A 288,358-nucleotide genomic window follows, 5' to 3' on the forward strand; every position below is an offset into this window, starting at 1 on the left:
TGTGGAGGACATTTTTGGCCATACAATGAATATTAATTGGTTAATAAATACATTTAGGTATTTCTTAAATTAGGTGTCAAATAAAGAGATGTCAGTATTTCCATTAATTATTATGTACGAGGAATTCTGAGACAGACTGAATCAACTTCCGAATGATCAGAAGGTATAGTACGCGCCAGAAAATAATATACATCGACTTTTAGAAGGAGATAGCAGATTTGGAGAGCATTAAGTCTCTGTCGTTGAGACCGACAAATCGTCATTTAAGTATGAGTGACAGAGACAACGCTCTACAAAGCCGAAATGTCATTCTAAAGGCCGATGTACATTATTTTCTACAACATACCTACTGTTAGTACCTACATCTTCTGAATTCCTTTCAATTTACATGCCTATTGATAAAAATATCAAATATCCATGGATGACGAAAGTAATCTCAAAAGGTCTTTGCAAATGTCATAGATAGACATTTCAAGTATATTGACTCACTAGCTTATGCCCGGGACTTCGTCCGTGGACTACACAAATTTCAAACCCCTATTTTAGCCCCTTAAGGGTTGAATTTTCAAAAATTCTTTCTTAACCGATGTCTGCGTTACATTAACTATCTGCATTCCAAATTTAAGCCCGATCCGTCGAGTAGTTTAAGCTGTGTGTTGATAGATCAGTCAGTCAGCATTTCCTTGACAGCAGTTCCTTTTACGACGCAGGCACCCACTAAGAAAGGGAATTTGGAAAATTCACCCCCAAGGGGGTAAAATAGGAGATGAAAATTTGTATGGAAGTCAACGATCACGAAGTACGACTTAAGATCGCTTGGCCAGCATTCAAGACAACTCTACGAACTTCTCGGTTTCCCATTATTTCAGTTCTAACAGCCAAAATGCGCGACGTTGTCAAATTTCCCAGAGTGCACCAAAAAAATGCATCTAGCAACATCGCACCGCCTGCACCACGCACACGAGTGGAACAGCAGGTGTGATTGTAAAAGACGCGCGCACACCGGCGCAAAACTTGCACCCCTTATGAAACTTTTCCCAGAAATGCTCCTCACACAGACACGCTTTCGCGTTGGTGTGCAATTATCTATTAAAAAATCCCAGTGCGGCCACCCGGCACCCGAAAACAATAACCACGGGAATAGGAGCACTTCGTGTGCAATTTTAACTTTGTAGATAGCGTCATTTTAAAATGGTTAATTTTTAAGAAATTTCACGCGGATGAAGTTGCGGGCAACTGCTAGTTCCACCATGTAAATGTACCTACTGCAAATTGACGCACAATATGTTGTAGTTGCGAAAAATGAAAAATCATTAAAAAAAATAGCTTTTTGTATCGCTTATATTTTTGTTAATCCTCAATATAGGTACCTACCCACATTCTTATGAATTCTTAACTTATATTTTTTATATTATTTATTAAACCGCAAAACATCTGTTTATTCAGCCTTTAAAAATAATACTTATTTTACAAACTAAAACATTTGCTACAAGGCTTAGTGAAATATAGTAGATTTTTTCTTGATTTTAAGATGTTTAGATAGCTTCGTTTATTTATAATAACGTTTGTTTAAATAATCTATTGTAGTAATAGTTGTTTTGAAGCCATTTTGTGTGAATGTCAGGAGCGAAGATTTATCAATGTTTTTTCAAACTTATTTTAGTGTATTTAAATTAATGATAGGAACATCAATCAATTTTTGGAAGCTCGAACAATATGCAACTGGACCTTGAAGATGATTCGACGTATACCTAGGTAGGCTATATATACTTATTATATTACTATTTTACCTATTCCAGTTTATACCGGACATACAGTTATAATTGGCCAAATCTATTTTCAATGCATCATAGCTGGTATATCCAATGACCTACTCGTATATACATAATGTTAACACTAGAATTATTAATACTAGATTATTACCGCTGTAGTTTTCTTTGCATCCAAGTTGAGTTAGTTATAGTTTTTATAAGTTTCTTGGCTATTAATTAATGTACTGTAACCGTAGCTAATGGCCAGAGCTTAATGTCTATTAAGAAGATCTAATCGTCAACTCATAAGAAAGCTCAGAGTCAACCAATGGGCGATGGAGAGAGCTATACCTATTCGTGGCTTTTGTATGTGGTCCAAAATGGGGAGACCGTAGAAGAATCAGAATAACCGAGCGACGGACGGTTAGGACGGAGAGGTTGGGAAGTTGAAGAGGCAATGAATGGGGCACATAATTCGAAGAACTGATAAATGTTGGTGTCTCAAGGTGCTGGCATAACAACCTCGCACTGGAAAGCGCAGCGTGGACAGACCTTTCCTCCCACTAAGCGTACAGATGACATCAAATGAGTCGCAGAGAGCCGCTGGATCCAGGTGGCGCCAGCATTATTTAGGCGTCAGACTGCATAGTGTGGAATAAGTCCCTACAAGAGACCTGTTCAGCAATTGACGCCTATCAGTTGAGATGATTGACAAAGTTATGCTAACCCTGTGGTTTAACTTTTGAGCTGTAGGTTGGTATGTCAGTCAATCATTATGTTATCCTTATTCTTTTTACAATGTACCTATGATGATGAGATGACTTCAGTTTGTTTTATAATGCTGAAGTATTTCATACAACCAGATTAAAAAAGTTTCCTATAAGACAGTATGGTCCTATTGATTTGTACGCACGGTTCCCGCAAAATCTGTGAACTATAGAACTACATATATGGAAGCACGCGCACTGCGGATTTAAATCCGCATCAGTTTTTGATACATTTAAATTCAAATTTACGGATTTTAAAACGCACCGCAACTCGCCGCACCGTAGTGCACGCTAGCTCTAAGACCTAGTAAAAATTTCGATGTAATATTAGTTGAGAGACTCACGTAAGCACAAAGGGATGGGGTGCAGAGGAATGCAGTGGTAAAAAACGATTTACAGTTAGCCGCGGGGGTGGCTCTCTGGAACCGGTTTCTGTTCGACCCACTGTCATTTTTAACTTTGTTGGCCGAAATAACAACTTCGAAGCTAGATTCAACTTTATGACAAGGAGAGTTTAGCCTCTATACTATAAATCTTAGGACTTAGGGACCTGTTGAGGGCTGATTTTGTCAATTTTAACTCACGAATAGGTAACATTTTGACAGATTTACTAAAGATTCATTTAGATTTCCTGTTATAAATGTATTAAAAATATGCTAGATATAATAATATAGGTAAATATTTTAATTAGTGTAAAAGAAAAAATTGCGTTAAAATTAAAGTACTAAGTTAAATTAAATACATGTCTGTAATTTATTTATGTGACTAAATCTAAAACTATGAAGGCTGATCAGAAATAATTAATTTACTTACGAAGGGATCAAACCGAAGGCAAATTCGTAACAAAAGTTACCTTAGGTAGGTAGGTATCTATTTTAGGCCTTTCAGAGGGTTTGTATACAAATAAAGGAATTAGGAAGGTATCTACTAGTCCTTATCGAATTAAAATTTAATTTAAAACCACTTTATTGTTAACAAAATTACAGAGAGTAAGAATACATGATACACTAATTAAAAAACAAAGGGCGACCAGTAATCTGGGCGACTAAAGTAATCTCTTCCAGGCAACCCATACTTAAGAACTTATAGAACTATAAGACGGAGTAGCAATGCAAAATGTGTACCTTTTTAATTCAATCAATCAGCTTGTTTGCGTTTACTGCTGGATATAGACCTTCCCAAAAGCGCGCCGCCACACAGGATCCTCCGCCATTCTCATCCACCCACTACCCGCTACCTTCATGGTCAGTCCAGCGGGTTAGAGGTCGTGCCACACTGCGCTGCTGTACGCAGTGAGTGTGACCTACCTGTGATGACGTGATGACGTATAGCGCTGAAACAATCACTATCTGATCTATACTAATCTATACTATCTATACTAATAAATGTAATTGAAGTGTCAGTATGTTTGAACGGGCTAATCTTCGGAACGGATGAACCGGTTTTGACGGGGCTTTCACAGATAAGTAGAGAGTTAACCAAACAGTAACATAGGCTACTTTTTTAACCGACCTTTAAAAAAGGAGGAGTTGTGTTTTTATATCTATAAATACACCGAAATCATATAGAAGTCATATAGCATTATCTAGTTTTACTATAATAGGCAAATGTTCTAGTTAGAAGTTAAGATATCATACAAAATACTCCAGGCCTTTACATTAGATGGTAACAGAAATAAGCGCCCGGACATCGAAATTAAGGGCTCCGAAGAATCACCCATTACTCCTCGCATAGAAGCACGTTATCCCCCTAGCTCCCCTTCTTTACGTAATTTTGGGTGCTTTTAGGTACCTTATTAGGTTTCGTGTACCTTTTGAGCTAACTGAAAGAAATTTACATAGCACTAAATTTAATAGAAAAATTACGCCTCAATGTACCTAATAACAATTTAGTCACAAGGGAATATTAATGAGCGAGAATAAGGTTCCGAAGCATTTTACTTTAAAATACGATATGTGTTAAATTTGAACCGATCTCCCTGCGGGTGGACGGTCATCAATTTAGCGAGGGGTGCGCGGGCCGGGGAGCGGCGAGCTCAGCCTCGACTAACCCCTTATTTTACATTTCACACTCCGGGAAAATCGTTAGAGAAATCTGCGTAACGTGCATGTCCGAGACATACGCACACACGCAACATCCCGTAAGCGCGAGTCCGAACCTCCCCTGCCCATCCTCTGCTATATCGACCTAACTTCAAGAAATCCTCTTACCTATACATACGTGTGTACATGTAAATCCAAATCAGATGGTTTTGTAATTTAAATATTTTCGTGGTACCTATGCCTACATGAATTGGTGATGATAATGGATTTATGGCTTCGTGAAATTCTTACGTCTGGAATGGAAACAAGTTTGTTGAAGTAGGTACACTACAGTACAGTTCTTGCAATTCACGAAGGCGAGTGGACTTTACTTGTGGTTACGTCATATACAAGGGCATTGTGTAAGTGTGCGTGCATGTCGGACCAATCAGTCGCGAGCAAGCGCTCGCAAACGTACACATTTACTGTACCTTACTTATACCGATACAAAAAACTAGCCATTTTTTCCAACCAACCATTTCACACATCAAGAGACGACATCTACGACCATGGCCACGACGACGATATGATACGATATGGCCATTAGCCATGTCTAGTTAAGTACCAGTTACCACTCCATCGGCAAAGACGAGCCGCCAAGCAATTTAGCATTCCGGTACGATGCCATGTAGACAGAAGAAACTGATAAGGGACTGCCATACCCCTTCCAAGTTAGCCCGCTACAATGGTAGACTGCATCATCACTTACCACCAGGTGAGATCGCAGTCAGGGGCTAACTTATAATCATTGTAATGGAATCAAAAAACTACTTAAGTACTCGTGGATTACCCGCAATAAAAGCATTGATAGCCATAGTGCTAAAACGTCAACTTCCTATTCGAAGTGTCTGGGATTCAATCCCGAGCACGCACGTCTAGCTTTTTGAAGCAAGTGCGTTTTATTTAATCACTTGATGGGTTGATGATGCTCTTGACTAAGCGTAGAAGAATCATACAGGAGACGCGGGTTCGATTCCTACCGGTGCGCAATTTTGATATGTCTTTAAAATTATTTAGAAATTTCCTTGAAGTTTAGGTGAAACACTATAAAAATTATAAAAAATATCGTAAAAAGCAAATACATATGTCATTTCTCGTTCAAAGAGCTGCATTGTAATTATGGGTGATTATGGGCCTTAGAAAGTAGTTTCGATGACTGCAAAAGTGTCGCTACTAGATGGCATAAACAAACAGAACAACATATCACAAATTTCGTCACTGGCAGCAAGCGTACCGTAGCGTAGTGGTCAGAACGTCAGGTGCGATCCCAGGAGACGCGGGTTCGATCCCTGCCGGTCCGCAATTTTTGATATGTATTTAAATTATCATAAAACAAATAATTAAGAAGTGACGTTTGTACGCGGCATCGTATCGACACTCTCTACGCAATTGCGCCAGTGTGAACCAGAGTGAAGAAACTCTTGGTTTGATCCTGAATCGACGTTATGTCAAATATCGGCTATGGATGAGGTGAAAACAAAGTAAAATGGTCGCTTACCACTGAAGTCGAAGTCACGACGGTTCTTTAAAAATTTCCTAACTGTACGCTTAGTACAAGATTTTACGTCTCACCAAGCAACGTTGCTAGAATTCGAGAGTTGAAATACACTAACGTCAAACAAAAATGGACCTAAATAGCCTTGAATTAAAGTCCAAAATTCAATGCCACTGATTTTAATTTCGCAACGTTTCCACTTGAAGCGCTGGCTGTAGATGTGTAGACAAACTTGAGATTTAAAACAAGGCTGTTAAGATCCAGTTTACTGAAATAAAATGAAATGAAAAAAATCTTTATTCAAGTAAACTTTCACAAGTACTTTTGAATCGTCGGATGCATCTACCACTGGTTCGGAAGGCCTAGTACTACTATAACGCGGAAGTGTTTCGACACTCGAATATTATCAACGTTTAGAGAAGCAATTTAGAAAAACTGGGGGACCACTCACAAATGAAGCCACTACTCTCACAACTTCGCCAAGGAAATTCAATTCTAAGTCACTTGTGATCCATTCTGATATCCATACTAATATTATAAATGCGAAAGTGTGTCGGTCTCTCTGTCTGCTAACTTTTCACGGCTCAACAGTTTAACCGATTTGGATGAAATTTGGTACAGAGTTAGCTTACATCTTTATGATAGGGTGTAAATAGACCACGCAAAATAAACTTGAAAATCAATTATCATAGGTTTTTATATAATAATAATTTATACCTACGATCCGCACTTGACCTTCTTGGTGAATCCTACGACATGATTCAAAGGATAGGTACGACCTTTGTACTCTATTTCAAAGGTGACCTATAAAACCCCATGCAACACTGGTTTGATGGGTTCTTTTAAATAGGCTCAGATTGTTAATTTTATTTTAAACTAGCTGATGCCCGCGACTTCGTCCGCATGGAATTAGGTTTTTAAAAATCCCGTGGGAACTTTTTGATTTTCCGGTATAAAAAGTAGCCTATGTGTTAATCCAGGGTAAAACCTATCTCCATTCCAAATTTCATCCAAATCCGTTCAGCCGTTTTTGCGTGATTGAGTAACAAACATCCAAACCTCCAAACATCCAAACATCCACACTTTCACATTTATAATAAGTATTAGTAGGATTAGTAGGATTTTAATCTGCTATCGTTCCAACATTGCTTTGGGCCAACTTCGGCAGTATCCTTTCTTTCTTAATACTACCTTGAAACTTGCGAAATTGCGATATAATGTTACATTTAAGCAAAGATAAGTCATTCGGTGAGGACACGTCATATTATAATAATATGTGTAGGTGTTAAATTGGAAAAGTTAGTTTGTTCTTTGTTTCGGGTCGCAACGACATACTTTCTTTTCAATATTTATTTGTATTAAGGGCAGTTTTATGTGAAGAAAGATAGTGAACAAGCAAGTGAGAGCACGAGGCAAACAGGACGGCGCTAAGCCACGGAACAATTCGAGGAGATCTATTGGAAGAGGTCGACGCGGGGCGGCGAGCCTAGTGGTCACATACATTATTACCGTAGTGTCACTATGCAAATGTATGTAAGAAGGCTTTGTTCGTACACACTTACGAACAAGGGGCGGCGGGAGTTTTCTCCACATAATCCGAGTTCCCCCGACAGGCGCGAGGCTGTCGGTTCTGGCCAAAGATGGCCCTACGCATGTGAGTGTACACACGCGGCACTTTCTCTTGAAGCTCGCCACTGGCTTTTAAAGAGGGTGGCGGGAGGTAACGGGAAGCTGGGGCGGGCGAGCCGTTCCGACCGGGTGACCACGGTGGGCGGCGTGCGGACTGCCACGCGGACTACGTGGCGCGTAGTGCTACGGCACGGCGCCTCAGCACGCCGAGACTGAAGCCGACTTGCAACTAGCAGTTCGCTTCGCAGTCTTCTACGTACATAGCAAACGCAACGAAAACAAGTCCTTCCCGTTTTCGTTGCAGAGTTCTTCGACGGAATAATGATAACTCATTAACCGACCTCAAAAAAGGAGGAGGTTCTCAATTCGTCGAAATCTTTTTTTTTAGATATCTACTCGTACTTATAGGAACTTCTGTTTTAAAGTTTCAGATATTCATAGCCAAGTAGGTACGAAGAATATTGTGCCTTAATATAAGTTAGATAGGTACACAGTCAGTATTCTTTGCCTGCGAATGCCCAGACAGACGGGTTTCATTTAATTGAGTGTACTCAGTGCCCTCGCCAAATGATAATCCTCTGTTCCCGAAATATACCTGTAATAGATGTTAATTAGAGCTCCGTCTGTACGGTGCAAAGAAAAAATAATAATTTAAACAGGTCGTAATTAGAGATGTTTACATAACTGTAAAACAAATATTTTCTCAATTTTTTATATTTTTTTCTGGCAGAGGGTCGGGTTTAAGCATATTTATTTTACTCAAAGCTAGAGGAAAATCTAAAATTACATCTACAGGACGAATTTTCTGAAGAAACGGGGTCCCTGGCGGACGCTTGCGTCCATGCGTTCTTAATTAAAGGGACTGCGTAGCCGATTACAATTTTGATGCGATTTTTATGAAGTTCTGTTCTTGTTAGATGGTGTTAGTGACGTCATCGGTATGCATCCGGTAACGCATGAGCTGGAATGATAAAATTGAACGAGGCCCTGACGGGAGGCTACGGCTCGTTTGAATCGAACGCACGTCCGGACTCCTCGCCGGCCACCCTCGGGTGCCTAGTGGGCATTTCGCCCAGCTTGATATATATTTTCCATTCCTACCGATGCCTCGATGTAGGCTACTGCGGCTGTTGGTATACGAGTGTGTCGTAGCACCGCGCTGGCCGAATTTTCATGCGTGTTCACCCCCTTCATTGCCAACGCCACTGTACAAGTACCTTAGTACCACATATCGTGAGCGCTATTAAACTTAATTAAAATCATTCTTGCCTAAAGGGAAGCAGACCTACCCGCAACGTTACTCTTATTCTAGCCCTATCAAAACTTTAGAGTTTTACGACATTTGGCCGATAAAAATATTATCGCACAGATTGATCTACGAAGCCTTGCGGTAATATTCATTATGAACAGCATATTTTGAAAAGCTGTAGCTTATAAAGTATTTTTTACTTGCTACACTTCCAACATACTCAGGTACCTACTATTACCAATTATTACGATTATAAAAAAAAGTTATCATGGATTCTGCGACAGATATGGCTTGCCTACTACCATTTCAGCTTGCTAATTCGTTGAGCTAAGTCGGTCACTTTGGTTCTGCTACGGATTTCCTCATCACCCCAACATATCCCGCTCCATAGCACGTTGAGCAACTTTGATCTTGTGGCCAATTATAATGTAAAATAGAATAGCAGGAATTTTATTTTAACTTTTCAGAATTTTTTTACTACTTATACATATATTAACTCACAATAGCTAACTAATATATCAGGCTCCCGATCCTCTAGGAACTTACACGTAAGTATGAACTTACGCTTTTTTGACGTCGGTTTTTTTAAATATCTTATATCTAGTTTGATGTCGCAGATAGGTACGATGTTGTAGATAATTAGGAATCAGAACTACCTAGATTACATGTTTTTAGTAAGTAGGTACCGCATACCAAATGTCCAAGTTCGGATAGTTTTTGAAACTAAACGTTACAAATCAGTTATCACCGAAATTAAGGAGTTTTAAGTCCCGCAAATTGCTGATGCGCGTGGCCGCCATTTTAGTGACGTCAGCACTAGACTGAAGTTTCGAGCTGATGGTATATTTTTATTTCGGCTGACGTCAAAATGACGTTATTTCGATGTTAATGAGACATGGTCCCAGCGCAATAGCAATTTGCGGGACTTTTATGAGTACACACGCACTGTCCGGTTGCCCGTGTAGTGATGGCTAGCCCGTCCGGTTGCCCGTAGAATGCGGTTGAACTTGCGGCTAACGAATTGCGGGTAGCCGCAACATCCGTTTGAGCAACCGTTGCGGCTTATGATCAAACCGTTTTACAGATGGACGTGGAAGAAGTCCTAGTTGTTCACTACATTTACGTAGGAATATGTATGAAGAGGAAAAATCAGGGAAAAATACCGTGCATCCTTATTTACAAACGAGATGATAATAAGTGTAGATACCTATCGACATATATATTTATGTATTAACCTGACTCACCAGCCTGCAGCAAAAGAAAGTATTGCAACCGCAAAGTCTAAATCGGCCATCCTTTATCTAAAAAGCCGTCATCTGCAGAAAATATTTTTCTAACTACCGCCAAAAATGTGAGATTTTTCAAAACTAATGTCTGTAAAAAAGAATGCTACGTAGGACCCGTCATCGGGCCAAGGGTTTTAGTTAGTTTTAGTTTTGTCCTACAGAGCAAGCTTTTTTAGAAACTTGTTTTGCTAAATTCCCAATTTTTTGACGAGAACTGTTAAAATATTTTTGAAGTTAACGGCTTTTTAGATAATAGGACGGCAGATATAGACCGTGCGGCTGACCGGCAGTCGGCCGCTCCAATAAAATTCTCAGACTTGGGCGCGTTTGGAACCCTCGCAGCTTTAGTTTTAAGTACGTTATTATTTATCACCACTATAATATTATTTTACAAATTAACAATTTTGACCATCAGTAAGCGTAACATGTATTGTTAGCTTTTCTGAATAAACAATTTGACTTTGACTGACCGGAATGCTTTGCAGTCAGCCGCATCGTATGTGCGTACCTGTGGTGCGTACCTATGGAAATAAGCTTTACATACTCTGTAGATTTTTGTGCTTGCAATCAATCAACAGCTGTCCGCAATGCGCGTAACCATACAGTGCAATGCGGGTAATCAGATGAAATGTAAAGGACCTGAAAGATAGAGTAGAAGAGATTTTAGTTCTTGAGACATCCCTATGGAGTCGGGCATGCCTGAAGCACTGAGGCATACTCCTCCCCAACGGGAAAAAAACGTAGGCACAATATTTAAATCGATATCGCTAACTAGGACGATTCGACGTCCAATATATAACAATTTCCAAGCGTCCCTTTCCCAACCTGTTCCATTTCCTATTTCTGCATAATAGATAACTTTATATACCTACGCACATATGTAAATAAGCTCTCTATAGTAACTATAGGTACTATACGGACCGATATATAGTTTAAAGATATACATATACATCGGCTTGACAATACTAGCCTCCCCATACCAGGATATTTTACTTTCTCTGGACGAGACCCCTCAGGCGCGTCGAACGCCACCCGGGAAGGGGGCACCCCTATCGCCCCCTCGCTTCCTCGGACCGACCTTACGCATAGTATACACCATACAGAGAACTAATACCAGCCTCCATAAACTCATATGTATATGTAAACTTATTTAAATACGCAATTTGGAACGTAGGTACCCATGCTGGAACGAGGCACGTTCAGAACTCGATTTAATTTAGCATGGATTTTAGTCAAGTGATTAAATCTAAAGGGTCCAACTACAAGTTTAGGCCCTAACTGGCTTGCTTCTAATTTGATTTCTGAAATTGGTTTTATATTCAAGACTCATTACATAATAGACATTACATCATCATCATCATAATCAGCCCATCTCCGGCTCACTATAGAGCACGGGACTCCTCTCAGAGTGAGAAGGGTTTTGGCCATAGTCTACCACGCTGGCCATGTGCAGATTGGTAGACTTCACACACCTTTGAGAACATTATGGAGAACTTTCAGGCATGCAGGTTTCCTCATTCCTTTAGACATTACATACCAAGACTTATTTGAAAAGAATTGAATATTTGAAAAGAGCAGCCGTCGAGATTCTTGCTGGCGCGTCCAGCGTCTTGGTAGGAAAAGCATTCCGACACAGCGGTAATTCTTTTGACGATTCAAAAGATTGTAATTGTTTATTTGAATAAAAAATCTTTCATTTCTATTGATATTGTTTTTCGTCTTGTTTGTTTGAATCTAAATTTTTATCTTTATTAATTCAGCTGAAAATAGGTACCTAGGTACTTTATCCATCATTATCATCTCATGTTCCGGCCCCTTATTGAGGATGGGTCTCCTCTCAGGATTAGAAAGTTTTAGGCCAGAGTCCACCATGCTGGCCAAGTGTGAATTTACTTCACACACTTTTGAGAACATTACGGAGACTCTCGGTCATGGTCTCATGTATCTAGGTTCTAGACGTTTTTCTTCACCTTAGCTCCAGGTTCAGGTGCGTGCCCTAGATTATACCCCGAACCGCCGAAGCCTTAAACATTAGGCTAACCCCGCTCCACCCCCACAGCAGTACCTAGTAGGTTACCTATACCTATACCCTATAGCTTACCTACCTACCTATAGGTACAGACAGTGTCCACTTTGCAGCTTGAAATAGTTCCTGAATAATGCGTGTCTGTAAAACAGACACCGAAATGATTCGATATAACTGAGTGGCCCGTTTTTATGATTCCAAAATAAAATAAAAGTATTGTTATAGTTTCCTCCAGTTCGTATGTGTGTCAGTGCCATTTTATTCAGAAACTTTAAGGGCGTCTGGTAGGAGGTTGCAAGTGTCTGGCAATGAATGACGTGATTTGTAATACTAATCCGAAGAAAATATAAAATATGTACTTTGACGTAAGATATTTTTTTACACCTTTGTTACCTACTGTTTCTCTGCGTATTGTCCCCAAGACAGGGAGCAACGATCAGCGACTATGAAGTTTGGATCATGGTGGCCTTGGCAGATAACAAAGGTGTATAATATCTTACGTCAAAGTATGTTTTTTACATTTTCTTCGAAATAGTATTAGAAATTACATCATGCATTGCCAGACACGTAGTGTAGTGGCAACCCCTGCCAGATATCTTTAAACTTTAATATTAAAGTTACCTTAAGATTGTATACACCTTTACTTGTTATTTTATTTCAGTTTTATAAAATAACGAAGGTGTAGGCCCTCGCGGGCTCTTAGTCCATAATGTCTCATTATTGACTAAGAGTCCGCGAGTCTTGCCGGAGCCCCCCTGGTGCCAGTCATAGGTGCAGCAATTCCAGAGACGACTCTATCAAATGATTCAAATAGGGGAAAATTGCAGCTACATGGAAGGAAGGAATATACAAAGGTTAAAATGAAAGGCGATTCAGAGAAGAAAGATTTAATAAATAGATATAATAATTTTAATCTAAAACAGTATGTATGATGTATCAGAACTAGATCGACATTAAATCAATGATTGTTAGGAATTACAAATTGACAATACAGAACAATTATTTTTGACCTAAGTAATATGTTTTGAGCCAAACATTTGAAATGTCTATTAATATCGAACTTTCCACCCAATCTACAGAATCTACAACCTACTGGGAGTCAAATAGGCAGGAGCCGGTAGTCATATTATGTCTACTCGAACAAGGTGTTTTTCGAAAGAAATTTAAGCTTGATAACATTATATTGGAAGAGTTACAGGGTACAAGAGGAGCTTAGGTAGGATTAGGTATTTCGAATATAGAATTTATATCTCATATACTTATGTAGATACTTGTTACCTAGTATAGAATAAGTGAGACAAGCGAAAATTGATAGGTTCCATCTATCGAAGTACCTACCTACTAGGGCGTACTCATAGGCCGACGCGGTGCAACTCTGCAGATAGGGTGTAGTCTTGACATCTGTAGGCACATAGTGTCATCGACTAGGGTGCTATTATACAAACCTAAACTTTGTATTTCGACAATGACATTGGAATATTAATAAGCTGATATTCATTAGCGTAATCACGTAACATCGAGAACGTTAAGTTATAAGCGGATTGATATGTAATGGCATAAGGTTTCAGTAGTAGAAAACTACTGAAAGGTAACGCAGAAACATTAATGTACCGTTGTTATTGCGTAGGTACAAAAGGTAATATGTCTCTGTGTAAGAGTACCTACTACCTAGTCGTATTGGTGATTTTACTATGATGTTTCTCATTCATTATTAGGTATGTACCTACGTACTACAAGGGAACTAAGTAAAACTCTAATACCATAGATCGTAGCAACATATTTGACTATTTTGTGTACCTATGCCAAATGAACATTGTTTTGTCAAAATAATTAATATGTAATGTTACCACTAGAGTTCGAAAACAGTAAATGTCGGCATTATCTAGATAATGTTTACACTAAGTTAAATGGAAATTAACTGTGGAATATTGAGAAAAGTAGCGGATTTGAGATCGTCACCTGACACAGCTATCTAAAACCTAACGTATAATTTTAACTCATAATTTTAGCCTGTTTTGGGTATATTTACATACAGCTTCGTAAAAAGAAAGTACCTACCCAGTATTAAAGAAACTAAACTAAAATATTATGCAGGATAGGTAAGATTGAAGATGATTATGTTGATAATAATTAAAGTTGTGGCAGTGTCGTCACTATCATGTCATGGCAGGTCATAATGAATTGATTGACGAATTCATTAACGGGGGGCCCCAAGGGTGTTAAGTTTTTAACTACACCACAAAACTCACTCCGTCTTCCCTTCATTTAGCTTCACTTACTCGACCTTCGTCTTGCCATGGATTTAGCCACTTGCCCCATTCACTCGGTGTTCCGAGCTTTACCAAAAACACTCAAAAGGGTAGGAATACTTGAATTTGGCGCCCTAAAATTTCGTCCTACACCACAGAGACTTATTGCGTTATTTAGGAAAGAATCTGTTTTCTTCGCAAATGAATGATCGATTGTTAGACTACAGATTACCTAGCAAGTCTCAACCTTAACTAGTTAATCTGAAAAGTGAAACAAAAGCTTTAACGGACTCGATTAGTAACTTAACTGGTAGATCTCAACACTAACTGTTTACGTACTTTAGTGGTAACATACCCTCACAAAAAGGCGGTCGGGATATTTGCACCATTTTTTCGGTCCTACTTATGCACTAAAAAATAAAAACCCCGCTCTATACAAAACTGTCTGTAGGAACAATTTTATGTACTACCACCAAATATTACCTATTTGGTAATATCTCTGATCGAAAAAGCTAGAGACAATTTAACCACCTAATATGCTCCGAATAAAGTGAACAATAAAGAAGTGTTAACTAAATTTATTTAACAGCGAAAGTTATGCGTTTTTATCTTATTTAAAGATGCTGTGGCATAGCAGTAGGCACCTACTGATAACATTTTGCCGATACTTAGTGTGACATTATAACGTTTTATATAGAACTATTTATGTCCCATATGTGGCTACAATTACAGCCTACACGAGTTAATAGCACCCTGAAGTTACTAAACAAATGTTTAAATGATAACAAAATACATTATATCACTAATCATTTAAATATTAGTTATTGATACTTACAAAACGTACAGTTTACCTAATTAACCTTTCTTTAATCTCATATAGAACGTTTATGCACCATAGATTTTATAAGTGATTAATTATAATGTTAAAATAGTGAAAACCTTTAGAGCATAATACAATAATATAGCTTAAGTGGAGTAGCCAACTTTTCTAACTACGTGTTAAGGGAAATGTGTGTATCATAAGTCAAATGTACCTACCTATTTTAAAAGTAACAAGTATATTATACATGAAACATACATTTGATAAAATAGGATAAAATATAATCCAGGCTAATCGGGTCAAAGAATAAAATTAGCACCCGTAACATTCTAGCATTACTATCTAGTACGGTGCTGTCGAACTGTGTTCTAGACACGGTCCCTAATGTTGTAGATTACTAAAATCATTAAGGCCAAGGTAACAGCTTACTGTTTCTTTTCTCTTATCTTACTGGAAGACCGTAGGTAAAGAAAGCTATGTAGGATTAAAAACAAAACTATAGGGTACCTTCGTAATTTAATTTAATTATGTACCTATATTTAAAACTTAAAAATTATCATTCATACGGTTGTTATAGATTTTGATTTGGGGGTGTATTTGAATGCAAGATGTTCGCAACGGGCAACGACAGCACCTCGGGGTTGTGCGACGTTGCCGCTTCGCTGCCGATAGAGAACAAAAACTGCTCCTCAGTTGCCGGCTGAGTACGATCAACTAATTTTTAATGTCAGAGCAGATAATTATATTAAAATAACAAAAAAATTACCCGAGCACATACCTACCGTGTAATTTGTTTGCAACCATTAAGTCATTTAAATTATATTTTATTATGATTGATAGCGGGTTTATGGCACGGTTTTAGTGCACTTTATTTTGTTTCGGAGCGCCATCTCGGAGCAGAGAATGGAACTATGACACAAGCCAATACTTAAAATCCAAGTTTATTTATAGAAAGAAATAAAGAAGAAAGAAAATGCATTTAGTTGCTGTTGGTGTTACAGATAAAATGTAAACATTGTACAAATGTAACATTTTCATCTGTGACACCACCCCAAATGGGTGTACAGCTCAGCATAATGTCTTGTGCATCATATTATGCGTTGTTAACACACATAGGTAAGACGCAGGGCGCTGATTTTCAGCTGTGCTGTTATCCATATAATTGCGCTGTTAGATAACGGTATAACGCGTGAAATTTAACTCCTCGCGTTTAATATGCGCTGTACGGTATAAGCACTACGTTGCACATGTTTAAACTAACCAAGGGCAGATTCCTAATTGCTACTAACTTTTGTTTAAAGGCACCTTTATATCGGGAACAATTTAATTTTTATGATTTCATTTTTAACTGTTTACATTGTAATAAATATGATTAGTAAGAGTTTACTGATTAAATACGAACCTAGTTAGGTTTAATATTTGAAACAGTTTGGAGTCTAGAGTTGATTAAGTAGTCTCAAATATTTATGCGAATTGTTTCGAAGTGATCAAACCTGAGACCATAGAAGAAATAACGTTGGGATGATAACAGATATGAAGATAACGCAATATACCTACCGTTCCTAGGAGAATATATGCTATAGGTACACCCAATCATCCACATTATAGTTACATAAAAAATTTACGAACATCTAACAATTATTGATACACTGTTAAAATTATCTATTAAAATATTCATCTCTTTTACATAATAACATCGACTTTTAGAAAATTATTTATTGCAGAAGTATCGAAAGTAGTATTAAAATTCAACGACATGCAAAGCCCTATTTTACAATGATAATTAAATAATAGGTTTAAAGAAGTCTCTGTTTTCTACGGGTACATTTAGAAAGAGATTGAGTTAAATTTATTTGTGTCTACACTGGGCAATAGAGATCTTTAACAACATCCATTAACAATTACAGTCTCTGTATCCAATTTGTACTACATGTACCTATTTTTCTAGCATTTGCTAGAAATAATTGAACCGAAATGCAACTTATAAATTAAAACTTCCAAACCACAAGCGGATGTCCTCTTAAGTATCATCAGTGTTTTCATATAAATAACGAACGTAAAATAATTATCCACAAATGTAGTGGTCACTTATCCGAGGTACTTTTAGCCTGTAGCTCGATTGCGGTAGAATGACCGCTACGACATCACGATCGCAATCATCTATGATTGGTTGATGCTCATATACAATTGGCTATAATGCTTTGTTGCAACAAGAAAAGCATAAATTCAGCCAATCATAACAATTGCAATTATAATAATGATTTAACCAGGTTTTACAGAATCGACCAACTGGTCTACCAGGCTGTCATAATAGAAAGTGTGTTCCTATACCTACCTCACGTTTAAAATCGAATCACTTCAGTCGTAATAATTAAAAACGGAACACTCGAGCATCACCAATATTAAGCGATGCTGATTTGATTTATTAAAAAAAATTAAAATCTTTAAGTTTGAAGTCAAAAAGTGTATTCAGTTACACTATTGCTCCTTTACATAAAGCTTATTATCTACCTACTTATTTAATCTTGCCTTTTGAATTAATTTGTTACAATGATTATAATACATATTATATACCAAAACACACTTAATATTAACAAACACGTAAAAACGTCTTCTGTCATACTGAGATTAGTTTCAAAAAAATTGAGAAAATTAATTGCGGCAATATGGCTATTTTCATGCCACTTGCATATAAGTTAATACTCGTATATTTTGTATAATGACAACGAACAGAGATCTTCCTCTAGTTGTATAATAATAGATTTAACCCTAACGTCGTACACGATTATTTACTACGAATCTAGGTACTTATTAAAACTATACCGGTTGGTGTTATGGAAGTTAATGTTACGATAGTATCCCTTATTAAATATTTAAGTATGCTATTATGTTGATAAATACCTTCATTAAAACATGTACAGTTTACATTTAACAATACAATTATTTAGTCGGATGATAGTTTACTGCAGGTAAAAATATTCTTACGTATATGAAATAATGTTTATATAATGTTTTATTGCTGTTCTTAGATTTTATACGCTTTATACGTTCAAATATTACTTAATAAATCGATTACAACGTCAATTTCTGCAATTTAAGTTAGTAGATTATTATCTCCATTGAAGCCGCATCCGGAGTTTACGTCTTTTATGATTTATCAAATCTTGTAACATCTAAGGCTGGTTTATTTCTTACGCTGATCGTAGGCACTGACGATCTAGTGCCGACATGTCAGCATTCAAAGTTATGCAAAAACGCGTAGTGCTGCGTAGGTCGACCAATCTGATTTTTAAAGACGAGTTCTTCATTGATTGGTCGACTGAAAAAATCTCTTCGAGGATCTTCGTTAACTTAGCGATGTCACTCGCAAGCGCGGACCGGTCAGCGTTATCATTGTTCACAACAGTTAGGGAAATTTTAACAAAACGTCGAGCCTTCTACGACACCGGCAGGCGTCAAATGTTAGTACATTTGATGTAGGTAGCCCTAAAGTAGCCCTATTTTTCTATGATTTTACGTCACCATTGGATAATATTTGATATATCGTCGATTCAGGATCAAACCGAGAGTTCCCTCGCTCTAGTTCACTCTGGCGTTATTCAGGAACGCTTCGTATTGATCTGTCAGCGAAAACAATCAGCGCGAGAAGAAAGCCAACCCGTATGGCGATCCGGCCGGGTGATTACGTATCTCGCGACAGGCGTAAATCTCGCGATCATTGCTGTCAAACGTCCGGCTAGAGAGAGACAGTGATAGCCACAAAGCAAAATAAGAAGAAGAAGAGAGACAGCAAATGAACTGTCGGATTGCTACTGCTGTCGCGTTGCTGTCGCTAATGCAACGTTTTACGTTGTCACCCCGCGGATCTGCCTTTGGTATTTTATATCCCAGTGACGAATATAGTTATACAGATAGAATTTGTCATATTTATTTAAAAGTTTTGATAAAAATAAAAAACGTGATGAAAAAGCCTCCAATTAATGTTTCAATATAAATTGTTTTATTACCTACTTTATATGATATTATGATCATTGATGTATAACATTTCTTTTAAAAATAATTTTCTGTTCAAGTGACCATTCAAATCTAATAAGTTTCCTTTTTTAAATATAGTGCAACGAACATTTTTACACACAATAAACAATTATTATTGATTATGAATAATAATATATATTTTTACACTAATTTAATAATGTTTAAAAACGATAATAGATAGCTATGTTGACGTTTTATTAGGGTCTATGATACAACAATTTAATACATATATCACGTCTTTTTTTTCAAAATAATAAGCCATTCGTGTTTATATAATAATTATCAACGACTAACGTTATTTATTTCATTAATATTATTTATAGTTTAATACGCAGTGTTTTGAACACTAATTATTCATTTACTAAAAATGTTTCGAGATGTGTACATTATTGTTACAGTTATATATAGTAAATCACGTTTATTTCTTGCAAAATCGTAATTCATTCGTCATCAAACAGATCCAAACTTGTTTAATAGTAGTATTATACTAAACAGTTATTAATCTTACCTATAATAATATGGTTGCTATAGATAGGTACTTTTTGTTTAGAATCAGTTTTAGGTCTTAAGTTGCCATTTTATTGAATATTTTTATTACTCTATATGATATCATAATAATTAAAATATCACACTTTTTTTTCAAAAAAACCATATGCCATTTTGTTTAATACCAAGCAGATCAATCCTTCAAAAATAGATTAAGTGTAAAATAAATACAATACAATAGAAAGTGTAACTAAAAAGATGCCGAAGTTATAATTTAAATTTAAAATTATTTAGGTACATATTATTATCAAATCAAAAATAACACACAATAAATAGCATTGTGCGGCGGGAGATTGTGCATTTAGTTTTATTTATTTAGATTATATTATAGCGTAAGATTTAAATGTAAGCGAAACAACATTTATTATACTATAATAAAATAAAATAATAATATGATTAATAATATTGTAATTACAAAATGTCAATCAATGCAAGCAATATAAATCAAATAAAAATAACATAAATAAAAAATTAGCAATATTTAAAGTGTAATTTGAAGAAAATATTAAAATGTCCATCAATGCAAGCAATATTAATCAAATAAAAATAACACAAATATAAAAAGTGTAATTTACAGAAAATATTAAAATCTCAATCAGTGCAAGCAAAAAAGTTGCAAATATAAAAATACTGCTTATGTATTTGCTCATAAACCTTCGACGCAAGCCTCAGATACACATGCTCATTTCTAGCACGAAAGCATGCTTTTTTCGAGTAAATGCGATCTAGTAGCATGTGTGTAGGTACATGCTTTGCTAGAAATAAGCATATATGCTATAGAATTATTAGCATGCTCAAAAATCGACGGTCGTTCGATTTTGTAGAATTTTGAGCTTAAAATAAGTATGCTTCCACAAGCAAAATCTAAACAGTTAAAGAGCATGCTCATTTTAAGCATGCTAATACGCATGCTACTTTAATAACATGTCTATCACAACAAGTTGTAATACCCACGGTAACCACTTAGTTTGAAACAAAACTTAAAACTTTGTCAAAAACATGTCAAACAATAAACTTGTATTGTCATTGTTTCAGACATATTTTGTCTGTCTATAACAGATTGGAGAGACAAGTATTTTTTTTACAAATACATATTGTGCGAGTTTTGTAGTACAACTCCTGTCTGAATTTGTTTTTGGTGTAAACATAAAATGGCAACAATACATACTATAATATGTAGAACATGTTTTATACCTTGGTGTCAAAGTGGTGGTAGAAGACATGAAACTACTATACAACCGTCTTCCACTGGCAAAAATTTCTAAATTAATCATGTACTAAAATAAATCCTTTCTGTCTGCCATTTACCGGACGACCTACTTCTATATTTCGATACATGCATACTTCGATAAATTGACAAAGCGGTGGTAGGATAATATACAATGATTCGAATAAACGATTAACACGAACGTCAAACTGGGTCTTATTTATTGTTTTGAATAAAATTATTTAAATAAATTAATAAAACAAATCCTATTGAGTCGACAAATTGCAACAAAATAGCCACCTTACTATTCTTAAGAATTATCAGGTTTAAAAATAATTTAATAAAATTAATAGGTACCAATTAAGAAGAACGAAGATATATAATGCGTTTTAGGGACCCATAGTTAAACAAGGTACCCTTATAGTTTCGTCTAGTCTATCCGCCTGCCCGTCTGTCTGTTGTGTCACAGCGATTTTTAAAATATTGTATAGAAGCTGTAAAATTGTAATTTAGCAGTTATGCCACTAACCTATAATTAAATATATATATAGGTATACATATATTATAGTATTCATCATCACCATTATTATCAACCGATAGACGTCCACCGCTGGACATAGGTCTCGTATAGGGACTTCCAAACGCTACGGTCTTGCACCGCCTGAACCCACCTTAATAAATTATAATTTTAAGTAGATTGTTCCAGATTCCAGAATATGAAATGCGAAAAAAATGGTATATAAGTAGCGTTGAATAAGTACCTATTTTAAATTGATTACCAGATTACTAAGGCAGGTTTTGGAAGAAACTTCCGATTCAGATTTTAGAATAATAATATTCAGTATGTACTAGAAAAAATCGTGTGACACAACCAACAATAAGAGAGCAGCAGACGGTTAGACAATTTGATAACATGTTTTGTATTCTGAACTCATCGAAATATAATTCGATGTGTGAACTTGATACTTTTTATTAAAACATTATGTATACAATAAATATGTATAGATATTTTACAGACCTGATAATTCCTTTCGAAATAAAGCTTGGCTCATAAAGCAAAATAAATAAATTTTAGTACGTATTTTAAGTAAGATTATAAGAATGATGTTATTTTTTTTTTTGGTGAAACTGTTTTAAAATGATATTCTATATTCTGCTATTTTATTGATAAAACACTCTGTTACTGTATCTGCTGCAAGTCATTCAATCAATTCAGTAAATTTAATCGCTTAACTTTTCTAGTGTTTAAAAATGGCATATAAAACTATAACGAATCACGAATGTTATTTTAAGCGCGATTGGTATAATTGGTTCGGTGGTTTCCTTAATAAATCTATCTACTGGGGCATACTGTTAGCGATACGTCTTGTAACTTTTTTTTATCAAACTAGAGTTTAAAACTTAGGTACACTTTCTAGCAATTTACTAAGATTCTTCACGAAACTGATAACTAATTATATCATTAAGATTTACACGTACTGGTTATTTAATGTGACGTAATATTGTAAAGTCTCAGAATTTATTAAGGACTACCGACTACCGTACCCACATTACGAGGCAGAAAATAATTTAAACAGATCTTTAGAAAGAGGTTTTGTAGAGCGTTGTCTCTGTCGTTGAGACCGAAAAACGTCACAAAGGTATGAGTGACAGAGACAACGCTCTACAAAGCCGAAATTTCATTCTAAAGGTCGATGTACGTACATTATTTTCTGGCGCGTATTGTACACTCGTTTGAATTCCAGAATGCAAATTCCTCGTGAGAAATTAAAAAAATAAAATAAAATAAAAAGCCTATTAAATACGTATACCTATTATTATATAATATAAAATATTAGCTGTCCTGTTATATGTAAAATGTTTATTGTATACTAAGTGTAAAATAGCTGTCGTTGTCGGTTCGATCACGAGAGATGGTTATATTACAATAATCATGTGCGAACCATATGTGTGGGTGTATTGGCCTAAGAGCCAGCGAGTGCCAGACCTTCCATATATTATAAAAGCTGAAAATTTCCAACACTGGGAGGAACGTTTGTTAGGATGTTGGTTTGGATCATGGTGGCTTTGGGAGATAACAGGTAATTAAGGTGTAAAATATGTTACATCAAACATACAGATCATGCATTGCCAGACACTTAGTAAGATGGCAACCCCCTGCCAGACACCTTTAAAGTTTAATAAATTATTAAGGTTTAAGAGGTGTCTGGCTTAATTTCTAATACTACTCTGAAGAAAATATACAAAAATTAGACTTTATACTTTGCCGTAAGATTTTTTACACCTTTATTACCATTTATCTTCCAAAGCCACCATGATCCAATCAAACATCCAAACAAACGTTCTTCCCAGTGTTGGGGACAATACCCAGAGAAACTTTCATCAGCTTTCACAAAATAAGGAAGTCTGGCACGCGCTGGTTCTCTCTGTATAAGTCTACAGATATGATAAAATATCAGGACGATGCTATGCTGTAAAAACGTACAACACGCTCAATTTATTGCCACAAATACTCAAGAGGCTCGCACGCAATAGTCTATAACCACCAAACAAAACCAATTTGTTTGTCAAATAAACTTGGTTTTTTTCCGCAAAAATAACTACATGCATGTTCGCCCTTGCAAGTTACTTAATGTCACTCTTAAGTGGAACAATTGTCGACTCTTAAAACTATTGATAATAATAATTTACACTAAACATGGTATGTTACAATCTTCAAAAAAACCATTTCTTTAAATAATAAAATAGAATAATACTTAGACTGACTCATTATTAAAATAAACTTAAACGACTGATAATAAAACTAAATCTTAATAATATCAGCTATACAAATTCATTAGAACTGTGAAATCACACTCCTCATAGTTTGTTGCGTAAATAGTGGTGAGATTGTGCAGATATAGTATATCTGTATATAACGCGTAAAATTTATCTCCTCACGCGCCATTTTAACTTTTTGTGTCAAATGTCATGTCAAAAGTACAATTTTAGTCCTCATTTAGAAAGTGAACCGTACTTTTGACATGACAGTTAACCGATAGAGTTAAACTGGGGCGTGAGGAGTCATTTTTACGGACTATATACGTAGTAATTGTGTTGTCACATTATAGTAACCTGTACATGTTATTAGTCAAATTGCACATTCGACTACTAAAAGTATATGCTTACCCATTTAGAATAAAAGTCGTTGAGTTTTGGATTTTGTAAAATTTAAAAATCATACCGAACTATCATTACGTGGCTATGATTACTAACTGAATTGAATTTTACCGAATGGCATTCGTGTACATTTTGGGCAAACTCACTGGGACGCCCACGTGATTATTACTTTGACCTTACAGTACAAAGGTACAAAAAATATCTAAATTACAGCCTAAAATAAACATTTTTATAAGTTACCAACCTAATACGGTAATAAAACAGTCCGGGTTTTTCACAAAGTTCTAGTGAAATGTTGTTGTAGGTATACATATACCTACTATACAATAGCCGTCACTTTCGTATAAATTAACAATCATATAATATTAACTTATGAAACTACAGATCTTGATCGTTTCATAAAATTCTTAATTTTAAAGGACTTACAATAATTAAAGAAGACGTGATATTTACTGTCCTCTGAAGGACACTTATAATTTATGGTCATCTGATTGTTTTATTTAGAATAAGTATTTAAAGGCTGGGTATGTATTTTACTTCGCATTAAAGAGGTGTTAACCCTAAACTAGTCAATTAAAATACTTTTACCTTTATTGCTCTTTTTGTACAAAGCTTAAGAGTAATGTTTAAAGTGTAAATTTATGTATTTCTCTTTAGTTTATTAATACAAGAATCTCGTTTTAGGATTAATACCTCTCTACGGTCTTGAATAACGAAACTAGGCACAATTTTTATATTCTATGTAGGCAAACATACAGTACTTAGTCGATTCAAAATGACGATAAAACATTGATTTCCCACATAGATAAGTGTCCACATAATCGGTATTGACCGGTGATTGATTCAACTAGCCACAAGTACTTAACGTGCTTAATATAAGAGTTGTAAATCGTTACCTATTTGTAAGATCTAACTACAAACTGTATATAACACTATAACTATTAACTTATTTCGCATTTAGAATATCCGTTCTCAACTACGAATAGTCGTTTGAGTTATAATTTTAAGGTGCACTTGCAACAACCCGTTAAATGCTTAGATTGTTATTTAAGTTAAATTTCCCACATCTGTCATTTTCTTGTCAACCACGGAACAAACTTGTCAAAAAATAACACCCTTACAAAATTTAACTATGCCAGTTTAAGCAATTTGGTGCAAGTGGGCCTTAATTTTGAACTGTGGGTGGACACAATTCATTATCTCCGTGATTATTTTAAAGATAATAATCATTTTTGCATGCATCTAGAAAAATGTTTAAATCTATTATAGTGTGGGGAACATGATAATTAACTTAACAAGAAAGCACTATGTAGCAATAGGCTACTTGACTCATATCTAATTTCGTCCAATAAATGATTATTTATATAGTATTTTGCTTAAAACAACGAAATATATCAATAACAATTATTAAAAACGCAGGATGGATATATAAATCCAATTTAAAAAAATACAATTTTTATTTTTATTTGAAACGCAGAAAACGCTGTCAGCCATGATGTGACGTCATTAAATATGTAAACAAAGAAATGTCATTCCTATGTCACGCGGGGACTAACGTAGTATCCATATATATAAAATTTAGAGTCCTGACTAACTTATATATCAACGCACAGCCTAAACATCTAAACAGCTGGTCCTAGATACATGAAATTTGGTGAGTGTGTTCTTTGTAGGTAAAGAGAAGGTATCCACTAGGAAAGGATTTTTTGAAATTCCACCTCTGAGTGGGTTAAATGGAGGTTTGAAATTTATGAAGTCCACGCGGGTGAAGTCACGAGCATAAGCTAGTTTTTATATATTTCTAAAAACTCATAGTAAACGTAAAAAAATATCGTTTTCTCTTTATAAATTGAATAAGTTATTAAGTAAGACTTACAACAAAGTGATCTTTGCAAAAATAAATTTGGGTTGAAGTCGTTAGTCATATAGGATCCCTTTAAGCAAGTCTTTGCGTGTTACGTATATTTATTTCACTGGGCACTCTAATCCACAACTTTCCTGTGGTCTTTATCGATGCGTTTTTTACATTCTCGGATGATACAATAACGATAATTACTATATTTTTCATGTAAACTAGTATAGAAGTCATGTTTATTAAACTTTGGTAGGTTATGCTCAGTATATATAATGTACTCTGTGGTTATGCTGTTGTTTACAAATGCATGACGTCAGAGCACAGATAATCTATCGGCCAAACATGGCCGACAGTGTTTTCACCTGTCTAAGAAAAATATTTTTTTAAATTAAAGTTTTACAGTTTTTAGGGCGCAAAAAAATATAGTGTTAATTTTTTTGATATAATAGGACAAATATTAACCATTTAAGACCAACTTAAAAAAATTGTCAAGTAGCCTATTCACGTTATTGTTTGGATTTATTTTGACTGAGGATTGAAATATTTACTATAATATGCGAAGAATAACACAAAATCGAGATTCGTGGGGACATGTTTTTAAGTATCTCGTCTGAGAAAGCAAAAAGTCGAGATTCATAAAGATCGAAGGAAGGCAGCTGGTAAAATATTCATTAATTTATATTATAATCAAGGTCTCATTATAGGCACACGATTTATTTTGATAGTAGAGTTTTCAATGAAATTAACAACAGCTGCTGCAATTTAAACGCGGGAATCCTCTACCTCTAACCTACTTATGACGGATATATCATTTGAATGATTCAAATTTTAACTATGATTTTATAAAGATGTGGTATAGAAGTGTACCTACCCTTATTATCAATTATAAGCTTAACTTTTTGTCCCCACGTTTAATTGCCGATTCACTTAAAATAGCCTTATTAATTACAAACATTATCATGATATATGAATATAGTTAGCGATTCAGAGATAACGCAAAAGCGACAAGCCGTCAAACTAATGCACTGATCCATACCTGATCCCATTTCTCCTTTGGCCTAAACATTAATGGACTTATATTCAATCATATTTATAATAAAGCGAATAAAACGCGTCTCAATAAATTATTCTTATCTATGTAAACTCCCGACAATTTCGCTTCGAGATAAACTTTATGGAATACAATACTGGAAGCTTAAATACTAACCATGTCGAATCAAACGCTTTTACGCCAAGTCCAAATCACAGTAAATACCTCGCCAAAAGTTACAATAATTATATAATAACTATGTAAGGTAAGATATGGATAGAAAGGCTGCATAGAACACAAAAGAGGAAGAATTAAATAACAGCCAAGCAGCAGGCCAACTCTTGGATAGTACGCAGAACTGCGCGCTTAGCTTCTTAGAAGCACAATAACAATGCATAATGTACAATTACGTTCCTAGTTCTGGTTTGAGTTAACTGATTCTTGGTTGGACCGTAGTCATTTAGTATTTGAGGTATCACTGGGATTGTGGGTCGCACTGCAGCAGTCGGACAATGGACGGGTCACTCTTTGCGCCCTCGATAAACTCTTCCAGGGATAACTTGCCGTCCTTGTTTCTGTCCATCTGGCGGAAAATTTTATCGGTTCTCTTTTCTGGCGTCGATTCATCTTCGGGCATTTTCATAACAGATCCAACCATTTTGTATATTGCCTGGAAAAATAGACAACAGTATTCAAATCGAATCAAGCCCTCCTAAGTCCTAGCAAGCATTTACAGTACACGGCAGAAAATAATGTACATCGACCTTTAGGAGGAGATAGCAGATTTGTAGCGCATTATCAATATCGTTGAGACCGACAAAACGACATATAGGAAAAGGGAATACAATACAGAATAGGTTAGTGATAAAAATTAAGGATAATTAGAGCTTCACTTTGAGAACTAATCTAGAAAAACATAGTAAAAAGCAAAAAGTCACATTTTCGGTGAAGTCTTTCTTATTTTTAAGTGACAGTAATTTTTTGAGGTAATTCTTTTTATAAATTTTCATTGTTATTAGTTATTACAATCATAGCTGTTTATGTTTCCATAGACTCACACTGTGCAAATATCTGATCGGATAAAAAAAAACATTTTACTAGGGGATCATGAGTCCCCGTTATGTTTTGACATCCTAACTTTGAAGTTCCTATCTTAGGTAACTTCGTTTTTCGATGGCTGTGACTGCAGTAGTTCAGCAAATGTTGGTGCTAAGCTTGTTGGACTTGGCTACTGAATGTAAATGTAAGAAATAAGTTTAGATCAACTCACAGTAACGATTTCAAGCATTTCTTGTCGTGATATATAACCGTTGCCATCAAGGTCATACATGGAGAAGGCCCATTTTAGTTTCTGCTCCAGTTTGCCACGCGAAGTCACACTTAAAGCACATAAGAACTCCCGGAAGTCTATGGTGCCGTCTCCGTTTGCATCGAATGTTCGAAATACATGTTCGGCGAACTGCAACGAGATGTAAATTGAAAAAATTACTAAATGTCTAAGTGTACTCAATTACTAAATATTTGATGAAACATTCAAAATTAACTTTTTAATGTGTCTTCAACTCGAACATTAAAAAAGGAGGAGGAAACCAGTGACAGTCTAATAGTTAAGACGTCGGCCTTATTCAGGAGGTCGGGACTTCAGCTCCGGGCAGGCGTTTTAACCAATTAAATATCACTTTCTTTAACGGTGAAAGAAAACATCTTAAGGAAACCGCTATGATTGAGAAGTTCTCCATAATGTTCAAAAAGATGTATTAAGTCTGCCAATCCGCACTGGGCAAGAGGGGCCGGAGGGGGAGACTATGGCCTAAACCAATCTCATTCTGAGAGAAGACCCGTGCTTTGTAGTGGCTCGATGATGGGTTGATCATGATTAGCTTGAACATTACACTCTCGATTTCTTGGTGAATTATAATATTACAGCTACAATCAGTGAACGATAAAGCATAGAGATATTATTTCGTAAGCTCCATTATGACGAATCAAAATCTCTACCATGGTGGGTGGTGCGCACATTTACTCTACCGCGCGATTATTCAATAAAATGTCGTAGAATCTACCACGTAACCCAAACTACCACGTTGCGTGGTAGTTTGGTTACGTGTTATACATTACATGTTTGAGGTCGCAAGTTTGATATTTTGGAAAGAAAAGGTATTTGAAATGAATAAATAGAAACACGATTTTTAGGTTTTGTTATTCACTGGCTATAATTAATCAACCAAGATAATACGCATTTAGAAGAAGACCATGATAACCCGTCAGAAGATCTTTGATAGAAGTCTGATCGAGTAAGTCTCTTTTAGGATTGCCTAGGCAAGCTTTTTTGGTTTTGGGTTTTGTATCACTTACAAAAAGAAAACGAAAAATAAAATATCTCTATCTTACCTTACTCGCATCTCCATACGGAAAGAAATTCCCATATATTTTTTTAAATTCTTCTACAGATAAATGACCACGAGGGCAATCTTTTAAAAAACCTGTAAGAAGCAAAAATTTTTGTTATTATGGGCGTTAGCATGCTTAAAATTAACTGTGACATAAGTGAAAGCAGATTTTTTGCGAATATTTTATAGTATTTGAAATAACGAAAATTTTAAAGATTAGCAGTTATAATAACTTAAAATCAGGCTACTCTACTTAAGGCTTACTCTAGCTTTTGCTTTTTTTTATATTTTGTTTTCCCGGTAAGATAACTATCGTCTGTTCTTACCCAGCTAGTAGTTAGTTAAGCTTTGTATGCCTTGAAATCGGTTGAGTAATAGTTAAGAAGTAAAGAAGTAAATAATCAAAGCAACACACTTTTCCATTTCGAACCGACTTCAAAAAGGAGGAGATTCTCAATTCAACTGTATGTTTTTTTTGTATGTTTGTTACGCGATTACTCCATCAATTATTTGCCGATTTTGATGATTCCTTTTTGTTTTGTAGCACATACTTCAGAGGTGGTCCCATTTCAATTTGGTAAAGATCTGATGAATATGTTCGGAGATGGAGAACGGAACTCCTCAGTGGATAAGAGTAAATAAGAGTAAAATTGTGAAATAAAAAAAAGACAAATAAAACAGACTAATAACCACAAACACTAAAAAGTAAAAAATTAAAAAAAAATACCGAATATATTATGTAGGTATACAAGAGTTATTGTAGTTCTATAATAATATTTCTTGGAGTTCGTGCCAATGAGGTGCCAACTGCCAATGTGGAGTCACAAAATCATATTATGAATAGTAGGTAGACGGTTCGTGCGGCTAATTGGCACCGGCTCCAAAAATATTATTATAGAACACTACAATAATAATTCTTGTATATACAATATGTATTTGGTAATAAATTAAATTTTTGATTTTATTTTTTTTGCTTAAAAGTACAGATTTTGAAGTATTAATTATAAATATTTACCTTTATACCATTCTTGTATCTCCGCGTCTGAAAAGAAAAAGAATAAAACGTTATGTAACTATAAAATCCCGTGATTTGAAGTGGACGTAAAACACTTGGTAAAAAGGTCATAGTACCTGAAAATTCAGTATTTTGTTTCAGATCTTCTAAAACCTCAGGTTTTAGTTTGCTATTTTGTTTACCCATTTTTGTTATAATTTTAACCTTCCAATGAGGACTCTCAAATTACTGCACAGCCTTTTAACTTTTAGATGATTATTTTGCCCTGAAATAATTAAAAACATTATATTTTTGTTTATTATACCTACAAATCATTAGGAAGAACTTCATTTATTATGGATTTCAAAATATGAGAGGTATTAAATATATACATAGCTATTATAAGAAAAAATAAACATTTATGTATGTTAGGCGCAATACGTTCTTATATGTATAAGAAGAAATTTCATAAGATTAATTAGTGTGTCTGTCAGTCAAAATATTTTCATGAAATATTGGTAGATATGTGTTTTAGAGAAAAATAATATCAGACATCCACATTATGTGACAGACATATAATATCATATTATATAAGTATCTGTTTATTACCATTTATAAATTACATTTATTTTAATTTAAAAAAACACTGTTACCTCTTCCAATTGCTATGGGAATAATATAAGATGATGCATGATGGGTGATTCGTTAAATATAAACAAGATAAGAACTATTTTTTATAATTTGTATATTATACATGAATAGGCAAAATGTGAATCATTAAAAACATGTATTCTTCGAAAAAAAAACAATAGACATTTAGGGACAATATTAATTTTTCATCTATTACAAATGCCTATCAAACTAATGACGCTGGTAACACTGACATTATCTAAGACATTGCAAAATTCAAAATGTTTGTAAACATGTGCGTGTAACTTAGCACGGTAAATGTTTAAAAAATGTTACTCAGACTTGGAGGTCTATTGGAAACAATAATACTGAGCGCCTGGTTTTGTCAAGACATAGATACGTAAAGTTATCAATATAAGCTGAAAGATGTAAATCAAACTTAAAAGAGGTAATCTTAGTTTCTAGAGTAATACACCTCCAACACCTCAGATAGCATTATGCTCGAACGACTTTTCCAGGTCGAACTCATCCAGGTAACACGCGTTTATGATAAGAGTATACATGTAAAATATTAATTCAATGAAGGTTTATAAAAATAATATTAGTGTACTCCATCATATTTGTGTATTAACTTGGTGTGTTTTGGTCACAAGTAATATATAGTGAAACGTTAGTCGAGTTTTGTGCGACGCGCTAAAAAACTTGTATCTAACGTGCATATCTTAAAATCCTGATTATGAATTCACAAAGAGTGACCTAATTATATATTTTTTCATTTATAAACCTTCAATATGAAGAAAATATTAAAGAATTGTTTTGTTGACAAACTAAAACTGATATTTTTAATGAAAGTACACCGACGACCTGGCATACATGTTTTGCACGATTTTAACATATTTCAATATTAATTTATTTTATATTTATTTGTATTGCGTTTTTGTCGGTTTAAAGTTTATTTTTTATTTATCTATTTAGAAATCTTTATTGCACACACAAACATATATACAGAAAAGAAAGTTGTATTCTGAGTGAAGCTGTCTATTAAGTACAAAATACTGTGAAGATTTTAACTCCACCTGGCATTTTACAAGCAGCAACCACAACAACGAACAATATTTTATGTGCATGAATAAAGCATACGATAAAATATGTGACCAAGATTTTATGGATTGGATTTTAAGATATGAGTTTAGATAAATTAGTATATACCTATGTACGAAACTACACATAACTGGGTATTAAAACACTAGTGTGATAGGTACTAGTATAAAACTCGCCTGCGACTCGGTTTTAACTCGCACTCATGTTTTAATAATCCCTAATATCATGCAACCGTTTCATAAACTACTATTTGTGCTTTTTTGGTAGTAATAACATCTTTCAGCTCAAACAATACAATCGTGGCGGTCACCTAAGGAACACAAAATAAGTAAATTTAAAATAGGTAACATTGACATTAATAGCATCAAATAATACTGTTGTTATTTCTAAATTAAACATATCTTTTTACTATTCACACTTGAATATCGTATAGCCCGCATATATAATTTATATTAGCATCCATAATTTAGTATAATAGACATTATTCGGTGCCACCAAATCATGAAGATTCTGATAAACAACAGCTTGATTATTTCGCATTGTTTCACAAATTACTAAACTTACAAATTATCAGGAATTCTTGCAAATTTTACACAACTCATATTTGTAAAATTTGAATTATTACGTACTAAGACTGCATTGAATTCAACTACTTAGTAAATTTCCTAAACTGTTATAATTATACACTATGACACGAACTACAAGAATAATAATAGGTTAGATTGAATTGCGCTTTAAACCTAATAAATAATTAATAAACCTATGAAATAAATATCATATTTCACTGGTTCATAGCAATAACCGAACAAATATCTATTAGGTAGAGAAGAATCAGTACATGCTAGTTTATAAAAATAATGTAGTGATACGTAAATATAAACAACACTTCATTATATATTTATTCAGAATAAATAATACTGAAGTTTAATTGCATATCACACTCCCAATCGCAAACATCTTCTTTGTAGTCTTTAGCGAGATATTTAAATTAATAGATTTGTGGATTAATTGAAATGGTTCCAATTTACCTGATCTTCCACTCGAAGCTATGTTGATTAGGCGTGCGTTGCGCAATCACCTTCATGATTTAAGTCTTTATGTAAGAGGTATAAATGTAAATTCGGATAAATACATGTGCTGGATATGAAAAAGATATTTAAACTAGATAATACCCTACTACAAAATATTAGAACTCTATTAAGAAAACTAATACAACAGAATCACTGCATGTTATTTCAAAAGTCAATACAGTAAACTCAAGAATAACTAAACATACTAAACATAACAAATTAATAACAGAAGTTGTATATGGAAGAGCTACTTGATATTGAAAAGGATACCCGCACACGTACATTGCTTAAATTCTAAAATATGAAGACCACAGAGTACACAATTGACAGTAGTTATATAGCTCTTCAATTTAAATTTATATTTTCTAAACCAGTGTACGAATTAAATATATTAGGTAGGTGAACAATATAGTTAAATCATAAATAGTTCGTTAGTTTTACAAGCCCTTTTCCTTCCAATAATCAATATACCTACACTAAATAAAATTATAATTATTTATAACGAAAATATAATTATTTTACATGCTTTGGAAATAGCCGAATTGTTAACTCACCTGTACAACCGGGTTGCGGAACTCATATAATATTTAATAAAAAAACCTTGTGTAGAATTTAATTGCAGGAGAAAATCTAGTAATTTGTCAGTTGATTTCATTATAGTCAGAGTCTTAGAATGTTAGCCCGAGCCAAGATAGACAAAATATCAATGTCTGTGGCTGCTCTGAATTCTAGCCCGTCACCAGACTTACAATCTACCCCTACAACAAATCCATCCTATAAGATTAGTTCCCGATCTACTTATGGAGAGACCTGAACGGTTGTTGCACCCTTCTAACCCAAAACACTGTTTGCAAAGACCGAAGACGAGTACATCTCTGACTTACGCCTTTTTAACAAAAAAAGGTCATGTGCCCAGCGCCGATTTTTACGACCCCATTATTTTAACGCAGCGAATGCAAAATGGAAATAAAATTGGGCGGAGTTGTGAAAGAATTCTTCAAAAATGTTGCCCGTCAACACAGTCGAAGGCATTACAAAGTCGGCTACGCATATTATACAGCACACCTGATGTAACTTACTATTTTCCGCACTTAGTATTTTTAACGCAAGCGCAGAATTATCTTTTTTAGTTCACACTGCCTTGTACAAATCTTGTCTATACCTGCAGTAGCTACCAGTCAAATATATTGCTAAGCATAGTGTCAGCCTGGCAAGTGCGAGGTGTTCTTCAACCGGCAATGTTAAAATATTGAATGTACAATAACAAAATGAAATAAAATACGACATTTTAAGTTTTTGAGATCGGATCTAATTTACATTTTTTTCTTATTTATTTGATAATGATATTTTACTTTTCTCAAAGTACCTACTTAAAATATTATAATTTATATGAATAATGTTTATTTGATGTTTGTTAAACAAATGCAATTTGGTTCAGTTTTGGAAGTTGCAGAGCAGATATATATTTTTAATTTAAGTCGTTTTAATATTAATATAGTAAAGATTCTAGGATATCGTAAAATGGTATTAAAAGTAAGAAGCGAAGTGCAATATTATGTACATTACTATCTAGTATAATTTAAACTTAAAAAGGTTTTTATTTTAGTATAGATAAAAACTTATGGAATGTATGATAATTATGTCAAATGAGGGTAATCTTAGTTTCCAGTGCAATGCTTGGAATGAAAGAAATCTTAAAATTATAAAGATGGTATCCTAATGAGTTTCAAATAATATGAGGGTGTTAATTTTTTAATTATTTTTTCATTTTTAGGGTTACGTACCTCAAAAGGAAAAACGGAACCCTTATAGGATCACTTTGTTGTCTGTCTGTCTGTCTGTCTGTGTCTGTCAAGAAACCTACAGGGTACTTTCCGTTGACCTAGAATCATAAAATTTGGCAGGTAGGTAGATCTTATAGCTGACATTTGGGGAAAAATCTGAAAACCGTGAATTTACGGTTAGATCACACAAAAAAATTAAATTGTGGTCATGAACTAATAGTTAGTATTTTCAACTTTAGAAGTGAGATAACTATATCAAGTGGGGTATCATATGAAAGTTCTTCACCTGTACATTCTAAAACAGATTTTTATTTATTTTTAAGCATCATAGTTTTTGAATTATCGTGCAAAATGTCGAAAAAATACGACTGTAGTACGGAACCCTCATTGCGCGAGCCTGACTCGCACTTGGCCGGTTTTTTAAATAATTATGCATAATCTAAATTTTATAGCACCCTAACTGTTTATTTTATTTCATAAAATGTTTAAACCTATTTAATGAGTAGGTATATAAGTTCAATATTAATTAGTTCTCTTTTAGTATTGTGCGTTAAGCTTTCACGGCTACTTTAATATATCAAATAAATCATAATGCACTGAAAACTAGTCAAATTTAAATTATTTCTTCATTTACGATTCCCAACCTCCTCAAACACTATGGCTAACTTAAAACGCTTTACAAAATAAATTCAGCAATATTATAATTAATTTACTCTAACGTCTAGTAAATATACAATCTAAAAGATATGGGACTAGGACACACTAAATATTTGGTTCCTTAACTACAATTTTGGAAGGAGATTTGTGCATTTTTTGGCGTAAATATTAATTGAAATAATATTAACTGATAAGATAAGATAAGAGCATTAAATAAAAAAGTACATAAGAGTAGACATAATTCTTTGTATATTAATTTAACGAGAACTAGAAGGCACAGTATTAGAAATTAAATTATTGTTAAAAATTATAAATAAAAGAATTGTAGAACGAATAAATAAAAAGGTTAAGTGAAGAAAAAAGAATTTCAAAATTATCTTGATAACGCTTTAAATCAAATAAAAAAGCTAATAATTCTAGAAAAACTTTTGAACTCAGCCCAAAGATGAAATTTCTTGTATATGTGTTCAAGAAGAAAGTACATCGAATATGAATGATTTACAACACCGACGTCGACATTAGAATGTTAAAATACTTATTCAAATACGCATTTTAATAAAACTTACATATAATTCGACTTATCCATAGAAATGATCAGATTCTCTGTGCATTAATGTGTTTGCTTAATGCAATACATGCGTTTTGCGATATCATACCTACTAATCTGATCTGTTCTGTTCACAATACTATCCTAATTGTTTCCTTATCATTAAATAATAAAGTAAGATTAACATTTGTTTAAGTGCAATAGATCCATTAATTACCCATCGATAATTTTTGACGTAGAATATCCGAATAATCTGAGAAAATTTACCTAAGTGAACGGGTACGGACACAATACTTATTTATACATTAGAATAGAATGTGACAACGAAAATTAATGTAATCTGTATAGGTCAATGAATCTGTCCTATAAATAAGTACATATATATATATGTGGAGTTATTGTGAAAAACAATGTGTCTTTAAAGTTTTATGTCTATTAAATTCGGGTGTCTAGATTGACGCAAACAATACAATCGGACGCAGATAAATATGTATCGATCGCGCTTTAGAATTGAGATTTAGGTTGATCGAAACCATAGACTGCGGATCAAACGAGTTGCCCACACATTTAGAGCAGAATTCGATTAGCGACATCCTATATATACCTACGTGTATGTCAGCGTTCATATTTAGATCGGATATTTAGGATCATGCAGTTTGTATTTCACACGAGCGGAATTCGATTCACAAACTGTTGAGCTATGCAGTAGCGCAAATCAATACGATGCAATTAGGATATACGACGTTATTTGTGTATCTCACCATTATCAATTGGTAGACATCCACAACTGGACACAGGTCTCTTGTGACTTCTACGCGCCACTTGAATTCAGCGGCTTCCTGCGTCTTGTTTTATGTCGTCTATCCACCGACTCCAAAATAAAACTATTTTTTAATATTTAGTGTTTGCCTGTACATTTTAAAACAGATTTTATTTATTTTTATGCATAATAGTTTTTTATTTAATTTTTTTTATGTGGAAAAAACACGACTGCAGTACGAAACCCTCGGTGACTCGCACTCGGCCGGTTTTTTTAATGATTTTCAAATAGAAAATGAATAAATAACTGTTCGTTTATACTTTAACATTGTCTGAATAAGGTTAGTTTTACACTACTATGTATATTTTATTTTATTTTTATTGGTTCTGATAAAACAAAATAACGCTGATGTGATACTTTTCGTATCGGATTTTGTACATAACTATATGTATCTTGTCACAAACGTTTAAATCAATAATAAAGTAAGATTAAACATATCATACTATACGTTTGTTTCAATCCTTAATAGTTTTACAATCGAACACCTACGCTGAAATAAATAAAGCTTACTTTTAGAAAATTTCATTTGAAGTATTATATGCGACAATCGACACAGAAAACTTAAATGACACAATTTTACACCTCAAAGGGACATTGTTAGCGAATAGGGGTTTGTTTGAGGTATTGCAGAAAGTAGGGACGTGATGATATAAAGGACCAAATTAAGGCGCCAGCATTTTGGAAAGTTCCTCGTCCTGAAGACATCCTTTAAGAAACTCTTCCTGCGTGAGCTGGCCATCATTGTTTTCATCCATTTTCGCAAAGATGTTTTTAGCGCGCTCTTCGGCGGAATCAGCCGGTCTATTACTTGAGCACGCTCCCAGCATGTCGTAAATAGCCTGTAAATTACACATAAGAAGGCTTTGTATGCTGTCAATACTTCACAGAAATTAGCTAAAAGAATATTGAAAAGAAAGCAAATAAATAATGTAAAACAAATAAAATAAAACAATAAATAAATTGTATTAAATTTCATGTCAAAAGTATGATTTTAGTCCTTATTTTAAAGGTGAACCGTACTTTTGACATAACAGTTGACCCATAGAGTTAAAATGGCGCGTGAGAAGTCATTTTGTACGGACTATAATTAATTTTTTTTTACCGAGTAGTTAAACAAAGAAATATCAAACTAATATTTTCAAATTGCATACGCAAATCTCTTACCTGGACTATTTTGGTCATCTCCTGAATATCTATGACTCCGTTCCCGTCAACGTCATACATACGAAAAGCCCATTTTAGCTTTTCTTCGGGAGTGCCGCTAGATGTCACATGGATCGCTTGGAGAAACTCCTAAAACAAAAAGTTTATTTCGATACACAGTGACACTTCCCAGTTAAGTTTATAGGGAAGCTTTTTAATAACATAACACTGTTCAAATAAAGAATAACAATAATCATAATATTAGTAATCGATCAATTTTATTTTAGTAAGATAACCTCGCAGCATCGGCAAAAACAATATTTATACCAACAATTCGCAATAGCATGCACAAACATTGTTATTAAAACAACAGCTAAGAAACATTCGCAGAGTTCGCAATTAATAAATAACGTACAGATTGGTTTACACGCATAGTGTTACCTTAAAATCTATGTATCCATTCTTGTCCATATCGAATGTTCTGAAAACATGATCACAGAATTCGACTGCGTTACCAGATGGGAAAAACATCTTGTACATGTCGACGAATTTAGCCGGCGTCAGCCTCCCGTTAGGACAGTCTTGCTGCAAACACATAACATGGAAAACAATGTTAATCAACATCGTCTGTTTTCCCAAATCTAAAGCAATTTTCAGAAGTAGGTATTAGTCTAATGGTCTCGACCATTAGAAAGTGTACTATAAGTCCCCAATGTGAATAAATGATTTGATTATGCTGAGACGCACCTGGATGGCGTAGCACAGCACTGTACAGATTTTGCAGGGCATGGCAGCCTAAGCTCAGTACGTTCTTGCATTACAAAATCTGCTCTGATCTGTGGCTCTGCACTGCTCTGGACCACGTCGCCTGCGTCTCAACATACCTACGCTTAGCCTAACACTCCATCTGCCGTTTGCGCAATCACCAAAATTGGTGACTATTATAAATATACAACGTTAGTTTTAGTTAACGCAAAAACCGAAACACGTGTCGGATATTTTTACGTAAAGAATATATATACAAAATTTCAAAAACATTTAATGACAATTTACGAAGTTATAAGCTTGTTGTGTTGAGTCGTTGTCCTCGAAAAACATGGTCACCCCAAGCGAGCGGCTGTGAGCGAACGAGACGGCTGGCGTCGATTGTACGCGCTCTCGCTTGCGCGGCTTGAATCACCTGTAGGGCGATTGTCTAAAACCTGCATCAATCATTATTACAATCTCAATTGTTCTCATTGGCTGAATTTGTGCGATTCTTGTTGCAACAATGCATTGTGGCCAATAGTGAGCGAGCATTAACCAATCAGAGATGATTGCGATCGTGACATTGTAGCTGTCAAACAACCGCGGTAGGGCCACAGGTGCATGCGGTCATTCAACTAGGTGTTCAAACTTTTAAAGTATTTTTTGGTCAAAATATAACCCGTAGTAAAAACGATTGCATCGATTCTGTTACTGATTCAGAACAAACTACTTTCAGATTTTGCGTATACTAAAACTAACGTTGTATACATATTAGTTTCTGATAAAAGGTAGAGACTATTCTGAAAGCGTATCTAAAATCGTTATGAAAACATGAAATAGTTCTAGCTGGTATTGTTTTGAAGTGAAACTTTTTTATCGATTTTATGGAAATTATCTTATGTGACGGAAGTAATGGTGACGGATATAACAACAACTTTACTATAACGGCTTAGATACCACCGCAGCTTCTCAGTATTTCTCTTTATGTTGTCAACATATTTTTAGAACTACCGTGATGATTTTTTCTTGATTATCGATATGGTATAAAAAAATTGATAACTTTAAAATGAGGGTGCCATTTTGAATTTATTTGCTGACTTTTTCCTTTTTTTAATGGACCAAATCCTTTTAAAATTCTTATTAGGAGGAGATTACTATATAATCATAAATGTATTACCAAAAATTAACAAATGTCCGCCAAGTCATGGGTAGGTATGTATAGGTATGATAGACCAAAGAAATTTCAATTTTTTCGCGCATTACGCGAACGATACCGGTAAATATTTCTTACATACCTTGAAGCCTTTGTACCACTCTTTAATCGTGGTCTCGTCATAAGACGTATGAGTTTTGAGGAAGTCCATGTCCTCCTTGGTGAGCTTGTCTTTACTGAAGAAGCAGCCCATTTTATCTGTAACAAAATAAATTTCTATGAAACTTTCGTTTTCATTAAATATTAAATATTTTTAAATACTATAGTATTCAAGCCCATCACTATGAGCTAAGCTAATATACAGGAAGCTATGATTGACCGATCGAAGTATACGTTCGAGCGCATTATGAGACCTCATAATAAGTTTGTGAATACGAATCTACTTATGCGAACTTACATTAATCCGTATGTCTGTCCGTTTGTTACATCCTCCTAATGTGTTTTTAATGAACATTACTTCTACAAATTCACAAATGATTTAGGTAAATCGATGATCCAAACGTGGATCATTGATTTACCTAAATAATTACAAATTACAAATTTAAAACGTGAAAAAATTTTACTTGAGGGGACTCATAGAGGGCCCCACAGTAAATGGGGCCAAAAAATTACAGTTTTACAAAGACACGTGGGGAGGGGGGCTGTTGGGCTATTTTAGAATAGAAATAATACATAATAATATAATATAGCGTAGCCAATAGACCTGATATCTGAGTTCTAGTTGACCGATCAGCGCGTCGAGCAATTATTGTTGATGTTACTATTTTGCATGATGATAACCTAGTGAAAGCAGAAAAGGAAAAGTATCAAAATACTTGGACCTGGCTCACGAGATTACCGCCAAGTGGAGTGTTGACTCAGCGATTATTGTGCTGATAGTCGTATCAGTCCATGGTCTTATTGCGAATAGTTTAAACCAACATCTTAGGAAACTATTCGCTTAACTGTTGGATCAAGGGTAAGATACAAAAGGCAGTGGTTCTTGAGACGGCACGCATTGTGAGGAGGTTCCTCACTCTGGAGCCCTGACCACTGGCAGCTTGGGTCCCCGCTACTCATGAGACCCATTGTACCATATTTTTAATTTTTTTTTTTTTTATATTTCTCTCTTTGTTTTTCTGTTGTTTCTGTTAATTTATTTTTTATTCTTTCAGTTATTTTATTTTTTGTTGTTTCCGTTTGTTTGTGTTACTTTATTTATGTTTTCTCTATTATTTTACTTTTTGTTGTGTCTGTTTGTTTCTGTTATTTTATTTTTTGCTATTTCTAATATGTTATTTTAGTAAACATTTGTTCAAAATATGATAGCAACGAGATATGTAAATAAATAAGAAAGTTTTCTCTTAGTAAATAATTGTAGATATGAACTTATAGCAAGTACATGAGGTACGGTGCGAACCACTAGTATACATTAATACATTTTATAGCGAAGCATATATTACAATTTATTCAAATGACCACATACGGAGCTACAATTTACTAGCTACGTTTCTAAAAGCTTTTACAGGTACGTTGTAATTTAATTCTTATAATTACCAAAATCGATGTGATATTACGACAAAACATTTAAATCACAACGTTGTTCTATAGAAATACGCTTTCATTTACTTTGTATAAGGAACAAATAGAAACGCAGGCGGATAGACAAAGGCGTCTATCATGGGGAGCGGGTACATATCGCGTGTTACGTATCCTCATTAACTTGAATGACATAAATGCCACACTTTCTGTTATCTTTCTAAGGCTTGTGTTTGTAAATAAAAAGAAAAGAAAATATAATAAATATATATATTTGTACACAGGCATAGGTTGGTTATTTGTATGGCTGTTTGTATCAAAAGCGTATAAACTAAATGTAATGTCAAATTAGTAAGTACTTTAATTCCAAATCTATTCATTTAAATACTTATATTTAAAGTAATCTTACATTTTTAGGGTACCGTACTTCAGAATGAAAAAAAACAATACCCTTATACTCGTGTGCCTGTCTGTCTGTACTTCTGTTATAGCCAAATTGCTCGTAGGTGCGAATACTAATTTGAATAAAATAATGAAGGCACTGCACTGGCCGTGCCATCGCGTACAACTTTAAAACGAAATGTTGAAGATTATATTGGAGATGATATACAATTTGTAGAGGATTCTAGTTCCTTTCAGTTGTATTACTGTTACATCGCATCTACCTACCACACAATAAACTATAAATATGTTATGAGGTTGGGTCGAGTTATTTCATTTCTAGCTAAGAACATCGAAGATATTCCTCGTGACAATGGATGGTAAAAGCTCTTAGGGCGTGGAAATGTCACGGACGCCACGTCGATATAGATAAAGGCAGGCGCGCGCCCTTGCGGCCCTCGCCAGGGGCACCGAGAATCGTGTTCCCAATACGTAGCACCTGCAAAATTGGTTCTTATTTCCTAAATACTATTCTTTCTTTTTCTCTCAAGCAATTCTGTATGTACCACCGGAATGCTTTGAACACAAGAACATCTTGTCTGGCTACGCATTGACTTATATATTACTTCGTATGGACAGGGTTATTGAACAAACAAAATGGCACCGACTCATTGGTGCTTATGCACCAATGCAACCTCAGTGACGTCTGGATTTCAAACGGGTCGTTCATTAGTATCTAAGAGGTGGCGCTGATTTATTTGGTTTCTAAACCGGGAAAAATTTTGTTCGCTTGACCATATCTTGTCATTTATATCCATGCTGTAATTGTTTTTAAAACAGCTACTTTTCTACTTATATTTCGACGCTCATATAATTGTTTTACAACGTTTTTATCATTAATTTGCTTTCTTGTCTTTCGGTTTGTCACCACTTCATGCTTACTTCAAAACGAAGTTTGACGGTAATCATGCGAAAAACTATTCTCAAAAGGTCGCCTCTTTTAACTCCGGGTAACTAGACCACTCCCTTATATCGTCAAACAATATGCGTCTATGGTGACGGAGCTCTTTTGTTCTGTTTGTCTGTCCGCTACAAATTTTGCAATTGGTTTGAAATTGTCCGCTGAGCTAGAGATTCAAAGATGTTTATTATGATATTTTCCCATACTCGATTGGTTGTATCTAAACAACATTAATGTAGAACTTATGCTTCAAATTAAAATAAACATAATGGCGTGGAAAATGTTCGGGAGACTAGTGATGCAACCTAGATAAAGTTGACTCCCAGGTGTGAAATCCAAGGTTTGCATAGTTCGCCAATGTCACTTAGAAGTGGTGGCCTTCTACCTATTGTTTCGTGTCGCGGAAGTCAAACTATCAATAAGCTTCTTACAGTGAACTTTGCTTAAATAGGCTACTTGACTCATATCTAATTTCGTCCAATAAATGATTATTTATTATAGTATTTTGCTTAAGACACCGAAATATATCAATAACAATTATTAAAAACGCAGGATGGATATATAAATCCAATTTAAAAAAATACAGTTTTTATTTTTATTTGAAACGCAGAAAACGCTGTCAGCCATGATGTGACGTCATTCAATATGTAAACAAAGAAATGTCATCCCTATGTCACTCGTGGACTAACGTAGTATCCATATATATAAAATTTAAAGTCCTGACTGACTAACTTATATTAACGCACAGCCTAAACATCTAAACAGCTGGTCCTAGATACATGAAATTTGGTGGGTATGTTCTTTGTAGGTAAAGAGAAGGTATCCACTAGGAAAGGATTTTTTGAAATTCCACCCCTGAGTGGGTTAAATGGGGGTTTGAAATTTATGAAGTCTACGCGGGCGAAGTCACGTGCATAAGCTAGTTTTTATGTATTTCGAAAAACTCATAGTAAACGTAAAAAATTATCGTTTTCTCTTTATAAATTGAATATGTTATTAAGTAAGACTTACAACAAAGTGATCTTTGCAAAAATAAATTTGGATTGCAGTCGTTAGTGATATAGGATCCCTTTAAGCAAGTCTTCGCGTGTTACGTATATTTATTTCACTGGGCACTCTAATCCACAACTTTCCTGTGGTCTTTATCGATGCGTTTTTACATTCTCGGATGATACAATAACGATAATTACTATATTTTTCATGTAAACTAGTATAGAAGTCATGTTTATTAAACTTTGGGAGGTTATGCTGTTGTTTACAAATGCATGATGTCAGAGCACAGATAATCTATCGGCCAAACATGGCCGACAGTGTTTTCACCTGTCTAAGAAAAATATTTTTTTGAATTAAAGTTTTACGTTTTTAGGGCGCAAAAAAATATAGTGTTAATTTTTTTGATCTAATAGGACAAATATTAACCATTTAAGACCTACTTAAAAAGAGTGTCAACTAGCCTATTGCGAAAATGTGTTTTAGATTGAAGATACAATAACTTGATGTTCTCTTGGTAGACAATTCATAATAATTTACATAAGACGGTTATCTTCTTGCTCAAAATTCGTCAGTGCTTGAAGACCAAAGTCTTCGAACAGTGCGTGTTGCCAGTGATGATCTATAGATCCGAGACATGGTCGCTAACTATGGGCCTAATAAGAAAGCTCGGAGTCACTCAGCGGGCGATGGAGAGAGTTTTTCTACGTGATCAAATCAGAAATGAGGAGATCCGTAGGAGAATTAGAGTAACCGACATAGCTCAAATCAAAGAAGCTGGGCAGGGCACACAGTTCGGAAAACCGATAGACGTTGGAGTCCCAACTCCCAAGGTGCTGAAATGGCGACCTCGCACCGGAAGTGACGTAGAGTTTGAAGACCGCCCACTAGGTGGACGGACGACATCAGACGAGTCGCAGGGAGCTGCTGGATTCAGGCGGCGCAAGACCGTGGCGTGTGGAAGTCCCTACAAGAGACCTATGTCCAGCAGTGGACGTCTATCGGTTGATGATGATGGTGATGAAAAAGACGGTTAGGGCTTCAGTCTCGTATTCAAAGGCCAGAAACTCGATATCCGGAATACGAACCTCTAACTTTAAAAAGTTATATGCCTTTTAAGCAACCAATTAAGAGAAGTAGGTAACCCTAGCGCGCTCCCCAAACCTTTATAAAAAAAAACTTTTTGGCTCTCATTTGTTTCTATGAACTACGTTGTATGAAAAGCGCTCTTACGGTGAAGGAAAATGAGAAAACCTGCATGCCTGAGAGTTCTCCATGAGTTCTCAAAGGTGTGCAGAGATTGTCAACTCGCACTTGGCCAGCGTGATGGACTATTGCCTAAACCCTTTACATTCTGAGAGAAGACCTAAAGAACTCATAGTGGGCCAGCGATGCGTTAAATGAATTAAATATAACTTGGTACTCTACAAATTATTATTATTCGTTAAGCCAGTCAAGATAGCCATGTAGCAATAAAATAAGTAAGAGAAATTTGATGAGATTTTCTATAGGTACCTACCATATTTTGCTTTACTGGAATAAAGCGATAGCCTACAACAATTACTCCTCTATTGTCATCCTAGATTGATGGATCTACGTAGAATTGTTACAGGAACGACATATTTGTGCAAAATTGATTTGTATGAAGAAAATTCATTTACTGTGCTGAAATTCATTTTGAGAGATCTTTTTACCCAGAAGAAATACGTGAAAAGGAAGTATTAACGTTCCATCATGATTAACTCAATCAATTTAGGGTAAGGCCATAATCTCCCATGCTGGCCTTTTGCAGATTTGTCAGACTTCACACACATTTGAGAATATTATAGCGAACTATCAAACATGCAGATTTATTCACGATATAATATAGATGTTTTCTTTCACCTTAACGGTGAATTCGTCGTAAAGGCGAACTTATGTGCTACAAGATGGTTACAAGACAAATGATATATCTAGTATGTATGTACATCATCGATGTTAAACTAAAGAAGCTGGACAAGTGGTCATATAAAGTACTTGATGACAATTTCTAGCCTGTCAAGCTATATAGCTGTACCAAATTTCATACTATAAGTTTTTTTATTGTTTTTATTTAACCCATCATGTTTAACCGATTTATTAAAATCGGTTAAACAGATGGGCCTTTAAGAATCCCATGGGAGCTCTTTGGATTTCCGGGATGAAAATTAGCTTATGTCCTTGCCTTGGGATGTAAGCTAACTGTGTACCAAATTTCATCAAGATCGATTAAACTGTTGGGCCGTGAAAAGCAGACAGACAGATAGACTTTCGCATTTTTATAATAAATAGTATGGATTTGGTACATTCTAAGCAATACAGTCGGATTTCAAATCGGTGTCTCGAATTGGATAAAAACATCACAAAAGACGGCGCGGCAGTTCAATATACAGCTACAAAGCCATCGAAATGGGAAAAGCTGGAGTTGAAATCTATAAGACTTTTCAGGAACAAAATGTAGCGACGTTTTACTTCAACATTCAAAGACTCAGAAACTTGTTCCACAGATCACTAATATTATAAATGCGAAAGTGTGTCTGTCTGTCTCAGTAGCGTGCAGGTCATAGAGGCATAAATGCACTGCTTACCCCAGTTGTAAGCTATTTATCATTATGACCATATTTTTCATTATGACCTGCCAGTAAACAGGTTCCTACCTAACTAATGCCTACCCTGGCTTCAAACCCTGTGCACGCCACTGGTCTGTCTATCTATCTTTCACGGCCTATCCATTTAACAGACCTTGACGTTTGGTACAGATATACCTTGCATCCCGGGGAAGAACCTATGCTACTTTTTACCCAGAAACTCAATGAGTTCCTAAGAATTTTTTGAAAAACCTGGATTCAGTTAGCCACACGAAATTGTTTTGTGACTCCAAATAAGCACTACATAAGATTTCTGAGTGTACTTAACGTAATTAATTAAGCGATTAAGGCACTCGGTTACATACTATTCGGTTCACTTTTCATTGAAGTCTTCTATTTATATAACAGATGAAACAGCAAGCAATATATAGCTAGCTAGCTAAATAAATAAGCTAGCTATTTCCCGCGACTTCGTCAGTGTGGATGTAGTTTTGAAGATAACGTTGGAAAAGGGTTTGACCATTTTAGTAAGGAACCTGGCTTACCTACTAAACCGCCATTTTGAAAAAACTCGTTTCGGCGGCCAGTGGTAAAACATTATGGATTTAGAAAGAAATAATTCTTATTAAAATAAAGAATAATTGTAAAACATGTGTTAACAAAACTGTTTAAACGTAGTATTTCTTAGTTAAAACTTTATTTGGCGATTGAAAAATCGTAGGTATTTAGAAAAAACTACCTACCCTTTTCTATTTATAATAAACACTGAGTCATCATTAAAACATAAATAATGATTTTACCAAGAGTGTTATTTAGCAAAACTGCGCTTCGTGTTGAAGAGGAAATTCGAAACATCCGACCATCGACAGCATTCTAAAATTGCCACATCATCCAACGTTCACGGTATCGTCTGTTTACAGGAGTGTATAGGTACGGTTTTTATGTTTTTCTATATAAGCTCCTTTTTACAGGAACCACTTTTAAGTATTAAGAACTTTTCACAAAATATATTATACTAGATGATGCCCGCGACTTCGTTCACGTGGAATTAGGTTTTTTAAAAATCCCGTGGGAACTCTAATTTTCCGGGTTAAAAAGTAGCCTATGTCACTCTCCAGGTCTTTATGCAAAATCACGTCAATCCGTTGCACCGTTGCGACGTGATTGAAGGACAAACCAACAAACAAACACACTTTCGCATTTACAATAAGGGTACTGATTAGCTTGAAAAATCTGCACCTTCGTCCGCGTGGATTTATGTATACAGACCCCGTAAGAACTCTTTCACTGTTCAGGATAAAAAGTAGTTTTTGCCACGCAAAATATTATATTTTAAACATTTAAATATTAAACATATGTATTATAATGGTACTAAGCATTCGAAATACTCTTCCACGATCTGTGTTTCCTACCAATTAAAACCCGGGTATTTTTAAAACAAGAGTGAATAACGGTACTCTATAAGGCTAGAATTCATTATTAAAGAGAGTAATTAAAAAAAACATGATTTTTATTTATTTTTCACGCTGTACGGAAGGTGAATAATGAAGCCACAATCCGTAAGCGACAATTTTTCAATTTTTATACATAAAAATAGAGTAATTTCTGCGGGAAAATATTATTCGATATTAGATTTATAATAATTATCTTTCATAATGAATTCTTTTTTTTTATTACTATAGTCCAAGTCGCGTGGTTTAGAAATACAAGTAGACACTTGGATTTTGTTTCAATTACAAGAGCCGTTCATTAAAAACGTTGCAAATATCTAGGTGCAAACTTGCTAAGCTTATCGATTCTAAGTATCTTTAGATTTAGCTGCCTACACACTACAGGTCCATTAATTAGCTAACACATCAACGGCCGCAGATACCTATGCCTCAGTACACATCTACAGTGTAAACTAACACTAAAGTTGCAGAAACATAGCTTACAATATCGAAGTATCGCATTTTCAGCAAATATAAAACTTTGCCAATATCTTACTTACTTAAAAATTTAAATTTAACAATTACACTTGTACAAGTACTTTTGAATCTTCAAAATATGCATCTACCACTGGTTCGGAACCAGGTAATTCAATTATTTTCTGACTGATTACCTGTATTCATATTCCTTTAAACTATAATCTTCTATAATATAAAAATGAACCACTAAATGTGTTGGTCATCGTAAATCTCGAGAACAGCTGAACCAATTTCGCTAATTCTTTTTTTTATAATATTGAAGTACGAGTATGGTTCTTACGGAGAGAAAAATTTAAAAAATTTGAATCGACTGTTAGGCGGAACGAAGTTCGCCAGGGCAGCTAGTTCAGTAATAAATCTATATAGTAGGTACTAGCTGCCCCGGTGAACTTCGTACCGCCTAACAGTCGATTCTTTTACAGGATTTTTTTAAATTTTTCTCTCCCTAAGAACCATCCTCGTACTTCAAGGAATATTATAAGAAAGAATTAGCGTAATCGGTTTAGCTGTTCAGCAACACATTCAGCGATTCATTTTTATATATAGAAGAAGATATAAAAGGAAAAGTCGACTGACTGACTTACTGTCAACGCACAGCTCGAACTACTGGACGTACTGAAATTTGACATGCAGATAGCTATTATGACGAAGACATCCGCTAAGAAATGATTTTTGAAAATTCAATCCCTAAAGGGGGTAAGAAGGTAAGAAGCTGTGATAGCCTAGTGGTTAGGACGTCCGCCTTCTAATCGGAGGTCAGGGGTTCGATCCCGGGCACGCACCTCTAACTTTTCGGAGTTATGTGTGTTTTAAGTAATTAAATATCACTTGCTTTAACGGTGAAGGAAAACATCGTGAGGAAACCTGCATGCCTGAGAGTTCTCTATAATGTTCTCAAAGGTGTGTGAAGTCTACCAATCCGCACTTGGCCAGCGTGGTAGACTATGGCCAAAACCTTCTTACTCTGAGAGGAGAACCGTGCTCTGCAGTGAGCCGGTGATGGGTTAATCATGAAAAGGGGTAAAACAGGGGTTTGAAATTTGTGTAGTCCGCGCGGACGAAGTAGGTATACGCCATACGCGGAAAACGGGCATACGCTAGTAAATAATAATTCCATACAACAGAGACAAATTTCATACTAACTTGATGTAGCTACACAAACACTGGACGCAGTACACGAAAACGTTACGTCATTATTATACTATAGCGAAGCATGATAGTTTATTTTCAGAAGTTTTTTTTATTTATAAGCCCTGAGGTGATTTATATATATTCGAACGTAGAGTTGCGATCTACCGAAATAGTTTAACGAGAAATCCGAAGGCAAGATTCTACTATTAAAATGAAATAGGCGATACGTCAGCCAAGCAAAACGTGCTGCTGCATATTAAATCAAACATTTGCATCTCACATTTGTCAGGATCTTAAGACACGGACAAACACAATGCATCTAGATAAACTGGGCTATCAATCCACGTTCAGTTAAATAAGAAGATTTTGAGTTTAAATAAATATTAAAGATTGCAAAAGTGTAAACATTTTTAAAAAACTACTCAAGGCCCATTTTAGCAGTAAAACTTAAACATAAATAGTAATCTTATGAAATTAATTGTTAACTTATCATGTAGAAACATTTTTTTTTGTTGTCACATCTAGTAACTAGTTGTGTATGAATCTATGTAATCTTTGCAGTGAATCAGCCGTGGCTCGCGTCGTTCGTCGATCGACCCGCGATGCGTCGGTATATTTTTGTTATGATGGTGCTTTAAAATTTTAAAACTACCTACTAGTATAATTATTATACTAATAATTATAAAATAATATTATACTTAACATGTACCTACTAGAAATTAGAAATGTATATAATCTATGATTACCTACTTAACCTATTTTAATTAGGTACCTACTATGTACTCACTGTGCGCTTAAAGATGAAATTTTGTAACCCAGTTTTTAATAGCCTGTAAGTTCCATGTAAGTGGAAATTTCTTTATGGAATAATAAATGTCTTAATACCTAAATAAGAATAATTTCTGAATAATGTGACAGACGGCGCAAGACAATACAATACTAATAACCATTTGCCTCATTTTGTAGTTTTAGTGATTTAGTATTTTTCAAACCCGCAATGTATAGCGTGCAAAAATCGGCTCAATGCTCCTCCTACGACGAGGCATTGACTCCTAGTGGCCTCCATACTGAACGTTCGTTGATCTCTAGCGTCAGTCAGATAATATTTTACTTGCAAGATATCGTTTTTCGATAATTTCACAAAATATAGGATTTTATTTTTTATTTTTCGCGTTTTTTTTTGTGGTATCATATCACTGATCATCAGTACTATCACCTGTCTTCGTTTTTGCCAGCGTTCTGGTTACACTCTATATTCAACAGCAAGTTTAGTATCCGATCATAGAAAGTATAGCCGATGTATTGACAGTTAGCACACGTACAAAACGTAGGTGCGCGGCCGCCATTTTTAGTTTGAGGTCGGTCATGCACACTAATGCTAGTCACGTTGAAGTCGGGTGCCTCTACAATTTCAAGAATATTCACCATTAATGTTGCAATTAGCAACCATTCGAGATTCGTGATGAGACAATTTTAGTTGAAACAGAAGGTTTATTTAAGGTCAGCGAATATTTGTAAATAGGTATGCTTAGGATATTTTACACTTTAAAAACTGGTCAAGTGTATGTCGGAACACGTTAGATATTTCCGAATAGGTATTCTAAAGGGACTAAGATTCAACAAAAGAAATACTAATATATCTTTCTATAACAATCTAGTGATTTTAATGCAAAGGGTAGCTACAGTTTTTATACGTCACCTAATAAAAACCCGGAAAAAAAACAGAAATCTTTTGTGGACTCTGAAGGTAGTTGCTTTCATATAAATGCTTACGGAATAAATTTAGATTTGCCATTATAAGTACTTTAAAACTGTGTAAACATTAAGTTGCCTCTATTATGAAATTAATGAATTCCTTAATGGCAAAGTTGCGTGGAAGGTGGTGGAAGCGAACAGCTGAGCTTTCAGTTGCAGTCACAAAATGGCGTAGTGTAGGTATTGTTACTTTCATAATGTTTTAATTTTTATGATTGTAAAAGTGGACTCTGCATTCCGAACAAATGAAGTATGCAGTACAAGATTTTATGACTCGACAACGTTTTTTTTAATCAGATACAAGTTAGCCCTAGACTGCAATCTCACCTGGTCGTAAGTGACGATGCAGTCTAAGATGGAAGCGGGCTAACCTGGAAGGGGTATGGCAGTTTTTAATAAACACATGCCCGTTTGGTTTCTACACGGCATCGTACCGGAACGCTAAATCGCTTGGCGGTACGGCTTTGCTGGTAGGGTGATAACTAGCCATGGCCGAAACCTCCCACCAGACCAGACCAGAAATTTAGAAATTATAAAATTCCAAATCCCTGCCAGGAATCGAACCCGGGACCTCCTATAATAAGACCACAGCGCTTACCACTGCGCCAGGGAGGTCGTCAAAACGTACGTTGATAGTATTGGAGTGTCGAAACACTTCAGCGTTATAGGAAACTGGATCCTAACCTGCCTTGTTTTACAGCTCAATTTTGTGTACACATCTACAGCCAGCGCTCCAAGCGGAAACATTGCGAATTTAAAATCAGTGGTATTGAATTTTTTTACTTCAATTCAAAGGTTCTTTAGGTACATTTTACTTTGACGTTATTGTAGTTCGACTCTCGAATTCTAGCAGCGTTGGTGAGAGGTAAAAACTTATACTAAGTAACAGTCACAGACGTAGCATAGGAGAAACTAGCCTACTTGAAATAAACAAATTTCGATTTTGAATTTATATTGTGTGGTAACCATCAAGCGCTAGTTTGACTCGCACTTGGCCGGTTTTATCGATATACACTCGGCGTCAAAAAAATCGCACCTTTCAAAAAATCTACTTCAAACAATTTTAAACCTTATTTGACATCAATAATGAGGCTCATGTTGGGTATCATTTGAAAGGGGATGAAATGGAGAGCACAAAAACAATTCAATTGATTTTTTTTCTTTTACTGGAAGAGCACAAAAAAAGAAGAAGAAAACACTTACAATTTTGCTTCTTAAGACAGCCGCTAGTTGCGCTACCTTTTGTAGGTATAAAATGGTCAATACAGGTACAATCGGGGTCATTCGCTATCTAACCGTTGAAGTGGACACACGAGAAGCTCATTCCCAAGAAAAATACCTTTGAAGATGGATACCACTATTGATGAGGCCGCCCAAGTGATTGCACTACTGCAATCAGGCATGCGGCAGTGTGATGTCGCTCGGCAACTCAACTTGAGCCGTTTTTCGGTTCGAAGAGTGTACCAGCGTTTCCTGGAGACCGGTGGCTTCGTCCGAAGACATGGGTCTGGTAGACGTCGCTGCACCTCGGAGAGAGACGACCGATTCATCGTAGTGACGTCTTTGAGAAATCGGTTCTTAAATGCTGTTGAGTTGCGACAGCAGCTCCAGACAACTAACAGAAGAACTGTGAGTGTGTCTACGGTTAGACGAAGACTGAGGGAGAAGAAAATAGCGGCGCGAAAAGCTGCTACGGGTCCCAAATTGACCGCAGAGCATCGGCGAGCCCGCTTGCAATTCGCTCGCGAACACGTCAATTGGACCCTCGAACAATGGAAAGCTGTTCTCTTCTCAGACGAGACGAGAGTGTGCCTTTTCTGCAACGACAGACGCAAAAGAGTGTACAGAAGACAGGGTGAACGATTCGCCCAAGCCTGCATCCAGGAGACGGTGGAATATGGAGGCAGTTCTTGTATGTTCTGGGGCGGCATGTCTGCCGACGGCAAAACCGACCTTGTTTGCGTCTCCCGGGCTCGAGGTGCTCGCGGGCAAGGGGTGACCCTTGCCCGCGAGCACCTCTGCCCCGCTGCCTTCGCTGAGGCCACATTACTAGCGATGTCTTTCAACATAATATAACCCAAGATTCGTGGTAAGAAGTTCTTACTAAGAACTAGTAGCTTGTCAAATATTTTGGTCAGCAGGTATATTGAAGGTATATTATAGAAGCAGTGATAGCCTAGTGGTTAGGACGTCCGCCTTCCAATCGGAGGTCGGGGGTTCGATCCCGGGCACGCACCTCTAACTTTTCGGAATTATGTGCGTTTTAATTAATTAAATATCACTTGCTTTAACGGTGAAGGAAAACATCGTGAGGAAACCTGCATGCCTGAGAGTTCTCCATAATGTTCTCAAAGATGTGTGAAGTCTACCAATCCGCACATGGCCAGCGTGGTAAGTAGACTACCTATGGCCAAAACCCTTCTCACTCTGAGAGGAGACCCGCGCTCTGTAGCGAGCCGGTGATGGGTTGATCATGATGATGATGATGAGATATATTGATTCGCGGAGAGTACCGGTGAGCAGTCAGTGATGACTGCTCACCGGTACATCACAGAGATCCTGGAAGAACATGTGGTCCCCTATGCCAGTTTTGTTGGCGAGGGGTTCATGTTGATGCACGACAACGCTCGCGCTCACACTGCAATTATTGTGCGCGAGTACCTTCAAGAGGTTGGGATCTCTGTCATGCACTGGCCAGCAAGAAGTCCAGACCTGAACCCGATTGAGCACCTATGGGACCATTTAAAACGCAAGGTTCGGTCTCGTGATCCCGCTCCTACGACTCTCCAGGAACTCAAAGATACTGTTATTGAGGAATGGAACACTATCCCTCAAGAAGACATTTTAAAATTGATAAGATCCATGAGGTATCGTATGGAAGCCGTCATCAGGGCAAGGGGGGGTAACACTAGATTTTAGATTATTTTTAAGATCATTTTTGTATTCTTTTTTGTATAATTAATCTGTTTTAAATTAAGGCTTAATTAAGGATTTTTACTGTTTCATAAACTTCTTTTTTTGTGCTGTTCCAATAAAAGAAAAATAATTAATTGAATTGTTTTTGTGCTCTCCATTTCATCCCCTTTCAAATGATACCCAACATGACCCTCATTATTGATGTCAAATAAGGTTTAAAATTGTTTGAAGTAGATTTTTTGAAAGGTGCGATTTTTTTGACGCCGAGTGTATAATATAGCTGTAATGACTCATGAGTTATCTTTGGTAGTGAAGACTACTATCACCTACTATAATACGTAAAGCCGCCAATTAACAACCTCGATACCCGCCTGAAAACAGACTAGGAACCGCCATTTTAATCTTAATATTAACCTCAAACATTAACTTTATTTTTCGACATTAACCGCTTGAGTTTGTCATCATCATGTAGTGCCATCTTCAAATGAAGCTCGGCGGAGAAATCTCTTTTTTATTTGATTTACTTTATAGATAACTGGCAAATTGAAAAAACCTCAGTAGTTGTTTACTATGATATAAGCTGCATACAAATCAATACCCTTAATGCGAAAGTGTGTTTGTTTGTTGGTTTATTGGTTTGTTGATTTGCCGTATATCACGTCGCAACGGAGCAACGCATTGACGTGTTTTTTTGCATGGGGTATGGGTATAATTAAAAATCTGAAGAGTGACATAAGCTACTTTTTATCTCGGGAAATCAATGAGTTCCCATGGGATATTTAAAAACCTGAACCCAAACGGACGAAGACATCAGTTAGTGTATACTCATTTTTAAACACCACATAAATCACCATAAATACTTATCAGCAAGTAAGTAGCGAGCGCTACTGCTTGATCGGTTAAGGCGATTAAAGCGATTAATTAATTACTCCCACGTTAGCCCGCGAACAATGTTGCAGCTAATGATCTAGTGTTTGCATGTACAGTCAGCAACAAAGCTAGGTTTTCACCCGCCAGTACAAGCGATTGTGGACAGGTGCAAACCTAGCTTTGTTGCTGACGCTACAACATTTTATCAATACGTATTTTATTTTTATTGTTTTCATATTTTTACTTAATGTGGTAGACTTCTTGCAAAAAAATAACACTAGTTAAAAAAGGGAAATTATTTTGCCCGCAACTAAAAACTTAAGCAGTGATTAAATAATTGTACCTACTACCTAATAAAATAAACTGGCACGATTAATTTTCTGCGACAAATAAATTAAATAGGCAGCTAAAGTTAGGTTTCATTGAAATATAGAAACGGCAGAATAATAAAGGCAGCAAATATAATACATAGTCTTACCCCTAGAGTGTTTATGCAAAGCGCGGAGCCAGAAGCTCGAAGGAGGTCCTGATTGAAGAGAGTAGAGAGAGTGAGCAGAATGAAGGGGCGACAGAGCGAGTCTTCTGGCGTAGCCCATTTGAAACTGATTTTTATTATTATCACCACCCAATCCCCCCCTCCCCCTCTCTTATAACGACAGCTTTTGAAATTTTTTCAAGTTTTGGGGAAACTTCGTAATGAAGCCATAAAATATCCTTTGTTCAGTTATAGGTATTACCGGTGGAGTTTACTGTTAAGGTACCTAGTTGTGTGACTTTTGAGGCTTCTTCGTCAACCAGTTTCGTCCAGTCCCGTGTATATCTGTGTGTCACAGTCATTTTCAAAATAAACTATAAGAGCGCAATGTTGAAATTTAGTAAAGATTAAGGAAGCTATTATCGGTAGTAGACATATTTAAAACTAGATGATGCCTGCAACCGATTTAAGTTTTTAAAAATCCCGTGGGAACTCTTTTATTTTCCGGGACAAAAAGTAGCCTATGTCCTTCCCCGGGATATAAGCTAACTCTGTACCAAATTTCATCAAAATCTGTTAAACTACTGGGCCGTGAAAAGCTAGCAGGCAGACGACAGACAGACACACTTTCACGTTTATAAAATTAGTATGGAAGTATGGATTTAAAAAATAAAAAAAAATTTGGTGCTAGAATGGCGGCTTCGCATACGAAAGTGCAGCGTTAGAAGACTCTGTCCCCGCAAAGCCGCTGGATTCATGCAGCGCCAGACCGTGGCATGTGGAAGTGCCTACAAGAGACCTATGTCAAGCAGTGGATATCTATCGGTTGGTGAATTTTTTTTTAAGAACTTCCTGAACATGAAAAGCATCAATCATCATCATCAAAAGGGGCATTGGTTTAATAAAAAGTACCATACACCTTCCAGGTTAGGTCCGTCTTAGACTGCATCATCACTTACTACCAGGTGAGGTCAAGGGCTAACCTGTATCTGAATAAAAAAATCTGTCAAAAAAAGTTTCGTTAATTCCCTCGAGTGATACTTTTCTAAATAGAGAATAAAACCCCAATTTTTTTCAGCAGTTTTGGTAAAAGAAACTGTATTTTTTTTTAATTGGGTACGGAACTCTACCTTATACGTGTTAATAAGACTCGCATCTGACCAGTTTTTTCAACATTTGATGTACCTATGTTATGTTTTTAAGTCATATCATAAACTGAATTACTTATGAAACAAATTTAAAGTATGCGTCTCAGATATATCGAGTATGTATATTTTTCTATGTGCGTCAGATTATAGAAAAGATTCTATGAATTCCAAATACCAATGATCGCTGAATGCAGAAATATGTAGAAGCACACCTACTAACTACAGGGTTTGTTTTCTTACTTATTTTGGGAAGTACGAGTAAGTTTAATGTCTATATGTATGGTTCGATTCCTTTGCGGGTCAAGAATGTTAGTATTGTATTCAGGATGCCAAAAAAGTAGTTGTATGCTAGCTACCTGTAGTACGCGACAGGTCGAGATGGCACAGCTCCGCGCTAACCCGTTGTGGGCGAGCACGGGTGACGTGCGGGTGAGCGGGGCGTCCCCCCGCCTCTTACCACGAATACCATTTCAACCTGTCGCGTACTTACTATAGGTAATATTGTAGTAGTTTAAACTTGTCTTTTAAGAAATGAGTTACCAAGAGGAAGCAGCTGTCCAATGATTTTCCCCCGCCCCGGCTTTGCTTGTGTGATATTTTTGGAAATCGTGAGGGGGTAGTTTCCAAAAATCTTGAAACACATATTCCTTCATTTTAAAAATACGAAATACCAATTTTCATGGATATAACTTTAAAAATCACGGATTTTCATGACAAATTTTTAATTTACTTTTTTATTAAGCCTCTTAGGGGTAGGCTTTCCAAAAATCCTTTCTTAGTGAGTGCCGCCGTTATAAAGGAAATCCACCGTCAAAATTTCAAGATTCTAACCCCGAGTTTAGGCTGTGCTATATATAAAAAGACTTGTCCTGACTGACATACTGATCTATGAACATGCAGCCTAAACAGCTGAGGTTAGAAAACTGTCATCTAAATATATAAAAGGAAAAGGTGACTGACTGACTGATCTATCGACGCACAGCTCAAACTACTGGACAGATCGGGCTGAAATTTGGCGTGCAGATAGTTGTTATGGAGGTAGGCATCCGCTAAGGAAGGATTTTTGAAATTTCAGCCCCTAAGCGGGTAAAATAGGGGTTCGAAATTTGTGTAGTCCACGCGGACGAAGTCGCGAGCATTAGCTAGTTTTGACATAAGTAGGATCATTTTATAACGTAGGCAGTACGGAGCTACTAAGAAAGGATTTTTGAAATTTCAACCCCTAAGGGGGATATTTCGATTGAGAGTTGAAAGGAGGGGTTAGGGGAATTGGTTAAAGGTATAGGTTAAGGGATGAATGTTTGTATAAAAGTTCGTCATTTTTAAAGTTACATCGATGAAAATTGGTACTTAGGCTTTCGTTTCAAAAAAATATATATGTATATTTCACGATTTTTGAAAATTCTACATTCAAGAGGGTTTAATAGGGGATGAAAGGTTGTATGAAAGTCCGATAGTGTTCGAGTATTAATTGGTATTTGAGTTTACAGTTACAAGTGAGGGTTTCAGGATTTTTGAAAATTGTACCTCCACGCCGGTCATCTAAATTCCATCCGAACGACGCCAGGGCGGGTCAGCTAGTTAAATAAAAACTGATGCGTCAATCTGCGAAATATTAATCCTATTATTCTTGACGCTTTTATCCAGAATAGCATTCCGGATAAAAGCGTATTTTGATAAAGCTCACCGTGTTGATATCAATCTACACTATGAACACTTTCAGTGTTTTTTTTCTGAACCCATATTTATAATATAAAAGCTAAAAAAAATGCTTCAATAGTCTCAACTTCAAAACTACCTTTCAATCTTAGATGACGGCTTTCAATTTAGGATCAAAACCTAAACGATCTTACGACAAAAAAAGTTAAGCATGAAATCATCAGTTGAACTCAACTGATGATTTCATGGTAATTTTGATAGTTTTTCATGAAAAAACTGCCAGTTTTATTATAAACACGCGTTTAATGCTTGATTAAATTTTTGTGGTAAGACCGCTACTGCTTAAATACCTGAAGGGTCTTATCCTGCACACTACAACCAATTCTTCCGGACTAGAATGCACACGTATGTTACACAGAACGTCCACTCTCACAGATAGCTCTTGTTTAACTGCTGAAGTGCTGACAGCACCTTGCGCACGCATACGGCGACCAACGGGGTGATTCGCAAGCTTAGTGATCATCACGGAATGAAAATGACCAATCACATTTAACATTTATTATTCCATTGAAGGTTTGCTACGAAACATTACTTTTATATCGCTGTGTGAAGCAGCAATGTAGAACCAACCAATGTCAAATGAGTTTCATTTAGTAATGATTATTGAGTTAGCTAAGCAAACCACTGGTTAAATCTTTCATTACATAATATATGCATAATATGATAGCTGAAGGACTATGGCGGATGGCGATAATAGTTATGGGCAACACCGAGAGCAATTGAGTGACCACTAAAATGATGATCTGAGTCACTAGGAGTTCTATTTGTGCAAATGCTACACAAACACAAAATTGTCTACCAACAGAAGCAGATGGAAATAATAAATCCATTCGAAGAGCTAAGGTGAAAGAGCTTCTTTTTGCGCTAAACACGTTTGTGTTTTGGTGGTATTAAGGTTTGACGAAAATACACAAAGTCAGTCAAGTTACTGCGATCCACCAAGACAATAGCAGCTCAAAGATCTCGGTAGCACTGGTTCGTGAACTTGACATGTATCTCTCCGTAACAGTAATGTCCTTATCGTGCCAGATTACCAGATTTAAGGGAATCGTTGATGTGCAACAGGAACAGTGTTGCAGAGAGACCAGACCCTTGAGCAGCACCGGCAGTTACAGCCATTAGGTCAGATAAGCAGCCGTCAACGATCACCCGAAATGGCCTCTCATTCAGATAAATCAGATACACAGTTGCAATATTTAGTAGACATTCGTATATCGGGATTTGATTACGGTGGCCATATCACAATCACACTGTGGACACTGAATGTAATAGATTCAGTGGTTTTTTTCTAAAACCTGTAACCTGTAATAGATCCAGAGATTTTTTTCTAAATAAAAGCTTAAAAAACGCTTTAATAAAGTTTCTTTAGAACTAGGATTAGGACTTTCAATTTAAGGTCAAAAGCTTTACGATCTTACGACAAAAAAGAGTGCCATGACAAACTCGTACACAGTCTAAAACCTTTAATATGTCGAGAGATAAGGAATTACGAAACCATTTATCCAGAAAAACGGCAAAAAAGCTAATATTCATCATTCGAGAATTTTAAAGTTATTTTTATTTATTTATTTTTCACCAACAACTTCCATACATGTAAGACCATAAAAAATTCAAATACACTAACAGTACGGTTGTCAATTACAGGTGAAAATGAATAGTAATAATAATCTAACACATCTTTCTTCTAAGTTCTTCTCTTCTTATTCATCCTCCTCCTACTAATCCAGAGTATTACTGGTATAATATTATACGAGATGTATACGAGTATCAAGAGTTTTATTCACTTGTTTTCGATATTTGAAAACTTAAAAGGGAGTCATGATATCAGCTATAGAGGAATCAAAACAGAAAATAAACAGTATCCGAATCGAAATACACCATAGCCAGCCATAACCCATATTGCTATAGCCATAGCTATAGGCCGTATTTGTAACCTACACTTACCAAATGCCTATACTTACTAAAATCGACACGTCATACTTTATTGGCAATTCGCCATTATTTTAAGGCCTTTCTGACTGATACATTGAATGTATCAATTCAGTGAATTCTCAGCTCAATTTATCATTATTTCATTAATATTATTTTATAGACTTTTAAATGTTTACAGTTGAATTTATTTTGTCTGATTTGACTTTGACTGACTTGACTTTGACGATATTACAAATATCATGTTATATTTAGGTATTTTTAAAATGGCAAACTACTTCTTTCACACTTTTTCGTTATAGTGGAGTTTTCGGAGATACGCCGCAGTAAAATTCAATAAATCAAAAACAGGTATACAACACGCTCGTTTTGTTATAACCGCCAATCTAGGTAGTGGTTCAGTAGCGAGATGCGGAATTTAATAAAAATCCCTCGAGATACGGCAGCTTATGAAATCGAATACCTATATAGAAAATTTTCAAAAGAATTTTTAAAATTCTGATGTAGGTAGGTACATGAAACAGTGATGAGCGAACTCCGCGGAGCAATGACGTGTATACTCCCCGCCCCCGCGTCATCGTCAATGCGGTTACGTTATAGAAACTGAAGTCTCCATTGACGAAATGGGCTTCCGGGTTCGGATCATACCTACGTTGAATATATACCTAGTTATTTAAGCCACTGAAGCACTCTGAAAAAATATAACGAGTTTAAAAGTATTTACAGTGCGAGCTGTCTTTATGACAACTTATGTAAGAAAGACTTCCGTTTGCCGTGGAGACCCTGGGGCCATGGAGTCTTAGTGCTTAAAAAAATTACGAAACATTTCTCCGCGATTAATAGCCTCATCTGGTGACAGAAGGGCTGGCTCATTTTTGCCCAACGGATCAGCCTGGCTGTCCAGCGCGAATTTAGACAGTACTCTTGGCACCATTCCACGCGGGCATGATTTGTATAGTAATTAGATTAGGCTAGGCTTTAAGTTTTATTGTAATATTTTCATTAAAAAAAGATAATAAAAATACAATAAGATAGACTTCAACTTTCAACACTTTCATAGATCTACCATCTATCTATCTAATCTGCAAACACAATCTTTTTCTTCCTACAAACGTGACCATTACTGAGATATTTACGAAAAAGCATTTGTGGTGATCTTTAAATTTTTAGCGGCACTCAGATCGATGGGGACTTTGACCTTTTGTTTAGAACAACAATGGGGCCGATTCTCTTGTGCAAAATCTCTAAACTAAACTAAATTAACAGGTCTAAATCTTGTGCTATGCTTTTCCGCAAGCAACATTATGAAAGGGATAGCAATAGATTTAGACGTGCTATTTTTGTTTAGTTTAGAGATTGTGTACAATAGAATTAGCCACACTATTTAGATTAATAATCATAATCCAGCTTTCCGAGAATTTTTCCGAAGTTGAGATTGAATATTTTTAAATCCTCTGGACTATGAAATAGGCGCGCGGATTACAACAGTAAACCCAATCTGAAAGGCTCTCAAAATAAAACTTAAACGACCTAGCCGCTGCAACCCTGAGTCGATGGAGTAACTAGCAAACTTAAACTATCCAGAAGTCTGAAGACTTGCTCCGACAGTTTGAGAATATTAAAGCCATACTGTAACAACAGTATTTTTTTATTTTTTTTTATTTTGTTTATTTGAAAGTAATCAACAACGTAAATATATAATTATTATTTAAATTTAAATCTAGGTATAACAGAAGGCCAAAAGAGATTACTTAAAATTATAATTAAACTATTTTAACGGAATAGAGTTAGAATAAATGTAGGTATATACAATAATAAAATAAAATTACAACAGTGTGTGTATGATTGTGTGTGTGTGTGTGTGTATGCGTGTGTGTGTGCTTGTGTGTGTGTGTGTGTGTGTGAGCGTGTGTGTATGTGTGTGTGTGTGTAACTGGGAGTGTATGATTGCATGCATATTTAGATGTTAGCTACTTCTTTTTTTTTTTTTGTTTTACGATGATAGTTTCTTAATTCCTTTTTAAATTTATTGTTTGATAGGTAAAATAAAATAAAATAAAGTAAATCACGTGCCTGCTTCAGGGTTGAAAAATACTTCTGTATCCAGTATGATATTATCCAGTATTCAGTATGAATAGCATTCCGAACCAGTGGTACAATTATTCAAAGTACTCGTCAAAGTTTATATTGTAATAAAAAATCTTTCCATTTTAAACTCTGCAAAACGACCAAATGAAAATACCGTTTGAAACTTTACTCGCAATTTTCGATTTTTGGTCAATTACACAATTACAACACAAGACCAAGCTCACAAATGCGCTTCACTTAGTTAAAATAATTAATTTGTTTTATCACAGGTAGCCACAGAAGCAATTACCTACGCGATTGAATGGACAAATGTAATGTTCAGATACACCAACTGTATTATTTGTTTGAAGTCAGGTAAAGTTCAATCAGAATATTGCTTTTGAACAAGACCATGATAAATTAAATTGTTTGCAATATAATTCAGCTATATTGAATCTTCGTACATTTGGTTGAATGTAGTTAGTTTATAAGTAATTGTTATTTAGCTTTTAATTAGATATGTGTGACGTGTAGATACCTAATGTTAACGGCTTCGGTATACGGAAAAACTCAAGCTTCGAGTTTATGATTATACCTGAATTTGTGTAACCTGTAAATATTTTTTCTTAAATAAATATATTTTTTATTATTATACTCTCATTTATTTATTATTATTTTTATTATTATTATTATTTATATTCGCTACGTTGAAAAAAATTAATACCGTTTTATTGGATTAGCAATACCAATTTCTTCACTAGCGAAGCTGTCACCTGCCCAGGTAAGTTGGTGACACTATGGTGGCACTGTAATACATATGGACTAAGAGCGAACGCGTGCCAGACCTTTGTTATTTTATAAAAGCCGGAAGTTTCTCTGCTTATTGTTCCCAACACAGGGAGGAACGATCAGCGACTGTGAAGTTTGGATCATGGTGGCTTTACCAGGTAATAACGGTGTAAATAATTTTACGTCAAAGTATAAAGTGTAATTTTTTATATTTTCTTCGGAGCAGTATTAGAAATCACGGCAGGCATTGCCAGATAGTATCGTGGCAACTCCCTGCCTGACACCCTTAAACTGTAACTATTTATTAAAGTATAAAGGGTTTGGCAAATATACAGAAACTGCAAAAATGAATACAAACACACACACATAGCTGCTAAGCATTAATCCTCCCGTAGTTGGGTAAATAATGGTCTTCGCGAGAAATGTATGAGCTAATATTGGAGAGAGGTTTACAGACCACAAAATAAATAAGTACGATATTAATTTCAAAGTACATTATTTGAAATAAGTACGTTATGTATTGTATTGCCAACCAAAATCTATTTGTTCATTCGGTGAAAGTTAGGACCCTTCAGGGGAAACTCTTTTTAGGGTTCCGTACCCAAAGGGTAAAACCTATTAATCTATTAATGTAACTCTGCTGTCCGCGTTTCACAGGTCTTTAGCTCATAGAATAAATAAATGAGTTATATACCTGAAATTTTGGTATTTGATGTAAAAGGTTGACCCGAAACCAAATATTTAAATAGATATTCAATAAAATTATTTTCGGGGAGCTCCCCCATTTTTCATTCATGAAAAAGAAGCAAAAAAAAATGGTTTCTTACCCTAGCGTGTAGGGTATCACATTGTTTAGAGCTCATTGAATAAAGTACGAATATATATTTCATATATTTTTATCTTAAAAAATAAGGAAATGGGGTCCTCAAAGTTGTCATTTTTAGTTCACTTTTGTGACGGGGGCTATCTCAAAAACTAAACTAGTTAGACATATGAAATTTCGACATATTATGTAAAATATACAATATTTAAACAAGAAATACTAAAAACAACGATTTATAAAATAGTTTGTAAGTGAACAAAACAAATGAACATTTTTTAGGGTTTTTCTTTCACGGTTTATTGCGATGTTCTAGCTTGGAAAATAAATATTTCATAGTACACCCAAAAAATTATGTTAATAATTATGTACAGAACCCTAAAAGAGCAACGCCCGCCTCGCACTTGACCGTTTTTTAAATTTTCAGATTTTGTCAACTCTACCTAATACAAATATAAATAAAAAAACGAGAGCATATATATTTTATACTGTACTAGCTTAATCCCGCGACTTGGTCCACGTGAACTTTTCAACCCCCTACTTTTCCTGTTGTTGTTGTATTTTTGTATTTGTCTGTCTGAAATTCAAAAATCCTTTCTTAGCGGATCCCTACGTCATAATAGCTATCTACATGCCAAATTTCAGCCCGATCCGTTTAGTAGTTTGAGCTGTGCGTTGATAGATCAATCAATCAGTCAGTCAGATTTTCCTTTTATATTATAATGTATGTATGAAAAATATTGAGTCTCTTGTTCGTTAAGTAAGCAACCAATTTAAAATCATCGGATTGTACTTTTTGCTGAATTGATCAGATAGGTAAGAATATATGGAAATCACTAGCGGGCTAACCATAAACTCCTACAGATTCAAGTAATATACTCCACTAGTGTATGCTCTGTAGTGAGCTAGCGATAGGTTGATCATGATGATGATATGTCACATCTATAGCATGAGACATCATTTATATAAGTCACACGACATGCTCATCGAGTAGGTACCCTGAGACATAAAATGTATATTAATACCATCGTTAAATTTCACGGCGGCCGTTAAAGTAAACCTTTTAACGCTTCGCCGCCATCTTTGGGTGATAATCCGCGTCTGCACCCCGCTACATCAAATATAAATCACAATAAAATATAGGTAAAAACGCCTACTTTACACAGTGGATTACATGAATATACAAAATATCCCGTCATCATGCGGCGCCATCTTCTAATTGAAGGTTTGGTCTTGCGCAATTTTCTTCACTTTTCAAGTACTTATGTCAGGCCTACTCCTACTACGAACTACTTCTTTAAAGGCCAGGTGGCCTTTTTCCGGCTACCTTGCCTTCGAGCTTCAACCGTGGAAACTCGTAGAGAGATCCTCGTTGTAGGTGATCGAAAAATACAATCTTCCTACGTACGTCATGAGCATCTGTTTGCAGTTCGCTCTTTGCAACGTAATATATTAATAAATGAAAAAGAATACCCGGCTGAGTTTGTTGAGGACTCTTCTCAGACCTGGGCGCGTTTGGAACTCTCGTAACTTTGGTTTTAAGTTTACGTTATTAATTATCACCACTAAAAAAGCCTACAAAACCAACTAGTGACTATCAAAAAGAATACAATGGTACCTACTTGATATTAACGAAATTTTAAAAACTATAGGTCAGCTCGATACAACACTAAAAGCACGGTAAGTAACAACATATCATCTTACTTTATTAGGCACGCATGTAAGGCTCTCATTACACCTCTATAAGTATTATTTTCAATAGGCCAATAGCAGAAGAATCCTTTCCGTCTAAGTGGAAAGAAGCTCACATTGTTCCGATATACAAAAAGGATAATAAATGTCACGTTGAAAAACTATCGTCTTGTTTCTTAATTTTTTCGAGAAAATCTGTAAATCTGAAACGTATTTTAATATTTCGCTGTTGATTTTCCAATAAGAAATAAAATAAAATAAGAAATACTATGAATCAATGAATGTAATTTTGACGATTGATCCTGCAAGCATCTTGTAAGTAACAAATAAGTTTCAGTCATACCTCTCTAACAATAGGCTGCAAAATTAAACTAATGTTATTAAGCATTGAAATAGACCTTTGAACAGGGAGTGACAAAGTAGACATGGGCGCGTTGCGTCAACCCCTTTGACAAGGGACAAAACACCGACGAGACGAGCGTCAGAAACCGTTCTCAAATATAGGCTATGCCTACATCCAAGATGCCTACAGTCTAAATATAGATAATAGATATATTATAATCTGATAAACGTTTCCACTAAATTGTTTGAGACGTGCCTTTGCTAACTGGCAGTGCCTGTGCCCGGCTTGGTTAAAGGAAAGTTGTGGAAAGGAAGATTGTGGTGTGGAAGGGAAGTAATTCAAGCTGCAGTGTGCCAAGCCCTTGCGCACATTTGTAACGACAAAACCACGGCTTCGACACGGTGTCACCAGTCAAAATAAAAAGCAAACACGAGTTGGTCTAAATCAGTCGAGAATTAGAACTTAGTAAATTGATGCGACAATCTATCTTGTTGGGATTAAAAACTGAAAAGCGGGTTTACAAGACGAGACGATTCAATTTGAATGCAGACAGCAAGGCCAATAAGTTTGATAAAGCTCAGAAGCACGAATCGAAAGTTGAGCGGCAGAAATCATTAGCGATAATGAGCAATCAAGACTTCTCTTTTTATATAATATGTATTGATATTTGAACCTGAGTTCGATATCAAATTAAAGCTCTGATTGCGTAGGTTTCGAAAAATACATGAATTGGGAATATATTTATACAAAACGTTTGAAACGTTTTTCGTTTTGTATGAGAAGTATTAAAAGAAGATTGTAATAGATTAGTAGACTGATTTTATTTTTTAACTAGATCTTGTTTACAATCTATGTTTCATACACGTCGTAATAAATACTAATCATGCGGGAAACGTACCTACAGGTTGTATAATAAACAGAGCTAGGGAGCAGTCAAGTGAACACATTACAATGCACCCTACGGATAACAATAATGTATCTACCAATGAACACCTCCGTAATCGGTATCGATTAAGTAGTTGAGATGGTGTCCTCTGTGGCAAACTTGTTGATATCAATACCTACTAGGTTGAAAGAGACCACGCGGATAAAGTCGCGAGCATAAGCTAGATATATGATAACTGGAAGAGGTCACGACCGTCAGTTTTAAGAAATACGACGCAGAGAGAAAGAAACCATACCGCTAAACTACTATACACACAGCACAGAAACATAAGAGCTTTTATATTCTGATTTGCAATTGATTATGTACCAGAAACCATGGTCGCTGGGGCAGACGTGTTCTGGAGTGGAGACCGCGTATCGGCAAGCGCAGTATGAGACGACCTCCAACCCGCTGGACTGACGACCTTGAGAGAAGGTAGCGGGAAGTGGGTTGATGAGGATGACGGATCGTGTGTGGTGGCGCGCTCTTGGGAAAGCCTATGTCCAGCAGTGGACGCAAAAAGGCTGATTGATTGATGTACCATAAATGTTTTTAAAGACACTTAAATGTACAAGTTCTTAGCGCAAATTATCTCGAAACTCACCTAAAAAGAAGTGACTTTTATTTACTTTAGCAGAAGATGCGATTAGGGACGGCCGGCGCGGCGGCTAGAGTTGAAATCTAGTAATTACATGTAACATAGTGACATCCACCCGAGGCATACATGTACCTGCACTTAGCCCGCACTTGAGCAATACCTACTCGTACCAGTATTAAAACTACCATACCCACATATAGATGCAGTTAATCTCAAACACGTTTTTGCGAGTCCTAGTTAGCGAACATTATTCGATTCGATATATTATACTACAAGCTGATGCTCGCGACTTCGTCTACGAGCATTAACGTTTTTAAAAATTCCTGTGGGGACTCTTTAATTTTACGGGATAAAAAGTATGTCATTCTCCAGGTCTAACTATACCCATGCAAAAAATCACGTCAATCCGTTAGTCTGTTGCGACGTGATTGAACGACAAATCAACAACCAACAAACCAATAAATCAACAAACAAAAACACTTGCGCATTTATAATAGGGGCAACCCACCACCTTCCATGGCCCCACCAACCTTGCGCAGTGAATAATATAGGCATTGATATAAATAATATGGGTAGTGGTAAGAAGTAGCTCAGCTATATATTCGCATAAGAGTAGTAAGCTAATAATGCCGCTTCGCTTCTGTCGGTGCATTTTTTAAAGTTCTCCTAGGGCGTAGGTGTGTATCAGGTACACAGCAAAATCCGATGGAATGGCATAAACGCTGAACATGGATTTGATTAAAACGGAAACGCTTTGAACTTGCATCAAACAAGTACAAACTATATGCTAGTTTGTAATTGTTTGCTGAAAGTTCAAATACAAAGCGTTTCTGTTTTAATGGGCGTCAGAGAGGTATAATATTAGCTCGAGAGCCTTAGGTACATATAAATTAATTCAGCTTTTTAATTTGAACAACAGATGACAATAATATTCATTTATTTATTTATTTATGAATAATATTTATTTATTTAACCGCTCTTAAAACGGCTATTCCGAACGAATATGGTGCTCTATAAGGTATCAGACCATATAGTACATCAGGGTAGGTACATCTACATGACACTGGCCGTCAAGTTATACAAAGAAAAGGCTGAAAAAATTCAAGGAGTTCACCTACCCAAGTAAAGAATGTAGGTGGACCCACCTATCAATTCAGAATACCTTATTAAGAATTCTGTGCTATCAAGCCAAGTCACATATCACAGTCACAAATGTTTCCTTTACTTTAAAGCGCATTAAAGAAAAGACGACGGGTAAGCTGACAAAGTTGTCAATTCACAGATCGAAACTTGGCAGGCGAACATCTAAGTTTCCTCTGCAACGACTAGAACGCATTTCCGGTGGAAATTCACAACAAACAGACGACTAGGAGATTGTCACTTGTCGCAGGCACACAATAGACTCCCGTTTACAAATGGCGGCGGCATTTACCTGCTATATTTTTACATCTAGATTAAAAAAATCAAATTTTAAATGCCTCCTTTTAGGGCACCGTACCTCAAAAGGTAAAAAGGAACCCTTATAGGATCACTTCGTTGCCTGTCTGTCTGTCCGTCTGTCGTCTCTGTCAAGAAAACCTATAAGGTACCTACTTTTTGTTGACCTAGAATCATGAAATTTGGCAGTTAGGTAGGTTTTATAGCACACGTCAAGGGAAAAATCCAAAATCAAAAACATCAAAAAAAATTAAAATGTGTTCATGAACAAGTAATTAGTATTTTCAATTTTAAAAGATAACTATATATATATACTAAGTGGGGTATCATGTGACAGGGCTTTATCATTTCATAAGCAGTTTCGTCATCATAAGAAAACCTATGAGCGGACATATTATATAGTATCTACACTGCAAAACTCATAATAACCCTTCATACTTAGTTGGGTAAAATAACGACAACATATTGCATTGTATTTCGTTGGATTTACGAGGCAATAAAGAGCAAGATATCTACTTACATACACATACATACTTATCCAAACTCTAATGTATCTACTAAAATGAGCTTTACTTTGATAATAATAATTGTATTGTCTTTTTGTGCGTAAAAACATTTCCTTAGTTTTTCAAATTCAACAGTCATCACAAGGGATGATTTTAGCTAACACGTGGCGGGCGCGTGCCGTGCCACGTACGAAGCGTGGACGAGGCACGGATTCAAAACATCACGAACATTTTATATGAAGCATGAACTTTTTGTACATGAACATGACCTTTAAATCCCTCTTTTACTCACTTAAGGGTTGAATTTTCAAAATTCCTTTCTTAGCCAATGTCTACATCATAATAGCTATCTACATGTCAAGTTTAAGCCCGATCCGTCCAGTAGTTTGTACTGTGCGTTAATAGATCAGTCAGTCAATCAGTCAGTCCGTCAGTCAGCATATCCTGTTATCTAAATATATAAAAGAGAAATACCACTCACTCACTGACTGACTGACTGACTAACTGACTGACTGACTAATCACGAAATCTCAGAAACTATAAAGCCTACAAACTTGAAATTTAGAAGGTAGGTTCTTTCTAGGACGTAGGTGTCAGCTAAGAAACGGTTTTGATAAATTCCCCCTCTAAGGGTGTGAAAGGGGGGGTCGAAGGTTGTATGAAAGTCCTATGTTTTTGAAGTTAGAGATATGAAAATTGGCATTTAGGTATTCTGGATTCCGTGTCCTAAGGTGAGACTGAGTGAGTAGGTAAGTGAGGCCTTTTGCAGCGAAAAATTTCAGATCTCATGAGAAACCAGAAATTTTACGCGGACGAAGTCGCGGGCATCTGCTAGTATATATATAGAAGAAGAGAGAGAAGACAAAATGAATTGACGTGATTGTTAATTCACAAAGCTCATCCTCCCACACAACATTTCCACGAGTTTGCAATTTAATTAAACACCTACAGCAACAATTGACAAGCTCAAAGTGTTCACATAATATTATGTTCACAGTAGCATTATTAACCACACGATACTATAAATGACCGGCTCAGAGTGCTATCAAAATAATAATATCCACTACCCCATATGCCTATATATGTTTTTATACATCATCATGATCAACCCGTCGCCGGCTCACTGCAGAGCACGGGTCTCCTCTCAGAGTGAGAAGGGTCTGGTCATAGTCTACCACGATGTGCGGATTGGTAGACTTCACACACCTTTTATGAGAAAATTATGGAGAACTCGCAGGCATGCAGGTTTTCTCACGATGTTTTCCTTCACCGTTAAAGCAAGCGATATTTAATAACTTAAAACGCACAGAACTCCGAAAAGTTAGAGGTGCGTGCCCGGGATCGAATCCCCGACCTCCGATTAGAAGGCGGACGTCCTAACCACTAGGCTATCACAGCTAATGTTTGTTTTTATACATTTTGATCAATAATTATAATTATTTATACTTTTAATGACAGTGAAGGTATATATCCTCGCTTAGCAACGAGCCTATTTTATATTTTCGTTATGACTATAATAATAATAAACAAAATTCCTTCCCTTTCCTTGAATTGACTTAATTCACGTTGTACTAATAAGTTAGATTGTGCCTTTGTAAGTTTTGTAATATCTCGTGAATCCTACAAAATAATGGACCGTTCAGATAGTTCCCTCCGGTTCAGATAGATCGGCGCAGAGAACAAAGGAATTAAAACCTTATTTCAACGTCCTACAACTCAATTTTAGAATACTGTCTGTACTGTAATTATAGAATGAAGTCAGGTCTGCAAAAATAATTTGATCTTTAAAGAACTCAATGAGAAATTTTAAAATAAATTAGCAATATGTAGATCGACTAAAGTCGTAGAACGTACCTATATAGATATGAATATTTAGCTAACTTTCTCAGAGCTTTCTGAGCCCTTAAACCTTGTACGCCGTAATAAAAACAATCAACTTGGCGATGGAGTACCCAAAATAATAAAATTTGAACATAATATAATTTCTTTATGCTTCAACCAAGTCACTAATGGTTATTATGCTAATTTTGTCGGTTTACTTTACTTAATCGATCTGTCCAGCAATTCAGACAAATATTTTACTAATATATGCAGTATTAGTTCACTCACAATAGATTCAAACGAACACATATATATATATATATATATATATATATATATATGATATAACTAGTAACTACTCGAGCTGTCCCCTCGGGCGATAATTTGACTAAAAGCACGATATTATGCAACCGCACCGTTATCGCCCCAAATAGTGTTATAATATGACACGTTTCATGTGTGGTTTTCAATTTGAAAAAATGTTGAACAGGCTCGATCCTGAGTACCAGAGTACCAAAATTAAAAATAAAAATGATTTATTAAAGTTTGTTCTGTATCATTATTATGATCTCTGCAACTTGCATAAATGCGTATGTGAGAATAGTCACCACGACGATGACATATAATATGTCCATCATAGATTAATTATTGCAATAATCGCTCATAATGTCCATATTATTTGTCTAAAACTATGTTAAAGATAAAAAGACTTCTAAAACAGAGTTCCTACCCACCCCCAAATTAGGTAGGTAGTTTTCCACGGAATCTTGTCTAAGTATGTAGTATTTAGGCTTGTGGAAAGTTTCGACTGTAAATAGTACTTACAGGATTTATACTTTGCAAGCTTTTTGCAAATAAACAAGATACGCTTTAACTCGGAATATATAACAATATGAAGGACGAAACTACCCGAGTCATTTCGTATGTATTTAGGTAAACGCAAAATTATGCTAATACACGCTGGAACTAGTTAAACAACAAACTTCAATTCATGGTCCAAGCTACAACAAAATGTCCATATTTTATGAAAATAAAATTACAACGCCCCTTTTGCCCCAAGCCCGGGCTTTACTATGACAGATTTTCTGAAAATCTTTTCTTAGTGAATGTCTACGTTGAGGGAACCTACATACAATTTTTCAAGTTTCAAGACTCAGTGGTTTAAGGTGTATGTTGGTATGTCAGACAATATTATGTAGATATAGCTTTGCAACAGAATTCATGAATACTGCGATTTAATTTATTGCAGTATGAATAAAACTGTTTGATACTAGGCTATACCCGCGACTTCGTCGGCGTAGATTTAGGTTTTTGAAAAATCCCGTGGTAATTACTTTTCCGGGATAAAAAGTTGCCAATTTTCGGGACGCAAGCTACCTCTTTACTAAATCCATACTTTTATTATTATAAATATGAAAGTGAGTCTCTCTGTCCGTCCGTCTGTCTGTCTGCTAGCTTTTTACGGCTCATCCGTTTTGCCAATTTTGATGAAATTTGATACAGAGATAGCTTGCATGCCGGGGAAGGATATAGGCTACTTTTGATCCCGGAAAATCCAAGAGTTCCCACGGGTTTTTTAAAAACCTAAATCCACGCGGACGAAGTCGCGTGCATCTTCTAGTTTCATATAAAGCAGTTAAACGGGTGGGCCTTTAAGAATCCCTTGAGAACTCTTTGATTTTCCGGGATAAAAAGTAGCTCATGTCCGTCCCAGGATGTAAGCTAACTCTGTACCAAATTTCATCAAAAATCAAAATTAGTTAAACTGTTGGGCCGTGAAAAGCTAGCAGACAAACAGATAGACTCATTTTCACATTTATAATATTAGTATGGATAATATGGATGCAATATGAAACGGACTGAAGTTCTTGAAGTTTCAATACCTACATGTATATTACTTGAAAAAAATATTATATCACTTTATTTCAAGGAGATTACAGTCTTATATTTAGTATATTTCTACGGCTATACCTACTCACGTATCCAGTCGACGTTTGCCCGACTAGTTTCGAACCCATCCGGGGTCCTTTATCAAGGGGGTCAGTTCCACCCGCGACAGTGGATGGATGCTACCCTCAGCGTGGAAACCGCTTTTTGACGCTAAGACAAGGGCGAATTTACCCCCTTGATAAAGGACCCTGGATGGGTTCGAAACTAGTCGGGCTAACGTCGACTGGATACGTGAGTATGGCCGTAGAAATATACTATATACATATAATGGAAATCACTCACGATAGTTTAAACTCTAAAAAAGATTACAGTCTTAAATAAATCTATGTGTTTATGATCATGTGTAAGTACCAAGGCACCAAGGCACCCGCGTTCAAACTTGACGTAGGGCCGACGCTCACGCATGACGCAAGCTATACGTCACGTCATATAACCGAAGAAGCCAATGAGCCAATGAAGACAGCCATACATCAGGCGTAAAAAATGCCCACCGCATAGATATATCATTCATCCGAGGCCCACCGCCTAAAGAGATCCACCACAATAAACCAATCTATTTTACAGACTAAGACGTTAGGATGTTACTTCAATTCCAGTCAAGACGGTGCTGCTGTATCTGGCGGCCACAGGATTTGACAAGGAAATCGGAGACGGTCGCAGTGATTCAGGGATATCAAGGACCTGCATAGCCCCAAAGAAGAAGAAGAAGAAGACTAAGACAGAGTGAACTAAGTATACGTGCTAAGAATTTAAGAAGTATAATATGCAAATGTTACCTGTGTCTATGTTTATTAAACGATAAAAAAATGATTTTTGCATACACATTTGCATTCCCTATCAGTTATGTTCGTCTTTTATGCTAAATTTCATGTTCTGCAAGAAAGTAAATGATATCAAATAGTAGCAATAATATTACTTTCTAGCATTTTTTCAGACAAACTAGACTAGGGAAATTGTACAAAGAAACAACAAAATCTCATCAGATCTTGAAACTATAATCAGTTCTTAGTAGTATTCTTAGTAGTAGTCTGTAATCAGTTCTTAGTATTCAGTTCCGTTATAACAAAGAAAAAACAGGTAGGTATTACGCAAGCCGTAGTTTTTTACTGTCCATCGTGTCGTTTTTAGGGTTCCGTACCTCGAAAGTAAAAAAAGAACCCTTATAGAATCACTTCGTTGTCTGTCTGTCGTGTCTATCAAGAAACCTATAGGGTACTTCCCGTTGAAATAGAATCATGAAATTTGGTAGGTAGGAAGGTCTTATGGCACAAGTAAAGGAATAAATCCGAAAAAAAATTGTGGTTACATCACAGAAAAAATTTAAAATGTGTTCACGAACAAATAATTAGTAGGTATTTCCAGTTTACAAAGTAAGATAACTATACCAAGTGGGGTATGATATGAAAGAGCTTTACCTGTAGGTACATTCTAAAAACAGAATTTTATTTATTTTAATGCATAATAGTTTTTGATTTATCGTGCAAAATGTCGAAAAAATACAACTGTGGTCTGTGGTACGGAACCCTCGGTTCGCAAGTCTGACTTGCACTTGGCCGGTTTTTTGCGACGTAGTCCTAGCATGTTTTCTGTTGGCAGAATATCCAATACTACACATATTATATAGTTAGGTACACCAAAGGACAATAGGAAGACGAGATATAACTTTGCATTCCATTTCGCGTGAAAAAGTCCTTGTTTCAGTTCTATTTATATTTGACTAGGTGATGCCCGCGACTTTGTACGCGTGGATTTAGGTTTCAAAAAATCCCATAGGAACTCTTTTATTTTCAGGGATAAAAAGTAGCCTATGTGATATGTCCCTTTCCAGATCTTGAACCCATGCAAAAAATTACGTCGATCCGTAGCTCCGTTGCGATGTGATTGAAGGACAAATCAACAAACCAATAAACAAACACGCTTTTGCATTTATAATAATATGGGTAGTGATATACATTTTGTGAATCAAGTCTCTACCAATTACGGTTTACGAGAATCAGCCCGCTGACATACAGACGGACGGACAGACGAACAGCGGAGGCTCTCATTGGCAACCGTCGAGCACCCTTAAGAATCTGACATGGGGCGCTAGGTGCGGCAGACTATAAAATGGAAACGTTTAAAACAACGCTCTTTTGTTGTTTCTTTAAAACGGCTTTTGTTTCTGCAACCTTTAAAGGCTCCCACACACAGGCGCGTTATTATAGGTCGATAATATCGCATGCATTATTGCGATATCTGTTTTCAGTACATTTTGTATTAGAATGGTCATATAGTTACACACTGCTGCGATAATAACGCCGCAATGGAAGTAGGACGTTGCGTTTCTCCGTCCTGAGATATTCCGATATGAGTTCTAGAATGTTTTGTATCAGTACGCAAACAACCGTACACACACCTGTAGTACTTGTAGGGCGTTTGGTTTTATCGACAGTTTGAGAGTGGTTACATGACTGTGTGAGTGTCCTAAAAACTTTTGTATAATATGGATATAATAGATGACGAATGCTTATTACTAACAGTAGCAATGAAAGATGACCAAAAAAGACGCCAGAAACGAAGGTAAGTACAGCGTGGAATTACCGCAATCGACATTAGCAAAAGCCTAGACTTGGAATGTCATTCTAAACAATTTTCCGCGCTCTCTCGTAAGAAATATCGGACGGTAAAAACGCACCTGTGTGCAAGGAATCGGGACGCATTATCGCAATACCGCATGCGATATTATCGACCTATAATAACGCGCCTGTGTGGGGGAGCCTTAACTGTTGTCATGTTATGTCATGTTAAGAAACATGACACGGAGTTCGATTAAAATTTCATCCGGCTGTAGTTTTCCCGTAGGTATACGAACTGAACACCGTCGCTCGCTTTGAAAGAGGTTGTCACTCGTCTGATATTTTAAACAGGTTTTCAAAGAAGATTTCATGGCGACTCTATTTGGTATTTCTAGAACAAACTAACAAGCAGCAATATCATATAATTTTCACAGAATGTTGGAGAAATTAATTAATGTATAAGCCAAAGTTGCATTAGCTACCTACTAAATTTTACACGTAACACAAACTAATATATTTTAAACGTTAGAATATATGTAACTTAACATAACGCATTCAAAAATTTCATGGGTAAGTAAGTAGGTATATGAAAGTAATTTGTGTAAGTAATGGAAATTTTATTGAACGCGGTTTTGGAGGAATCCTCTTAACTTAAATAATATGAAACACATCTTATTTTACTTTTAGGGTTTAAGTGATTAAAAACGGAATTTCATTTCAATTTCCATGTAATACACTAGTATATTATTTATTATAATAAAATTACATATTGTATACCCATATAATATTTATATTCTATTTACTGAGTGGTACACAGAAAGATACAGAACGTAATTAAAATAACTTTTCAATATATTTGCTCGTAAAGTGGCGCCGATTCTGTTGTCTTTCTCTAAACTAAAAGAGTATCTGCATCTTTTTCTTTTTAATATTGCTAAAAAAGGACAGAACACGAATTTTACATTTAAAGACTCTAAATTTTAGTGCACGCTACAAATTTAAACAATAGGCTCGCGACTGGCAGCTAAAGTCAGGCGTTTTGACGGCTCTAAATTAAATTTGAAGGTGTCAACCGGTCAACAAGGTACCGAGAGTTCCCTCACTCTAGTTCACTCTGGTTCTGCTGTAAACAAAATAAAGTCAAAGCGATACATTTCCTGGCAGAGTTTGTATGTGACTACATATAATATACTTGAACCATTTTAAAAACGTGGCTTAACGGTGGTGTGGCATACTTTAAGTTTGAATTTGAAGAAAAGGTAACTCAAATTAAAAAATAAACCAGTGTCCTTATTATCATCAATCATTGGCTTTAAACTCAAGGTATAACACCGCTTGATCAAACAAAGCAGAAAATGTAAATGAAAACTTTTTGCCTTAAAAGTCAAAGGAAAAGTACTTATATCATCAAAAAAAAATTTTTTGACCTGAAAGTTTTAAACGACATTTATAAACTAGAATGCTCCATTCTGGTGGTACAAAGAGGCGAACTTCGTACAATTCTGCTCCTAGTCTTTTGTCTGTCCTATTGTCCGTTACAGCCTCCTCAAGTCTAAGCTGTGTAACCTAGAAACTTCAGTCCTTGTTCTACATAATACATTTCTAACTATAAACTAAAGATGGGCGTTATTGGCTATTTACGGCAACGGTTAATCAACAGTTACTTAGTTTCAATACCGATATTGTTAACCGTTGCCGAATATCAGTATCAGAGTTGTGTTTCAACTAATTTAATATGCGCAACGCGCAGCGGTTTCCGTAGTAGTAACTAAGCTAGCTGCCGTATCAATACCGTCTGTATAGCTAGCGCGCGCATATTCACTAAAATAAAACCAATTTTACTTTCATGTATATCGTGAAGTAATCACAACCTTAAGTTCATAGTCGTAAAGTTTAATTTGATCATTGACATAGGTCAAACTATAGTGGACGCCTGCACGAATAGTTTGCCACAGTCCAGTTAACCAAAAACATTTCATGAAGATTGATAAACCAAAGAGGACCTTATCTCTATTACTCTAAGGCTAACTGTATTTAGATTGACAGATCAAAGTGTAATGGACAAGTACTTGTACAGTTAAGCCTTAGCGTAATAGAGATAAGGTCGGCTTTGGTTTACCAAGTTCTTAGTTACTAAGCCGGTAGCCAATAACCGTTCCTTCTCAGCTTTCAGTGAAAGAAAGAAAGAGAAGGCATAATTATTGCGTTTCTAGTTACCAAAAAACCAAACAATGCATTGTCAGTTGCCAGTTGGAAGTGTTGCGTTGTCAGGTGGTTATAGATGATAACTGAAAACCGTTGCTAGCTACGACAATAACGCTACGGTACGCTATAGGCACGGCAGCGGTTTTCAGTTAAGTTAAGCTATAGCGGACACATGTCTACTATAAACTTTATAGTGCTTAACTAGGTACATTGTTTTAGTTTTTTTTTTCATTTAAATATTATCACTAGCTTATGCTCGCGACTTCGTCCGCGTGGACTACACAAATTTCAACCCCTATTTCACCCCCTTAGTCAAAGTGCGCTCTATAGATCTCAGCCTAAGTGTCGGGCAATGCATGACGTGATTTCTAATACTATTCCGAAGAAAATATAAAAAAATAGACTTTATACTTTGACGTAAGATTTTTTACACCTTTACAACCTGATATCTCACAAAGCCACCAATGATGGCTATAGATGATATGATCCAAACTTCATAATCGGTGATTGTTCCTCTCTGTGTTGGGGACAATACGCATAGGAACTTTCAGCTTTTATAAAATAACGAAGGTCAGACACGCGCTGGCTCTTAGTACATAAGATAACCTTAAACGTCACGGACACTATGCAAACAAATACATTGCAACAGAAAATTAAATTCGTCTGCACTTTAATACTCTTAATACTTGTAAAAATTCATGCACGTGGCTAACTGTGTGTGGCTCTTTCTAGCCAATTTAGGCACGTTAAAACGTGCTTCTGGAGTTATATTGGAGTGAAGAGGAAATGGCTCAAATGAAAGAAAAAGAATTGTATTAAGCTTCGCGGTAAAAAATAAGTTCACCGTGGAAGTTCGCAAAAAAAAGTTAATCTAATCTAAATCTAAATAGGTATATAAAAGGAAACGGTGACTGACTGACTGACTGATCTATCAAGGCACAGCTCAAACTACTGGACGGATCGGGCTGAAATTTGGCATGCAGCTAGATATTATGACGTAGGCATCCGCTAAGAAAGGATTTTTAAAAATTCAACCCCCAAGGGGGTGAAATAGGGGTTTGAAATTTGTGTAGTCCACGCGCTAGTCTTTTATAAGTTGATAAATTACGCAAAATGTAGCGCAAATTTTCCCTTTTTAGGGTTCCGTACTCGATGATCGGGCCGTGCTACGAAGACCAAGAGAACGCTGTGCTGCTGATACTTTGTTCTGAAGAAAACACTTCCGTGAGATGGGGGCTCGTACAGTTATTTGTATAAGTACCCGTTTTTTTTCAAAGGAGAGTATTGTTTTATTCTTGCAGTGTGTTTATTTATTTATATTTTTTATTGGCATGACACAGAACCCTTATACGTATTCCGAGGCACACTTGCCCAGTTATAGACAAAGCAGTGGGCATTTTTGTCAATACAGACTGAGAATAGAGAGATACAGATCTCATAGCTTAAGAAAAGCATCTTCTTTGTAAAGATAAGCCTATTGTTTTTATTATACTTTTAAATAATAGTGCTATGACAATGCTACGAAGCTGAAGGTAACAAATAATTATTTTTATTAACTTTATCTATGAACGCTCATTATGACATTCTACAATATACTTTATATTAAGGAATTTTATTAGGTAGGCATACCTACTAATTAATTTCAGAACATTTTATGTGCGATATAATCAAAAAATTATTACTACCAATCACGTCATAAGGCGACAGTAAATTTAAATTCAGTCATGCGCAGTAAAAATATCCAAATCTGTTATCGTACCACACAGCTAAAACTCGCAATCAACAAAAGACAAATCCATCTAAACTTATACCATTAGTCAAATAGAAATTGAAAATGAAATAAAAACGCTCTACAAACACCTAGACGATTATTTGGGGGTTTACGATATCACAATCTAACTTTAGCTTTTTAAACCAGATGGCCAGCTAGCCACATGATTCAAGAACCACTTTACGCATTACAGATACAGTACGCGGCAGAAAGTAATGTACATCGACCTTTGGAAAGAGATAGCGGTTTTGTAGAGCATTTTCTCTGTCGTTGAGACCAATAAAACGTCACGTAGGTATGAGTGACAGACACACCGCTCTACAAAGCCGAAATCTTATTCTAAAGGTCGATGTACATTATTTTCTGCCGCGTACTGTACAATCAATGGTGTGTATAGAGTTATTATAATGGTAGGCGAGAAGTACTTTTAGTAGATGTATTTAGTAGGCTAGTAAGCTAAGAGTAGAGAATAGTAGGCTAAGAGTTGCTATCTATATTCAATATCAATATTAAAAGTCTGCTGAATTTGCAAATGTTCAAACATGATAGATAGAGCTTTTTTTGTTCGTATAAATAGCAAAGCGGTCTGTTACAATATTAAGCAAACAATTACGCTACAAATAAAAAGTAACTTAGAAATTAAAAAAATTCGCCGAAATGCATTAAGTAGGTTTATATAAAATAAAAGTTAACAATAAAGAGAAGTTACAATTTAGAATTCATAGCTAAGTACTTACCTAAGTTTCGCTGCTCGGGATCGATTCAAGAAGTTTGTTGAGCCTAGTAAAGCTTCCAGGTACACTTGCAATTGCGTGTACCACGTTATCAATTAGCTCAAGCGAACATGATCGCGCAAATGAAATAGGTATATATAGGACTCGTAAACAGTGCAGCAAGGCCGGCGCCGACGGCGACCGCTAGGCGAATATCCCGAGAGAACGTCGTGTTCGAGCGGCCACACGATACGTTCAGATCGATACCGGTGTTACCGCGCGCTTCCTTTCAAGTGTTTTGCTAAATAGGACCGGCAGAACGCCCGCTCGATCGTTCCGACAACACTGAGGAGACTTTACGAGATATTACAGGGCCAGTTGCATTAAACAGATAACTAGACTGATACGTCTGACCAAGCGCAGGGATGATATTTGACTCCACATATCATTTAAAATGCTGAAATGGAGGAGTATCACGAATCGCGTGGAGCATGCGCGGTGGAGGTAGGCGCGGCGGCGGAGGCGGAGGAGGTGTCGACTGCCGGTGGATGGCGGCGTGCGGTGTGCGAGGAACAAAGCGAAGGGCCGCCGCACCACAGTCGAAGACCGCAGCCGAACCGTGCATTCGCGAGACTTTACCACCGTCAAGAGCACGCAGTACCATCGATCACCGACACGCATACACGACATTTTACAATGCTAAACGTAACCTATTTCTAATTTAGAATGCCAAATCATAATATGATGTAAAAAGCGTTGTTACAAAATGTTTCAAATGCAATCTCTATAGGTACTTTAATTAATGAAGTATTAGATGTTAGGAGTAACATTTGTCTATAGTGGTCATTTTATTGACTACCGAAAAACCCTTAAAGGAGCCTGTAGAACTTCAGCTTTCTAGATCCAGAGTTCGAGCTGGGCGTTGATACGTCAGTCAGTGAGTGAAAGCGGAAACAAATAATCGGACGCGGCTGAAAGCCACGACTTATCAATAGATTTATCTAGAAATTCTAGATGATACATAGTACACTGAACTGTGCAAACTGTCGAGAGTAAAGGCGGAAACAAATTAATATAAGAAACTTTATAATTTGTTACGGCTTATGGTTTACCCAGATACAGGTATCTGGATAATACACGCAGGTACAATCAAAGGCCAAAACTCGCTTAGCACATTAATGATCAAATTCACTTGCACTGCACGGCACGGTTGTGTGGCGTGTTTATAGAAAAATAAGTGCGACTGGTTTTTGATTCAAGTTTTGCGGAATTGCTACTCGAATTAGGCCGACCGTATAATATATAGTACACTGAACTGTGCAAACTGTCGGACGCAAGTCGCAGACGTAACCTTGATATCTCGTAAGCCGCTTTCCGAATGATTGTGCACACCTATCAGTTGCGGCTGTCAACCGTGTCTTACGGACGCGTTCCTTAATTTGTTTCACGCTTTAGTCAGGATTTTTATTTTTACACGACTGCCAAAAAAATGTGTGAAATGTTTCAGGATTCTGTATGTATGCATATATGTATGTATATAATATATACATATGTATGTATTTATTTATGTGGGATTCCACTTTAACCTCTAAATGCCTAAATGTGTCTGTTAAAACCAGTCAGGGGAATCAAAACCTAATAGGTTACGTCCCGTTGACAGGATTACATACGAATTTATGTAAAAGTAAAGAGAGAAATCCGAAAACTATGAATTTTTTAATACATCACAAAAAAGTGTTATAACTTGTACGATGGTACAGAACCCTTTCGCACTTAACTGGTTTTTGTAAAGAAGTTTGTTTATTTAAAAACAATGGCATTTTTGTGGTTTTTCAATTCACTATAGAATTTGTTTCAGATATAGGTACCTTCTCGATAAAGCTAAGGAGGTAAAATCATAAAAATGTATTAAGAAGTTTGTTTATTTCTAAACAACGACATTTTTGTGGTTTTTAGGGTTCCGTACCTCAAAAGGAAAAACGGAACCCTTATAGGATCACTTTGTTGTCCGTCTGTCTGTCAAGAAACCTACAGGGTACTTCCCGTTGACCTAGAATCATGAAATTTGGCAGGTAGGTAGATCTTATAGCTGACATTTGGGGAAAAATCTGAAAACCGTGAATTTAGGGTTAGATCACACAAAAAAATTAAATTGTGGTCATGAACTAATAATTAGTATTTTGTAACTTTCGAAGTGAGTGACTATATCAAGTGGGGTATCATTATTATTTATTAATTATTATTATTATTATTTATTTATTATTTAATTAGAACGGCTATAAAGCCAATTACACTAATTAAAATACGAGTACAAACTAACATAAACATACTTACAAAAATTAACAACTTAAAATTATAAATTTTAAAAAGCAAAATTATAAATTTTCACAAAAGTGCAAGATCTGACCCATGAGGTCAGCCCATTTGTCAGCAAATATGTCACAGCGAGGGGACTCCTTCAGCAGTGCGTTGAGCGCAGCCAAAGTGCGCGGTATGGGTGACCTGGAACGCGCTACCGTGCGACTAAACGGACTTACGAAAAATTTGGAGCGGTGGCGGAGATAGCTGTAATTAGAGGGTGCATAAACGCAGCAGAGCTTGTTGTGTAGTTCAGAGCAGTCAATCACACCCCTAAGAATCTTGCAAATTGTACCAATTTGGTCGCAGTCTCTTCGGGTTTTGAGCGAGTGGAAACCCAAGTGCCCTTGGAGAAATTTTGTGGGATACATAAATGGGTAATACCCGTGCAATTTTTTATATAAATACCTTAGAAAGGCTTTTTGAACCTTTTCAAGTAGCAAGGTGTACGTGCTTTCATATGGATTCCAAATACAAGCGCTGGTTTCTAGCTTGGCACGAACCAAAGCGTCAAATCATATGAAAGGTCTTCATCTGTACATTCTAAAACAGATTTTTATTTATTTTTATGCATCATAGTTTTTGAATTATCGTGCAAAATGTCGAAAAAATACGACTGTAGTAAGGAACCCTCATTGCGCAAGCCTAACTCGCACTTGGCCGGTTTTTCAATTTGTTTCAGATATAGGTACCTACTCGATAAAGCTAAGGAGGTAGAACCATAAAACTTTGTAAAGGAGTTTGTTTATTTCAAAACAATGGCATTTTTGTGGTTTTTCAATTCACTATAGAATTTGTTTCAGATATAGGTACCTACTCGATAAAGTTAAGGAAGTAAAACCATAAAACAAGTATATTGCCACACGATTGTCGTGATATTTGTTTATATTTTTTTTAAAGACAATGTCACAATGTTCTAGATTCTAGAACATTTTAATATAATAGTTTAAAAGCTAGGGGAACAGATCTAGTAAAATTCAGCGACTTTAGCGCTTAATAGACGAAAACACCTATTCGATTCATTCTAACTTGTTATCTTCTTGTTTCTCATTTCTGCTTGAGAGTTCATTATCGATTTAGACTGTTACAAACACCCGGTCCGCCCAATAAAGTTTGATCCTAGCAAATAATAGATGATACATTAGACTTTAATCTCTTATTTCTAATTTATTTTTATACTCGTCCAACTTCACACATCCCCAACGTGTAGAAACAAAAATATATTTTTACTTTGTAGTCGCTTCGGAAGTCGGTTTTTCGAAAGCAATTTTTATTTTAAGCTTTTTAGTTTGAGTAGTCATTGCTTGGTACCTAGAATATCAATTCACCAGCAAAAACTTTCCGAATCCACACGGCTTAGGAGTTCAGTAACTTGCAGCATCAGGATTGGAATTCAATAACGAGATAGAATTTTCTTTCATTTGAGTCTTTTCTATTTATTTCAATAGCAGAAAACCGTTTGAAAGTGCAATTTAAAAAATTGCCACAGCTAGCCTCAGAGCATGAATTTACGAGTACCTAAGGCGCTATCTCCACGGACGAGAGAATCGCGACGATAGTCTCGCCGAGTGACACCGAATTCGATACAACTCTGAGGCGCCGTCCTATTGTCATCGCTCGTGCGATGATGCGTGCGTCCGACGAAAATGATCGCGCGTCCCATGCGTTCAAACAAACTGTGTTCTACTGAATGTCCTATTGAAGATCGCGCGATCATGCGATGCGTTCATATTGTATTTCATCGCACGATGAAATCGCATCGCATCATCGCGCTAGCGATGACAATAGGACGGCGCCTTAGATATGTACCTATATTATATAATATATATAATCGTTTGTATGGATGTAGTTTTTTAAAAGCGCATGGGAACTCTTTGATATTCCGGGATAAAAGTAGCCTGTGTCACTCTCAAGGCTTTAAGACTATATCCATCCAAAAATTACGTCAATCCGTTGCACCCCTCACGCCTCCCTATCCGCCTTCTCCACTCCTGTCTCGCTAGTGAATAAGTTTAGAATAGAACAGAATTTTCAAAAGAGTGCGCGGGATTTTTAGGGTTCCGTACCTACCTCAAAAGGAAAAACGGAACCCTTATAGGATCACTTTGTTGTCTGTCTGTCTGTCTGTCAAGTAACGTACAGGGTACTTCCCGTTGACCTAGAATCATGAAATTTGGCAGGTAGGTAGAAGATCTACCTAGCTATATTAGCTGACATTCGGGGAAATATCTGAAAACCGTGAATTTGTGGTTACATCACAAAAAAAAATTAAATTGTGGTCATGAACTAATAATTAGTATTAAATAATTACTAATAATTATTAGATAACTATAGCAAGTGGGGTATCATATGAAAGGTCTTCACCTGTGCATTCTAAAACAGATTTTTATTTATTTTTATGTATCATAGTTTTTGGAACCCTCGTAGCTTTAGTTTTAAGTTTGCGTTATAATTATCACCACTATATCTTACAAATCTAACACCATACCAGACCATCAATAAGAGTAATTTATTACCTATTTTGAATAAATCATTTGACTTTGACTTTGACTTTGACTTTGAATTATCGTGCAAAATGTCGACTGTAGTACGGAAACCTCATTGCGCGAGCCTGACTCGCACTTGGCCGTTGCTCTAGAAGAAAAAATCAAAATATCTTCAATGTTCAGAATTAGACCTATTACAGTTTTGTTATAATTATAGAAATTACGAATATCCGGCGTTATTAATCGTCGGCGATTCAATCGCCGACGATGGTTGGTCGAAAGTCTGCGATGCTATCACTCGAGGAGATGGCGCCTTAGTATAACTTCATAGTCACTGATCGTTCTGTGTTGGGGATAATACACATAGGACCTTTCAGCTTTTATAAAATAACGAAGGTCTGGCACACGCTGGCTCTCAGCCCATAGCATACAACTTGTGTTTGAATTCAGCCGTAAAAAAAGCAGTTTACATTTAAACAAGGTTCATTTTAAGATTATGCCTCGGCACAAATGGCTTGAACTCTTTATAAGTCTAGACAGGTATTCCTAGTCTATTATAGGACGAGCAATAACATCTAAAATAAGTCTAAGAAACAGATTCCTTGTAATAAAATTTGGATGAGCAAAAACCGGTCTCTTGAACTCGAGTTTAATTCCTTGCAATAACAAAAAATGGAACAACATCTTCGTTTAATAAAAACAGTAGGTGTTGCGCTATCGTAAAAACTGAAAACCCATATTACATACCTGTAGACTATAATAGGGACAGTAGGTTGTATGTGTAGGTCTTGGATGAATAATTGTGTAAGTATGTAGAGCCAACGAGAGATTGCGTTTTTGACGTTTCTTGGAAGACCCCCACTAGGTGGACGGACGACATCAGCCGAGTCGCAGGGAGCCGCTGGATTCAGCCGGCGCAAGACCGTGGCGTGTGTAAGCCCCTACAAGAGATCTATGTCCAGCAGTGGATGTCTATCGGTTGATGATGATGAACTTTCAAAATAAATATAATTTTAGTACATTTATTACTGTCGGGCATAAATAATGAAGAAATAAATCAATCATTGGCTAATTTTAACTCTACAACAATAAATAATAGAATAATCGGAACAATATTTTGTGTGGAGCGCGTGTGAGTTGTAAACCCAGGGGAACAATACGTTGAAGCGACGTCAGATATTACGTATTATTATTATTATTCTGTGAGAAGATCATGGTCCAATCAACAGATATTTACTATTCAGTTCCCCTATGGCGAAAGGCTAATGAACGATGACCGCAACACTGCTCGTTGGTTCGAGTAACAATGTTGGAGTGTTTAACTCTCTAGGGCTAGGCGACAACAAACATGATGTCTATAGGTTGGTCTTTGTACTGCTAAACAAATCGCAGCGTTAGTGTAGGTATCCTTAAATTAAGGTTTTGGGTTTCTGTTACAATGGTTACACTAGGGTGAATGAACTTAGTCTATTGTCCGGAAAGAAACCAGTCCTCGAGTCGGGAGGCCCACCTTCGTGTTCCTGATGCGCCTCAGACGGTGTGTAGGGATTTTATTGGTCGCCTGAGGTGGGTCCTTAGCAGGCGCCGCTGGCTGGGTTGCGCGAACGTGTTTGGCGATGCGTGGAACATCGTGGGGTTTTAGTCGGTAAGAGTCCGACATAACCTCCGTACCTCCCCGGGTGCGGTGGCATTCATGAGGATTTCCCCACAGAAAAAAAGGGTGAATGAATGAAAGTTTGTAAAAGCAAAATATTACCCGTCACTAACCCTTCACGAAATCTTGGAACTTTGAAATATTGCTTGTGTATATATATTGTGTAGATCACGGTCTAGGAAAGCATTTAACGAACTAAAGTTAATCGACTTTTATAATAATATCCATACTAATATTATAAATGCGAAAGTGTCTGTCTGTCTATTTGTTACCTTTACACATTCCGGACCCGTTGAACTGATTTTGACGAAATTCGGTGCAGAGATAGTTCACGATAGAAGATCCAACTCTTCTAAATTTTTCTATGGGACAATGTCGCAAAGTTTAAGTAAAAATTGCACAAATCGGTTCTGAAATCTCGGAGATTTCTGTGACAACTGCGACAGTTAGAAACTGTGCAAGTGGAGACTGGAGAGTGGCAAAGGATACTCTTTCTCCCAGAAAATCAAAGTGTTCCATCTGATTTGAAAACATAAATCCACGCGGCATCAGCAAATCTTCGCGGGCATCAGCTAGTAGATAATATAATAAATGCTACGTATCTACAAGTATTCTATACGATGGATCAAGCTAAAGACTTTTGATTAATTGCAACGTCTCGCACAACCAAATACAAATCCCCTATATTTACAAATCTCTTAAGGTGGAAGACACGGTCTGCCCGCGAAATTCAAATTTAATTTGGTTTTTCGCAATTTGTAAACTAATACGACAAAGTAGACTCTGGCATTTAAATTGAGCCCCTAGCATTATCATCTTCACACGCTTATTAAAAGTCTTTACTTGAAAGTGTCCAGTTTAGGATATTTGTCAAAATAATGAGTTTGACGTGAGCTACTTACAAATTAGTCATTATTTTGTTTACAATTTGTGAAAAACCAAATTAAATTTGAATTTCGCGGGCAGACCCGTGTCTTGAGCCTTAAGACAAGTTAATTAAAAGCAAACACGTTCCTAACACGTGTGAATGCGGAATAATATAAATTTCACACTGCTAAAATTAATTTTGCATTTAAGCTCTAATGAGAGAGTGTCAGCCAAGGAAAGATGATTGCGAAAATATAGAAAAATTACACTTTGACGTAAGATTTTTTACACCGTTATTACCTGTTATCTCCCAAAGCCACCATGATCCAAACAAACGTTCCTCCCAGTGTTGGGGGACATAAATTGTGTGTATAAAATAAGGAAGGTCTGGCACGCGCTGGCTCTTAAGCCATATTGGTTCATTAACTTGAATTGTTAGGAGAAACTGTTATACTCGTACCTGTAGACAAAAGGAAATGATATTAGTTTACAATCATCATTTAGTTATAACAACTACATAATATATTATGGATTTAAATCTAAATATATAAAAGGAAAAGGTGACTGACTGAATGAGTGATATATCAACGCACAGCTCAAACTACTGAACGGATCGGGCTGAAATTTGGCATGCAGATAGATAGGTATTATGACGTAGGAGTTTTGAAAACTCAACCCCTAAGGGGGTGAAATAGGGGTTCGAAATTCATGTAGTCCACGCGGACGGAGACGCGAGCATAAGCTAGTAAATTTTATAAAAACAAAATCTTGAGGGTGATTTATATTTTGTTAATAAAATAAAATGAACAACGGACATTCGAAAAGACGGACGAACAGGTAGAATACTTAAGTCGAAAGTATATATCTTTTGCATCGCGCTAGTATTTCTTAATTCAGATACAAGTTAGCCCTTGACTGCAATCTCACCAGGTGGTAAGTGATGATGCAGTTAAAGATGATTATGATATTTTTTATAAAAATTTGAAACGTTAGAAGTCAGAACACCATACTATAAAATCCTTAAAATAATATTTATTAAAAATTCCATTTCACATCTTCATTTAAAGAGATATAGGTATGAATAGGTCCCGCAAATTGCTATTGCGCTGGAACCATGTCTCATTAACATCGAAATGACGTTATTTTGACGTCAACCGAAATAAAAATATACCATCAGTCTAATGCTGACGTCACTAAAATGGCGGCCACTCGTATTAGCAATTTGCGTGACTTATATATATCGGATACTTGTAGTCACAAAACAAGGGCTCATTTCGTGCGAAGCTTTGAATAGCGAATCAGGTTTTCTCAAGATATCGATTCGACCTGTATCGCTGTAAGTTCGGCTGCCTGGCTCAAGTCTAAGGTCGGACGTGTATAGGTATATAGGTATAACTGATACTCGAGTAAATCGAAACCGCCTAGCTACTTGGGTTAGAACTTAGACGACACGTATAGTTTACCGGAAGCATAGTTGGTACGGAATCGACTACACATTATATTTTAATCTAGGTATACAATCGTAATACCATATAGGTACAAGTAATACGTAAACGAGCTTGACGGGTGTACATCGGTACCATCATCATCATCATCAACCGTTAGACGTCCACTGCTGGACATAGGTCTCTTGTAGGGACTTCCACACGCTAGTCTTACGCCGCCTTAATCCAGCGGCTTCCTGCGACTCGTCTCCTGTCGTCCGTCCACCTAGTGGGGTGCCTCATAGACGTTACGACAGTTATACCTAAGTCTCACTGTACTAACAGGGCGACTCCCCGTCTTACCGTTTTATAAGTTCTTAAGTATGTACCTGGAAGAGATTATACTATAGTGATAAGGTCGCCCTTAGTTTTTAAGTCAATACTGTATTTTTTATTCTTTGTCACAGTTAAGTATATTTAACAGTAAAGATGTTTAAATAAAATAAATAAATAAGGGCGATGATACGTGTAGTAGTGTCGTGAAGAGAAGTCGCGGGCATCAGCTAGTGGTCAATATATTAAATACCAAATCAAATATATGTTTACAGGAAGGTTTCCGTATATTTATGAAGAATAATACTCTGATTCTTAGTGGTATGTCTTAACTTTTAATGTCTTAGATCGGTTACCATCAAAATGAAAATGGGCAGACAGATGACAAGAGAAGTGTTTAACAGACCAATCAAATTATAGGAAGTTTGTCTGGTGGGTTGGCCGTGGCTAGCTAGCACCCAACTGGCAAAGCCGTGGCACCAAGCTTAGCGTTCCTGAGCGAAACCAATAAGGGGTATGGGTGGAATAAAAACTGTCACTGCCTTCCAAGCTTTGGCATAAACGCTCTCATACTTGATCATATTTTTGAGTTAACATCTCTTTGGAGATGCATGACCGGGATCAAACCCCCGACCTCCCGAAAAGGAGGCCAACGTCTTAACCACCAGGCATGACTGCTCATATATTACCAGAGGCAGATTATACCTAAGACAAACTAGGCACGTGCCTAGGGGCGCGAGGTTACGAAGGGGCGCGCGCGATCATGTAGAGTTCAATTACCTGGCCTACCTAAAAATCCCTTTTTATAAATTATCTTGGAGTGACCGAAACTGCTTCTTCTTTAATATAGCAAAGTGTCATGATGTGATGTTCTTCACTCGTTCACATAAATAGTATAATCAACAACAACCAGCTATGCAATGAGACGATTCCGCGTTCTTTTGAAATAAGTTAGTAAATTTTCGAGGGCGTCGTATGAGGTGCTTGCCTAGGGCACTCTCGACATTTGATCTGTCTCTGTGTATTACTATTAAGTTTATTAATGTTACACAATAAAATAATGAATGAATGAATGAATATATATTTACCAGATTTATTACATTTTGACTTAAATGGAGCCCTGGCCCCTAAACTAGGAGATCCCGTATCTTAGGGGCCAGTGCCTTGCCATACATAGTGGTTGAATTTAAACTTAATTAAGTAGTAACAAATACAACGGTTGTGTGTGTGTGTGTTGCTGTGTGTGTGCTAGTGAGCGTGTTCGTGCGTGCCTGTGTCTGTTTTAGGATCAGATGATATTTTGTGTAATATACCTATATAGGGGTTGAATTTTCAAAAATCCTTTCTTAGCGGATGCCTACGTCATAACAGCTAACTGCATGCCAAATTTCAGCCTGATCCGTCCAGTAGTTTGAGCTGTGCGTTGATAGATCAGTCAATCAGATTTTTTTGATAAAAAGTAGCCTATGTCCTTCCTCGGGATGTAAGCTAACTTTGTTTCAAATTTCATCAATAATCAGACAGACAGACAGACAGACACACTCGCATTTATAATAAGTATGGATTTTATTTTTACACGTGACGAACACGCAACTGAAGCCATGTTTTTCAATACATAAAATTCCAATCGACAAACGCAGTAGATACGGGCTCATTAAAACTAATAAGTATGACAGCGTGGGTGTGATTCCCTGCACCACTGTACGACTTACTTTATACCCCGATTGTCAATTCAAATGTTATGTCATTTTGTACAAAAGTTTCCTTTTACACAGGTAGTATGCATGAAGATGATTGGCGATGGCACTTCTACGACACTGTCAAGGGCTCAGATTGGCTCGGCGATCAGGTAAGCAAGTAACTAATTTAATGATTAGGTAATAACTGTCTAATATTACTTATCGATCTTCTTCTTCTTTGTCGTTACAACAAGTAATAGACACGTTATAATTTTCTTATGACTCTTACATCCAAATACATTGTATGAAGTACAAGCTTGGTGTTCTCTATATTATATAAAAAAAAAATTACAAAAAAATAAAAACCGACTTCGATACACAAACACTAAAAATTGAAAAATAATTTAATTTATTACCGAATATATTATGTATACAAGAGTTAATATAGTTTCATAATAATACTTTTTGGTGCCGGTGCCAATTAGCTTTAGCTGCGCGAATCGTCTAGACTTCATATTTTTATGAGACTCCACAATGGCACCTCATTGGCACCGACCCCAAAAAATATTATTATGAAACTATATTAACTCTTGTATACATAATATATTCGGTAATAAATTAAATTAGTTTTCAATTTTTTGTGTTTGTGTATCGAAGTCGGTTTTTATTTTTTTTGTAAAAAAAATTTATTTCACAATTTTTAGTGGTCCCATGGAATTATGCTATGACTGGTTAAAAATCTACTGTTTACTAAGCTATTACACTGATCGCGAGCAATTTACTCTTATCCGTTGAGGAGTTCCAGTATCTATCTTCGAAGATGTTCATCAGATCTTCACCAAATTTAAATGGGACCAACTTTGAAGTATACCCTTTCAAACAAAAAAAGAATTTTCAAAATCGGTCCAGGTGTCTTCGCGTAATCGGGGAACATACATAAAAAAAAATAAAAAAAAAAATAAAAAAAAAAATCCGACGAATTGAGAACCTCCTCCTTTTTTTGAAGTCGGTTAAAAATGAATCGCTGAATGTGTTGCTGATCGCAAATCTCGAGAACAGCTGAACCTATTTCGCTAATTCTTTTTTCATAATATTCCTTGAAGTACGGGAATGGTTCTTACGAAGAGAAATTTTTTAAAAATCTTGTTTAAGAATCGACTGTTAGGCGGTACGAAGTTCGCCAGGGCAGCTAGTCAGAAATATTTAAATGCTTATAACTTTTTTGTTTCTTGATCGATTTAATTAGTTTTTTCAGTTTACGTCATCATTTTTATCGTAGTTTATAATAAAGTAAAAAAAAAATTGGATTCAAATACCCAATTAACCTACTGTTGAAAAAATTTAGAATTAGCAGCTCCGCAGTCCCGTCGTGACCACGACTCATGTAACTGGATCATTCAAAATCATCGTCTCAATCGTGGTACGTACTTATTCACTATTTAACTACATTATATTATGTCGTTAAACCACGAAATAAGCCTAGAATTATTTGCTGTACCTACCTAGTAGTATTTAAGGAAATATTCACGGCAGTTCCAAGAGTAGTAGCATAATATACGTAAATGTTATAATAGACACACGGCGTACCTACCTACCTACTGATGAATGAAAATGTCGCGTCGGTAAACGTCTGATATATATCCCTGGAATTTAGTGACACGCTTGGATCAAGAAACGTTGTGTTCACAGATGAATCCTTTGCATTTTTTTGTCAAATTGCTGTCGTTAATATCATCATGTTTACTGTGTACCTACCTAATAATTTAGTTGCTAAATGTTTGATATGTTATATTCGTTAGGTCATATTTTGGTAGATAAAAAGTTTGATATCTACGATCTAAGACTTTTACGTCGCACTCTTATATAGGTTGGTTGACCTGAGCCGGAACGTTCGTATTATTATAATGCCCGCGACTTCGTCCGCGTGGATTTAGGTCTTTAAAAATCCCGTTGGAACTCTTTGATTTTCGGGGATAAAAAGTAGCCTATGTCCTTCCCGGGGATGTGAGCTAACTCTGTACTAAATTTCGTCAAAATCGGTTAAACTGTTGGGCCGTGAAAAACTAGCAGACAGACAGGCAAATTTTCACATTTATAATATTAGTATGGATTATATCCCTAAAAAAACCTAGCATTATGTGATTAATGGAAATGGGTCACGACCCTCAGCAATGAGGAATACGTCGCAGAGAGATAAGCATTGTGTAAATTTGTATAAGTAAGAGCTCTACTAAATGATAATAACCATTTTATAGTGTTCGCAGCAAAAGCTTTCAAATAAGTGGCTTTTAATTAAACCTTTCAGTTTAAATGGTCTGAACGTGCGGAATATGTAATTATATGCACTTAGTCCTTGGAAGTGAAGGGGGCCTCTTTCCTAAATGGACGTTTCGAGCTAAGGTTGTACTCAAAGCAAAGAGGAAATGGATGTTTTCGAAGTAATTGAATTGTACGGTGTCTTCCAACTTGGCAATCTTCTTCTTCTGATGTAATTGTAAATATTTTTATTTTTAACTAGCTAGCATCAGTGACTTTGTCCGCAAGGATTTATATTTATAAAAATCCTGTCGGAATGTTTTTCGGCAAAAACGTGCCATATGTCTGTTTCCAGAATGCAAGCTATGCTTAACGTCAAGAACGGTTCAGCGAAGAGGTTCTCAAACGGACCACACTTTTGCTAAATTAGTACTAATTTCACTAGTACGTAATTACTTATATCATCATCATCATCATGATCAACCCATCACCGGCTCACTACAGAGCGCGGGTCTCCTCTCAGAGTAAGAAGGGTTTTGGCCTTAGTCTACCACGCTGGCCATGTGCGGATTGGTAGACTTCACACACCTTTGAGAACATTATGGAGAACTCTCAGACATGCAGGTTTCCTCACGATGTTTTCCTTCACCGTTAAAGCAAGTGATATTTAATTAATTAAAACGCACGGTAGGTATAACTACGAAAAGTTAGAGGTGCGTGCCCAGGATGGAACCCCCGACCTCCGATTAGAAGGCGGACGTCCTAACCGCTAGACTATCACAGCTTTATATTTATACATAACTAACTTATGCTCACGACTTCGTCCACGTGGACTACACAAATTTCAAACCCCTATAGGTGTGGAACCCCTAGGGGTTGAATTTAGTAGATGCCTACGTCATAATAACTATCTGCATGCCACAGGTCAGCCCGATCCGTCCAGTAGTTTGAGCTGTGCGTTGATAGATCAGTCAGTCAGTCAATCCTTTTATATATTTAGACTAGCAACCCGCCCCGGCTTCGCACGAGTAGCTTATTACATTTTTCGTATGGATCTCTAATTTTTTGAAAATAAAATATAGCCTCTATCACTCCGGAATAATGTAGCTTTCTACTGGTGAAAGAATTTTCAAAATCGGGTTCAGTATTCCAGAGATTACTTCCTACAAACAAACTTACAAACATTACCTTTTTACTTAATTAATTTTTTTTAAATGCGCAAACGAGTATGCGAAGCCAGAATAAGTCAGCTTTAATATATAAAAGAAAAACCTGACTGACTGATCTATCAACCAATCCAATCCAATCCAATCCATCAGCCTGTTTGCGTCCACTGCTGAACATAGGCCTTTCCAAGAGCACGCCACCAAACACGGTCCTCAGCCTTTCTCATCCACCCGCTTCCCACCACCTTACCGTAATCGGGAATAGCAGGGCTGCCGGGAACTGGGGGCCTTTGTCCGTTGGCGCTGCTCATTAGAAGTAATGCCCATACTGACCACGCCGGGCAGGCGGGTTGGTCAGCGCAGGGCTGTAGGCCATTTCGCACCAGTGACGCTGCTGCCCGTCTCTGGTCTGTGTTATTTAAAGCCAAGCCATTTGGAATGGTTATCCCGCCATTCTTCGGTCGTCATATCCTCGTTCGCTGATTCGCAGGGGGCACCGCGTGCAGGTGAGGTTGACATTTCGGGTGTTAAGATGTTAGTGCACCCCCTTACCCCCCAATCAACGCACTATCTATCACCGCACAGCTCAAATTACTGGACGGATCGGGCTGGGCATGCAGATAGCTATTATGACGTAGACATCCGCCAAGAAAGGATTTTTGAAAATTCAGTTTCAAATTTATGTAATCCACTCGGACGCGCGAAGTCACGAGCATAAGCTAGTCTATATATATAACACTATACAGCATTTTAGTATTAGGGTGGATGGTACTATGTAAGAAACCTTCAAGCAACTACCGATACATAATCGTAATTGTACAAATCAACAAAATGGGTTGAACGATACGTAAGCGTATACGTAACGAACAGACAGACAAACATGATTTTTTATATAAAATATTTTAATCATCGGTAAGGTTACCTAATTTTCCAGATCTGTTCCATTGAACTATTAATACTTTCACGACTTACAGAGGATTCTACGTCATAGTTGCATATACTTACTTTATTGATTTTTCAGCCTCAGGTAGTTCTGATTTACAATATAGGCCAAGTTTTTTCGCATTGGAATATTGACATTTTTGAAATGAAACATAATCTTTATCCGCGTCAAAAAACTATATAATATACTAGCTGCCCCGGCGAACTTCGTACCGCCTAACAGTCGATTCTTTTTCAGGATTTTTTCAAATTTTTCAACCAGTCACATGGTAAGAACTATCCTCGTACTTCAAGGAATATTATAAAAAAAGAATTAGCGAAATCGGCTCAGCTGTTCTCGAGATTTGCGATCAGCAACACACTCAGCGATTCATCCATACTAATATTATAAATGCGAAAGTGTGTCTGTCTGTCTGTCTGCTAGCTTTTCACGGCTCAACCGTTCAACCGATTTTGACGAAATTTGGTACAGCGATAGCTTACATCTCGGGGAAGGACATAGGCTACTTTTTATCCCGAAAATTTGAAGAGTTTCCACAGGATTTTAAAAAGCTAAATCCACGCGGACGAAGTCGCGGGCGTCATCTAGTTTTTATATATAAAGATAAGAACACATGCGTGCGAACATAGGCGTCGAACAACTGGTAGTATTTCGTTAAACTGTGCTAGCAGGCATCAAACGTTACCTTAGGATTTCACGTCATCCTTAGCGTTATTTGATAGATGTCGATTTCAAGATCAAACGAGAGTTTTTTCACTTTGACGTCGAAACGAATTAAAAACATGTGTTCTCTTTGGGCAAAATGATTAAAAAATGTACTCGCTTCGCTCGCGCTTTCTCCATTAAATGTAAGTTGTGAGGTGCAAAAATTTCACAATCAGTGTGTAAGGATATCTTGTAAGTACATACTAATCAAACAGAAATATAACTGTAACCAGTGAAATAAATAGTGAAAAGGAAACTTAGCTTTTATTAAATAAACGATTTTATTAAATAAAGATTCTTACACCCTTAAACTTTAATAAATTGTTAAATTGTTAGAGCCTCAATAGCTCAACTGGTAAAGGAGTGGACTGAAAACCGAAAGGTCGACGGTTCAAACACCTCCCGTTGCACTATTGTCGTACCTACTCCTAGCACAAGCCTGACGCTTAGTTGGAGAGGAAGGGGAATATTAGCCATTAAACATGGCTAATATTCTTTAAAAAAAAAAAACTTGAAGGGTGTCGTGCAAGGGATTGCCACGATACTAAGTGTCTGGCAACGCATGACGTGATTTCTAATAGTATTCCGAAGATATAAAAAATTAGAGTTAATACTTTGACGTAAGAAATTTTACACCTGTGTTACCTGCTATTTCCCAAAGCCATCATGATCCAAACTTCACAGTCGCTAATCCTGTGTAGAGGACAATACACAGAGAAACTTTAAAATAACGAAGGTCTGGCTCTCCCGGGCTCTTTCTCTATTTGTATATACAACCCACATTATTCATTTACTTAAATATATATAATTATATGTATATGTATCTTTTAAAATACAAAACAGCTGAGCGATTGCGCTGTGTGTTGAACAAAAATTTGCAAAACAAAGCTCGTAAATTATTTACTTAAAGGAAGTTTCAGAATATGGTTTCCTATTTAACTTGATTTTACGAAATCAGTGAGTTTTATTTAGGCATAAGAAAACTTTCTATGAATTACCTTCCCACATTTTTAGGGTTTCGTACCCAAAGGGCAAACCGATTGTGTAAGAATAACCATTTCATCGCTATCGCAATCGTCAAGAAATTCTGAACTTTGATTGGTTGATTCGCTGTTAACATTTTTTCACAGCCAAACAAAGGGCAGAATTTTTTGACGGTTGCGATAGACATGAAATGGTTATTCTTACACAATCGGGGGGCTGAACCTGACATATAAATATTATTAATTAAATATTTATGTAACTATCTGCTGTCTGTTTATCTGTCCATAACTATTTCTAGATCATAGACATTCGATCCTGATCACGCACCTCTTTTGCAACTTGCTTTAACGGTGAAGGAAAACATCGTGAGGAAACCTGCATTCCTGGGAGTTCTCCATAATGTTCTCAAAGGTGTGTGAAGTCTACCAATCCTCACATGGACAGCGTGGTAGACTATAGCAAAAACCCTTCTCACTCTGAGAGGAGACCCATGCTCTGTAGTGAGCCGGCGATGGGTTGATCATGATGATGATGATTGTATTTTGCAAGCCGCGTCTCAAACGACTGTGCACACCTATCTGTCGCGGCTTTCTGCTGCATCTTGCGGACACGACATATTTTTACAGAAACCTGACAAACCACAGGATTTTTTTAATTCACTATAGGCACACGCTTGACCACGCACACACATTTCATGGGAAGTGATGATGTGGCCTACGGGACGCGTTTGCCTAGAAGGTGCCTATTCACGTTTGATACCCGGATTGTAATAATCGGTAGGAAATACAGATATTGGTCTCTAGAGCGTGTCTAAAAAACTTCGCTTTTGTTACTTAAAATATTCAATTACAAACAAACTTCGTTTTTATGCAGCGCGCTCGGAAGACAAGCAATTATAAAATACGTTACAGACGTTACAGTAGATATTCAGAAAACTATTCGATCGCTGTGTCGAAAGAAACAACGGAAACAAAGAAAGTGAGTTGTAACTAGAGTAGCTTCAACTATTTCATATTGTTAAAACGTTTTATAAGGCGGGCTTGTTGGTAAGTTGTCTTTCTGCTGCAATAAACGTGCAATAGTGACGTTGTGTTACATGGTGTCATCTATTGGTGACTTCGACCAATAGAGTGTTCAATAAAATTGAAATTCTATTTTTAAAAAATATTGAATATTAAAGTTTTACATTGAAGAAGTATTATTTAATAGTTACTGCCCCATATAATAAACTTGTTCTGTGTTCCGTATAGTGTCATTCATTAGAGCCTTGCCCTTATATAACACAACATTCATATAAATTACTATCGCAAATATCTACAAAACTATGTAACAATGTAACAGTAAAAGTAGACACGTTTGAACGCCCAACGTTAAACTCGATAAAACACGTAGAGACCCTGCAAAGCCGAAATCAATATTCGCCCCAAAACACTGGGCCTAGCACCAAAGTTAGACAGCCACAATGTGTTGCTCGCAATAACCTTTAATTGGCTGACACTCTCTCGTGATTGGATAAAATGCACAGTTACAGTATTATTATACTGTCTTTTTATTATTTTGCGTTGCGTTTCACAGGGAGGCTAGCAAGGAAATTGTAATTTTAATCATCACATTTTACCATTACCTTTCAAGACTTGCCTGCGTATAGAGTAATTCTGAGTGAATACTGCTTTATATTTTCACTTAGTAAACAAAACATACAAGCAAACTATGGATCTTCCGAAATGTGTGGGACTTCTACAATTTAATAAAATAGTAGGTACCTACACCCGCGCCTGCCGCCCTTCCAACCCACCGGTTCTGGTTTTTTGCCAGATCTTGCTTGATATTGTTGTGTGAACACATATTATTGTATTGCAATACTATTACGACCAAAACAGCATTTTTTAATACGACCGGATCAATTTTTGTAGGAAGGAAAACATCGTGAGGAAACCTGCATGCCTGAGAGTTCTCCATAATGTTCTCAAAGGTGTGTGAAGTTTACCAATCCGCACATGGCCAACGTGGTAGACTATGGCCAAAGCCCTTCTCACTCTGAGAGAAGACCCGTGCTCTGTAGTGAGCCGGCTATGGATTGATCATGATGATGATGAACTATTTGGTACATACATAGAACATTTGTCATGTTTTATGATTTATCAAACACGTTGTACATCCAGGCAGGTATACAGATTTGTGCACAGATTGGACACCATTTGTCTCTCGCAATCAAGAGGGATCAAGTGCTTTGAGCTTTGAGTTTGTGCCACACAAACGTAACTGTGTCACTTCCTCACAGGAGATCGATAGCTGTAAGCCGTTACAAATTGTCTCTACAACTACATCCTTGGCAGGAAGATAATAGTTCGAACAAATGCCAACAGAAATTAATAAAATCAAAAGTGTTTTAGTCAAGTCAAAATTATCCAAATGCAGTCTATTTGTCACGTTAATAATTATACTAATACTTGCTTATGCTTGCGGCTTCGTCCGCGTGGACTACACAAATTGCAAACCCCAGATTTACCCCCTTAGGGGTTGGATTTTCAAAAAAGCTAGTCTATAGACTAGCTTCCCGCGACTTCTTTCGCACGGATTTTGTTTAAAATCTTTTTGAATAGAAGTCCACTGCTGGACTTAGGAGGTCTTGTAGCGACTTTTATTCGCCACGGTCTTACGCCGCCTGAATCCAGTCACTCTCTGCGGCTCGTTTGATGTTGCCTGTCCAACTAGTTGGGGGCCCCAACGTCTATCAGTTTTTCAAACTATGTGCCCTGCTCATTGCCACTTCAGCTTCGCAACCCGTTGCGCTATGACGGTTACCCTGGTTATGTTATGAATCTTCTCAAATCCGAATATTTTTTTATTTAATCACGTAAAGAAAAGATAATTTTACTAAAAGACCCAAACGAGATATAACTATTCCATCTAACGCTTTATAATAACACTATTTTGTATACTTAATTACAATAAGAAGTAAGAACTGAAACCTAAGTATCGACTTTTGCAATTCCCGCCAGAGGCTCATCTTGTTAGTGCATTTCCGTCTAACAAATAAAACTTGTTGCACTCCAACAAGTGCAACAAGCTGAGTTTTCAACTCAGTCTACAGTTAGTTGGAGTTGGTATTTGAAGTTGTATGTACGAGAAAATCACGTCTTAGGCCCGGACTCCACCAGAGCGGAGACGAGAGGAGAGGAGTTGTGATTTAAACAACCAATAGAATTTCGTTATTCTCGCTTCTCGTCACCGCTCTGCTTCAGTGGATACCACTGACATACAGTATCATATTTGTATGGTACGATAGATGTGGAGATGTAAGTTGTGCCTGAGCTGGGCGGCGATACAAAGCGGAGATGTGAGCTGTCCCTCGCAAGCTGGCGACGGCGCGTAGCGGAGACGACAAGAGATGTGACCGCCGCACGCAGCGCAGTTTCGCTCTAGCCAGCAGACATCTGCGCTCTAGCCAGCACATATCTCCGCTCCAGTCTAGCCAGTACGCATCTCCGCACAGCTTCGGTGGATACACCCTTGCTGAAAAACATCTCTTCTCGTCTCCGCTTCAAACATCTCCACACATCTTGATGCTAAACTCCACCCATTTATGTCAAACTAGATGCCCGCGACTTTTTTAAGTTTTAAAAAACCCTGTGGAAACTTTGATTTTCTACAGGTCTCAAAATACAAAATAGATAATGCTCGCGATTTTTTTTGAGTCAATTAAGGTTTTTTAAAATCCCGTGGGATCTATGTACTTCCTTGGGAAGCAAGCTCTCTCTGCACCTACCAAATTTCATCAAAATCTGTTAATGAGACTTTGCTAGGTATGTAGTGATGGGGAAACGTCGTAAATCGACAAAAATATCATAATACCTTAGCAGACTAAGCTGATAATCTCATCGTCGTCGTCGGGAAATAAAGCTTAAATGTTTCACAAATGAGAGAACACCTGAATAATTGCATAAATTTTAACAGTAATGAAACATAATATATCCAGATTTCTCTTTGTATATCCTGTTGTGAAATTATTGTTTTTGCAAATGGCGTTGATGCAACGAAGCGGCAAATATTCTCGTTCAGTTTAAGGGATGATTTATGCCAACACGTGGCGGGCACGAGCCTTGCCACGTGCGAGGCGTGGACGAGGCACGGATTCATCAATATATAGGAACTAGGAACTAAAATTATTTGTGTCTGTGGTTTGACAGTTGAAAATATCTTTTTTTTTTTAATAGAGATAGCGAGCAAACGCCCATGAACATTTGCAGCACCAGAGAAACTACCAATGCGTTGCCGGCCTTTTAGGAATTTGTTGGTCCGCCCCTTGAATAACCCCATGTTGTAATCTAGTGGGAACACCGCCGCTGAGAGTTTTAAAGTTACACGTGTTTAAAGATTTGTATGTAAATTATTGGCTCCGTGTAACTTTAAAACTAAATAATTTAAGGGAAAGGAAAGGACAAACATATTTCCTAAAACGTACCTACAAAATGTTGTTGCAGATAATCATTATGTTTGTTTGGAGTGCACTATACGATAAACTCCTCTTAAAACTTAAAAGAACTACGTACGAAGCTAAAGGTCTAACTCTGACTTTTTTACTTTATAATATTATCTTCCGCCCCGGCCTCCTCAATAATATGATAAGGTGTTCAGGGTGTCTTGAAAAGACGATGGATAGCGTGACTATAAAGTTGGAAAGATTAACTTTCTAAAATGTTATTATTTTGCAATCTTGAATATTATTCTTATTTTTCAGGAAGGTACTAAAAAAACTTAAGACATTTTAGTGAAAGATTCGTACGGGCAAATAGGGTTGGCTGTAGAGGATATATTTTGGACCACTTCAGTAAATTCAACGCATTATAATTGTGTGCTAATTTAAACGTGTCCTCATACAGAGAGCTTTAGTTAATAGGCTTTAATGCGGTAGTGGCACGGTAATGTTATCATACAGTATTGTAACTCTGTCGTATCTTTGAAATAAATACCTACAGCAGCGCGGTACGTAAACATGCGATAGGGCTGCCCGCCTTTCCAGGTAATTTAAAAAAACTTATCTCTGGATGCGTTAATGAAGAATTAATGCAACCAAAAACAGCACAATATTTCTTACTTGTCATACTAAATATGTACTTGAACTTATTTTAGTGGAAAAATCGCGCGGTTATTAAAAAACAAAACACCATCCGTTCATCACTGCGGCACAGTCGCGACTGGCAGTGTCCCGAGCACATCCCGAGATCGAGGCGCGTAGATATAGCTCACGTTTCTTCCGTTTGTATGAAGTTGGAATACTGTATGATAATATTACCGTGGTAGCGGCATGAGGATCGGTAAGTGAGGCTAAGTACTAATTAGACCTGAGCTAGGCTGGATTGCCGTACGAGTAAGTACTGAAGCAACTACCTACACGATGCGCTGTTATGATTGTTAACCTGAATTTCAGATGTTTGACAAAACTTTACCCTTGTTTGCTAGATTTATTAGACAAATGTTGTCTGTTGTGTGTTGTGTGTTGACAACACTGCTGGGAGGAACGTTCGTTTGGATGTTTGTTTGGATCATGGTGGCTTTGGGAGATAACAGGTAATAAAGGTGTAAGAATTTTACGTCAATGTATAGTCTAATTTTTTTATATTTTCTTCGGAATAGTAGTAGAAATCACGTCATGCATTGCCAGATACTTAGTATCATGGCAACCCCTGCCAGAAACCCTTATAATTTAAAAGTTTCATGTATCACAACTAATTATTATTTATTGGTTTTGAGACGTATAACGAGTATAAGAGCAAGAAATACGAAGCCGCGCGCCGGTCGGTCGTGTGATGTTACAACCTTTACGATTCTGACAAAAAATTAGAGCAAAACGTCGCGTATTTTCATTAATAATTCAATCGTTATAAAAATATTAGAACAGACTTTTCTTGTCATTTTCAAGATTTTGCCAAGATCATTTTGATATCTCTAACCATAATGCGTAAAAAATGTCTTCTCACGTGCCATTTTAACTTTATGAGTTAAATTTCATGTCAAAACTACGATTTTAGTCTTTATTTTAAAGGTGAACCCACGTACTTTTGACATGACAGTTACCAATAGAGTTAGCACGCCGCGTGAGAAGTCATTTTGTAAGTACAAAAATTGATGGCCAGACTCATCGGTGTACAACTCAAGAAGTGAGAGCGAGTACTAAAATTAATGGCCAGACTCACTGGTGTACAACTCAACAATTGAGGACGAGTACTTGAAACATTGATGGCTGACATGGCTGAGATGGCAAACATGGCTTTAGGGGAAAAATCTAAAAACCGTGAATTTAGGGTTAGATCACACAAAAAAAAATTGAACTGTGGTCACGAACTAAGAATTAGTATTTTCAATATTCGAAGTAAGATAACTATATCAAGTGGGGTATCATATGAAATGGCTTCACCTGTGCATTCTAAAACAGATTTTTATTTATTTTTATGCATCATAATTTTTGAATTATCGTGCAAAATGTCGAAAAAATACGACTGTAGTACGGAATCCTCAGTGTGTGAGCCTGGCTCGCACTTGGCCGGTTTTTTGTCAGAAAACGTCTCTATGCCAGATGAAAAGGTAACAAACAGAAATCCTTAGATAACGGAACAAAATAAATCAGACAGACCTCCTATTATTCACTTTTGTAATATTAGTGAAAGAGAGGTTTTTAATAAAACAATCTGAGCAAATCAAGCACAAAGGATCGTCAGCGTAGTTTAAAATCATTTAAAACTCTTAGTAAGTAGTACAATTCTCAAATATTTTCTGTATTTTACGTGAATAACTTTCCGTTATACTTTTCTTTGTAACATTGAAACATTCTCTTAATGATTGTGTGTACAATTAAAATGGTAAATGTCATATTATATCATTATAAAGTTTAAAATAACTTTTTCTATTCCAGTACAATCTTTGCGAGATCTGACTAACTATGAACTATGAAACGAATGTGAAGGACATACCCGGGCAAGGAGTACCAAATTTGAGGACTGAAGGACGAGGTCATCTCGCTGAGCCAGAGCCAAGGTCGACTGAAATGACCTCTTTTAATACACTGCTAACCTGACCTAATTCATTACGGCGAGTCACGCATCTGCAAATCTTGCTTTTAGGCACACGTGTGATGCCGATTCTCTTGTACACAATCTCTAAACTAAACTAAATTAACAGGTCTAAATCTAGTGCTATCCTTTACCGCAAGCAACATTATGACAGGGATAGCAATAGATTTAGACGTGTCATTTTAGTTTAGTTTAGAGATTGTGTACAAGATAATCAGCCCCATTATGAGTCTAAATATCAGTTCCAATTGGGTATTTGACTACATCAAAAATAAATTATTTCTCAGTGATGATTAAATAGAGGGTCTTCCAAAAAACATAAATCCACGTCCTTTCTTAGTTTAAAGTATAATAAACATTTTAAATTATTGATTAAAGTAAAAAAGTACGTCATTATTTATGTGACGTCACATTCCAGTATTTCATAGAATATCGCATACTAAGTGCGCATTTTGACGTTCGATAAAAAGTTACTGATTTGACTAGTTGTCAAATACCGTATTGTTACCATATTTTTATAAATAAGAAGATAACACGATAAATGAGACCTTGCTCTTAAAACTACTTTTTTAACACAATTTATGTAATAAGACGGTGTGAAGTCTCAGGAAAAAAGCTAGCATAGAGAATACATAATATTATAAGTAAATTCGCACTACAAATCTTTTTAGAGGTCAGTACAAGGCAATATCAAATCCAAGTGAACAGAACGAGCGGCACCTATGAAAACGCGCGCGAAGCTCTATGTGACAGAGCTACTTTAGTACCACGGCAGAGGTCGCTTTAATAGAACCAATATGGTTCTGAATTCTTCACTTTAGCAAGCCCGAGACAATAATTGACAAAGCCCCGAAAAAACCCTCTAAAAACATGAGTTTGAAAAAAATGTGGTGCGATAATTTACATAAAAGTATGTCCTAATTAAATTGTAGGTCCTACGTACTCCTAAGTACCTTCTACAATTTTTTCTCGTAAAAGGATACCTATAGGAGTGTTAAAAGTTGGACGCAAAAGTAGTATCTGTTTAGAGATAAGCATTTCCAATGTAACTTAATTTATTATTACTTTGTAACTACAATTTTGGTACATGAAAAATAAAAATAAATAAATAAATAATAATTTGTATTTCCTTTACCTGACTATTGGCTCTATTCTATCTATATTCTATACTAATATTATAAAGAGGTAGAGTTTGTAAGTTTGTTTATAGGAAGTAATCTCTGGGACTACTGAACCGATTTTGAAAATTCTGTCACCCGTAGAAAGTTACATTACTCCTTAAGGCTATATTTTGTTTTCAAAAAATTAGAGATCATTACCAAAATTGTAATAAGCTACCCTTGCGAAGCCGGGGTGAGTCACTAGTAAGGTATAATTATATAGAAAACATTTAATTTATCCCAAAATATTTTCAGTTAGTTAGTTATTTGTGAAATTTGATTAAAAAGCAGTACCCTTATTATAAATGCGAAAGTATGTTTGTTTATTGGTTTGTTGGTTTGTGGGTTTGTCCTTCAATCACGTCGCAACGGTGCAACGGATATACGTGATTTTTTGCATGGGTATAGATAAAGACCTGGAGAGTGGCATAGGCTAGGCTGGCTTTTATCCCGGAAAATAAAAGGGTGCCCACGGGATTTTTAAAAACCTAATTCCACGCGGACGAAGTCGCAGGCATCACAGCTAGTGATATATATTTTTTCGTTTGAGGAAGAAAACAATGTGCTTACCTTTAGATGAAAGCATAATTTTGTTACGCCGACTTGACTACAACTAACGAACAAGTTGAGCGATCAAATAACAAGTATTTTTATCGATTGTCATGTGTTCGAAATAGTAGGTAGGTAAGTCGAACATGACGTGTTGACAATGTTTAGCTACAAATGAAACGAAAATAGAAGTTCACAATCATGCAATGCGGGAGATATCGGGGACATTCTCCTTGACATTTCATGATGCACTTTTTACCGTAAGTAACCCAACCAAGAAGAAGTTGTGATAGCCTAGTGGTTAGGAGCTAGGACGTCCGCCTCCTAATCGGAGGTTGGGGGTTCGGTCGCAGGCACGCATCTCTAACTTGTCAGAGTTATACGCGTTTAAGTAATTAGATATCACTTGCTTTAACGGTGAAGGAAAACATGGATGCCAGAGAGTTCTCCATAAAAAAAAATTGAATTTCTCTATAAAGGTGTGTGAAGTCTGTCAAATTCACAGTTTCGGATTTTATCCCCCTACGTGTGCTATGAGACCTACCTACCTGCCAAATTTCATGATTCTAGGTCAACGGGATGTACCCTATAGGATTCTTGACAGACACGACAGACAGATAGACAACGAAGTGATCCTGTAGGCCTCCTTTTTTTTTTTTGAGATACGGTAGGTACCCTATAGATTAAAACGTGTGTGCGAAAAAAATAATTTTCTAAATCACATAATATAGAAAGAAAGCGCAGTCTGTCTTAATTTTACAGAGTGACATTTTACTGTCTCGCTTCACTACTCGGTAGGTGTAATCTGCCCATTAGCGAGAGCATGGCTGAATTTACGACTAACGTCCGCCATCTCCCTTATTTGGATACAATTTTATTAGGTACCTACACAAAATACACGAACTCTGCATACGTCATTTACATAGCTATCTATGATACAATTATCTCGCGGCTAGGCGACGGATTTCAAACCTTTAGGTACAGGTTAGTTTTTTAATGAATTTTCCTTATATTTTTAAGTAGATTGTAGGCAGATTAGATTCTGAAAAATATATTATCTGTTTTTAGCATGCATTTTTGTACACCAACTTTAAACAAGCAAAGGAGACGGTCCATTTTGGATGTACTCTTGTACCCTATAATGAGTTCATTAAAAATGCCGTGAGTTTCAAATATATTGTGACAGATTACGACAAAAAACGTGAATCCGTCCCCCATTATTACGTATTTATAGCTTAGTTATGTTGCGTCACGTTGAGAGAACAAATAATATTACCACAAAAATGAAGATGAGTTCATCGATTTGATCAATCAAAAATGGTTTAATATTTTACTTTATCTTATTTATTACTGGTACTTGACCAGACCCACACTCCACAATTCTGGACCGTCTCCTTTACCAATAACAATGACGTAATATTGAACGCAAGGAGTTTTTATTGCAAATTAATGTGAAGACAACTCTTGCTACACGACAAGAATACAAATAGTGGACTCCTTGGTCTCCTTGTACATCCATGTTAGCACGCGAAAACTGATGGCATTGTTCTGTAATACTTCAAGATAGTCGTATTTTTATTTTGGCTAACAGACGTGTCTAAAATTTCAATTCTCCAAAAGCAAAAAATCAACTTTATTTATTACGGTACTAGCTAATGATGAATAGACTAAGCTACTCACGTCTTCGTCCGCGTCTCCTAAGCTTTTAAAGTTCCATGGAAACGTTTTGATTTTCAAAGATAACAAGAAGCCTATGTCACTTTCCAGGTCTTTAACTATATTCCATGAAAAAAATCACTTTGATTCGATTGTTCCATTGCGCATGATTGAAGGACAAACAACAAACAGATACACTTTCGCATTTATAATATGAGTAGGTAGTGATAGCATCTCAAAAAGTGACTCAACTTGATTCCAGTTCACACGTCCTACCTACTATCAATCTACTCAGCGTTGTTTTCATAAAACAATTTTCAATCTATGTTAAGGTAAATTAAGCTGAGTTTAAGTTATTATCAATAAAGACGTTGCGGTTCAGCTTCACTCCACTTTGCAGCTGTGCGTTGCGCCTTAGATGTTTCATAAGAGCGTGCATACGATTACACACGCGAGCGAACAAAGAAAACTATTCTGCCTCCCGCAGCGGCTCTTGCATTCTTTTTGAAGGTAATGGAAAAAACATGTATCATATTATGATTTATCTGACCCTCTTAGAGACCCTATTTTGTAAATAAAACGATTTATTTATAAATTCTGACAATATGAGATAGGTTGGCAAGCAAGTCCTACATCAGTGCCAAATTTCAAGTTTAAAGTATATGTACCTACTAGTACTACAACCTAGTCACTGAAATAAGACGCTATGACACAACCGGACTATGGTGTCACGAAATAGATTCGCATGGTTTGCTCAACACAAAATTCATTGCTATTATTGATTTGTTTTTGATAAACTTTATTGTCAGGGTAGAGCTAAGCTGAGGACGTTTTCAAGCGAATGGCTGGACGCAGCTAAATGCAAGCGACACTAGACCTTACATCAGTTAATAGGATTGCTCAAAACGATGAAGTTCCTCTTTATTTAATTAGATATAATTAATTAGTTTTCAAAGCAAAAGTAATCATAGGACAGTTACAAACTAGTATACAAACATTTAAACGAGTTACGGACTCTACCAGCGCCAACTAACTCTTAATTTAATTTAAAGTTTGAATGAAACAGTCGGTCTCTGTTTGTCAAATTCCATTAGCTAGTTAAAATTATTTTAATGCTCAAGATATTCAAAGGTTTAAATTTCGAGTGCAATAGGTAGTGGAGAGGGAGGCAAGACAGGGGTAGCGGCTTTATATGGCGAGACAACTGACTGAATCAGGATCCCACTAGTGCATGATGATGCGCCGTCATGATGATGATCAATTATAGTGACTGGCTAAACAAACGGTGCGATTTTTATTTAATTACAAAAAACTGTTTTTGTAATTATAGCTTGGCATTTTTGTACTTCACTTTTGTGATTCGTGTTTATTGTCTAAATATCACCAGCACAGATACGGTGTAACCTATTTGTGTCAACTACCACGACAACAGATACGGACTTGTTTGTTTTCATAAATGTATAGGGGCTTTGTTTTTTTTAATGGTTTTCCAAAGGTAATTGGAAGAAACTATTAAAAAAGAAGCGGATGATGCTAAACAGAAAAGAAAAGCAATAAAAGAACTAAAGAAAATGCAAAAACTTTGTACAATCGCAGTCGGCACTTGCGTGAAGTTTTTCACATAGTACTATCGACGTACGTGGCACGATTCAAGAACGATGGTGGGCATGAGCTAGTAGCATACACAGCATCATTAGCTGTCATCACTTTATGTCAATGGCCAAATTAGCGTTGGTGAACTGAACTTTACATTTGGCACAAGAACGTGTTGCGCTATTACATTAAAAATATTCGGCGTCACAATCGAGTCACAGTAGATCAACGTCTCTACGAGCTGGCTCATTTCCAGGCGAGACGCAATTACATCTACTATACTCAATCGCTGGTGAAACTAAAAGAGCACATCCCGAATAGTAATTTCAAAGATTTTCTCGAATTACTCCTGTATAGTTTTTGTGAAAAATATACTTATTGTGATTTTGAAAAGGAATTTTATATAATCAAATATTCAGTTGACTGGCAGCGACCAGTCGCTACTCGCTACTAGAAATATGAAATAAACTAGCTGAGTGTATGCTACGATTTATAGAATTCGTCGACGGCCTTACATTTCCTGTAGACTCGACTGCGAGACCAGTTATATATATGAAAAACACTGCTTATCTACATATAGACGAAACGTCATTTGGACGTCGAACAGGCCACATGCTTCAGGCATTGGAGTGATTCATTTTCTCTGTCAGCAATAATTAATTGGCACTGTGCTAAAAACACTAGTGACGCACTTAACGACGTAATAAACGGTCATCATAGCAACGTGAGAATCGTGTTCGTAATTATAATCAACACGAACGCGCCTGTACAGTGTGCAAGTGTAAATAACTACTACCTGATGGGTAAACTGAGTTAACGTTGCGTCCATGCGTCCATTCGACTAGTTAGGTGCGTCTAGACATCTACCAATTTGAGTTAGCGTAGCGAGGTTGTCACACAATTTCAAGTTCTTATCTATCGCCGTCCACCCCTAATTGAGTAGGTATCTAGTTGCAAACGCAAAAATTCGCTGAGACTGAGTCTAAAATAAATACATAATGTTGATATGAATTAAGAATTGGCCTTTTGTAATCATCAAATTACTTAGTAGAAATTTTAGTAATTTCCTTGAAGTGTAGGTAAAACACTAAAAAATTATAAAAAATACGTAGTAGAAAATTCAATAGACCTGGGGTTGGTGGCGCAGGGAGTGAGCGAGGAGATGCCTGGAATTTGATGACGCACATGCTAGAGAGTGAAGACGAGTGGCAAAAGTATAATAGGTGCGCGTGGCGTGTAGGCAATTATAATGCGGAAAAAGGATAGAGAACGAGAGATAAAGAAGAAGCGTGAGAACAGCTAAATGATCAGCACGAAGTAATGTAATTGAGGTTTCGGCCTGACCTGGAGACATGAGGAGATTGTTTTGGTCCGTGCAAGTCGTACACGCCCTGCCAATAGATAGAATTTCGGAAGGATTTTTCCAAGAGAAAAAGAAAATTAGGTAAATGATTTTTTATAAGAGGCAGAGCAGGATGTCATTAAGTTTTATCTTAGGTACCTTAGGTACTTAGTTTTATTAAAATTCATTTCGTAGTAGAGTAAAAATACGCAGCTTCAAACCTAATTGAATGTCAAGGCCGACCAGCTCTAAATTTACTTTAGTACAGAAATTATAATCTCGAAGATCTAATTAAGTAAATGTCTAGTTTAGCCATTGCATTGTTCGCGCTATCTATCCAAACTAAGATTTTATACAGATTCTATATATTAGATTCTATAGGCTCTATATAAAGCTTCTTCAAAAAATTATACAAAGAAATCTCTTGCAAAAAATATGCAACTCTTAGCGGCGCCTTTTCGGCGTTAGTTAGTTAGTTAAAATAACATAGAATGGAATAACGTTCCAAAGGCATCAAATACCTACTTGGATACAGGTTAAAAATTAGTAGGTACTTCATTAAATTATTCTAATAGGTATTCTGAGTTAGTAACAAATAGTACAGAATACCTACTGACTATGTCAATACTATGATCCATAATAATTACTATAATGACATGAAATGAAATGATGAAGACTGAATGAAGACAATAAAAAAAACTAACCTCGATCACAATATCGAAATATTTCAAGGAAGTAACAATACAAATCTCTACAAAATCGGTGAATCACAAGAATTGTCGGATTAGAAATACCTAATTCCGAGTCGAAACAGATGATAATGGCAGACAAAACTGATGTCATACTCAGTCGCGTATAGACCAATGTGTACCACTTGTTATAATGTGACATCACACTTGAGTTTATTTTTAGGGTGAGCTTGCTGGCTTGTTTAAGAGCTTATTTATATCTATTTGATTTTCAACAACAAAAATGAATAATATTGTCAACAGTACTTGCTACCTATTAGATCTTGAACGATATTAATAAAAAAACATTCGCTAACTTCTTACTAGCTCAAAAAATAGTACTTAATTCTCATTTTTTAACTGACGGAAAACGAATACAAGTTTTCATTCTCTATCTAGAAAGAGTCCCATTGCTTTTTGGAATAATAATAAAGACTATCCGAAATGTTAGCTGAGTTGCATTCAAATCAGTTTCATCAATTATGCTTCATCCAATTTAAATTTTCAAAATACGCTTATTTAACCATTGATGACGAACCCAGCCCACAATATTTTCTGTGTATTTAACAGATACAGAAATCAACCCAGTATTCTTCTTTTATACTTAACTAGCTTATGCTCGCGACTTCGTCCGCGTGGACTACACAAATTTCAAACCCCTATTTCACCCCCTTAGAGGTTGAGTTTTCAAAAATCATTTTTTAACGGATGATTACGTCATAATAGCTACTTCATGCCAAATTTCAGCCTGATCCGTCCAGTAGTTTGGGCTGTGCGTTGATAGATCAGTAAGTCAGTCAGTCAGTCACCTTTACCTTTTATATAATATTTAGAGTAAGTTTATACTGAACAAGTAAAAATACCTGAAGCAAATAAATACGACAACATAGATATTCTTGCGTAATATCCTTAGGTTGGTAATATACCTACTCAAGCAGGTATTCGCATTTCCGTATCCGCCGCTAGCCAAATGGAGCTGCCTTTACCACGGAAATTACAATAAAGATTAAATGTGCTACATGCACGCGACCAACTCGAGGAATAGTTAATTATTGCAGAAAAAGTACACAACTATGGAAAAATAGACGCACCTTATTGCAGGTTATTTTATAACAAAGAGATCGATCTTTACAATGCATCCAAAACGCATTTTTTTAAACTAACAACAAAACTTAACTTTCAATTAATATAATGAAGAAGGCATGTGATAGCCTAGTGGTTAGGACGTCCGCCTTCTAATTGGAGGTCGGGGGTTCGATCCCGGGCACGCACGCACCTCTGACTTTTCGGAGTTATGTGCGTTTTAATTAATTAAATATTACTTGCTTTAACGGTGAAGAAAAACATCGTGAGGAAACCTGCATGCCTGAGAGTTCTTCATAATCTTCTCAAAGGTGTGTGAAGTTTACCAATCCGCACATGGCCAGCGTGGTAGACTATGGCCAAACCCCTTCTCACTCTGAAAGGAGACCCGTGCTCTGTAGTGAGCCGGCGATGGGTAGATCATGATAATGATGAATGAAGAAGGCTCCGGGGTTAGTTAATTCAACTTCTGAAAACAACAAAATCTGGAGCTTGCAGTCCACATAATTTAAGCATTTTTATAACAAACAAGATGATGCCCACGACTTCGTCCGCGTGTATATACCTAGGTTTTGTAAAAATCCCGCAGGTAGGTACTCTTTGTTTTCTGTGATAAAAAATTTGCCCTTCACCATTTCCAGGATGCAAGCTATCTCTGTACCAAATAGATGATGCCCGGGCCATTATTAAGTTGGATTTAAGTTTTTAAAAATTCCGTGGGAAGTTTTTGATTTTCCGGGACAAAAAGTTGATAAAGTTCCGAAAAACACATACCTCCGATAAAGCTGAAATCTGAGAGCTAGACAATAATTCATACTTGGTACGTTTGATGACTGCCAAGGACTTGTCCTTGGCAGACCTGATCCTGAAAATTTCAGCATTAGACAGACTTTACAGACATCCTTCCCCCATACGAGGGGGTGGAGGGATTGTGGATGGATGAGGGAGGGTGGATTTCCAATTTCCTAATGTTTCTATTGTTTATATATTTCTCATATATTATAAAACTTAAAGCTAGCCTTATCTAATTACTATATAAATCATGAACGCGTGGAATGGTGCCAAGAATACTGGCTGCATTTCCGCGCTGGACAGCCAGGCTGATCCGCTGCGCAAAAAATGAGCCAGCCCTTCTGTCACCAGTTGAGGCTATTATTGCAATTCCTAGCCTACACGACAAAGGAGAATGACAGATCCTGACCCACCAATTTACACACAATACAAATTAATGATAATTATCCTAGTATTAAATAACCACTTAAAAAATAAAAATTGTGATTTTTACTTTCGGATGTTTTTATTAGTTTCACAATATTATAGGTAAATTGCATATAACCTAGAATCATTGTGACTTAAACTTAGATTTAATGAAAAACCGCAAGTTCTAGAGGTGTTAAATCCTATGTTTAGTTATCAGTGATGAAACAGCAACAAAATGCTGCATAAAGCATACGCGTAAACGACTTTTATATAATAAAATATATTAAGTTTTTTTCGCTTAATCTGTGATATGAATAACAGCGCATTAAAATTATTCCCATAATATTTGACTGATCAAGTTCTCAGAATGTACTTGGATAATCTTGCTAAGTACTTACTTGAAACAATAACCTCTATATTATAGAACACTCGTCCGTCTGTCATCTATCAGCTATGGCTATGCTAGTGTCTATGTCTATGAAATCTTCATCATTATCGTGTTCAACCCATTACTGACCTACTATCCATGGTTCTCCTCTCAGAGTGAGGTTTAGGCCGTAGTCTGCCACACTGACCCAATGCTGATTGGCAGACTTCACACACTTTTGAGAACATGAAGAACACTCAGGCATGCAGATTTCCTCATAATGTTTTTTATTCAACATTAAAGCAAGTGATATTTAATTGTTTTAAAAACCCCCAACCTACCGAAAAGAAGGTGGATGGCTATGAAATAAATGTACATGATCATGATCAACCCATCACCGGCTCACTGCAGAGCACGGGTCTGTTCTCAGGGTGAGAAGTGTATGGCCATAGTCTACCACACTGGTCATGCGCATATTGGTAGACCTCACACACCTTTGAGGTCATTATGGAGAACTCTCCGGCATGCAGGTTTCCTCACGATGTTTTCCTTTACCGTTAAAGCAAGTGATATTTAATAATTACTTAAAATGCACATAACTCAGAAAAGTTAGAAATGTGTACCTGGTATCAATACCCCAGTCTCCCGAAAAGAAGGTGGATGTCTTAACCACTAGGCTATCACCACAATGCACTATCAATGAAATAAATGTACATAATTACTTCAAATTCACAAATAATATGTATTATGTATAATGGCCCTGAGCCAAACAAATACTAATGTTAGTTAAGTATCAGTAGTCAAGTAAGAAATAAAATTAGTTATAATACACTTTTCACTTCAAAAGAAAGGTCGTGCCTGATTTTTCCCTACAACAAATGCTGTTTGATAAACAGCATAAAAACACACAATTCGAAGACGGTTCGATCCCATTGGATCTTAGTTGCATGTGAATCGCTTTATGAATCAATATGATAGTATTACAGTAAGTAATATGGTAGATAAGTAGTTATCAGCTAAATTTCAACTAAATATATAAAAGGAAAATGTGACTGACTGATCTATCAATGCACAGTTCATACTACTGGACAGATCGCGCTGAAATTTGCCATGCAGATAGCTATTATGACATAGGCATCCGCTAAGAGAGAATTTTTGAAAGTTCAAGCCCTAAAGGGGTGAAATAGAGGTTTGAAATTTGTTCAGTCCACGCAGACGAAGTCGCGAACATAAACTAGTTTTAATATAAAAGCATTTGAAATGTGAAGATTGTTTTAATAATAAACAAGACCTATTACATAACATAATATTATAACTTCAAATATCGTAGTTAGAGAGTAATTGCAGATGTACACATAAAGTAAATAAGTAGTAGCAATTTAAGTAATGAACCACTAAGTAACTTTCATTGAAATAACTGAATTTATAGGAAATCTTAATAGGTCAGGTTTGGTGGAAAAGTGTCAATCTTGTGAATATTACTTAAGTATAAGTTGTAACATAGGTTTGATAAATAAGCATGTTCTCACCTGAATCCGCTGTATCTTGACCGAGTCCATGTCTACTCTTGAAACACACATTATGCTTAAACTGTCACAATTCACCTATTAGTCTCTAATATTATTGCATTACAAAACATTCTTAAACTCTACTTACTTTAATTACACTAGTATCAATTCCTAAACATTTCCCTACAAATAACAATCAGCTTGTGTATGAAGGAATAACATAATAACCAAAATATTAATACCTACTTACAAATATATCTAGGAAAAAACTGGTGTAAAAACCAATTGATATTATTATGTCTTGACGAAACAGGTACTCAGTAAACAATTAATGTTAGGTATACCTACATGACATTGCTGTTATAGAAAAACAATTGGTAAATTATTTATGATATTTAAGATACAATAAATGGGTAGAAATTAGAAAATGTCAGTAGGTACCTAGTGATTTTGATACGCATGTAATAAATATACATTTTTTCCTTTTACCTACATTGCGTAATATTCACATTTCACGTTAAAACTTCGTTTTATTCACAGAGATGAGTCTTATCCTAGATACATGTCTTTTTATTTAAAATTCTGAATTGACAACTGTATAAATTTAACTACCACTGCATTTTGTTGAAATCTACGCCATATTTGCAAAGTAGTTTTAAATGTTACCAGGACAAAAAAACCTGTTTAAACTTTTCTAATTTTAAGTTTTAACACGTTTAAATATTATAAGTCGCTTTCTTGTCGGTCTGTTTGTTTGTCACTTCCCATTATAAATTTTCCCATTTTAAAATTAAGTTCCCAATAAGTTAGAGAGTTGATAAACATAGCTCGGCATTGGAACTTTCTTGTCTGATTGTTTGTGAGTTTTGCTCGTCGGCAAAATCGATTTTAAACTGATTTCCCGATGACCTAGCGACTTGAAATTTAAAACATAGATTGGACAACGGGCGCTACGGGTAGCCGCACGCGCAGCTCGCCGTCACAACCGCGACGCGTGCGCGAACTGACTCCCTTGAAAAAGGCCCCCGGATGGGTTCGAAACTAGTCGAGCTGACGTCGACTAAAGATTGAAATTGGATGACAATGCAATGTAAACTCGCTTTCTTGTCTCTCTGTTTATTTGTTTTTGATATTTTAGGTACCTATCTAGCAACGGCCTCATTCACCACACTCCAAGTCCGAACTCCTCAAACCTGATATCATAGCTGAAGCATATCTTGTCATTTAGGTATATCGATGTTTTAAACTAACATTCGACATGCTAGCATCATGCTAGACATTTTTAAATTTTAAATTTTACATACTTATTAAACATAGGTAACTAAGTAGGTAACTACTAACATAATTTAATGAAGCGTGAAGAGAGAGAGACATCAATAAATCTATATAAATATATAAAAGAGAAGTACCACTCACTCACTCACTCACTTACTCACTGACTAATCACAAAATCTCAGGAACTATGAAGCCTACAAACTTACAATTTGGAAGGTATGTTTACTTCATGTATGAGGGTGAAATGGGGGGTGGAAGGTTATACGAAAGTCCTATGTTTTTGAAGGTAGAGACGTGAAAATCGACATTTAGATTATTAGCTTTAAATAATACATTCATGAATATGTAGTTTCAGAAAATCCCCCCCGAAGGGTGGTAAAATAGGAGGGGAAAAGTTTATAAGGGGAAGTTTTAACTATTGACAATCGCCAGTAAGCTAAAGTTATTTTGGAAAATCACCTCTTAAGGGTAGTAAAATAGGGGATGAAGGTTTGTAAGGGAGAATTTCAATTGTTGCTAACTTGACATTTGGAAGTTAGGCTTTTTTAAAGGGGTAAGTAGGTAAATATCCCCCAAAAAAAGATTTTGCGAAAATTCACTCTCAAGAAAGGTTATATGAAAATCCATGTTTTTGAAGTTAGAGATATGAAAAATTGGCATTTAGGTATTCTGGGTTCCGTGCCTTAAGGTGAGACTGAGTGAGTTGGTAAGTGAGGCCTTTTGCCAGAAATTTTACGCATACGAAGTCGCGGGCAACTGCTAGTAAATAATATAACTAAAAAGAAAACAACATCAATTATAATTATTGACCTACTTAGTTAAATAGATGTAATAAAATTAGAATTACTATAGGTACTACCACATTTTTAAAACGGACTACACAACTAAAAATAATAGTAACACGTTGCGAGATGATTAATCCAGTTTTAAAACGTGGTACCTACTTAAAAGAAAAAAAAAATCTGTAGTAATTTTTCAATAATTAACTTGACCGACTGCATTTTCTTCACGATGTGTCATCAGGTACCAGGTGAACGCTGCATCTAGGAGTGGTAACTTTACCCACGTAAGCAAAGACACGCCAACAGTGGTGGAGTTACCAAGTCCAGATACAATCGGAAGAATACCATCTATATTCCTTTTGCACACAAAATATGGCATCTTGAATATTATCTTCTGACTCCCACTTGCCATGTTCGAATCACGTATTGACCTCTTGAGTAGGTAAGTTAATAAATTCAGTTCTTCCCGATGAGCAAAACGCTTAAAATTATTGTATCTTGTCTTTCTTCGTTTAACCGACTTTATTTTTCTTCATGATGCAGCAACGCGAACAACAAGGCAAATATCGCATCAAGGTCCCGCAACTCTGCCCCCACTGGCAGTAGGAAATGCCAGTGTGGGTGGAACTGCAAGGCCCAGATACTTTCAGAACAGCATAAGCTATCTTCTTTATAAACGTGGCATCTTGAACATATTATCTTCTTACTTTCTCTTGTCAGATATCGACATATTTCGGCAACGCAAACAACCAGGCAAATATCGCATCAAGGTCCAGCAACTCCGCCCCCACTGGCAGTAGGAAACGCCAGTCTGGGTGGACTGGCTAGGCCCAGATACGTTCCGAAAAGGATCAGCTATCTTCTTCATAAAACGATTCATCTCGAACATATTATTATCTTACTTCGTCTTGTCAGACATTGACATATATAGAGTTTTCTTTCTCCCTCTTGTATGTAAAATATAGCAGGACATGAAGACCAACTTGCTTCTTTTAACATGTTCGAATCACGTATTGACCTCTTAAGTAAGTAAATAAATTTAGTTCTTCCCGATGAGCTAAAAGCTTAAAATTTGAAACTTACTCGTAGATAGTCATTTAAACAAAATAACTTTTTAAAACCACATATTTTAAACAGTAAGAAATAAATAACAACATGTTCGAATCACGTACTGACCTCTTGAGGAACTAATTAAATTCAGTTCTTCGTTTAACTGACATTATTTTTCTTCATGATGCAGCAACGCGAACAACCAGGCAAATATCGCATCAAGGTCCAGCAACTCCGCCCCCACTGGCAGTAGGAAATGCCAGTGTGGGTGGAACTGCAAGGCCAAGATACGTTCCGAACAGCATCAGCTATCTTCTTCATAAACGTGGCATCTTGAACCCAGAACATATTATCTTCTTAATTTCTCTTGTCAGATATCGACAATATCTGCAACGCAAACCACCAGGCAAACATCGCATCAAGGTCCGGGAACTCCGCCCCCATTGGCTAAGAAACGCCAATGTGGATGGAGTTACCAGGCCCAGACACGTTCCGAAACATAGCTACTAAAGAGAGAAAATAAACAACAGCAAAAAAATCATTATTTAACCAAAAGTTATTTTTAAATATACAACGTATTTAAAACGCAAGAAAAAACATTCATCATCATCATCGATGATGATGATGATGAATTCGTTTAACCGACTTTATATTTCTTCATGATGCAGTAACGCGAACAACCAGGCAAATATCGCATCAAGGTCCAGCAACTCCGCCCCCACTGGCAGTAGGAAACGCCAGTGTGGGTGGACTTGTTAGGCCGAGATACGTTCCGAAGAGCATCAGCTATCTTCTTCATAAAACGATTCATCTCGAACATACTATTATCTTATTTCGTCTTGTCATACATTGACAAGACGAATAGAGTATATAATAATAGAGTTTTCTTTCTCCCTCTTGTATGTAAAATATAGCAGGACATGAAGACCAACTTGCTTCTTTTAACATGTTCGAATCACGTATTGACCTCTTGAGAAAGTAAATAAATTCAGTTCTTCCCGATGAGCTACAACCTTAAAATTTTAAACATACTCGTTGATAGTCATGTAAACAAAATAACTTTTCAAAACCACATATTTTAAAAAGTAAGAAATAAATAGCAACATGTTCGAATCACGTATTGACCTCTTGAGTAAGTAAATAAATTCAGTTCTTCGTTTAACCGACTTTATTTTTCTTCATGATGCAGCAACGCGAACAACCAGGCAAATATCGCATCAAGATCCAGCAACTCCGCCCCCACTGGCAGTAGGAAATGCCAGTGTGGGTGGAAGTGCAAGGCCAAGATACGTTCCGAACAGTATCAGCTATCTTCTTCATAAACGTGGCATCTTGAACCCAGAACATATTATCTTCTTAATTTCTCTTGTCAGATATCGACAATATCGGCAACGCAAACCACCAAGCAAACATCGCATCAAGGTCCGGGAACTCCGCCCCCACTGGCTAGGAAATGCCAATGTGGGTGGAGTTACCAGGCCCAGATACGTTCTGAACAGCATCAGCTATCTTCTTCATAAACGTGACATCTTGAACATATTATCTTCTTACTTCCTCTTTTCAGACATTGACACGTATCAGCAACGCAAACAAGCAGGCAAGCATCGCATCAAGGTCCGGGAACTCCGCCCCCATTGGCTCGGAAACGCCAATGTGGATGGAGTTACCAGGCCCAGATACGTTCCGAAACATAGCTAGTAAAGAGAGAGAATAAACAACAGCAAAAAAATCATTATTTAACCAAAAGTTTTTTAAAATATACAACGTATTTAAAACGCAAGAAAAAGAAGAATTCGTTTAACCGACTTTATATTTCTTCATGATGCAGTTACATGAAGAACCAGGCAAATATCGCATCAAGGTCCAGCAACTCCGCCCCCGCTGGCAGTAGGAAACGCCAGTGTGGGTGGACTTGTTAGGCCGAGATACGTTCCGAAGAGCATCAGCTATCTTCTTCATAAAACGATTCATCTCGAACATATTATTATCTTATTTCGTCTTGTCAGACATTGACATATATAGAGTTTTCTTTCTCCCTCTTGTATGTAAAATATAGCAGGACATGAAGACCAACTTGCTTCTTTTAACATGTTCGAATCACGTATTGACCTCTTGAGAAAGTAAATAAATTCAGTTCTTCCCGATGAGCTACAACCTTAAAATTTTAAACATACTCGTTGATAGTCATGTAAACAAAATAACTTTTCAAAACCACATATTTTAAAAAGTAAGAAATAAATAGCAACATGTTCGAATCACGTATTGACCTCTTGAGTAAGTAAATAAATTCAGTTCTTCGTTTAACCGACTTTATTTTTCTTCATGATGCAGCAACGCGAACAACCAGGCAAATATCGCATCAAGATCCAGCAACTCCGCCCCCACTGGCAGTAGGAAATGCCAGTGTGGGTGGAAGTGCAAGGCCAAGATACGTTCCGAACAGTATCAGCTATCTTCTTCATAAACGTGGCATCTTGAACCCAGAACATATTATCTTCTTAATTTCTCTTGTCAGATATCGACAATATCGGCAACGCAAACCACCAGGCAAACATCGCATCAAGGTCCGGGAACTCCGCCCCCACTGGCTAGGAAATGCCAATGTGGGTGGAGTTACCAGGCCCAGATACGTTCTGAACAGCATCAGCTATCTTCTTCATAAACGTGACATCTTGAACATATTATCTTCTTACTTCCTCTTTTCAGACATTGACACGTATCAGCAACGCAAACAAGCAGGCAAGCATCGCATCAAGGTCCGGGAACTCCGCCCCCATTGGCTCGGAAACGCCAATGTGGATGGAGTTACCAGGCCCAGATACGTTCCGAAACATAGCTAGTAAAGAGAGAGAATAAACAACAGCAAAAAAATCATTATTTAACCAAAAGTTTTTTAAAATATACAACGTATTTAAAACGCAAGAAAAAGAAGAATTCGTTTAACCGACTTTATATTTCTTCATGATGCAGTTACATGAAGAACCAGGCAAATATCGCATCAAGGTCCAGCAACTCCGCCCCCGCTGGCAGTAGGAAACGCCAGTGTGGGTGGACTTGTTAGGCCGAGATACGTTCCGAAGAGCATCAGCTATCTTCTTCATAAAACGATTCATCTCGAACATATTATTATCTTATTTCGTCTTGTCAGACATTGACATATATAGAGTTTTCTTTCTCCCTCTTGTATGTAAAATATAGCAGGACATGAAGACCAACTTGCTTCTTTTAACATGTTCGAATCACGTATTGACCTCTTGAGTAAGTAAATAAATTCAGTTCTTCCTGATGAGCTACAACCTTAAAATTTTAAACATATTCGTTGATAGTTATGTAAACAAAATAACTTTTTAAAACCACATATTTTAAAAAGTAAGAAATAAATAGCAGCATGTTCGAATCACGTATTGACCTCTTGAGTAAGTAAATAAATTCAGTTCTTCGTTTAACCGACTTTATTTTTCTTCATGATGCAGCAACGCGAACAACCAGGCAAATATCGCATCAAGGTCCAGCAACTCCGCCCCCACTGGCAGTAGGAAATGCCAGTGTAGGTGGAATTGCAAGGCCAAGATACGTTCCGAACAGTATCAGCTATCTTCTTCATAAACGTGGCATCTTGAACAATGAACGTATAATCTTCTTAATTTCTCTTGTCAGATATCGACAATATCGGCAACGCAAACAACCAGGCAAACATCGCATCAAGGTCCGGGAGTTCCACCCCCACTGGCTAGGAAATGCCAATGTGGATGGAGTTACCAGGCCCAGACACGTTCCGAAACATAGCTAGTAAAGACAAAGATTAAACAACAGCAAAAAATCATTATTTAACCAAAAGTTATTTTTAAATATACAACGTATTTAAAACGCAAGAAAAAACATTCATGATGAATTCGTTTATCCGACTTTATATTTCTTCATGACGCAGTAACGCGAACAACCAGGCAAATATCGCATCAAGGTCCAGCAACTCCGCCCCCACTGGCAGTAGGAAACGCCAGTGTGGGTGGACTTGTTAGGCCGAGATACGTTCCGAAGAGCATCAGCTATCTTTTTCATAAAAGGATTCATCTCGAACATATTATTATCTTACTTCGTCTTGTTAGACATTAACATATATAGAGTTTTCTTTCTCCCTCTTGTATGTAAAATATAGCAGGACATGAAGACCAACTTGCTTCTTTTAACATGTTCGAATCACGTATTGACCTCTTGAGTAAGTAAATAAATTAAGTTCTTCCCGATGAGCTAAATGCTTAAAATTTGAAACATACTCGTAGATAGTCATTTAAACAAAATAACTTTTTAAAACCACATATTTTAAAAAGTAAGAAATAAATAACAAAATGTTCGAATCACGTATAAACCTCTTGAGTAAGTAAATAAATTCAGTTCTTCGTTTAACCGACTTTATTTTTCTTCATGATGCAGCAACGCGAACAACCAGGCAAATATCGCATCAAGGTCCAGCAACTCCGCCCCCACTGGCAGTAGGAAATGCCAGTGTAGGTGGAATTGCAAGGCCAAGATACGTTCCGAACAGTATCAGCTATCTTCTTCATAAACGTGGCATCTTGAACAATGAACGTATAATCTTCTTAATTTCTCTTGTCAGATATCGACAATATCGGCAACGCAAACAACCAGGCAAACATCGCATCAAGGTCCGGGAGTTCCACCCCCACTGGCTAGGAAATGCCAATGTGGATGGAGTTACCAGGCCCAGACACGTTCCGAAACATAGCTAGTAAAGACAAAGATTAAACAACAGCAAAAAATCATTATTTAACCAAAAGTTATTTTTAAATATACAACGTATTTAAAACGCAAGAAAAAACATTCATGATGAATTCGTTTATCCGACTTTATATTTCTTCATGACGCAGTAACGCGAACAACCAGGCAAATATCGCATCAAGGTCCAGCAACTCCGCCCCCACTGGCAGTAGGAAACGCCAGTGTGGGTGGACTTGTTAGGCCGAGATACGTTCCGAAGAGCATCAGCTATCTTTTTCATAAAAGGATTCATCTCGAACATATTATTATCTTACTTCGTCTTGTTAGACATTAACATATATAGAGTTTTCTTTCTCCCTCTTGTATGTAAAATATAGCAGGACATGAAGACCAACTTGCTTCTTTTAACATGTTCGAATCACGTATTGACCTCTTGAGTAAGTAAATAAATTAAGTTCTTCCCGATGAGCTAAATGCTTAAAATTTGAAACATACTCGTAGATAGTCATTTAAACAAAATAACTTTTTAAAACCACATATTTTAAAAAGTAAGAAATAAATAACAAAATGTTCGAATCACGTATAAACCTCTTGAGTAAGTAAATAAATTCAGTTCTTCGTTTAACCGACTTTATTTTTCTTCATGATGCAGCAACGCAAACAACCAGGCAAACATCGCATCAAGGTCCGGGAGCTCCGCCCCCACTGGCTAGGAAATGCCAATGTGGGTGGAGTTACCAGGCCCAGATACGTTCTGAACAGCATCAGCTATCTTCTTCATAAACGTGGCATCTTGAACATATTATCTTCTTACTTCCTCTTTTCAGACATTGACACGTATCAGCAACGCAAACAAGCGGGCAAACATCGCATCAAGGTCCGGGAACTCCGCCCCCATTGGCTAGGAAACGCCAATGTGGATGGAGTTACCAGGCCCAGATACGTTCCGAAACATAGCTAGTAAAGAGAGAGAATAAACAACAGCAAAAAAATCATTATTTAACCAAAAGTTATTTTTAAATATACAACGTATTTAAAACGCAAGAAAAAACATTCATCTTCATCATCGATGATGATGATGAATGTGTTTTCTTCTCGATGAGCTAAAGATTAAAATTATTGTATCTTGTCTTTCTTCGTTTAACCGACTTTATATTTCTTCATGATGCAGTTACGTGAACAACCAGGCAAATATCGCATCAAGGTCCAGCAACTCCGCCCCCACTGGCAGTAGGAAACGCCAGTGTGGGTGGACTTGTTAGGCCGAGATACGTTCCGAAGAGCATCAGCTATCTTCTTCATAAAAGGATTCATCTCGAACATATTATTATCTTACTTCGTCTTGTCAGACATTGACATATATAGAGTTTTCTTTCTCCCTCTTGTATGTAAAATATAGCAGGACATGAAGACCAACTTGCTTTTTTTAACATGTTCGAATCACGTATTGACCTCTTGAGTAAGTAAATAAATTAAGTTCTTCCTGATGAGCTAAAAGCTTAAAATTTGAAACATACTCGTAGATAGTCATTTAAACAAAATAACTTTTTAAAACCACATATTTTAAAAAGTAAGAAATAAATAGCAACATGTTCGAATCACGTATTGACCTCTTGAGTAAGTAAATTAATTCAGTTCTTCGTTTAACCGACTTTATTTTTCTTCATGATGCAGCAACGCGAACAACCAGGCAAATATCGCATCAAGGTCCAGCAACTCCGCCCCCACTGGTAGTAGGAAATGCCAGTGTGGGTGGAAGTGCAAGGCCAAGATACGTTCCAAACAGCATCAGCTATCTTCTTCATAAACGTGGCATCATGAACCCAGAACATATTATCTTCTTAATTTCTCTTGTCAGATATCGACAATATCGGCAACGCAAACAACCAGGCAAACATCGCATCAAGGTCCGGGAGCTCCGCCCCCACTGGCTAGAAAATGCCAATGTGGGTGGATTTACCAGGCCCAGATACGTTCTGAACAGCATCAGCTATCTTCTTCATAAACGTGGCATCTTGAACATATTATCTTCTTACTTCCTCTTTTCAGACATTGACACGTATCAGCAACGCAAACAAGCAGGCAGACATCGCATCAAGGTCCGGGAACTCCGCCCCCATTGGCTAGGAAACGCCAATGTGGATGGAGTTACCAGGCCCAGATACGTTCCGAAACATAGCTAGTAAAGAGAGAGAATAAACAACAGCAAAAAAATCATTATTTAACCAAAAGTTATTTTTAAATATACAACGTATTTAATACGCAAGAAAAAACATTCATCATCATCATCGATGATGATGATGAATGTGTTTTCTTCTCGATGAGCTAAAGATTAAAATTATTGTATCCTGTCTTTCTTCGTTTAACCGACTTTATATTTCTTTATGATGCAGTAACGCGAACAACCAGGCAAATATCGCATCAAGGTCCAGCAACTCCGCCCCCACTGGCAGTAGGAAACGCCAGTGTGGGTGGACTTGTTAGGCCGTGATACGTTCCGAAGAGCATCAGCTATCTTCTTCATAAAAGAATTCATCTCGAACATATTATCTTCTTACTTCCTCTTTTCAGACATTGACACGTATCAGCAACGCAAACAAGCAGGCAAACATCGCATCTAGGTCCGGGAACTCCGCCCCCATTGGCTAGGAAACGCCAATGTGGATGGAGTTACCAGGCCCAGATACGTTCCGAAACATAGCTAGTAAAGAGAGAGAATAAACAACAGCAAAAAAATCATTATTTAACCAAAAGTTATTTTTAAATATACAACGTATTTAAAACGCAATAAAAAACATTCATCATCATCATCAACCGATAGACGTCCACAGCTGGACATAGGTTTCTTGTAGGGACTTCCACACGCCACGGTCTTGCGCCGCCTGAATCCAGCGGCTGCCTGCAACTAGTCTAATGTCGTCTGTCCACCTAGTAGGGGGACTACCAACGCTGCGTCTTTCGATGCGAGGTCGCCATTCCAGCACCTTGGGACCCCAACTTCTATCGGTTTTACGAACTATGTCCCTGCCCATTGCCACTTCAGCTTCGCAACCCGTTGAGCTGTCGGTTACTCTAGTTCTCCTACGGATCTACTCATTTCTGATTTGATCGCTAGAGAAACTCTTTCCATCGCCTGATGGAAAGAGATGGATGCCTCCACTCTGAGCTTTCTTATCAGGGCCCATAGCGACTATGTCTCATATTCATAATATGCCTTATGTTTGATCAAATCGACGATATGTCAATTAATATTAAGCTATAGTAACGTGAAATCAAAGAAAAATACTTTAGGGCTACCTAGCGTCGAGCGTAGCGAGACCTTAGATGAATGATAGCGAGACCAATAATAATAATTAATCTATGGTACTAACATTTTACGCCTGCCAGTGGCATCGAAATTTTCACAGAATGTGTATTTTTATGGCCGCTATCCGCTATAACAACAAATACCACCTACTAAAAATTACAAAATGGCCGCCTTTAAAACAAATGTTATTTCTTGTACGATGGTACGGATTCCTTCGTGTGCGAGCCCGACTCGCACTTGACTGATTTTATGTTACCTTTTGACCTCATTGAAAAATAATCTTCAACAATTTTGCATTAAACTCGTTTTTACATTGATTCTGATTTTATTCTTTGGCAAATAGCATTTGTTAGAATTTTCTACCTGGTCTCTTTGTTGTGTAATTTTTTTTTTGATTTTATTATTTTTTCTGTAATTTTTTGTACCAATGGATAGCTAACAAAACGTAGATGTTTTTAAAATAATCCGCCGGATAAGTACCATAGTAATTTTTTACAGAAAATTAGCAAGTTATTCAAAGAATTAAATTTAAAAATCGAAAACTTGTACAGTTTTTGGTGTAACTTTAAAATGCTTGAAGAGTTTTCTTGTTTTATAACTGTTTATTATTAACAAGTATATAAAAAAATCTGATGAAATAGTTACATTGTTCTTTTTTTTATTAATTTTTAAAGTGAAAACACCAAGAAAAAAATAAAAAACTGAATAACTCGAAAACGATACACTTTTGCATAAGCACTTTAGGGGTCGTTTGATAGATAAAGTCCTGTACTATAACCCCTTAACGGGATCGTGTCCTATTTTCCTGTAACCCTGTATATTAAGCTTTTATACCACAGATATGTCCAGATTTGTAACTAGCGTGGCCTGCTCAGTCCCACTCGCTCAAGCAGAGGTACTTACTTGTGAAATGTCATTCCTTCTACACTTCACGTTGTTTGCCAAAATCTCACGTACAAATACATTTTGGCAAACAAAAAAAAAAGTGGCCACGGTGATAAGGACAGAACATAATCATTTTGTCACGTTCTAATAAGAGCTTAAATGCATTTTGCTATCTCGCTCTAACAGTAAGTGTCACAATAGGGCTACAAGGCTACTTCTAATAGTCCTCATTCTGAGTTTTATACTAATTATTGCTGTGAAAAGTGAGTTATTATTCTGTGGTTACTGACCTGTGTTATACAACTACATCCATCTCATACAAAAAAATCTGTAGTGTTCGAACCTTCGCCTGCCTAGTGAAACTTGAATAGTCTAAACTAAGTCTAAACTGGTCTAAACCATAGAGATAATCATTCATCCAAGTCTAAACTAAACTCTAAGGTGAAACCTAAGTACATATACATAATAATGTACTCTGTGCATAGTATCCCCTAATCCCCTATCTATAATTAATCTGTGACTCTGTGGTGACTCTGTCATAGTGTCTGATTAGCGTCGTTATGTGGTCGTTAGTGTCGTTAGTTTCCATATGTAAAAAGTACTCTGTGTTAGTGTCGAACCACAGATCAATAGGGACACGACGTGTCGAACTTGTATTATTTTTAAGTAGGTACCTATTTTCAGAATTTCGCTTTTGAATATTTTCATTTTTGTGATCATGGGTAAGTTTAATTATTAAAGTATATATGGTATTTAAAAAAAAAAAATAGTGACGGTTTCTTCGGTATTTAACGGTATTTATTTTTAATTTTAGACAGCATTGCTGACGATCAAGAAAACTTGAGAGATTTTCTCGAAGAAGCAGAGCTTCAGCAGTATTATGAATTATTTAGGTAAACAAAAATCTGAATTATTATGCGTTTCATCATCATCATCATCAACAGATAGACGTCCACTTCTGGACATAGGTCTCTTGTAGGGTCTTCAACACGCCACGGTCTTGCGCCGCCTGAATCCAGCGGCTCTCTGCGACTCGTCTGATGTCGTCCGTCCACCCAGTGGGGGGTCTTCCAACACTGCGTCTCCCGGTGCGAGGTCGCTATTCCAGCACCTTGGGACCCAAACGTCTATCGGTTTTACGAAATATGTGCCCTGCCCATTTACATTTTAGCTTCGCAACCCGTTGAGCTATGTTGGTTACTCTTGTTCTTCTACGTATCTCCTTATTTCTGATTTGATTGCATAGAGAAACTCCAAGCATAGCTCTCTCCATTGTCCGCTGAGTGACTCTGAGCTTCTCCCCATTAATTTTACCATTTGCAACTGTAATTGTCTAAATATATAAATGGAAAAGGTGACTGACTGACTGATCTATCAACGCACAGCTCAAACTACAGGATGAATCAAGTTGAAATTTCACATGCAGATAGCTATTATGACGTAGGCATCCTTTAAGAAAGGATTTTTGATAATTCAACCCCTAAGGGGGTGAAATAGAGATTTGAAATTTGTGTAGTCCACGTGGACGAAGTCACAAGCATAAGCTAGTACTTAATATTTTATAAATTCTCTCATTATTGTAACAAAACTGGGCAAACCTTATTTAAAAATATTCCAAATTTCAAGCCAGCATTAATAGTTACTGAAGAAAGCAGGTATGACAGATAAACAGACTAAGTTGCACCATTATGCTTTCTTTTCTACCATTTTGATAGGAAATCCTAACAAGTGGCTTATGAACATAGTGATTTAGTCCTGAGAAAAAGTTTTATGTAAACCTAAACTAATGTTCATAGTATAAACTATAATGTGTTCATGGTATTTGTAACTTCCTGGGATAAAATAAACAGTGATAATATTGTATTGCCTGTGAATTCACATCAGCATCTTTAAGTCATAACAATAACTACCTTTTTAAATAATCTTTATGTAAACATACCTTTAATCTAAAGTTATGATCTATAACAGTACTTACTTTGTAACTCGCATGCCTATCTTTGTTTTGTACACCCAGCAACAAACAAAATAGCTTGAATTATGTTTACCGTTCAGTTTAAAAAAGGTATAAGAGTCCACACTAATATTATAAATGCGAAAGTGTGTCTGTCTGTCTGTCTGCTAGCTTTTCACGGCCCAACAGTTTAACCGATTTTGATGAAATTTGGTACAGAGTTAGCTTACATCCCAGGGACAGGGAAGGACAAAAGCTACTTTTTAAAATCCACGCGGACGAAGTCGCTGACATCATCTTGTTTAAAATATATAAGCAGTTCAACAAAGAAACCTTAAAATGAAAAGCAAGACATTAATATTACATGTATTGTGTAAATTAGAGCTGTGATAGCCTAGCGGCTAAGACGTCTGTCTCCTATTCGGGAGGTCGGGGGTTCGATCCCAGGTCTGTAACTTTTCAGAGATAGCTAGCTGTAAGGGTGAAGAAAAAAAAATCGTGAGGAATCAATCCTACACACCGGAGAAATCTACTTAATGTTCTCAAAGGTGTGTGAAGCCTGCCAATCCGCACTGGACCAGCGTGATGGACTATGGCCTAAACCCTTCTCATTGTGAGACGAGACCCGTGCTAAGTAGTGAGCCAGTGATGGGTTGATCATGATGATGTTGATGTGTCAATTATCTTATTTGAATCCTACATGATACCTACAAGTTTCTTTTGCAACATTGAAGTATTTTTTTATTATAAAGCATAATTAGATGATGATGATGATGATATATTTTATTGACTTTTGAAAATCGCATTTCATTTTATTTTTAGCATTAATCATTGTGAATAAGCTAAATATTTATTTCTACTCAACAACTTGAATGTTGCACTATAATATATCTATTATATATATGCACTGGATGGTCATTCCGAACAAATATTCTTGTGGGTTGCAACTTGCTTCTGCTTACTTGATGTGTACCAAATCTAGATATATAAAAGGAAAAGGTGGCTGACTGACTGACAGATCAATCAATGCACAGCTCAAACTACTGGGTGGATCGGGCTGAAATTTGGCATGCAGATAGCTATTGTGTCATAGGCATATTAAAAATTCAACCCCTAAGGGGGTGAAATAGGGGTTTGAAATTTGTGTAGTACACGCGGACGAAGTCGCGAGCATAAGCTAGTACAACATAATATACTAAGTACTATAATCATTTTGACATCTTCACAGAACACAATTTGAAATAGGTACCCCCGTCTATTTAGTCTGTACTGATTTAGTCCAATGTTTCTGTCCGTTTGGTTTTTAATTTAGTTCTCTACTGAAGTGTCTACCAGTTTCGGTATTGATAGTTCTAAAGCGCCACAAAAGTACAAACAAACATAAGTATAATATAGTAGACTTATGAACACATAACAATTCCTTGCATTTAACAGTTGTGTAAAAATTGACTACTATTAACATTGACTTATATTTTACTTCATATGGCCAGGGCTATTGAACAAACAAAATGGCATCGACTCAGTGGTGCTTTAGCACCAATGCAACCTCAGTGACGTCTGGATTTCAAACTGGTCGTTCATTAGTATCTAAGAGGTGGTGCTGATTTATTTGGTTCCAAAACCGTGAAAAATTTTGTTAGCTTGATCATATCTTGCCATTTATATTGATGACTATTAAGCTATATATATATTTTTGTTACAGGGATATTCTGAAAGTTAGTAAGCTATCACAGTTGAAGTTTGTTGCAATTGAAGACTTGGCACAAATAGGTCTATCAAGGCCGGAACAAAGAAGATACAAGAAAGTTTACTCAAAGTTCTTCCCGAACTCCTATATAACTAAGTTAAAAAAACTACTTAATGTTAGCAAGAGAAGTGAACTGGTAAGTTGTTAACAGTAAAGATCTATATTATAAAGCCCTAGTTACCCCTACTGTGTCGTTAAAACTATTCAAAAAATTCGAAATTCAAATAATTTATTCACAATAGGTAATAAAATTACGCTTTTTAACCGACTTCAAAAAAAGGAGGAGGTTCTCATTGATTGTCAGTTCTTGGATTTGTAAGATATAGTGGTGATAATTACTACGCAAACTTAAAACTAAAGCTGCGAGGGTTACTATATAATAGAAATCGGAAGATTGTCATTACCTACCCATATCATGAATGCGAAAGTGTGTTGTTTGCTGGTTTGTTCTCCAAACACAATCTCGTTGCCACGGCGCAACGGATCGGCGTGATTTTTTGCATGGGTAGGTTTATCCCGGGAAATCAGAGTTTCAACCATGATTATTTTAGTGTGACTTAATTCAGGTACCTATAAGTATATAAAACATTACTATTTTGCTTATATTATCTGATTCTGAACATAAAATATAGGTAAAAGTGGGTTAAAATGCTTAAATAAGTAAATACTTACCTCGATCAAATAACTTCCGTCGTACGGATGACACCCGCCATTGCAGCACCGCTTGCGCCGATTGGTATTACATCCAATAATGGAATGAAAATCCCCAAAAAAAACATTCACTTTTATTGGTTTTCACACACTTCACACTATTTTCGTACATATTAGCATCATATTTAATGATCAACAATCGATTTGAACAAACTTTTGAGTTTTTTTCCGAATGGACAAAGTTTTACTAGCAATTATGTAGCTACGCGACATTTGACAATAAAATTGTAAGTACCTTCCTAGCAAAAGCTGTTAAATTTTTCTACTACCTACCTACCTCCAAAATGTTTTTAGAAGCTATCGACTTGATATTGATGTGATTGATAAATACAACTTTTCACCACAATAGCACATATCTACTCATGTGACAATAGTGAAAAAGGCTCTATTAATCTATTATGAATAGTTATTTTCACGCGACTTATCTGTAAAAAAGTTTTATTCAGCGTTAAACACTAATTCTTACAAAACTGATAGTGTAAAATGATCACAAGATTCACTAATTTTGTTACTTTTTAAAATTTTACAACATTTTTATAACTTTTATAATTGCAAAGAAAATAGGGACCTTATGGCTACCTACTTGTACCTAAGTACTAAGTAGTAAGTAATAGACAATTTTCTCTTGATTTCTTTTTCTCTGCGTTCGGAATTGCGTCATTCATAAAATAAATAAAAATGTAACTTTAACTACTTAGTTATTATTTTTGGTTTTAATGTTGTTTTTCAACTCATAAAATCTTAAAAACACATTTTAATCAAAAGTTGATAGTTGAAATAACAAACAAAGAGTTTAAAAAATATTTATGAAATAAAATGTTGTGTAAATACAAAATTTCTGAACGTTTCGGAAACAACGACGAATTTACCAATAACAGAGACAATCCTGAGCGTTCTAAATTCAAAATTCACTGGATGAGCAGTTTTTGGCGACAAAGGCGCACTTTTGAATTTTTTAAGTATATATTTTTTTTTGATTCTGGTAGGTTTATTATTACTGATTATCACACTGATTATTTATTATTATAATGAAGCACATAATTTTATGGTATGCTATCACTACCCATAAAGCTAAAAATTGGTACGAGTGTTGGGAACACCAATATTGACCGAAGTCTAATATAATTTATATCCCGTATATTGTTTGTCTGTAGGTTTATTGGTGTGTTGGTTTGTTCTTCAATCACGTCGCAACGGAGCAACAGATCGACGTGGTTTTTGCATGGGTATAGTTAAAGAACTGGAGAGCGATATAGGCTACTTTTAGTCCCGGAAAATCAAAGAGTTCCCATGGGATTTTTAAAAACCTAAATCAAAGCAAACGAACTCGCAGGCATCAGCTAGTAATAAAATAAAAGACAAGCCCATACTTTTTATGTTTGTTATATAACAATAAAGCTTTAACCCTAGGTTGAAGTCGATATCTGAGGTTCCTAGTGTTCATGAAATAGGAAATTGTTGTCCAAAAAGTAGACGCCATTTTGAAATTCTTTGCTATTATTGGACCGATTTCTTCGATAACAGAGTTATCTTACATCAGTACTTTTGATTACTGCACTACTCCTTCCAGGTTAGCCCGCTTCCATCTTAGACTGCATCGTTACTTACCAGGTGAGATTGCAGTCACGTCAAAAACGGCTACATATTAGAAACTGGAACTTGTGTATAATTTCGTTTATATCCTGTAATTGAACAATAAATACTATAATTAGATAAATATTATAAAGAATCGAATTTCATTTTTAATGAGCATCAGAATTTTATACATAACTTCACAGTAATGTGCATAGATGGCGCTGTTAACATAATGTGAAGCAATATTTTAAATTCAACCATCTCCAATATAATAATCTTTTATTTTAATTTAGAAATTTCTTTGCAGTGTAGGTAAAAGACACTATCATAAAAATTATAAACATAATAATCTTTAGCTCTTATTGCGTCTTTTACTACTAATTACTTTATTTTGTTTCAGAACAAACAAGGCCAAATTTTTATGCCTATGGACTTTCAATCCTTTACCGACTTGAATGTAAAGGTTCCTACTAAGCATATAATATCTATTGAAGATATCACAATCAACAAAGAACTTGGTATGGGTCAATTTGGCGTGGTCCAACAAGGCACTTGGACAACTGGGAATCAAAGAGTAAGGAATATTTTGTAAAAAAAAAGTTATTAAGACTAGTTTCTGAAGATGTAATCTATATTTATAAAATGACTAGCATTATGCCCGCGACTTCGTCCGCGTGGACTAGACGAATTTCAAACCCCTGTTTTACCCCTTTAGGGATTGAATTTTCAAAAATCCTATCTTAGCGGATGTCTACGTCATAATAGCTATCTACATGCCAAATTACAGCCCGATCCGTCCAGTAGTTTGAGCTGGGCGTTGATAGATCAGTCAGTCAGTCAGTTGATATAAATTTAAGAGAAAACAGCAGGTTTGTGTTAAATTTATTCCGACATTTGTTGTTTTTATTGTATATTATTTTAAATTATTATTGTATTTGAATATTATTTTTGTATTTTTCCTTGCATACTTATCTATCAACAGCAAAATAATATGATGTTTATGTTGCAGCTGCAAGTTGCGATTAAATGTTTAGGAAATGAACGTATGACGTCCAATTCGACAGAGTTTCTCAAAGAGGCCGCAGTGATGCATAGTATAGATCACCCCAACATTGTGCGACTTTACGGCGTTGTCTTGCACCTAGACTCTTTGATGCTGGTTAGTATTTTTTGCTTTATTCCTTAGAGCTTAGGGTTTATTATTGTATGAACTGCAATGGTACCAACATGACGGCAAGGGACAAGTTATAGTGAACGATCCGTAGACGTACCTAAAGTTATTTTTTTTAATTTATTTCCTTCGGAACGAGCAAACATCACAGACTATACAGCCTCGTATGTCGTAGATATAATTTTTCTTGTGTAATTCTATTATTTCTTTAAAAGCCAACATTTGGAAATTGAATCGATCTTCACCTGTGCATTCTAAAACAGACTTTTATTTATTTTTTGAATCATAGTTTTTGAATTATCGTGCAAAATGTTGAAATAATACGACTGTAGTACGGAACCCTCGTTGCGCGAGAATGACTCGCACTTGGCCGGTTTTAATATTTATAAGCATGCTTAAATTACAAATTTTTGGGTATTTTCACACATTTAATTTTGGCATTTTGCGTTTTTGGTGTTGTGCGTCTGTATGATTTCAGTCATTCTCTTTCTTCTATTTGTGGAGTTAAAATAATGAGTGCGTCGTGTGCAGGTCACTGAGCTGGCACCACTGCGATCACTCTTGGAGTGCCTCCGCGAAGTCACCCTGCGCAGTAACTTCTCGGTGGTGGTCCTCTGCAATTTCGCGGAACAAATCTGTGATGGAATGACTTATTTGGAGAATAAAAGACTGATACACAGGTAAATACTGATAAAACATCCCTCTAGACAGACATAACGTATATGGACCTCAACCCAGTAAGGCTAGCCTTACACGGGCAGCTTGAAGCAGTCAGGATTGATTGCTTCAAGCTGCGGCTGCTTAGTGAACTATAGTACCTGACAGGTTAAGATGGCAATTGGGGTATGAGGTGGGGGAATGCCCCGCACACCCGCAAACTGGTTGGCGCGGGAGCTGTGCGAGCGTGCGTGGCGTCCCCACCCCAATTGCCATTTCGACTTGTCGCATACTATGCAGTCTTCTATCTGCATACATACGTGGAATCGCTCGAGCAGTTGCGCAGCTCCGAGTTGCTTGCAGCAGTCATCAATGGCAGCTTCAAGCTGTTTATACAGATGTCAACTGCAATAAAACTGCACCCTAATACGGTATTTTACATCAAGTGAGAATATAGAATACCCGAGTAAAATAAGATTATTATATGGTTTGCAGGGACTTGGCGGCGCGGAATATACTAGTGTTTAGCAAAGATAGGGTGAAAATCTCAGATTTCGGTCTGTCCCGAGCCTTGGGCGTCGGGAAGGACTACTACCAGACTAACTACAACGTGAATCTCAAATTACCTGTCGCTTGGTAAGTAGGTATATTTAAGGCTCCGAATGGGAGCCTTAAATATCGGTTCGGATATTCGATCGCGAAAATTAGTAATCAATCTTATTAAATTAAAAATTGTATAGTTTGTATGAACTTTTTTGACAAATAACGTAGGTAACTTATCGACAGATTATTATTATAGATGAATTGATCATTAATTTCGACTGCAAGTAACTTATTGACATATTACACATACCTAAATTGATTGTTAATTTCGGCTAAAAGCCAGGGCATCACGTAGTTCTTTCTCCTTTATAGTCCTATTCCTCAATTCTGAGGGTTGTGACGCCTTTCCTTTAATCACATAAGTTCTCTTAAGACAATAATGCGGTGGGTTTCCAGATCCTTCCGCATAGTCACTTATAGTGTGCGACAGGTCGAGATGGCAATCGAGGTATTAGGCGAGAGGACGCCTCTCACACTCGCACGTCACCCGCGCCGTCCCGCGCCGGGTTAGCGCAGGGGGTGTGCGGGGCGTCGCCACCTCGATTGCCATCACTTGCCGCGTACTATATGTAGTTCATCATCATGATCAACCCATCGCCGGCTCACTACAGAGCACGGGTCTCCTTACAGAGTGAGAAGGGGTTTGGCCATAGTCTACCACGCTGGCCTTGTGCGGATTGGTAAACTTCACACACCTTTGAGAACATTATGGAGAACTCTCAGGCATGCAGGTTTCCTCACGACGTTTTCCTTCACCGTTAAAGCAAGTGATATTTAATTAATTAAAAGTCACATAACTCCGAAAAGGTGCGTGCCCGGGATCGAACCCCCGACCTCAAATTAGAAGGCGGCCGTCCTAACCACTAGGCTATTACAGCTTTGTGTACATCAGTACTCTAATTACCTATAGTTCTTGCATTTCACGAAGGCCACTGACTCATGCTTGTGCTTAAGTCGTATCGGTATGCGTAGCGTACACTATGTGTGCGTTTGACAGCGCTTGCTCGCGACTGATTGGTTCGACATGCACGCACACTTACGCAATGACCACGTAAACGACAAGTAAAGTTCAGTAGCCTTCGTGAATTGCAAGAACTGTAATAGGCTACTTGACAATTTTTTTAAGTTGGTCTTAAATGGTTAATATTTGTCCTATTATATCAAAAAAATTAACACTATATTTTTTTGCGCCCTAAAAACCGTAAAACTTTAATTTAAAAAAATATTTTTCTTAGACAGGTGAAAACACTGTCGGCCATGTTTGGCCGATAGATTATCTGTGCTCTGACGTCATGCATTTGTAAACAACAGTCAAACAACAGATAATCTATCGGCCAAACATGGCCGACAGTGTTTTCACCTGTCTAAGAAAAATATTTTTTTAAATTAAAGTTTTACGGTTTTTAGGGCGCAAAAAAATATAGTGTTAATTTTTTTGATATAATAGGACAAATATTAACCATTTAAGACCAACTTAAAAAAATTGTCAAGTAGCCTATTGATTGCAAATTAATGTCGTAGGTGTGCACCAGAATGTATTCTGTACTTAAAATTTACCTCTTCGAGTGACGTGTGGGCGTTCGGCGTGTGCTTGTGGGAAATGTTCACTTACGGTTTCCAACCGTGGGCTGCCTTCTCCGGCCAACAAATACTTGAAGCCATAGATGTGCCCAATTTCCAGGTAAATGCCCCATTTATTTGAATCTCCCAAGTATTCGAAAGGACGCAAAAACGTTCAAAGAGGCACATGAGCGGATATATCGTGAAGAGGGCTCTGTTAGGTAATAGGTTGTAGGTTGATCGACAATAATCGTCACCCCATTTATTTATTTATTTATTTGATACACAATATATAGAGCGGCATTTTAAATTTAAAAAAAATTTAGACTAGCGCTTGGTTGCAATTATACCTGATGACGTAGACATCATAGGCATCTATGATGTTGTGCGCTTGCCTAGACAATGCCTATTCACTGTTGACTGTTGTTGAAGGTGCCTACATTAAAAGCGGAGGGGAAAACTAATGCCGCAAGGGCGACATTGCTACCTACCAAATTTCATGATTCTAAGTCAACGGGAAGTACCCTAGCAGGTTTTGATTTCCTTGAATTGACAGACACTAAAAACAGATACACAACAAAGTGATCCTATAAGTTTTCCTTTTGAGGTACAGTTCTTGCAATTCACGAAGGCGAGTGGATTTTACTTGTGGTTACGTCGGATACACGGGCATTGCGTAAGTGTGCGTGCATGTCGGACCAATCAGTCGCGAGCAAGCGCTCGCAAACGCACACATTCAGTGTACGTTACTTATACCGATACGACTTAAATACCAGCATGAGCCACTCGCCTTCGTGAATTGCACGAACTGTACGGGACCTTTAGAATTTCGTTTTATTTCAGCGTTTAGAGAGACCGGAGTGTTGCCCCGACGCGTATTATTCGTTAATGTTGGAGTGCTGGTCGCATGATTTGAATAATCGGCCGAAGTTCAAAGACTTGTGCACAAAGTTACGCCAGATCAGGCCTGACGAAGTAAGTGTTTGACGACACCCCTGTAGCGTTAGTGTAGTCTTATAAGCTAAGCTCCAAATCACCCCTTCCGGAAATTGAATCCAAGGCTTGGGATTCAATTCCTGGCAGAGGTAATTTGTTATTAATTAATGTGTTATTGATTTCTAAATTGTCACTGGTAAAATTAAAATAAATAGGTCATGCAGAATTTTGAAAAGGATGTATGATGTAGGAACACTAAAGATTGGGATTTTTTTTCTTTTATTGAAAAAATAATTACATTATTTAAATCCTAGGTGCCAAGTTATTATACTATTCCAATTCTAGTTGATATTCAAAACAGCTTTCAAGCTTGAGAAAAACTAGCTGTTCCGTTTGGCGGTCATTTTCAGCGAAAGTCACGCTTTGTTATTTCCGTCTGAAAAAAGATTAAGTTACCCTCAAGTCCCGTCTAAAGAAGTTTTACATAAATCCATGCTGGTTATTGTTTGAAAAAATATCAAATTTTATGTATTTTCATTTATATTTTATATGTGATTGCTAACCAGGTTCAAGCCACTGTCAGTTACAAGAAACCGGAAGATGGCAGACGATCTAACTTCCTCGAATACAAAGTCGGGCAAAGGATAACCGTCCTAGCAAGGGAGTAAGTTGTAATTAAAACCCGGCTGTACTCACGTGGTTAGTCGACGTAAGCCCGACTAGTTTCGAACCCATTCAGAGTCCTTTTTCACAGGGACTCAGCTCGCAACGCGGCGCGATTGTGACGTCAACTAACCGACATGAGTACACCCGGGGCCATCTATATATTTTATAATGGAAATCACTCATTATCATTATCATAATGATCAACCCATCGCCGGCTCACTACTGAGCACGGTCCTCCTCTCGGGATGAGAAGAGTTTAGCCATAGCCTACCATAATGCAAAATTGCGGATTGGCAGACTTACACACCTTTGAGAACATTATTATTAAAAACATCGAAAGGAAACCTGCTTGCCTGAGAGTTCTCCATAATGTTCTCAAAGGTATGTGAAGTCTACCAATCGGCCCTTCTCACTTTGAGAGGAGACACTGTAGTGAGCTGGCGATGGGTTGATCATGATGACGATGAGAATATTATGAAGAACTCTCAGGCCTCGAGGTTTTCTCACGATGTTTTCCTGCACCGTTAAAGCAAGCGATATTCAATTACTTAAAACGTACATAACTCCGAAAAGTCAAAGGTGCGTGTCCGGGGCATTTGTTCTCGGGTACGCACATCTAATTTATGTGACTAACTAACTATCTCTTTTGTTAAACAGTTTCCTATATTTAATTTGAACCTTGCGAAGAGTTTTCAATTACTTGCTAAATCGAGTTTTATAGAACTTGCTCGTAGAACACGTTTTTCCTTATGCCAATACAATCTGTATATGTAAAAGGAAAAGATGACTGACTGATCTATTAACGCACAGCTCAAACTACTGGACGGATCGGGCTGAAATTTGGCATGTAGGTAGTTATTAAGACGTAGGTATCCGCTAAGAAAGGATTTTTGAAAATCCCACCCCTAAGGGGGTGAAATAGGGGTTTGAAATTTGTGTAGTCCACGCGGATGTAGTCGCGAGCATACGCTAGTATCATTATGAGATTTTCGACTTCTGTTCAATCTTGATGCCGTATTGTCCGATCGAGAGGAGTAGAAATCTGCTGATTGGAAATCGATATTGTGAATGATCCATCCCCACCACGGTCACCCAGCGGTTTTTTTACCTGAAACAAAATGTGTAATGAAACATAAAAAGACTATAGACTTTGTCTTTGTCATGAATTCTGTCTTTTTTGTCTTGTTTAGTTGAAATCTAAAATGTTTCTAGGAGTTTCACTAAATCTGCAATGTGGTACGGAGTTCTGCCTGGTGGTGCTTGCGGCTTCTTCGATCCTAACCACACAAAATCGTACTTCAATAATGAGGTAAGGAAATCACTAAGGCGCTAGGCTCATAGCACTTGGGACCGGAAATGTTTGTGTAACTAACTTTGTGTAAATCATACGTGCCACAGAAATCCTAGTACAGTACCTACGCTGCAGAAAATATTGTAGACCGTCCTTTAGATAGAAATAGCGGTTTCTTTGAGCGTTGTTTCTGTCATTGAGACCGACAAAACGTCATATAGGTATGAGTGACAGAGACAACGCTCTACAAACCCGAAATCTCATCCTAAAGGTCGATGTACAATATTTCTAGCTGTCTACTGTAGGTATAGTTATTGCATTTCACGAGTGCGCAAGTCTTATCAGTACGCTTAGTATAAGATTTTACTACTCACCAAACGTTGCTAGAATTCGAGAGTCGAAACACAATACGTCAAAAATTCAATGCCACTGATTTTAATTTCGCAACGTTTCCGCTTGGAGCGCTGGCTGGATGTGTAGACAAACATGAGCTTTAAAACAAGGCAGTTAAGATCCACTATAATGCGGAAGTGTTTCGACACTCGTATACTATCAACGTTGGTGAGACATAAAATCTCGTAATAAGTAAAGTTTACGAGCGCTTGCTCGCGACTGATTGGTCCGCACGCACGCACACTTACGCAATGTCCATGTATACGACGTAACCACAAGTAAAGTTCACGCGCGCTCATAAATTGCAAGAACTACTACTCTGCGAGCCGTAACCCTGACCTTTGCGAGTACATACTATTCGAAGTTCTAGTGTGTTCACCACAGTTATCATAAAGGTAACTGTGATTGTGGAATCACAGTTCAGCTGTAGTACAATTTATCCTGCGGGGTGATTCGCTAACTCAGTGTCTAACACTGACTGATAACCACTGAACTCATTTGACATTGGTTGGTTCTACATTTTTTGTAGAAAATCTTCAATAGATTAAAAATAAATGTCAAATTAGCTCGGTGGTCATCATTCAGTGTTAGATACTGAGTTAACGAATCAGAAGGTTGGCCCGCTATTGCTCTGGACCGCCTTAACCCCAGTCGGTTCTAAGCTTAAATCTCCATTTTGTGTACATTTCGCAACATTCATTATTGCTTTAATGACGTTTGTTTCTTTTCCAATATTTAAGTCCAATTAGATTATTTGGACGGCATTCATTTCATTTTTGTGTGTATGTTTCTTTAATATTTTGTGTTGGCTGCATTTATCGTGACGTGGGAGTTACATTATTAATAGGGATTATATTATTGTTTTTAGCTTTATTTATATAGCTATAATTGCCACTGTTATATAATATATGGTCATGTCCACACCAGGCCACTGGGTACGCACGGCGCATATTGTCTCGGCCGATCATGTACGAGGCAAAACCATACCTACCGAGCAATAGTCATGATTTACATTGCTCGCAAACCAAAGACAATTTCTATAATTTTACATAGCAAAGTGTAACTAATAAACTCTGTCTTCATCCTCTTAAAGCACAAATTTGCGCAGAAAAACTTTGAGAATGCTCGAGAATTCTCGCAAATTTTTTATGAAGTCGACGTGCGATGCCATGTGCTTGTTGTGGACACGGATATAATATACGACATTTATCTCATCTCAAAAAATATTTATTTGCAGAAAATACTACATCAATTTTTCAACAGCTATCTACATTTCTTATACATTCTCACATTCTCTTTTGAATACTTTTTACTACAATTTTAAATTCATCTCGTACATTCGAATTATTTCGAAGATGGATGGAATCTACTTCGTATCAACTTTATCTAATTGTTCAACTGGTTACGAAAACATTTAACCGAAGACCAATTTTATCTCATGACGGCTAAATGGTTCAAAATTTAATGCTGATCACAATATATAATCGAACTACATACTGGTTCTTAGTATTGAAAATCAGACCCAAATGGCTTGATTTGGTATTTCACTAATAATGAGAATTTCTCAAGGTTTAGAGGCCCAGGGTGGACCGCCGCCTCCACCGCCTCACCCTAAATCCTCCACTGTGGATCTGCCACATGGTCGCTTACTATGGGAAAATGGACCTCATAAGAAAGCTCACAGTCACTCTGACCGTGTTCATAATAAAATAGTACACGTTAAAGTGTTATTTGAGGAGTAAAAGAGCCTTGTAGTAAAAAGTGTTACCATCATCTTTGCATATAGCGCGGGGCTTTCGTCCCTGGTTCACTGTCACCGCATCCAAATCGCAACTCCTCACGATCCATTCGCTCCTCGTTACTGAGGAGTGACGTTAAGCGTCACACATTCACGGGCAAACGCACTATAGAAAGGAGCATGATATCGAGTCCGCAGGGCGACGTCAAGCACACAGGTCACGTCGGTCTCGACGGCGCTTACTTCGGTGATCTATCTTTCTTGGATCCGACTGGATGTGTAAGTATTTCAGCTGCTTTTTACAACATTAGCATTTGCCTGCCATGTCTGTCTGAGAATGAGCGAAATTCAAGTAGCATCCCTGGGGCGCTTTGGATACTCAAACAAGTTTGATCAAAGTTGCGCTAAGTTTTATCGAAATCGTTTGCGTATCCATTGTATGTTTTGTCTTATTTATATTTTTTGAAGCGAAGCTTTTTACGGAAGTTAGGGTTCCACCGCCGGGCAATAAAAATAATGAACAAAAACATCGCCGTACAGTCAACTTCCTCGAAAAATCGCGAAAAAAAAGTCTATAATTTTTTATTTAAAAAAGACATACGATGATAGCGAAACTTCAGATTTTTACTTCTTCGAGTTGACTGACTGACTCATTGAACTGCACCAGACCGGTCCGGCCCGGTCGAAATAACTTTTACTTAAAAATGCGTAGAAGCTTCGCTTCTGTCGGGTGACCCTCGACGCATAACATTTTTTGGGTCGTGACTAATTTCATTAATTGGTTTAAAAAAATGAAAATTGTTTCTTCAACTTTCTCTAAAGGGTGCCTTTAAATTTGCCGTAAAGTGCCGTGCTGCTTTGTAAATCCATATAAACAAAAACGCGCGACTGCAGCACAACACCCGCGCTGCGGCCGCGCATCTGTTAATCGATCGAAAGTATATGGATTTACAAAGCAGCGCTGCAGCCGCGCCTCTTCCGCGCGACACTTTGCAGTTAATTTGAATGCATTTACTAGTGGTATTTATTGATATTAGAACAATTGCAGCCTCCCCGTCAGATCGTAACTCCATACAAACCATCCGAAGACTTAGAAGAAGTTCCGCTCATCAACCCCAATTCCCCATCTCATTTGACTGCGACGACGGCTACCTCACCGTATCCTCTACTGAGCTCAAACAAACCTAGAAACGATTGCGATGAAGTCGACTTGTCTTGTAAGTAAATCTATACGAAATAGTGGCTACCCCACCATACATTAAGCTTATTTCACACTAAACTTGTACGAGTACGTATGTGGGGAACGCCAATATTTACCGGACTATAATATAATTTATATCCCGTAGTACGTAGTAGCTACAAGAACGCGACGCGCGACGGTGATACTTGACACTTGAGTGTCGCGCGATCATCTTATCTAGGATTTTCTGAAATTCTATCCGAGCGAAGCCGGGCCGAGTCAGCTATCATCATCATCATAGTGATCAACCCATCGCCGGCTCACTACAGAGCATGGCTCTCCTATCAGAATCAAAAGGGGTTTGGCCATAGTCTACCACGCTGGCCATGTGCGGATTTGTAGGCTTCACACACCTTTGAGACAGTGGCGTGCAGCTCATAGAAGCATAAACGCACTGCTTACCCTCATTGTAATAAATCAATGCTTATTTTTCATTATAACCTGCCGTAAAATAAGTTCATACCTAAATGCATACCCTGGCTTGAACTCCTGTGCACGCCACTGCTTTGAGAACATTATGAAGAACTCAGGTGTGCCGGTTGCCTCACGATGTTTTCCTTTACCGTTAAAGCAAGTGATATTTAATTACTTAAAATGCACACAATTCCGAATAGTTAAATGTGTGTGCCCGGGATCGAACCCCCAACCTCCGATAGGCGTCTTAATCACTAGGCTATCACAGCTTCTAGTCAACTATAGTCGGCTCTAAATTCTTTTCCTTCTTTTACCAGATAATAATTATTGCATTTCAGACGATGACGGAAGATCCAAAAGTTCAAAGAAGCCGCATAAGTCAATTTTAGAATCTACAACTAGTAAAAGTCTCCTCAGCAAGGTAAGGGCAAAGTATTAGTAATAATAATAATACTCTTCCTTAGCTGTCTCTTCCTAAAGATTAAAATATTTTTATGTTAAAATATTGGAAATATTTGTCGTTTACGCAAAATGACGTCATTAATCGCTTTCCGTTGCAGCGTGACGTTAATAAAAAATCTCTTCTCTCATGAACTACCACTATACAAAAATCATATGATTTTATTACTATAGTCTTATTACCCTATTCCGTCATTCATTTATTACCCTATTTGACTGGTCGAGGTTACTTATTAAGTAGGTATTCTATAGACATTTTAATAGCCCGACTGTGGGCAGTATTATACGTTATTATCACATTGTTTTAAAATAGTTCATTACGTTTTAGGTGAAAAGCGCCACACTGGGACGTTCGCATAAAAGTGATGACATTACGAGAAACGATGAAGTTCACGAGTACCATGAAATATCTGATACTGACACGGTAAGTTGTGTAGTACGTAACGGGGTGGGGGCGCCCCGCACGCCCGCACAACCCCCGTATTAACCCGTTGCGGGCGCTGTGCTTCTCATTCTGAGAGGAGACCCGCAGGGTGATTACGTATCTCGCGACAGGCTTGCGACAGGCGTAAATCTCGCGATCATTGTTGTCAAACGTCCGGCTAGAGAGAGACAGCAAATGAACTGTCGGATTGCTACTGCTGTCGCTACGGCAACGTTTTACGTAATCACCCCGTCGCGCGTGCTCAGTAGTCTATTATGATGATAATATAATAATTGTTGCAGGAGAGTCTAGCGGCAGAAATGAGAGGCGAAGGATATCCTGAAAGTCCCGGAATCGTAAGTAAACAACTTTCTCTTATTTACTCCTTTTCGCCGTATATGAGTCAAATCCATATCCATACTTAATATCATAAATGCGAAGGTGTGTCTGTCTGTCTGCTAGTTTTTCACAGCCCATCTGTTTAACCGGTTTTGCAAAATTTAGTATAAAGATAGCTTGCCCGGGGAAAGACAGTTTTGATCCCGGAAAATTAAGGAGTTCGTCAAAACTTGATCCACGTGGTTAAGTCGTGGACATCATCTATTTTTTTTATACAGAATATTAGCCATGTTAAATGACTAATATTCCCCTTTCCTCTCCAACTAAGCGTCAGGCTTGTGCTAGGAGTATAGGTACGACATTAGTGCAACGGGTGGGGTTTGAACCGTCGACCTTTCGGTTTTCAGTCCACTTCTTTACCGGTTGAGCTATTGAGGCTCGGTGATAGCTTGCATCCGGGAATTATGGGACTATTTTTATCTCAGAAATCACAGTTACCGCGTGATTTTTGAAAAAACTATCAAATTAAAATATAGCAAGCGACAGAAACTCAATTTTACTATAATGTTTCAGCGTTTATCAAGAGATCGTAGTCGGGTTTTAGTTTCAACTTTATCTTGTTTTAAGTAAGAAAAATTTATTGATAGGGAAATTGCCTGTTTTACAGAAGGGATGTACCGACTTCAGTCAAAGCTTACTGGATGAGATGGAAACCATATTCAGGAATCTTGATCACAGGCAGGATGATGATGTGAGTGTTTTTCGAATATAGCTTGAATATACACACACACACACACACAAGCACACACTCGCACACGCATACACACACACACACACACACACTAGCATACACACACTTAATTTTATTATTGTATATACCTACATTTATTCTAAATCTATTCTGTTAAAATAGTTTTAATTATAATTTTAAGTAATCTCTTTTGGCCTTCTGTTATACCTAGATTTAAATTTAAATAATAATTATGTATTTACGCTGTTGATTACTTTCAAATAAACAAAATAAATAAAATAAAATAAAATATGGTAGAAAAATTGGAACATACAAGCGCGCGACTGAAAGTGCACATTGAACGCGCGTGTAAACGTGTACGATTTGTAAAGCTTCATTTATGCCAGAGCAACATAGTGCGGCATTCCACATGTATGGTACAATAATCTAAATATATAAAAGGAAAAGATGACTGACTGTCTGACTGACTGATCTATCAACGCACATCTCAAAGTACTGGGCGGATCGGGCAGAAATTTGTGTAGTCCACGCCGACGAAGTCGCGAGCATAATCTAGTCCTAATATATAAAACAAAAAATGTTTCTACCTATGTCTGTTATAGCCTTTGAAACCATCCAATCGATTTGCCCCAAACCGGTTGCATTAGAAAAGCAAATATTATTTTAGACCACTAAAAATACATTCGGCACATTTTTTTGGCGTAGTAGCATACGCCTGGTATCCGCCAGTCTGAATTTTAGCATGAATCGTTGGCAGACTGTCGTACAGTAATATTCCTATTTTACAGCACGATGTTGTCTCGGCATAAAATAGATTGCCGCATGCTGCTTAAGTCCGTAATATTAATGTCTCAATTTGTAGCATGCTGGAAGCCCGCTGTTCTGGCGTAAAACAGCCTTAATAGAAGGAAGTTGAGAGATTTTTATAATATAAAGTGCGTGTAAAACAAATAGTCCAACCTTAACACGAGGCTTGTGACTGCGCGTTGTAAAAAACATATCTCAGCCGGGCTTATGTTATTAATCCTTAGGGTTGATTTATGCCAGCACGTGGCGGGCGAGGGCCGTGCCACAAACGACGCGCGGACGAGGCACGGATTCAAAACACTCGCAACGTGCTAGCATAAATCATCACTTAGTCCTGCGCAAACCATGTTTCAACTTCAGATTGGACTACTTGTATTGTGCGGCACTATACTTACATGTCATATAGTTCCTTGTTTTAAGTCTTAGGAGTCGCATTGGGCACATCCCCGTGTAGACGATTCAGCCTAAAACGTGGTATTTATGTGAGGCTCATGTAAATGATTTATAACTATTTTCTTAGCGATTCCATTCAGAACAACAACAAAAAATCCTTTGCGGTTAATTTCATAGTCCAAAAAACTATTCCCATATCTAATAATATTTTGCAGAGCTCAGATGAAGAAATCACAATATATGGATTCAAGTCGTCCCATTACAGATTAGCTTACATTTGAACTTTCTATAAGTTATAATCTATCAGGATTTATAACATTTTTTATTTTTATTTGGCATTGATTGAATCAGGCTCTTTTGTATTTTCGGACACTGGGTAAGAGATGACATAATGTGATCAGTGAATTTTGTGGAGTGCAATGTTTTGCTAGCTTTAGATACCTACATCATCATTCATAAATATTAACAACTAGCTGCCCCGGAGAACTTCGTACCGCCTAACAGTCGATTCTTTTTCAGGAATTTTTTACATTTTGCTCTACGTAAGAACCATCCTCGTACTTCAAGGAATATTATGCAAAAAGAATTAGCGAAATCGGTTAAGCGGTTCTCGAGATTTGCGATGACCAACACATTGATTCATTTTTATATATTAGGAAATAATATAAAGTATTAGTTTCAACTCTATAAAACTTTTGACCTATTAATCAAACTCCCTATCATGTGTATACGTAGTTTTTGTAATTATGTGTGTTTAATTCGTGATCTTATGTAATTTTGTAGTGATCTTTGTTGTTAACGTAGCACCTTTAGCTAAATATTTTAGCACGTTGTTTAAACTGTATGTTTAACATTTTATTTTAAGCTGCTCGCTTAATACTAGACGAGTACTCGCGGAACATGGATTTTGCATCTATTTGGCGCCTCGAACGCGGGGGACTCGTGCCCTTAACGTTTTTTGCATTTTCAGCACGGAAAAATTGGTTAAGTGCGGTCAAAATACACAAAGTAGGATGGAAGAATTGCTTAGCTTTGCTTGCTAAAACTTTTGTGGTCATTATTTCTTACACAGTATTTTTTTAAACTGTCTCAGAAGTAATATACTGATTTTAAAATATCTAAATCACGAGGTATCACTTGACGGGGAATATCAATTTTTTTTTTCATGTTCAAGAAAAGTGTTCTGGAAAAGCGTTTTTATTCCAAAAAATGTCTCTGTGTAGCTGTAACAGGTTTCTGTAACCGTGCTCAATTACAATTTTACGGCTCTTATAGTTTTACTTTACTTTTAAACTGACTGTGACTCACAGGCAGACATTCTGGATGAAACTATAAGGATTCCTTGCTATGGAACGCTACAAAATGTCTTGTAAATGAGCGAGCAACTAAAAATAATTGAGGAGTCTATAGCAGACATATTGGCGGCACGTTTTTCCGAATGCAATGATTTGTTATTCTGATTCTGTAGATAAGATTTGAAATATTTACATAATAGATATTGTGTCGTTATAAATATGGTTGTGTTTTCAGGTCAGAACTAAACAGAGCGAGATTGAAGCGGCACTAAGGTAAGTGTCTGGTTTAGAACTCGGCGTAGTTCAATAAAATGAAGTGATTTTTTTGGTAGTTTGCGGGGCTAGAATTAAAGAAATAAATAAAAAACCGGCCAAGTGCGAGTCAGGCTCGCGCAATGAGGGTTCAGTAATACAGTGTAGTTTTTAGACATTTTGCACGATAATTCAAAAACTATGATGGATAAAAATAAATAAAATTCTGTTTTAGAATGTACAGGTAAAGACCTTTCCTATAATACCCTACTTGATATAGTCACTCACTTCGAAAGTTGAAAATACTAATTATTAGTTCATGACCACAATTTAATTTTTTTTGTGTGATCTAACCCTAAATTCGCGGTTTTCAGATTTTTTCCCAAATGTCAGCTATAAGATCTACCTACCTGCCAAATTTCATGATTCTAGGTCAACGGGAAGTACCCTGTAGGTTTCTTGACAGACAGACAGACAACAAAGTGATCCTATAAGGGTTCCGTTTTTCCTTTTGAGGTAAGGAACCCTAAAAACATGTTTTTTATTAAGGTAAATTTTATTGTTACGACAAAAATAAACTTTTTTATAGGAATATCTTAAAAAATTACCAAAACAATGAAACTAAAACTAAAACCTTAAAAAATATAATATTATAACTAAAATATATTAATAAAAGGAGTCCCTTTAGGAAAGGTTCTGAAGATACTGACAGCGTTCCCCCTTTGTTTTTTATTTATTTTTAACATGAACGTCATGTTGTACGGAAGGTGAACGACGTCACAATCCATAAACGACAGTTTTTTTAATTTTTTTAACGGAAAATCATAAAGTTCTTATGTGATTTTTAAAAAACTGAAACTTGCGCGGGTAAAGTTGCGGGAACTATCTATTCATTAATAAGCTCCACATAAAAGGTGTTTATAGAGATATGTAGATAGTTAATAAATAGTAAATCTTTCAGAGCACACACTCTAAGTAAAAAGAAAGGTTTTTCTGGTACGATGAAGCCAATGTCAGCGCACGATGAAAAAACCTTGGAGACAGCTGTGGCTCTAGCTAATGAAATAACCTCTCGGTAAGTTAGAATTTTGCTTCAAATTGTATGTATTTTAGGACTATATGACAAATGTCTTTGCCAGTTGATATGCTTGTATATTTGTCGGTTTATCGAGACATGATCAGGGTTGAAAAAACAGTTAAAAAAAAACAATTGTTGTTTAAAACAAGATAATGATCTGTTTTTTTTTTATTTTAAATTTAAAATATGTACCAGTTACGGGTTAGGGTTTATTTTAAGTTGACAGGAATTTAGGGTTAAATCAACCTTCAAATGGTAACCCTGTGTTTTATACAAATAACCCTATGATGTATAAAATGAATTGTCAGTATTCCACGGAATCAAAAATCAGCCTATGGAAGGTACAATGCATTATGCATAAGTTAAATATTAAAGTTCGGAGCTTAGGCGAGTGATGCGGGAGGGGTGTGATGATGTGACACGAAAGCTCAGTGATTCGTCAACTTGTGACAACTGTCACTTCTCCCGCAAGCGCCACTACCGCAGGAATTTACTCGGTTATACCACAGTTCACGACAGTTAGGGAACTTCTAACAAAACGTTGAGACATCACTGGCAGGTGTCACATGTTAGTACATTTGACGCAGGTAGCATAGTCAAATTTTTCAATGAGTTAACGTCAAAATAGCCTAACATTTGTCATATCGTCGATTCAGGATCAAACCGAGAGTTCCCTCACTTTAGTTCACTCTGGTTATACGCCTTTAGTATGTTCGCGCCTTGACAAGTATGTCTAGTCTGACCCTACCCCCATTCCGTAGGTCTATGAACGATTTGGAAAGTGACCAAAAACCCCTCACGTCGCCGTGTGAACGATCCAAATTCCCGTTCAAGTTCCCGCTCGTATCATCACTGCATCATGTCACTAGTCACGATACAGATAAGGAGGCCTATGGTGAGTATATGAGCTGGGCACAAAACGACGTATAAATAGAAGTAGATAAGAAACGCCTTTTCAGTCTGAGACAAGACACGCCAAATGCGTCGTACAAGAAACCACAAGCTTGATATTATAAAAGGAAAAGGTGACTGACTGGCTGACTGATCTATCAACGCACAGCTCAAACTACACTACGGATCAGGCTGAAATTTGGCATGCAGATAGCTATTATGACGTAGACATCCGCTAAGAAAGGGTTTTGAAAATTCAACCCCTAAGGGGGTTGGTTTGAAATTTGTGTATTCCACGCGGATGAAATCGGGGGAATAAGCTAGTTCGCTTTAAAGGTCATCGCATCAGCGATCATAAAAATAGGCTCGCGACTGGCAGCTAAAGTCACTAGGTTTGACAGCTCTAAATTAAATTTAAAACTGGCCAACTGTGTCTGTCCTTTTCATATTAAATTAGTAAGAAGAGAATGCGAATACTCTAAAATTTAGGTGTGATTCTGAATCAGTACCTTTAAGATTTAATTTAATTTAACCGATAAGATTTAATAAAACTGCGCTTCCAAGTTAGCTCGCTGCCATCTTAGACTGCATCATCATATACCACCAGGTGAGATCGCAGTTAAGGGCTAACTTGTATCGGAATTTAAAAGAAAATCTTTTTGATATAGTTATGATGATTTGTATGGTTTCTAAGCGCTTTAATTTATGTTGCAGATAAAGCTGAACGCCGTAATTTTAGCGAGGAAGCTAAGAGCGTCCCAGACATTCAGGTACATCAAATATATACATAAAGAACCTGATAGAATTTGAGCTTAAATATTGCGAAATTAAAAACAATGATGCTGAATTTTCGACTTTAAATCAAGGACGTCCAGGTCCATTTTACTCTGGCGTGTTTTGACGCTTGACAGGAAAGTTCACAAATAATTAAAAAATACGGTTTTCCATGCATTTCTAGTAGCTCTAATAGATAGTAGGTATACGTGTATAACAAAGGCGGCGATCTTCTCAGCTGAATTGTATTGAATCACAATTAATCTGATAAACCGAATGCGTGTCTGTGGCGTTAGAATATCCCAAACAGGCGATCACGTCAGCGTAATGCTGTAGTATAAGTCCCGCAAATTGCTAATGCGCGTGGCCGCCATTTTAGTGACTAGACTGAAGTTTACAGCGGATGGTATATTTTTATTTCGGCTGACGTCAAAATGACATCATTTCGACGTTAATGAGGCATGGTTCCAGCGCAATAGCAATTTGCGGGACCTATAGTGTAGCTAACTATCTGAACACTGATTTTCAGGCAACCGCTGAAAAAAATCTGCTTGACGTCCCGGACCGGTCTGGATTTAATTTAATTTAAACACTGGTTTTTAATGTTGTTTTTTCTCCTAGGCCACGATAACCAAGGAATGCAAACAAGCGTACGAGAGTTTAATCGAGAAACCTACGCCAACGTCGTCTCTGATCTCGCAAATAAGCCAAGACTTGCCAAAAACTCTGCCAAATATCGACATCAAATTGTCGACAATACCGAAGCCTGCGCCGCGACAGAACGTCGGGCAATTCCATTCTCTACAGATACAAATTCCATATAAAACCAGGTAAATTTGATTATACAGGTGGGTCTAAAAATGGATATTAGTATAAGCCCCGCAAATTGCTATTGCGCTGGAACCATTCTCATTAACATCGAAATGACTTCATATTGACGTCAGCCTAAATAAAAATATACCATCAGCTCGAAACTTCAGTCTAGTGCTGACGTCACTAAAATGTTAGCCACGCGCATTAGCAATTTGCGGGAATTATTAAAAATGTCGCTCACAGAACCAGATTAAATTCGCTCAAAATTGACAATGACGTCTTTTTGATGTTAAAGAGACATGGTTCCAGCGTAATAGCAATTTGCGGGGGCTTATGTAACTTTTTTTATTTTTATAACTTTGTTTTCAGGAGTCTTGCTGCGGAACTATCAGAAGCTCTTTCAAAAGACGATGCTTATGTAAGTTGTGCTTAATGTTTAACTAGATGATGCTGGCGACTTCGTCTGCGTGGATTTAGGTTACAATCCCATGGGAGTTCTTAGATGTTCCTGAATAAAAAGTAGCCTTATGTTTTTGAAGTTATGATATAATCTATCTCCATTCCAAATTTCAGCCAAATTCGTCTAGTAGTTTTCGCGTGAAAGAGTATTAAACATACACACATACCTACAAACTTTCGCCTTTTTAATATACTAGATGATGCCCGCGACTTTGCATGGATTTAGGTTTTTTAAAATCCTGTGAGTAGGTACTCTTTGATTTTCCGGGATCAAAAGTATCCTTTGTCCTTCAAGCTATCCCTGTAACAAATATCATCGAAATCGGTTAAACGGATGGACCGTGAAAAGCTAGTAGACAGACAGACACACACTTTCGTATTTATAATATTAGTATAGATTCAAAATTCAAAATCAAAATACCGATTCATTTTCAGAACGTTAACCTGATACCGCTACCGCCACGAGGAAACAAACCAAAACTAGTCGACAAACCAAGGCATTTTAGGAAATATCCATTAAAATTACCCACCGAACCCGTTGACACTGTCAAAGCACCTGTAATTACACCTGTTCAAGAAAAAGTGCCACCAGTCATCTATCAGAACACAGTTAGCTGTTCCATTCCTCTGAGCAAGGTCGAGGCTAGAACTTCAGAACGTAAAGTACCAGCAGTTAATGCTGGTGTCGACGTCTTTGACGGTCCCGAGCCCGTCAAAGTTCATACAAATCCGTTCACGGCTGGCCCTAACAGTGAAAACGTTTCGGAGAACATTCCCGGGCCGAGTTCAGTAAATCCTTTCAAGTGCTATCTCGAAGAGGATACCTTTGACCACTTATCGTCTGGTGACGATACTGAAGTGGAAGACAATGCTGAGAAGGATTTTGAAAAAGTTTCACTAACTAAAGGTAAACACAATGTTAAAAAACCGGCCAAGTGCCAGTCAAACTCGCGCACCGAGGGTTCCGTACTACAGTAATATTTTCTCGACATTTCGCACGATAAATCAAGAACTATTATGCATAAAAATAAACAAAAATCTGTTTTAGAATGTACACATAGCCCTTTCATATAATACCCCACTTGGTATAGTTATCTTACTTCAAATATTGAAAATACTAATTATTAGTTCATGACCACGATTTCATTTTTAGGATTCTGTACCTCAATAGAAAAACGAAACCCTTATAGGATCCCTTTGTTGTCTGTCTGTCTGTCTGTCGGTATGTCAAGAAACTTACAGGATACTTCCCGTTGACTTAGAATCATGAAATTCGGCAGGTAGGTAGGTCTTATAGCAGACATAAGGGGAAAAATCTGAAAACCGTGAAAACAACTCCAAGTCTACCAGCAACAGCAATCACATCGAGGCCTGTAAGACGGATGTAGCACAGCGTCGGGGTACAATCTCTCTCTGGTGCTGCAAATGTTCATAGGCGGCGGTAATCACTTAACATCAGGTGACCCGCCTTCTCGTTTGCTCGCTATTTCTATTTAGTACAACATAAAGGTCGTTGGAGTTTATTTGACATTTTATATTTTACAGATCACGTGTCGGTTGAAGATTTACTGGAGTTTGCCGATCAAAAACCGTCAGCGAGGCAACGCGGTGTTGAGTCGGACGAAGTTAGAATTATGAACAAAGTGCTTAAACAGCAGGTATGTCTACAAAACTAAATATATAAAAGGAAAATGAGACTGACTGTCTGACTGACTGACTGATCTATCAACACACAGCTCAAACTGCTGGACGTATCGGGCTGAAATTTGGCATGCAGATAGCTATTATGACGTAGGCATCCGCTAAGAAAGTATTTTTTGAAAACTCAACCCCTAAGGAGGTGAAATAGGGGTTTGTAATTACGACCGCGGGGACACAACTTACAAACCCCTGTAGGCGGGTCACCTGATGTTAAGTGATTACCGCCGCCCATGAACATTTGCAGCACCAGAGGAACTGCCGATGCGTAGCCGGCCTTTCAGGAATTTGTTGGTCCGACCCTTCTATGACCCCATGTTGTAATCTAGTGGGAACACCGCCGATGAGAGTTGGTTCCACAGTTTGCGTGTCACTTTTCAGGTGACACCCGAGGAATGCCTCCAAGCTTTAGAATTCAGCGATTGGAACGTCCACATAGCCATTAAGCTGCTAAGGGTCAAGATATCGGTTGGCGATGCTGCGCCCGTGACATTCGAAGATTGCCGTCGAGAGCTGGAAACTGCTGACGGCGATATAGTTAAGGCATCTACTGTACTTGTGTTGTGTAATAAAAACAATAAGAACTAGCCCAACGTTTAATTTACAATTTTTACCCATACCAAACCTGAAATGGACAATATACAAACAAGTACAGTACGCGGCCGAAAGTAATGTACATCGGCCTTTTGTCGTTGTCTCTGTCACACATAGCTATATGACGTTTTGTCGGTCTCAACGACAGAGACAGTGCTCTCCAAATTGCTATCCCCTTCTAAAGATCGATGTATATTACTTTCGGCCACGTACTGTACGCTGGAAGAGGTGTGCCGTACAAAATGACAGTTATTTTTTGTGTCGGATTCGAAGCGCCCCACCGAATGTACCGGGAATTAAAATTATGTCAATTTAGTCTTCGTGGTCTGCTTCGTGGTTACACTATGTTGACAGGTGTCTTCTCACTAACATTTAATTCCGAGTACCTACGCTTACATGATAGCAGCTATCAGCGCCAAAATTGACGAAAATTAAGTTGCTTCAAAAACAGGTCGGCAATTGCAGGTCTAGCGTACTTGTATTATTAATCAGGTCAGTGCCAGAGTAATTAGGTCCAGTTGCATGACAGGCGTTCAAAGTTACGTTACGGTAACCATTAAATTTTGGGCGTTAGACGTTCAACAATATCTTCTCTTCGCTCCGCTTAGGTGGAGACCGGGCCTTGTCTCTTGTAGGGGCTTCCACACGCCAATGCCTTGCAGCGCCTGAATCCAGCGGCTCTCTACTTGTTTGACGTCGTTTGTCCGTCCAGTAGTCTTTCAACGCTGCGCTTTCTGGTGCGAGATCGCCATTGTAGCACCTCGAGACCCCAACATCTATCGGTTTGTACTACTAACTATAATCCGCGACAGGTCGAGATGGCTATCGGGGTATGAGGGCGGGGGGGTGCCCCACATACCCGCACGTCACCAGCATCGGGCTAGCGCGGGGGCTGTGCGAGGCGGTCCCTCCCCGATTGCCATTTCGACCTGTCGCTTACTATAAGTACGATGCCATTGTCCATTGCCACTTCAGCTGTGTACGCATGTATTCATACTGATATATAGTAGCTACTTAACAACAACGTAACGATAAACAGAACCCTCTATATTGAAATCGATTTCAGGCGAAAATGTTACGCCATCAATTTTTATGAAGTATGCCCAAAGACCGCAATAATGTTTTAACCTTGGACCTTCGATCTCATGATTGTAAGTTCAAGAAGAAAGGGAAAGCCCGGCAAGATATTCAATGAATAGAACAATATACTTAAGGGATCAAAAGGGGTTTTGTCGGTAGGATAAGAGCGATAGGGCACGAACTCTTCGCTTGTACAACTCGGCTGGTTTCTTACGAGTAGATTTATTATTATTATTACCTATTCTACGGACTCAATGTGAATAATAAACCCCTTTGCAAAAAACCGGCCAAGTGCGAGTCAGGCTCGCGCAATGAGGGTTCCGTACTACGGTCGTATTTTTTCGACATTTTGCACGATAATTCAAAAACTATGATACCTACATAAAAATAAATAAAAATCTGTTTTAGAATGCACCGGTGAAGACCCTTCATATGATACCCCACTTGATATAGTTATCTTACTTAGAAAATTGAAAATACTAATTAGTTATTACTTCATGACCACAATTTATTTTTTTTGTGTGATGTAAGCCTAAATTCACGGTTTTCAGATTTTTCCCCAAATGTCAGCTATAAGATCTACCTACCTGCCAAATTTCATGATTCTAAGTCAACGGGAAGTACCCTGTAGGTTTCTTGACAGACAGACAACAAAGTGATCCTATGAGGGTTCCGTTTTTCCTTTCGAGGTACGGAACCCTATAAACAGGTGGCTTTAATTTTTTGTTTATAGCTAACATAGAGTTTTCAAGTAATTTCAATGTACAAAATGTGTCAAATACACAACGCGGAGAGGGCAATTCCCTCCACGTTCTCCATCCTCAACATCTTCCACGCCCGTCACCAAACTGAACGGGCGAGAAACCTGTGGGGCAGCCAGTGATTGAATAGGTGATGATACACTCATCACAGCCACACCCTCCGTTCCTGTTCCATACCCGAAGCTAAAAGAGTAGCAAGTTGAAATAGGCAGCTGTAGATTGAGAAGCTTTTCGGATGATGATCACCAAGCTTCGTGTTGAAGATGACACGAGATGATGATGATGAAGACGTAGTCAAGTTACATAATTTGCTTTATTAGAGCTTATAATCTAAATAGCCGTAGTAGTACATCCCAAACACGCATGCGCGATCTTTTCGGCCTAGTTCTTGGATGAGGCCGTTGCCTCAGTGTGTATGAACGTGTACAATAGTAGGTCCTTGTGTATGTGTGCGTTTGGCACGTAGGTCGCGGTGCTCGACCTAGTTGGGCCGCTTACTCTGTAATTTTAAATAACGAACGAGTTTACCAGTATTTAGATTAATTCGTTTTTAGGTATAGGTACTTGAAGTAATAAAAAACCATTATTACTTCAAGTATACCTTTAAACATTTATCATTATTACTTATTTTTAACTACTTAGATAATGCCCGTGAAACGTAGGTAAATCTGCGTGGATTTACGTTTTTTAAAATCCAGTGCGATTTCTCTTTGATTTTCCGGGATAAAAAGCCAATTAGCCAATGTCCGTTCCCGGGATGTAAGCTAACTCTGTTCCAAATTTCATCAAAATCGGTTAATCTGTTGGGCCGTGAAAAGCTAGCAGACAGACAGACAGAAAGATAATCAGACAGACACACTTTCGTATTTATAATATCAGTATGAATGGTACCTACTTAATCATTATGACGTATCTTTCTACGTTTTGTTTTTGTAAAATTGTACGCCATTCTGTTGTATGCGTAGCCAAGATAAAACTTTCGTAGCTAAAAAGCCGGTCAAGTGCGAGTCAGACTCGCACACGAAGGGTTCCGTATTATCGTACAATAAATAACAAATTTAAATTTTTTTTCGACCATTTTGAGATTTATATTAAGTAGGTATTTGTTGCAATAGATATACGCAATCTGTGAAAATTTTCTTCTTTCTATCTGTTACGGTTCACGAGCTATAGCCTGCTGATAGACAGACGGACGGACGGACGGACCTACAGCCGAGTCTTAGTTAAAGGGTCCCGTTGGTACGTCCTTCAGATACGGAACTCCAAGAACCGGTCAAGTACGAGTCAGACTCGCACACGAAGGGTTCCCGTCCATGCCATCGTACATTGACATTGGCATTGCGGTCATTTTAAAATTAGCCATTTTGGTTTTTAGGGTTCCGTACCTCAAAAGAAAAAATGAAACCCTTAATAAGATCACTTTGTTGTCTGTCTGCCTGTCCGTCGTGTCTGTCAAGAAAAACTATAGGATACTTCCGGGGTGCCTACCTCATAATAGCAATCTGCATGCCAAATTTCAGCCCGATCCGTCCAGTAGTTTGAGCTGCGCGTTGATAGATTTGTCAGTCAGTCAGTCAGTCACCTTTCCTCTTATTTATATTTTGATGAACAAATCTTTTGGTTTCTATTTCTATTTCAAAAGTTTTAACGCGAGTTCTAATTTCTAACCACAAAAACTAACCCCAGTAGGTACCGTAGGTAGGTACGTTATCATAACGTACATAATTATTATACAGGTACTGTAGTATAATATGGATAGAAGGAGGATGAGTATGTACCTGGTAAAGTAATGTAGTATGTTCCTATAACGATTAAATTTAGTTCATCGTTATCTCCACACTAACGCTAGTTGGCTAAATGGGTTATAAAAGGAGGACGCGACACTTATGCGCTACGCGGCTTGGATATAGGTCGACTTGATTTGACCTGGTTTAGCTACTCGCTTCAAAGGATGTTGATAAATGCATACTTAATCAAATAGAGTCGCTTTTCTATGTAGCGTGAGGATCTCGAATGAAGAAAAAAAAAAACCGGCTAAGTGCGAGTCAGACTCGCGCACCGAGGGTTCCGTACTACAGCCTTAATTTTTCGCCTATAAGTAAATCAAAAACACGATAAATCAAAAACTATTATGAATAAAATAAACAAAAATCTGTTTTAGAATGTACAGGTAAAGCCCTTTCATATGATACCCCACTTGGTATAGTTATCTTACTTTGAAAATTGCAAATAGGTACTAATTTTATCTTTTCATGATCACAATTTTTTTTTCGTGATGGAACCACAAATTCAGGGTTTCCGAATTTATTCCGTTACTTGTGCTCTAAGACCTGCCTACCTACCAAATTTCATGATTCTAGGTCAGCGGGAAGTACCTATCCTACAGGTGTTCGTGACAGACACGACGGACAGATGGACAGACAACAAAGTAGTCCTATAAGGGTTCCCTTTTTCCTTTTGAGGTATCTGTGTACGTATCTATTTCTATTGCCACTATAAAATTAGCAAAAATTAAAAAGTGTTATTTCTTGTACGATGGTACAAGATGGTACCTACTCTTCGTGTGCGGGCCCGACTCTCACTTGACCGATTTTTTTCTTTTTCTTCTTCTTCTTCTGTCCTGGATTTCGTTTCTCCGTTCGTTCTCGATACCTCTGGGTGCAGCTCTCCGCCGGATCACTTCAGCCTGCCGAACTCACTCCAGATTTTTTTTTTCTTCTTTTTTTTTCAAGCACGCCTCCTAGGTCAGTGAGGACCTGGTTAGCATCCACCTCTCGTTATTCCAGTTCCTGCCATGACCTGCAAATTGTGACTCTTTTACTTGCTGTAATTCATTAAAACAATATAATAGTGTTATGGGGCTCTATTCAATATTTTTAAGGTAATACCTACCCAGGCTGTAAATTTGTGGGTATCAGTCAGTCAGTCAGTCACCTTTTCCTTTTATATATTTATTGATCGGTAATCACGTCCGCGTGGGTTTAGGTTTTTAAAAATCCCGTGGAAAATCTCTGATTTTCCGGGATAAAAAGTAGCCTTTGTCCTTTCCCGGGATGCAAGCTATCATATCAGCAAGTATGGGCTGTGAAAGGCTAGCAGACAGACAGACACACTTTCGCATTTATAGTATTAGTATGGATTGTAGATACTACGACATTTAGAATACGATACTTTTTCGTTATCTTTTGTGGATCTTCTCTTGAGAAAAATCTTATGAATCTCTTAGCCTAATATCTCCTCGGAATAAAATATTATGGCTCGGAGAGTGTTTCTTTAAGTAGGCAAGTAATGAAGTAAAGCTTAGGAAAGTGGGCTAAAGAGTTAAGGTTCGTAAGAAATAAGCGAAAGTTCGTGTTCTTTTCACTCGCTCTCGATTTGTAATTCTTATAATGGACTAAGAGCCAGCGCTTGCCAGACCTTCGTTATATCATAAAAGCTAAGTTTTAGAAATCACGTCGTGCATTGCCAGACACTGTCGTGGCAACCTCTGCCAGACACCCTTAAACTTTAATAAAGTGTTAAACTTTAACAGTGTCTGGCAAGGGGACACTATTATTTTTTACTTTGACGTAAGATTTTTTACGCCTTTATCTTGGTTTGGACACCTATGCACGCCATTGTAGGTAGATACCTACCTATATTATTTAATTGTTACCGAATATTGTCGGCGACATTGAAATCGAGATTTAGGTCTACGTTATATTCTTATTGAACGCTTTGTATGACCTGACCTACGTGTCTGTGAAAGTCTGTCATATTTTTTCAGTAGTTTCCATAATTCTTGCCATAATTAGCCCGGATAAACTGACAGATCGACAATAACTAGACAGGCAGACATTTAAATTTTTTTGTCGTCAAGTGTGTGTCAAGTCATATTATTAGGTAAGTACTCGTAATACTTAGTACCTAACTCAAAATAAAATTAACACAGCTTGCGTTTCAGCAAAAATAATAATTGCTTATTTAGGTAGGTATTTAAAAATTTGATTATATTATGGAGTGCTGACATGAGCAAAAATATCTTTGATTGTGGGTTATGCAGAAAAAATTGAGTTTTATAAAAACTGTCGTTCTAGTGGTCGTATATTATTTTGTGTGCTATTTATAACTTGTGATAGCCTAGTGAGCCTGAGGATGCTCCGGTGTCGGGGCGAAACATACGTCGAGTGTGTAAAACTTAATGCACAAATATTATAGGTACACAAATATTATTCGATCCTCCAAAAATCTAATGTATCTAAATGAGTACTAACATACCATTCATTTAAATCTTTCGTTTTAGTTCATATAAGAAAATGTGAACAAAATTATCAACTGTTGAGTTAAATTGAATAAACTGTCTACTTTAAGTTGACGATAATAATCGACATCCCTAGGGGGACAATGGAAGTATAGGTATACCTACTAACCTAGCAGTGGCCTGCAGTAAATAATGTAATGTTATGTCTACCTATCAACTAAATAATTAGATGCTAGTCAATTAGTAAGAAAAAGTTTTATTTACATTATAGTATACCTACTTGATAATTCCCGCGACTTCGTCCGCGTGGATTTAGGTTTTTGAAACTCCCGAGGGAGCTCTTTGATTTTCCGGGATAAAAAGTAGCCTACTTCCTTCCCCGGGATGTAACCTAACTCTGTACTAAATTTCATCAAAATCAGTTGATCTGTTGGGCCGTGAAAAGCTAGCAGACAGACAGGCACACTTTGCATTTATAATATTAGTATGCATAATAACTACCTACTCTACGTAGAATTATAGGCTATGTTGTAGAGCATGTAGGTACTCTGAAACTGAAAATTAGAAGATAAGTAATGTTCGCCAAGTGATTTTGAGATTTGCTTACGTAGGCTTACCACGTTCATTTATACACTTCAAGCAATAGCTCAACAGTTTTTGGGCCCGAACTGATATCCAATAAATCACAGGATCTCTTAAACTATAGACCCATAGACCCATTGTCGTATCCACTCCGTCGTCGTAGCTCATAGCATTAGGAATCAGCTTTATCGTAGCACGAGGTCTACGTTCAGTTGAAGGAGAAAAATCTAAATATGATGATATTTTTAAATCTCTGACTTCAGGAATCATCCATACTAAAATTATGAATGCGAAAGTGTGTCTGTCTGTCTGTATGTCTGTCTGTCTGTCCGTCTGCTAGCCTTTCAACCGATTTTGACGAAATTAGGTACAGATATAGGTTGCATCCCGGGGAAGGAAATATGTTACTTTTATCCCGGAAATTCAAGGAGTTCCCACGGGATTTTTTTAAACTTAAATCCACACGGACGAAGTCGCGGGCATCATCTGGTTTGAAATATATCGTGCAAGAAGGTACCTACATGTTACACTTATATATATAATTCCGTAAATAGCAAAACTTCCGCTTTTTATTTCGAGTACGGAACAACAAATAAAAAACTAGCGAAAGGGAGTCATTGTTTAAAACTAATCAAGCGGGCCCCAATTCGTGAGACAGAAACAAAGCCAATGTTAGCGATCCTCAAATATTTCATTTACAGTGCGATGGAAAAGCTGCTATGTGCATTGGGGTTCGGAAGTAGGGCACCTAGTTTTAAACCCCCCTTTCCTCCCAACCTGGGGGTCCGAACTCCGACCGACCTATATCTTGTTTTCTGCTTTACAAGCGCCTTGCTACTCGTTCAATAGTTTTTTTGTTAATTAATTCATTTTTAAAGTTTCGGACTTATACGGTCTACTATTTCGGACTTACACAACGGGATGTACCCTCTAGGTTTTTTGACAGACAGACAGACAAAAAAGTGATCGTATAAGGGTTCCGTTTTTCCTTTTAAGGGGCGTAAACCTAAAAAGAAACGGCTTTCAATAGAGAAGGCATTTGTGCGTTGACCGCCAAAGTTCATTTCAAAAAGAGCACACGATGATGATGTATTATGAGAAGTATAAGGTGGTATAAAGCCTGCCTTCTGACAAGGTATTTTCAAGCTTATTAGAAATATTAGATTAATCATTTAGAAGATTTCAGCCATAATTTCACTTCATCAAAATTGGTTATACCTACTGACTGGGTCACGAAAAGCTAGCAGACAGACAAGACACTTTCGCATCCATAATTAGGTACAGTACGCGGCCGAAAGTAATGTACATTGGCCTTTAGAATGACGTTTCGGCTTTGTAGAGCGTTGTCTCTGTCACTGATACCTGTGTGACGTTTTGTCGGTCTCAACGTCAGAGACAGTGCTCTACAAATTTGCTATCTCCTTCTAAAGGTCGATGTACATTACTTTCGGCCGCGTACTGTAGTAGGTATAGATTGTTTACTCGAATATAACTTTGCATGCTCGTTCATGCATTTCTATAATACGTAGGTACCTAATCATGCTTTTATTATCTCCATAATATCGATTACATCTTTTTGAAAGGAGCACACGTATTTGAATAGGTACCGAGTAGGTACCAACATCAAGAATTGAGACCGAGTGAAAGTATAAAGTTGAATTGAGTTAAAATTCCAAATGCTACAGCGGCGATTGAAACTTTCGCTTTCACGCACAGAACACGGCGGGCGTTACAAAACAAAATTAGTGGTGACCCAAATACGACATAATGGCTGTGAGCCTGCATGAGACAAAAAATCGGCCAAGTGCGAGTCAGGCTCGCGCAACAAGAGTTCCGTACTACAGTCGTATTTTTTCGACATTTTGCACGATAATGATAAAATTCTGTTTTAGAATGCACAGGTAAAACCTTTCATATGATACCCCACTTAATATAGTAATCTTACTTTGAAAATTGAAAATACTAATTATTAGTTCATGACCACAATTTAATTTTTTTTGTGTGATGTAACTACGAATTCACAGTTTTCAGATGTTTCCCAGAATGTTTGCTATAAGAACCAACTACGTGCCAAATTTCATGATTCTTGGTCAATGGGAAGTACCCTGATGGTTTCTTAACAGACCGACAGACAGACAGACAACAAAGTGATCCTATAAGAGTTCCGTTTTCCTTTTGAGGTACGGAACCCTAAAACTCGGTCAAGTGCGAGTTGGAGTCATTCACCAAAAGTTCCGTACCTTGGAAGGAAAAGAGCGACCACCGAGTTTCATGCTAGTTCTTCTAGGTAGGTGATAGGCATTCCGAACCAGTGCACTGGTAGATGCATTTGACGATTAACTAAAATTTATATAAATCTCTATTACAGTCCGCGGCAGAAAATAATGTACATCGACCTTTAGAAGAAGATAGCGGATTTGTAGAGCACTGTCTCTGACGTTGAGACCGACAAAACGTCACACAGGTATCAGTGACAGAGACAACGCTCTACAAAGCCGAAACGTCATTCTAAAGGCCGATGTACGTTACTTTCTGCTGCGTGCTGCAACTGTGTTTTAGATTTTTGTGTGTTTTGCAACTTTGGTACCTACGGAACTCTAAAAACGTACCTACGTAGACTAATATGGCCGTCGGACATGGTAACCAATATCAACATAATATAATATAATATTACAAACGCGAAAGTGTGTTTGTTTTTTATTGTATTTCAATCAAATAACCTACTCGGTACGCTCTCAATTATTATCACATCACATGACAATAATTTTGGAAAAATCTTCGGTAGGCTGGCTGAAATCTATAGAGCGCACTTTGACTTTGCTCAGACTTAAGTTTGAGGTAAAACGAGACAGATTTATGTCAGAGATATATCTCTGCTCTGCCTCACGTCTGAGCAAAGTCAAAGTGCGTTCTAAAGATCTCACCCTATTAAGTCCCATGATTAAGCACCCTTCGTGTACGTATTTTTTATAAGATGCTATGCGTACGATCCATTCTACTTGTAAGGTGTGCCCCTAAATATATTTTACAGGGCCATTTTTACCCGACGGTTCAAGGGGTGCGGTGCACCCGGGCGCAGACTCCTAGGAGGCGCAAGGCGACCTAAACTACACACTACTACACTGAGACCACAGGAGCGAACCTGGAACCTGGAACACTGGAAACACTGGCTGTGCCCACGGACACAGCCAGTGGTTAAAAATAGGGTGACAATCCGGGAAAAATACCGCGGGCCCACGGACCAAGATCCCCATAGCCCTCGAGAGCAGGGGGGGGGGGGGGGGGCGCAGGCTATTTTTCGCACCGTGTATTTATTAGATAGATAGAGCTTTAGCATAAACATAATATATTCTAAGCACTCAGTGCCAGCTTTTAGTGCGTAACGGAAAGTGGTACAATTGCCAGTAATTTGAATCGTTAAGGCAGCTCAGTTCGGTGCTTTCTTCATACAAACGTAGGAGGGAAAATACAACAATATTCGATATTGTACGCACAAAACTAAGAATTATATCGATTTATCTCGTCATTATCTAGGTTCAATGATATCTAAAACATTGAAAAAAATATTGATTTAAAAGTTACGAGCCTCAAAAGATTCCTATTTTAACACTAAATTTATGTCAACTTTGGGCGTAAATAAATAAGATTAGGAATAGGAAAATTCTAAAAAAAATTATCATTAGACATAGTTTATTTATTCATTAGTTGAAATAACTTTACTTTGCAAACCTAAATTCAGTAGTTTTTTCTCAAAAATACTTTTCCCAAACTACTGTTCAACCCTTTTCAAGCGCTAGATTTCGGCTAAAATCATCATGCTTCTCACCCCAAAACATTAGACACCGCGCGGGTGGCGGAGGGAAGGGCCAGCCCAGCGGCGCGCGGCTGCGCGTGTAATATTGTGGTTTCTATGACGACAACTGTTGTTATTAATATGTTTTCAAAAACAAAAGTCGTAATGATTTTATAAAATTAATTTTTATTCAGTGGCTATGCAAATGTGTAGAAGATTGAGCAGAGCAGAGTCAATAAGTCCTTCAAATACTTATTGCATTTTGTACATTGACCTCTGGAATTTGAAATTTGGACACCAATTTTATTCATTGGTTTATTGACCTGACTTTGTTGTTGAGGTCCTAGTAGGGATATCTACTCGTGTGGTCCTAGTACAATAGGTAAGTAACTTTGTTTAGTTATTTATTTTATCTAATTTTAAAAAACCGGCCAAGTGCGAGTTGCTCGCGCACCAAGGGTTCCGTACTCAGGTATTTTTTTGACATTTTGCTCCATAAATCAAAAACTATTATGCATAAAAATAAATAAAAATGTGTTTTAGAATACACACAATACAGTAAAGCCATTTCATATAATACCCCACTTGGTATACTTATTATACATTGAAAATTGAAAATACTAATTATTTTTTCATTAACACACTTTAATTTTTTTTTGTAAGTTGTAATCACAAATCTATGGTTTTCGGATTTATTCCTTTACTTGTGCTCTAAGACCTACGTACCTACTAAATTTCATGATTCTGGGTCAACGGGAAGTATCCTATAGGTTTGTGTGACAGATACGACACAGACGGAGAGACGGACAGACAGACAGACAACGAAGTGATCCTAAGGGTCCCTTTTTTCCTTATAAAGTACGGAACCCTAAAAAGGTACCTGTATATGTATAATAATATAGGTAGGTAGGTACCTACCTGGTGGTATTTCTTTGTATTTTTAGGGTTCCGTACCTCAGAAGGAAAAAACGGAACCCTCTGTCTGTCTGTCTGTCGGTCCGTCTGTCCGTCCGTCCGTCTGTCCGTCCGTCCGTCCGTCCGTCCGTCCGTCCGTACGTCCGTCAGTCCGTCCGTCCGTCCATGCGTCTGTCGGTCCGTCCATCGGTCCGTCTGCCCGTCCGTCTGTCCGTCTGTTCGTCTGTCGGTCTGTCCGTCTGTCTGTCTGTCCGTCTGTCTGTCTGTCCGTCTATCTGTCTGTCCGTCTTACAAATAAAGTACGCAACGCTTCGTACAAATAGTACTTTTTTATTTATTTACTAGCTGACGCCCGCGACTTCGTCCGCGTGGATGTAGGTTTTCAAAAGCCCGTGGGAACTCTTTTATTTTCTGGGATAAAAGAAGGCAGGTCATGCCTGTCGTAGAGGTGATGGCCGTTGGAGCCGGAAAGTTCTTGAGTGGAGACCGCGTAGGTATAAGTAAGCGTAGTGTGGGACGCCTTCCAGCACGATGGACCGACGATATACAGAGGCTGGCGGGAAGTGGCTAGGTGAGGAAGGCTGAGGACCGGGTGTGGTGGCGCTCTTTAGGGAAAGCTTATGTCCAACAGTGGACGACCGCAGGCTGATGATGATGGAAAAAATCACGTTGATCCGTTGCACCCCTCACACGTCCCTATCCGCCTTCTCCACTCCTGTCACGCTGGCGAATAAGTTTGGAATAGAACAGGATTTCGATGGAGTGCGTGGATTTTTGTGAACGGAGTTCAACCATGTAGTCGTGGTTTGGTACAATAGTAAATGGTACAATATTAATTCACCAACAACAGTTCCTAAAACCCATAGAATAGGAGTGCAGTACCCTGCAGCATCAGTATTGAAGAGTTGGAACTTAAAGTTCAATAATGGTATATATGTTTGGCATCTACAATATTATCTCACAATCAACAGTGGCTTAGGAGTGCAATACCCTGCATCATCAGGGTTGAAGAGTTGGGATATCGAGTTGAATTATGAAGTCGTTGCTTGGTACCTAAACCAGAGATAGTTTATTCTAAGCGTACCTTTAATATCAATTCAACATCAACTATTCCTAAAACAGCTGATTGAAATCCAAAAGTACAAAAGCTACCCGTGATTATTATGATGATGGTTGAGAAGTTGGCACTTGAAGTTTTAACATGTATGGTTTCTAACAAAAAAGAATGAATGAAATCGGACTACGCGTTAATGAATTACAGCTCAGTATACATTTTAACTTTCAACCCCTCTCCTAAGGGAACCATGCTGAATTTCGGGATAAAAAGTATCCTATATCCTATATATATCCTCATAGTATGACGTCAAATCGTACCAAGTTTCATTGGAATCCATTCAGTAGTTTCAGCGTGATGCGCGGCCGTGATACAGATAGACAGACAGACAGACAGACAGACAGACAAAAATGAAAAAAATTCCAGTTTTGGGTTCAGTATCGATTATAGAGTGCCCTCGAAAAAAAAATTTCAAAATATCTTCAATGTACAGAATTTCACCTGTTACAGTTTTATTATAAGTAATAAAATAATAATAATAATATTGATTCAGATACAAGTTAGCCCTTGACTGCAATCTCACCTGGTGGTAGGTGACGATACAGTCTTGCTTACGACTATTTCGGATCGGAAATTCTTGGATTCAGGTTAAATGCAGTGCAAAAAGAGAGATCATTAGGATTCCGTACCTCAAAAGGAAAAAGGAACCCTTATAGGATCAGATTGTTGTCTGTCCGTCTTACAAATAAAGTACGCAACGCTTCGTACAAATAGTACTTTTTTATTTATTTATTCAGATACAAGTTAGCCCTTGACTACAATCTCACCTGGTGGTAAGTGACGATACAGTCTTGCTTACGGCTATTTCGGATCGGGAATTCTTGGATTCAGATTAAATGCAGTGCAAAAAGAGAGATCATTAGGATTCCGTACCTCAAAAGGAAAAGGGAACCCTTATAGGATCAGTTTGTTGTCTGTCTGTCTGTCTATCTGTCAGTCTGTCAGTGTGTCTGTCAAGAAACCTGTAGGGTACTTCCCACTGACCTAGAATGATAAAATTTGGCAGGTAGGTAATAACAGTTATAACACACGTAAGGGGAAAAATCTGAAACAATGAATTTGTGGTTACATCACGAAAAATAAATAAAAATGTGTTCATTAACGAATAGTTAGTATTTTCAACTTTCAAGTAAGATTAGTAAACCAAGTGTGATATCATATAAAAGGACCTTACTTGTACATCAAAAACCGATTTTATTTATTTTTATCCATACTAATATTATAAATGCGAAAGTGTATCTGTCTATCTGTCCGTCTGTCTGTCTGCTAGCTTTTCACAGCTCATCCATTTAACCAATTTTGATGAAATTTGGTACAAAAATAGCTTGCATCCCGGGGAAGGACATAGGCTACTTTTATGATAAATAAGATTTAGTGGATACCGCTATTTTTCTGGAAATAACGTTAGATGCGAAACTTCAATGGGGCTCTCATATAAATAACTTATCGAACAGACAGTTCTGCTGCATATGCGGTAAAAAAGATTCGCCAGTTGACAGACATAGAAACGGCGAGACTAGTATATTTTAGTTACTTTCACAGCATTATGTCATATGGCATATTATTAGAAAAGAAAAAGAAAGAAAAGAAAAAACGTTTATTTTTTAAAGCTGTACCACACATTACCAGTTACCAACTGGTTAGGTTATCCCAGCGCCTCTTATACTTGAGTAATAAAGTCAAAAAACCTCAAGTAGAAGAAGCGCCGGAATAAAGTATGTCATGTGTGGCACAACCCAAAAAAAAAGGTCCCTACTCAGCATAAATGCATATTGTCTTGCACAAGTACAAAAACATACAGCGCTGGTTTTCAGTAGAAACCCTGATTCAGATGGCACCACGGAATTATTATGGGGTAATGCTGCTGATATAAATTCTATTTTTGTGCTGCAGAAAAGGGCTGTTCGAGCCATATATAGTATGGGACCACGAGAGTCGCTGAGAACTAAATTTAGAGAAGTTAAAATTATGACAGTGCATAATCAATATATTTTTGAAAATTTATTGTACGTATATAAAAACATAAATAAATTAACAAAAAAAGTGACTGTCATAAGTTCAAAGTGACTGTCATAAGTTCAAAGTTTTCATAAAACGTAAACTAATTAAAAAATCCTATTACATTGTAAAGGATTATTTAAATGATAAGCAAGCTTGGGAATGAGTTGCTCGGCTTTGTGATAGTTCTAATAAGTTTAATTTATGATTTTGTAAAGTGGTGATAATAAAAAGAATACCCGGCTGAGTTAGCTGTGGGCTCTTCTCAGTCTTGGGCACGTTTGGAACCCTCGTAGCGTTTGCGAAATAATTATCACCACTATATTTTACAAATCCAACAACTGACAATCGAAAAGAGTAATTTATTACCTATTTTGAACAAATCATTTGACTTTGACTTTTGATCCCGGAAAATCAAAGTTCCCACGGGATTTTTAAAAAACCTAAATCCACGCGGACGAAGTTGCGGGCATCATCTAGTGCATAATAAATAGTTTTTGATTTATCATGCAAAATGTCAAAAAATACTATTTACCTATTTATTTATTTTTATTTTTCACTAGCTGCCCCGGCGAACTTCGTACCGCCTAACAGTCGATTCTTTTTCAGGAATTTTTTAAAAATTTTCTCTCCGTAAGAACCATATTCGTACTTCAAGGAATATTATAAAAAAAGAATTAGCGAAATCGGTTCAGCTGTTCTTGAGATTTGCGATCAGCAACACATTTAGCGATTCATTTTTATATGTACCGAAATTCTAGTTACATAGTAGTAATAAATTAAGTTACATTGTAAATGCTTATCTCTAAACGGAGATTTAGAGATAAACATTTTACTATTGTAGTACGGAAACCTCGGGGCGCGAGTCTGACTCGTACTTGGCCGGTCGGTCTGTCGGTCGGTCGGTCGATTTATTTTAGAATGCATCGTATCGACAGCTGGTGGTAGTAGTTTACATATATCCTACTAATATTATAAACTAGGTGAAGCTATGATAGCCTAGTGGTTAGGACGTCCGCCTTCTAAACGGAGGTCGGGGGGTTCGATCCCGGGCACGCACCTCTAACTTTTCGGAGTTATACGCGTTTTAATTAATTAAATATCACTTGCTTTAACGGTAAAGGAAAACATCGTGAGGAAACCTGCATGCCGAGTTCTCCATAATGTTCTCAAAGGTGTGTGAATTCTACCAATCCGCACATGGCCAGCGTGGTAGACTATGGCCAAAACCCTTCTCACTCTGAGAGGAGACCCCTGCTCTGTAGTGAGCCGGCGATGGGTTGATCATGATGATGATGATGAGGTGATGCCCACGACTTCGTACGCGTGGATTTAGATTTTTAAAAATCCTGTGGGAACTCTTTGATTTTCCGGGATAAAAAGTAGCCTATGTCACTCTCCAGGTCAACCATACCCATGCAAAAATCACGTCGATCCGTTGCTCTGTTGCGACGTGATTGAAGGACAAACCAACGAACCAACAAACAAACACACTATCACATTTATAATAGGTGTAGTGATGTGTGTGTGTGGATGTTTGGATGTTTGTTACTCAATCACACAAAAACGGCTGAACAGTTTTGGATGAAATTTGGAATGGAGATAGATAAAAGTGTTAATTTAGGGTATACCCTAAATTAACACATAGGCTACTTTTTATCCCGGAAAATCAAAGAGTTCCCACGGGATTTTTAAAAACCTAATTCCACGCGGACGAAGTTGCGGGCATCAACTAGTAATAAAATATAATTTGGACTTATCCGAATTCCGAAAGTCAGGGTTGTCAAATCACACTTTACATTATAAAGGCGAAATTTTGTATCTGCGTGTGTGTGTGTATAGGTTTGTTACCCTTTCACGCAAAAAGTACAAGACGGATTTGGCTGAAATTTGAAATAGTGATCGCTTTTGAAAGAGTTCTCGCGGGATTAAAAAACCACTATATCCTCGCGGACGAAGTCGCGTATATCATCTAGTTACAAATATAAGTATGTAGGTCATATTGTGTGCTTAGACAATTTAATTATATACTTGAGTTTTCGTGTAACAGAAACAAAAATGGATTGGCGGAAGAGGAAAAAGAAACGGTTTAGACTCGCAAAAGCAAATCCCTTGCAAAGAGGAGATCTATTAAAATTCATCAGAATCTTTCCAAACCATAATATTATCTTGTGATGATAATGCCATTACTTTTTCGGGGTTATTCCTGTGAGTCACACCCGACGTGAGTAACAATGTGACTCGAGGGGAATTTTATTTGACTGAATATGTACTTTTCCGGGATGCTGAATTTGATAATGACATTTATTTTCAAATCCAAAATAGCAGACATGCACTTTTCACAAAAAATAGAAATGGGTGTCGTTTTCAGGGTTTCCAGGATGCTGGTTTTGATAATGACATTAATTTTTTAATCTAAGATGGCGGGCCAGCACTTTTTATAAAAAATAGACGCGAGTGTCGTTTTCAAGGTTCTCCAGGATGGTGAATTTGATGATGACATTTATTTATTTTTAATAAATACTTATATATTATACTTCTATTTTAGTGGATCACGGGATTTTCTTTGGCAAGGAAACGACAAAGCAAAAAATCGAATTGAATTAGATTATGATGCTATCACACCGTACCATTTAGAGCCAGCTTCTGAAAGTTTGACACTGTGTTTGTAAGTTGATATTATTTAGATACTAGCAAATGCCCACGACTTCGTCCGCGTGGGCTACACAAAATTTCGAACCCCTATTTCACGCCCTCCAGAGTTGAATTTTCAAAAATCTCTTCTTAGTGGATGCCTGCGTCATAATAGCTATCTGCATGCCAAATTTCAGCACGATCCGTCCAGTAGTTTGAGCTGTGCGTTGATAGATCAGTCAGTCAGTCAGTCAGTCAGTCAGTCAGTCAGTCAGTCAGTCAGTCAGTCACCTTTTTCTTTTATATATTTAGATTAGGAATTAGGATTAGGATAATATAATTATTATGTTACTAGCTGCCCCGACGAACTTCGCACCGCCTACAGTCGATTCTTTTTCAGGACATTTTTTAAATTTTTCTCTCCATAAGAACCATCCCCGTACTTCAAGGAATATTATCAAAAAGAATTAGCGAAATCGGTGCAGCTGTTCTCGAGATTTGCGATCAGCAACACATTCAACGATTCATTTTTATATAATAATATAGAGATTTACTATTTGTTGTCAGATTTGTCAATGCTGAATTATGTTGTATTTTAGTGACTCAAGACATTCCTTTTAGAAGAAAACAAGGAAAATAAAATGAATGTGCCCAATATACGTACCACTGAAATCCAACATGATGCTGCAACATTCAATTCCGTACTAAATATTGAAAGGTCTACCCATACCATACTTGTAAGTTGTTATGCTATGTTTTTTGCATACATTCTATATAGATAATACTCACAATATATTTACGTTGATTGTATGTTTATTAATTCCAGAAATGAAATGGAGAGCTTCAATAGTTCTGCGTCGAATGATACATCTAATGTGACTGTTGAAACAGAAAATGATACATATTGTGTTTATGTGTGTAGTGGGCTTTTAGAGGGAAATTGAATTGTACCTACTTCCTACTTATAAAAATAAAATTTTCATTTTTGAGATCAAAGTGGAATTTATTTAGACTTTTTTATACACAAGTAGATGGTATATATAGTTTTTAGTCGCTACTAATAGATAAGTGTAGGCAACAAAATTTATTTTCACAGACAAACGAATGTGTAATCATGTGTTCCTAAAGGTTCGTACGCACCTGAGCGGCGCGGCGCGGCGCTTCAGTCCGACTGCAGAACGCGTCACCTCAGGCCGCTCGACGGTGCCTACCGCACTACAACTTCAGTACGCGGCACCTCGCGTCACTTGCGCGTCACTTTTATACCCGTTCGCGTACGAGCGCGAAGCGCCGTGCCGCGCCGCTGGGTATGTCGCACTAGCGTCACTGCACTGCGCGTCGCTTCGCTGCGCTTCAAAATATTCTCTCCAGCCGTGCCGCGCGGCAACGCGCGGTGAAGCGCCGCGCCGCGCCGCTCTAGTGCGATATGCGCCATACAAAATGATAGAAATGATATTTTGAAGCTCTGTGCCGCGACGTGAAGCTCACTGAAGCGCCGCGCCGCGCCGCTCAGGTGCGTACGAACCTTAATAGGTAATCCGCCAGCACAGAGAATTCAACTCCTAGAGTACGCATATACAAGGATTTACATGAAAACAAAATCGTAAAATGTTGGCGGGGGACAGGGGAGAATGCTTTGTTGTGATTGGTGGACTGACTAATAAAAACAATGTGCGGAATGAGGGTACCGAACGGGCGTGGGCGATGATTCATTTAAAATTCCGTGGGATCACCACGATTTAGCAATGCAATTCCTTAGGTACAGCATCAGGGTCGAGAAGTGGGTCTTCGAGTTCAATGATAAAGTCTTTACTTGGTAGATATAGGTACCTACCTCTCAATATCAATTTATAACCGACAGTTTCAAAATCCCATAAGTTTTGGTGGTCATGTCCCCTGCAGCATCAGGATTGAGGAGTTGAAATCCACATTTTATATAGGACAATGTTGCAAAGTTTCTTTATCAATTAAAAAAAATACGCAAATCGGTTCAGAAATCTCGGAGATTTCTGTGTACATAGGTAGAAAAACTCCTTTTTTAAAAGTCGGTTAAAAAAGTATCCTTTGTTAATTCTCTACTTGTCTGTAAAAGTCCCGTCAAAATAGGTTCTGCCGTTCCGAAGATTAGCCCGTTCAAACTTCAAACAGACAGACAGACAGACAGTTTTTAAAAACATTTGATTCAGCTGTTATGGTACAGTTCAAATAACAATATTATGAGCTTGCGGTAGTTATTTCGAAATTACAGACAGACACTTCATAGAAGTATGGATTTCTATAATATAATATAAGTACGAGTTGTTTATTACACGCTGAGGTAGTAGTTACCTAATAGGTATGTATGTAAGTGAGATTTTATAGTATTCATCAAAAGATAAGTAGGTAATCATTATCATTCAAAAAAAATTTAAAAATATCTATTTCAGTAGGTAAAACAATTTCACATAGTGCGTAGTAATTGGGACCATCCCAGTAAGTGTTTTAGTATTGCTACGAGTACTCGTGGCAGGCGACCCCGCTCTTCCATAAAATCTTATACAATAATAATTGAAATAAGTAGTTCCTTCATAAATCATATATTTACAAAAATTCATCGGTGACATCTGTCCAACTATCTGTGTGCCATCATCAATATATCCGGACGCTAGTGTGAGCGCATGCACTCGCTACACTGCTCATCACTGAGTCTATTTCTTTCTATCACAATGTTAGGTGAAATAGCATACAGGTTACCCACGTGGGCCGAGCAGTTCGGACGTGCATCCAGCGTCACCAGGCCGTCAACGAGCATTATTCGCGCATACTTAGCTAGATTGGAGCTAGATAGACAGGCTAGGTATTGCAGGACTATAAACGAGGAGCGACAGTATATAGTATATTTTCTACTATTTTCTTCGTCACTAAAAATTGTGAACGTATGTTACGAACGTACCTATGTTATATTCGAAGCGGGCTAACCTGGAACGCAGTTATTTTATTAAACCCCTTTGATGTGCACGCAGCATCGCACCAGAACGCTAAATCGCTCGGCGGCACGATTTTGCCGGTAGGGTGATAGCTAGCCACGGCCGAAGCCTCCCACCAGACCAGACCAGACCAGAAATTTAGAAATTATAAAATTGCAAACCCCAGCCGGGAATCAAACACGGGATCTCCCACTAATCAGACAACAGCGCTTACCACTGCGCCAGGGAGGTCGTTAAATAACCATCCAACCCCCATTTCACTCCCTTAGGGAAGAATTTTTTGAAGCCGTTTTTTAGCTAACAGGTAGGTATACGCCCTAGAAGGAACCTGCCTTGCAAACAAGTTTATAGGATTTAAGTACGTTTCCTGACATTTCATGATTAGTCAGTTAGTGGTATTGCGCTTTTAAATGAAATGCAATTTAAATTCAGACTTTAATCTTCTATTTAGGTAAATATATATATTATCTAGAAACTCAAATTGCATGACTGGCCTGAAATTCTCATTCCAACCCTAAATGCCAATTTCTACAAAAAAATATTTAAAATCTGAAAATAGGTAGGAGCGGGGAGTTGACCTAATACTAGAGGCAAAGATCCCATAAAATTACCTCAACCTAACCTGGTGCAGTGAACTTCATCTTGTTCAGTAGGACCAGTCGTGTTAAACCTGTCTTTTTCTCTTTTGTCATTAATATCGCTATCTCAATATATAAATGAGCGGTGATAGTCTAGTAGTTGCAGGCCCCGAAGGTAGTTCGGTAGACTTGTAGCTCGGGGTCATTATTGCCGATAGAAGGAAAATCCTGGTAGGAGAATTTCCCAGTCCAAGGAGCCCTGAAATGTAACAGACAGGGGGGGAGCTAAATATCCGTGTATCAACAATCACCATCCCCAGCGCATCCTGAACTATTTGCGAAGAGTCCAGGTTTAGCAATTGTCGATAGCGACAGACTAACACTTCAGATTACTAAGTAGAACCTAAAAAATCTAGGGTTAGTAAGGGCTCGAAAGGCAATGTAGTTCTTAGAGTAAAAATTACCTACTCTAAGGTGTACCAGTTACACTTCTTATCAAAACAGTTTTTTTTCTTCATTAATCTGGAGGTTTTTGGCCCACTAAGTAACTGTTACGGACCACGGTTACTAAGTCTGAATACGTCACTGAATATGGACTCATTTCCAAGCAAATTGGTCTGAAATTGTGCCTACTAAAATTAGCTGAATTGAGTAGTAGTGAATAAAATTATGTAAGGTCTGCATCTCTATGGTATACAACTCCATGGATAGGATTAATAATAGCAAGGTGAGTGGGGGTGTCCGAATGGTTTTTTGATTAAATAAGCAGTGTTGATTGGAACTCTTGTAAATTATAGGGACTCATATCAAATGCAAAAAATGTTGTTATGAGTAAAATTGTAAAGTCTTGTGATGTCCGCACGATCTTGCCAATATTAAAACAATTCAAACATATTAGACGCTATTTTTTCTTTTTTACCTTCACCCATTTTTAAGGTTCCGTACCTCAAAAATAAAAACGGAGCCCTTATAGGATCACTTTGTTTTCTGTCTGTCTGTCTGTCTGTCGGTCTGTCAAGAAACCTAGAGGGTACTTCCCGTTGACCTAGAATCATGAAATTCGGCAGCTGGTAGGTCTTATAGCACACTTAAGGAGAAAAATCTTCCCGGCTGAGTTTGCTCAGACCTGGGCGCGTTTGGAACCCTCGTTGCTTTAGTTTTAAGTTTGCGTAAAAAAATAATTAAAAGTGTTTATGAACAAATATTAGTATTTTCAAATTTCAAAGTAAGATTAAAATACCAAGTGGGGTATCATAATATGAAAGGGCTTTACCTGTACATTCTAAAATAGATTTTTATTTATTTTTATGCATAATATTTTTGATTTATCGAAAAAAAACGTTGAATAAATACGACTGTAGTACAGAACCCGCGTGAGTCTGACTCGCAATTGGCCGGTTTTTAGGGTTCCGTACCTCAAAAGGAAAAACGGAACCCTTATACTTGTTGTCTGTCTGTCTGTCTGTCAGTTAAGAAACCTACAGGGTACTTCCCGTTGACCGAGAATCATGAAATTTGGCAGGTAAGTAGATCTTATAGCTGATATTTGGGGAAAAATCTGAAAACCGTGAATTTAGGGTTAGATCATACAAAAAAATTAAATTGTGGTCATGAACTAACAATTAGTATTTTTAACTATCGAAGTGAGATAACTATATCAAGTCGGGTATCATAATATGAAAGGTCTTCACTTGTACATTCTAAAACAGATTTTTATTTATTTTTATGCATCATAGTTTTTGAATTATCGTGCAAAATGTAGAAAAAATACGACTGTAGTACGGAACCCTCATTGCGCGAGCCTGACTCGCACTTGGCCGGTTTTTTTATCTTACCCCTTCTCATTTCATGTACTTTCGTTCACCACGTGAGCACCTGTCTGTCCAGCAGGTAACAAGCTAAATGAAAATGAAATGCATATAACAATGCCACAATTGTTAATTATTTTCCGTTCTGTAGTTTTGAGTGACGTGCGGACAGCATTTTCCGTTGAAAGGTTTTGTATATAAGTAGGTAGTACCTAAGTTTCTATTTACTACATACCTACCTACCTATGAGTGTAATCATATTACGTAATTTTCATCTATTGCTCTTGTTCGCCATATTAAAATACTTGAAATTTTCTTATTGGAATCGAGTTAAAGGAAAAAGGTTTCCGTGCATTTTCTTTGTCATTTACAAGGACATAGGTAATTTAATCCGAAAATAGGTACTTTGTAACAATATGTATCTTGAGGCCTAAACCTATACCTGGGTTGCCTAACCATGGCTCAGGGTTGGCCTAGGCCTCAATATAGGTACCTTAATATGGGCCTGCCTCGACTGTAGCACAAGTGCATCCTTCAGTCAGGCACTGCGTGGCGACCCGTTTACAACTTTAGAGCAATCAAGCTGCCAAACAAAGCAAAATCTAGCAAGTTATACAACTATACATATATATGTATATAAGCTGTGATAGCACAGATTAGAGAATGTGATAGCCTAGTGGTTAGGACGTCGGCCTTCTCATTGGAGGTCGAGGATTCGATCCCGGGCACACAAACTTTTCGGAGTTATGTAAATGTCACTTGCTTTAACGGTGAAGAAAAACATTGTGAGGAAACTTACATGCCTGAGAGTTCTCCATAATGTTCTCAAAGGTCCACCGTCCAAAGGTGTGTGAAGTCTACCAATCCGCACATGGCCAGCGTGGTAGACTATGGCCAAAACCCTTCTCACTCTGAGAGGAGACCCGTGCTCCGTAGTGAGCCAGCGATGGGTTGATCATGATGATGATACAAACTTAGTTCACTAGAATTTAGGTATAAAACTTGCTAAGATATTGATAGAGTAAATGCGTGAATTTCTATGGCAAAAGTTCGCCAGTTAGAAATACATTCAAACCATATTATTACCATACTTATTCAACTGTTTTCTTATAATAATATTATGATGTACCACCTCGGTAAGTATTATGCAAAAACAAAGATAATAATTGATAAAAATCTTTTTAAGTACGAAAACTTATATTCCAATAAGAATTTTCAACGGTTTTCTCTTAGTTGGCTACCTGTTACGAATTATTCGTATTTCGTAGTATTTTCACGTTCGAATCGAGCAGGTTTAACTCGTTCGTTTCGTTTTTCGGCAGGGCTGAGTTTAGGCCGTCTTTATTCGTTAGAGTTGATATCGTGTAGTCCGTAGCTGTAGCCTGTATAGTTGGGTGCCGAACATAGCAGGCCGAGGCGGGGAAGGGGACAAGCGAGAAGTTCTTCCGCGCCTATACGTATAATCGTATAGAACACAATGCGGCAGCGCTCTGCGTCGACGTGAGCCGTGCGCCCGCGTACTAGCCACCGCAACACTTATAAATATTATATAACAACCCATGCTGGCAGCAGATTCTGGCATATCACCGCCGGCCGAAGCCCGAGATACCGCCGCCGACCACGAGGGTGAATCAGGTGAGTGACGCTGCGCGCCGTAACTAACCTGAAAGCTTCAAAACCTTATCATTGCGATTTTCTTTGTTAATTTTCTGCTGGCGACATTTTCCATGCCTCTTATCGCGTTCTTATCAAAGCTCGTGAGCTATTGTAACTCCGCAGTAATTTGAGGCAAATTCGACACCGTCAGGATGTACCTATTGATATACCTAAGTGCCCGAGGCTGGAATCTGCAGCAGGTTTATCCGCTTGATCCATAATTTAACATTATACTTACATTCTACATCCTCGTTGAGTTTAGAACTTTAGAGACATTTTAGAGGTTTTCAGTTCCTATCAGGCAATTAATTTTGTAGTGAAGTTTTGAACTTGAAAGTTTTATGAACTTAGAACTCTTCAATGTCTCTGAATAAGTTTTGTGATTTGTGTATAATTATTTAACCTGATAATCCTTTTGTAGTGTTTACTTTAGTTACTTATAATTAGAAAACAATTAATAGGTTTTTTATTTATTGATCCTTTTTTAACCTACCTATAACATCTACATTAATTTTGATTAATACCTATAATTCGCGACAGGTCGAGATAGCAATCGGGGTATGAGGCGAGGCGAGGGAGGGGGGGCTCCGCACACCCGCGCCGACGCTATCCCTGGGGCTGTGCAGGTGTGCGGGGCGTTCGCACCCCGATTGTCATTTCGACCTGTCGCGTACTGTGACTATACTTAACCATTCATCCTCTACATATGAAAAATCTGCTTTAGAATGTACCTAGGTACAGGTAAAGCCCTTTCATATGATACCCCACTTGGTATAGGTACATACAGTAATCTTACTTTGAAAAGTTAAAATACTAATTATTTGTTCATGAACACATTTTAATATTTTTTTGTGATGTAACCACAAATTCACGGTTTTCGGATTTTTCTTGTGCTACCTGCCAACTTGACAAATTTCATGATTCTAGGTCAACGGGAAGTACCCTATAGGTTTTCTTGACAGACACGACTGACGGACTGACGGACAGACAGACAAAACAGACAACGACAAGACAGATAGACAGACAACGAAGTGATCCTCTAAGGGTTCCTTTCTTCCTTTTGTTCCAACTTCGTTGTCTGTATGTCAAGGAAACCTATAGGTTACCTATTACCCAGAGCCGTCTTTACCCGGGGGTTCAAAGGGTGCGGTGCACCCGGGGGCAGACTCCTAGGGGGCGCAAGGCGACCGCCATAAACTTTGATAGGTACCTACTACACTGAGGCCATGCGAGCGGACTAGCTCTGATATTACAGTTGACCCTAGGAACTATACCATGAGCCTCGCACCCCGGCGCCGAATATGCTTAAGCCGGCCCTGCCTTCCCGTACCCGTTCACCTAGAATCATAAAATTTGGCAGGTAGGTAGGTCTAATAGCACAAGTAAGTAAAGGAAAACATCCGAGAATTTGTAGTTCCATCACAAAAAAAATTAAGATTTTTGTTCTCGAAATAATTAGTAGGTATACTAAATCACATCAAGATGGTGTGGCCCGACATTAACTTGCAAATTTTTAGGGTTCCCTAACTCAAACAAAAATACTGACTTCCAAAACCTCTACAAAGTAAAAAATAACTTTTGTTTCTACACGTGTATGTATGTTGAAGTCGGGTGAGCTACACGCTTTGATGTCTTGTTTTTTTATTATGCTCGCCCGATTTTTGGTTTTAAGTCGGTTTAAAAAAAAAACTTTTTAGTGTAAGTAGTCTTTGCTTGGTACCTAAAATATCAATTCACCACCAAAACTTCCGAAATCCACACGGCTTAGGAGTTCCTTGCACCTTGCACCATCAGGTTTGAGGAGTTCGGACTTGAAGTGTAGTCATGAAACCGTTGCTTGATACCTAAAATATCAATTCACCATCAGAAATTCCCGAATCCCCACGGCTTAGGAGTTCAGTACCTCGCAGTATCAGATTGAGGAGTTGGGATCCGAAGTTCAATGCTGTAGTCTATGGTTGGCACCAAAAATAATAATACATCATCAGCAGTTCCTGAAGCACTATATAGTTCAGGAGTGCTGTACCCTATATCATCAGGGTTGAGGAGTTGGAACTTTGACTTCAAGCATAAAGTCGTTTCTCGGTACCTACAATATTAATTCACTATAAACACTTCCTGAAACTGAAAAAAATTAAAAACGGAACCCTTATAGGATCACTTTGTTGTCTGTCTGTTTGTCTGTCAAAAAACCCATAAGGTACTTCACATTGACCTAGAATCATGAAATTTGGCAGGAAGGTAGGTCTATAGCAGACATGAGGGAAAAAAATCTAAGAATTTGTGGTTACATCAGAAGAAAAAAATTATAATGTGTTCAAAACCAAATATTGCTATTTGCAACTTTCAAAGTAAGATTTCTATACCAAGTGGGATATCATATGAAACGGCTTTACTTGTACATTCTAAAACAGATTTTTAGGCGTACCTAAGAGTGTTTGATTTATCGTGCAAAATGTCGATAAAATACGATTGTAGTACGGAACCCACACTGCGCGAATCTGACTCGCACTTGGCCGATTTTTTATTATTATATTGGTTTGAGATTTCTTGTAAGATTGTGCGGAACCACTCGTGTGCGAGTCTGACTCGCACTTGTCAGGTTTTTAAAGCTTTGGCTGGCAGGAGCTAGATGCTTACGCGATATTAGCCAATATCTAGTCTCAGGTACAAGTTTATCTCCTAACTCGTTAAGGCAACTAAATACCCTATTTAATTAAATCAATTATTTACAAAAAAAAACCGACCAAGTGCGAGTCAGGCTCGCGCAATGAGGGTTCCGTACTACAGTCGTATTTATTCGACATTTTGCACGATAATTCAAAAACTATGATACATAAAAATAAATAAAAACCTTTTTTAGAATGTACAGGTGAAGACCTTTCATATGATACCCCACTTGATATAGTCACTCTCTTCGAAAGTTGAAAATACTAATTATTAGTTCATGACCACAATTTAATTTTTTTTGTGTGATCTAACCCTAAATTCACGGTTTTCAGATTTTTCCCCAAATGTCAGATATAAGATCTACCTACCTGCCAAATTTCATGATTCTAGGTCAACGGGAAGTACCCTGTAGGTTTCTTGACAGACAGACAGACAGACAGACAACAAAGTGATCCTACAAGGGTTCCGTTTTTCCTTTTGAGGTACGGAACCCTAAAAAGCATTGAGTACAGTGATACTTGATAGTAACTTGTCCCTATTTATCAAAATCGTTTAATTTCAAATATCCCTGCTCCGGGTCAATCACTATACTCACACACAATACTACTCACTCATTCACTCACTGACTGAATGACTGACTGACATAATCACGAAATCTCAGAAACCACTACCCTACAAACTTAAAATTTGGAAGGTAGGTTATTTCTAAGAAGTAGGTGTCAGCTAAGAAACGGTATCGAAAAATTTTCTCCCTAAGGGGGTGTAAGGAGAGGAATCTATATTTAGGAAAATTCCTCCCTTAAGGGTGGTAAAATATGAGATGAAAGTTTGTGAGGGAAAGTTTTCATTATTGCTAAGTTAGGCTCTTTTTAAGTTTCTTTTTAAGTAAATATCAACTAAAAAAAGATTTCACCACCAAAAAGATTTTCCCACTCCTAAAGGGGGTAAAACGGGGGTTGAAAGGTTATATAAAATTCCTATGTTTTTGAAGTTAAAGATATGAAAATCGACGTTCAGATATTCTGGGTTCCGTGCCATAAGGTGATACTGAGTGAGTAGATGAGGTCGCAGGAAAATTTCTGATCTCATGAGAAACCAGAAAATGCATACTAAGCGCGCGTTTTGACGTTTGATAAAAAGTTACTTATTTGAATAGTTTTCAAATACCGTATTATGAAGTCTATGTTTTCTATTCACGTGTTATAGTAGGGGAGCCCAAGATGCTAAATAGGGATTTACTCGAGCGTCGTGGGGATTGTGAAGCTTAGATGCTAAAAAGAAAAAACGTTATATTATGATGTAACCCCTTTCACTGGTGGGGAGAGCGCGTACAATTTTTCAAAAATGTAAAAAAAAAATATTCACAAAGAAATACTCGAGCGCTTTTGATATTGATAGTAGATATATAATTCGCCCAAAGTTTTTATCACAAAAATATTTATCTGCCGGTTTGCATGGTGAGGGTGGACGAAGGTGTGGAAGGGGGCGCCCAATCTTAGGCTGCATTATCACTTCCCACCAGGTCTAATTGCAGCCAAGCGCGAGTCTATAAATTAAAAAAAAGAAAAGAAAAAGAAAATAGACCCAAAAATATATATCGAGCGCGTCAGATATTGAGAAGGGATGTTAAGTGAATCCTCAAGTAGCTCCTATTCAAAAAACTGACGATTTGAACGTAAACAAAACTCAAGGCCGATTTTTGAAACTTTGTGACTCTCCTATTTCCTTATTGCACGCTCAAATTGTCAGATGAATGAAATGCACACTTTTCTGCATCTAATTAACTTACCTACCTTGTCTTAATCTGTTGAGTTAATCCCAAGATCCCCTCTTGGGCTCCCCTACCATTAATATATTAATATATATATTTTTTTTCAAATAATTTTTTTTCAAAATTGTAATAAATGTTTAGGTATTATCATAATATTTTTGTTATTAAGTTATCATTTACAAATTAGGTAGGTAACATGTAGGTAGATATTATAATATGTATTTAAATTTTCATGTAGATATCGAGTGCGGTTAAAACTAACTTTATCAGCACTGGAAAACACGAGTAGATAGGTACGAGTAGGTAATAACCGGCTATAAAAGCGTGTGAAGGTACGTACGTTATGAAAGGGAAACTTACCTTATTTGTTACTGGTGTATAAATAAAAGTAATACCTAATGGGTTTTAAGTTTTAACCGGAAATAAGTCTACTTAACTAATATTTACGTGCATAGAGATCGTTGTCCAAATGTTACTAAGTAGGTATTTCTAATTAGCTCGATATTTAAATTAATGGGATATAATAAATCGTGCGGAAGACAAACGGAACCCGTCGTGTGTGAGTGTAACTGGCACTTGACGGGTTTTACCGGTAATTGTTAGTAATTGCATCTCACTTTTGGTAAATGTATATCCAGCATATTATACCTATTTGCCAACATCTAGTTAGGATACATTGGGTTAAGTTAGATTAGAACCATAAAATAAGTATAATCATGTCAACATGATAATTTTATGTTCTAAATATAGTGTGTGCTATAAAATTGTCGCAAATATAGATTTTTTTTCGCATGATAATTTAAACATAGTATCAATAGCGTATTTTCAAATCACCGTTTCCAGTATTTTTAATTGCCCTCACGTTTTCTCACATTTCAGTATTTTTCAGTATTCCAACTTCGTAAGTACAACACTAGCTTTAAAGTTGTAAGGTGGTTGTTAGTTCAACCGGATGAACGATGCGTGAACGCATAGGTTTATTACAACCATAGAAATAGAAACACCTATTTTCTATAGACATGTCATTTCTCAAGGTTTATCTAAGTACCTATGACAGTTGGTAGGTACCTATTTGAGGTTTTTAATTAAACCCGGCCAAATGCGAGTCAGACTCGCGCACTGGGGGTTACGTACTACAATCGTATTTTATCGACATTTTGCACGATAAATCAAAAACTATAAATAAAAATAACGCCTAAAAATAAATAAAAATCTGTTTTAAAATGTACAAATAAAGCCCTTTCAAATGATACCCCACTTGGTATAGTAATCTTACTTTGAAAGTTGAAAATAGTAATATTTGCACATTTTAATTTTTTTCTTTTGATCCTAACCAAAAAATCAGTTTTCAGATTTTTTCCCTCATGTCCGCTATAGCTTATATTATCGCTTAAGGGGTTGATACTTAACTTACTAATAAAATGAGTTATTTTATAAATAATCTATTTTTCATACAACGCATACCTAATTATCGCGTGAAATTGAAATTGTTTGAACGTAACTATTGAGTTTTAAATATTGGTAGTAAAAAAGGAATAGGCGTAAGTTGTAAGTCAATTCTATGTTAGAATCACTACCATAATCTTTCTTACTACCGCGGAACTGTTATACCTATCTATAGTGCCATTAGTATATATAACTTTTCTATGAAGTCATTATGGGCAAGTACAAATGAGTGAACAACTATTACTATGTTGAGTATCCTGTTTACAAATTCCAATAGTTAGGTACTTACATATAATTATAAGAGTAACAATTTTTCCAAGCCTTTGTTCTTTCCCTGAAAATTATAATGCCTTAGTCCACTCAGCTCTTTGTCATCTTTATAATGTTTTCCTCGTACAGAAAATTATTAGTCATTGCGTAAAAAATATCAGTAACAAATTCTCAGATTGATCGAATGGAAGCACTAACAGCGATGATTTGTTTGTTTTCGTTAAAAATAGGTCATAGTAGGTAGGTATGCCCTCAAATAGTATTACCTATAGGTAGTAGGTATTTAGTCTACTTTGACCGAGACTAATAATAATGCTTGGTGAAATACATTTTTGCAAGTTACGATTACAAAAACTAATGACCATACGACTGACTAGAGTCTGACTTCATTTCCTTTGTTCTTTTTGCGATTTGAAGTTAATATTTTATCTTTTTAATTTAGCATATTATTATGAAGAGTTAAGCTGTTTTTGAGCATGACAAATCCAATATTTACTTATTAGTATCATCTATATGATTTATTCTTACTTTATTCTTTTTCGGTAATTCATTTGAATTTCTAGCTAGACGGTGGTCCATAGTCTGTATCGATAATGTTTGGTATTCCCGCAAAACTTATTTTACGTACTTAGATACCTATCTACCCTAATTTTACAGAGCAAGCAGTTAAGTGCAAATAGTCTTTTATCCTGCAAAATCCAACATTTCTATTCATATATGTATATCGTAGGTAGGTAGCAATCCAAGAATATTTGTACATATATTTCCGCACGGCAAGAGGTCGATTTCAGCAATACGGTAACCAGCGTCACTTGATCCATGGTCCAGCATCACAAAGTCCCATCGTTCAATGTTGTGAGTATGCAGCTCTAAAGGACGGGTCTCTGTGAGATGGTTGTGGCACGGACTTCGAATTGCGTTAGCGTCTGCGCAGTGACGGTGCTCTAGTTATTTCGGGTGCTGTCCTAGATCGGAACGAGGTCACCCGAAGCGAGGTTTTCATCATCATTTTATTCGATGGGGCCGCGGCGGGCGGCGTGACCTCGTAGATATGTTCGAGTTAGATAGCTGACGCTCACAGCTCGATAACGTGACTCGCTTCCGAATGATTCGCCGCTCTTCTCTTCATTGTTCTCTAACGGTATTTTTCCGAATGTCTATTACGTAAACGTCAACCGTGCACGTGTTCTTTGTAAATTGTGGGGAGATAGCCTATAGATAGGTATTGAGAAGAAGAAAATTAAAACTAGATGACAGCCGACAATTTATAGATGTTCTTTGTAAATCCGTCAATTTTACAGGTTTCTTTGTGGATACAAAACTACTGAAAGGCCAATTTTAGATACGATAAATACTTAAACAACAAAAAAGGGACAGACGACAATTGAAACTAGTACGCTACATGCAGTAAAATTGTCATTTTTAACTAACACTAGAGTCGCCATAAAATTAATTTACAAATATATTATTAGAAGCAAACGAACTATGCGAAGCTAGCAGCGAAGGGGAGGTGCCATTTGGTCCTAAGTAAGCCAAGGCCGGCTTGGAGGGGATAACGTTTACACGTGTGACCTACATAGGAACCGAACGCTCACGAATTGCTACGATCACAACCGAGTGGCAGTTCTACTCGCTATTTGCTATTCTTTGATCAATATCCGGAATTCTAATATATTATCACAGCACCGTTTTAATTATTTGCTGGTTTCTACAGTTTTTTCCTCTTTTTTATCGAATAGCACGCTGCTAGTTTGGAACGAACACTTTTTAGATGTACACGTGGATTGTAGCGCACACATGTGTCAGTGATAGGTCACTGACCTACAGCAAAAGTCATTTTTAAAATGTTAGCTAAAAAAAATTACACTCCTTACGTCGCGTGAAGCAACCAAAACGTCATCAGTAAACGTCGATGATATTAGAAATAAAACTGATAACCTTCGTGAATAGAGTCGTCGTTCGTGGCGAGAACCACGATAGTTGCGTCGCACGAAGCGGAGTGCATCGATCGCGATTACATCACCACTTGCGTCCTTTCTCTGCGCGCGCAGCACGCCCCGCACCCTCCCCCTTCACTCCCCCCTCGCCACCCGCTCTCCCCTCTTGCGATGATCGTCACTACGCCATAGCACTCCGTTACGCGCTGCCATTCGCTGTTTGACCGTCGACCGTTTTAGTCATTTCTACGAGTTCTTTACTCTTTGTGGAAGTTTGAAATTTAACTTAGTTTATGTTTTATTGATACCGCGTCTGATGTATTAGGAATTTTTAATAGTGATAATTTATTTAGGAAGTGTTGTTCCGCTTTTAAATATTTCGGTTAAAATTGTGTAAGCGCATTTTCAAAACTTTCTAAATTTTTTCTAACACCAACAATAATTGTAAAATCCATAAATTTCCATGTATAAAATTAAAAAATCGTAGTTAGATAATTTTTTGTACAATTTGTATTAGTCATCTTTCTATAATAGTATGTGACTCGCTCGCTTGCTTCATTCAACTTTTGGCGGGAACGTGTGCTTCTCTTTTATTTGTTTTAATTTCAGCAGCAGAATTTGAATTTAAAGCCGTTATAGAAACAGGAAGAATGAAAACAAAATGTCAGTCGTGTCGGTGGGAGGAATTGACTTGGCTTTTATTATCAGTCAGTCTTTTTCTCTCTCCTATATGGTCGGCATACAATAATCATCGTGAAAATCGTGTTTGCTGTGTCATCGAGTTCGACCGGTTATGTCCGCAGTGACGTCGGAGATTACGCAGACTGTTTTATTTCAGCTGCGGAATCACTGAATTTTCTGCACGTGACATATCTACGCTAAATCCTCTATCAGCACTAATCAATGTGAAGAAACCAGCAATTATTCATCGATCAACGTCGGGAAATGGCAAAGTCGTAATTGTTCGGTTTAGTCATCGCACTTTATGACGAAATATTCGCGTGCACTCGGTTCGCGGCGGGAATTGGGCAATCCGCGAGCTAGCGGATGCGTGCCCGTCCCCCGCGCCGCGTGCTGCACCTCTCCTCGCCTGCCGAAAACTTCAACTATTGCGTCGGTTGAACGCGATTTCAACCGAACAATTACGACAGCGGCCTCTTCCATTTTCCTTTTTATTCTTCCAGCCCTTTTGTCTGCAACGTCTTCATGGCCACCACGTTTCAAAAGTTGCATTTTATTGTGATTGCATGTTGCGACTGATTAAGTTTCTGTTATTTGCATTTTGCGATTGATATTTTATGCAATGCGATTTATTAAAGTTTACAGATGGATCGAATTAATCGTTTTTATTACCTACTTATTGTAGTTATAGTAAGTTATTATTAGTTCCTAATAAAATCTAAAATCTGTTCTATGGAGTACAAAATAGACTTTAAAATATTATAATGCTATTATATTAGGACTCATTGAAATAAACCTGACACTCTTATTACCTAGGTACCCAAATTTACATCGGACCAAGAACTTATAGATAGGTATCTTTTGTTGAAACAATTATTTTACCTCCCAGTGTAATCGAACAGATTACTTAAAACTATTTTTGTCCTCAATAAAAAGGTCTAACGGAATATCAACCTACAATACATAAAAATCGTTAGTTTAAAATCATGGGTACCACCCCCGATCCGCCCTCGCACTGTTTCACCCAATCGCAGGCATGGGGCCTGCTAGTCCTTTATGACCTTCAAATCTTACATCAAATTCTTATTCGACAAAAAAAAATAGGGTCTGGGCGAATAAAATAAACACGTCGTCTTTGCGTGTTCCTATTACAATCAATGTTTCTCGTGTCGTAAATTATGATTTAATTTCGAAGTAGTCTGTACCTACCTAGACAAAAGTTAAAAGCAGTTAAAAACAAAACAGAATCCACGTGGGATAAGTTATACAGTTTGCCCACGTGGTTTCCTGCCTTTCGATAACCGATATACCTACCTATATTTTTTTAGAGAAATATCGTAAAATCAGTTACGACGTTTTAATTTAACCTGTATAATATTTATTATATTTCACTTTTTTTTTAATAAATACCTATCTACTATTATTGTGATTATATCTAATATCAGTAAGTGAGAATGGGACCTGTTCTATTAATATAAACCTGTGTAGGTTAAATTACGTACCTACCTAATAAAAGGTTTCTATGTAAAGAATAATATGGGCAATTACGATTTGCCTGCGTTTTTTTAGCTTAATTTATTTCATATATTACCGCTTTGCCTAATAAATATCTTTGAATAATAAAAGCCTAACGTCGTATGATGTACGTACGATAGGTAGGTAGGTACGAAATTCGGGGTTAAGCAGCCGAAATTCGAAGCGCGGTACAAATTAACGGTAAACATTTTAGAAATTTCTACACTATTAAAGGCTAAAGTTGTATGACTAAATTGCTATTTACTGATTAGGCTGCTTTAAGGCTTATATAGTTAGATATACGTCCTTTGTAATTGTGCTTAATGTTTAATTAAGTAGGTAAGTGTAATAATAAATTGGAATCCTAAAGAGCTCACGTTCTGGGAACGGGTAGGGAGAATTTAGGAAAGGATTGTAAAAATAACCGGTCATCTGAGTATAAGGTAGTCAGTAGGTATCTTACAATTTTTTAGATTTTTTTAATAAGTATTAGTAATAAAAGTTATGGCACACATAATAATGATAGGTATATATACCTAATTCTTAAGAAAAGGACATAAAATTTTTAAATTTTTTTCGTAAACAGTACCTAGGTTTTTTTTTTTAAAAATTGTGCATAAAACCTTATAATGATCTTCAATTATGTACCCACCTATTTAACGAGGTCCCATAACCCATTCGAACGATTGTCAATTTTTTTTAGGGTTTCACTTTTATTAAAGTAGGTACCTAGTAGGTATATACTTACTTATATACCTAATCCTAAAAATTTTTTACTTCTGAATATTATAGTTTAGGTAGATATGATAATCTTTAGCAAATTTTGCACTTTAGAGCTCTAAAAATTTATTTTTTAAAATGGCGGTGACACATGGAAATGCGTGAACAGATGGATAGAAAAAATAATAATGGACAGATGCACTGGAAAAAACTATATTGGACAAAGAGCCCGTGAGGGCCAGACTTCATTATTTTATAAAAACTAAACGTTTCTTTGCGTATTGGCACCAACACAGGGAGTAACAAAGACAATATTTAAAATCTTTCGTCAAATTATAAATTCTATTTTTTTTTCTTCGGCATAGTTTCGTTACTTTGGTGTATGGCAAGGGCTTGCCACGACACTGAGTAGGTATCTGGCAGTGTATGACGTGATTTTTAATATTATTCCGAAGAAAACATAAAAAAATTAGACTTTACACTTTGACGGAAGATTGTATACGTCTTTGTAAGCCGTCAAGTACCTATCTTCCAAAGCCGCCATGATCCAAACTTCATAGTCACTGATCGTTCCTCCCTGTGTGCCTAGTTATGTCCCCCGACAAGCGCAGATAAACTTTCAGCTTTTATAAAATAATAACGAAGATGTCTTCACAGGCTCTCCTTCTATACTTGTTTTATTACGAAACCTTAAAAAGGGTATCATTAAAGTAATTGTATGCCTACATATAGATACTATATAGATATAGATACTACTTACATAGGTATACCATAAAAGTAATACGATGGATAATTTTTGCTAATCAGTCATTAGATACTCAATTTTCGCAGTGGTCTACTTATTATTTAATGCTAAATCATTTAAATAATGCCTAGTAGTCGTAGGTCATTCACCTACTTAGGTGTTTAATTTCTGGTCGGTTCATAGTGATTTTAAAATTGTAAATAGGTACTTATAGTAGGAGAGCCTAAGAGGCTAAATAGGGATTTATTAGAGCGTCGTGGGGACCTATTGGATTGTGAAGATTAGGTGCTAAAAAGAAAAAAAGGTTATATGATGTAACCGCTTTCACTGCTTGGGAGAGCGCGTACAGGTTTTCAAAAATGTAAAAAAATATAGGTAGGTAACTATATGTATTCACAAATAGATACTCGAGCGCTTTAGATATTACCTAATAGTAGATAGGTATATAATGCGCCACACGTGTTCTGTCGGTTTGCATGGTCGTACGAATATGTAGAAGGGGGCGCTCCAACTTAGGCTGCATTATCACTTGCCACCAGGTCTAACTGCAGCCTAGCGCGAGTCTAGAAATCTAAAAAAGAAAAGAAAATAGACCCAAAAATATTTATCGAGCGCATCAGATATTGAGAAGGGATGTTAAGTGAATCCTCAAGTAGGTGTTATTCTAAAAACTGTAGATTTGGAAGCAACCAATGTCATGGCCAATTTTTGAAACTTTGTGAGTCTCCCATTTCCTTATGTCACGCTCAAATTCTCAGATCAATGAAATACACACTCTTCTGCATCTAATTAACTTAAGTACCTTGTCTTAATCTGGCGCGCTCGAGTAAATCCCAAAATCCCCTCTTGTGGGCTCCCCTACCATTACATATCAAAAATTGCAGAACCACCAGCAAGGTTCGAACATGCGCGGCGTCTCTTTTAGCTATCACGCACGGAGCGCCTTTGAGTAGGTACCGATGAGGCCACTTCCGAAATTTCTTTAAAGTGTACTTAGGTAAAATCCATACTAATATTATAAATGCGAAAGTGTGTCTTTCAGTCTGTCTGTCCGTCTGTCTGTCTGTCCGTCTGTCTGTCTGTCTGTCTGTCTGTCTGCTAGCTTTTCACGGCCCATCCGTTTAACCGATCTTGATGAAAATTGGTACCAATAGAGATAGCTTGCATCCCGGGGAAGGACATAGGCTACTTTTGATCCCGGAAAATTAAAGAGTTCCCACGGGATTTTTAAAAACCTAAATCCACGCGGACGAAGTCGCGGGCATCATCTAGTACTTTCATAAAATTATAAAATATATTCTATGTAATGGAATTTCCTTATTGAGCTACTTATAGGTAGGTACCTTAAAATGACGTCATGCAACGGAAGTTAATCCCGGAAAACTTTCCATGATTGAGTACCTACCAAATGATTGAAGGTACCTACCGACTTACCTCTAATAAGTAAATAAATACTATAAGTCCCGCAAATTGCTAATGTGCTTGGCCGCCATTTTAGTGACTTCAGCACTAGACTGAAGTTTTGAGCTGATGGTGTATTTTATTTCGGCTGACGTCAAAATGTCGTCATTTCGATTTTAATGAGACATGGTTCCAGCGCAATAGCCATTTGCGGGACTTATATTCGTATACATTCTCACGCCTGCCTATTCTGTAGGTATACTTAGGTAGCTACTTGACTTTAATAAACAAGACTCTCAATCAGCGCAATAATTTATAGTAAATAATTAAATACACGTAAAAAATTTGAACAAACCTTCGAGCATTTCGGCAATGAAAGTTTATAAATTTGTTAGTGATTCTCTCAAATTGATATAGTTTTAGGTTTAATTATGTAGTTCGATTTTAATTTAGTTTGTAACGATGGGGCTAGCATATAGATTATCTGTAAAAGCCCCTTATAAAATAACAGATATAAATAAAAAAACATTGCAACATTGTCACAGTACCTATTATAGTATCTACTGACGACATTCTAGTGAAGCAGATGCTTTATAATAACATCTCACTTGTCGGAATCCTACAGTATCAACAGGATACTGTTATTATCAGCAATGATGTTATTATTAAGTCGGTATAACAGTGGTTCTTCTTACTTAAGGGTATTTTTCCAAAGCTAAGCAGAGTAGACTTTGAGAGTAGATCAGCCCATAGGCACTACGTTCTAAAGTGCCTAGAATCTAGATGTTACTTGATCGTCACCTTAAACTACTTTTCTATCTACCAAGTACCTAGACCAACCCGACCTATCTTCTGATCTACCTTCGCATAAGGCGGATTCCATGTACCTACTTAGACTATCGTATCCAGTGATATGAATAAGTCGATCGTATCTGACAAAATATTTCTAAACTACTTTTCTTTCTGAAATGATTATCATTTCCAGAAAGAAAAGAAATTAAAAAATATCAAACATTTGAAATTTTTCAAAATTAATTAATTACCTACGATACAAAATTTAAATCGTTTGAACACGTAGGTAGGTACGAGTAGGTACGTAATATATATATATATATATATACAAAATACTTAATAGACGACTGTTTACGTAGTCGATCTATCGATGTAACGTAGGCGCACCAAGAACTATGAATCAACTCAGCGCGCCATCAGGTGCCATCAGCATCGAAGAGTAGGTACGTCGATTCTTCTAGAGTATCTGCATCTTTTTCTTTTTATATTGCAAAAAAAGGACGGAACATGAATTTTACATTTAAATACTCTAAATCCTAGTGCACGCTCACGCTAGTGAATGTTCTAAAATATAGTTGTGCTCAGAATCAGTACCAATATCTACTCACGAGGCGCCGTCAGTGAATACGAAGAGCTAAAAATACCTAGGTACCTACTTATTCTGAACAATTTTTAAGGGCTAATGGAAGTTCGCATAATTTTTACAATTGGGTACCCAACTACCATAAAAGGCAGGTGTTACAAGTTACAACACCCACAAGGTGGGTTTCAAGAAAGGAATGGTTATAATAACTAATTACTTACTAACAATAATAATACTTGTCTACTTCAAGCAATTTCGATTTGTTTCAACACTGACTTATGTTGTTGTTACCTAGATAAACATCCACCCTACGAAGTAAAGCAAGGTGTTTTTCATTTTACAGGTGGAAATTCAATCATTCGTAGGCTTTACCTACCTATATTACCTAATAATAATTAATAGCACATAGGTAAAGGCACTCAATACTATTTTCATTACCTATTACCTGTTGTTGTTCTGTACCTCAAAAGGAAAAACGGAACCCTTACCTATAGGATCCCTTTGTTGTCTGTCTGTCTGTCGGTCTGTCAAGAAACCTACAGGGTATTTATCGGTGACCTAGAACCATGAAATTTGGCAGGTAGGTAGGTCTTATAGCAGACATTAGAGGAAAAATCTGAAAATCGTTACAAATTAACCTTTGACTGCAATATCTCACCTAATCTAGTGGTAAGTGATGATGCAGTCTAAAATGGAAGCGGGCTAACCTGGAAGGGGTATGTATAGGCACAGCCTTGAAATATAGTAGTAGTATTTCGTTAAACTGTAGTATAGGGGTAGTTTTATTAAACTAATAATAGCCCTTTTGGTTATACACGGCATCGTACTGCAAGGCTATGTTACGGCTGAACCAAACCAGAAAAGATAAAATTTAGAAATTATGAAATTCCAAATTTTTCCAACCGGGAATCGAACCTGGGATCTTCCCCTAAGACCACAGGGCTCACCACTGCGCCACAGAGGTTTTTAAAAATTCCGTAGGGAATCGATTCCCCAGGTTAAAGAGTGCCCTATGCCCGTTTCCCAAAGCTCTTCCGCTCCACAGAAGACATGAGGGAAGAAGGAGACGTTCTCTCACCATAGCAAATACTTAGGGGCATACTTGTGCCTGTTCAATGTCAGGACGTCCCCGTCGCTTCAATACCCGGATACTCAGATACCCGGGATCTTGAAATGCATCATTCAAGACGTGGACTGTGCCGCTGGAATTTTTAGTGAGTAGGTATCCGGCAGAGCCAGTGAGTCCCACATACCCGCTTTTGTCCTAGAAGCGTAATTGAAATCCACAGCAAAAAAATTTAAGCAATGCTATCTCCGTGCATTTCAGCGGTCGGGATCGGACAAACAAAATAAGTACAAATATCTAGACACTTTTCTGTATTTTTGATATTAAATTAAGTAGGTACTTATTGATTAATTTTTATAGACAACTAGCTTACTCTCGCGACTTCATTCACGTGGAGTACACAAAATCTCAACCCCCTATTTCACCCCCTTAGGGGTTGAATTAGCAAAAATCCTTTCTTAGCGGATGCCTACGTCATAATAGCTACCTGCATGCCAAATTTCAGCCCGATCCGTCCAGTAGTTTGCCCTGTGCGTTGATAGATCAGTCAGTCAGTCAGTCACCTTTTCTTTTTATATATTTAGATATGCAAAGGTGTCTGCATTCAATATCAACAATAATAATTAATTTCAATTCCTTCACAAGTCATTGCAGGTATTAATTTTAATCCGTGGTGTGAAGGAGTTTATTTCAGAAGTTTGACTGAAACAGACGGACAAAGTGCAAACTCATCCAAATAGATGGTAGCTCGTTTCGATCGGTCAAATTAATGAAATTATATTTATCTCTTAAAAACCAACTTCACCCCTTCAATCCACTTTGAAACCAAACAACATCCGGGGCCCTGGCCACATGAAAAATTCAGGTATTCGCTTTTAGGGTTCCGTACCCGAAGGGTGCCAACGGGACCGTATTACTAAGACTCCACTGTCCGTCTGTCCGTCTGTCTGTCTGTCAGCGGGCTGCATCTCGTGAACCGTAATAGGTAGGCAGTGTATTGAAGTTTTCACAGAATGTGCGTTTCTATTGTATCCGGTATAAGAACAAATAATAAGAAGTTCTAAATAACCGCCGTGAAAAAGAAAATTGAAAAGTGTTATCCCTTTAAATACGTGGGTACGGAACCCGACCGATCTTTGTTAATTCAATTGCATGGATGCTATACAAAGATTGTATAATAAATATTATATACCTATTACCTACCCTTTAATCTCCGGATATAGGTACAAGATAGTGACAGCAGATAATTTCTGAAGTTCTTTGTGACGTAGATGTCCCTAAACTCTGAAGACGCACTGAAGCTTCAATAATGTACTTAATCGAAGGGAACAGGATGAATAATTATATCTATCTAATGGTTAGTGATGTAAGTAGATAATTCTGTGGGAAACCTGGCTACCATGCCCAGTCGTTAAAAGGCATGGATGACTTCAGGAAGAGAATGGTCACACATACGGTTGTTAGGCCCAAAAATACAAGCTGCACTCGACATACTTACCTTTATATTGGCCTATCAATATACCTAAGTACCTTATTTATAGCTGGAAAGCCATACCTACGTTTTCAAAGCTGGAAATATCTATTATAATAAAAAATTCGGTAATTGAATCGACATATTCTACACTAGATGATAGCCGCGACTTCGTCCGCGTGAATTTAGGTTTTTAAAAATCCCGTTACTCTTTGATTTTCCGGAATAAAAAGTAGCCTATATCCTTCCTTGGGAAGTAAGCCAACTCTGTACCAAATTTCGTCAAAATCGGTTGAACGGATGGCCCGTAAAAAGCTAGCATACGGACAGACACACTTTTGCATTTATAATATTAGTATGCATTGGCATGAGACGACACAAGAAAGCGGTGATGAACTATAGTGGTCAAGATGTTGGCCTCCTAGTAGTGGGGGTCCGAAGTTAGATCCCAGGCACGCACCTCTACCTTGTCGGAGTGTTATATTATGTGATAGGTGCCTTTTTAAGAAATTGAGTACTATCACTTTAACGGTGAAGGAAAACATCGTGAGGAAACCTGCTTGTCTGCGAGTTCTTCATAATGTTCTCAGAGGTGTAAAATTTGCCAATCCGTTGTGGGCCAGCGTGGTAGACTATGGCCACATCCTTCTCAATCTGAGAGGAGACCCGTGCTCAGTAGTGAGGCGGCAATGGGTTGATGATGCGCATGATGATTCTACATTGCTTTGGTCGCTCTGCAGGTGCTGTGTGCAACGCGCTACACTGGCAAAAGCTGTAACAAAACCCGGATAAGTCGGGCACGAAAATATTTGATCGGACAAGACCTTATTAAGTCAAACATGTCCAGCTAAAGTCGGTTCTTTGGCAACCTTAGTCAATCTACCAAGTCTTCTTATTCTTCGCGTGGTACGGAACCCTGCGAGTTGTACCTCGCAATTGACGGTTTTTTCCATTTAACTGAGAACATCCAGCTCTATTATGTTATGCCTGGTAATTGAATAATAGCGTGAACACGATGCATGTCAGTTGCAGTTGTTTGATAGAATAATACCGGATCTCTAGCGTGCTTAGGTACCTAATATCCTGCTACGAGAAGTGAGGTGTGAATAATATCATAGCAAAATAGGTTATTAAATAACTAGCTTATGCTCGCGCCTTCGTCGCGTGGACTGCACAAATTTCAAACCCCTATTTCACCCCTGGGTTCAGTTTCAAAAATCCTTTCTTAGCGGATGCCTACGTCATAATAGCTATCTGCATGCCAAATTTCAGCTCGATCCGTCCAGTAGTTTGAGCTGTGCGTTGATAGATCAGTCAGTCAGTCAGTCACCTTTTCCTTTTATATATTTAAATAAGCATACATACTCACATGCTGTAGTATTCTGAAGAAAATAAAAAGAAAATGTGCTAAAGCACCACTGAGTCGGTGCCATTTTGTTTGTTCAATAACCCTGTCCATACGAAGTAATATATATATTATAATTCAATGCTTCATGCATATTTTGACGTGAAATTTTACTGTGGTGCTCAATAATTTTGTCCCGGGCTCTACGGTTCAATTAATTTGTAAAGGAAATCACAAAAGCCTTTGAAGCGGTCAGTGCTAAAACCAACATAAACATTTCATGCCAAATACACCATACGAGTTAATTAAAATGTCTCATTTATTTGTATTCATTACCTAGTGAATAGCCCTCGTTGAAATTACATAATTGGACGCCGCCATGTACCTAGGTACACTTATATTACATCACGAACAAGTAATACTAGGTAGGAATAGGTAATCATAGATAGATGTCCACTGCTGGTCATAGGTCTCTTATAGGGACTTCCATACGCCACGGTCTTGCGCTGCCTGAAACCAGCGGCTCCCTGCCGGGGGTTCACCTAGTCAGGGGTCCTCCAACGCTGCCTCTTCGCTACCCAAAGGGAGCCAACGGGACCCTATCACTACCTAAATCAATTTCATTAGTCTGAAAAGAAAGCATACAGAGTGCGTTCATAGATACCCGTCGATAATACTAATAATCTCCTCCCGACCGAATTACGATCACGGCGGCCGCCAATCTCCATAGAAATAAGCCAACTGCGCGGGAGATATTATAGTGAGCCTCCTGAGGCCCGGGAGTGACAAACTGTCACCTTCCTAACTCTTTTTTTTTTTTTTAATTCATTATAGGTATACGCTTGACCACAATCACACCTGATGGGAAGTGATGATGTACGGCCTAAGATGGGACGCGTTTACCTAGAAGATGCCTATTCACTCTTGTTTTAAAGATACCCGGGTTGTAATTGGTAGGAAACACATATCGCGGAAGAGTATTCCAAACCTTAGCCATACGTATGAGGAATTTCTTCAGAAAAACCCAATAAGTGCTTATTTTTAACCCGGCCCGGGGAATCGAATCCAGGACCTAGTCATTCACAGTCGAACATGCTAACCAAGATCAAGAAGCACAGTATATAATATCTAAATATATAAAAGAAAAAGGTGACTGACTTACTGACTGACTGATCTATCAACGCACTGAAATTTAGCATGCAGATTGCAGATAGCTATTATGACGTAGGCATAGGGGTTGGAAATTTGTGTAGTCCACGCGGACGAAGTCGGGAGCATAAGCTAGTTGTAAATAAATTTGATCACAAAAATCAGCAAGTTTTTGCAACGAAGAGAAAGTATTTGTCTTTATTTCGGATAGAGGCGTTTATGGACCTTTAAAAATTCGCGGCATATACCTACACGGATAGAATTACACACCTTCTCATGACGGCATAAATTACGCTATCGATAGCCTATCGTATTATTATCCGAGCATTTACTAACTCAGGTAAAATTATTTAACAATTATCCTTTTTAATTTTGCCTTTACGTAATTTTGTACCAAACTTCAACAAATCTCTGTAGATAGCTTGCAAGTTGCATCCAGGGGAAGGACATATGCCACTTTTTGGCGCAAATATCCTAAATATTAATTAAAAACCTAAATCCACACGAATAAGTCACGGGATCATCTCGGAGACAGAATTATAGGCTACTTTTTACACAACTGCGAAACGCAAAGGAGTTTTAGATAATATTAATTCTTAGTTATCCAGGAAATCAAGGAATTCCCACGGATTTTGTAAATACTGAAACTGAAATTTACGCGGACATCGTCTAGTTTCCAATAGGTTTTCCAATATTTCAGTTCAATTTCAATGTGAACAGATCAAAGGCGGTTTTTGATGACATATCCTTTGAACTATTTTTGGATTCTGGACAAAAGCAAGTCCAATATGGAATTTTTGTGTAATAAATGAATTGTGCAATACTCGCCCGGGCATTGTTGACGTTATAGGCTGCACGCTTTGCCCGGGCAGACAACAATGCATTTGGTAATCAACAAAATATTTTCCACATAGCGAAACCCTTTGAAATGAAGCCTGGTATTTTACGTGTCCCTTATTTCGCCTATTCGTTTAACTATCATCTCGTATAGGTATGTATTTAGCTTTTCGATGATATATAATCGACTGCAGTGACGGCCATATCATATTGATCATTGACTTATATATTTTTGTTCGCTTGACCATATCTTTTCTTGATATCACTGTCCAACATCAAAACTACCTATTTGAACAAGTTCTAATCTGCCCTGCTGTCTGCTGTATTCAATTTGCTTCTAAATATTTATAGCCAGTGTCACTCGGGATGATATAAGGACTCTAACGTACCCCACATACATCCAAATCTCTCCCGGCATTTAGAAGTTATGGTATAATAAAGAAACTCACATACCTACATAGGTACATGAACGCGGAAACCGCTCCTTTGTTGGGCATCGGGTAATAAAGTAGAAAAAACCACAAGGTAAATTCGCTATGATCCGCCAAAGCAGACAAATCTGTTTGGTACAGTAACATGCTACATGCGTAGGTACCTAACGCCCACCCTCTCACTACTAAAGAGACAGGAAAATCAAGCAATAGTTGCAACATGTCGGCAATGGTAGGTAATAAGAAAACGAAAAATAAGCCTATGCACAAAGTAAAACATTCCACGATCCCACGACAAAAGTTTCGGCAACAAGTTTCGTCAACCAGTTTTAACAACAAATTTCGTCAACTAGTTTCCGCAACAAGGTTCTGCAACAAGTTTCGTCAACCAGTTTCAACAACAAGTTTCCGCAACAAAGTTCTGCAACAAGTTTCGTCAATAAGTTTCCGCAGTAAGTTTCGTCAACAAGTTTCCGCAACAAGGTTCTGCAATAAGTTTCGTCAACAAGTTTCGTCAATAAGTTTTAACAACAAGTTTCGTCAACAAGTTTTCGCAACAAGGTTCTGCAACAAGTTTCGTCAACATGTTTGCAACAAGTTTCGTCAAAAAGTTTCGACAACAAGTTCCTGCCCATCTATCGTGTCTTAACAGACAGATGGACAGACAGGCAGACAACAAAGTGATCCTAAAAGGTTCTTTTTTCCATTTGAGGTACGGAACCCTAATAAAGCGTGAAGCATCACAAAGCCGACTGAGGTAAGTACCTACTACTTCACTCGGCTTATCATGGCTTGCTTTTATTTACCAGTTCAAATCAAATGATTATACAAGCGAAAGTAGGCAGTGCCACCAGACTTTCTTTTTTTTACCGATACGGTAAAGTTTAAAACAAATATTTTTTAGGGTTCCGTCTCAGCAAAAAAAATTGTAGAGTTCCGTGGGATTCTTTACAATACGTACCTAGGTAATAATAATAAATAATGATTATAACTAAAGAAATAATTTGGTGAGTTTGTGTAGCCATACCCACCTACGTAGGTTTGTGGAAGGTAAAATCCGCCACTACTGCACCAATTTGAACATTCTTTCACCATTTGAAAGGTAAGTACCTAGTAGGTACATTTCAGATAGAGATAAAGTTATATATTACCTGTTTCATATTCCACCCGAGTGAAACCGGGTGATTCAGCTAGTAGGTACGGATAGGAAAAATACAATGCTTCATTATTGCAATTTGTGATATACATATATTACATAAACTTGTAATATATCTATTGTTTTCCTTCCCTTAGCATATTTCTTATTATAATGAACCAGTATTCGCTGCTCGTAGGTACTACTTCTAACTTGTAACCTTTATTTGACAGACAACGTTGATTCGGATTACGAATGCCATCCTGAACTTCATAACCGGTTAGGGATGAACCAGTAGCACGGGTTTAAAATAATTATTATCTACAGTCCACATGTTACCCAAATAGGGTCAACGATTAATATCAGATATTATTCATAATAAGCGTATAAAACTTGCTCTTCCAGACAGGGAGAGAAAGTCTAGCCCTGACCCCTGACAGTAATGACCCCACGAAAGTTCCGATACCTATTAAGTACCTACATTACAGTTTCGAAACATAAAATCAACCAAAATCCAAAGGCTGTTTCACATTTACAACTGCTTATCTAAAAACACATCGTTGCGTCCGTTGCTGCGCATGCAAAAATAGGAAAAAAAGATAGGTTTTCAGGAGAAACTAGGTAGGTAAGTAAATATTAAACTAATTTTTTTTTTTGAAAAATATTGCTTTAAGATTTACATCAAAATTACTTAGGTACCTATCTCTTGAACTAGCACACACGCTGTAGAAGGGGTTTTGTGCATACACACGTGCCTTTTAAAACTAAATGACATCAAAAACACAACTTGTAAAAAATCACATAGCGGATTTTTTATGTGCAGCGGTGATACATAGGTAGGTGCTTAGCCTAACCTAACTCGTCGTTGAGAGTCGCTGGCCTAAATGCGCCGGATAACCGAGATGTTCCAATGTCTACAATTTTTTTTTTTTTAATATTAGCCATGTTAAATAGAAATAAATAAAGAAAGAAAAGACGTTTATTTATACAATTGTGCCACACATCACAACTTAAAGCTAAGAGCTGGTTATTCCGGCGCTTCTTCCACCTGAGAACAAGCAAAAGAAGCGCCGGAACAAACTGTCATATTGTGTGGCACAACCCGAAAAAAGGGTCCCAGCTCAGCATTATGCTGTATGCCTTGTTGCACAAGAACATACAGCGCTGTTTAGTAAATGACTAATATTCCCCTTTCCTCTCCAACTAAGCGTCATGCTTGTGCTAGGAGTAGTTACGACAATAGTGCAACGGGCGGGGTTTGAACCGTCGACCTTTCGATTTTCAGTCCACTCCTTTACCGGTTGAGCTATTGAGGCTAGTTAGTTGTCTTGCATGTTCCCATATCCTTATATAATATTATAAGTCCTTTTATATAGGTAGATAATCAATGAAACACTCATCTTATAGGATTTCGCCTTGAAAATTAACGCGGTAAAATCCACAACTCTTCGCATTAGAGCCGGCGATAGACCTTAGCTAAAAAATTCTTTTAAAAACTGCCCGTTTTCGCTATTTTTAGAAACCTGTCCAACAAGTCCAGCCCTGTCTGGAATAGCCGACTACCAAATAGCATTTGGAGGTGAAACGTGTCAGAGGGAGACGAAGTGATGGCTCTAAGAAGGGCAAAGGAGGATAGGTGATCGGCTAAATTCTTGCATGTCAATATATTGTGGTCGGCAAGCGGTGTGTGCCCCGCTGCCGCTGGCGAAATGCGAACAGTTATAAAAATTAACGAAATAATTACTTGCTTTGGACGAGCTTTCGTTTAGGTATAAATTACTTAAGCATTAAGTAAATGATGCCTGTGACTTAGTCCGCGTGGATTTCTTTCTTTATACTAAGTCGTATTTCCTGATCCCATCGGTGACGGTGAAGGTCGTGACTCCTTCCCATTAGTCACTTATTGGCAGGAGTATTCTCCGGATAACAATGCGGTGGTTTCCAGATGCTTCCGCAAATAACTCAATAAGAGAAAGAGATTTCGCCTCTTAGCTTTTAACATGGACAGAAAGAAACGAAAAGGCCAAATTCAGAGTTCGGACCTCTAAAGTCGGTCACCCATCCAGTTACCGACTTGGGTCAATATTGAACAGTCGCATTGGAAACGTCCGTCCGCGTGGATTTAAGGTTTTTTTAAAATCCCGTGAAAACTTTTTTGATTTTCGAGGATAAGATGTAGTAGCCTACCGTGTTCGGGATGTAAGCTAACTCTGTACTATTTTTCGTCAAGTCGGATAGTAAATTTTTTGATTTTTACTTTATATTTCACCATCCTAGTCTATCTTCTCTAGGTATGTATAAAAATGAATCACTGAATGTGTTGCTGATCGCAAATCTCGAGAATAGCTGAACCAATTTCGCTAATTCTTTTTTATAATATTCCTTGAAGTACGAGGATGGTTCTTACGGAGAGAAAAATTTAATTCAACTTCCCTCTCAATTTTCTAAACTCCACCCGAGCGAAGCCGGGGCAGGTCAGCTAGTAGGTATAATATATAAAAGGAAAAGGAGATGGACTGACTGATCTATCAACTGAGCTCAAACTACTGGACGGATCGGGCTGAAATTCAGCATGCAGATAGCTATTATAACGTAAACATCCGCTAAGAAAGGATTTTTAAAAGTTCAACCTCTAAGGGGGTAAAAAAGGAGTTTGAAATTTTTGAAGTCCACGCGGACGAAGTCACGAGCATAAGCTAATACTTACTAATATCATGACAGAGGATTCAGTAGTTCCTATGACTGTCTAGCCTCAGGCATATTGTATGCCTGGGTATATTATCACACCCCGCTTCGTTATTCCCAACAGCTAGGGCGCCGCTTCATCTAAGTTGAATAGGTAAGTAAGTACGTAATCCATCTTAGTTTTTCGGTCAAGACAAAAACACCTGTTGCCAATTCGCCCCACCGGTCGCCACAGTATTCTTCAATGCCAAAAAATGCCCGTTCACCAAACCGCCAACTTTCACGCCCGTGAAAAAATGTAACCTTTCTAACAACTATACAAGTTAGCCTGTGCAACTATTGTGTCGCAACCGGCAACAACAGCCGAGCCGATTTCTAATGACATGACATGGACTACCACCTAACGAATGCTGCTCAAATATACTTAGTACTTACGTGTTATTTAGAACATTTTATAGGGTTCCGTACCTCAAAGGAAAAACGGAACCCTTATAGGATCACTTTGTTGTATGTCTGTCTGTCTGTCAAGAAACCTACAGGGTACTTCCCGTTGACCTAGAATCATGAAATTTGGCAGGAAGGTGGGTTTTATAGCTGGCATTAGGGGAAAAATCTGAAAACCGTGAATTTGTGGTTACATCACACAAAAATAATAATTTGTGGTCATAAACTAATAATTATTATTTTCAATTTTCTAAGTAAGATAACTATATCAAGTGGGGTATTATATGAAAGGTCTTTTTCTGTGCATTCTAAAACTGATTTTTATTTATTTTTATGCATCATAGTTTTTCAGTTATCATGTAAAATGTCGAAAAAATACGACTGAATTACGGAACCCTCGTTGAGCGAGCCTGACTCGCACTTGGCTGGTTTTTTGTTTACTTATGTAAGTACTTACAAGGTACTAAATAGAATAGAAGTATTATTTATTCCAATAAGCTTTTACAAGTAACTATACTGACTAGTCTTTTGAATCCTCAAATGCATCTATATTCTATCCCACTGGTTCAGATCGGAATGCCTTTCCTACTGGACTAAGAGCCAGCGCGTGCCAGATCTTCGTTTTTTTTTAAAAGTTTATATGCGTATTGTCCCTAACACACTGGTCAACCCAACTATCAGCGACTATGAAGTTTGGATCATGGTGGTTTTGGGAGTTAACAGGCAGTGATGTGGTTACTCTATGTTAACACTTAACAGGTAATAAAAGTGTAAAAAAAATTACGGCAAAGCACCTATAAGGTTGCGGTTCGTTAGCTAAAGTCGTTCTTACCGTTTTACTTCTGTAGTAGATACGGACCCTCGGTGCGCGAGTCAGTCGCATTTGGCCGGTTTATTTTACTTTACGTGGCATTGCAACGCATGCCGGGTACAGCTAGTAGTCAATAAAAATCTAAATCCAAATATAGATAAACTATATTCTCTTTCATTGGCGTCAATGTGTACCTACCTGCTGTGTCTTTATGAACAGGAATCTATAGCGACAAATGCTGAAATGTTATTCAGCTAATAATGGAGCAAATAAGGAAAATAACTGAGAAAATTACGCCGTCGACGATGGTGAATAGACCTACCTGACCATTAAGTTGAAAACATGGAGTAACAAATAAGGTGTCGAAAAAACGCGCCCACTTAATGATCACTTGGCGCTGACCTAGGCTTCTTCGCATAAAAATAAACCAGTTCTTCTTTTACCAGTACCTAAGTATTGTCTATTTTATAAATGTCCTCATTTAAATTTTTTTTACACCAACATTACTGTAAAAGTTATATATTTTGAGCCATCTTATATCCTTACTTTAGTTTATTTTACTATTGCTACATTACTATAAAAATTGTAGATAAAGATAGCAATCCGTTGAGAGAGAGAAAAATTAAGTCCACGAATTTATAATAACTACGAAAAGCGTGAACTTGACTACCAACTAAGTACCACCAGCTACGAGTAAGTAACCAGTCAGGTTGGGTCAATTCCACACTATGTTGGCAAAAAGGTAACCAAAAGGCAAAATTTTCATGATTACGGTTAATTAATATTTTAATCGTTAATCGTGATTAAAATTATATGATTAAATACATATTGTTGTACAAGTAGGTACATACAACAATCATTTTTAACCGACTTCAAAAAAAGGACGAGGTTCTCAATTTAGAGTGAATGTTTTTTTCTTTATAATATGTGCACCGAATTCTCTGAGATTTCTGAACCAATTTGCGTCATTTTTTTTGTAATCGATAGAAGAAGTGTGCGAGATGGTCCTATAAGAATTCTGGTTCTAACTCAACCCTGATGCTACAGCAGCGGTGCTGCAAAGCTAAATTGCGGTAATTTCGGAAACTTCGAATGTGAATTGATATTGTAAATGCCAAGCATAATATATACTTGGCACTTACAATTTAAACAGCCTTGTATTTTTTTCTTGTTTTAAAAACTTACCTTAATCTGTACAAAATATTAATTAAATTAACGATTAACGATAATTTTTTAAAATTGCGAAATTAATTGCGATTAACTTAATTACGATTATATAAGTTTAATCACGTTTATTTTAATCTGATTAAAGTTAATCAAATTATCTATAAATATAAATTAAATCGATTAAAAAAAATTAATGCCAACACTGACTCCATATTGCGAGTTATTGCTGCTCTAGTAATATAATGAGAACACCTCTGCACCATCAACCAACCAGGAAAACGATTTATCGGATCAATAGAAATTATGTTGCCCTCGGCGACAAACAACTGCTATGATAGGTACTGGAATTCTCTTTTATATACGTCTTGTACCTACCTAATTGAGTATACAATTACAAAAATATTGTTCTTATAATGATTGATGGCAATCAAGATACTATTGAAAGTCCATCTCATGAATTTTACACTCGAGATTATTTTGTTAGAATTTGGTTGATTATTTACAAATATTGCTTACTTATAATTATTTATTGGATTTTCTTATGATTTATTTATATTATAGAATTGTAGGTACTATGCGACACGTTGAGGGGGCAATCTCTATCCCGCACAACTCCCCCGCTAACCCGGTGCGGGATAGCGTGGGTGGTGAGCGGGGCGTCCCTCAGCCCTCATTGCCATCTTGACCTATCGTGTATTATATCTACATAGTTAGATCCTTATATATAAGTCCTTATAAAATAATATCTTATAAATAGGTATATAGGTAAAAGGAAAAGGTGACTGACTGACTGACTGATCTATCAACGCATAGCTCAAACTACTGGACGGATCGGGCTGAAATTTGGCATGCAGATAGCTATTACGATACGACGTAGACATCCGCTAGGAAAGGATTTTTGGAAATTCAATCCCTAAGGGGGTAAAACCGGGGTTTGAAATTTGAGTAGTCCACGCGGACAAATCGCGGGCATAAGCTAGTTATTAAAATAATAATGTAAAATTGGCTTGTATCAAAAGTTGGCCGTTGTCACCCTTCGGGTACGGAACCCTAAAAACTTAATTCGCTTAAGAAAATCTACTCAACTGATTCTTCAAAATGAAGGCACACGAAATACCTAGCTGCCCCTAAAGGAAGCCGCAATAACTTGCTAGTTATGTCGTTATGTGAGCGAAATGAAAAGAACAGTTGAAAAAGTTTTTGTATGCGATCAACGCACACAACGCTATGAATCACGAACTTTTTTGCTTCGCTTCGCTTGTAAAACGAACCAAGCGCCACTGTTGCTATGCCAACAGCCACCACTTTATTTTATCCTGTTTCCTTATTAAATATTTAGTGACCGGTACAACTATAGGCTCTTATAGAGAGCGCGCCAATTTGAATTCAATCAATTAAAATCCGGTGCGGAATTAATTCCGGAGTGCGCGCGCTTCTATGTAGTTCTATAGTTCACAGATTTTGCGAAAAAAAAATCGCATGGAAATTTACCGTGGTGCGCGCTAGGTCGTACTATAAGAGTAATAAAACGCACTAATTGTAGTTTATTTGGCACATCATCATCATCATGATCAACCCATCTACTACAGAGCACGGATCTCCTCTCAGAGTGATTTTTGGCCATAATCTATCACGCTGGCCATGTGCGGATTGGTAGACTTCACACACCTTTGAGAACATTATGGAGAACTCTAAGGCATGCAGGTTTCCTCACGATGTTTCCTTCACCGTTAAAGCATGTGATGTTTAATTAATTGAAACGCACATAACTCGGAAAAGTTAGAGGTGGCGTGCCCCGGATCGAGCCCCCGACCTCTGATTAGAAGGCGGACGTCCTGACCACTAGGCTATCACATCTTATTTGGCTCATGTCTGTATTCCATGTACCTAGCTAGCACAAAAATTTTGATTATTAAAGTACTTTGAAAATAATGATCGTGACACTGGCGAAACAATCTGTGCCCAGTTGGCATACCTAAAACCCAATAATTGGGAATTTAATTGAATTGAATTGAAAATAAAAATAATAATTTGATAATTATTACAATTAACTTACTAGATGATGCCATCAATTTCGTCCGCGTGGATAATGATTTTTAAAAATCCTGTGGCAACGTTTTGTTTTCCGGGATAAAAAGTAGGAACTTAGCCTGTCTCAAGCTTTCTCTGTACTACCTATCTATTAAATTTCATCAAATCGGTTGAGCAGATGTGCCATGAAAAGGTTACAAGCAGACAAACACAAACTCACGGTTTTCGGATTTTTTCCTTTACTTATGCTATAAGACCTACCTACCTGCCAAATTTCATGATTCTAGGTCAACGGTAAGTACCCTATAGATTTTCTTGACTGACACGAAAGACAGACAGACAGACAACAAAGTGATCCTATAATGGTTCCTTTTTCCTTTTGAGGTAGGTACGGAACCCTAAAACTACTTAATGTTACCTACTTACTTAATGTGTTGTATGTAATGGGAAGTGAATAAGTTGTTAACAGTAAAGATCTGTAACCCCTAGTGCGCTATGATCACAAGCGAGACTTGTTGGACGGCAGTGGTGTCTTTCTGCGAGCAAGTGCTCGCATTAAAGGAGGCGGCTGAACGGGAAGGAGAGCTGGAGCCCAACGCTCATCCCATACGCCGTAAACGCCAAGGGCAAAGGAGGCGCCGATATGCTCACTACCTCGGGCCGTAAACCCGAAGAGGAAAGCGGGGGCATCCTGTAGGGAAGCCCTGTGAGGTATAGCTGTACCGCTGAGACGGCATAGTAGTATGCAAACTGCGTTCCTGTGCCGCCTCATCATGGCGTTGACGGGTCCGCTGGGTTTTATTGGGTATTCTGGCTTTACAGTGAGTCCCACATACCTCCCCGGAAGAAACGTGGTCAGCTGCGTTTCTTCCGGGGAGGATGCGTAAAAGCATTTCCCAGCGAAAAAAAGTATGTGGAGGCACGTAGGTACTTATTAGGTTGCGAACTATTTTTTTCGAGGGCTATAAAATATAGCCAATTGACACTTAAACAGCATAATAATATGCTTATACGTAAATACCTACTTAAAAATAAATAATTCAGTATTTAAATTATAGAGTTAGATATCGCGAAAAGTAAGAATGGGACGCGCCAACCTGTGTGCCGTTATGATTTGATCATACTAAGGACTTTTTGTCTCATAAAATTATTTATAGTAGGTAGGTAGAGCAGAGCTCAGCCGCTTAATTTCACTCAGGTGAAATCGCTCTGGGGGTGAACGATATACAGAGAAGTTTCATGGAAAATATCAAGAAAATTCTAGATGCACCGTTGAGCTGTCAGTCAGTAATTAGTTCCCCCTTTTATGAGTAGCGACCGTTCGTTCGTTCATATCCCGTCAAAATTTTGAAATATCCTGCCATTACCTATGACGACGGTAAAGAGCATTTTATATGTATACTGCACGCGCATTGCAGCTTCAAACTTTCAGCGAAAATTTGTCCAAAGTTGGCCTACTCCAGATTTAGCCAAGTACATTATATTTCAGCCGCATTGGGAACCCTCCTAGCTTTAGTGTTAGCGTGATTAAAATGATTACCATTAGGTACATTTTGGACAATCAAAGAGTGTTCAGTAGTCAGTAATTGATACTAAGTACTAATTTAAATAAATGGCTTAGACTTTGACTTTAGAGTTTTCGTTATGGATGACCCAAGTAAGTACGCATTTCTTACTGTATGAACTTCTCCCATCCTCTCTAGATGTCAGAGCCAGCGTGATTAGGCCGAGGACGCACTGAAGAAAAAGAAAAAGAAAAAGAAAAACGTTTATTTTTTAAAGCTGTAGCACACATTACCAGTTAGGTTATCCCGGCCACCCCATGATCTGTATGATGTTTAAAGGAGTTTATTTTACCGGAATCCTTGTCGCGTCGTCGACGCCTTGCCGGTGCCGCCTCGGCCTTACAACCAGTGGCGGATTTGCAGCCTTGGCCGCCCCAGGCCCGGGGCAATGTAGTAAGTACCTAGGTAACAGCTGTCCCTTTCTCAGCACCCATCATAATATAATGGACTACATAGTAAATTTACTTTACTGCCAACTTGAATCTTTTTTTTTAGGTTAGGTTAGGATTGGCCGCCCCTTATATCTGGCCACCCACCCAGGCCTACTGGGTCTTAGGGCAAATCCGCCAATGCTTACAACTTTTTATCGAGCGACATGTTGCTAGTATGGTCTTAGGCTATTATCGCCGTGCGAGCCCGTCGCCCGAGCCGAAAATCGTCGGTGTCATCGTACTTGAGTAGCCTAGTTACAGCGATATTTCGGTTTAAGTGGCCACGGCCGGCCCCGCACCTCGCCATCTTTCGATATTTTGCCACTTTTGTAGTTTATTTATTTAGAGATGTGAAACAAAGGTATCGATAAAAAACTTACCGATTTATTTATTTACTTAAGTACCTGTATCGGAATGGTAGGGGTTTCTATTCCAGTATCGGATAAAAGTATAAAATAAAAATCTGTAAGTAATATTTTAATTTATAATTATAACTAAAGTGAATGAATCCTTGTTTGCCCTAAGCATTCACTTTATACGTAATCGTTCATTCATATTCATACTTGCCTGTTATGATAAGGATAACTCTGTACAGTTGTTGTTGGGACTTGTGGAAACGTTTCTGATATGTTAATCGACGTAAAATAAGTGACGCGCGAATCGTTCATACAACGAGGCATTCTAATTATAACGCATGCTTACATCGATGCATGTTAAGCATAACCTAGATGGTAGGTATACCTAACTTGGATTTAAAAATAAATAACATCCTGGAAAAGTGCACAATCAGTTAATACTTGATACACGCGCAATAATATGTATTTATGTAGGTGTGACACAAGGTGCCAACATGTTCAAAAAATTCGCGTTTTGTAACATTGTTACTCAACGGGAATGTTTTGAAATTGTTGGCACCTTGTGTCACAGTGTTACACACGGGGGTGTGACTCAACGGGAATAACCCCTAGTGCCTACTAGTAGTATATTTACTCAGAAAAGGGTAAGTACTCTACGTGCCTAGGATCGAGCCCTGAACCCTCCAAGGAGTCCGAAGTCTTAAGCATTAGCTATCACAGCTTCCTACGTCAATATCAACATTACCTAATTACCAATTTTGCGTAAGTACGTACTAAAATCTGTTACACAACAAGTCTAGATAAACCGAGCATAGACGGCCGGCCCGTCCCTAATGTATTTACCTACTAGGCAGATAGGTATGTAGTGAATCTAGGACGTTGATAACGATAGATTACCTACTTGGACATGACGTATACTATTACATTACTATATTAATTAACATGGGAATGTATTTACACCCCTTGGAATATTAATTAATATATGAATAAAAAAGCGTCTGGCGGAAATTACCACCGACAAGAAGTGTCTGGCAGTATTTAATACTTTGTAAAGTGGACTGTAGTGATAATAAAAAGAATACCCGGCTGAGTTTGTTGTGGGCTCTTCTCAGACGCGTTTGGAACCCTCGTAGCTTTAGTTTTAAGTTTGCGTAATAATTAACACCACTATATCTTACAAATCAAACAACTGACTATCAATAATTTATTACCTATTTTAAATAAATCATTTGACTTTGACTTTAACTTTACTAATTATTATTAGTAACAATATTCTGAAAAACGTACATGAAAATCAGCAGTCATAAATTTTGAAGTAGGTACCTACTCTCAGTAGCTGATGCCCATAAATTGGCCCACGGCACACGCTAGCAGATATGCGTTCGTTAGGGAGTAGGTAGGTACCTGGGGATTCCAACATCAATGGTAGGTACACACTAACAGTAACATTTTTACACTATCCCACACAGTTTGAGAAAATAAGGAAGGCCTGGTGGCAGTGGGATCTTGCCCTATATTCGTTTTGGCTTTTGAAAAACCTTTAGTGTAGTTTGTTTCAAGAATTTTGAAAAGACAGCAGAGATTTTTTTTATTTTTTTTAATACAATAAAACTTAAAGCTAGCCTTATCTAATTACTATATAAATCATGACCGCGTGGAATGGTGCCAAGAATACTGGCTGCATTTCCGCGCTGGACAGCCAGGCTGATCCGCTGCGCAAAAAATGAGCCAGCCCTTCTGTCACCAGTTGAGGCTATTAATAGCAGAGATCGGTATAATTAGTATTCATTAATATTTCAGTTAGTTCGCAAGCTAACTTTTTTGTGAGCCATTCTATTTGTAGCGCGACGGACGGGCGAAACCGAGTTTAGCACCGCGACGGACGGGCGAAACCGAGTTTAGCACAAACTTGTTAGATAGCCGTTGGCCAGTTTTCGCAGGAATGGGCACAACTTCATTACGTTTTATCATTAATGCATAGAGAGTTTGTGGTATCTTTTGAGGAGGTACTTTATATATTTTGCTGAGATAATTAATTATTAATATGGTTTACTCTACCTTGCTGATTGTAATAAACAATACTTATCTGGCAGTACGAAAATCGTTTTTAATTCGAACCGCTAAGATATGGAACGTCCTTTCGGCATCAATGTTTCCCTTCAATTTTAATATGAGTACCTTCAAGTCAAGAGTGAATAGGCACCTTCTAGACAAGCGCGATATACTTAGCCACCTTGGGCTGCATTTTCACTTGCCAGCAGGTTTAATTGCAGCCAAGCGCTAGTCTATAAATTAAAAGATATATTTTGAAAACGTCACACTAATTGAGCTGTAAGTATCTAGGTAAGTATATTGGAGTAATTATGCGAATTTGTGGTAAATGCAGAAGTTCATTTTTTCGACCAATATGAGCGTTATTACACTGATAGGATAAACAGGCTAGACGTCATCTTTATTGTCCTTGACACTCCAGGCGTAACAAATCGTAACAAGGTGTAAAAATGGCAGGAGAACCGCAATACCCAGCATAGCAGTTTTACCTAAATTATGTATATCTATCATAGACAGTTGGCAGGTCTTTATTAATGTCTTACTTAGCCGCAAAAGAACCACTCTTCTGTGTGATTCTGAACCACACATACTTTAGGTAAATGAACTTTCAGCTTGTACAAGTGCCACCTCACAATTTCTGTCAACCTCTTGGTCTATAAATAGCGTAGCGAAACAGGTGCTCTGGCATACAATCTGGCATAATCTATATGTGTAGAAGTTTTAGCGGCGAAAAGTCTACTTCATTGAAATTAATTCTTCTTTGAAAGTGGAAAATACTAATTATTTGTTCATGAACACATTTTTTTTGTGATGTAACCAGAAATTCACGGTTTTCGGATTTTTCCTCTTAGGTGTGCTACAAGATCTACCTACCTACCAAATTTCATGATTCTAGGTCAACGGAAAGAATCCTATAAGTTTCTTGACAGACACGGCAGACAGACAACAACGACGTGATCCTATAAGGTTCCTTCTTTTTGAGGTACGGAACCCTAAAAATGGATAAACGTAAAGCAAAATGGTAGCTTAAATCTCTTTTTTCTCCTCTGTAAATACTTAAGTAAGTATAGATAAAACAGGCAAGGTGTGAGCCAAACTCGTAAATTAAGGGTTTCGTAGACCGTAACGTAGTAGGTACTATTATATATTCTGTGCCGTAACTCAATAATTATTCCACCTCGCCAAAAACAAATTCCTTTGGGACCTCATTATTTAAGATTTTTCGCTTTGTAAATTTTGGAGACATTTTGACAAAAACCATGCAGTAAGTAAGTAGGTATATAAAAAGAAATAAAAATGGGTTTTTCCTTTTTACTTCTAAAAATATTACGTCTATTCCATTTAGATATGGGTGCTAGACATAGCATACTTTTTGTACCTATACCTAGCTTTTTTAAAATATGGCATTCGACGGTTGAAGAAAACGGTACTTAATAATAAATTTCCTAATTATAATTTTCACGGGAACACGCATGTGTCGCCCGACATTTTGGCGATGATCCAGTTTTATATTTAAACGGAACAGTTACAACTGACATTTTATGAAAGTGTTTCAAACCCTCTGAATCCCACCATCTTGATCAAATATTTTTCCTTTGACTCTTTTATTTTGTATCGTTTTGTTGATATTATAAAGATCCAAAACTTGTGTGGTGGAGGTAAAAATTAATAAAATTTTGAGAGATACGGTCCGAATAACATGGAATTTTATATTATTTTAGAGTCTGTACTAGCACTTTTTCAGTACTGAAAAATGTCGCACTTTGTCGATTGTCGATACAAGATTTTTAGTCAAAAACGGAAAGTGAAAATTACAAATTGACGTTAGGAATTACGCCTATTTTTGGCAAAAGAATATATTTTTTTACACAAACTAGAGACATTTGAAATGATTATGAAGTAGTGTGCCATGAAATTGTTACTTTTCCATTTTTATACTTTCTTATATAGTTTATTTGCGTACGAAGTTGCCTCAGAATTTGCCCTATAATAGAGATATTTCAAGGGCCAAAACTTTTGAAATAAATACAATTTTACTGTATTAAATATGTTAGGGCATAGATAATGGAGAGATAAATCGATATACGGCTTAGTTATAGATCTAGGACAACGACAAAAAAAAGAATAATAGGCGTAATATTTTTTTATTTATTTAATACGTTTGTATGGAGAAGCGCGTAAGAAGGGCCACCTTAACACACAGTAGCACGAAGGACTTTTTAAACCATGTCGATTGTCGACCGTGAGAGACGGATGACGCGTTGCAGATAGATATGGAATGACATCATGGTACTAGTTCGGCCTATATTATGGACATAATATAGGTAGGTACATAGATTCTAAGCTCGATGCGGAACTTTTATGGCCTCGTCATTCTCTCATAATGAAATACAGTGTAAACTCTATATTGCGAACTTCTATTAATTAATGAAAAAAATAAGCTGTGATAGCCTAGTGGTTAGGACGTCTGCCTGCTTATCAAAGGTCGGGGGTTCGATCCCGGGCACGCACTTCTAACTTTTCGGCGTTATGTGCGTTTTAATTATTTAAATATCACTTGCTTTAACGGTGAAGGAAAACATCGTGAAGAAACCTGCATGCCTGAGAGTTCTCCATAATGTTCTCAAAGGTGTGTGAAGTCTGCCAATCCGCACATGGCCAGCGTGGTAGACTATGGCCAAAACCCTTCTCACTCTGAGAGGAGACCCGTGCTCTGTAGTCAGCCGGTGATGGGTTGATCATGATGATGATCATGATGATGATCAATTAATGTAAAACTCCTATAAAATTTAAAGCTAGCCTTATCTAATTCCTATACAAATCATGCCCGCGTGGAATGGTGCCAAGAATACTGGCTGCATTTCCACGCTAGACAGCCAGGCTGATCCGTTGCGCTAAAAATGAGCCAGCCCTTCTGTCACCAGATGAGGCTATTAATCGCGGTGAAATGTCTGAAGTGTCGAGCAACCAGTACCGGAAAACGGAAAAACCCGGAAATGGGTTTAGGTATAGGTACGTACTATAGTCAAAAGTCAAGTAGGTACAGTAGGTTTATTTATAACCAACTTTAGTACTAACTTTATTTACCAACAACACCAGAACTTCAATGTAATCGCACTCGTTAAAACTTTTCTGTGCACCTTTACTCAAACTCAAACTCAAACTCAAATTATTTATTCAGAATTGGTAAAATTTTACGCTTCCCGATTGTCATAAATTTATTATTTGTAAAATGATATGATATAGTGGTGATAATTAATACGTACTTAAAACTAAAGCTACGAGGGTTCCAAACGCGCCCAGGTCTGCGAAGAGCCCACAACAAACTCAGAGAAACTTTATTAGAGAAGGAACAGAAATTTCGCAAGGGAACAATGACGTAATGCTTAGTACCAAATTATATACCATTCAAATACCACTACGAAGAGCCTTGACCAAGTTTTTACTACTCAAGTTAACTAGCCTTGGACAACTTCTAACTACTTGCCTATCTGCTAATCAACGGAAGAATATGAGTAAACGACACTTATACCAACGAGATAGAGTTTAATTTTCCTTGACCGTTTTCTTATTATGTATAAAAGTTGACCTTCTACAGTCTACACCAGCACCACTGATCAACGATCACAGTGTGAAAACAGTCTTGTTCATTTTAAACTGTTTTACAAATAAAATATGATTGCAATTGGCAAGATACCCAGTGCTTTATTAAGTAAGTAAGTAGGTAGGGTGTGATGGTCTAGTGGTTAGGACGTCCGCCTCCTAGTCGGAGGGCGGGAGTTCAATCCCTGGCACGCCACCTCAAACTTTTCGGAGTTATGTGCGTTTAAGTACCTAATTTATTATCACTTGCTTAGCGGTGAAGGAAAATATCGTGAGGAAACCTGCATGCCTGAGAGTTCTATATACTCGTACCTATTAATGTTCTCAAAGGTGTGTGTACTACCAATCCGCACATGGCCATAGCCAAAACCCTTCTCACTCTAAGAGGAGACCTGTGTTTTAAGTACCTAATTAAATATCACTTGCTTTAACGGCGAATGAAAACATCACTAGGATTAATAGAAAAGAGTCATGACCCTCAGCAATGAGGAATTAAGACTATAAAGAAAGAAAACATTAGGCCCAAGACACAGAGCAGATTATAACCTACTATAATAGGGCTCCGTACCTCAAAAGGAAAAACGGAACCCTTATAGGATCACTTTGTTGTCTGTCTGTCTGTCCGGCTGTCTATGCGTCAGTCAAGAAACCTATAGGGTAGGTACTTCCCGTTGACCTAGAATCATGAAATTTGGCAGGTAGATAGGTCTTATAGCAGACATTAGGGGAAAAATCTGAAAACCGTGAATAAGTGGTTTTCAGATTTTTGTGGTAAGATAACTATATCAAGTGGGGTATCATATGAAAGGGCTTTACCTGTAAATTCTAAAACAGATTTTTATTTATTTTTATTAATCATAGTTTTTGATTTATCGTGCATAATGTCGGAAAAATACGACTGTACTACGGAACTCTCGGTGCGCGAGCCTGAGTCGCACTTGGCCGGTTTTTTGTTAGTACCTCGAGGTCACCGTTGTCACGCCCGTCCTACCTAACCTTGTCGTGTTTTGTGCTCGTAGAGTTCGTACCTACCTACTAATAGTTCGCCTCATTGAGCAATTTCCAAGTCAATATTGAGAACATTAAGTTATAAACATTACGTACGATACCTTGTGTTATATAAACACATTGTTCTCAAATTTTAAGGTCTGGTAGGTATATGGACGCACCCTTTATACCAATTCACCAAGGCACATGCGTAGGACGATAATAATGAACGTAAAGAGAAGATATGTAAAAAAAATTGCCTGTAGATGTTATACTTAGAATAAACTAGCTTATTCTCGCGACTTCGTCCGCGTGCACTACACAAATTCAAAACCCCCATTTCACATTCTTAGGGGTTTCATTTTCAAAAAAAAAATCTACGTCATAATAGCTATCTGCATGCCAAATTTCAGCCCGATCCGTCCAGTAGTTTGAGCTGTGCGTTGATAGATCAGTCAGTCAGTCAGTCACATTTTCCTTTTATACGCAGTGCGGAGACCTTGTTGAGGCTTGTCAGCCGCCTATCTAGCGACACGCACACCCCTGCATTGCTGAAGAGGTAGGTACTAGGTACATATTTTGGGCCTTTTATGGTACGATGCGGATGGTCGGTGCGGATTGCGGACTAACGTGCGGAGTAGGTACGAGATGCAGCAACAGGGTCATATTAAATAGCATAAACTGAACAAAATAGGATAAAAGGCGGATAACCTAATAGGTATTATACCCACTTCTGTTCCGTGGGTATACCTACCTACAGAAGGTTAGCATAATTAGTTTTTATCCTATTATGGTGTAGGTATTTATGGTGTAAATAGAATGATAAAATATGAAGCTGTTAAGTTTGAAAGGGGCGTCTTAGCCAGCCAAACTATGTTAAATTTATATTTTTTGTGTATATCCTAGGTTACTCGGACGTAAACTACTTATGTAACTATATTTTTATTGTTAAATATTAATAAAGACTTTTTCAAACAAACAAAACTAACAGTCGATACAATGTAGAAGTATAAGTAGCCAACTGTTATAAAATTCAAAAAAGTCCTCTGAAATATGAGAAACTCAAGTAGCGGCTAATTACTGGAAGATGTTCCTTGTTCACCAATTAACAGGCTCGTATTATTTGCTAAACATTTATATTACAACATCATTACAAAGTGACGCAGTAGCCCACTAGGTAGTAGGTACAGAAATCGAAACTCGATATGTGGATGTTGAAACAAAAGTAACGTACATTAGGTTAGGCTTTATTGATAGCAAAGGGCGTCATGGGAACGAAAACATGGACTTTCTAGTAGGGTACAAATGGCACGCCAATGGCCTCTATGTATAGTCCGCGTCGAGATGGCAATCAGGGTATGAGGTGGGGAGACGCCCCGCACACCCGTACGACACCCGCCCTCGCCTGCACCGGGTAAGCGCGGGGGCTGTGTGAGTCTGCGGGGCGTTCTCTCCCCAGTTACCATCTCGACCTATCGCGTATTATACTACGCAATAGATGGTTTCGTCTCATGTCACTCCGAAAAAAATTATCGTATTTTATGAAGCAGTCAAAATTAGTAGGTAGGTACACACCAATGAAGCTAGGAAGCAGCATAGCTAAGTAGGTATAATATTAGGTTATTTGTGAACGAGCCGAACACGCCAGCAACATTAATCGATTTGCAAACAATTTTATTCGGAATGACCTAGTTCCTCGCATAAAATACCTATATTTCTGGGTGCACATTGACTACTATAGTCTGAGTACCAACATTTCTAGCAGACCTTACCGTCTATAAAAGAGCTCCCGCTTCTATATAATAACTATGTATCTACGCATGCGGCAATCCGAACTATGGGCTATGCACTAGACTGTAGACAAACCAAGGAGGCCTAGCCCCTTGGACGATTTATCGTCCAAGCCTAGCCCCAACCAACAGTATACAATAATTAAATTCAGCAGTGCACTGTGCATGCTCTAAAAAGCACTGTCAATTTATTGTTCATCATAAAAATTATTAATAGATAAATATCTACTCGTATTTACGAAGCCCTTGAACGTCAAGGGAAGCCATGTTGGTAACAGCCGAACAGTGGAATAATTTTGTTTAGTATCTCTACCTAATTAAATTATTATTGGAACGTGCCCTGGCCCCTGATTCGAAAGTCTCATCGTCGGAAAATTTCCTTTAATTTCTCTAGATTTGGGAAGACATTGATTTCATTTAAAGGCCCTTAGTGATAAAAAAGAAACCTTGTAATATTAAAAACCGGCCAAGTTCAAGTCAGACTCTTTTTCGACATTTTGCACGATAAATCAAAAACTATGATGCATAAAAATAAATAAAAATCTGTTTTAGAATGTACCTACCTACAGGTAAAGCCCTTTCATATGATATAGTTGGTATAGTTATATCTTACTTTAAAAATTGGAAATACTAATTATTTGTTCATGAACACATTTTAATTTTTTTGTGATGTAACCACAAATTCACGGTTTGCCTGTCACGTGTCACCTGCCAAATTTCATGATTTCCGTTTTATAGTTTTTCTAGACAAATAAACCAGACGGACAGACGGACAACGAAGTGATCCTATAGGTAAGGGTTCCTTTTTTCCTTTTGAGATACGGAACCCTAATAAGTAACGAGCTCAAATTCGGTCGTTCATGAAGTAGTCTACCTACCTACCTTCTGCAGCCGGGATATACGGGATGGCTCTGCGGGCTCAGCCAAGCTGAATTTGGTGCATCGTGCTAGAATTCTAGCTTAAAACAGATCAAGGTTACCTGTCTGTCGGTATTCTACAAGATTTACTAAAAACTATTCGATGTACCTAGTTCCCCCTTCACCATTTAATTATCGAACCGCGAGGCAAGGCAAAGGTCTCCACGCCTTCGTCAAAATTCCACAGAGTCGTACAAAGCGATTCGCTTTCTCGTTTCTAACACGCACTGCTAGCTTAGGCACGCTGCTGCTGCTGCTATGAAAATGTCCTTCCGCTCACCTTTTCCCTCACTAGCTTAGGCACGTTCTACACAGACGCTCTCCACCTTAGGCTGCATCCTGCATATCACTATCTACTGTTTGGTGTGTTTACTGTCAAGCGCAAGCTTATTATAGTTAAAAAATAACCACAGAAATCTAATTAAGGCAGTAGTATAGTTCCCGGCAGTTAAAAGACCTAACAATGCGAGTGTGAGGTCACGCAGATGTTGTTCCACGCGCTCGTGTACTATGTATGGATGTAGCACTCACACTAATGCAGATGGTGAACGCGTGGTGCAACGTGTCGTGAGGCTGGTATGTTCCGCTCCCTCGCGTAGCGCGCCACACTACGTCTAAAAATACTATTGCGACGCGTCTTGCGGTTAACTTCAGGAACGACTATTTAATTGGCGCCGACTAGGTATATCTGCTCTCCTTAGAAGTACAGTGCGTTACCGATTTTTAATAGCTCACTCACACAAAAGTAATTCCAAATAACATAGATCTAGCATGCAAATTAAATTGAACTATAATGACATACAAGTAGGTACCTACATACCTACAACTGTTTCACAGATTCATTACACATCTGCATATTATATTTTCTGAATTATTTAACTCATTTCTGGCACAATGTACTTATACAGTGTGTTTTTGTAAAAAGGGCCTACTAATTGGATTCCCTTTTTACATTAAAATTTATTTCAGTCATTGCGACTCAGTTTTTGAACAAACAAATCGCACCTCGTGTCATTTTAAAGTAATCACTAGTAACTCTAGACAGACAATTTTACAGTAAAATGTGGGTCGCGATGCATTAAAGCTATTCAATTAAAAATGTAAGCTTGCACATTCAAAAAAATATCATGACCTAGTTCCCTGAGAAGCATTCTCTTGAATGCTTTGGTGGCAACTAGAATTCTATACAAAGTGCTGAATAGTAGTGAACCCTTGAATATGAAGGACAATGTGGAGGGGCTTTCGTATAGAGTCAAAGCTTAATTAGCCCGCCACGTAAAAGTGCTTTAGCCAGTTTGGGAGCTGAAGCGTGAAGCTAGAAAAGGTTAATTTGTAATGTTGTCGTATATAGGCATTAGATGTACCTAGCTGCAAGTATGAATTATATTGCAAACTCTACACAATACTGTAGCTGAAGGGTTGATGTAATGAAGAACCAGCTACATATAGTGATGTTTATTTTACACTTTACAATTGATATGTTATGTACAATACAGACGGGCTCACGAGCTTTATATAATACAATGGTAGAAGATGTTGACGTGACGAGCGGATGATAGGGAATGTGGAATCTCGTAACGTGCGTGACCAGGAGGATTCTCTACTGCGTTCCAAATTTGAATATTGTTGTGTGGCAGCTGCGAAGTTTTCTTAATAGCTGCCAGCCAAGTAACGGTAGAGGTTGCACCTCTACAATACGTAGGCATTTAAAAAAACGAATCTTAACAATTGAACATAAAAATTACATATCGAAAATATCATCTAAACCACCGCAACGAGGCAAGGTGCCCAGAACGCTGGCAGCGTTACCTCGTTGAAGACCTCGGCCAGACTAATACCTATGCTGACCGAGGTAGCTGCCAGCCCTCCGGTCCCCCTTGGATGCCGCGAGACGGGATGAAAGGTCCTTAAAAAAGGATCTAGCATCCTCGCCCCACGAACCCATGGTGTCCACCCCAAAAGGCACAAATATGAAACTATTTTCTATATTCTCATACTTGCGCCTCTAAAGGCCTTTAAAAAAACAAAATAAGTAATAGTTCCAAGAATTTGACAGATATATTTTCATACAGATTTTCTTGGTGATGAAAAGTTTTAGATGATGAAAAGTAATAGTAATTTCCATTAGTCATGCAATTATTATATTTTAGATAGATAAGTACTTACATTCCATCGCATGGGCTCCTATCTAGGCCAAGGGCCGCTCACAGGCGATAAACAAGCATGTTATCGAGGCATAACGAGGTGACCCATAAAGGTGGTTGCACACAAAAGATCAGCAGGAGGCGCAAGAGCCGCAAACCACATGAAGCCACATTTTTCCATACAAAAATCACTATTATAATCGTTAACCATTTTGTTTCCATAGAGATAAGATGATAAGCTTCTCTAAAGTAAAGCTCTCTAACTTTAGTTTCAACCTTTCTCATCCAATCATCTAATCATTTTTCGGGCCAAAGAAGCTCTAGGTTATAAAGAACGTTGAATTGACAGTGGCGGATCATTAATGTCGGAGAACCGATGGATGCTAGTCGAAAGGTATTAGAGTGGAGACTAGGGATTAGACAAGCGTAGTAGGGCCTGTACAGATTGGGTGGAGCGATGATATTCGAAAAGTATCTGGCATTGATTGATACTGAAACCTAGAATCTGGAGCTTGAGTGGACTTCAGACGGAACGAAGAAATGTTGACTTTCTCGGCACTAACGACGCGGCATTTGTACTCTATACCCGCATTTTCTTAAGGTGACTACACAAGAACACACTATTACCTACATATAAATACGTATGCTTTACAAGTCTGCATTAATAAAAAATATGAACGCATGCTGTATGCTTAAATAAACTTGCAACTTGCAAATAAGTAAGTATTATCAGTTATGTGTGTACAGTAGCTTGCATTAACTTGTAAAGTATACGTATGTATATGTAATAAAGTGTGCTTGTGTTCCCCAGATTTTTCCCCAAAGGTCAGCTATAAGACCTACCTACCTGCCAAATTTCATGATTCTAGGTCAACGGGAAGTACCCTGTAGGTTTCTTGACAGACAGACAGACAGACAACAAAGTGATCATATAAGGGTTCCGTTTTTCCTTTTGAGGTACGGAACCCTAAAAAGTGATAAAACCTCCTCAAAATGTATACGGATCTCGATGCCGATATCATAGGTTAAACGCTAAATTGGTTGTGATTGAAATGCTCCAGATTTCAGCGCATGGGTACCTGCATGCCTGTCTATCATTACGTCAATTTAGTGCAGCTATTCAGCCACAGGAGTGTGAATTCAATATCAAGATACGTGTAACTACATATGTACAACTTTACCCTTTACTAATAAACGTAGCAAGTATTGCTACGTTTATATTATTTAACTTTTTTTTACTTTAGGTATCTTAGGTTTAGGTTTCATCATCATCATGAGCAACCCATCGCCGGCTCACTACAGAGTTCGGGTCTCCTCTCAGAGTGGGAAGGGTTTAGGCCATAGTCTACCACGCTGGCCATGTGCGGATTGGTAGACTGCACACACACCTTTGAGAACATTATGGAGATCTCTCAGGCATGCAGGTTTCCTCGCGATGTTTTTTTCACCGTTAAAGCAAGTGATATTTAATTAATTAAAACGCACATAACTCCGAAAAGTTAGAGGTTCGTACCCGAAAACGAACCTCGATTAGAAGGCGGACGTCCTAAACACTAGGCTATCACAGCTTTAGGTAGGTTTAGGTTTGAAGACATTTAATTATCATAAAAGACATGTCAAAGAGAAAGTCACTCCATAGTCACTCACATGCAATGAAATTATTTACCATCTTCATCTTTCGAATTCAAAATTACTTTTATGAGTGATGAGCAAACTTACTATTGGCAAAACCTTGTAATTACCTACAACAAGAGTGAACTAGAGTTCGGGAAATGGTTAAGTAGGTTGACAAAAAAATATTCATACGTAGGTACCTACTAGGTACTCACAGATGAAAAATGTCACACAAAAGATAACCTGATGCCGCTGAATTTCACGCTTTTTATTTACTGCTGCTGCTAGAATCACTCGCATTTTTCATAAGACATTAATTTTTAATAAGGCGCCTGTCATGGTTTTGGTGGCAAGTGCGCTTTCAGGACGTTTTGCGGCTGTGGCTGTGTGCGATTACCAAATAGGTACCATTATCATCACTACCTAGAAATGCGTTTGCCTACCAGTTGTTTTACTTTTAATTGTAGGAAACTCGTAGAGCGCTCTCTGTCGTTGAGACCGACACCGACAAAACGTCACATAGGTGTGTCAGAGACAACGCTCTACAAAGCCGAAATCTCATTTTAAAGGTCGATGTACCTACAATTATTTTCTATCGGCTACTGTATTTTCATTACTGACTAACTGCTCGAGCTGCTCGTGTGAGGCCGGCTCCATGACACGGAGCTAGTTCGAAGATTATCTAATGAAAATTGAAATTAGTAAAACCTCAGTGAAGAGGAATGATTATGTAGATGAGATTCGGATTACGCTGCTGCTACACATCGATGGCTGCTACACTCCATATTGTATTGACAAACTAAACATCTTACACAATTTCTCATAATAGGTGGAAAACTACCTACAGTGGAACTTTCCACCTACTTTCCTTTGCCTTAATTTTATTGGTAAGCCGTTAAACTGATAAACCACTTTTACTCCTCATAACTCATGAGCCTGTTGCCTTCCGTAGTCGGCTGTGTATAATTTTATTATAGTCAAAAGATCCTATTTGTATAGTCCGCAACAGGTTGAGATGGCAATCGAGGTATGAGGAAGGGGGATGCTCACGTATCCACACGTCTCCCGATCTCGCCCGCAACGGCCAACGGGTTAGCGCGGATGCTGTGTGGGTGCGCAGCCCGTTCCCTCTCCGATTGCCATCTTGACCTGTCGCGTACTATAAACGAGGTCACAGAGTTCGCACCTTGCAGATTGGTATATACTTTTTTCGTACCACTTGCTCAAAAAAGTGACATTCAATGCCACAAAAAGCGAACATAACAATAGTCATTTTTAATCTATAAAAACAGGGAAAGAAAATTGTACTGAATTTCATTCATCCCCTAGGGAGAGAATGTGATTTAAATTTGGAATAGGCTTACCGAAATTTATACTTATATTTATAAATATTACTTGCTTTAACGGTGACGGAAAACATCGTGAGGAAACCTGCATGCCTGAGAGTTCTCCATAATGTTTTCAAAGGTGTGTAAAGTCTACCAATCCGCACATTGCCAGCGTGGTAGACTATGGCCAAAACCCTTCTCACTCTGAGAGGAGACCCGTGCTCTGTAGTGAGCCGGTGATGGGTTGATCATGATGATGATGATGATGCAGTTATGATTATTAAATAAAATAACGAAAACCGACGAGGCCGTATGAGCTTGATGCCTTTGCTTTTCCGACAAAAAAATATTAGTCTAGGAATTTGCCACGTTTTTGTTTTCTTCAAATACATAAACGTTAAGTTTATTTTAATTTTTTTTATAAATACGTTAATGTTCTAAAAATAGGTTTAATAAATGCATATCTCATATTATTATTGTGTTAATTTTTTCGCAAATGGTACGAAAAGTAGAGTATTTACCTCGGTGATAAAGCTGTCTTAATCTTGGGTGACAGAAGACACTGCTTTATCCCCTTGGTTAATAATCTACTATTACCTACCAACAATTTTTAAGTCATAGTGACTCATGAAGAAAAAATGGGTCAAGTGCGAGTTGGATTCGCGTACCAAGGGTTCCGTAGACCATACCATAGTACAATAAATATAAATTTTTTGCGATAGGTATAAGTATAATTACAAAAAAAATTATAATATGTGCTATAAGAGATTGTCTGTCCATGTTTTTTTTTAAAGAATATTAGCCATGTTAAATGACTAATATTCCCCTTTCCTCTCCAACTAAGCGTCAGGCTTATGCTAGGAGTAGGTACGGCGGGGTTTGAACCGTCGACCTTTCGGTTTTCAGTCCACTCCTTTACCGGTTGAGCTATTGGCTCTAAATTAAATAAAATAAAAAAAAATCTAGGTCAACGTCAAAATGGAAGTAGAATTCTGATTCTTGAATCCTTGACGGATCTTGACAGACGACAGACAGGTAGGCGACGAAGTGATCTTATAAGGGTTCCTTTTTTCTTCTGGAGACACGGAACGCTAAAAATAGACTTGTATGTATGCCCTACTGATAGATACTGAACTTTGGTAAAAGTGTGCTGTGGACTTTATACAAAGTCTTGTAAGTATGGAATGTTACGAGTAGATCACGTGTTAGGTACTGTACATTTCCATAAGCTTAGTATAAGTTTTCACATCTCGATTCTCGACAACGTTGGTTGATTCCAAGTACCTATCGAAACATTAAAATAAGTAATAGAGAGAGAGCCAGTGCGTGACAGACCTTTGTTATTTTATAAAAGCTGAAAGTTTCTCTGCGTACTGTCCCTAACACAGGGAGGAACAATCAGCGGCTATGAAGTTTGAACCATGGTGGCTTTGGGAGATAACAGGTAATAAAGGTGTAAAAAACCTTACGTCAAAGTATAAAGTCTACTTTTAACTAAGTCTACGAAATCACGGCATGCATTACCAGACACTTAAGTATCGTGGCAACCCTCTGCCAGACAACCTTTAAGCTTTTAAAATTTAGAGGCGTCTGGCAGTAGGTTAGTCCACAACGTCAGAGCAAAATGAAAGTTTATTTCAAGCAACAAAGGCTCATTTATTAATGGACAGGATAAATAATATTATAAGGAAAATAAAATAAACTCGTCTTTTATGTGAGCCACTACTGCATATAGTTTCTACTTTCTATACCACCTGAAAGCATGCATAAGTATATCTAAAAATCAGTCAAATGCAAAAGAATAATTAAGAGTTATCGCCAAAAAACATAGGTATTAAGAAACAAGGTTGAAAAATGCCATAAACTCGAAATCTTTTAACGCTGTCTAGATGTGCCAACTCGTACGAAGCGATAGGTAGGTGGTAGGTAGTCGAAGGTAGCAGCGCCTGACGCAATACTGATGTCATTTGCCAAGCCTTGCTTTGCACATTCTAGCGAGATATTGAGTACTTACCTAAGTCCTAAACCAGTAAGAAACCGTTTAAAGAGTTAGCTGAATAATTACTGCACGCACCTTGTAACAGAGGCATACTGCGTAATACAAAACGAGTTCTCACGCGCCTTTTTCACTTTATTTGTCACGTCAAAAGTAAAATATTAGTCCTTACTTTAAAGGTGAACCGTACTTTTGACATGACAGATTGTAAACATAGAGTTAAAATGGCGCGTGAGAACTCATTTTATACGGACCACACCTACCTACCTTCTCAATTATTTGGCCTACCTTCAAGTCAAGAGTGAAGCATCTTTTAGGCAAGCGCACTCCATTTTAGGCTGCATTATGACTTGCCAGCAGGTCTAATTGCAGTAATAGCGTTAGTCAATAAACTTAAAAAAAGACCAGAGCCGTCAGAGCCAGTTTTAACTAACTATACTGAAAATTAATTTTAAATAATGACATTCTACTTATCAACATACCTACAGCTCAAATCACTGAGTGTCGCGGTCGTTGAGATTTTGCACGTTGTGCCAGATCCTTTTTTCCACGCACATGCTAACTGTGGAATCAACTCCCTTCAGAGGTGTTCCCATTAGATTACAACATGGGGCCCATCCCATTATTCCAGGGGCGGACCAACAGATTTCTGAAAGGCCGGCAACGCATTGGTGGTTCCTCTGGTAGGTACCTACTGCAAATGTTCATGGGCGCCTGCTCGTCATTTTTAATAATAAAAACAAAAAAGTTTTCGTTGTAACGTATACCCAGCACTCAGAAAGGATTTTGAGTAATCCCAACTAAGTAGGTATAGTTACAAGGATTTCTATAAAAATGTTGGTGTACGTAACTACATGTTGCGGAAAAAAACCAGTTGTTAGATAAAACTTTATCAAAAGTTTGCCAAGTGAATTTCGTGAGTTGGCATCAGTTGCTCCGTATTCGTGAGACGAGCGAGTAGGATCGATACGGCTTCATCGAGTGGTTACCATGGTGACAACGCCTTGGTGACCGACTTTCAGTCGACGCCAAATGTGCACGACCTCCCCCGTTAGGCGTCGCGCAAATGGGCCACCGAACACAGCCACCGGCGGCGGCTATTTTATACTTAGTTCGTAAAAAATGACTCCACACGCACCATCTTAATGGGTCAACTGTCACGTCAAAAATACGGTTCACCATTAAAAAACCAACCAAGTGCTAGACAGACTCGCGCACCGAGGGTTCCGTACTACAGTCGTATTTTTTCATACATTTTGCACGATAATTCTAAAACTATGATGCATAAAAATAAATAAAAATCTGTTTTAGAATGCACAGGTAAAGCCCTTTAAATATGATACCCCACTTGATATAGTTATCTTACTTGGAAAGTTGAAAATAGTAGGTAATATTAGTTCATGACCACAATTTTTTTTTGTGTAACTCAAAATTCACGGTTTTCAGATTTTTCCCCTTATGTCTGCTATGTAAGACCTACCTACCTAACTCCGTGCCAAATTTCATGATTTAACGGGAAGTACCCTGTGGGTTTCTTAACAGACCGACAGACAGACAACAAAGTGATCCTATACCTAATGGTTCCGTTTTTCCTTTTGAGGCACGGAACCCTAAAATGGAGTAAAATCGTATTTTTGACATAATTTTTTTCGAAAAAAGTTAAAATGGCGCGTGAGGAGTTAAAAATACGCGTATATCTACATGATTTTGAACACGTTTTGTATGGAATCGCCGCACACGTGTGTGTGTAGCGTCCACATGTCACCGTTGTTGCCAGCCACTCGCTACTTACAGTCTGTAGGAGAATGTTACAAATTGTAGCGGCCACTGACCACCTTCGTTTGCGCGGTACCAAAGGACGTGGCGCGCGACAACCACCCAGTGGCCCATATGCGCGAAGCCTTACTGTCAGCCGTTCCTCACGTCATGATCTCATGAGTGACACATGGTGTTTCGCTAATGGCGTTGAGGAGACATACCTATACAAATTTCAAACCCCTATTTCACCCCCTTAGGGGATGAATTTTCAAAAATCCTTTCTTAGCAAATGCCTACGTCATAATAGCTATCTGCATGCCAAATTTCAGTTCGATCCATCCAGTAGTTTGAGCTGTGCGTTGATAGATCAGTCAGTCAGTCACCTTTTTCTTTTATATATTTAGATTAATATTCTCGTAAAATTTTGAAGAACCTAATCTCTAATAAACCTGAATCATCCAGTCACAGTTTTATTGTAAGTCATGGACGTATTACCAGCTCACTACAGAGCACGAGTCTCAGAGTGAGAAGACTTTTGGTCTACCACGCTGGCCAAGTGCGGAGTAGCAGACTTCACACACCTTTGAGAACATTATGGAGAACTCTCAGGTATGCAGGTTTCCTCACGATGTTTCACTTCGCCGTTAAAGCAAGTGATACTTAATTACTTAAAACCTTAAAACGCACATAACTGTAAAGTTAGAGGTGCGTGCGCGGAATCGAACCCCCGACCTCCGATTAGGAGGCGGACGTCCTAACCACTAAGCTATCAAAGCATAGTAAATATAAGTAGTTATAAATAATGAATTCTTATTATATTATGATTATAATAGAATAATATTTAATATCTTCAAACAAAGAGATTACAAAGTAGACTGTACATACATAATTAGTTAAACTAACTGCTTTTCACTCATATAAGGAACTTTTCAGTTGTTTTAATAATTTAATAAAATATTGCCAAATTCTAGTGACTATCCTATATACATAAGATTGAGAGTAAGTCATTTCAACTTCACATACAGTTGCTCTCTGCAAACTATCTAATACTGTTGTGTAGAGAATAGACTGTCTTGTGGCCGGTTTGCATATTGACAAGTGATCAAGTGGGAGTTGATAAAACACTCCACGACCCAGGTCTGCAGAATAAGGTTCCACAAAATGCACAGGAACTTTGAATGCAGTTATTAAAGTAGGTAAAGTTTCTGCAAAGCTAATAGTTTCCCAGTTGAATGTGTCAGCATAATTTAGAAATAAATTATGTAGTTTAAGCAATTCTGGAGAATTCTCTTGTAGTTGTTTGACATCTTTTGAAGGCCACAGAACAGAGGCGGCAGCACGGGGCATCGTTGCTAATGAGCTACCCCTATGTGGTGTACTGTAAAATAACACAGCCTTTGTTTTTTGACACAATCTTTTAAGAGCTTCATCACTTTGTTGGGCAGAATTAACCAACAGCTGTTTCACAATGAGACCACCCATCGAGTGAGCCAGCCAAACCACATTCTTTGTTCCAACTTGAGCAGCTATCAGTGCAGAAGCCAGTTCTTCAGCACGGGCAACTATGTCTGCATTCTGTAACGGGCATCCTTCTAACCAATCGGAAAGCTTACTCCAATAATTGAAACCCAGTATCCTTATGTTACTGCAATCTTTAGGCAGCCAGTCTTTAGGCCAGCAATGTGTATGATTACATTTGTCTTCATCCTCTTGTAATAATGCTAACCTCTTAGTCTTAGCCATGAGCATAGCATCAGCTGCATCCCTCTTGGCCTCAATCGGAATGTCATTCAAAACAACTTCAAAACTTGACAAAAGAGATTCATCTTGTAGTTCTTTCAATTCCTCTAGAACCATTTCAAGTTCAGGATCTAAATACCTATTTTTGTTCTCAAATATGTTTGCTTCACATGACTCACAATCTATATCCGATATGGTGACTTCCATGATTCCAACTGGTTCTGCACACTTTTTGTCTCTCTGGCGCCACGTGACAAACACACCACCTCTCAGCCCATGAACAAGAAGCGTGTCACAAGTGTGGATTGTTCTTGTTCTATATAATGGATATAACAGAAATAGGCCTGGTCTATAACAGAAGTCCCCGGAGAGATTGGCTAAGCAGACCGCAGCAGAACTGGCTAAACGAACATCCTTTGATTTTAGTAGCCGAGCAAGTTCTCCAATAAGTCCACTTTGATAAAACTCATTCACTAGCTCAGTGTACAAACTAAAGACTGTTAATACTTTTAATACTGCAAAATCAATTTCTGGATCATTTTTATGCCGCAACATCAACTCTGCCAATTTTGGCAATATCCCCATTTGAATCAACGTTTGTATAGATTTGTCTTTTTCATATAAGTAGTGGTTAAATAAAAAAATATGGTGATGAAGAGCATCAAGACATAGAATGCAAAGTTCTTTCTCAGTAAGATTGTCTGGTTTCGGAGGAGAGCTGTCCAATTCTCCTATTTGTTCTTGCAAATTAACAAAATATTTAGACAAGAAATGTTGAATGCAACTATGGGGATTTATAATTTGTACATTGCTGATCATATCCTTAAATTGATATGATAAAAGCTGGGATGTTAAAGCCGCTCTTCTGACATGTATGGGAGGAGGTAGGAAATAACGTAAATCAACACCTTGTGTATGAGCCAGAAGGACTGCTGTGTTCTTATCTAGGGCTTGAGCGATTCTCTGGCAGTCCCAAATCTTATTATCTTTAAAAGCTGCTAACTGCTCTATAGCTAAATTTCGTTGCTCCTTACTTCCATGACGACAGACCCACAACAACTTCCAAGCCAGAGAATGTTTTAAACTTTTCCAAATTCGGCTGAGGCCCACAGAGTTCGACGTTTCTCTGCTGTGTTCCACCTTCATTGTTGCGTTGTAAGAAGGATCGTCTATGTAGATGTACTCAGCGGTGAATTTTTTTTCAACGTCTAAGACGTTGGTGTTCACGATATTCTTTATATTTTTCTTTATTTCGCGAAAATGATATGTTATGATCAAAACACTGCCACCACATACTGAAATTATTTTCAATATTTTAAGTACTGGTTTCAAACGGTCTTGTAGACTCATTCTATATAACTTCCAGTTTCCAACAAGGTATGTGATTCAGATTTGTGGTTTAGATTTTCCATCACTGTGTGTGCAATATAATAATATTATGTTGCAGAAAAGAAATACACTGTAGTAATTATAAACTCTTTGAAAAGAAAAATATATTTTTGTAATTTGTTATATTTTGGTAAATAGCACGTAAATAGCCATAGATAATACACTATACCTGCTGCTGCGTAGACGGAGTAAAAAATCTAGACAAAGGAACGTTTGCTTTCTCATTCACACTAAAAAGAGAGTAAATAGTATATAAATTTACTAATGTAAAACAGAGACGCAGATAACCTATTTTTTGTCCCTTATCATGTAACCGATTTTTTTCAAGGAATACAACTTTAGTTGCAAAACAAACTTTGAGAATTCGTGGCATCATTGTATTTCTCATTAGTTATTTACTTTTTTTCAAATAAAAAATGTTTAACAAATGTTGTTGATCGGTTAATACAAATACTACTAAACAATGGTAATTGTCGTGTTATTCATCGTTACGTCGGGCTATCGCTAGCTATCTCAGGCGCGGTTACACAGTACTTTAGTCTAGCTTTTTTATTCAGCCTACGTGCTGCTGTAAATAGCCAAAGAGTATAATAGGAATAAATAACAAAGAATATGTTTAATCACTAATTTACCATTGCCATCTATGTCTGGCGCTGTGAAGTGCAAACTTTTCCAAAGATGAAGCTAGTTGATATCTACAATACAAATACAAACCATTAGTCTGTGGAAAAATACATATTTACTCTATGGAAAAATATTTAAATTTAATTTGTTGTTCATTTCTTAAATTTCTGGTCGGTGGTTAAGTTTTAAAAAACAGAATTTTGCTAATAAGTTATGAATTAGTAGGTAGTTTCAGAAAAATCTGGTATCCGAAGTAGTAGTATAGTTTCTATTTATTAGATACGCTCACCAGGTGATTTTGTGCTTGTGATCTAATGAAAAATGAATACAAGTGGTCCAAGTGCTTATTATGAAGACATTCCACCAGAACATCTTAACGAACGCGACTTCTTTTGCACAGAAAAGATAGTTCCTAGAAAAATAAAGCCCCAAAACCTTGTGTTAAGACTCATGGACCGGGAGACATATGGTTCCAGGAATCCAGGATGTCATCTGCATGTAGTTCGAGAATTCTACCAGAATGTCTTTCCTAATTTGACAATAGTAAATGTGGAAAAACCACCATGTTTTCTAAGAAAGTTTAGCCCGGATGGGAGACATTTTATAGCTTTTTCGGCCGACCAGACTTCACTTGAGGTGAGTACTCTTGGGTAAACAACATTTTCCCTATATCTTGTAAAAACCACTAAACGTATAATAGTACATTACTGCACGAGACCGGGAAGTAAGCGTTTTCTGGTCGAGTGCGAGTTAGACGGCCGAGCCTTGGCGAGGACGTCTATAACACGAGGCCAGAAAGGCACTCCCGGTCGCGGCATGTATTAGTGCTTTTCTAAAAAATTAAACAAGTAAATTATTTAAAAAGTATAAATTATATTTTGCTAATTCAGCCTCCGCTCTCAAATTAGGAGTTGTGCCATGAAATTCCGTTCTATCCTCACTTGAACTCATTTTATCTAGTACTTAAGTATAGTAATCAGGGAGGGCTGCCCCGTGAACCCACACAGCCCCCGCGCTAACCCGGTGCGGGCGAGCGCGGGTGTTCGGGGCGTCCCCCGCCTCATACCCTGATTGAATTCTCAACCTGACGCGGCTATAACTTGTTTCTTACAGCTCTCGCATCGCTCTAAGGCCTCGTTTGCGGAGACGCGGGGCGTCGCTCGTCGCGTGTGGCGTGGCGTCTCGCGGCGCGTCGTACGTTTTTTTTGTTTACGGTGAGGCGGCGCGTGAAGCGGCACTTAGCATCGCACGCGTAATCACAAACATATGACAATATACGATGTTGTTCATAGAGATGCGAGGCGGGAAGAGTGGCGGTACCCGCCGCTGTGCCCTCGACATTGCACGCGGCGGGCGCGTCTACGTTATGCGATTTCCAAATAAAGACTGACAAAAGGATTCCTCTGCGCGCATCGCTTTATCGAGAATAGCCGCCGCGTGCGCCGCCACGATGAACGCCGCGTGGGACGCGTCGACGCCATCCGCGGGCTCGGCCGCAAAAAACGCTCCATCTCAAACAAACGCGTATAAAATTGCTTCTCCGTAAACGCACTCCTACAACGCCATATTATGTTTGAATTCAGTGCGGGCCGCGCCGCCCATCGCAACGCGCGACGCCCCGCGTCTCCGTAAACGAGGCCTATGAAATCCGATACGGATAATCATACTGTGTGCTTAAAGCGCTATTCGGTAGAGTTCCGAATTCAAATTATTAATTAAACTAAAACAAATGAATATCAATACGAGATATTCAGGAAGAAAGATTAATTATTCCAAATTCAAACTTACTTTCCTGGACAGCTGTAGTAATACCACACCTACTGTCCAGAAATGAAATTCCATACTTACTTTTCTGGACAGTAGTAATACTGTAGTATAGAAGCAGGCGTTACTTTGCGGAAGTCCATGATATACAATGAACCAAAAGCTTAATTTGCTGTAGTAATACTGTCCGGGAACTTTTACTTTTGAACCAATCTACAGGGTATGATATGTGCACTTTTCATATAATTTTTTTAGAAAAGGCTATTTGATAGTAGATAATAGAAATGTATATTTTTTTTAGATTTATGAGTATAGAGGAGCTGCTGCAGCTGGCGACCTCGTTGCTGGGTACCCCTCAGACCTGCTAAATGCTGACGCTGATGCACATCATGGAATACGTACACATATATTTTACAGATTTTTCAAGGTATGAAATATGATATAATATATATTATATACTAGCTGACACGCCCCGGCTTCGCTTGGGTGAAGTTAAAATAGCTGTATAGTGTGTCTACAATTTTTTTCATATTATTTTAAAACAAAATAACTTTGTAAATTAAATCAAAATGGCACATTCAAAACAATAAACCTTTCTTATATTTGCCATTTTAAGGTATGTAAAGAAAAGCAGCGATGTACAATAATATATAATCTTATCTATAATATAAAAATGAATCACTAAATGTGTTGGTCATCGCAAATCTCGAGAACCACTGAACCGATTTCGCTAATTCTTTTTTTATAAGCAGATCTTATAAAAAGGTAATTAAAAATCAGAATGATGATGAATTAAAATTAAAAAATAAAATCTTTTAACAGTAAAAGACTGAAGAAAGTTTACTGTAGAATGCCCCAGTTTATTTTGTAATCATGATTTTGTGAGCTACAACTTTTTCATTTATGAATACTTTATCTGTCTTATTCCTAGGTCTATTTCTGGATATACATAGGTTTGTTATAATTTTAAAATCACTACCCCACAATAAATGCAAAAGTGTGTTTGTTTGTTGGTTTATTGGTTTGTCCTTCAATCACGTCGCAACGGAGCAACGAATCGACGTGATTTTTTGCATGGGTATAGTTTAAGACCTGGAGCGTGACAAGTTACTTTTTACCCGGGAAAATCAAAGAGTTCCCACAGGATTTGTAAAACCCAACTCCACGCGTACGATGTCGCAGGCATCAGTTACTAAATTAATAATTTAGGTTAGCAACAATAATTTATCTAGATTTTTCAATGTACTATATCTATATTTAATTGAAGAATGTTAATTCTTCAATCTTATCTGTTTCAGCCAAAATTTACAGTCAAGGTGTGCCAACAAAGACTATCGAACTCAGACGAGCTTCCATTTATGGAGCAGCAATTAAACAGAGAATGTAGCCTCTTCACTGAAGATGGGCGCTTTGTGATTGTGGGCTCTGCAGCGCACATACCGGATGACTATAGACCCCATTTTTATCAAATACATAGTAATAATGAAGCAGTGACACCAACTATGAGGTAAATATGAGCCTTAGTTTTTATATATGAGAAATGTTAATTGGCTATTATTAACAAGAAAAACATATTCTCTCCATACAGGTCTGCCCTTGAAAATTATTCTCTCCATTTAGTGGATCTGCACCAAGGCAAATTATGTGATACTAAACATTTTAGGGGTGATAAAATCTACCTTTCTCATAACCAAGGCATTTATCTTTACAAAGAAGTGCTCGCTGTTCTATCAGTACAACATCAAACGATACATTTGTTTCAAATTGTAGAAGGAATGTTGATAGAAATCAGGAAAATTGGTAGATTTTGCTACGATGATGATCCATTCATTGTCAGTCCTTTTATTGCTCCTTTGGTGAAAGAGCGACCTTATTGTGAAAGAACCATAAATAGCTTAAAACACAGACTGCTAGTGTTTCTATTCAAAAGGGCAAAGTCAATAAGCGATGAATCGAATGATCCTTTAGAATTGAGAAAGTTTTACAAACATTTTGATATGTTCAAAACTTTGAGGATGTGGAAAATGCAGTTGTTAGATGAAGATCATTTGTTCATAAAGTATGCTAGCGAGGAAGTAGTGACGTTAAGGGTGGCAGAACCGAATAGCCAATCTTCATTTTTTGCAATTTACAACATCAGTGAGAGCAAAATTCTAGATGTTTATGAAAATACTTCTGAAGAGCTGTTGCAACTGTTTGAAAATTACTGCGACTGTTTTAGAAATGCCAGATTATGTGCAGATTCCCAGTTTACGTGTTCTCCTTCAAACAATCTGTATGCAAGGCTGGCCCAACAGCGGTTCAAGCAGACGATAGTGCGGGCCATATTCGGCGGCCGCACAGAGGCCACGAAGAGGATACTGGCGCAATTGCCAATAAGCGCGCAGTCCTATAGTGGCTCACCCTACCTAGACTTAGGACTCTTCAGTTACGACGATAAATGGGTCTCCGTTATGGAAAGACCTAAAGCATATGGAGAGTATCCCATACGGTATGTAATATTGGGACCCTTGAGACTTGTTAATTCCTTATTAACTACAGTAGCCGGCAAGAAATATTGTAGGTACATCAACTTTTACCTTGAGATTTCAGCTTTGTAGAGTGTTGTCTCCGTCACTCTTTCCTATGTGAAGTTTGGTCGGTCTCAACGACAGAGACGACATTCTACAAAACCACTATTTGTAATATATTACAATATTATTTACAATATTTCCTGCAGGATACTGTCATCCATTTTTCCATACTAATATTATGAATACAAAAGTGTGTCTGTCTGGCTGCTAGCTTTTCACGGCCCATCCGTTCAATTTGATGAAAGGTACAGAGATTGCATAGCTTGAAACCCAGGGACAGATATAGTCCAGCAGCCACCGCCTGTTTTCGTTGCGATTAATACGTGAGTAGGTTCAGTTCAACAAGATGCTCAAGATTTTTTCTGTGAAAATTCTCGATAGAGATTCTCTATTTTAGTGTGCAGGTATAGTTCGGCCGGCCGGCTAAAAACTAAAAGCCATAAAAGTTAACTAATTAGATAAACTATTCCAAAAGATCATAAGTCACTACTTGCACATTCAAAACATTAATGTAACTGTTTGCGTTAAGGTTCAATGTCAAATAACGTCATTAATAATTACAATAGAGTAACAAAATTTTTACAACAGGGTTGCAACAAGCCGAACTTAGAATTCCGGAAATCCCGATCAGTCCTCATTTAGAACTGACAAAATAACCACGCACCTATTTAAACTTAAATTATAAATAACTAGATGATGCCCACGAATTCGTCCGCGTGGATTTTTTTGAAAATCCCGCAGGAACTCTTTAATTTTCCGGGATAAAAAGTAGCCTATGTCCTTCCCCGGGATGCAAGCTATCTCTGTACCAAATTTCGTCAAAATCGGTTGAACGGTTGAGCCGTGAAAAGCTAGCAGACAGACAGACAGATAGACGGACAGACAGACATAAAGACACACTTTCGCATTTATAATATTAAGTACCTATGGATTATATTTCGCCCGCGGGAAGAAGCAAATGCAAACAGTTTTAATTGTGTTCGGATTCATTTAAATCCTCAGTCTAAACTGATAGTAAAAAATGTGTACAGTGAATTTTTTAGAGAAATAGGACCCAGTGCATTAAAAAAAGACTGCTGGAATTGTAGAAAAAATTCCGAATAGTATTTGGAGTGTTTGTTTTAGACATGTCGAGAGCATTGAAGCCACTTTTATTGCCCGAGACCAACAACAGTTCAGGTACATATTTTATTTGACAACCCTATGCAGGCGTAGAATCTCTTTGTTTGCGGGAAATAATGATAATTTTTTAGCTTTAAACAAGTAGTTCTTAGGTTGAATTTTACTCGCACGCATTAGGACTTATGACTGTTCAAAAGACAAAACTATTGTTAAAAAGTTTTATTGCTTCTAGCTCTTATCCGGCCGGCTTAGCTATATAAAACATGTGGTTTTAGTGGAGTGTCGAAATTGACTGAATAACAGTAGGTAAGTATTTTTTTTGAGTACTGAGACAATTGGATTTTTAACTCAGGAAAACAATTATTGTCCTACAAAATGGAGCGTCCTCCACTGTGAATAAGTCCAAATAACGAGGTCACTGATTTTTTGTATGGAGCTTAGTAAATATTTGAACAATTAAATGGCCACATAGTCCTACAAATTTAGTGGTACATTTTCACAATCCTACGCTTAGAAGTTGTCCATTTCACTGTAGCAATTTTATCAATAATAACATCTGGACAATTGTTTTTAAGAGTTTATTATCCAGTTATCTCAATATTCAAATAGAAACTTACTGTTATTCAGACAATTTCGACACCCCACTGAATCGACATGTTTTATACCTGCGCATTACAATAGGCACCTCGATTGAGAATTTTCACAGAGGTAAACTTGGACGTCTCGTCGAACGGAACCTACTTACGAAGATTCAGCCTGTTTTATTATTTATTAATCAATGAACAAAAGCTTAATTTGCTGTAATGCGCTGAAACAGGTCGAATCTGTATGGTGCAACATGCAGCATGCGAAATGCACCGCCCGCCCTCCCACTGCTAAACATGCAGGAAGAAGCAGCCACCAGGCAAGCAATACGCACCACCACCACGCAGCACCACACAAATCCCAAACACACTCGATACTTTGTTTCAGCGGATTACAGCAAATTAAGCTTTTGGTTCATTGTATATCATGGACTTCCGCAAAATAACGCCTGCTTCTATACAACATTTATTAATCACTAAAAATCAGGCGACGGCTGCTGGAGCACTACTTTTATAGCGGAAAATCAAAGAGTTCCCACTGGATTTTTAAAAGCCCATCACATCTGCTTAATCGATTTTGACGAAACTTGGTACAGAGATATAGCTTGCGACGACGAAACACGTTTTATCCTGAAAACCGAAGAGTCCTTTTTCATAATATGCATTTACATACCTATGACTGATATTGATATAAATGACAAGATATGGTCAAGCTAACAAAATTTTTCACGGTTTAGAAACCAAATGAATCAGCGCCACCTCTTAGAGATTAATGAACGACCCGTTTGAAATCCAGACGTAACTGAGGTTGCATTATTGCATAAGCACCAATGAGTTTGTTGCCATTTTGTTTGTTCAATAATCCTGTCGATAAGAAGTAATATAATATAAGTCAATGATTTTAACAGGTTTTATGCTCGAGATTCTGGATTACTGAAGTTCAAAATTTATGCAGGAGTATTGGGCCAGTTCGTGCCGGCGAGCGCGCGACGCCTGGTCGCCTTCACATTCCATCCAACTGACCCCTTCGCGATAAGCGTGCAAAGGACAAACTCTGAATATATTGTTAACTTCCACATAAGAAATGCGGTCTTCAGTCAACAATAATTTGCTATTTTATACAGTGTATATTGGTACTTATTCTGAGCACAATATTGAGTATTTTCCTATACTTTTGAATTTGATAAATATTATTACTTTATTATAAACTAGGATAAAGATAATGACATAGGTACGCTGAAAAAAATATTAAAATCCAACAAAGATTTACAAAGTTACAGGCATTTTAATTTTGGAGTGGGAGGGTCTTCTACCCCTTTCTCGCAAAACGAAAATTCGTATGAAACAGCACGAAGCTACTATGGTATTAGTAAGGTGTGACGTCAAAATTCTATAGCGCTATCTCTGTCTAATCAGAAATATTTGAATGCTTATAACTTTTTTGTTATTTGATCGATTTAATTAGTTTTTTCAGTTTACGTCATTATTTTTATCCTAGTTTACAATAAAGTAATAAAAAAATTGGAGTCAAATACGCAATTAAATTTTAAAGCATTCGCATCCTCTTCTTACTAATTTATATGAAAAGGACGGACATAGTTTGACAGTTTTAAGTTTAATTTAGAGCCGTTAAACCTCGCGACTTTAGGTGCCAGTCGCGAACGTGTCGCTTTAATTTGTACCATGCACTAAAATTTAGAGTCTTTAAATATAAATTCAAGTTCCGTCCTTTTTTAGCATTATTAAAAAGAAAAGGATGCAGATACTCTAAATTTAGTTTAGCAAAAAACAACAGAATCAGCGCCATTGGGGCCGATTCTCTTGTACACAATCTCTAAACTAAACTAAATTAACGGGTCTAAATCTGGTGCAATCCTTTTCCGCAAGCAACATGAAAGGGATAGCAATAGATTTAGACGTGCTATTTTAGTTTAGTTTAGAGTTTGTGTGCAACGGAATAAGCCACATTCTTCGTCGTCTTTCTCTATACTAAATTTAGAGTATCTGCATCCTTTTCTTTTTAACAATGCTAAAAAGGGACAGAACATGAACTTTACATTTAAAGACTCTAAATTTTAGTGCACGCTACAAATTTAAACAGTAGGCTCGCAACTGTGCGCTAAAATCACGGGTTTTACCATCTAAAAATTAAATTAAAAACTGTCAAACTGCGTCTGTCCTTTTCATATTACATTAGTAAGAAGAGGATGCGAATACTCTAAAATTAGGTTGTGCTCAGAATCAGTACCATTGTACATATAAAGGAGATGGTCCAAAATTGCCCCAGAGTCGTATAGTTATAAATACGAAGAGATCTAACTATATAAATGTAATAAAATTACTTTACAAATAGTATTTTGAAAGACATAAATAGAAACCTAGAAACTAGCGGGGTTTAAAAATCATTCTAAGAAGAAGTATTTCCATTTTCTGTTATTGTTTAGGTACTGCCATTTTATTTACAGCTACTATATAGTAATAACTCCACTATCTAGGATCAAAAATATTATTTATTATTAAGAGGAGGTTTACAAATTTACGCTCGGCCATACAAACGAAGCCATGCGTGGCTATTTATAGTAATTTAGAGTTTAATGTTTATAATTTTTTATGCTTGATAAAATAAATGGATTGTTACCAAAACTATACAAATAGATTTGTTAAAGAACAGTTGATTTTGATATAAATTTTTGGTTGAATTTATGTTTTATTCAATACAAAAAGTTGTCTTAAGCTAGCCATATGATTCGTGAAAATTGGCAACAGTTCTTTTTTTACCCAGTAATGTGATTAAAAATCCATATTCTAGTACATTATAAGTCAATAAGACTATATTTCTGATATTCAGGTTTTTTTTTTCAGTAAATTAGATGATTTTCAAGGACAGATTTTGGGCTTCAAAGTTGAGTCTGTTATTTATCTAATTAAAACTAGGTGCGGGAGATTGGACACTACAAAATAAATAAATAGTAAATATGATACATTAAAGGTCAATACGAAAGATTGATTTATTTTAAACATATATTCTATTACAAGAAAGTTCGTCCTATGATGGTAAATTTGGAGCTTGAAATCTTAGAATTTCATAGTTTAAGTGATAGAGGGCCCTTAACTAGCTGCCCCGGCGAACTTTCTTTCGGTATTCTTTTTCAGGATTTTTTTAAAATATTTCTCTCTGTAAGAACCATCATCGTAGTTCAAATCGGTTCAGCTGTTCTCGAGATTTGCGATCAGCAACACATTTAGCGATTCATTTTTATATATAGAGAAGAAGATTTACACAGGAAAACCAATCCAAAGGTAAAAGTTTCATCGTGATGCATAAACTTTTTTTTCTGTGGCAAACAAAGTGTTGGGGAGTGGCCATCTCCTTTTAATAAGTACCTAATCATATAAGTTGTAACTAGGTAGGTACAATAAAATTTATTATTTTGGATATATTTGAGTTTTAAACCTGTATGATAATCCTAATCCATACTAATATTATAAATGCGAAAGTGTGTCTGGCTGTCTGTCTGCTAGCTTTTCACGGCCAAACCGTTCAACCGATTGTGATGAAATTTGGTACTGAGTTAGCTTTTATCCCGGGGAAGGACATAGGCTACTTTTTATCCCGGAAAATTAAAGAGTTCCCATGGGATTTTCAAAAAACTAAATCCGCGCGGACGAAGTCGCGGGCATCATCTAGTAATATTATAAATGTGAAAGTGTGGATGTTTGTAACTCAATCACACAAAAACGGCTGAACCGATTTAGATGAAATTTGGAACGGAGATAGATTATACCCTGGATTAACACATAGGCTACTTTTTATCCCGGAAAATCAAAGACTTTCCGCGAGATTTTGAAAAATGTAAATCCACGCGAAGACGCGGGCATCAGCTAGTTTCACATAATTTAATGTCGTTGTTTGTTAAGTAGGTATTTAACAGATTTTTGGCGCAATTTTCAAAATTATTTATATACACCAACACAAGATAGATAAGAACAGGCGGAATGGAATCTTTTTGGTGTGCGTAATCCCAGCAAAATAATCTTGAATTTCAGGATTTGAGTTGGATAGATTTTTAGTGCGTAACGTCGTGTAATTGTGCGTGAAAGTTTTAAATTTGTGCGTCCAACCAATAAGTAGATATTCGAAAAAAACGCGTTTTGGTCGAGTATTTTATGAGTTGGCTAATTAAAATTTCTACCAATAATTATTGATGCAATTGCAGATGGATAAATGAGCTGACGCACTAATTATTGGTAGAAATTTTAATTAGCCAACTCATAAAATACTCGACCAATTAAATGTCGAAAAATATCGTAGTCCTGTCGTAGTAATTTTCTTCATAATTCAATAAATACTTAAAATATTCCAATGAAACTTGATAAGATACTGTGGGCCGTTATAAGGGACAAATCAACGGTATAAGTTTATCTTTAGAGGTCATATTTAAAGTACTAGGACCTAATAACGTTATTTTATTTTTTAATTATAAAAACTGAACGGTAATTTTTTTTTAAATTCTGTTTTTACAAACATTAGGTACGCACAAATTCATAGCAATATGTGTAAAAAAAATCACGTCTATACGTTTAACCGTTTAAGAGATATAAGAAATGGTTAAACGTCATCCCAGCAAAAAACTGAATATCTTCGAAGTGTTATGACGCACAAATTTAATTTTAGCACGCACATTTACTTCTTAAAACGCACTAATTCATGGACCTATTTTTTTTCTCGTACGTCCATTGGGAAAAAAATGTGTAGCTGGGATGACGTATTCCTGGCAAAACGCGTTTTTTTCGAATATCTACTTATTGGTTGGACGCACAAATTTAAAACTTTCACGCACAATTACACGACGTTACGCACTAAAAATCTATCCAACTCAAATCCAGAAATTCGACATTATTTTGCTGGGATTACGCACACATCTTTTTGATAACAACTTATTCTCTATAGTCATATAAGTCCCGCAAATTGCTATTGCGCTGGAACCATGTCTCATTATCATCGAAATGACGTCAGCCGAAATAAAAATATACCATCAGCTCGAAACTTCAGTCTAGTGCTGACGTCACTAAATGGCGGCCACGCGCATTAGCAATTTGCGGAATTTATACTACCTAGTGACATAAATAAATAACCTCAAACACCAGACTCAAAAGACTAGAACCCAAAGCCATGCGGTGCCAGGTTGTCCTTGGCACTTGAATGACATTGACAGGGGGGCGCTGTTGGAGAAGTCAATCAATATTCAAACAAGAACAAAGAGGACACTTGATGGCAACGTTAGTTCGGATCATTCTTTGTTGTTATCTATTATTTTATTAATATTAATTTATCATGAATTGCATGAACAGTTAATTTATGAAATAACATTTTAATACAAACTTTACTTCTGAATAAAATTTAAAATTTGTTGGACGCAATATTTTTTACTAAAAATGGAGCAGTTGGAAAAAACGTTGCTTTCGAATTCTCTTGCGGCGGCGTCGTCCGCGTCCGTAAATTTTTTCTTGCAGGTAAAATATATTTTTTTGTTTGTATTTTATTTTCCTTGTACACTGGAGAAAAAAATACAAACTTAGGTAAACGAGGAAAAAAAAAACAAGTCAAGTCCGAGTCGGACTCTATCACGAAAGATTTAGTACCATTGTACAAGATATCGCCGTTTATATTGTGATTTAGTAGATTTTTTTCCTAATCACATTTTTTTTAAAGTATTATAACATAACCCTAATCTACGACATTTACACCCGTATTCACAATCATTACTATAAGGTCTCACAGTGCGCTTGAACGCACACCAATCAGATTATTGTGTCACGTCAATTTTCGATAATCTTATTTGTGGAATCCACACTATGCGTTCGAGCACACTGTGCGACTTCACAGTTATAATGATTGTGAATACGGGTGAGTATTGCGCCCTCAGGAAAAGGTGGGGGGGGGGGGGGGGGGGTGTAGGGTAAAAGGCAAAGGGGTAAACCCCCCTGCAAAGGCAAGCCGTCGGCGATTCATAATAGCACAATAGTTTCCGAGATATCAATTTTTTAAATGAAAGTGCCGTTTGCCTAATCAATCTGTTTGACGGGCGCATGAAGCGCTTGATGCGCCCGTCAAGCAGCTTGATCAAGCAAAACAAAACTTTACGTGCTTGACGTCAAGCCGTTTGACCGCCTCGAGAGACCTTTGCTACCTTATTCACAATTTTCAAGTCCTATAATTTAGGTATCTATCAATCTTAGCGACAATCGACGAATCATAATAATAGCCTATAAATCATATCATAAATATATAAATCATATCACAAATCATAAATATAGGCTATAGCTATACTGAAATTGCCAGCAATCTGCACCCTATCTTCTTATAAATACTTAAGAATAACTAAGTACGCGTAGGTTTAACTTTTTTATTTTTTAGAAACCTATGGTGAAGAAAGGGGAAGAATTAGCTAATTACGTTTGCTACTTCTGCAGGAAAACGTTTAATAATGCAAATGCTCTACAAAACCATAAAAACATGCAACACGACTCGAACAATTCCGGCAATGGAGACTATCAACCAACCATGAATGGATTTGAACAGGTAGGTACTTAAGCACCTACTTACTACCAAATACAGTAGAGATAGAGACAAGGGCAGTGACGATGCAAGTGCGAGCTCGCGCAGGTATTGTTTCACGCGCTCGTGTACTGTGTTCGGATATAGCACTCACACTAATGCAGATGGTGGCTTATCTTTATACCAGAACGACTGATTCACAAGTTACTAAGCAAAACAAATAAATTCTGCCTGTTTATATACCTTAATCCTTTACAGAATAAACGTTTTTTTCAGACATTCGATGTTCTCCGTGATTTCCAATTTATTCCTTTAAAAAAATCCAATGAAGATATTATAAAGTTAGAACGAGATGGGATCACAAAGCGCACCTACGGCGAAGGCACGAGCTATTTGATAGTCAAATACAAGAGCTATGAGACCGCCCGAGGGAAAAAACTACGACTGAATAACATGATCAAGAAAATGCAATTGAAACCTGAAAAAAAGCCGGTGGACTTGGGGTAAATCATTATCATATTATATTATATCATGATCAACCCATCGCTGGCCTAGACTATTGAGCACGGGTCTCCTCTCAGAATGACAAGGGCTTAGGGCAGGCCATAATTTGCCAAGCTGCATGGCCCAGTGCGGATTGGCTGACTTTACACACCTTTGAAAAATGAGAACATTATGGAGAAGTCTCAGGCGTGCAGGTTGGTGAAGGAAAACACCGTGAGAAAACCTGCACGAAATAATGGTTACGAATTATGCTGAACGATGCAGAAATTTTTATGGTTGACCTATTTGTATGGTGGTTTTGTCATAGAACGACTAGTAGTTCAAGGGAAAGTCAAAGGCATACGATCATGCGGAGGTGCGGAGATGTAATAAAGTGTACCTATTCAATTCATTTATTTTTAGTTTTTTTCACATTATGTTATTCCAAAGAGAAAGTAAAATGTATTAATTTTCAGGGGTCCGTTTACTTGCACCTTACCTTCCAACGTGTATTTAGGTCAATGTCGCCAGATATTCTTCAATTGCTGCGAGTATTCCTTACATTATAGAGAAGAACACACGAAGAGACGTAAGGCTGCTTTGCGCTGTCAAGTTTGCGAGAAACGTCTGGACAGGAATCTATATCCGACTAATGCGTTGACACCTCAGACCCAATCGACTAACGTTGTTACATTTACATGCCACGCGTGTGGACTGAGTTTCTTCGATAGCACCCAGTACGATGAGCACAGACGTATCGTGCATGCGAAAATAAAACCTTACCAATGTTCAATTTGTTTCAAGCGCTTCACTCAAGCCGGTGGTTTGCAACAACATATGCGCATGCACAATGGTATTCGACCGTTTATATGCAAGTTTTGCGCGAAAGCTTTCACCCAGAAGGCGGGTCTGGATCAGCATTTGCGGACCCATACGAAAGTCAAACCGTTCAAGTGCATAATTTGTTGCAAATGTTTCTCGCAATCTGTCCACCTCCGTCAACATATGCGGACTCACACGAACATACAGCCATTCGGGTGTCCGATGTGCAAGAAGAGGTTTAAGCAGAGCAGTCACTTAAACTTCCATATGCGATCTCACGTAGGCGAAATGAGCGCTTTGCTAATGGAACAGTACACTCAGACTGTCCATCAACAGACTTCAAGTATGGACTTTCTTAACTTGTCCAATGTGCAACCCGTGCAAGATGGTGACACTCTTTACTACGCGGCGCAACTGACCTCGGGACCCGAGTCAACTACGTCGGCGACTACCCCCTATTTTCCACCTGGTGCCTTCGTTTCCAAATAATTCACCTTCAAAATGTTCAAATATAGGCATAATTATAAATTTCATTACGTTACTACTTAACTGTGCAAAGTAATTGACACAGGAAATTTTGTTTTATCGAATAGAAAAATACTCATTAATTTATGTAAGTAATTAAAGTTATTAAAACTTATTTTTATTTGTATTTAATAACTCTCCTTTGGGCTTCGCCGCAGGCGGGTAAAAAAGAGGATCGCGGGAGTAGCTCGATGAGGAATGTTTAGGGCCGTGTATGACAGTGCTAAAAGGCATGGGTGACCAAGGGCTGAAAATATTAAATGATGATGAATTGTATAATTTTTATTTTGTATTCTGATTGGTATGACACCTGGTGGTAAGTAATGATGCAGTCTAAGATGCAAGCGGACTAACTTGGAAGAGGTATCAGGTATGGTTGTTTCGTTAAACCCATACCCCTGATCGGATTTTACGTTCTGAGAGAAGATCCGTGCTCAGTAGTGAACTGGTTATGGATTGATCATGATGATGATTTCTGTGACTACCAACTACCTAGGATAGTCCGCGACAGGTTGAGATGGCTATCGGGGTAGGGGGACGCCCCACACACCCGCACGTCACCCGTGCTTGCCCGCACTGGTTTAGCGCGGGGGCTGTGCGGATGTGCGGGGCGTTCCCTCCCTGATTGCCTTTTCAACCTGTCGCGTACCTATAGTTCTTGCATTTCACGAAGGCCACTGACTCATGCTTGTGCTTAAGTCGTATCGGTATGCGTAGGGTACACTATGTGTGCGTTTGACAGCGCTTGCTCGCGACTGATTGGTCCGACATGCACGCACACTTACGCAATGACCATGTAAACGACAAGTAAAGTTCAGTAGCCTTCGTGAATTACAAGAACTGTACTTACTATACCTCGGTAGATTTTTAATATAGTTAAAATAATAAGCCAAATGGTTTAAAAGTTTACTAATGAGCAGTCAAAATACGGAGCTAGCGTGTGGCCACGGCGCGGTTACATTTCGAGGTTTGTATATTTTGTTAGAGCCGCGCATAGCGCAGGCGCAGGGAAAACAAAGGGAACGTTGATGGCTGTATCCTGAACATTGAACAATGCATGATCCCTTTGTCTTAGAGCATTCAAATATCTAAATACTAGCGACCCACCCCGGCTTCGCATGGATGCAACGTAGATACGTGTGCGTAATCCCAGCAAAATAATGTCGAATTTCTGGATTTGAGTTGGATAGATTTTTAGTGCGTAACGTCGTGTAATTGTGCGTGAAAGTTTTAAATTTGTGCGTCCAACCAATAAGTAGATATTCGAAAAAAACGCGTTCTGCCAGGAATACGTCATCCCAGCTACACATTTTTTTCCCAATGGACGTACGAGAAAAAAATAGGTCCATGAATTAGTGCGTTTTAAGAGGTAAATGTGCGTGCTAAAATTAAATTTGTGCGTCATAACACTTCGAAGATATTCAGTTTTTTGCTGGGATGACGTTTAACCATTTCTTATATCTCTTAAACGGTTAAACGTATAGACGTGATTTTTTTTACACATGTTGCTATGAATTTGTGCGTAATGTTTGTAAAAACAGAATTTAAAAAAAAATTACCGTTCAGTTTTTATAATTAAAAAATAAAATAACGTTATTAGGTCCTATTACTTTAAATATGACCTCTAAAGATAAACTTATACCGTTGATTTGTCCCTTATAACGGCTCACAGTATCATTGTACTACGCGTTCATACATACAGACCGCACTCGCCAATGAGGTGCCATTGTGGAGTCTCATAAAAATATGAAGTCTAGACGATTCGCGCAGCTAAAGCTACTTAATTGGCACCGGCAAAAAGTATTATTATGGAACTATATTAACTCTTGTATACATAATATATTCGGTAATAAATTAAATTATTTTTCAATTTTTAGTGTTTGTGTATCGAAGTCGGTTTTTTTTTTTGTAATTTTTTTTTATTGAACAGAACATTATGGAGTGCTGTTAGGTTTCCTCATGATGTTTTCTTTCACCATTAAATCAAGTGACATTTAATTCCTTAAAACGCACATAATTCTGAAAAGTTAGAGGTGCGTGCCCGGAATCGAACCCCCGACCTCCCGAATAGGAGGCATATGTCTTAACCAGTACAATATGAACGCAGTATTAAGACTAGGTACCTATAGTTCTATCATTTTCTGTATGATACTTTGTGAGAGCTGGATACCTAAGTAGATACGTGACAGGTCGAGATGGTAATCGGGATATTGCGGGGGCTATGCGGGTGTGCGGGGCGTCCCCACCACGATTGCCATCTCGACCTGTCACTTACTATACCTACTTCCAAGACTGCGATCTAAGCGTTCATCGTATTTTGACTTCCCTTAGACTTGATAGAGTGAAAACGAAATAAATTTATATACTTGCTTATAAGGCGTGAAATTTAACTCCTCACGCGCCATTTTACCTTTTTGTGTTAAATTTCTTGACAAAAATTTAGAGCCACCAGCGTCTTTGACGTTTGACGCGTTAGTAGTTTCCTGAATGTCGTGAACTATGTCAGAGATAAATCTGTCTCGATTCCTTTAAGCAAATCTGAGCAAATTTCAGCTAGCAATGTACCTATTATATCAAATATCTCAACTTTAGATACTTATTTCAATTTAGTTTAAGTAGTTCTGTGTATTATTGGAAAAATGTTAACAATAAAGGAGAACTATTTATGATTTTCGATTACTATGTATAAGTATTTACCTAGGTATTAATATTTATTTTGAGATTTAACCCGGTAATTTATAGCTAAGGCATGCCCAGTGTGCACCTGTTTTGCACACACACACAAATTGTTTGTACAAACATACTGATGCAATTTTGACGATGGATTACCTACGGTCGTTTTCGGCGTTCGTTCTCACTTATTTATAACTTCAAACTATCAGTTTAGTGATCTGGCTTGTTTCTGCGCAACTCGCACCCGGGCCACTCTTGTAGATATCTCGCCAGACATGTTGTAAAACATCAGCTTTTTTCTTAGCTTCATACCAACTGCTAGGTTTTTTAACCTCGGCTAACGCACATGTGGCCGAATGCGCCAGGCGTGATTTACTTTTGTCTACATCCGCCGTCCGAGGGTTAATTTACCTTCGCGATGGAAGGGTTGGATCCTAAAACGCCGCACAAAAAACTTTTTGTAACTTAAAACGATCTGTTGCTTTTGTTTTTAAGATATCGATAGGTAGGTATTACTTACCTAGTTTTCATACCTACGTTTCAATATCTTTGCTGAAATCTGTAAAAAGTAGTGGAATTTTTTAGGAATTATCTGTGAAGGTATAGGTGCTTTATTTCGGGTGAAATTTTACAAAACGCAAAAGTAGAGTTTTCAAATACTTCGGCTAGTTGGCGATCTAATTTTTTTGTAGGTACCTACTTAGAAATTCCCCATTTCTATATTATATTTCTCTTACGAGAGTAAACGTTTGATGTATGATTACCAATGAATTCGACTCTATTTCTAGAACATTTTTGCGTTTGTTTCTTTGATCTCGGGCACTGCAACATTCCTCGGAATGAAATTAAAATAATTTTTAAATGCGCAAATGTTTTACTTTCATCGAGAAAAATATTAGATGCGAATTGAATGGTAAAGAACGGCATCTTGTCTATTCTGCAACCAATATCATATTATGTAGGATTTATATTTAGGTACCTACAATCCATCAAAAAAGTAGGTAGGTATAACACGTAAAAAACTACTCCTCACGCACCATTTTAGCTTTTTATGTCTTTAGTCCTTATTTTAAAGACTCAACAGAGTTTTAGGATGTCAAGCGTAAAATTGTATAATTAATTATTTGGCTAAATAAAGAATTAAAAAAAAAGGTGAACCGTACTTTTTACATGACTGTTGACTCATAGAGTTAAAATTTTGCGTGAGGACTCCTCTTGTACGGACTGTACTTAGGTAGGCACCTAATTGTAATAATACTTTCGTATTTATGATAAGTATACGATTTTGGCCAAAAGTGAAAGTAGATATATTCCGATCGTTACATCTACTTACTGTCATTTCACCGCAGTCGACCACCACGGGCTGGACTACGGTTAATAGTAAAACCATATTACATTATTTATTACTCAGTAAAACATAGAAAAACAAGTCTACGCGATAAAATGGGAGCTACAGTGTGACGATCGCATTCACCTCTGATTGGCCAACACTCAACTATATTGGCTACAATCAATGCCTTATATGTATACCATATAAGTCATTTTCTACAATGCATTGTTGCAACAAGGATTCCGTATAAATTCAGCTAATCGCTGTAATAACGATTGGTGTTCCGGATACGGACTAAACCGTCCGACCGCCGACGATTAGCGAGTTGGCGAGTAACGAGAAGCGAGTGTGTACTTTTGTCACCGCTGTGGTTTTGTCAGGCGAGTAGGTACCTAATCGCTCGACATACAATCCCAGCGCAAACTCCGCGAGTGTTTTGAGTAATTTGACCGCCAAAAGATCTATGAACGAAGTCCTAAAATATAAAATCTTCTTGTGCGGCATGTACAAAAAGCTTTTCGTAGTCTCAGTTGCTGTGAGCAATGTCTTTAAACTTGCCGGCCGACGCTGCCGTTGTTTACATTAGCCTACGTCTTGTAATGGATCTCTATAACTGTGCTCCGTGCGAACTGCGAATGTAGCGTTACTATAGTCCAGTTATTATCTAGGTGCAGACTTGGTCATAAATCATTCGAGTGTTTCGCTCTCTTTCCCACTTACACGGGCATATGGCACGGCTCACGGCTGTGCATTACTGCAGTCGATGAGTAATATCGATAGTTGTTTTTTTGTAGGTAGATATCTTTATAAATGGGTGATGGAAATAAAAAGACTTATTTTTTTTAGACTTTTTATTACCAATATAATTAAAACATAGCATATTAAATATATATACAAAAGAACGTATAAATACGTACGAAACGAACGTAGAAAAGAAGTATATATAAAACTAAAAATACAAAATTAAAATTCTATGTCTGACTTATCGTAATCGTCATCATCATCAACATGATGAACTCTTCGCATAAATGTGCTTTTCTCAAGTCTTCATCTTGGAGCAATTCTGCATGCTCCACACATTTTTGCCAATTTTCAACAGAGACATCGATAACGGCCTTGCGCGCGCGCAACTAGCGCACATCCCTAGTCCGATTATGATAAATTTATGACCGAGTCTGCACCGAGATAATAACTGGACTATAGTACCTACCTACATACAGGCCCGGTGATTCCTGTAAGCAATTGTAATTAAATGTAGAATGCTGATACCTATCATAATCATCAGAAAGCGACTATGTGTTACTTTGATAAGTACTGTAGCCTGTAGGCATAATAGTGACAGGAAGGAGCTTTTTGATTACTTAACTGAACGACATTCTTGATACGGCAATCTCAACGGAGATTAACCAACTACGAGTAGGTACCTAATTGAAAACCCACTTGCCATATTTGCTCTGTGTCAACTGACATATCAAAAATACGGTTTATCCGGTTTAGCCTTGGACTACAATATATTCCTTAATCTGAGCTTGAAGCCCGGGTTCCAAGATTGATGTTAAGCACATAATTTTGTTTTGCTTGCTCAAGCGGCTTGATTAAGCAGCTTGAGCCCGCGAAAGGCAGTTTTCTCATTTCTCGAATACTTTCCGAACGTCGCATCATCATCATGAATCACGATCAACCCATGACCGGCTCACTAGAGAGCACGGGTCTCCTCTCAGAATGAGTAAGATTTTGGCCTTTGTCTACCACGGTGGGACAAAATGTCACCAATGACAAAACAGCCCTAATTACAAGTAGACTCAAGAGTCACTTTGAAAACCATTAGAATAATAAGACTGAAGATACGAAGGGACAAACACCACCCAAAAAGTAAGAATTCCGTACACTGCCGACGACTACGGACAGCCAAGTACCGTGACGTACCTACTACCTACCACGCAAAAGGTTCGGACGACGACATGTTAGCACTACTACGGATGATATTGTACCCACGGTGCGTCGGTGCGGGCTGGTCTACGTCCGTCTGCAATATCACGCAACGTGGGAAGCCGGTATAACAGCACCGTTGGCTGTCGTGCATGAAATTCGGTCAGAAGATTGGAGAATTGTTATTCTCTTCCTCAAGTCTGTTTCGTATTAAAACAATTGCCCACAATTCTCAAAGCTCATAAAACAGAGTCGCGTCACGTCGCGAATTGCGCTCCAGGCTCCAGCTACGAGGCCAGGGCCCGGGGGACGTCGATGGACGCGATGCACATGGCTACGTCGTCATAAAATGTAATTTACCGACGCGCTTTATTTGGTGTACCAAACGACTGGAGTTTTCCGGACATTTCACATAAGTTAATTTTTATTCCGGAAAGTCAAAGAGTTCCCGCGGGATTTTGAAAAACGTAAATCCACGCGGACGAAATCGCGGGCGTCAGCTAGTATGCTATAAAAGTTAGACTTTATACTTACTTTGAAGTAAGATTTTTTAAGAAAGGTCAAAACTCAGGGTTGCCACGCTTTAAAGTTTGGATATCACTTTGTACGTCATCTGTGACCACCGATGAGTAAAATAGTCTCTGTCTGTGACAGATAGTTACACTTTTACAATTTTAAGATGAGTAAGTAGGTACCTACTTATTTCACTTTTGAAAAAAAATCCGTTGTCAAAGAAAATGTTCCGCTCTGGCTTTCACGGTCTATTTTATTCATACAAGTAATACCTACCTAACAAAAAAATATTCCCATCATAATATCATCATACTCGTACCCACAGATAACGGAAACAATCATCTGTGATCGCACTTATAGTGGTAGTAGGTATCCTAAAACTGTGGTAACAGCACATTTATATTTTATCCATAACATTTTTGGATTTCTCTAAACATACACGCTGAAAATTTGATGTTTGTTTTCCCGAAGCGAAATGATTTTGTCGTGGTATTACTATTGATTTATAGATATAAAAAATTATTAGAGTAAAAAATGACAAATTTACAATCGAGAAAAACAAAAATCGAATGAGACCTCGATACCAATAGTGATACCGCGTGCGTGCAGGCTAGTTTATGCCGTATCACAACGCGCGAGAGCTTATTTTGCTCTAAACTTTTTCACTTTATTAGCAGCACGGTTCGAGTGGATGTACCTACCTACTATTCACGTTACGTCTAGGGCGTTACTATTGTTTCTCACACGTTCGAGTTGTCGATTTTTTTTTAATTATTTCAAAACAAAGACATTTTTATTTTTTAAGTTTAACTCAAAATTTCGATAATACTACTGAGGGCATTTCGTTCTGCCGCGGGAAGACAACCACTAAAATTTCACCGTGTATAAAAGGAAAAGGTGACTGACTGACTGACTGATCTATCAACGCACAGCTCAAACTACTAAACGGATCGGGCTAAAATTTTACATACAGATAGCTACTATGACGTAGGCATCCGCTAAGAAAGGATTTTTAAAAATTCAACCCCTAAGGGGGTGAAATAGGGGTTTAAAATTTGTGTAGTCGACGCGGATGAAGTCGCGAGCATAAGCTAGTTTTGTATAAAAATATAACCAATTTTGTCCGGAATTCTCTTGCATCAGTTTGGTTATCCTTCGCTTCACTTGCTCTAATGTACGCCTTCGCCTTTTGTGCCGTAAGTCATTGCGCAGGGATTTGGAGATCAAACTAACTTTCAACACGTGAACAATAGTCGTTTTTGGTACAAATTATGTCAAGTAGGTAGCTATAGTACGGGAAGGCTCTTTTGGCACTTGAATGACATTGACAGGGGGGCGTAGTTGTAGAACAAAAGCTACCAGCAAATAAAATCTCCTCAATTTTACGGAATATATTGAAAATGTCAATGTCTAAAATCGAGTATTTCTATCTAATTTAAACTGAATGAGAAATTGGTAATGCCGTCCCTGTTTCCAAATCGAGAAAGAATAATAAAAATCATTTATAGGCCATGGACTTGCAACTTATGTTCGTCTGCTGAAATACTATATTTACCTAGTGCTAAATATAGTTATAAGATTCAGACACATTTATGCTGTACCTATTATCAGGGTAAGTTTATCGTGATGTTATGTAAGTATGTGGAATGTCTTTAATGTTAAAAAAAATATGAATTAGGTGCTTGACGCTAAGAATAGAATAGAATAGAATATGTTTTTATTCATGTAAACTTTTTACAAGTGCTTATGAATAGTCAGGTAGTTTTAATTTACCACTGGTTCGGAATGCCGTATAAATAAGAAATAAGCCGCTTGACCGTCTCGGAAGCTCTTAAAGCAGTTGATGAAATTATGATAAAACTAGTTGATTGAGTCGATTCTTTTTCAGGATTTTTTATAAAAAAATTCTCTCCGTAAGATCCATCCTCGTACCTACTTCAAGGAATATTATAAAAAAAAAGAATTAGCGAAATCGGTTCTGCTATTCTCGAGATTTGCGATCAGCAACACATTCAGCAATTCATTTTTATATATAGAAAAAAGATATCACCTACACTAACGGAAGTTAGGTTAGATGTAAAGAGGTTATCAAACCCTACTTTTAAAGTTAACTTACTAGGATAACAGAAGCGCTAAAGAGATTAAACCTGGACTAAGCGCATGCGTAGTTTCTGGGCGGAGCATCAGTATAACCTTCAGGCTTTGTTCAGACAGCTAGAATGCTCGCCAATGCACTGCAGTTGCAAAAGCTAGGTCCTTCATGGCATACCTATGTCTCGTACTAGTTCTTATAACTTATGCATAATGCGTAACATGAGAAAAATTTTGGGACAACATAATATTTTAGTCAATCGTTTTTTTAAAGTTTTATTAAAAACTAGCTGATGCCCGGGACTTCGTCCGCGTGGAATTAGGTTTTTAAAAATCCCGAGGGAGCTCTTTGATTTTCCGGGATAAAAAGTAGCATATGTCCTTATACCAAATTTCATCAAAATCGATTGAACGGTTGGGCCGTGAAAAGCTAGCAGACAGACAGACAAACACACTTTCGCATTTATAATATTAGTATGGATGCTTTACAATAGGCATTCGATAATAACTAGATAGGTACTGGCAATCAGTTAACAACTTTACAGGATAAAGGAATTGTTTCCTCATATTCAGCTAAATACCTACCTAGTGATTGTATACGCGCAGTGTAGGTCAAGCCCTCGCTAGTGTCCATGTCTTTAAATTTTTTGTTCCAAATTATCCTACTAACTAAAACTAGTGTAATAATAAACTGTGATAGTATAAATAATTATTATAAAACATCTTGCGTACTTATCAAATTTTTGGCGATACCGAGAAGTACCGACAATGTCAATAGTGCTGATTCGCTAAACGGTTAGCGGTATTGCGTCTATTTGCCATTTCGAAATACTTACAATAGCTACACTGTAAAGGATTATTTACTTAATTGATAAGAAAGCCTGGGAATGAGTTGCCAAACAGCTTTGATAGTTCTATTAACTATAAGTATAGATTTTGTAAAGTGGTGATAATAAAAAAAGATTACCCGGCTGAGTTTGTTGTGGGCTCTTCACAGACCTGGGCGCGTTTGAAACCCTCGTTGTTTTAGTTTTAAATTCACGTAATCATCGATGTTATGGGCTAATCGATCTTTGGGGTCCCAAGGTGCTGGAATGGCGACCTCGCACCGGAAGACGCAGCGTTGGATGACCCCCCACTAGGTGGACGGACGACATCAGACGAGTCGCAGGGAGCCGCCAGATCCAAGCGGCGCAAGACCGTGGCGTGTGGAAGTCCCTACAAGAGACGCAGTGGACGTCTATTGGTTGATGATGATGATGATGATGAATCATCGATGTATAATACATTATCCCCACTAGGTACATAAATGTATTGCAAATTCAGCGATTGACAATCAGAAAGTGTACTTATACAATACCCATAGAGTTATGATATCACTGACAATACCTAATATAATACCTACGCAATCTGAATAAAGGATTTGTGGAGTTTGAAATAACTGCTTATATAGCTTATTCTCGCGACTTCGTCCGCGTGAACTACATCAATTTGAAACCCCTATTTTACCCCCTTAGAAGTTTTATTTTCAAACATCCTTTCTTAGCGGATGTCTACGTTATAATAGCTATCTGCATTTAAATTTCAGCCCGATCCAGCCAGAAGTTTGAGCTGTGTGTTGATAGATCAGTCGGTCAGTCAGTCAGCCGTTCTATCACAGCACTGTGTCATCAACATCCTATCCACTCGCACATGAAACGTTTTTGTTCGACCCCTATCTGAACCTGAATTCATATGGTTTGGAACGCCGCCCCTTTCGTCGTCTCTGTGTCCTGCCACGTAGGAAACTAGCTTAAGTAGGTACCTACTTCAAGGCAAGAGTGAATAGAACATATTTTAGAACGTGCTTCAACCCAGACATTGCTTTACTTAAGGCATGATCGTCGACAAGGGTAAGCTTATCCTAATTCCTGTAAATTTTTTTCCTCGAAAAATTAGTTCTGAACTTGAAATTTTACGAAAATTTCAGACATGAACTGGTTTCCAACCGAGACCGACAATCAATTTACAAGGAACTATAAACGTCTAATTGCATACCAATTTTAAAGCGAAACCGTAAAAACCTCAAAGCAAACATAGCTGGCTCGTAAATGGTGATGAATGGAGGGTTCAAGATCACTGATCAGTACCTACCCTTAGTACGATTTTACGTCTCGACCACGAGAATAGATTTCGAATATCGAAACGTCAAAGTAAAATAAGCTATAGTTCCTACGCGAAAGGTCGAGATGGCAATATGATGACAATGAGCGATAACTGACGAACATGACCGAGCGTTACGCAGTTTACTGCTTTTGCATTCATAATTATACTTAATAAAACTTTTCGTTAACGTAACCTAACCTAACCTAACCAAACCGACCATATACTCTTTATGCCGTACGTACTTGATACGTAAACACCCACTCTGAGCGGCCGAAGTATTATACTTTTCCACTACACGTCATGCACGTCAATGTGGCTAATTCCTTTGTACACAATCTCTAAACTAAACTAAAATATCACGTCTAAATCTATTGCTATCCCTTTCATAATGTTGCTTGCGGAAAAGGAAAGCACTACATTTAGACCTGTTAATTTAGTTTAGTTTAGAGATTGTGTACTAGAGAATCGGCCCCATAGTGTTAACGAAAAATGCAGTCTGACTTCACGTATCAACACGCTACAGTCGGCGGCTGCCGTTACATTAGGTTTGAACGCTTAATAAATCCCTAAGTTTCCGTTTGGGTCGCTGACTGTAGAATAAATGACGAACTATTTGCCTTCAATATTTAAACAAAACAGTTTAGTTTGAGGTACATGGACACTATACCTACTCGAAATTTATCAACGCTGTCGAGATGTACAAAGACTACAAACTCATACTGTGCTCATACTAAGCCTACAGGGGAGCATGCGCGCACGCTGCCGTCCGTACTACCACGCCATCTTGTGGGCGGAGCCTGGTGTCTCAACGTACACGTCATAGAACGTCTTCCTCTCTTTTGGCTACAGTATCTAAATTCGAGCTAGAGTGAGAAAAGTAGATCCACTTTAATTTATTGTTTCTGCATCAAGATTTCCCGATACCTACCTAATTTCAATTCGCGCAAATGCAGTCGTAGAAAATGAATTGCTGTACTCTATCGCGAAACAATTTTTTTTACTTAAAACGATTTTTTTTTACTAAAAACTAACTTTTGTCGGTATTTTGATTTTGGCCTGTGGGTGTGTTTAGGTCAAGCTACCTACCCTACACCTATCTCAGATTTTACTCAACTCAATTTTTATCGATGTAGCATAAGCAATGGAATATTTTAAATACGAAAGTGTGTTTGTTTGTTTGTAGGTTTGTCGTTCAATAACGTCGCAACGGAGCAATAAATCGACGTGATTTGGGATATATGAGTTTGGCTAATATACAATGAACAATCACTAGGTAGGTATTTAGCTGAATACTTATGAGGAAACAATTTCTTCATCCTGTAAAGTTGTTAACTGATTGCCAGTTCACAGACAATTTTTATACTTATATACCTACCTATCTAGTTATTATCTAATGCCTATTGTAAAGCATCCATAAATCATCCATCTACTAATATTATAAATGCGAAAGTGTGTCTGTCTGTCTGTCTGTTAGCTTTTCACGACCCAACCGTTCAATCGATTTTGATGAAATTTAGTATAGAGTTAGCTCTTATCCCGGGGAAGGACATAGGCTACTTTTTATCCCGGAAAATCAAAGAGTTCCCACAGGATTTTTAAGACCCTAAATCCACATGGATGAAGTCGCGGGCATCAGCTAGTGCGTGCTACATGTGCGTGAAAAAAAGGATCTAGCACAGCGGACGGTCGAAGGGCACCAGACACCCAGGTGGTGAGCGTGAAATCGCTTACGGTGGCGTGCGGTGCCGTTGTAGAAAAAGGAGGGTGGAATGAGGTCAAAAAGTTCTTCAGGCACTCCCTATTATTAAGGCGATAGTACACGCAAACAGAGCTTACGTCTCTGCGGTGGTCCAGGCTTTCCAACCATTGGCTTAACACATAGACTACTTTTCATCAAATCAAAGAGTTCCCGCGGAATTTTGAACTTTCTACCTATTACTATTCACAAGATACACACTGCTGACAGACAGACGAACTGATGGACGGATGGATGGACGGACGGACATCGGAGGCTCCTGTGGGCACCTCTCGGGTACGGAGTTCTAGAAATGTTTGGTGAAAGCTTGTTTCAGCCATTTCCAAGACTGCCCCGATCAAATAAGCAGACAGACAGGCAAAACTTTTAATACAATATTATATAAGTATTAATTAACATAGGTATGTAAAATCAAGACACTTTAGATTTATTTTTATGTAGGTACATAGAGTAATAAATAAGTAAGTACTTAGATGTTAATGTTGTAGAGAATCTGCAGGTTGATTTTTTGTTTAAATTTATTAGAAGATGAAAGTCGTAAAGAGCTTAGGATAATGTAATATCATCAAAGTGCTATAGAGGTATTGTTTACTACAGACGGCGCGACTGTTTACAGCAGAGATCAGCAACCCGAGCGACCCCGCGCCTAGCTTCGCGCCCCGGCTCTGTCGACACCAGGATTCTATTTTTAGATGCGCTAATGGATTATAGCTGCATGGAAATATGTCTAGGTATAGGTATTAGAAATGATGACTTTTTCCGAGGTATCTGATTAGGGCTGTGGTCCTTTTTTCGTAGGGAAATCCGTCATGGGTACCACAACCCTCGGTGTCCTCATCGCCTGCTGGCTGGGACGGATGGGATCGAACTCGTTCGCTCAGCCCAGCCAGCGGCGTCTGCCGATGTAGATCCGGGATTACCTAATAGATCCGTCAGGATTCCAGGAGTCAAGACTAATAAAATGTCCATACACACCGTCTGAGCCTATGAGGCACACCAGGAATATGGTGGTCTCCTCCTCTGACTCGAGGACTATTTTCGTATCAGGTGACAGAATCCCAGTGTCTGTCTCAGGGAAGCAGTTCCTCTTTGAAGGGAATGGGTGGGTACGCCTGCTCCTGAAACTCTCACGATGAGTGAGATGAGAGCCTGCGTCATCCTGTCTCATCCGCTCTGCTGACTCCTTCTGGGAAATTAAGAACTAGTAAGTACCTAACTTGCAAGTTGACGTGACCATCAGAGTTCAAATCTGTCAATTAGTATGGACGACCAAATGTCGTGATTTAACGACAGATAATACGTAACGGATGATGATGATAACGGAGAGAATTCACTTCAAACGCTCGTGTATTGGAAAGAGCGAAACGCAAACGGGTGCTTAGTGCTTATAACAACCGTCGTCGCATTTTTCAGTCACCTACAATGAGAATGTATGTACGAATTTCCACGGTTGATCCTCGAAAGAAATATAGCCGGAAAAGAGGGCTACGTTACGTATCTACCTACTTAGTAGGTACTTAGTGTCTAAAGTGACTTAAAACTACGACACTTGGCTCATCGCTATCTCTTCTACTCTCGTGCGTTTTATATCTTCTATCTTACTCATCACCAATCACGAATTTATGCCAATAAATATTATGAACGCATCATGGGTTTGTTATTAAATGTCATTGACTGTAAACCTAAATCTTACGAACAAAAAAAAGTTTGTTTGCTACAATGAGTTCCCCATCGAGTAAGTTTAGTTTATCCTCTCGTAGATTTGATCATTAGTTCCGGTAATTTTTTCTCTGAAAAATGGATCCGTGCGTGCTGGATATAAGGATGAAAGTCCCTTGCCGCTTCCCGTTTACACTAGCGTGTGTAAATAAATCGAGCAAGTTTAATGCAAAACTTTTGGTTTACGCTTTATGGTAAATATTTGGTGTACGTCGTATAACTGTTTTATAGATCTAGTAAAATGTTTGGTTTGATTGTGCTAGGTCAAGAGCGGGCATTCGACAGGCGTCCTTGCGACGGGTAAATATTATTGTCTAAGCGGGTTTTCCTTCGTTTATATTGTACAAGTTTGTGAGTGAACCGGGCTGGGAGAACCGGCCGGCGCAATGACCGCGACGTCTCTACGCTTCTTTTTAACGGCAATAATATACCTTTCTTATAGCACGGTGACGGCTGCGTGGTTCCACCGCTTTGTCCCATGGTGGGTCGACGGTAGGTATGTAGGTATACCACCATTTCGTGACGGGTCCGTGGTCCCACCGCGTTTTGTTTTACAGCCTATTGATTCGCTATTTCAGTGTTAAACGCTGAATGATAGCCACCGAGCTCATTTGACATTTATTTTTAATTCATTGAAGGTTTTCTAAGAAAAAATATTTTAATATAATATCTTAGTGAAGCAGCAATGTAGATTCAACCAATATGTCAATGAGCTCGATGGCTATAATTCTGTGTTAAACACTGAAATAGCGAATCAATAGGCTGTAAAACAAAACGCGGTGGGACCACGGACCGAATTACCCCGCTCTGGTGGTACAAAATATAAAATAAGTAGTTGGTACTATCTGGTGGGTCTACGGTATATCGTACCACTATGTACTCGTGGTCCTACTGGGGAATCTACGGTAACCACGGCCCACCATTTACCTAACTACTCATCAACTTGTGATCCCACGCAGTTTCAGGACATTCATTGGTCCTTAAACCGCCCCATAAGAATTTATATTCCGTTGCGCAAAAAAAAAGTCAGCCTTTTTGTCACTAGATGAGGCTATTAATCGCGGTGGAATGTCTCGTAATATTTTTTTGCACTAGGACGCCATGGCTCCAGGATCTCCACGGTAAACGGAACCAAAATGTACTTAATGCTCTCGATAACAGAGGCATACCTACCTACTTGCGCCGCTTGCCGTTTTCAGCCATTTCTGCTGCGGCTCTTGATGCTGTCTCCCTGATATGACACGGGGTCAACGCACGTTGCGTGCCACATTAACGCCCGTCCCCGATCCCAGAGAACTGGCGTCAATCCATCAGGTCTCTTGCCATCATCCCGACTAATCCCTGCCGGATCGTAATTCGTACCTATCGTTAAGAGAGCCATGTCTAATTTCCTACCAGAGCTCTTTTGGCAAGAGAGTCCATGAATTCCAAATTTATCAACCTCTTTTCCACACGGACATCTGTGTTTATGGTGCCAGTGGTGTTCCCTGTCTGAGACCTAGAGCCACACGAAAACTTTCGTTATTTAAAAATGTGCCAAGATTTTTGAATGCCAAGGCATGAAACCAATACCCAGATTCCTTATCAGATAATGCTAGTAGCCTGGTATGATCTCTGTCACTTGTAAGATTTTGAAGCAAATTCAAATGTGTCAGCTGAACCAATGGCAAATCCTTAAGTTTTTGTGTAGTACGTTCCTCTGGGGACTGGGATGTCTTCTTACAAGTATAAGTAAGTACATTACCAATCCCGTGTGAATGGTGTTTCTTAAAAACCAAGGAACTTAAAATAAAATTAAGATAAGTAAAATCGTACCTGTAGGTATAGGTATCACGAACAGCGTATGGGCACGTTTTTGAGTGAATTTCAGTTTGTTCTTATAGCAAGTGTATTGAACGTGTTGTGGCGTGGGTAGCTATGTGTGTGGGTGTGGGTGTCGGGCTGAGTCGGCGTCGGCAGGACGTGGGGCGCGGCGATGGGCGGCGCGGGCGCAGCGCGCGTGCAGTGGGCGGCCCGCACTGTTCGCCGGTTTGCGCTGCGACGCGCACGCATGAAGCCCAAGGAGCAAGCCGCTGAAGACGCGGCGCGCCGCGCACCCGCCACGCGCCGCCAGGAAAAGCCACCCTTTTCCTACATAGCCCTCATCGTTATGGCGATCCGCCACTCGCCTAACAAGCGCCTGACCTTGAGCGAAATATACGCGTTTCTGCAACAGCAATTTGCGTTTTTCCGGAGTTCCTATCAGGGATGGAAGAATTCCGTGAGGCACAACCTCAGCTTGAACGAGTGTTTCGTCAAGCTGCCGAAGGGCCTCGGCAGGCCAGGGAAGGGGCACTACTGGACGATCGATCCGTCTTCGGAGTTCATGTTCGAAGAGGGATCTTTTCGGCGGCGGCCGCGCGGTTTCCGGCGCAAGTGTCAAGCCTTGAACCCCCAGTTTGGAAGTGGTGGATACCTATGTGGCGGAATGGGCGCACTTCCTGCGCCTCAACCGCCGAGCTACGAGCTCGCGAGCGGCAGCGGCGCGGGCGTCGGCAGCGCACCGGCTATCGAGTACGGCACTTGCGCCTACACGTCCAGCCAGCAGCTGGGCTACGGCGGCGAGTACTGCGCGTACGGCAACATGGGCGAGCGAGAGTGGCCGCTCGCGTACGGGCCCATGGAGACTGCGTACCGACCGCCGCCGCCGCCCTCGCCGTCTCGACAAAATATACAAGATATCATTCCTTCTTATCAATACCCTGTCTCCAATGAGCATGGTAAGTTTATTATTTTTAAAAGTCTTAATATAATTTAAAAGCCTAGAATAATCCAGTCCTAAAAGCAAGATCTAAAAGATCACGTTTTTCACCTAATTTTTTCACCTATTTTTACTATTTTTTTAAAGTTATTGCCTGCACCTTCATAAATTATGCTATTTGAGGTAGAGCTATTGATTCATTAACAAACATGCAGAATAATAACAAACAGCAACTAAATACCTAATAAACCTAGATCCATGATAGTGAGCTAGTCTCGGTGTGCTTTACTTCGAAATACTTACCTAGTTTGTTCCGTGTTCCGTGGAAACCCTGGGGCCATGCAGTCTTAGTGCTAAAAAAAATTTACAAGACATTTCACTGCGATTAAAAGCCTTATCTGGTGACAGAAGGTCTGGCTCATTTTTAGCGCAACGGATCTGCGTAGCTGTCCAGCACGGAAATGCAGCCAGTATTCTTGGCACCATTCCACGCGGGCATGATTTGTGTAATAATTAAGTATTAGACAAGGCTAGCTTTAAATTTTATTGTAATATTTTCATTGAAAAAGTGGGACAATTACTTATATCTATTTGATTTTTAGTACTTAGGTATCTTCAAAATTTCTTTGACGACATTATTCTATGTAAGGATAATATTACAAGTCATTTGGCTTATCCATAAGTACCTACTAGTATCATAAATGCGAAAATGTGTCTGTCTGTCTGAGATATCTTTTCACGGTCCATCTGTAAAACTGATTTTAAAGAGATATAGATATAGCTTGCACCCCCGGTATACATAGTTTACTTTTTATCCCGGAAAATTAAAGAGTTCCCACAAGAGTCTTAAAAACCTTAATCCATCATGTAATATTATAATACATATAAGTACGCAAATCTGAGACGAGTCAACAAGTCATTGCTAATCAAAAAAACCGGCCAAGTGCGTGGCAGGCCACGCGCAGTGTAGGGTTCCGTAGGCACAACTTAGCCATGATAGTTTTCCTTTAAAATTGATTATATATACTACTGATGTGTGTAACTTTTTCACGTTCCTATATACTACCATTTGGCTGATAGGGAGAGTGGGGATACTTTGACTCATATTGTACAAACGGATCTAGAAATCGAAAAACGATGTTCCAACACCCACAGTATTTTTAAAAGACCTATTCAACGATACCCCACACTATGGGGTAGATGAGAAAAAAACATCATCCCCACTTTACATGTAGGGGAGCTACCCTAAAAAAATATTTATCACAATTTTATTTCACCACTTTGTCGGCGTGATTAATATTTATACCCATGACAAATAACAGATTTCTAGCACTAATAGTCTCTGAGATTAACCAAGGACGGACGGACGGACATGGCGAAACTATAAAGGTTCCTTGTTTACTATACGGAACCCTAAAAATCTTTGAAGGGAATGTGCTTAAAAATTCTCCACACTTGAGACTCGAGAGCGCAAACAGCAGCTACTGACTCATGTCAAGTGCTCCTTATCTGAGGCGATGAATAGCGATTACCATATTATTTTAGAGAGGGGTTGGCCTTCCAACATCAATGTTTTAGAGTATGTCTTAAGGTGCTGATAAACTTGAGCATTCACTTGAAATAGAACATCGAGCATTTGCCGTTTTTATTTTTGTCAAACTGAACAACGAGCTGAGCCAAGCATAGAGCCAAATCTTGCTTCAAACATCTTGAGCATTCTAGCGAATGCTCGTCTATTCTTCATGAAGATGTCAGACTTGACGGTCGCGTGTGCTCGCTAGAATAGAATGCTCGCCACAACGCTCGATAGAATGCTCGCTAAAAAGTTCTCGTATTTTTCTGTGATATAACATTCGCACGAATGCTCATTACAAGTGAATGTTCAAGTTTATCAGCACCTTAACGAAAACTAAAGAGGGAAGGTGAATATTTAGCGTTTTTGGAAATCTGCAACACTACGGATACACTTGTTTTGATATTAGATTTATCTAAATAAGCACCTACATAAAAGGTGACTGACGCACGACGACGAACGGATCGGGCTGAAAGGTACCTATGCAGATATCTATTAAAACATAGATATCCGTTAAGAAAGGATTTATGAAAATTCAACCCACTTAAGGCATAAAATAGGGATTTATATAGGTATATATATAATTAAATAAACGTAAAACATCAAATACCTACGTTTATTCCTTGTAACATACAGTCTCATACAGAGATACACGACTTACATTTTTTTGCAGCCATTTCTCACATTCAGCTTTCACTAGACATAGGTACCCTACCTTCAAGATCTTACAGTAGCTGACGCGAGAGATGCACGCGAGATAAGGCCAGTTGACGTATGCTATCGACTACGCCGTAAATCATGTACATTTTAAAAGCTTTGACTACGGTCTTTAAATATCCATAACCGTTTTAGGGCTCCCTTACTAAAATGAAAAACCACTTTCTCCAGCAGAGCATAAATAGAAAGAACTTTGAACTTTACCCAAATTATCCACAGGTAATATTGTAAATGAGAAAGTGTCTGTCTGTCTGCTAGATTTTCACGGCCCATACGTTTAAGCTATTTTTCCGAAATTTGGCATAGGTACTGGTTCGCGTTCATCTGATTATATAAAACACCAGTTAAATGCGAGTCGGGCCTCGCTCTTTTAGGGTTCCGTATATAAATATGAACAACATATTTTAGATATATGAAATACTTCATACTATCATAGTATGACAATATGAACCGTGAAAGAAAAACGCAAACAGTATTCGTTTGTTTAGGTTACAGCTTCAAATTATTACATAAATCTTTGTTTTCAGTATTTGTTGTTTAAATACAGTAGTATACAGGACTTAATATACCGAAATTTCATATTCCTAACTAGTTTAGTTTTTGAGATAGCCCGTCACAAAAAAAGGTCGAACTAACAACTTTGACGGCCCCCTTTCCTTATTTTTTAAGATAAAATAAAATAAAAAATGTTAGGGTTGTTAGGGTAAGAAAAAAGATTTTTCCCAGCTTTTTATTATTATTTTTTTTTTTTTAAGTATCTTTTTTTTAATACAATAAAACTTAAAGCTAGCCTTATCTAATTACTATATAAATCATGAACGCGTGGAATGGTGCCAAGAATACTGGCTGCATTTCCGCGCTGGACAGCCAGGCTGATCCGCTGCGCAAAAAATGAGCCAGCCCTTCTGTCACCAGTTGAGGCTATTAATCGCGGTGAAATGTCTCGTAAAAAATTTTTAGCACTAAGACTCCATGGCCCCAGGGTCTCCACGGCAAACGGCACAAAAATGTAACTCTCTATAAGAGAGGCATACTTGCGCCGCTTGCCGTTTTCAGCTGTTTCTGCTGCGGCTCCCGGTCTTGATGCTGTCTTCCTGATATGACACGGGGCCAATGTGTCAACGCAAGTTGCGTCCCACATTAGCGCCCGTCCCCGTTCCCAGGGAACCAGCGTCAATCCATCAGGTCTCTTGCCATCATCCCGACTAATCCCTGCCGGCTCAATGAGTGCAGGAATATTTATGGTGGCAAGAGCTCTTTTAATTGTATCGTTAAGAGAGCCATGCCTAAACAGCCTACCGGAGCTCCTTTGGCAAGAGAGTCCGTGGATTCCAAATTTATTATTTATTTATTATTATTAATTTAATTGAATTTCTAATTCATTATTTTGGTTTTGTTAAATACCAAAATTTCAGGGTTTTTTTCCAGCTTTTTTTTTCATTCAGGTCTAAATCCATGCATGCGAAGTTGCTGGATTCATCTAATTTTTTGATGACTTACGGATTTTAAAAAATCGTTCGAAATATAAAATTACGTCAGTAACTAGATATAGGTACAACAGCGACAGGTAGGAAATAGTTACTAGGCTTCCAGAAGGGTTAAGAGGTGATAACCACCTGGACTAGAACGTCAGAGCAGACAAGTATTGTATACCTATAGGTCAAAGATCAATCACTATAACGTCATCACTTTCACTTTCAGTTTGAAGTCAAAATTAAGCTGATTGCACCCTGCGAGAGGCCCCGCGGGCAAAACATTTTTTAGTAGGTAAGGGAAATGCGTACCTACCTACTTAGTGCGAACTGCCGATACCTTACCTAAAGTGATCCGCATTTCATTCGCAAATTCGAATTTTAAATTTATTTCAACGACCTCTACTAAGTCTCTACCAGAGTGAACTAGCTCTACTAAATCCATTTCAGTGGGTACCACCTACCACGAACAAGATCAGTCATTCCAAACAATTTTTTTTTTGTTTTTGCTACCTGTAACTTGGTGTCCAGTTTGGCAGCTTCGTGGAACACATTTTTTACCCGACTACGGCAAAGCCAAAAGGAAGGGTTATGATTTTAGCAGTGTATATGTATGTATGTATGTTTGTAACTAGGTATATTGTGTGTTTCACTGTAGCGGCTAAACTACTGGACCGATTTGAATGAATGAGGTGTCAATTGATTCGTTGTTATAGGCTGGGGGTATTTTAAAAGGGAAGTTGCAAGTTGTCTTCCAGAAGTTTCGGTCATTTTCATATTGAGAATGTCAATTTATGTAAGATTTTTCTAAGCTTTTTCCCATCTGGCTTTGGTGTAAACATGACCTATTTCCGTTATTTCCGTTCCATACGATGCAGTTTACAGTTGTAGTTGTAGTGTATTGTATCGATCGATGTGCATCTAGTTTGAACACCTCCTCGAGCTTATCCAATGCTGGTGAAGTTGCATCGTATTTGCAGGATATAGGTTACTCTAGTTATATTTTTTTCACACCCCTCGCTCTAGAATACTTTATATTACAGACGTGTTAGCTAAGGGTAAAGTTAGTCATAACATTCCTATGACTTAGCCGGGTTGTATTGTTGTATCCATTACGGCTTAAGGGGTGTAATGTTGTACTGAAATCCATTACGTCTTAAGGGATGTAATGTAATTTGAATTAAAAACATCCCGCACCCGAAGCAAATTCTGTTCCTTACAAGGAGTTTTTAGTTCAAGCTGCTACTGCTGTTTCGCTACGACTCATGATGGCGTCCCTCTCACTCACCATAGCCTCATAGAGTATTTCACGTTCCTATATACTATGATTTGGCTGATAGAGGGGGGGGGGGGGGGGGGGGACGACGACGACACTTGACTCTAATAAAAATTAGCACTTTAAACATCATATTTTACAAACGGATCTAGAAATCGAAAAATGATGTTCCCACACTCACAGTATTTTTAAAAGACCTATTCATCGATACCCCACACAATGGGGTAGACGAGATAAGAAAATTCGTCTCCACTTTACATGTAGGGGAGCTATCCTAAAAAAATATTTATCACAATTTTATTTCACCACTTTGTCGGCGTGATTAATATTTATACCCATGCCAAATAACAGATTTCTAGCGCTAATAATCTCTGAGATTAACCGAGGACGTAGGACGGACACACGGACGGACATGGCGAAACTAAAAGGGGTGCTTGTTTACTACGGAACCCTAAAAATGAGAAGTGGTAGGAACCTTTTAAGCAGAACAGTGGCATTGTTGGATGGAGTGAGGATGCGATATCGATTTACAGCTGCACTAGCTACGTCACCGTAGCACAGTTTACGACGTAGACTTTGTTTGTACCTGCGCCGTAGATGCGTAGTTGGCGATATTGAATTTTCACACTATTTCGCGATTTGAATACTAGAACCACATGAATTCAAAGATCTTTTACACCGGTTCACAGTTTAAGGGTACATTTCCACTGACGCGGAGCTAAGCGGATTGGAGCGGAGCGGACCGATAATTGGCCAATCACAATGCCGTGTGATTGACCAAATCAGGGTCCAATCCGCTCCTCTGCGCCTGATGCGTCATTAGAAACGCACCCTTATTTACAGGTGCACTAGGTTATAAAAGAGCACAGTTCACGACATCAGTCAAAGAATTTGTTACAAAATGTCGAGGCTTCGACGTCACTGGCAGGCGTCAAAAGATCCTATTCCTACAATTGACACCAGGTAGCCTATGAATAGTCTATTTTTTTTACTAAACGAATTCACGTCAGCCATTTGACGTATCATCGATTCAGCATCAAACCGAGAGTTCCCTCACTATATTTTCACTCTGACCAGAGCGAACTATTACTTACCACTCTCGTAGCAAGCTCGTAGCACATAATTTATGGACTTGCGCTACTTGGTCTTGGTCTTGGACTTGGTCTTCCCAAATACGTGAAATCCACATCCTTCGTTAGTTTTAAGTGTATTAACCATTTTCAATTATCGATTAAACTAAAAAAGTACGTTATTATGATGTAACGTCACATTCTATTATTTCATAGAATTTGGCATACTAAGTGCGCGTTTTGACGTTTGATCAAAAGTAACTGATTTGACTAATTGTCAAATACCGTATTTTTGACAAATCGTGTCGATTCAGGACCAAACCGAGAGTTCCCTCACTCTAGTTCACTCTGTGTGAACGGTAAACCTAAGACCTAATGAAAAGGGTGTGATCTATAGAGCGCACTCTGACTTTGCTTAGACTTAAGACAGAGGTATATCTCTCACATAAATCTGTCTCGTTAGCTCTCTCTCTTAGCCTAAATCCTCAGCAAAGAGAAAACGACGCAACGGGAGAGAAACCAAGATTCTAAGATGCCACATCCTAGAGTCTCTTCTTACATTGCAAGCGGTAAAACTAAAATTGTAAAGCGCATGGTTACAGCTATTGATTTATTAAGAATCCAAGGGACTGAAATACTAGAATCGCATGAACTAGAAGAAGCATTCCTTGTATCTCATATCTCTTTCTATTCCCATCAGCCTCTCTCGTCCTTAATTTACCTACGATACGAAGAATAAGTAAGTAGGCCCCGTTTTAAATAGATTTTACTTTCTTTTTCCAATAATCCAAGTAATTTTACATATACCTATTCATATTACTTAGTACTGATTTCGCCAACGTCGAGTTACGTTTAACCTAGGAATAAATTGGGCGTAATGACAGTTTTTGTATTGAAAACCTGCCAAAATGTCAAATCTACTCTCGGATAAGACTTAATTTACGTTGGTAATATTGGTGCTTAGTAGGTAAAGGTACATAAGTTGAATGTACATTAACTACTTTTTTTCTTTATTTTTTATTCAGATACAAGTTAGCCCTTGACTGCAATCTCACCTGGTGGTAAGTGATGATGCACTACGTTCGCTTGCGTTTACGTTGCACTTCAAAAGTTCATTTATTTTACTCTATTTATTCACAGTTTGAATAGTGCGTGTTGCCACAGTGGTAACTTGGATCCGAGAATAGTCGCTAACAGCTATGGGCCTCATAGGAAAGCTCAGTGTCACTCAGTGGGCGATGGACAGAGCTATGCTAGGAGATTATCTACGTGATCAAATCAGAAATGAGGAGATCCGTAGGAGAACTAGAGTAACCGACATGGCTCAACGAGTTGCGGAGCTGCAGTGGCAATGGGTAGGGCATATAATATGTAGTTCGTACAACCGGTAGACATTGGGGTCCCAAGGTGCTGGAAAGGCGACCTCGCACCGGAAGACGCAGTATTGGAAGACTCTCCGCTAGGTAGACGGACGACATCAGACAAGTCGCAGGGAGCCGCTGGATTCAGGCACCGCAAAACCGTGGCGTGTGGAAGTCCCTATAGAAGAGACCTAGTATGTCCATTGTGCAGCAATGGACGTCTATCGGTTGATGATGATAATAATGATCTATTCACCCAGTTCGATAAATACATTCAATTTTTTCGTCTCATTTTCATGTAGATAGGTATACCAATCCGTGTCTGGCAGGGGGTTGCCACCATACTGTCTGACAATGCATAACGTAATTTTATTTTATTTCATTTTATTCGTTTTTTGCAATCAACAGCGATATATACAATATAATTTTACATAATAACAGACTGAAAATAAGGCCAAATAGGATTACAATTTTTTACAGATTACTTAAATAGATATGAATTATATATTTATAACAGTACGTTTGATAATTTAAACAAGCTTTACAATAATATAATAATATGAAAATATAAAAGTCAATTAAGTAGTAAAAATACCTAGTAGGTGATTCACAACATATGTATGTATGTGTGTGTGTAATTTCTAATACTATTCCGGAGAAAGTACAAAAATTAGACTTTACTCTATACTTTAGACGAAAGATTTTATACGTCTTTGTTAGCTGTTATCTGCCAAAGCCACGATGATCCAAACTTCATAGTCACAGATCGTTCATCACAGTGTTGGGGACAATGCGCATATCAACTTTCAGCTCATATAAAATAGCAAAGGTCTGGCTGTTATTGGCTCTTAGTCCAATAGTTGATAAACTTTTAATAAAACTTAAACATGTTTATGTTAATCTCCTTGTAGCTATGCAGTCTTGGTTTATGGCTTGAGTTTCAGCGGCTAGCAGCTTAGGCAGAGTGAACTCTATGGGCTTGGTTTAGGAACGGACCAATATAAATAAAAAAATCGGCCAAGTGCGACTCAGAGTCGCGCACCGAGGGTTCCGTACTACAGTCGTATTTTTTCGACATTTTGCACGATAAATCAAAAACTATGATGCATAAGAATCTGTTTTAGAATGCACATGTTGAAGCCCTTTCATATGATACCCCACTTGATATGGTCATCTTACTTATGTCCCCCTTATGTCTGCTATAAGACCTACTTACCTGCCAAATTTCATGATTCTAGGTCAACGGGAAGTAGACAGACAGACAGACAACAAAGTGATCCTTGGGTTCCGTTTTTCCTTTTGAGGTACGGAACCCTAGAAATTGAAAAATATATGTTGTTTATGCCTTGCGAGTGGCGACGTCATTAATCACTTTACAGACAGCGTGACATTGATATAATTACTTAATTAAGTTAAAAATAAATGAAAATCATGATTTTTTAAATTATTCTGTTTAACAATGAATTCTAGCCCCATAAATTACCGCTATACAAAAATTCACATACCTAATTATATTCCTACAGTTCCTAAACCTATACCCTAAATTGGTTTTTAGCAGCTGCTACTAGAGATGCTCCGGGGCCATTACGGTTTCCGAAACAAACATTTCATGGCTGTTGTAGGGACGATCGTGCAAGCTTTTTATTCGACTGCTCAAAAAAGGAGTGTGATGTCCACAGGATTCATGTATTCATATTCTTCTTCTTTCTAATTTTAATTATTTTCTAAATGCCTGTAATGATTTGGATGTATGGGGTTGGGGTATCGTTAGAATCCTTACATACCCAACATTGGCTATAAATTTTTGAAAAATCAGTATGGCCGTGGCATAGTGTATTTTCAAATTTTGTTTTTTCAAAATTCTAGTTTGTTTTTTGAAGGGACAGTCATGTTTTTTTTAATTAAGTGTACAATTTGTTAAAAGCTTTTTAACAATAGTAGTATTTGAACTTTGGACATAATATTTTGTTTTCATGAGTAAGTTTCAATCGTTTACAAGTACAGTAAGTAAGTATCCTACATCACAAAAAACTTTGACTTTAGAAAGTTTTTTACTTTTAAGTTTCAACCTATTTAAACGTTGTGGCTGCTATAGCGGCTACAGAAGATAACAATCAACATAGGGACAGCCTTATTGCATTATTTTATTACCTACTTCGTATTAGCCTACGTTAAGTACTTTGTTCAATTTCTGAATGATAATTTTGAATCAGAAAGTAGATATTGAATTGATCCTACCCGTCATAATATCGTGTTGACCTACTTATCTTTAGGCAGTTACCGAGCACTAGATTGCATATGCAATTATACCTCTTTTCAATCATGAATCCTTAGTGATATTGCATTGTAGTTCTAGAACTAGGATACAGCTTTTTATATGGCTATACTGCTTGCTATACGATTTTCGTGTTTCGAATAATATTTTTATGGGAAACCCTTGTGATTTTTCTAATTTAAATTACGTTAAATATAGTCGGGAGAATAGTACCTAATACGTTAAGACAATCCACTCATTTTCTAACAGTTCAAAACCCTACTTGACCTAAATGAGCTAAAATATATTGGTTGAATATAGGTACACACGCCGGCAGAATAAACAGAACACTAAAAAAGGATTAATGTATTTTTTTGTGTAACACTAGGTCCACTGGTCGGTTACATTACTTTTTTTAATTTTAGGTCTAATTTGAAAACTGAACATTAGTCGACAGTAATTTTTTTCATTCGTTTGTTTTAATTTTTCATTCACACATCAGAAAGTCAGGTTTAAAGTTCTGTAAGTCCAAATCCTTGAGCCCGTGTTACTTTGAAACTAAATAATAGTTTGACGCAAATCTAGCAAACTAAAGACACAATAATTATATATTTTAGTTCCAAGTAATATCTTCAATTGAGTTTTATTGGTTAATTAATATTCATTTTGTTTGTTGTTCGCAATACGAATAAACACATATTAAGTTTGTCAAATAAAAAGTAGAAGTTATAGTACAAAATGTGGGTTATAAGTAAAGCACAAAGTCATTCACTCTGGTATTATTACCACGTGGAGCCTGGAGGCTACGGAAATCCAGAGAGGCGGTAACGGAATGGGATCAACCTTATAATAAGAATACATAAGGTTATCTTACTCTAACCCATATATTTGTCTCTTTCAAAGAGTGTCCACCTCAAACCACTCAGTACTACCCGGACACATTGGAAGGGTAGGTACGCTTCCTATCAGTCCGAGTCCGAGTAGATACCTACTGTACAAAATGAAAAATGCATCTCCTTGCATTCATGAAGTATTAATTACGTACCTGAAACAACAGGCTGCGAGGCAGACCTTTTCTCGGTCTATACCTTTTCCTAAACGAAGTTCTTAAATACGAAATATTATTATTAGGTAGAGATCCGGTATTAGGAATATCTACCCTCATCTGTTATTTAATTGTGATAGAAAATATAATATGTTAGATTGATACATCGCACATAGATTGCTTAGCTAAAAATAAAATTAAAAAATATTTTTTCGATCAACTTCCCTTATTAGTTATTTATGAAAGTCGAGCATTAGCTGAAAGATTATAACCTACTCCAAGGAGTTGAAAAAAAAAGTTGGTTAGTTTCCCTCCACGCAACTATGGGGTTGCCAGGTATAAACAGATAAGTTAGCGTTATTAATAAGAGGAGAGAGGAGACCCGTGCTCTGTAGTGAGCCGGTGATGGGTTAATCATGATGATTTCTCAATATTATATATACTAAATATAAGTTTTTAAGATTCCAACATCAATGGTTTCGTATACTTAACGAAGCCAAGTGTAGTGGGGCTAGTCCCTACTGGCCTGAAAAAAGACGGGCGATCTATTCTCGCCAGCGCTGTTAGCCAGCGCTAGCTTGGCTTGAAAAACTGTTTCGTGACTTTAAAAAAAATCACATTCATTAAATAAAGTGTAGCAGCGTCCATGTTTGAAATGAGGTCATTTTAACGCCAGTGTAAACGACATTGTAAATGGCATTAGACGTTAACTGTTTAAGTGTGGCCACTCAGATCAACGCGTCCTTTACCTACCGGCGAAAATTATCACGTTGTTTAAGGCGTTGCTGTTGTTGGGCATTGTAGCCGCACCATAAAGATCGATGTTCAATAAGTACGAGTATTTCTTGTCGGCTACTGTAGCAACAGCAGCTCTGAAGTTTAACTGAGCTTTGGTGTAAACATGACCTATGTCCATACGTACCTATTACGTGACAGGTCGAGATGGCAATATCGGGGTATGAGGCGGAGGGATACCCCGCATACTGCACGTCACCCGAATTATCACACACCAGGTTAGCGCAGAGCCTGTGCGGGTACTGTGTGGGGCGTTCCCACCCCAATTGCCATCTCGACCTGTCGCGTACTATACCTATGCAGTTAGTTGTATTGTATCGACCGATGCACGATGTGCAGATTGAACACCTCCTCGAGCTTATCCAGTGCTGGTGAAGTTGCATCGTATTTGCAGGTTATAGGTAGTTAACCCCTGTGTATTTTTTGAAGCGATATTCTTTGCAGTATCAAAAATGCGAGTGTATCTGGATGTGTGACTAACGCCGACAACCGGAGAGAACTCTGGAGAGCCCAGAGGGAGGTAAAGGCTCGCCTTGCCGAACTTCGCGACGAACAATGGGACAGGAAGCTGAGTGAGCTCAAGTCATCGCATGTAGCCTACTACAGCCTGGCGAGAGCTCTCTAAGCCGACCCTGTTTCGGCCACTCCTCCGCTTTTACGTCCCAATCAACCGCCTGCCTTTGAAGATGTCGATAAGGCCGAATGCTTGGCCGATAGCTTAGAAGCCCAATGCTCCCCGAACACCATCTCTGTAGATAACTCCCACATAGAACTAGTCGAAAACAAACTAGCATCTATCTTCTCTTCCGCGTCGCGGCTGATGAACGCGTCTGTCAACTATGCTAATCTGTATTCTGTATAAACAGCACCAAACCACTATCTACTCACCGAACACCGCATATAAATTTCCCTATATCTATGCGTCCGTTAGGTCTCTACTCTTTACATTTGTCAAAAGCCAGTAAAGAAAAAAAAATCTTATTATCATATTATTTTATATTTAATTATCATCATACTTACAAATCGATTTAACAAATCTACTTTGGGACACAGCAAAAAACCACGATTTTTTTCCAATTTTTTTGGTATGTACTGGGTATTCACTACATGAATCTGTACGCACGAGTAGCAACGGCAGCTCTGCAGTTTAATTGGGCTTTGGTGTAAACAAGACCTGTACATATGCAGTTGTATTGTATCGATCGATGTGCATCTAGTTTGATCACCTCCTAGAGCTTATGCAATGCTGGTGAAGTTGCATCGTATTTGTAGGTATGTTATTCTAGTTGTATATTTTACTGCCAAAATTTTTTTTTTAATAATATATTATTTAATAATTACTTGAAGATGGAAACAAATAAACTATTAATAAACTTAAATCTAAAAAAAAAAAGAAAACAATATTAAATTAAAACTAAAATAAATTAAATTAAATCTAAAACCTCATCGAGACCACCGCAGCGAGACATTGTACCCAAGATGCTGGCAGCATTACCCCTTTGGATGGCCAAACTAATTCTTTGGCCAAGGTAGCTGCCAGCTCTCGGGTCCCCGGTTGACTCGCAATTTCTTCAAAAAGAGCTCGAGCCCCCGGGCCCCACGGCCCCAAGGTCTCCACACCAAAAGGCACGAATACGAAGCTCTGCCAAAATTATTTTAGATATAAAAACCAGCCGAGTACGAGTAAGGCTCGCGCATCGAGAGTCCCGTACTACAGTCGTATTTTTCGACATTTTGCACTATAAATCAAAAACTGTTTAGTAGGTACGTATGCATAAAAATCTATAAAAATTAGAATGTACATACAGACAGACGAAACGAACGGACGGCCGGACGGACTACCACAGCGCACCGCACTGAAGCGCAGCACACCGAACCTCACCGCACCGCAGTGCACCGCACCACACCTCACCGCACCGCACCACACCTCACCGCACCGCACCTTCATAGATATAACTAATCGATATTTTTTCACAGAATGTTGGTAGCTACATTCATCAATTTTTTTCTTTGGTCTTTTATAAGCATACTAGCTTATGCTCGCGACTTCGTCCGCGTGGACTACACAAATTTCAAACCCCTATTTCACCTCCTCGGGGTTGAATTTTCGAAAATCCTTTCTTAGTGGATGCCTACGTCATAATAGCTATCTGCATGCCAAATTTCAGCCTGATCCGTCCAGTAGTTTGAGCTCTGCGTTGATAGATCAGTCAGTCAGTCAGTCAGTCAGTCAGTCAGTCAGTCAGTCAGTCACCTTTTCCTTTTATATATTTAGATTTTTTGAACCGTAATTGCTCCAAAACGCAACCAAATCTTAGATCAGCCTTTCCGTTGTTCATACAATACTAGTGCTTACATAATATCATACTATCAACAGCCATATCCATTTAACTCTTATTTTGACCTCCATATAAGCAGACTTTTTGAACAAGCATTGCTCCATGACGCAACCACGACCTCCTTGGCACAGTGGTAAGCGCTGTGGTCTTGTTAGTGGGAGGTCCCAGGTTCAATTCCCGGCAGGGTTTTGGAATTTTATAATTTCTAAATTTCTGGTCTGGTCTAGTGGTGGCTAGTTACCACCTTACCGGCAAAACTGTGCCGCCAAGAGAATTAGCGTTCCGGTACGATGCCGTGTAGAAACCAAAGGAGTATGGGTTTAATAAAAACTGGCATGCATACCCTTCCAGGTTAGCCCGCAGCCATCTTAGATTGCATCATCACTTACCACCAGATGAGATTGCAGTCAAGGGCTAACTTGTATCTGAATATATAAAAAAAGTAAGTTTCTACATAATTTTTAAGTGTTCACTTACTTTCTACATGAGCAACAGCCGTTTTTCTTATCCTTTTTATTTTGGCATGTTCTTTGGAAAAGCATACTTAACATACTAAGCATACAAAACGCAATCGAATCGTGATCAGTCCTTACACAGTTTGCATGAGCAAAACTAATACTTACTTTCCTAGTCACCAGCCATATCCCTATCATGTTATTTTTGGTGACAATCACTCGTCTTTCATGCGCCAAAAATACAGCAACCATTCAGCGCAGGCTGAGTGGAATATTTGAGTTGCCAGCCCTCTATCCTTTGAACTTAACAAAATCCATATCCGTGATGGTTACCAAATTTGTTGTGTCCTCCTGATCTAGTCAAAAACTCTTAGTCAAAGACCTAAAAACTCTTGTCAAAAAGTTACCATTGTTTACTTACGTTCATTTTAGGGTTCCGTACCTCAAAAGGAAGATCACTTTGTTGTCTGTCTGTCTGTCTTTATTCAATCTTTGTGTACCTTAGCCATAACATATTGAATATAAAATGCGGACAACTGACAAGTCGATGACTCTACTTTTGAATGTAGGAGGTGTCAGTTCAGCTAATAAAAATATCTCATAGGAACTAACTTTATTCCATCTATAGTGATAAACTAAAACTAAACCTCAGTTTTGATAATAAGTAGGTAGTTCTAATTAACTTCAACAGATAATAAAACATTATAAAAAAATGCCAATCTATCCTGCTTCGAATCAATAACCTCCACCTTTCTGGCTGCCATTTTTCGTCTGACCACGAAAAATGTCTTTTTTGGAAACTAAACATAATAAATTGATACATATTTTATAATAATATATAACAATAATATAGTTTTAAAGTTAACTTTACCAGGGTCATATAAATTTAAAGTAGTTGGCGTTTTTCCCACCAACCACCACTTTCCCTTCCTCGATTTATCTCCCCCCTTCACCTACCAATCGTGCTGCCATTTCTACGCATTTCCACTAGTATACAATATTCTAGTGACCGGTTGCACTCCTGCAATTAGGTCATGAGAACATATTGCATCTCTTCAAGCTCATACCTTCTTGGTGTATTGCATGCAACAGCGATGCAGGTATAGGTTGTTACAAGAGTGATCTATGTACTACTTGTACTTGCTATACCGCCACTTTTGGCAAAGCGGGTCAGATTATGCCCGTTTACCTTTCTTTTTACAAACTTTATAAGAATATGAGTATGAGTACCGTATGAGCCCCCCCGCACTGACCCGGTGCGGGCGAACACAGGTGACCTGCGGGTATGCGGGGCATCCTCCGCTTCATACACCGATTGCCATCTCAACATGTCGCGACTATACATTTATGTGCCAACGTCCATCAAACGTCGCAAGAATATGGTTACTCACCCATATGAGTTCTCATGTGCATATTAAGAATTGGATTTTAATGTAAATTTTATTATATTATTTATCTCCTATTAATATTAGGTAGGTACCTGTTATGTCCGAAACCCAGCATCATCCAAACTTTATAGTCACTGATCGTTTCTCCCCGTGTTGGGGACAATACGCAGAGAAACTTTCAGATTCTATAACATAACGAAGCTCTGGCACGCATGGTTTCATCCATACAATAATAGGTACAGTATCTCCATATTATGGCGAACTAAAGCACTTTTGGGTTTTAATTTTCTCGCAAACATTGCAAGAGGAAAGTCCATTTTTTTCAGCAGCTCTACCGCGTTGGCTCTGCGTACGTTTCTTTAGCAGAGAAATTAAAAATCCACAAAGTAGGTATGGTACATAACAAAAAAACGTAGGAAACCAATACCACTTACTTAGCTACACAAGTACACAGACACAGACACAACAGAAAATAATGAAAATAAAATACAGGAAACCTATAACAAAGAAATAAAATATGTTCATGTAAAGAATAACAAAAGTAGAGTAGGAAAAAAAAATTTACTCAGCCAAACTACCAATGATTTTAATGATTATTGCGTAGTTTAAAGACATAATAATATAACCTACGTTTTATGAAATATCGATAATTCAAAATCATCATGTTAATTGTGCTAGGAACCGCTATTTATCTAATAGTAATACTAGCTGATGCAACTTCAACCGCGTTGATAGGTTTTTAAAAATCCCGTAGAAACTCTATGATTTTCCGATATGAAGAGGGAAAACTATGTTCAAAAATAAAAGACAAGCAGGCGTTATAGAAAATTACAGTACTTACTCAGGGGTACAGAGAGAGTAGGCAAACAAAACAGTACCTTCTTATTGAAAATAATATAACTCGGCAATTAATATCTTCTTTCTTTTTCTCTTTTTATAACTCTTATAGGATCACTTTGTTGTCTGTCTGCCTATCTGTCCATCTGCCCATCGACCTAGAATCATGAAATTTGGTATAGGTATAGGTCTTCTAGCACAAGAAAAGGAATAAAACATAAATCATCATATCAATAATTTGCCTTGAGGAAATGCACTATAATGCATGGAATAGCTCTTTCTATTTATGTACCTCTAGTAGAGGTGCATCGTATTTCTAGGTTGCTTCTGTTTATATCGCGCTGTGCAATGTGGGTGTGTTCAAGGGGTGGGTCCTCAGTTTATTGATTTTGCATCGGCCGGATAGTAGGTATCTACCTACTCTGGTATAGGTACTTTTTTAATAGAATATGTTACTTATCTTTAATGTACAAACTACAAATCAACCCCGTGTCATGGTGGTGCCATGCCCCCCGAATGGTGCCAAGAATACTGGCTGCATTTCTGAGCTCGACAACCAGGCTGCTCTTTTGCACAAAAAACGAACCACCCCTTCTGTCACCTTGGAAGTATACCCTCTCAACAACAACTCAAACAAAAATAAGTAAATTTTCAAAATTGGTCCAGGCGTCTTTGAATAACCCGTGAACATACCTACATAAAAAAAAGATTCCGATGACTTGAGAACCTCCTCATTTTTTAAAGTCGGTTGGAAAGCAATAATTGAGAAATCCGTCGCAAAATTATAATCAACTAGATATATGAATGTGTAGTTTAAAAAGACTGTGAAACCTATAGCAGGTTAACCTGAAATAAAAGTCGCTTTTACGAAATTTCGTAAAAGGTGTAGCCTCGTAGAGGTAGACTGCGTAGCTAGGGTAGTGTAGTGTTTGCTCTAGAGTGTTGTCTCGAGGAAAACTTTTGAATAGGTATTATAGTTGTCGCAAACGTTATAAACAAAGTCGCTTCCCGCCGTCTAGTCTGTCCCTTATCTCTATGTACGCTAAGATATTTTAAACTACGCAACGGATTTTAATGTGGTTTTCATCGATAGAGTGAAAGAAGAAGGTTCGTGTATTGTATAGTTTAATGTTGTTTTGTGTTATCGGAAAAAATTAAATTGACTGAAAGTTTTGATTGAAAATGCTGTCTTGTAACATTTTTTAAATCTTATAACTTTGAAATATAACAAAATAACCAAACTGACAGAGTTACCTAAAACAGACTTTATAGTAATCTACATTTTACCCGTGCGGAAGCTAAGACTATAATAATATCTAATCTTTTTCCTCCTTTATATGGATTCTTCATCCAAGCATGTGGGGAAAACTGCAACATGCACTGACCTTTGATATTCATTGGGGCTCCAGAAAGACAGTAAAAGTTAAAGAATACTATAATATACTTATTTACTCAACGATAAAGTCTTTAAACCTCTAATACCTCCAATACAATAACTTATTACCGACAGTTTCTAAATCCCATCAGTTTTGGTGGTCAGGTCCCGTAAAGCATCAGTATTGAGGAGTTAGAATCAAATTTTTTTATGGGACAATGTCGCAAATTTGCTCTATGGATTTAAAAACACACCACGTTAACGCAGAGCCTGTGCGGGTACTGTGTGGGGCGTTCCCACCCCAATTGCCATCTCGACCTGTCGCGTACTATACCTATGCAGTTAGTTGTATTGTATCGACCGATGCACGATGTGCAGATTGAACACCTCCTCGAGCTTATCCAGTGCTGGTGAAGTTGCATCGTATTTGCAGGTTATAGGTAGTTAAACCCTGTGTATTTTTTAACGCGAAATTCTTTGAGGTATAAAAAATGCAAGTGTATCTATCTGGATGTGTGACTAGGTACACGTTAAAAATAAATTGTAATAGTGCATAATAGTCCAATGGCCTCCTGAAGGTATTTTCTGACAGGATCGACTACCAGTACTTGAATCACTGTTGTATGCATTGATGTTGGAATCCCCCTCTACGTGCTGGCAAATGAAATCTGCAGGTTGATTCCGGAAAACCTGCATCAATCATTATACAATCGCAATTGATGTGATCGGCTGAATTTTTGTTATTCTTGTTGCAACAATGCATTGTATAAGTCCCGCAAATTGCTAATGTGCGTAGCCGCCATTTAAGTGACGTCAGCACCAGACTGAAGTTTCGAGCTTATGGTATATTTTTATTTCGGATGAGGTCAAAATCACGTCATTTCGATGTTAATGAGACATGGTTCCAGCGAAATAGCAATTTGCGGGACTTATAATCTACTTCTACTTCGATATCTACTTCTGGTTGCACCCCTGCAATTAGGTCATGACCTAGATACCTATTGCGTCTCTTCAAGCTCATGCATCCTTGGTGTACCTACTGCATGCAACGTTGTATTATACATTTGACGCTAGATAGATAGGCTGTGAAACGACTAGGTATGACCATGCAAATACGAAGTATTATAATAATTATTATTACTACATCCATGGATTTCACGTCACCCCCAGCCTAATATATTGACGGATTGTTTGCCGATGCTCTGGTTCTAATAGTTTGCTACCTCCCTTCAATTCCTTCAACTTGCCTTCAACCTTCTAAAAATAGATCATTATCTTCTTAATATATAAAACACGAAAAATTGTTTCAACCGTCGTTATCCGTTATAGACCATCCAACCTATGTGCCCCAAACCGGTTTCATTAGAAAGGTAATAATGCGAAGATGGTTGTAGAGTTTTTTTAGCGTAGTAGCACACGTCGGGTATAGGTTTAGGTTTAAAGACGTTTATTCTCATAAAGACAAAGTCATTTACATGAGAACTTAATTCTAAGAATAAATTTTACAAATATTCGCCATTTAGGTACTCATTCAATGCATTTGTCGAAGTGATTCGCATTACTCATAATGTGAGCAGCTAATTCAGTTTTAAATGCATTGAATGAGTGTACATTTTTTATGTGTGCAGGTATTTGGTTATAAAGTTTAGCTCCTTCATAGGTTAGGGTTTTTCTGCCATAATTTGTTCTAGTTTTGGGTAGGATAAGGTAACTGGCTCGACGAGTTTTAGTTTTAATTTTTGTAAATGTGATATTTGTGTGGATTGTTTAATTTTAGTTTTCCTAACAAAAATACATGTGTTGTATATATATATAACTGATGAATGTTCATAATTTTGGTGTCGATGTAAAGTTTTTTAGTATGTGTTCGAAAGGGATATGTGAAAAGAATTTTTATTATTTTGTTTTGAGCAGTTTGTAGATGAGCTAATCTTGTCTTGGCAGTACTTCCCCGGGTATCCGCTAGTTATTATTAATTTGCCTTGAGGAAATGCACTTAAAGCTGTTTCTATTTATGTACCTCTAGTACAGGTGCATCGTATTTCTAGGTTGCTTCGAATTTCTAGGATGAATCCGTAAGGCCGCGTCCGTACGACTGTGCGCACACATCAGTCACGTCTGATGAACGCGTCCGTCAACCATGCTAATCTGTATTCTGTATAGACATCACCAAACCACTATCTACTCACCGAACGCCGCATACGAATTTCCCTATATCCATGCGTCCGTTAGGTCTCCACATCTTTACATTTTGTCAAAAGCCAGTAAAGAAAAAAAGAAATTCTTATTATCATATTTTATATTTGATTATCATCATACTTACAAATCGATTTAATAAATCTACTTTGGGACACAGCAAAAAACCACGTTGTTTTCAATTTTTTTGGTATGCAGTGGGTATCCACTACATGAATCTGCACGTAGCAACGGCAGCTCTGCAGTTTAATTGGGCTTTGGTGTAAACATGACCTATTTCCATACGTACTTACTTATGCAGTTGTATTGTATCGATCGATGTGCATCGGGATTGAACACCTCCTCGAGCTTATCCAATACTGGTGAAGTTGCATCGTATTTCTAGGTTAAAGGTTACCTGTGGTTAATTTATTTTAGTATGGTGGTACCTACCTATACGTGACAGGTTGAGATCGGGGTATGAGGCGGGGGGACGCCCTGCACATCCGCACGTCACCCGCGTTTGCCCGCACCGGGTTCCCTCCCCAATTGCCATTTCAACCTGTCGCGTACTAAACATATCTATACCTACCTACCCTTACTAGCTAGCCCTAGCCATACTTTTTTTTTAACAAGATGTAGGGTTTGTAGAGTCAGGGATTATAAGTAGAGTTATTTGATATTAGGGTTCCGTACCTCAAAACTTAAAAAGAAACCCTTATACGATCATTAATGATTGTCATTAAATGTTTTACAGTCATGAGCACTTAAGAGCTATAAATACTTTGGACTTGGGACAGGTCCCATGGGCAGCAGAAATCAAATTTCAGCTAGGAGTTTGGCTCTTCTTGAGATCTCTTTTTAACAGTGAAACTGAGAGCATTATGAACTTGTGAGTCTTGGCAACCAAAACATGAAATGTTTTTGGTGGGATGATTATTTTTTGGTTGATCTAGCTTTCTGCACCTGTGTCAATGCAGTTGTATTGTGTCAATCGATGTGCATCTAGTTTGAACACCTCCTCAAGCTTATCCAATGCTGGTGAAGTTGCATCGTATTTGTAGGCTATATCTAGTTGTATATTTTACCGCCAAAATTATTTAAGATATAAAAACCAGCCGAGTGCGAGTCAGGCTCGCGTACCGAGGGTCCCGTAATACAGTCGTATTTTTTCGACATTTTGCACTATAAATCAATCAAGTACCTATGCATAAAAATCAATAAAAATTAGAATGTACATACAGACGTACGAAACGAATGGACGGTCGCGGTCGGACGGAATACCACAGCGCACCGCACTGACTCGCAGCCCATCGAACCTCACCGCACTGCAGTGCACCGCACCACACCTCACCGCACCGCACCACACCACACCGCACCGCACTTCAGCTGTGCACTATTTTTACAAAATTGACATAAGTATAACTAATAAAAAAAATTACACTGTTATGTTGGTAGCTACATTCATCAATCTTTTTCTTTGGTCTTATATAAGCATATTTTTTAACCGTAATTGCTCCAAAACGCAACCGAATTTCTGATTATTTTTTACATAATTTGTATGTGTTATGCTAGTACTAACTATAATATATACTATATATGACTGCTGATGGTATATATTATATAACATCAGCAGTCATATTTCTTATCATTTTTATCTTAGCTCCAAAACGCAACCAAATCTTAGATCAGCCTTTCCGTTGTTTATACATTACTAGTGCTTACATATCACACTATCAATATCATATCAATAATTGTCTTAAGGAAAGCTCTTTCTATTTTATGTACCTCTAGTAGAGGTGCATTGTATTTCTAGGTTGCTTCTGTTTATATCGCGCTGTGCAATGTGGGTGTGTTCAAGGGGTGGGTCCTCAGTTTATTGATTTTGCATCAGCCGGATAGTAGTTACCTACCTACTCTGGTATACTTTTTTTAAAATTGAATATGTTACTCATCTTTACTGTACAAACTACAAATCAACCCCGTGTGGAATGGTGCCAAGAATACTGGCTGCATTTCTGGGCTCGACAGGTCTTTTGCGCAAAAAACAAGCCAGCCCTTCTGTCACATTGGAAGTATACCCTTTCAAACAAAAAATGAATTTTTAAAATTGGTCCAGGCGTCTTTGAGTAACCGTGGAACATACCTACATAAAAAAAAGATTCCGATGACTTGAGAACCTCCTCATTTTTTGAAGTCGGTTTGAAAGCATAATTGAGAAATCCGTCGCAAAATTTTAATCAAGTAGATACATTAATGTGAAGTTTAAAAAGACTGAAACCTGTAGCAGGTAAACCTGAAATAAAAGTCGCTTTTACGAAATTTCGTAGAAGGTGTAGCCTCGTAGAGGTAGACTGCGTAGCTAGGGTAGTCTAATGTTTACATTCATAGTCTTGTAGACTGTAGAGTCTCGAGGAAAACTTTTTGAATACCTAGGTACTATACTTGACACAGTCTAGTCTGTCCATGTGTACGTTAAGATCTTTTGAACCACGCAACGGATTTTAATGTGGTTTCCATCGATAGATAGAGAGATTGAAGAGGAAGGTTTCTATGTATAGCTTAATATTGTTTTGTGTTATCGGAAGAAATCAAGTAGACTTAAAGTTTAAATGGAAAATGCAAATGTAACAAGATAACCACACTGACAGAGTAAACTAACACTGACTGTAGGTATCTACATTCTACCCGTGCGAAGCTAAGGCGAGTTACGGCCGGTTCACACATGTCTCCGTTTTACTGTTCCGTTTTATCGTGTACGTTTTTTTTCGTTGATGGCGTATGTAGTTGTATGAGCGACTTCACACATGGCACAGTATTCTGTATACAGTAAAAAATATCGTTCCGTAAAAAAATGACATTCCGTTTTGTCATCGAATACTGGACGGACGCATCGGAAATATACGGATACGTAGAATTTTAACGAATAGATACTGTGTGTTTTACTGTGTGGTATACTGCGAGTTTTCTGTTCACACATCGCACCCAGTAATGACGGATCCTTTGAACGTTATACGGTGCCTATGTGTGAACAGAGCATAAATTTATAACGTATCCGTTAAAAACGTAACAGTAAAACGGACTCCCATGTGTGAACGGGCCGTTAAGACTAAAATAATATCTAATCTTTTTCCTCTTCATATGCATTGACTTATTGTAGTATCACTATGGATTCTTCATCCAAGCATGAGGGGAAAACTGCAACATGCACTGACCTTTAATATTCATTAGGGCTCCAGAAAGGCAGTAGAGTTTAAAGAAAACTATAATATACTTATTTTCATTGTTTCATTGATTGTTGTTGTATGCTCAGAATGACGTAGAGTTCAACTTTCGCTTTCAATCTGCGCAGCAACGTGTTATTGATTTCATACATAGGTTTGTTATTGGTGCACTAGATACTACCTAGTGCATCAGCAAAGCCTAGAGGGCGGAGCATCTGGTGCAATTCTCACCCCTGTAAAGTTATGATGTCTTAGTACTTCGCTCTATAGAAATCTCTGAAATGCAATTCCAAATTGCATTTTCCCATGGGATAAACCAATCTATCTATAACGTAAAATTTAACTCCTCAAGAGCCATTTTAACTTTTTGTGTCAAATTGTATGTCAAAAGTACGATTTTAGTCCTTATTTTAAAGGTGAACCCACAGATATGTCCAGATATGCAACTGGCGTGGCCCCCTCAGTCCCTGTCGCTCAAGCAGAGG

General features: G+C 37.6%; 6 protein-coding genes across 12 annotated transcripts in view; 3 read left to right on the forward strand and 3 right to left on the reverse strand.

Moving 5' to 3' along the window:
- Positions 1–13,155: 13,155 nt before the first annotated feature.
- On the reverse strand, positions 13,156–116,618 carry Nca (neurocalcin homolog). 2 transcript variants are annotated; one of them, XM_034983915.2, is made up of 6 exons: positions 116,440–116,618; positions 30,707–30,855; positions 30,591–30,617; positions 29,577–29,668; positions 28,456–28,644; positions 13,156–27,855 (listed from the first exon to the last, which is right to left on the reverse strand). In XM_034983915.2, the coding sequence occupies exons 2-6, from the start codon at positions 30,774–30,776 to the stop codon at positions 27,661–27,663; spliced, it is 573 nt and encodes a 190-aa protein (XP_034839806.1). In that variant the 5' UTR covers positions 30,777–30,855; positions 116,440–116,618; the 3' UTR covers positions 13,156–27,660. The 2 variants fall into 2 exon arrangements, with proteins under 2 accessions (XP_034839806.1, XP_034839805.1); XM_034983914.2 differs by having other exon boundaries at positions 116,444–116,616.
- LOC117995897 (neuronal calcium sensor 2) lies at positions 31,298–132,678 on the reverse strand. Of its 5 annotated transcripts, none has more exons than XM_069509106.1 (5): positions 132,357–132,678; positions 40,364–40,479; positions 38,763–38,906; positions 38,343–38,471; positions 31,298–38,017 (listed from the first exon to the last, which is right to left on the reverse strand). In XM_069509106.1, the coding sequence occupies exons 2-5, from the start codon at positions 40,472–40,474 to the stop codon at positions 37,841–37,843; spliced, it is 561 nt and encodes a 186-aa protein (XP_069365207.1). In that variant the 5' UTR covers positions 40,475–40,479; positions 132,357–132,678; the 3' UTR covers positions 31,298–37,840. The 5 variants fall into 5 exon arrangements, with proteins under 5 accessions (XP_069365207.1, XP_034839809.1, XP_069365209.1 ...); XM_034983918.2 differs by lacking the exon at positions 132,357–132,678 and adding an exon at positions 115,972–116,227; XM_069509108.1 differs by lacking the exon at positions 132,357–132,678 and adding an exon at positions 88,505–88,527.
- Positions 128,565–155,660, forward strand: Ack-like (activated Cdc42 kinase-like). Its single transcript, XM_034983485.2, has 26 exons — positions 128,565–128,708; positions 128,801–128,879; positions 131,640–131,820; positions 134,371–134,544; positions 134,980–135,129; positions 135,673–135,821; positions 136,294–136,434; positions 137,923–138,082; positions 138,805–138,936; positions 139,464–139,561; positions 140,776–140,872; positions 143,034–143,264; positions 144,034–144,202; positions 144,978–145,060; positions 145,427–145,522; positions 145,825–145,878; positions 146,529–146,612; positions 149,343–149,380; positions 150,321–150,434; positions 151,199–151,332; positions 152,043–152,098; positions 152,724–152,932; positions 153,285–153,333; positions 153,810–154,281; positions 154,920–155,032; positions 155,454–155,660. The coding sequence occupies exons 1-26, from the start codon at positions 128,705–128,707 to the stop codon at positions 155,658–155,660; spliced, it is 3,474 nt and encodes a 1,157-aa protein (XP_034839376.1). The 5' UTR covers positions 128,565–128,704.
- A 74,595-nt stretch (positions 155,661–230,255) lies between these two features.
- On the reverse strand, positions 230,256–232,723 carry LOC117995452 (protein SERAC1-like). The gene has a single exon (XM_034983463.2). It carries the CDS (start codon positions 232,524–232,526, stop codon positions 230,346–230,348), a length of 2,181 nt encoding a protein of 726 aa, XP_034839354.1. The 5' UTR covers positions 232,527–232,723; the 3' UTR covers positions 230,256–230,345.
- Positions 232,724–233,299: 576 nt separating this feature from the next.
- Positions 233,300–247,691, forward strand: LOC117995693 (DET1 homolog). 2 transcript variants are annotated; one of them, XM_069509046.1, is made up of 7 exons: positions 233,300–233,825; positions 235,255–235,380; positions 236,252–236,460; positions 236,542–237,444; positions 245,707–245,815; positions 246,068–246,294; positions 246,751–247,689. In XM_069509046.1, exons 1-7 carry the CDS (start codon positions 233,511–233,513, stop codon positions 247,583–247,585), a joined length of 2,724 nt encoding a protein of 907 aa, XP_069365147.1. In that variant the 5' UTR covers positions 233,300–233,510; the 3' UTR covers positions 247,586–247,689. The 2 variants fall into 2 exon arrangements, with proteins under 2 accessions (XP_069365147.1, XP_069365148.1); XM_069509047.1 differs by lacking the exon at positions 233,300–233,825 and adding an exon at positions 235,885–235,906 and having other exon boundaries at positions 235,316–235,380; positions 246,751–247,691.
- Positions 247,692–263,824: 16,133 nt separating this feature from the next.
- LOC138404581 (forkhead box protein F1-like) overlaps positions 263,825–288,358 on the forward strand; it is a 59,053-nt gene continuing 34,519 nt past the window's right edge. The window contains exon 1 of the mRNA XM_069509101.1: positions 263,825–264,536. Within this exon, the coding sequence (XP_069365202.1) occupies positions 263,828–264,536 (709 nt within the window). The 5' untranslated portion in view covers positions 263,825–263,827. The remainder of the gene's footprint in view (positions 264,537–288,358) is intronic.

This window comes from Maniola hyperantus, chromosome Z (assembly GCF_902806685.2).
Source record: "Maniola hyperantus chromosome Z, iAphHyp1.2, whole genome shotgun sequence".
Classification (NCBI taxonomy): Eukaryota; Metazoa; Arthropoda; class Insecta; order Lepidoptera; family Nymphalidae; genus Maniola; species Maniola hyperantus.

Bases quoted from the DNA above. Each gene is read 5' to 3' on its own strand.
- LOC117995897 (XM_069509106.1), bottom strand. From the start codon at position 40,474: ATGGGCTGCTTCTTCAGTAAAGACAAGCTCACCAAGGAGGACATGGAC. The intron at 38,907-40,363 runs GTATGTAAGAAA...ATGTGTTTGCAG, and splicing joins AGTGGTACAAAGGCTTCAAG to CAAGACTGTCCTAACGGGAG. The intron at 38,018-38,342 runs GTAAGAGATTTG...TGTAATTTACAG, and splicing joins AGATGACCAAAATAGTCCAG to GCTATTTACGACATGCTGGG.
- LOC117995452 (XM_034983463.2), bottom strand. From the start codon at position 232,526: ATGAGTCTACAAGACCGTTTGAAACCAGTACTTAAAATATTGAAAATA.
- LOC117995693 (XM_069509046.1), top strand. From the start codon at position 233,511: ATGAATACAAGTGGTCCAAGTGCTTATTATGAAGACATTCCACCAGAA. The intron at 237,445-245,706 runs GTATGTAATATT...CTACTTCTGCAG, and splicing joins TATGGAGAGTATCCCATACG to GAAAACGTTTAATAATGCAA. The intron at 245,816-246,067 runs GTAGGTACTTAA...CGTTTTTTTCAG, and splicing joins CCATGAATGGATTTGAACAG to ACATTCGATGTTCTCCGTGA.
- Nca (XM_034983915.2), bottom strand. From the start codon at position 30,776: ATGGGTAAACAAAATAGCAAACTAAAACCTGAGGTTTTAGAAGATCTG. The intron at 30,618-30,706 runs GTACTATGACCT...TTTTCTTTTCAG, and splicing joins ACAAAATACTGAATTTTCAG to ACGCGGAGATACAAGAATGG. The intron at 28,645-29,576 runs GTAAGATAGAGA...ATCTCGTTGCAG, and splicing joins CGTATGGAGATGCGAGTAAG to TTCGCCGAACATGTATTTCG.
- Ack-like (XM_034983485.2), top strand. The intron at 128,880-131,639 runs GTAAACAAAAAT...TTTTTGTTACAG, and splicing joins CAGTATTATGAATTATTTAG to GGATATTCTGAAAGTTAGTA. The intron at 139,562-140,775 runs GTAAGTTGTAAT...AAATGTTTCTAG, and splicing joins ATAACCGTCCTAGCAAGGGA to GAGTTTCACTAAATCTGCAA.